The following is a 288,358-nucleotide window of genomic DNA, read 5'->3' on the forward strand; positions in this document are numbered from 1 at the left end:
TTATGTTACAGCCTTTTTCTAAAATGGATTACATCGTTTTTTCCCTTCATCAGTCTACACACAATAACCCATAATGACAAAGCAAAAACAGGTTTTTAGATTCATTTGCGAATATAGAAAAAATTCAAACTGAAATATTACATTTACCTAAGTATTCAGACCCTTTACTTTGTACTTTATTATAGCACTTTTGGCAGCGATTACAGCCTCGAGTCTTCTTGGGTATGACGCTACAAGCTTGGCAAACCTGTAATATGGGGAGTTTCTCCCATTCTTCTCTGCAGATCCTCTCAAGCTCTGTCAGGTTGGATGGAGCTATTTTCAGGTCTCTCCAGAGATGTTCGATCGGGTTCAAGTCCGGGCTTTGGCTAGGCCACTCAAGGACATTCAGAGACTTGTCCCGAAGCCACTCCTGCGTTGTCTTGACTGTGTGCTTAGGGTTGTTGTCCTGTTGGAAGGTGAACCTTTGCACCAGTCTGAGGTCCTGAGCGCTCTGGAGCAGGTTTTCATCAAGGATCTCTCTGTACTCTGCTCCTGCTCCGTTCATCTTTCCCTCGATTCTGACTAGTCTCCCAGTCCCTGCCGCTGAAAAACATCCCCATAGCATGATGCTGCCACCACCATGCTTCACCGTAGGGATGGTGCCTGGTTTCCTCCAGACGTGACACTTGGCATTCAGGCCAAAGAGTTCAATCTTGGTTTCATCAGACCAGAGAATCTTGTTTCTCATGGTCTGAGAGTCCTTTAGGTGCCTTTTGGGAAACTCCAAATACTTTTTGAATAGAGTATACATTTTACAGATACAATATATTTTACAATGGTTACAGTACATTTTACAGGCGCAGTATATTTTGCATTTGTTATCTTGTTATTATTAGTCCCACCCTTCTGCTCCATTCAACCCCTCCCATCTATCTCTTAACACCATCCATATTGGATTTCTGTTTGCCATATATTTTTCAACTGTGCTGTGATGTTTCACAAATGTTCTGAACCTTTCTATTCTCATAGTTTGTACAGATTTTTTATTAAAGATTAACATTTTTGCCAAAAGTATTATTATACCATTGATCGATTGACTATGACTTTTCAAATCACCCAGTATTGCTATCTGTAGAGTTAGCTCCAGTTAAATGTTGCAATTCTTCAGACATTCCTGGACCTGTGACCAAAAACAAGTTACATATGGACAGTAACCAAAACAAATGACCTAATGACTCTGTTTCTTCGCAGCAAAATCTGCAGAGCTGGGGAGGATATATGTTTGAATTGAAACAAAATACAAGAAAGGCTAATACTATAGTTTGTTGACACCATCTTCTCTAATTTGCTCCGGAAGCAGTAATTCGAGATGATCTAAACGCGTATTCCCGTGAAACTGATGGAGATGCAATTTGGACGTTTCGCCTGGGAAACATGATGACTTCTAATTCACGATTGACAGTGACGGCCTATTTTTTAAATTAGGTAGCCTATGCCTAACTTGGTGTTTGAGGGTATTAAAAGTATACCTTTTTCTTTAGACAATAGACTGTGTGGGTATAGACTGACGTTGCAATTGGCGGATGCATTTTTTATGCATGTTCTATAACGATGGGCTATTAAATTAGCTACATCTGTCTGTACAAACTTTGAGGAAATTATCACTTTATAAAAAATAAAAAAATGCGCTCCCTCACCTAAAGAAATAGCACTACACCACTGAATACAACTATCCTACATAGACTAGCCTACAACACCATAACGAAATGAATAATTGCATTATTGTTTTCAAGTGAGTATAACATTCTACCCTAGGCTGCAGTGAAGATGTCATTTGAATAACTGCGCAAAAGCCCTGTGATTTCAATATTTAATTCCATTTGGATCAGTTGTAGGTCTACTCAACTGTTTATAAGGTCTAGAAAGGCACAGTAGCATGCCAGTCTGTTATTTTTAAACTTATGATACTGAGAATCGCTGTCTGTTGCAGATCATCGTTCTCCCAACTCATCCTATATGGCCACATATGCTCCCGGCAGGCCCAGTTACGCGTGCTTTGCCTCCTTTCCAATGAATTCTGTTGTGTGCATATTTTGTCAATCATCTGTATAATTACTATTTTTTTTTATTCACAGACTTCCCACTCCCTACACCTCTGATGAATATAACAGGAAACCTGTTCGATCACCATGCACTGCAAAAACATTCCGGCTATGGATACGGGAACATAAACACATTAACGTCAACACACCAGAGGATAAAACCATTGGACTTAGGGCTCTGCTGGGAGTTTACCTCATATCTAGATTTTTTTATTCTGCTTTGCCACTAAAATCATAATAAATACTGAGAACTAAAATATTGGGTTATTGTTATGCGTATTATTATTTAATAATAATAATAGGGGAAAGGGTAGTTAAAAATGAACCCCAAAATGTTTTTCAAAAGGTTCTTCGAGGATCCATTAAAAGGAGTTCTTTGAAGAACCCTTTTAAAGGGTTCTTCGAATAAGTTATAGGGGATCCACCACAGTTTCAATTTGAAGAACCCCTAAAGGATACTCCAGGAACCTTTTCTTTTAGAGTTTAGGCTACTTCAAAAGTCTTCTCTAGGCATGTGCACAATCATCCAAAACATAATTCCAGCATCCTCAAAATGACTTGACATTAATTAGGTTTCCATCCAACCTTTTTATGCGAGTAATTTCCATGTCTCGAATTAAACATTTCAAGACATCATGGGAAAGCATGCAGTTTATTAGGCTACGGATTAAATAATTTAAAGTATTAACTTCACAGGGTTGTGAAAGTACATGCTGATGACTGATGAGCTTGATGCTCCTTTAAATAAATACCGAGGGTCTTATTCTGGTGACATGATGATCGATGCTTGGCTGTCATTTGCCAAATAAAAATAATCCCGCACTTTTGTCCATAATAATTTTGCAACACAATCTCAGTCAATTCGTGCAAATATGTACAAAAATTATTTCAGCAGATTTTTTGTGTGTGACTTAATTCGTAAGAAAATACACATTTTTGGGAGACTATTCTTTGGAACAATCTTTTGGAAGTTATTAGAGCAATGCTTGATGGGCAATGGTGTAATACACTGACTTGTGTAGCACATTTATTTAAATAAATAGAAAAAAACGTCTTAACAACCCATTATTGTTAATCAACCAGGTTGTCCCCGAAACAAGGATAATTTAATCGTAGCCTTAAAGTTGTTCTATTTTTTATTAATTCATATACTGTTTTCTATGCTTGTTTTGGTATACTTCTGCACTTGTAGTTAGAAATGCCTTTTTTTGTGTAGGCAACAGTAGACCTATACAATTTTATTCATAAAGCATTCCATATTTCGTGGAGCCTACATTACACAATTTTCTTCATAATACAAGGCTCCATTTTTCATGTTCATTACACCATTTCTTTCATAACGCATTTTATACAAGGGTATGTCGAATTTTATGAGGGTTGCCAGACTTAAGAAAAACAGATTGATTTTTGTGGTATCAATGAAGGTATTTGATTGGGGAATAGGTGATACATTTTTATCAATCAAGTGTATTTATAAAGCCCTTTTTACATCAGCAGATGTCACAAAGTGCTATACAGAAAACCAGCCTAAAACCCCAAACAGCAAGCAATGCAGATGTAGAAGCACAGTGGCTAGGAAAAACTCCCTAGAAAGGCAGGGAACCTAGGAAGAAACCTAAAGAGGAACCAGGCTCTAAGGGGTGGCCAGTCCTCTTCTGGCGGTGCCGGGTGGATATGATAAGAGTACATGGCAATTTAAGGCCAGATTGTTCAAATGTTCATAGAGGACCAGCAGGGTCAAATAATAATCACAGTGGTTGTAGAGGGTACAACAGGTCAGTACCTCAGGCGTAAATGTCAGTTAGCTTGTCATACCCGAGCATTCAGAGGTCGAGACAGCAGGTGCGGTAGAAAGAGAGATTAAAAAACAGCAGGTCTGGGACAAGGTAGAATGTCTGGTGAACAGGTCAGGGTTCCCTAGCCACAGGCAAAACAGTTGAAACTGGAGCAGCAGCACGACCAGGTGGACTGGGGACAGCCAGGAGTCATCAGGCCAGATAATCCTGAGGCATGATCCTAGGGCTCAGGTCTTCCGGGAGGGGAGGGAGAATTAGAGGGAGCATATTTAAATTCACACAGGACACCAGATAAGACAGGAGAATTACACCAGATATAACAGACTGACCTTAGACCCCCCGGCACATAGACTATTGCAGCATAGATACTGGTGGCTGAGACAGGGGTGGGTCGGGGGACACTGTGGCCCCGTCCGACGACAGGGTATCGTACAATACATGGGAGGACTAATCCAGAAATAATCAACACTCCGACTAGAATGTGTATCAAACCAAACAATACCTCACAATGATGGGGTGCAAAGAACTGAACTAAATAGTGTGTGTAAATGACATACAGGTGTGTGAACAGGTGGTCAAAATTCAGGTGATTGGTATCTGGAGAGTGAGCTGCGTTCAGGTTATCTAGTTGTTTGAGAGTGTGAGCTGGAAAGTGTGCTGGAAAGTGAGCTGCGTTTAGGGGATCTATGTGTTTGAGAGTGTGAGTTGGAAGCATACATTACAAGGGTCAGAGGGAAATGGGGTCAGAGGGAAATGATGGGAAATTATAATATACACACATATGCACACAAACACTTCAAATTAAATTAAATCAAACCTTATTTGTCACATGCGCCGAATACAAGTGTAGATCTTACCGTGAAATGCTTACTTACAAGCCCTTAACCAATAGTGCAGTTCGAGAAAGAGTTAAGAAAATATTGACCAAATAAACTAAAGTAAAAAAATTATAAAAAAGTAACACAATAAAATAACAATAACGAGGCTATTTACAGGGGGTACCGGTACGGAGTCAATGTGCGGGGGTACAGGTTAGCCGAGGTAATTTGTACATGTAGGTAGGCATGAAGTGACTATGCATAGACAATAAACAGCGAGTAGTAGCAGTGTACAAAACAAATTGGGGGGGTGTCAATGTAAATAGTCTGGTGGCCATTTAATTAATTGTTCAGCAGTCTTATGGCTTGGGGGTAGAAGCTGTTAAGGAGCTTTTTGGTTCTAGACTTGGCGCTCCGGTACCACTTGCCGTGTGGTAGCAGAGAAAACGGTCTATGACTTGGGTGACTGGAGTCTGACAATTTTTTGGGCTTTCCTCTGACACCACATAGTATATAGGTCCTGGATGTCAGGAAGCTTGGCCCCAGTGATGTACTGGGCGGTACGCACTACCCTCTGTAGCGCCTTGCGGTCTGATGCCGAGCGGTTGTCATACCAGGCGGTGATGCATCCGGTCAGGATGCTCTCGATGGTGCAGCTGTAGAACGTTTTGAGGATCTGAGGACCCATGCCAAATCTTTTTAGTCTCCTGAGGGGGAAAAGGTGTTGTCGTGCCCTCTCGACCACTCCACTACAGCCCCATCGATGTTAATGGGGGCCTGTTCAGCTCGCCTTTTCCTGTAGTCCACGATCAGCTCCTTTGTCTTGCTCACATTGAGATAGAGGTTGTTGTCCTGGCACCATACTGCCAGGTCTCTGACCTCCTCCCCATAGGCTGTCTCATCATTGTCGGTGATCAGGCCTACCACTGTTGTGTCTTCAGCAAACTTAATGATGGTGTTGGAGTCATGTTTGGCCACGCAGTCGTGGGTGAACAGGGAGTACAGGAGGGGACTCAGTATGCACCCCTGAGGGGCCCCTGTGTTGAGGATCAGCATGGCAGACGTGTTGTTGCCTACCTTTACCACCTGGGGGGCGGCCTGTCAGGAAGTCCAGGATCCAGTTGCAGAGGGAAGTGTTTAGTCCCAGGGTCCTTAGCTTAGTGGCACTATGGTATTGAACGCTGAGCTGTAGTCAATGAACAGCATTCTCACATAGGTGTTCCTTTTGTCCAGGTGGGAAAGGGCAGTGTGGAGTGCGATTGAGATTGCGTCATCTGTGGATCTGTTGGGGCGGTATGCAAATTGGAGTGGGTCTAGGGTATCCAGGAGGATGCTGTTGATGTGAGCCACGACCAGCCTTTCAAAGCACTTCATGGCTACCGATGTGAGTGCTACGGGGCGGTAATTATTTAGGCAGGTTACTTTCGCTTCCTTGGGAACAGGGTCTATGGTGGTCTGCTTGAAACATGTAGGTATTAAACACTCGGTCAGGGAGAGGTTGAAAATGTCAGTAAAGACACTTGCCAGTTGGTCCACGCATGCTTTGAGTACACATCCTGGTAATCCATCTGGCCCAGCATCTTTGTGAATGTTGACCTGTTTAAAGGTCTTGCTCATATCGGCTACCGAGAGCGTTATCACACAGTTGTCTAAAACAGCTGGTGCTCTCGTGCATGCTTCAGTGTTGCTTGCCTCGAAGTGAGCATAAAAGGCATTTAGCTCGTCTGGTAGGCTCGTGTCACTGGGCAGCATATACTTACACACATATACACACTTTGTTTGTACTGATAATATAGCCAAATCTTGACTTTTGTATGAATTATTTTTTATTAAATATTTGTATCTAGTTGTCATGTTTTCATTATCTTTAACTGGTTAAATGTTTGTAGTTTGCATGTTTCAGTAATGATTAACATGGTTAAATAGCTGTACATCTCTGTAAAATGGCGCCGGAGTGGAAGGCTGCAATCTTATTGGCTCTTAACCAACCATGCTATTTTCTTTGTTTTTTCGCATTGTTTGTAACTTGTTTTGTACATAATGTTGCGGCTACCATCTCTTATGAACGAAAATAACTTCTGGACATCAGAGCTGCGATTGCTCTCCTCAAACTGGACGAAGAGTTCTTCTTCAATGAGTCAGACGGACGGGATATAATACAGACACCCAACCAGGCCCAGATCTCCATTATTCGCTGGAGAAGGAAACACAGATTTCACGGAAAGTGATCAGGGTGCCTTGTGAGGATCAGACGATGAGTGGCTAATCTGCCCATGCCTTCCGTCCTGCTAGCTAACGTTCAATCACTGGAAAATAAATGGGACGAACTGAAAGCATGTTTATCCTACCAACGAGACATTAAAAACTGTAATATCTTATGTTTTGCTGAGTCGTGGGTGAACAACGACATTAAGAACATACAGCTGGCGAGTTATACACTCGATCGGCAGGACAGAACAGCAGCCTCTGGTAAGACACGGTGGGGGCCTATACATTTATGTAAACAACAGCAGGTGCATGATTTCTAAGGAAGTCTCAAGGTTTAGCTCGCCTGAGGTAAAGTATCTCATGATAAGCTGTAGAACACACTATCTACCTTGAGAGTTTTCATCTGTATTTTTCAAAGCTGTCCACATACCACCACAGACTGATGTTGGCACTAAAACTGCACTCAATGAGCTGTATACCGCCATAAGCAAACAGGAAAACGCTCATCCAGAGGCGGCTCTCCTAGTGACCGGGGACTTTAATGCAGGGAAACTTAAATCCGTTTTACCAAATTTCCACCAGCATGTTAAATGTGCAACCAGAGGGAAAACAATTCTAGACCACCTTTACTCCACACACAGAGACACGTACAAAGCTCTTCCTTCGCACTCCATTTGGCAAATCTGACCATAATTCTATCCTCCTGATTCTTGCTTACAAGCAAAAATTAAAACAGGAAGCACCAGTGACTCAGTCTATAAAAAAGTGGTCAGATGAAGCAGATGCTAAACTACAGGACTGTTTTGCTAGCACAGACTGGAATATGTTCCGGGATTCTTCCGATGGCATTGAGGAGTACACCACATCAGTCACTGCCTTTATCAGTAAGTGCATCGAGGATGTCATCCCCATAGTGACTGTACGTACATACCTCAACCAGAAGCCATGGATTACAGGCAACATTCACACTGAGCTAAAGGGTAGAGCTGCCGCTTTCAAGGAGCGGGACTCTAACCCGGAAGCTTATAAGAAATCCTGCTATGCCCTCTGACGAACCATCAAACAGGCAAAGCGTCAATACAGGACTAAGATCGAATCCTACTACACAGCATCAGCTGTTCCGGAAGACTGTGATGCCGTAGCCGATGTGAGTAAGACCTTTAAACAGGTCAACTTTCACAAGGCCGCATTCACTGACATCTTCAACCTCTCCCTGTTTTAGTTTATAAAACCAACATGTTTCAAGCAGACCACCATAGTGTCTGTGCCCAAGAACACTAAGGTAACCTGCCTAAATGACTACCAACACGTAGCACTCACGCCTGTAGCCATGAAATGCTTTGAAAGGCTGGTCAAGACTAACATCAACACCATTATCTCAGAAACCCTAGACCCATTCCAATTTGCATACTGCACCAACAGATCCACAGATAATGCAATCTCTATTGCACTCCACACTGCCCTTTCACACCTGGACTGTGTTCTTGGGGACCTTCAGTGCTGCAGAAATGTTTTGGTACCCTTCCACAGATCTGTACCTCGACACAATCCTGTCTCTGAGCTCTATGGACAATTCCTTCGACCTCATGGCTTGGTTTTTGCTCTGACAAGCACTCTCAACTGCGGGACCTTATATAGACAGGTGTGTGCCTTTCCAAATCATGTCCAATCAATTTAATTTACCACAGGTGGACTCCAATCAAGTTGTAGAAACATCTCAAGGATGATCAATGGAAACTGGATGCACCTGAACTCAATTTTGAGTCTCATAGCGAAGGGTCTGAACATTTATGTAAATAAGGTATTTCTGTTCATTTTTTATATATTTGCAAACATTTCTAAAAACCTGTTTTCTCTTTGTCATTATGGGGTATTGTGTGTGATTTATTTTTTTATTTAATCAATTTTAGAATAAAGCAGTAATGTAACAAAATGTGGAAAAAGTCAAGGGGTCTGATTAATTCCCGAAGGCACTTATATATATTTGGCTCCTGAGTGGCGCAGCAGTCTAAGGCATTGCATCTCAGTGCTAGAGGCATCCCTACAGACCTTGGTTCAATCCGGGGCTGTGTCACAACCGGCCATGATCGGGAGTCCCTTAGGGTGGCGCACAATTGGCCCAGCATCGTCCGGGTTAGGGGAGGGTCTGGCCAGGGTAGGCCATCATTGTCAAATAAGAATTTGTTCTTAACTGACTTGCCTAGTTAAATAAAGTTAAAATTAAATGAAAATAAAAAATATATCATGAGGTCAAAAAGAATTAGGCAGTGACAAATTTTTTGTTGTTTTGGCTTTGTACTCCAGCACTTTGGATTTTAAATTAACATAAACACTTCTACATTAATGTGGATGCTACCATGATTACAGATAATCATGGATGAATTGTGAATAATGATCAGTGAGAAAGTTACAGAGGCATAAATATCATAGTGTTTAGAAACATATTCTATTCTTATTTACAATAAAAGTGACTCCAAAATGACACACATTATTTGAGCAGTGAGAATGCTGTTCATTGTTTACAACTCAGCGTTCAACACCATAGTGCCCACAAAGCTCATCACTAAGCTAAGGACTCTGGGACTAAACACCTCCCTCTGCAACTGGATCCTGGACTTCCTGACGGGCCGCCCCCAGGTGGTAAGGGTAGGCAACATCACATCTTCCAGTCTGATCCTCAACACTGGGGCCACTCAGGGGTGCATGTTTAGTCCCCTCCTGTACTCCCTGTTCACCCACGACTGCGTGGCCAAGCACGACTCCAACACCATTGGGACCCTGAGTGGTGCAGCGGTTTAATTAAGGCACTGCATTGCAGTGCTAGAGGCATCACTACAGACCGGGTTCGATCACGGGCTGTATCACAATCTTCCTGACATCCAGGACCTATATACTAGGCAGTGTCAGAGGAAGGCCCAAAAAATTGTCCAAGACTTCAGTCACCTGACAGACTGTTCTCTCTGTTCACCCGATATGGATGAAAATACCCTCAAATTATAGTTGACAGTCTACACTTTAGCATAGTCGGTCATTGTATCATTTCAAATACAAAGTGCTGGAGTACGGATCCAAAAAAACAAAACACGTGTCACTGTCCAAATACTTTTGGACCTCACTGTATCTCTCATTCAAGATCTATAGCCAAAAAAGTAGTGTGTAGTTCCAGTAGTTACCTACATGGCAGAAAAGTAATTAACTACTAAAAACACTACCAAGATTAGAATTTTGTTAAAGTACCATCAAACTACTGAAACATTTATTTAAATTACTAGTTGAACTACATGTAGTTCACGACTCCAACACAGTCTGTACTTCTACTTTTACTCCACTATATTCCTAAAGAAAATATGTACTTTTTACTCCGTACATTTTCCCTGCCACCCAAAAGTACTTGTTACACTCAAATGCTCAGGTAGGACAGCAATATGGTCTCACTAAACACAAATACTGTGTTTGTAAAGGATGTCTGAGTGTTGGAGTGTGCCCCTGGCCTGGCTGTCTGTAATTTCTTTTCAAAAAGGAAATCGTGCCATCTGGTTTGATTAATATAAGCAATTTGATGAACAGCAATTACTTTTACTTTTTACTTTTACTCAACTATGACATTTGCATACTTTTCCACCACTGTACTTCAGTACATTTAAAACCAGATCCTTTTAGACTTTGTTGGAGCAAAACTCATGACTATGATTACATTTCCATTATTAGCAGCATCTAAGCTGTCCACGTTGGAGAGCTAAGACAGAATGGCCATATAAGGAATGGAACATATAGGACCAGTGTAGGACCAGGGCCCTGCTACCATTATAACCTATACAGCTGTCAGATATTTTATTTATTTATTTTATTTCACCTTTATTTAACCAGGTAGGCAAGTTGAGAACAAGTTCTCATTTACAACTGCGACCTGGCCAAGATAAAGCAAAGCAGTTCGACACATACAACAACACAGAGTTACACATGGAGTAAAACAAACATAGTCAATAATACAGTAGACAAATAAGTCTATATACAATGTGAGCAAATGAGGTGAGATAAGGGAGGTAAAGGCAATAAATAGGCCATGGTGGCGAAGTAAATACAATATAGCAAGTAAAACACTGGAATAGTAGATTTGCAGTGGATGAATGTGCAAAGTAGAAATACTGGGGTGCAAAGGAGCAAAATAAATACATAAATAAATAAACATGGTGGCGAAGTAAATACAATATAGCAAGTAAAACACTGGAATGGTAGATTTGCAGTGGATGAATGTGCAAAGTAGAAATACTGGGGTGCAAAGGAGCAAAATAAATAAATAAATACAGTAGGGGAAGGGGTAGTTGTTTGGGCTAATTATAGATGGGCTATGTACAGGTGCAGTAATCTGTGAGCTGCTCTGACAGATGGTGCTTAAAGCTAGAGAGGGGGATAAGTGTTTCCAGTTTCAGAGATTTTTGTAGTTCGTTCCAGACATTGGCAGCAGAGAACTGGAAGGAGAGGCGGCCAAAGGAGGAATTGGCTTTGGGGGTGACCATTGAGATATACGTGCTGGAGCACGTGCTATGGGTGGGTGCTGCTATGGTGACCAGCGAGCTGAGACAAGGGGGGACTTTACCTAGCAGGGTCTTGTAGATGACCTGGAGCCAGTGGTTTTTTAAATGTATTTTTTATTTCACCTTTATTTAACCAGGAAGGCTAGTTGAGAACAAGTTCTCATTTGCAACTGTGACCTGGCCAAGATAAAGCGTAGCAATTCGACACATACAACAACACGGAGTTACACATGGAATAAACAAAACATACAGTCAATAATACAGTAGAACAAAAGAAAACAAAACGTCTATATACAGTGAGTGCAAATGAGGTAAGTTAAGGCAATAAATAGGCCATGGTGGCGAAGTAATTACAATATAGCAATTAAACACTGGAATGGTAGATGTGCAGAAGATGAATGTGCAAGTAGAGATACTGGGGTGCAAAGGAGCAAGATAAATAAATAAATAAATACAGTATGGCGATGAGGTAGGTAGATAGATGGGCTGTTTACAGATAGACTATGTACAGGTGCAGTGATCTGTGAGCTGCTCTGACAGCTGGTGCTTAAAGCTAGTGAGGGAGATATGAGTCTCCAGCTTCAGAGATTTTTGCAGTTCGTTCCAGTCATCGGCAGCAGAGAACTGGAAGGAAAGGCGGCCAAAGGAGGAATTGGCTTTGGGGGTGACCAGTGAGATATACCTGCTGGAGCGCATGCTACGAGTGGGTGCTGCTATGGTGACCAGTGAGCTGAGATAAGGCGGAGCTTTACCTAACAGAGACTTGTAGATAACCTGTAGCCAGTGGGTTTGGCAATCATTTGAGAAACCAAGGCTGTCGAGTCTGCCAATAAGAATGTGGTGATTGACAGAGTCGAAAGCCTTGGCCAGGTCAATGAATACGGCTGCACAGTATTGTTTCTTATTGATGGCGGTAAAGATATCGTTTAGGACCTTGAGCGTGGCTGAGGTGCACCCATGACCAGCTCTGAAACCAGATTGCATAGCGGAGAAGGTACGGTGGGATTCGAAATGATCGGTAATCTGTTTGTTAACTTGGCTTTCAAAGACCTTAGAAAGGCAGGGTAGGATAGATATAGGTCTGTAGTAGTTTGGGTCAAGAGTGTCCCCCCATTTAAAGAGGGGGATGACCGCAGCTGCTTTCCAATCTTTGGGAATCTCAGACGACACGAAAGAGAGGTTGAACAGGCTAGTAATAGGGGTTGCAAAAATTTCGGCAGATAATTTTAGAAAGAAAGGGTCCAGATTGTCTAGCCCATCTGATTTGTAGGGGTCCAGATTTTGCAGCTCTTTCAGAACATCAGCTGTGGGCGTTAACAAGCAAGAACTGAGATGGAAAAATTATGATAAAGAAAGGTCAAGGGAAGCTATTTTCATATAGAGGGAGGGGTCTCTATACGTTAGAATACTATAAAGGCAGGACTCTGTAATATGAGAATTTTGTCTTTTCCATGGAGGGGCTCGGCTCTGTTACGTTTGTAAAAGAGTCTTTACATGGAAGGGCTCGGCTTTGCTACCTTGTATTAAAGTCTAATTTGAATTCACAAGTTCTTGTCACAGGATCCAACGAAAGTGGCGCCCCTCCTCGGTCGGGCGGCGCTCGGCGCTCGGCGTCGCCAGCCTATTAGCTGCCACCGATCGTTGTTTCTGTGTCGTTTAGTTTTGTCTGTCTGTTCCGCACCTGTTTTGTGTATGTCATTAGTGGGGACTTATTTAATGTGTGTTTTCAGTTGGGATTTTGTGCAGGATTGTTTATTGTCCACGTTGTGTGAGTGATAGTTTGTTTTTTGTGGAAGGATTTACCGGGCTGCGCTCCTTGCCTTAGAAAGTGTATTTTGTTTGTGCTGTACAGGCGCAGTTAACCAATTACTGGAACTTTGTATAGCCCCCTGTGTTTTTCGGCGTGTGTGTGAGTAGGATCATTAAAAGACACTCACCTCCAGCACCTCTGTCTCCTGCACTTGATTCCACCTATCCGCCAGTCCAAGTCAAACGTGACAGAATCCCGCACCACGAAACTGATGGAGTCAGCAGGAGCGGAAGCGCCATCCGTGGCTGAGCAGGTCTCCCAGCATGCCGGCCTCCTCCACCGCCTAGGCTCGGCCATAGACCAGGTGTTGGCCCGGTTGGAGAGATGGGAGAGAAGTGCCTCCCCAGCAGGACCAGCTCCGGTCCCTCACCCTGCGCCCCTACCCACATCCACTGAAGCGGGTGCCAGCGGGATCCGGATTTCACCTCCCAGGGAGTTTGATGGGACGGCCGCTGGGTGCAAGGGGTTCCTCCTCCAACTGGAACTGTACCTGGCGACCGTCCGCCCCCCTCCCTCCGACTTAGAGAGGGTGAGCGTCCTCGTCTCGTGTCTCACGGGTCGAGCCCTGGAATGGGCCAATGCGGTCTGGGATGGTCCAGACTCGGCCCGGGGTGACTACCCTGAGTTCACCCGCCGCTTCCGGGCGGTTTTCGATCATCCCCCGGAGGGCAGGGCGGCGGGTGAGCTACTATTCCATTTGAGACAGGAGACGAGGACCGCTCAGGAGTTCGCGTTGGAATTCCGGACTCTCGCCGCTGGATCGGGGTGGAACGAGCGGGCCCTGATAGACCACTATAGGTGCAGCCTTCGCGAGGACGTCCGCCGGGAGCTGGCATGTAGGGACAACTCCTCCACTCTGGACCAACTGGTGGATTTGTCCATTAGATTGGACAACCTGCTGGCTGCCCGGGGACGTTCCAGTCGGGGCCTGTTCGTTCCGCCTACCAGTCCTCCCGCTCCACAGCCCATGGAGATAGGGGGGGCTGCACCGAGGAGGACCGGAGGGGGGGTCTCTCCTGCACCCGATGTGGACGCAGAGGACACACTGTGGACCGGTGCTGGAGAGGTCCCTCCGGGAGTTCGGAGGGCAGGCAGAGCACTGCTTCGGCCCCCCAGGTGAGTCCGCACCAGCCACACCCAGAGCCCCCTGTCGACCACTTGTACACCTCCGTTTGTTTTCCTAATTTTCCCCCTCACTTCCAGTATAAGGCGCTAGTCGATTCAGGTGCAGCTGGGAGTTTTATGGACCGTGGGTTAGCGAAGAGGTTAGGGATTCCCCTGGTTCAGCTGGACCACCCCTTCCTCGTACACGCCCTAGATAGTCGACCGCTAGGGTCAGGCCAAGTAGGGGAGGTCACAGTGCCGCTGGTTATGCAGACGTGGGGGGGTCATGTGGAGCGTATCAGCCTGTTCATCATTGACTCCCCAGCGTTCCCAGTGGTACTGGGAATCCCCTGGCTAGCCACACACAACCCCCAGATTTCGTGGGGGCAGAGGGCTCTAACGGGGTGGTCGAGGGAGTGCTCAGGTAGGTGCATAGGAGTTTCCATCGGTGTGACTACGGTGGAGAGTCCAGACCAAGTCTCCACCGTGCACATTCCCCCAGAGTATGCCGATTTGGCTATCGCTTTCAGTAAGACAAAGGCGACTCTATTACCACCCCATCGACGAGGGGATTGTGCGATAAACCTCCAGGCTGACGCGGTTCTTCCTAGGAGTCACGTGTATCCTCTGTCTCAAGAGGAGACAGTGGCTATGGATACATACGTCACTGAGTCCTTGAGACAGGGATACATTCGGCCATCTAAATCCCCCGTCTCCTCGAGCTTCTTTTTCGTGAAGAAGAAGGAGGGAGGTCTGCGCCCGTGCATTGACTATAGAGGTCTAAATGCTATCACAGTGGGTTTCAGTTACCCGCTACCTCTCATTGCTACGGCAGTAGAGTCATTTCACGGGGCGCGCTTCTTCACGAAATTGGATCTCAGGAGTGCGTATAACTTGGTGCGTATCCGAGATGGAGACGAGTGGAAAACCGCATTTAGTACCACATCTGGCCATTATGAGTACCTCGTCATGCCGTATGGGTTAAAGAATGCTCCCGCCGTCTTCCAATCCTTTGTGGACGAGGTCCTTAGGGACATGCTCGGGCAGGGTGTGGTGGTGTACGTCGATGACATCCTGATCTGCTCCGCCACACGCGCCGAGCATGTGTCCCTGGTGCGTAAAGTGCTTGGGCGGCTGCTGGAGCATAACCTATACGTCAAGGCTGAGAAATGTGAGTTCTTCAAAAGAGCCGTCTCATTTCTAGGATATCGCATTTCCACCTCGGGGGTGGAGGTGGAGTGTGACCGCGTGACGGCTGTGCGTAATTGGCCAACCCCAGCCACTGTGAAGGAGGTGCAGCGGTTCTTGGGGTTCGCTAATTATTATCGGAGGTTTATCCGGGGTTTTGGCCAGGTAGTAGCTCCCATTACCTCACTGATGAAGGGGGGGCCGGTGCGGCTACGATGGTCAGCAGAGGCGGACAGAGCCTTCCATCGTCTGAAGGTTCTGTTTACCAATGCACCTGTCCTGGCGCATCCGGACCCCTCTCTGCCATTCATAGTGGAGGTGGATGCGTCCGAGGCTGGGGTAGGAGCTGTGCTGTCACAGCGTTCGGGCGTTCCTCCGAAGCTCCGCCCATGCGCATTCTTTTCTAAGAAGCTGAGCCCGGCAGAGCGCAATTATGATGTGGGGGACCGGGAGCTGTTAGCCGTGGTCAGGGCTTTGACGGTGTGGAGACATTGGCTTGAGGGGGCACGTCACCCTTTTCTCATCTGGACCGACCACCGTAACCTGGAGTATATTCGGGCAGCGAGGAGGCTTAATCCCCGTCAGGCAAGGTGGGCCATGTTTTTTACGAGGTTTAACTTCACTCTCTCGTACATTCCAGGTTCCCGGAACCGGAAGGCTGACGCACTGTCGCGTCTCTACGACACCGAGGACCGGACCATCGATCCTACTCCCATACTTCCCGCCTCCTGTCTGGTGGCACCGGTGGTATGGGAGGTGGATGCGGACATCGAGCGGGCGGGTCGATCAGAACCTACTCCGCCGCAGTGTCCCGTGGGCCTGAAATACGTTCCGCTTGGTGTTCGCGATCGCCTGATCCGATGGTCCCATACTCTACCCTCCTCGGGTCATCCTGGGGTGGAACGGACAGTGCGGGGCCTGAAGGGGAGGTACTGGTGGCCCACCTTGGCTGAGGATGTCCGGCGTTATGTCTCGTCCTGTTCAGTATGCGCTCAGTGTAAGGCTCCTAGGCACCTACCTCGAGGGAAATTACAGCCCCTCCCTGTTCCACAGCGGCCCTGGACTCACCTCTCGGTGGATTTCCTTACGGCTCTCCCGCCGTCTCAGGGGAACACGGCGATCCTGGTCGTTGTGGACAGGTTCTCTAAGTCCTGCCGTCTGCTCCCTTTGCCCGGTCTTCCTACGGCCCTGCAGACCGCAGAGGCCCTGTTCACTCACGTCTTCCGGCACTATGGGGTGCCCGAGGACATGGGCAGGTAGAGCGCATCAACCAGGATGTGGGCAGGTTCCTGCGGTCGTATTGCCAGGACCGGCCAGGGGAGTGGGCGCAGTTCGTGCCATGGGCCGAGATGGCCCAGAACTCTCAGCGCCACTCCTCCACTAATCTGTCACCCTTCCAGGTGGTGCTGGGGTATCAGCCGGTCCTGGTGCCATGGCAACAGAGCCAGACAGAGGCTCCTGCGGTGGAGGCATGGGTCAAGCGCTCTCAGGAGACCTGGAACGCGGTCCAGGAATGTTTAAGGAGGGCGAGCGAACGGCACAAGGAGAGCGCTGACCGCCACCGCAGTGACGCCCCCGTGTTTAACCTGGGGGATAGAGTCTGGCTCTCGACCCGGAACCTGCCTCTCCGCCTGCCCTGCCGGAAGCTGGGTCCGCGGTTTGTGGGGCCGTTTAAAGTCCTGAGGAGGATAAACGAGGTGTGTTACAGGTTACAACTTCCTTCGTATTACCGTATTAACCCCTCGTTTCATGTGTCTCTCCTCAGGCCGGTGGTAGCTGGTCCGCTGCAGGACAGTGAGGTGCTGGAGGCCCCCGCCCCCCCTGGACATCGGGGGGAGCCCGGCGTACACAGTCCGAGCCATCCTGGACTCCCGACGTCGGTTAGGGGGCCTGCAGTACCTCGTGGACTGGGAGGGGTACGGTCCGGAGGAGAGGTGCTGGGTTCCGGCGGCGGACGTTCTGGACCCCTCTATGCTGCTGGACTTCCACTGTCGCCGACCGGATCGGCCGGCGCCTCGCCCTCTGGGCCGTCCCCGAGGCCGGCGTCGGCGCGCGGGCCGGCGTCGGGGTACTGTCACAGGATCCAACGAAAGTGGCGCCCCTCCTCGGTCGGGCAGCGCTCGGCGGTCGTCGTCGCCGGCCTATTAGCTGCCACCGATCGTTGTTTCTGTGTCGTTTAGTTTTGTCTGTCTGTTCCGTACCTGTTTTGTGTATGTCATTAGTGGGGACTTATTTAATGTGTGTTTTCAGTTGGGATTTTGTGCGGGATTGTTTATTGTCCACGTTGTGTGAGTGATAGTTTGTTTTTTGTGGAAGGATTTACCGGGCTGCGCTCCTTGCCTTAGAAAGTGTATTTTGTTTGTGCTGTACGGGCGCAGTTAACCAATTACTGGAACTTTGTATAGCCCCCTGTGTTTTTCGGCGTGTGTGTGAGTAGGATCATTAAAAGACACTCACCTCCAGCACCTCTGTCTCCTGCACTTGATTCCACCTATCCGCCAGTCCAAGTCAAACGTGACAGTTCTAGTAAATGTGTTATATTTCTGAGTTGATATTCCACCACAACTTTTACTCAAGTAGTATTTTACTGTGACTTTCACTTTTAAGTCATTTTCTATTAAGGTATCTTTACTTTTACTCAAGCATGACAATTGAGTACTTTTTCCACTACTGCCTGACTCCATGTGGATGGACAAACCCAACCCAGTTTTATGACTCAATAATAAGGCCAACTAAAGGTGATGTAGTGATGCAGTCACTGGCAGGCACGTTCACAGATAGGGCTCTAGCAGTTCCTGAGCACCTAACCTTTCGCCCTCCTATGAGAAAAGTGCCCTAAAAAAAGTGCCCTTTCAGATTAGTAGTATTTTTTGAATAATACCCTTTTATTATACTAGTAGTATATTTTATTTCCTTTTCTGTAAATAATTGCCCATCAAACTAGGTAATCTCTCATTTACTAATCTTGGAAAATTCCCCTCCCCGCTCCTCCCCTTTTTTCTTTCCCACGCTAGAGTGCACTGCACTTGTCCTCCAGCTGCTGCAGAAGCTACCGGCACCTAGTGGTATTATGAGTAGTGGCACACAGGCTACTTTTTAAGTTGTATGTCATCTCTCATGGTCAGTGACAGGGACGGGTTCAGCTCAACTGTTTTTAAGTAGGCCTACAACGCAAATGTTAGCACTTGCCACTCCAAAGGTCGGTGCACGGCCCTGGTCACTGGAGTCAATGAGGGGGTGGTCTATAGTTTAGCTTTATCACCTAACTAGCCCCTCCTCTACCAAGCTAACCTCCACCCTAGATACCACCACCAGGATTTAAGCAGATTCGCATCTACCTCTAGAGCCATTCTGTAGCTAGCTGAGATGAGAGCACAGGAGGAGTTGTCTCTGACATTTTGTTGAAATCTTCTGAATTAAAGTACTGTGGAGAGACAACTGAAGTCTACCATATCTCCTTTTTCGTGGAAACCAACAAGGCATTTTTTTCTCCCTCAACGTTGAAGAAACTGTACAACTAGCAACATGTGTACAGGGAAGTGCTCTAAGGTCATTGCGATCTCGCTCTACGTCCTGTCGGGGGTCTCAATCATCTGTAACATCATTGCGTTCTTCCCCGACTGGTCGACGATGTACGCCAAGTTGGACAGAGAAGAAAATGGAGCCCGGATCACCGACGAGGTCAAATACATGGGAGGTGTCATCGGCGGAGGAATCATGGTGAGTTTAAAGTTTAGTTAGACTATTATGTGACTTAATTGGTTTAAAAGGCTTTTGTTCAGTTCCATTTCAATCCAGTCAGTTTGAAAATGTTCAATTGAAATTGATCAAATTTGAATAGAAATGACAGTTTATTGACTGAACTGAAATGGAATTGACCCCAACCCTGGTTTAGACATGCTGATTCTATAGAGTATTGGTCACACCATCACAGGTTTGTGTGGTCATTTCCAAGATAAAAACAATTGAAGTGGAATAATGTAACATTACTGTGACCAACAGTTCCCAAATGTTAATTCCCCTAATGTTGCTGACTATACGTACATTTTAAATATGCTGTCTCTAAATATGCCTCTCCACACCAACACAGTTGTGATGAAAGTATTCTCAAATGTTTTATTTTGCTATTCTCTCTCTCTCTCTCTCTCTCTCTCTCTCTCTCTCTCTCTCTCTCTCTTCCCAATCTCTCTCTCTCTCTCTCTCTCTTCCCAATCTCTCTCACTCTCTCTTCAGTGCCTTATTCCAGCAATCCATATCCACCTGACTAGTAGCATTGGTTGCTGTGCCAACCGCTGTGGGGTAAGTCTAACTACACTCTAACTACTGCCCCCCCCCAATCCCAACTTTAACCATTCATATCTGATCCTATATCAGTTGTTAAAGACAACTTCTACCTACTTTAAGCCCATAACACCTTAGACAATAAGAGGGTGAGGGGCCTGGGACTATGGGTGGGGCAATGACAGTTACAGCCATAACGGTTAAAGAAAAAATTGCTTGACTTTACCACCCCCTGCTGGTGAAACAGGTGTAATACCAGGAAATAATTTGGCTTCTATGGCCAATGACTGTCCACAAAGTAACACTCACTCACATTATGGTTAGTGTAATTCCAAAATAAAGCAATTTGTAACAAGCAACATACCTCTTTTGGCAAAAACATAACATTACACGATGAATCAAATATATAACTACTGGCTGAGAAACGCACTGTATTTATTCAACCTTTAGTTAAGCCAAGTTTATAGAGGCCCAAATAAATCTTATTTTCTAAGTAGTAAATACACAACAAAGATGAAATGTACAACATACTCAACCTTCTCTTACCCTGACCACTGACCTCTGGATTATCCTTGCTACACTTTAGATGTTCCTGTCCATTGGGTTTGCTGCTGCTGGGGTTGTTGGAGCACTGTACAGTCTGGCTACATCTGCCCTGGGCCTGTCCAATGGACCTATCTGCCTCTTTATGGAAACACCAACATCTGTTCCAGGGTGGGGGAGACCTTTCTTGAACAAGTAAGTTTATTTATGTATTTTATTACTTGTTTAGAATTGTATTTTTATGGTTTATTTTATGTAGGCCGTCATTGTAAATAAGAATTTCTTCTTAACTGACTTGACTAGTTAAATAAAGGTTACATTTATTTTTATTTTTTATTATTCGACCATAAAGGCCTGATTCACACAGTCTGCTCTGAATAGTTGATGTTGAGATGTATCTGTTACTTAAACTCTGTGAAGCATTTAGTTGGGCTGCAATTTCTGAGGCTGGTAACTCGAATGAACTTATCCTCTGGGTCTTCTGTTCCTGTGGCGGTCCTTACAAAGTTCTTGAAATTATCTTGATTGACTGACCTTCAATTCTTAAAGTAGTGATGGACCGTAATTTCTCTTTGCTGATTTGAGCTGTTCTTGCCATAATATGGACTTTGTCTTTAACCAAATAGAGCTATATTCTGTATACCACCCCTACCTTGTCACAACACAACTGATTGGCTCAAACACATTAAGAAAGAAAAAAAAATCACAAATTAAGTTTTAACAAGGCACACCTGTTAATTGAAATGCATTCCAGGTGAAGGTGGTTGAGAGAATGCCAAGTGTGTGCCAAACTGTCATCAAGGCAAATTGTGGCTACTTTGAAGAATCTCAAATCTAAAATATATTTTGATTTGTTTAACACTTTTTTTGTTATTACATGATTCCATATGTGTTATTTCATAGTTTTGATGTCTTCACTATTATTCTACAATGTAGAAAATAGTACAAATATAGAAAAACCCTGTAATGAGTAGGTGTGTCCAAACTTTTAACTGGTACTGTATATTATCTTTGGAAAATCAGTCTTTGACCTCAATGGGACTACCCGGTAATTTTTTACAATTTATTTTATTTTATTTAACCTTTATTTAACTAGGCAAGTCAGTTAAGAACACATTTTTATTTACAAAGCCGACCTACATCGGCCAAACCCGGATAATGCTGGACCAATTGTGCGCCGCCCTATGGGACTCCCAAACACGGCCGGTTGTGATACAGCCTGAATTGCTACAGAAAAACCACTACTAAAGGACACCAATAAGAAGAAGGGACTTGCTTGGCCCAAGAAACCGCTGGAAATCTGTGCTTTGGTCTGATGAGTCCAAATTTGAGATTTTTGGTTCCAACTGCCGTGTTTTTGTGAGATGCAGAGTAGGTGAACAGATGATCTCCGCATTTGTGGTTCCACCGTGAAGCAAGGAGGAGGAGGTGTGATGGTGCTTTGCTGGTGACACTGTCTGTGATTTATTTAGAATTCAAGGCACACTTAACCAGCATGGTTTCCACAGCCTTCTGCAGCAATACACCACCCCATCTGGCTTGCACTTAGTGGGACTATCATTTGTTTTTCAACAGGACAATAACACATTCCAGGTGAAGCTGGTTGAGATAATGCCAAGAGTGTGCAAAGCTGTCATCAAGGCAAAGGGTGGCTACTTTGAAGAATCTCAAATATAAAATAGATTTTGATTTGTTTAACCTGTTGAGGACAGACGTTCCGCTAGCGGAACACCGTTCCACCTGCGGAACCCCTAGCCAACAGCCAATGGCATCGCACGGCGCGAAATACAAAACCAACTAAAATACCACAATTCAATTTTCTCAAACAATCAACTATTTTACATCATTTTAAAGATAAGACTCTCGTTAATCTAACCACATTGTCCGATTTCAAAAAGGCTTTACAGCGAAAGCAAAACATTAGATTATGTCAGGAGAGTACCCAGCCAAAAAATAATCACACAGCCATTTTCAAAGCAAGCATATGTCACAAAAACCCAAACCACAGCTAAATGCAGCACTAACCTTTGATGATCTTCATCAGATGACACTCCTAGGACATTATGTTATACAATACATGCATGTTTTGTTCAATCAAGTTCATATTTATATCAAAAACCAGCTTTTTACATTAGCATGTGAGGTTCAGAACTAGCATACCCACCAAAAACATCCGGTGAATTTACTAAATTACTCATGAGAAACGTTCACAAAATACATAACAATTATTTTAAGAATTATAGATACAGAACTCTTTTATGCAATCGCGGTGTCAGATTTTAAAATAGCTTTTCGGCAAAAGCACATTTTGCAATATTCTGAGTACATAGCTCGGCCATCACGGCTAGCTATTTTGACACCCACCAAGTTTGGGACAACCTAAACTCAGAATTACTATTAGAAAAATTGGATTACCTTTGCTGTTCTTAGTCAGAATGCACCCCCAGGACTTCTACTTCAACAACAAATGTTGTTTTGGTTCCAAATAATCCATAGTTATATTCAAATAGCTCCGTTTTGTTCGTGCGTTCAGGTCACTATCCGAAGGGTGACGCGCGAGCGCATTTCGTGACAAAATTTTTCAAAATATTCCATAACCGTACTTAGAAGCATGTCAAACGCTGTTTAACATACATTTTTATGCTTTTTCTCTCGTAAAATACAGATAATATTCCAACTGGGCAACGTTGTATTCATTCAAAGGCTGAAAGAAAAAAATTGAGAATTCTCATGACCGTGCATCTCCAGTGTCACTGTCCCTAGGCTGACCACTCACAAATTCTGCTGCTGTTCTTCGCCCAGAGACAGCAGACACCCCATTCCACTTTCTGGCGGCTTTAGAGAGCCAATGGAAGCCTTAGAAAATGTCACGTTACAGCACAGATGCTGTATTTTTGATAGAGATGCAACAGAAGGACAACAAATTGTCAGACAGGGCACTTTCTGTATGGAATCTTCTCAGGTTTTGGCCTGCCATATGAGTTCTGTTATACTCACAGACACCATTCAAACAGTTTTAGAAACTTTAGAGTGTTTTCTATCAAAATCTACTAATTATATGCATATTCTAGTTTCTGGGCAGGAGTAGTAACCAGATTAAATCAGGTACGTTTTTTATCCGGCCGTGAAAATACTGCCCCCATCCCAAAGAAGTTAACACTTTTTTGCTTACTACATGATTCCATATGTGTTATTTCATTGTTTTGATGTCCTCACTATTATTCTACAATGTAGAAAATAGTAAAAATAAAGAAAAAACACTGAATGAGTAGGTGTGTCCAAACTTTTAACTGGTACTGTATGTATATTTATTTTTGCTATGTCTTTGGGCACTAGTCCTGGCTACTGTAAAGAACTTTCTGACAAAAGATAAATATAATTGATTGTTCCTCATTGCAGCAACGGGAGTTACCTGGGCGACAGTGACCTGTGGACAAAGTGTATAGAGCCCAAAGGTGTTGTGGAGTTTAACCTTGGGTTGTTCGCCACGCTGTTGGTGGTGGCAAGTCTGGAGCTGGTGCTGTGTGGAATACAGATGGTCAACGGACTGTTTGGATGCATCTGTGGAACCTGCAGCGGCAGGGAGGTGAGATAGTGTGTGTGTGGGGGTGTTGTTAAGAGAGGGGATGAAAGAAATAAACAAATAAAGGACGGAGGAAAGAAAGAGGATTGGTGTTGACCTCTATTTCCTGCCAGTAGGAAGCGTGATGATCCATGATGACCATCGACTGTGACCATTTTTCAACCACGACCACTTGACCACTTGAGGAACACAAAGAAGAACCGACCACAACCCATCTGTACCTATTTGTCAAGAGGAATGAATGGTTATTGAAGAAAGGTTGACGTATTCACTGTCTCTTCTCTCTATGGCCTACAAAGAGTATTTATAATAGACTTATAATGGCTTAGTGTATTAGGCTGTTCAAAACATATCAGTGACTGTAATAGTCAGTAGTTATGTTCATTGATATGACATTCTGTAAATGTTATGTTTCTCATGTTTCAATATAATTCTATGCATATTTTATGTTATATTTTGCAATACATGCTGGGTGAAATAAAAACAAATTCTGTTTATTCTTTATCTCGTTTTTGACGTTTGTTTATTTTTTTTGTTACTTTCCTGGGTTAAAATGTTTCTCATTCAAATATTTTATTAAATTGTAAGTAAATATGCTCACAGTTGAAGGGTATTATTCAACAGAACATATCATAGCATTATCATTCATTACATGATCATTACCATTACAAATGTAGCCTAGATGAAACAGTATGGAGAAAGAAATAAGTAAGACATTTAAAACTGCAATATGTCACTTTTTGGGCGAATCGGCGAAATTCACATAGAATTTTAAGTTATAAAATGATTATCTGCACTTGCTTGTTTTGTCACATAAACAAACTGTAATTAGGCGAACTATTAGAATTTTTGCAAAGAGGAAATGTCGGATCGATTTCTGCATATTGCACCCTTAAGCAAAATTACATGACCCCGACGTGATTTGAACACGCAACCTTCTGATCTGGAGTCAGACGCGCTACCGTTGCGCCACGAGGTCCATACAGCAGTATGGCTTTGTTTGGTTTATACCACTTCTGGTGACAGTTAGTTGTAGTAAAATAGTTACGTTGTGACAGTTATTTGTTACATTGATAACTACAACTGTACAAAATGGTTCTTCCGATTTGCGAAATGTAGGCTAAATCAAATAAAAATGTACAATATAACGTTTAAATTAAAAACGTTTTGATACCGATACTGTTCAAATGGGATGTACGTTCTTCATTACATAAAAATATAATCATTTCTGGATTCAAAACGTTTTTTTCCCTGAATCCAAATTAACAGTTATATCTAGCTATGTCGTCATTAACAGCATGCATTGCCAAGTGAATTTAAATGTCCGTTCCTTCTCTTCCAGTCACGTAAAAGTCAGTGGCAGGCTAATCTCACTTGGAAAGATAAAAGAAAATGTCGTCGAGGAATGCCATTAAAGTGCAAGCTGTTTCAATAAATTAAAAATCAAATCAAATTTATTTTTATATAGCCCTTCGTACATCAGCTGATATTCTCAAAGTGCTGTACAGAAACCCAGCCTAAAACCCCAAACAGCAAGCAAAGCATGTGAAAGAAGCACTGTGGCTAGGAAAAACTCCCCAGGAAAAACTCCCTAGAAAGGCCAAAAACCTAGGAAGAAACCTAGAGAGGAACCAGGTTATGAGGGGTGGCCAGTCCTCTTCTGGCTGTGCAGGGTGGATATTATAACAGAACATAGTCAAGATGTTAAAATGTTAAAATGTTCATAAATGACCAGCATGGTCAAATAATAATAATCATAGTAGTTGTCGAGGGTGCAACAAGCACGTCCGGTGAACAGGTCAGGGTTCCATAGCCGCAGGCAGAACAGTTGAAACTGGAGCAGCGCAACGGCCAGGTGGACTGGGGACAGCAAGGAGTCATCATACCAGGTAGTCCTGAGGCATGGTCCTAGGGCTCAGGTCCTCCGAGAGAAAGACAGAAAGAGAGAAAGAGAGAATTAGAGAGAGCATATTTAAATACACACAGGACACCGGATAAGACAAGAGAAATACTCCAGATGTAACAGACTGACCCTAGCCCCCCGACACATAAACTACTGCAGCATAAATACTGGAGGCTGAGACAGGAGGGATCAGAAGACACTGTGGCCCCTTCCGATGATACCCCCGGACAGGGCCAAACAGGCAGGATATAACCCCACCCACTTTGCCAAAGCACAGCCCCCACACCACTAGAGGGATGTCTCCAACCACCAACTTACCGTCCTAAGACAAGGCCGAGTATAGCCCACAACGATCTCCGCCATGGCACAACCCAAGGGGGGGCGCCAACCCAGACAGGAAGACCACGTCAGTGACTCAACCCACTCAAGTGACGCACCCCTCCCATGGACGGCATGGAAGAACACCAGTAGGCCAGTGACTCAGCCCCTGTAAAAGGGTTAGAGGCAGAGAATCCCAGTGGAAAGAGGGGAACCGGCAAGGCAGAGACAGCAAGGGCGGTTCGTTGCTCCAGCCTTTCCGTTCACCTTCACACTCCTGGGCCAGACTATACTTAATCATAGGACCTACTGAAGAGATAAGTCTTCAGTAAAGACTTAAAGGTTGAGACTGAGTCTGCGTCTCTCACATTGGTAGGCAGACCATTCCATAAAAATGGAGCTCTATAGGAGAAAGCCCTACCTCCAGCCGTTTGCTTAGAAATTCTAGGGACAATTAGGAGGCCTGCGTCTTGTGACCGTAGCGTACGTGTAGGTATGTACGGCAGGACCAAATCGGAAAGATAGGTAGGAGCAAGCCCATGTAATGCTTTGTAGGTTAGCAGTAAAACCTTGAAATCAGCCCTTGCCTTAACAGGAAGCCAGTGTAGGGAGGCTAGCACTGGAGTAATATGATCATATTTTTTGGTTCTAGTCAGGATTCTAGCAGCCGTATTTAGCACTAACTGAAGTTTATTTAGTGCTTTATCCGGGTAGCCGGAAAGTAGAGCATTGCAGTAGTCCAGCCTAGAAGTAACAAAAGCATGGATTAATTTTTCTGCGTCATTTTTGGACAGAAAATTTCTGATTTTTGCAATGTTACGTAGATGGAAAAAGCTGTCCTTGAAACAGTCTTGATATGTTCTTCAAAAGAGAGATCAGGGTCCAGAGTAACGCCGAGGTCCTTCACAGTTTTATTTGAGACGACTGTACAACCATCCAGATTAATTGTCAGATTCAACAGAAGATCTCTTTGTTTCTTGGGACCTAGAACAAGCATCTCTGTTTTGTCCGAGTTTAAAAGTAGAAAGTTTGCAGCCATCCACTTCTTTATGTCTGAAACACAGGCTTCTAGCGAGGGCAATTTTGGGGCTTCACCATGTTTCATTGAAATGTACAGCTGTGTGTCGTCCGCATAGCAGTGAAATTTAACATTATGTTTTCGAATGACATCCCCAAGAGGTAAAATATATAGTGAAAACAATAGTGGTCCTAAAACGGAACCTTGAGAAACACCGAAATTTACAATTGATTTGTCAGAAGACAAACCATTCACAGAGACAAACTGATATCTTTCCGACAGATAAGATCTAAACCAGGCCAGAACTTGTCCATGTAGACCAATTTGGGTTTCCAATCTCTCCAAAAGAATGTGGTGATCGATGGTATCAAAAGCGGCACTAAGATCTAGGAGCACGAGGACAGATGCAGAGCCTCGGTCTGACGTCATTAAAAGGTAATTTACCACCTTCACAAGTGCAGTCTCCGTGCTATGATGGGGTCTAAAACCAGACTGAAGCGTTTCGTATACATTGTTTGTCTTCAGGAAGGCAGTGAGTTGCTGTGCAACAGCTTTTTCTAAAATTTTTGAGAGGAATGGAAGATTCGATATAGGCCGATAGTTTTTTATAATTTCTGGATCAAGATTCGGCTTTTTCAAGAGAGGCTTTATTACTGCCACTTTTAGTGAGCTTGGTACACATCCGGTGGATAGAGAGCCGTTTATTATGTTCAACATAGGAGGGCCAAGCACAGGAAGCAGCTCTTTCAGTAGTTTAGTTGGAATAGGGTCCAGTATGCAGCTTGAGGGTTTGGAGGCCATGATTATTTTCATCATTGCGTCAAGAGATATAGTACTAAAACACTTTAGTATCTCCCTTGATCCTAGGTCCTGGCAGAGTTGTGTAGACTCAGGACAATGGAGCTTTGGAGGAATACCCAGATTTAAAGAGGAGTCTGTAATTTGCTTTCTAATGATCATGATCTTTTCCTCAAAGAAGTTCATAAATTTATTACTGCTGAAGTGAAAGCCATCCTCCATTTGCGAAGGCTGCTTTTTAGTTAGCTTTGCGACAGTATCAAAAAGAAATTTCGGATTGTTCTTATTTTCCTCAATTAAGTTGGAAAAATAGGATGATCGAGCAGCAGTAAGGGCTCTTCGATACTGCACGGTACTGTCTTTCCAAGCTAGTCGGAAGACTTCCAGTTTGGTGTGGCGCCATTTCCGTTCCAATTTTCTGGAAGCTTGCTTCAGAGCTCGTGTATTTTCTGTATACCAGGGAGCTAGTTTCTTATGACAGATGTTTTTAGTTTTTAGGGGTGCAACTGCATCTAGGGTATTGCGCAAGGTTAAATTGAGTTCCTCGGTTAGGTGGTTAACTGATTTTTGTCCTCTGACGTCCTTGGGTAGGCAGAGGCAGTCTGGAAGGGCATCAAGGAATCTTTGGGTTGTCTGAGAATTTATAGCACGACTTTTAATGCTCCTTGGTTGGGGTCTGAGCAGATTATTTGTTGCAATTGCAAACGTAATAAAATGGTGGTCCGATAGTCCAGGATTATGAGGAAAAACATTTAGATCCACAACATTTATTCCATGGGACAAAACTAGGTCCAGAGTATGACTGTGGCAGTGAGTAGGTCCAGAGACATGTTGGACAAAACCCACTGAGTCGATGATGGCTCCGAAAGCCTTTTGGAGTGGGTCTGTGGACTTTTCCATGTGAATGTTAAAGTCCCCAAAAATTAGAATATTATCTGCTATGACTACAAGATCCGATAAGAATTCAGGGAACTCAGTGAGGAACACTGCATATGGCCCAGGAGGCCTGTAAACAGTAGCTATAAAAAGTGAGTGAGTAGGCTGCATAGATTTCATGACTAGAAGCTCAAAAGACGAAAACGTCATTGTTTTTTTTTTGTAAATTGAAATTTTCTATCGTAAATGTTAGCAACACCTCCGCCTTTGCCGGATGCACGGGGGTATGGTCACTAGTGTAACCAGGGGGTGAGGCCTCATTTAACACAGTAAATTCATCAGGCTTAAGCCATGTTTCAGTCAGGCCAATCACATCAAGATTATTATCAGTGATTAGTTCATTGACTATAACTGCCTTGGAAGTGAGGGATCTAACATTAAGTAACCCAATTTTGAGATGTGAGGTATCACAATCTCTTTCAATAATGGCAGGAATGGAGGAGGTCTTTATACTAGTGAGATTGCTAAAGCGAACACCGCCATTTTTAATTTTGCCCAACCTAGATCGAGGCACAGACACGGTCTCAATGGGGAAAGCTGAGCTGACTACGCTGACTGTGCTAGTGGCAGACTCCACTAAGCTGGCAGGCTGGCTAACAGCCTGCTGCCTGGCCTGCACCCTATTTCATTGTGGAGCTAGAGGAGTTAGAGCCCTGTCTATGTTCGTAGATAAGATGAGAGCACCCCTCCAGCTAGGATGGAGTCCGTCACTCCTCAACAGGCCAGGCTTGGTCCTGTTTGTGGGTGAGTCCCAGAAAGAGGGCCAATTATCTACAAATTCTATCTTTTGGGAGGGGCAGAAAACAGTTTTCAACCAGCGATTGAGTTGTGAGACTCTGCTGTAGAGCTCATCACTCCCGCTAACTGGGAGGGGGCCAGAGACAATTAATCGATGCCGACACATCTTTCTAGCTGATTTACACGCTGAAGCTATGTTGCGCTTGGTGACCTCTGACTGTTTCATCCTAACATCGTTGGTGCCGACATGGATAACAATATCTCTATACTCTCTACACTCGCCAGTTTTAGCTTTAGCCAGCACCGTCTTTAGATTAGCCTTAACGTCGGTAGCCCTGCCCCCTGGTAAACAGTGTATGATCGCTGGATGATTAGTTTTAAGTCTAATACTGCGGGTAATGGAGTCGCCAATGACTAGGGTTTTCAATTTGTCAGAGCTAATGGTGGGAGCCGTCGGCATCTCAGACCACACAACGGGAGGAGTAGAGACCAGAGAAGTCTCGGCCTCCGACTCCGACTCGCTTAATGGGGAGAACCGGTTGAAAGTTTCTGTCGGCTGAATAAGCGACACCGGTTGAGCATTCCTACAGCGTTTCCCTCCAGAAGCCATGAGAAAGTTGTCCGGCTGCGGGGACCGTGCGAGGGGGTTTATACTAACGTTACTATCTGTACTTACTGGTGGCACAGACGCTGTTTCATCCTTTCCTACACTGAAATTACCCTTGCCTAACGATCGCGTCTGAAGCTGGGCTTGCAGCACAGCTATCCTTGCCGTAAGGCGATCGTTCTCCTGTATATTATAGGTACAACGACTGCAATTAGAAGGCATCATGTTAATGTTACTTAGCTTCGGCTGTTTGAAGTCCTGACGAACCATGTCCAGATAAAACCTCCGGGGTGAAAAAGTTGAATGAAAAAAGTTGAGTGAGGGAAAAAGTAAAAATATACGGTAATGAAAAAGTAAAAAAACGTCAGGTAGCAAAGTAAGATCGGCAACAAAACGCACAGCAGCGTAAACAAGTCTGCAAGTTGTGACCGGAAACTTTGCTTTGTGTTGTAGTCACGACAGCCAAAGATATATAGTTAAGCAAACTTTACTAGGCATGTTGTCAACCAGCACATGAATCAAGTAATTAACAACTGGTTTCCCTTTCCTGTGTGACATCAATATGAGTAACATCAATATTGCTACATGTTCTCTTTTTATTTCTTCTTTTTTTACAACAAAGGCAGACTCCACCTAACTTTGGCTTGTAGTCCATGTCTGCAATAAACTGGAATGTGAACTGAATGTTTGTTTACTGTCTCTGACTGTCCATTAATTATTATAATTTTTTACCTTCACACAAATTCTTTCAGGTGTATAGGTCTTCAGATGGCCCTACCAGACCTTGTGTGGGGAGTGTTGATTACATCAGGTGCTTGACCTGAGATGTTTTGGATTTTCTTGTTGAGGTGCAGCGTTCACCTCTAGGTTGTGTTCAGCACCCTGCTGGACATCAGCTGGTGCTCTGTTTACTGGCTCTGTGCCAGGCTCCTCAACAGTGGGAAAATCCTCCTCTATTTCTCTGCTCTTCCTCAGGTGTCGCCTGTTCCTCCTGAAGACTTGTCTCTGTTCTGTCTTCACCTCGTAGGACCTTTGCTCCACAGGTCTGACTACTGTGGCCCTCTACCACCACTGTTTCTGTCCTGTGAGTGGCTGAACTCTCACCCTGTCATCTCGTTGCAGCTCTGTGAGATCTTTAGCAGATGTGTCGTAGTATTTTGCCTGTTTCTGTTGTCTTTCTTTGAACTTCTCCAGCTGACAGTTTGCCATCACCGGTCTCAGAAGATTTTCACTCATTATAAGTAGTGTCTTTGTACGTCTTCCAATGAGCACCTGTAAACGCGGCACTTTTTCAAACTGCCGCCTGGGATGTATTCTTCATTTACATCGATGAGATCCAGGTTCTTTTGAGTACCGCTACCACCATGTTTAAATATGATTTGTGTTGTAGTCACGACAGACAAAGATATATAGTTAAGCAAACTTTACTAGGCATGTTGTTAACCAGCACATTAATCAAGTAAGTAACAACTGGTTTCCGTTTCCTGTGTAACATCAATATGAGTAACATCAATATTGCTACACAAGCTACATACAAACAGAAAGCAGCTATAATAACAGTTAGCTAGTGTCAAGAGAATTTTCAATCCCAATGATGATAACTAATAATCATTTAAGCTTTGACTAATTCCCCGAGGTTTGTAAGACCCTGGGTTTAATAATAATTAGTCAAAGCCTCAGATTCTGCAAAAGGTGTGTAGTTTACTCAGAGAACGTTCTAAAGTCAACCAAAATTTGTCTTTATAACCCCCTCTATGCACACGCACGCACGCACGCACGCAGGCAGACAGACTGACAGACATCATTTTTCTACCAGCCATGGCAGTTTCTTGCCATTCCATTCCTCCCCAGATAAGAGAGGCCTTGGAAGGGCCCTCCTGTTGTCAGGTCATGTGTAGTCTACCAGCCTCTGTTTTCTCAACAATACATTTCTCCCTCTTAACTTGTCCCACATTACCACATAGTAATACAATGGTCTAGTCACACATATTATGGAATTATGACTCTTAACACATTTCATACATCTATATGATTTCAGGGTGGAATCCTTTAGTCATTACTTTAAACATATAAATTCCTTTCTCAGCTAGCTAGATAAACAGAAAGCAGAGCTAGCAAACTTAAATAAAACTGGCTGAGGAAAATACAGTAAGTAGCTAGCAATGTCAATAAATAATTAATCTAAAAACAGATTCAATGATTTATTCCTGTTTAACTATATTTTCTTATATGAAGACAAATATATATAGTAAAGAAATAGTGTTCTCTTTCCAATCTTTTTGGTCCTCTGGAGCAGCAGGTAGCCGGTTATCACTGTCAAAATCACTGTCTTTTGCGCAACAGAAGTTAGAACTCATCGAATCCCATTGTGACGTAGAGAGGGACACTATTTGGCCGGGGGACATTATTTGACATGACAGGCCCTTGATAGGAACCGTTCCCACGGGGGGCCAGCACAGAAAAAAAAAAAAAAATGTATGAAATGTATGCATTCACCACTGTAAGTCGCTCTGGATAAGAGCGTCTGCTAAAATGACTAAAAAATGTAAAAAAGAGGCTGTGTGTGTGTGAATGCATTGAGAGCTTCCCCTTATAAACGCAGAAAAGAAACAGTCAATAATGTCACAGACAGAGACCTACATTTACAACACAGATATAGTGTGAGAGAAGAATGAGAGAAGGTATGGAAAAAGAGAGCAGACAGAGGCAGAGAAAAAAAGAAGAGAGCGACGGAGAGAGAAAACAAGAAGAGAGATTGAGAGAGGGACTACTCCTTCTTTGCAGACTGATGATTCAGACCTTGTCTGCAGTTCAGAGAGATAAGAGAGAGGAACCAAGGTATCGCTATTTACTGTAGATCTCAAGAATTTCAGAAAGAGAATCTACCACTCACAGATTCATCAAACAGGTGAGTTCCATTACATGCAATCACTATTAGCTGTGTATGACTATAGTATTTGTATGTACCAACATCATATTCGCTCAACACTGGTACTGTATGCTTCCAAACATCAATGATACTTTGTAACTGCATCAATAACTGCAGCATCAATAACTGCAGATGAGGTAGAATGATACATTCATCTGTGTGTGTTTTTGTGTTGATACTACTGAATGTGTGTGTGTGTGTGTGTGTGTGTGTGTGTGTATGTATGTATGTATGTATGTATGTATGTATGTATGTATGTATGTATATGTGTGTGTGTGTGTGTGTGTGTGTATTTACATTACAGTATAGGTGATGAGAGAAAGAGAAAGAGAAAAAGTCAGAGTGAAAAGATGAAATGACTTGACAGATAAACATCTCTTTATTCGCTACAGTTACAGATACCATTGCAATGGAGAGTGAAGTGACTGAATATGCAAAAGTAGACTTGAGTAAAATGTGCCAAACAGACAGTAAAATATACAATCTAGACCAGGGATCAGCAACTAGATTCAGCCGTGGACCGATCTTTTCTTGAGCGGACCGTCAGGGGGCTGGAACATAATTACACATTATTTGTGACTGCAAATTGACCACAAGATGCCCAAACAGATATATAATGTTTGACTAAAGCATAATCATTTCAAACCTCGCTTACATTTGTATACAATCATGTCGTGTCTCTCTATTATGCGTGGGAATACTTTGGAACAGATTTCTTAAATTAAATCACTTGGAGCTGATTTCCTGGTGTTTTTTTTTGTCTTTTATGTCCAAAAATGAAAACACCCAAAATGTTATTTTAATAAAACCATACGAATTCGGGGGCCAAATTCCCCCTGCGGGCTGCCAGTTGGGCAACCCTGATCTAGACCATAGAAAACAATTACATCTTGGCTACAATGAAATTAAATAGATTTTCAAAAAATATACATACTAGGAGACATAGCATATCAACAAGTTACGTTTCTCAACTGTTTTGCAAAGCTATAGCAGTCATGTAGTGTCTGCTCATGCTTTACAGCTTTCACTGTAGTAAGAATGCCTTTTTGTTCCTCTTTGGTAAATGCAATAACCTATTTAAATATTACACGGAGTGTACAAAACATAAAGATCACCTTTCTAATGAGTTTCCCTCAGAACAGCCTCAATTTGTCAGGGCATGGACTCTACAAGGTGTCGAAAGCGTTCCACAGGGATGCTGGCCCATGTTGACTCCAATGCTTCCCACATTTGTGTCAAGTTGGCTGCAGTTCTTGACACAAAGCAGTGCACCTGGCACCTACTACCACACCCCGTTCAAAAGCACTTAAATCTTTTGTTGCGTTTATGTATTTTGTTTTGTTGCTTTTTGTGCTATTGCGCTGTCTGCGTGCTACGTGTTGCTTGTTTTATGTTGCTCTGCATGCGATCACTGCTCATTGTTTGTCTGTATTGTTATTGTAATTGTTGTTAATAACCTGTCCAGGGACTGTGGTTGAAAATTAGCCGGCTGGCTAAAACCAGCACTTTTACTGAAATGTTAATTAACGTGCACTGTACCTGTAAAAATACAAATAAACTCTTGCCCATTCACCCTCTGAAAGGCACACATACACAATCCATGATTCAATTATCTCAAGGCTTAAAAATCCTTCTTTAATCCTCCCTTTCATCTACACTGGTTTAAGTGGATTTAACACGTGACATCAATAAGGGATCATAGCTTTCATCTGGATTCACCTGGTCAGTCTGTGGATATGGCACTGTATCTATCAGGGGGAAATCTTTGCAGCGTTAAATAATGACTTCGGGCATCCCGAGTGGAGCAGCGGTCTAAGGCACTGCAGTGCTTGAGGCGTCACTACAGATCTGGGTTCGAGCGAGCTGCGACCAGGAGACCCATGAGGCGACGCAGGTTATTCCTCCGACACATTGGTGCGACTGGCTTCCGGGTTCAACGAGCAGTGTGTCAAGAAGCAGTGCAGTTTGGCAGGGTCTTGTTTTGGAGGACGCATGTCTCTCAACCTTCGCCTCTCCCGAGTCCGTACGGGAGTTGCAGCAATGGGACAAGACTGTAACTACCAATTGGATTTATGAAAGTTGGGGAGAAAAAGCCAGACTAACCGGTGCCCCCGCACATTGACTCTGTACCGGTACCACCTGTATATAGCCTTGCTACTGTTATTTTCCCTGTCATTTTACTTTTTCTTTACTTATCTATTGTTTACCAAATACCTATTGCACTGTTGGTTAGGGCTTGTAAGTAAGCATTTCACTATTCTACGCACGTAACAAATACATTTTGATTTGAAGAATAATAAATCTAATTAATATGACTTCCTCCCTGACTGACGGGCTGTTCAGCATCCTGATTTCATCATCTTGGCAGCTAGACTCTTTGTATTCAAAACTAACAACAGTGAAAATAGATGTGCGTCCCAAATGGCATGATATTCCCAACATAGTGCACTAATTTTGACCAGATCCCTGGTAGCGCACTATAAATGGCATAGGATGTCATTTGGGTAGCAGACTTTGTCTAGTGTCGATCAGACGGGTATCCTATGAAACAGGTTTGAGGAGTTAGCGAGGTAACTTTGGTCACCTTTGAGTTCAACTCGGGATAACAAGTCATACAAAAGTGGCTCACCTTTTAGCCAGGTCAATTTCTATGGCAACGAATCCTTCAGAACTAACCTGCTCTGAGGCAGGCTTACTCACGGCTAACTCCACTTACCCTGAATGAAATGACTGAGCCGCGAGTTGAGGACCAATGAAATCAGATTCCAACCCTTCAGCAAAGATTGCGTCATCATCCCCTTCCTTTGAAGGAGACGACTGAACGAATATCTTATTAATCAAACGTTTTTTGTGTGTTTAAAAATAGTCATGTTAAAATAATCACATTAAACATGTAATATTGACAGAATGCATTTCGAACTTCATGCAATGTAACACTTGTATGACTTAATACAAAATAAATATAAATAGGAGTGGGAAAACGGTTCTTGTTCATTGATAAGCACACCAAACCACACTAAAGACGACATTAACGATAAGTAATCAAATAAAGATGGCACTTCTAAAAGCCTATTTCACACCATAGCTTGCTGAATTTGAAAGATAACTTTTCTTTCATTTTGATCCCGGGCCGTGACCCCACTCTCCGAGGGTGTCTCAGGAGGAGTTGGGATAGCAAAAACACATTTCCATTTCACACCTCACACTCATATAGGTTACCCACGTGTACATGCAGTGAAACTGGACAAATATAAGTACCCCCTATTTGACTTTTTGGGGATTGATGCATTGTCTAACTGTAGAGTTCAGCATTCGACTAGCCATGTGCGACATGCACGAGCAGTTCCAAGCCTTCTAGAGTTAGTGGCAGGTGGACGAGCAATAACAACCGTCAAAGTATGGATGAAGCCTGAGCTGGAATGTCAAGCTAACTGAAGCTGGTTAGGTTTAGAAACCCCTGAGTAGATCTAGTTTGCTTCGTGGGATACGCCTCTGGGGATACAAATGAATACACAAAAAATACACAGACAGACTGTTGGGGAAATGGAGCCTCTTTCACAATAACTCTGTAAAAGACCAGTACATTCTACTTGTAAAAAAGGTGCTTTGAAGAAGTGTAAGAGAGGGAGATGGTGGGATAAATAGGAAAATAGATAGACAGAAATTGAAAGAGAAAGACGTAGAAGAGGGAGAGAGATATACAGTTGAAGTCGGAAGTTTACATACATGCAAGCCTCCCCCTTTTTCCTCCAAACATAACGATGGTCATTATGGCCAAACAGTTATAGTTTTGTTTCATCAGACCAGAGGACATTTCTCCAAAAAGAACGATCTTTGTCCACATGTGCAGTTGCAAACCGTAGTCTGGCTTTTTAATGGCGGTTTTGGAGCAGTGGCTTCTTCCTTGGTGAGCGGCCTTTCAAGTTATGTGGATATAGGACTCGTTTAACTGTGGATATAGATACATTTGTACCTGTTTACCCCAGCATCTTCACAAGGTCCTTTGCTGTTGTACTGGGATTGATTTGCACTTTTTCACACCAAAGTACGTTCATCTCTAGGAGACAGAACACGCTCCTTCCTGAGCGGTATGATGGCTGCGTGGTGCCATGGTGTTTATACTTGCGTACTATTGTTTGTACAGATGAACGTGATACCTTCAGGCGTTTGGAAATTTCTCCCAAGGATGAACCAGACTTGTGGAGGTCTACAATAGAGGCACTGAGTTTGAAGGTAGGCCTTGAAATACATCCACAGGCACACCTCCAACTGACTCAAATGATGTCAATTAGCCTATCAGAAGCTTCTAAAGCCATGATATAATTTTCTCAATTGTTGGAAAAATTACTTGTGTCATGCACAAAGTAAATGTCCTAACCGATTTGCCAAAACTATAGTTTCCTGTTGAGGACAGACGTTCCACTAGCGGAACGCCTAGCCAACATCCAATGGAACAGCATGGCACGAAATACAAAACCTCAAAAATCGAATAATTTCAATTTCTCAAACATACGACTATTTTACACAATTTTAAAGATACACTTCTCCTTAATCCAACCACATTGTCCGATTTCAAAAAGGCTTTACAGCGAAAGCAAAACATTAGGTTATGTTAGGAGAGTACATAGACAAAGATAACCACACAACCATTTTACAAGCAAGGATATATGTCACAAAAACCCAAAACACAGCTAAATGAAGCACTAACCTTTGACGATCTTCATCAGATGACACTCCTAGGACATCATGTTACACAATACATGTATGTTTTGTTCGATAAAGTTCATATTTATATCCAAAAACAGCATTTTACATTGGCGCGTGATGTTCAGAAAATGTATTCCCGCTAAAAACTTCCTGTGAATTTACAAAAATACTCATCATAAACGTTGACAAAATACATAACAGTTATTTTAAGAATTATAGATACAGTACTCCTTTATGCAACCGCTGTGTCAGATTTTAAAATAGCTTTACGGAGAAAGCTAATATTTCAATATTCTGAGTACATAGCTCGCCATCACAGCAAGCTATACAGACACCCGCCAAGTTCGGGGTCACCTAAACTCAGAATTAGTATTATAAATATTTTCTTACCTTTGCTGATCTTCGTCAGAATGCACTCCCAGGACTGCTACTTCCACAAGAAATGTTGTTTTTGTTCGAAATAATCCATATTTATGTCCAAATACCTCCGTTTTGTTCGTGCGTTCAGGTCACTATCCAAAGGCATACCGCGCGAGCGCAATTCGAGACACAAAAAGTCAAAATGTTCCATTACCGTACTTAGAAGCATGTCAAACGTTGTTTAAAATCAATCTTTATGGTATTTTTAACGTAAAAATGCGATAATATTCCAACCGGACAATAGCGTATTCATTCAAGGAGAAAAAGAAGGAACAGCGCGCTCGCGCATATCCAATCTTTGTCCCCAGGCAGTCCACTCAGTGACTGAGCTCCTATTATCTGCCCAGTGACAGGAGAATGCTCAAACAACTTTCTGAAGGCTTTTGACAGCCAATGGAAGCCTTAGGCAGTGCAAGTCACCCCACAGATACTGTAGTTTCGAAAGGGACTAGAAAGAAGAACTACAATTCTCAGATCCTCCACTTCTTGGTTGAATTTTTCTCAGGTTTTTGCCTGCCGTATGAGTTCTGTTATACTCACAGACACCATTCAAATAGTTTTAGAAACTTCAGAGTGTTTTCTATCCAAATCTACTAATTATATGCATATTCTAGTTTCTGGGAAAGAGTAGTAACCAGTTTAATTTGGGTATGTTTTTTCGTCCGGCCGTGAAAATACTGCCCCCTATCCTCAACAGGTTTTAAGAAGAAATTTGTGGAGTGGTTGAAAAACGAGTTTTAATGACTCCAACCTAAGTGTATGTAAACTTCCGACATCAACTGTATATACACATATGACATTTGAAATCTATTATTTTGGAACTTCTGTGAGTGTAATGTTACCTGATAATTTTTATTGTTTATTTCCTTTTTGTTTATTATCTACTTCACCTGCTTTGGCAATGTTAACATACGTTTCCCATGCCAATAAAGCCCTTGAATTGAATTGAATTGAATTGAGAGACAGAGAAGACTTTCACACCTCTCTGCTGTGGAGTGATGCTTACGAAACAACTAACTGTATTGGTTTTGACACAACTGGTTAATAGGGGACTACAGATTCTTCAGAGGAAATGGTGGTGGTTGTGGTAGAGCTAGTTCAAAGGAAACAGTTTGATCTTGCTCTCTTTGTATCTTTCTTGCCTCTCTTTCCTGTCCTCCTGACGCAACATAATTCACATATAAGTAGCAGGAAACCAGCCATGTCCACATGTAACTGACATTCTCGCTCTCTCTCACTATCTCCCGCACGCTCTCCCCCTCTGCAGAAAAGCACCACCAAAGACGAGGTAACCATGACCATCAACACCACCCATAACTGCACCGAGTCCCAGATTAACCTTATTTTCGTGGGGGTCTACGCCATTGTCTTCACCGTCGGCCTCTTCCTCAATCTCACAGGTACAAGGAGAGAACATACTCAACTCTTACCCTCTTGCATAAAGAAATAAAAGGGTGCTTGGAGCCAACAATCTATCACATCAAAACTGAAGCCTCCTCGGGTCATATGTATCAGGCGTCTCAGAATGGATCTACTGTAGGATCAGGCCCTCCCCATCCATGTATTCTTATTCATTGTGATCTGAAATGCAAAACTGATCCTAAATCAGCCCTCCTTCTCGGAGACACTTGATACAGTGCATTCTGAAAATATTCAGACCCCTTGACTTTTGACATTTTGTTACTTTACAGCCTTTAAAAAAAAAAAGAATCCCTCATAAATCTACACACAATACTCCATAATGACAAAGCAAAACAGTTTTTTTTAATAATGTTTGCAAACTGAAATGTTACATTTCCATAAGCATTCAGACCCATGACTCAGTACTTTGGTGAAGCACCTTTGGCAGCGATTTCAACCTTGATTCTTCTTGGGTATGACGCTACAATCTTGGCACACCTGTATTTGGGGAGTTTCTCCCATTCTTCTCCGCAGATCCTCTCAAGCTCTGTCAGGTTGAATGGGAAGTGTTGCTGCACAGCTATTTTCAGGTCTCTCCAGAGATGTTTGATTGGGTTCAAGTCCGGGCTCTGGCTGGGCCACTCAAGGACATTCAGAGACTTGTCTCAAAGCCACTCCTGTTTTGTCTTGGCTGTGTGCTTAGGGCCATGGTCCTGTTGGAAGGTGAATCTTCGCCCCAGTCTGAAGTCCTGAGCGCTCTGGAGCAGGTTTTCATCAAGGATCTTTCTGTACATTGCTCAGTTCATCTATGCCTCGATCCTAACTAGTCTCCCAGTCCCTGCTGCTGAAAAACATCCCCACAGCATGATGCTGCCACCACCATGCTTCACCATAGGGATGGTGCCAGATTTCCTCCAGACGTGACGCTTGGCATTCAGGCCAAAGAGATCATCCGACCATAGAATCTTGTTTCTCATGGTCTGGGAGTCTTTAGGTGCCTTTTGGCAAACTCCAAGCGGGTTGTCATGTGCCTTTTACTGAGGAGTGGCTTCTGTCTGGTCACTCTACCATAAAGGCATGATTGGTGGAGTGCTGCAGAGATGGTTGTCCTTCTGGAAGGTTCTCCCATCTCCACAGAGGAACTCTAGAGCTCTGTCAGAGTGACCATCGGGTTCTTGGTCACCTCCCTGCCCAAACCCAGTTTGGCTGGACGGCCAGCTCTAGGAAGAGTCTCGGTGTTTCCAAACTTCCAAACTTCCATTTTAGAGTGATGGAGGCAACTGTGTTCTTGGGGACCTTCAATGCTGCAAAAATGTTTTGGTAACCTTCCCCAGATCTGTGCCTCAACACAATCATGTCTCAGAGCTCTACGGACAATTCCTTCAACCTCATGGCTTGGTTTTTGCTCTGACGTGCACTGTCAACTGTGGGACCTTATATAGACAGGTGTGTGCCTTTCCAAATCATGTAAAACATGTTTTCGCTTTGTCATTATGGGGTATTGTGTGTAGATTTCTGAGGATTTATTTTTTATTTGATCTATTTTAGAATAAGGCTCTAATGTAACAAAATGTGGGAAAAGTCAAAGGGTCTGAATACTGTAACTAATGTATTTTACAATAGTTTACAGTATCTTTTTTTAAGCTTCAGCTACCCTCAACCCCTCCCATCTATATCTGAAGACCATCTCGTTTTGATTTCTATTTGCCATATATTTTTAACTGCGCTGTTTCACAAAAGTTCAGAACCTTTTAATTCTCATAGTTTCTACAGATTGTAAATTAATGATAAACATTTTGCTCAACGTATTATATTATAATTGATCGATTGACTATGACTTTTAAAATCTTCCCGCTGTGCTATTTGCAGAGTTAGCTCCAGGTAAATGTTGCAATTCTTCAGCCATTCCTGAACCTTCGACCAAAAACAAGCTACATATGGACAGTACCAAAACAAATGATCTAATGATTGTCTCTTCGCAGCAAAATCTACAGAGCTGGTATGGTTGTATCCCCCATATATATAACATTCTATTGGTTGCAAAAATGTTGTATAATCATTTAAATTGGAAAATTCTAAGTTTTGAATCTGGCATCTTTTTGCGTATCAGCACATAAACCATGTGCCATCGAATCAGTACATCAAAAATCTCTTCCCATCTGTTTGCAATCTGTATGGCACAGCTGTCATTTTTTTGTCCTAAAATGACACTGGTATACATTTTTATTTAACACAATTTTATTTAACCAATTTTGGTTTTTAATGCAGGGCCAACAGACAAGTTCCTTACTTTTCCCCCTACCACTTGCCTCTTCCATTTTTGCGGTTATGCTGCAATTAGTTGGTTGTAATTTTGGGTAGAGGAGACATTTCCATATATTTTTGTTAGCTGCATGTGTGACATGACTTCACCAGTCCTCTTTATGATATAACTTACATAGATTATAACCTTTTTAATATTTTTTTCCCCAAAAAGTATGTTTTTTTAACAAGTAGTATATTTAACCATAATATTTGTTGTATTATTTGTTCTGTCTTTTCTGGTGGATTAAACTGAAATTACAATCAACTTTCTATGGCTTGTTTTAAAAATACAAATATTTTGGAGATTATTTAATTTTCAAATAGTGAAATATTATAAAGGGAAAAAGGCAACTATTGAACAAAGGTTGAGTCTTTCTTACTAATCTTCTAGAGAACTAGTTCGGATTTATGTATAACTTTTGTATGACTGCAGCCTTTACTGAGAGGTCTAATGCTTTAATATTTAATCATTTCTGCCCTCCCGAATTCATATTCATTATATAAATAGCCTATTTAATTTTGTCTTGGTTGCCATTCTAAATCAAATGAAATATTTTTTGCACATATCATTTAAAAAACAAGTTGCTAGGTATAGGCAAGGCCATAAGTAAATAGGTACACTGGAATATGACTAAAGAGTTAATCAGGGTGATATTTCCACAAATACAGGTATTTTCCTTTCCATGGTAACAAGATCTTATCTATTTTTGCTAACTTTCAAAAGGTACTGTAGTAAGATCATTTATTTATTTTGGGATTTGAATAATGAGTATGTCCACATCACCGTCAGACCATTTTATTGGTAAACTACACAGTAAAGTAAAAGTTAGATTTTTTTGTGATCCAATATGCAATATATAATTACACTTATCATAAATTTGGTTGTAATCCAGAAAGGTTAGAAAAAGTATTTAGATCCTCTATGAGGCTGTGGAGGAATCCAAATTGTGGATTTAAATGAAAACGTACAATGACACTTTTATTTTTAAGTCCTGGATTTCTAGCCCCTTGATATTATTGTTAGATCTCATTTTAATAGCTAACATTTTGTTGGCCATAATAAATAAATATGCTGATAGTGAACAACCTTGTTTTTCTCCTCTTGACAGTTTAATACTTTCTGAGAAGTAGCCATTATTTGATATTTCACACCTAGGGTTACTACACAGGTTGTATCACAACCGGCCGTGATTGGGAGTCCCATAGGGCGGTGCACAATTGGCCCAGCACCGTCATTGGGACGGCCTACACCGACCCAATGACGGTGTAGGCCGTCATTGTAAATAAGAATTTGTTCTTAACTGACTTGCCTACTTAAATAAAGGTTCAATAAAAAAATCTAAAAAGAAAAATGTAACCCATTGTTTAAGAGATTCTCCAAAATGGAAATATTCCAGGCATTTATAAATACATTTGAGTCAACATTATCAAAAGCCTTTTCAAAGTCAGCTATGTGAATACCAGGCCTGGTTTCCCAGATTTTTCATAGTGCTCTATTGTTTCCAGTACTTGTCTTATATTATCTCCAATGTATCGTCTATGTAAAAAACCTGTCTGATTAGGATGAACAATATCCGAAAAAAAAACTTTTTCATTCTATCCGCCATGCATTTTGCCACAATTGTATCACAGTGTTGTAAGGGGCCTCCATTTTTTTTAAATGGACTGGATCTTTATATTTACCACTTGGTCCTTTTTCACTAGTAATGAAATCAGACCTTGTTGAGTATCTGATAATCTACCATTTTTATAGGAGTGGTTAAAACGTGCTAATAACGGTCCTCTGCGTACATCGTAAAAGGTTTGGCATACCTCAACTGGTATGTCATCCAGCCCTGGAGTTTTCCCGGACTTAAAGGCTTTAATTGCATCAATAAGTTTCTCCTCTGTAATTTGGCCTTCACATGAGTCTTCCTGTACAACTGATATTGAATTGCATGGCCTCTAAAGGCACATTTAAAAGTGTCCCATACAGTAAGGGGATCTGCGGTACCTATGTTATGTCGGAAAACGTCAGTTATAAATTCTTCTGTCCTGGTTCAAAGCAAGTTAGCATCCAATAGGCTTTGATAAAATGTCCAATATCCTCTCCCATGTGGAAATTCTGTAAGAGTAAAGTATATGCCAATTACTTGATGGTCCGACCCTATTCTGTCCCATCAACAGTTTTCTTCAAAGGATTGTTTCTATAGAATAATAATAGGGAGCGCCAACTAAAGGCGTTACCTCTTTGCATCTACCCAGACCAAATGGATCACTGGGCCAGCCACTCTTAAACAGCACCTGGGCCAGCACAGGTGAAACACTTTCTGACTAACAAGATGGACAAGCCAGCACAGGTGTAACACATAGTGACTAGCAAGGTGACACCAATCGGTGCACCCCATATGCTAAATGGAAAAATCAAAGCCTGTAAAAATACAACCGCAGGACTCACTTGAGTTGCAATTTAAGCTTTTTTCCCATTTTCAATGCTCTACCTTACAGCACTGGTAGTCTTCTTCTGTTATACCAAGTTGTGGTCCCACACCATGGTCTACATGACAAACTTGGCCATCGCAGACCTCCTGCTGGTCCTCACTCTGCCCCTGAGGATCTACTACCATCTGGGCTTGTCCGGGTTACCTCAGGTCTTGTGTGAAGGTAATGGCTGGCTCGGTGTTGTTAACAGGGTTGGGGTCTATAACATGTAAATTTAGTCAAGTCAATTCTTATTTTTCTTCTTCTTCATTCATTAATTCATTTCAGGGATGGGCCTGGTTCTTCTGGTCAACATGTATGGCAGCATATTCCTCCTCACCTGCATGTGTTTCGACCGCTGCATGGCCGTGTGCCTACCCATGTTGTCCTGGGTCCAGGAGGGGCGTAAGAAAGCCCCGCTGGTCTGCCTTGGGGTGTGGCTGCTCACCGCAGGCGCCAGCCTCCCCATCTACATCTCCAAACGCAGGTATAGGATACAACTAGGGCCAAGAGTTTTTCCTGGTCAGGTTAACATGAGTGCTGGTGTAAGATCTGTTTAGCCTTTTAGATCACAATTAACAAGACTACATGGACAGGGGGGTACCTGATGCTAGTTCAGCACTCCTGCTCTGAAACGTTTTATGAATACAGGCCCTGGTCAGAGAGAACTCATGGCCCTATAACATCATGTCAGTCCTAAACGTGTTTTAATTTCTATAGCCCTGATATTCTCTCTTCTCTTTCTTTCTTTCTTTTCCTCTTTCTCTTTTTCTCTCCCTCTCCTTCTCTCCCTCTCCCCCTCTTTCCCTCTCTTTCTCTCTCTCTCCCCCCTCTCTCTCTCTCTGTACCCTCTCTCTCCCTCTCTCTTTAGAGAGGTGTCCAAGGACATCCAGGTCAATTGTTTCGGGAACCTCCCAGTCTACGCCATGCAGCCCATGGCGGTCGCCTCGACTTTAACCGTCGGCTTCGGCATCCCCTTATTGGTGATGTTAGTCTGTTCCTGGGCATTGATCCAGGCCATCACAAGGAGCTCCATAGCCCAAACAGACTTCATTGACTCTGGGAAGATTCAGAGGATGATCACCAGCAGCCTGGTGATATTCCTCACCTGTTTCCTGCCCTACCATGGGACTCTGGCCCTCCTCTATGTCCATAGGGAGGCGATAACATGCCCCCTTCTGGCAGCATACCACTATAGGTAGGTAGCTTTAGGTTTACTGTATCTATTTATTTTGTAAATGTCTTGTCTGTTATATTTGAATTAATATTACTTATTATTTTGTTATTAAAAATATTATTATTATTACAGCCTAATGGTGGCCTGTCTGAATGCCATGTTGGACCCACTAGCCTACTACTTCACAACAGAGACGTTCAGGAAGAAGATGGATAAGGATTCTGTCAGAACAGCTCTTAGGGGAGCAACAGGGGATCCAGAGGACCAGTCGATACTTTAAAGACGTTCCATCAAGGGCGTAACAGTTTCTTAAACATTAGGGGGATGGAGTCTAACATTTGGGCATTATGGATGTTCCCTGTAAACAGTCACAGCTCTGAGGGGATCAACACGAGGGGATCCAGAGGAACTGTCAATACCTAAAAGACTTTAAATAGTTCAAATGTGGAGTCTTTATAACAATTATGAATTTATAAAAGGATCCACAGGCATATGATTCTCATTGTACTTTTGTCCAATGAAGCCTTGTCTACAGAACTGCATCGGCGTTTGCAGATGTATTACACGAGGCTAAATGATGCAGTCCCAGGTGTCCGTGGCTCAAATGGTGTAGGAATCTACTGATTCCTGCTGGTTCTTTGCTTTTGGGAAACCATGTTTTGTTGACTTTTTAGCCTTTTACTGACATTGATTGGTTGATGAAGAGTAGCTAACTAAACTCCACTCCTTGGTAAAGGAAGTTTCTGATGAAATACACCAATGGAGTGGGGTAGACTGAGGCCAGGCTTTGTGTAATTCAGCTCCAACTACATCGATTCGCTCAAGGTCAATGCTTAAACATTTTTTAATTTATGAAATGCTTATCTTGTGTCTATGTTTGTACTCTGTAGTTGCGTGCCTTTCTTTGTTTTCTGAAATCCATGCTATTTCAAGAAACATTAATCAAATACAACCACCGACTGTTTGCTCAAAGATGGCAACTCAGCCCAAAGATGGCAACTCAGCCCAAATGCACATGCCAATTGAATCTCAACAAGGAACCGGTCGGTGGTTGGAAGCTTCCTTCACCATGAAGTGGAGTTTAGTCAGTTAGATAAAGAGTAGACCCAAGGTAATATGGAGAACCAGTTTGTGGCTTCCATGGACAGGATAGCTGGAGTCCAAAAAAATATATATTTGTATGTTGTGAATGTGCAACACGAACATTGACAAATTAACTGGTAGAGATGGCGTGAGATGTAGCCACTGAACAAACAGTGCCAATATATCCTCCAAACACCGGCTTCGAGGGCATTATCACTTTTATACAACGGGTTACCAACATATTCAAAGAATGATTTACATATTTTCATTAAAAAAAGTTATTTGGATTCATTTATTCATACTATTTCATCCTTCCACAAGATATAGTCCTGACACAAATCTAGGGTTGCTACCCAAGCCGGCTGATCTGTCACGGTTGTCGTAGGAAGAAGCGGACCAAAGTGCAGCGTGTGTGTTGTTCCACATTTTATTTATACTGTGAAACTATGCAATACATAAATAAACTGAATGCCAAAAACAACAAACCGTGACGCAGAGGTGAAACATACACTACTGAAACTTAATCTCCCACAAACCCAGGTGGAAAAAAACCCTACTTAAGTATGATCTCCAATTAGAGACAACAAGGACCAGCTGCCTCTAATTGGAGCTCATCCCAAACAAAACCAACATAGAAATACAAAACTAGAACATGAACATAGAAATACAAAACATAGAAAAACACCCCCTGTCACGCCCTGACCTACTCTACCATAGAAAATAACATCTTACTATGGTCAGGACGTGACACGATCGTTCGTTCTATCGGTTCGGTTGCTAGAGACGCGACCCAGTCGTTTAGTCTTTTTGTTCTGTATCTATGAACCCGACCCAGTTGTTCGTTCTAAATGTTCCATTGCCATACTGGCTGGCAACACTCGTATCCCTTGCTTGCTAACTAGCCAACTACGGCTAACTTACAGTCACGTCAAAAAGTGCAGCCAGAATAACAGCAAAGTAGCTGCATTTTCATTTGTTCAAGCTGTTTTCTAGTGATATTTATTTGGATACATCCATAACAATGAGCTAATGATGCACAATTTTGCCTGGCATAGAAAATGTGCTCACTCGTCAGGACACTGTTGTTCAGAGGAGCCAGCTAACAACACAGCTAACACAATCACCTCAAACTGAGGCTGGAAAAACTGGAAACTAGCTGCACTTCATTGCGTTTTACCTTTTTTCAATTGACATTTCTTTGTATATATCCATATAAATGATGCCAGCTGATTCATGATTTCGACTGGCTGAGAAACGCTGCCTGCCTGTCTGCCTGTTTAGTCCCGACTCCCGAGACGTTCATTGCTATGGGACAGCTGGAGATCGAAATTAAATATTAAAACAATGTTGCAAATGTCTGAGAGAAAGACAGCAAGGTTTATACAAATCTCCACTGTTGAAAATGAAACGTTAGTCTAAAAGAAATATGAGATAATGTCTAGATGCTTTTTATAGTGGAGATCAAGTTTATAAATTGTCTGGCTGGGCTGATGAAACAGTTGATTACACAGTCAGATGGAACAGAGTAAATAGGCATTTTAACGACGTAGCTTTAGCCAGTGGTAACATGTGGAATAGACACTGGCTGGAATGCGGTTTTAACCAATCAGCAATCAGGGTTAGACCCACCCGTTGTATAATATATGTTAATGATCTTGAACGATGATACAATGAGTAAGCTCTTTTATAAACGGTTATTTAGAATTGGCAAAATATTGTAATGTCATGAAATGTATTTAGAATGTTTGTTTTGTAAATCTAGATCAAGTTTTGAAGTGGGTTTTTTTCACATTCCCTGCCTGAAGAAATCTTAACACTGACCATATGCAAAGGCAATGCAGCAATATATCTACAGTAGCTGAAGTTTGAATGAGTTTGAGTAGCCTGAATTATTTTACTGCTACATAAGGAAGCGTTGCATGTCCCCAACTCACATCTTCTTCTCAGGTGCCATTGTTGCCTCCCAGCACCATTGCATTTATGAGAATAAAACATCAGTACCAGTGTTGTGGAGTAGTGAATTACATGTAGTTCAACTAGTAATTTAACTACATTTTGCTGTAGCTTGGTGGTAATTGAGTTCAACTTAAATCTCGGTAGTGTTTTCAGTAGTTAATTATGTTTTTGCCACGTAGCGGTGTAGCTAACTACTGGAACTACACACTACTTTTTTTGCAAAAAAATAAGAAAATATTGGTGAAATAGATAATCATTTATTAATCAACATCTAGTATTGATTTACATATGGTTAAGTTGTAAACTAATGTGAATTCAATGAAAAATGTCACCCTGTCATTGGATTTAGGTAAAAAAAAAGAAATACTAAATTCCCTTACATTGATGACTTATTTCAAATCCGATCAATTTTCCACATTGATTCAACGTCATCACATAGATAAAAAAGAATAATAATGACGTGGAAACAACGTTGATTCATCCAGTTTTTGCCAACAAAAGGAATATATACATGTGCCTTTTTAATCTACACTTCACCTTGTCAAACCTATGTATTTCGGGTAGTCAAATTGTATCTGATTGCGCTGCATTCAGAGATGTTCCTCATAATGTGTGCGCCCGGCAAATTTTTTCATTCGTCTGTCTACATTACTCGCCAGGGAAGGGAAACGTTCGGAGAATATTGAAGCATTGTATCCAGGGGCGTCATGCACCCCAAAAATCTTGCTGTTTCAATAGTTATTTTTTTAAAGAAAGAAAATACACTCCATGGCCAAAAGTATGTGGACACTCCTTCAAATTAGTGGATTTGGCTAATTCAGCCACACCCGTTGCTGACAGGTGATTAAATTAAGCACACCGCCATGCAGTATCCATAGACAAACATTGGCAGTAGAATGGCCCATACTGAAGAGCTCAGTGACTTTCAACCTGGCACTGTCATAGGATGTAACCTTTCCAACAAGTCAGTTTGAACAATTGTGCCCTGCTAGAGCTGCCCCAGTCAACTGTAAGTGTTGTTATTGTGAAGTGGAAACGTCTAGGGGAAACAACGGCTCAGCCGCGAAGTGGTAGGCCACACAAGCTCACAGAATGTGACCGCCGAGTGCTGAAGCGCATAGCTCGTAGAAATAGTCTGTCCTCGGGTGCAACACTCACTACCGAGTTCCAAACTGCCTATGGAAGCAACGTCAGCGCAAGAACTGGTTTCCATGGCCAAACAGCCACACACAAGCCGAAGATCACCATGCGCAGTGCCAAGCGTCGGTTGGAGTTGTGTAAACCCGCAGCCATTGAACTCTGGAGCAGTTAAAACGTGTTCTCTGGAGTGATGAATCATGCTTCATCATCTGGCAGTCCGACGGACTAATCTAGGTTTGGTGGATGCCAAGAGAACGCTACTTGCCCATAGTGCCAACTGTAAAGTTGGAGGAAGAATAAGGGTCTGGGGCTGTTTTTCATGGTTCATTCTAGGGCCCTTAGTTCCAGTGAAAGGAAATATTTTACGCTACAGCATAAAATTACATTTTAGATGACTCTGTGCTTCTAACTTTGTGGCAACAGTTTGGAGAAGGCCCTTTCCTGTTTCAGCATGACAATGCCCCCGTGCACAAAGCGAAGTCTATACAGAAATGGTTTGTCGAGATCGGTGTGGAAGAACTTGACTGGCCTGCACAGAGCCCTGACCTCAACCCCATCGAACACCTTTGGGATGAATTGGAACAACTGCGAGCCAGGCCAAATCGCCCAACATCAGTGCCCGTGACCTCACTAATGCTCTTGCGGCTGAATGGAAGCCAGTCCCCGCAGCAATGTTCCAACATCTAGTGGAATGCCTTCCCAGAAGAGTGGATGCTGATATAGCAGCAATGGGGGGGACCAACTCCATATTAACGTCCATGATTTTGGAATGAGATGTTCGACGAGCAGGTGTCCACATACTTATGGTCATGGAGTGTATATACAGTGCCTTCAGAAAGTATTCACACCCATTGACTTTTTCCAAATTTTGTTGTGTTATAAAGTGGGATTAAAATGTATTAATTGCTTTCTAAAAGTGAGAGAAAAGGCTGCAGGCTGGCAGCTGCTCTCCAAACAGTGCTCCACATTGCATTTTAATCGAGATTGGAATCACTTTAGTCAACTTTTTTTTTGCATACTTAACATTTTTGGTCCTGCCATACCCAACAACCCTGAGATACACCTTGTTTGATTATTTTGGCTATGTTTGAGTGTGTTGAGTGGGTTGTGTGTGTGTGTCTGTGTGTGCGTGCATGTGTGTGTGTTTATTTACATTACATTACATTACATTATCGGCTATTTCTCTTTTATAACTAAGGTTATCGGTATGTGTTCTGGTCTGCCTGCAGACCTCTCCAGTATGTTGATGACAAACTGGTCCTTGGTCTGTGTGACAGTGTGTGGGTGTGAGAATACAGGAGAGTGGTTAAAGGGATAAACCCCTCAGAGTCAGATGAACTTGTCGATACCATTTGTCTCTGCGTGCACTTTGAAAGAATTGCTAACTAGAGTTAGCACAAATAAACTGTACTCTTACCCCAACCCTACCCTTAACCCTGATCCTAACCAAAAAACCTAACCTTAAGCCTAACCCTAGCTCCTAACCCTAAAACTAACCCTAGACCCTAACCCTCATTTTAACCCTTACACTAATTCTAACCTTCACTCTAAACCCCCTAGAAAGAGAATTTGACCTTGTGGGGTCCAACAAAATGTCCCCAGTTTGTCCAATTTTTGTTTTGTTTACTATTCTTATAATAGTTAAATATGTCCACACACACACACACACACACACACACACACACACACACACACACACACACACACACACACACACACACACACACACACACACACACACACACACACACACACACACACACACACAACACACACTTCCATTTCCAGGGCAGTCTGACAGAGTAGCCGTTGACATTGAGGTCAACACATTGGGCTAGTGTGTGTGTGAAAACATGTCAAACTATCTTGTGTGAAGAGGACAGGGCAATTCTGCCGTGTGTGTTCACTGTATGTGCTGTGTAAATAGTGCATGTGTCTGGTTTGTGTGTGCGTGTGTGTGTGTGTGTGTGTGTGCAATCACGCTTGTGTGTGCGTTTGCATGTGTGTTCGCATTAGCATCTCGATAGATAAGGTATCTGTGTGAAGTATCTGACCTCTGTTTAACTGTGTTGCTCCAGTCCCATCTCTCTATAGATGAGAACATGTCACGAAGCACTACCACACTCTGCAAAGTGAAAACAACAACCCCAAGGGGACACCCCGAACACAGTGGGATTGACTCCCACGACTGTTTATTTAGGCCATGTCTATTACAGCAACCTCTAAGCCTACTAGCCTATCAAACAAACTACCTTAGGCCTACTTATACTTAGAAGTAGGCCTATAGGTAAGCCTTGTAAATATACTTATAATTGTTCGCGCTTTATTCAATTTGTATAGATGACCAATTTCAGAACCAAGTCTGTGACTGTCGCAGACTAGGCTATTGTCTATAGGCCTAAATAACTTAACACCATTCCCTCCCGCACAGCCTAAAACATTGATCTGGTGCAGGAGTGAGCTGGAGGGGGAAAAAACGAATTCGGATTGAAGGACTTAAGATAGCCATTAAAGGCTTTAGCACACAGACCATTCTTCTGTTAACTGGGGGTCATTATAGGGTAGAAAAGAAAGAGAGACCTTAACCACTGGGATGTGTCCGGGAGGGGGGGGTAAAATTGGTCATTGGTAAAGAAGCGCAGTGCCAGGAGGGCTAATAAGAGGGCGGGACACAATAATAAGAGGAGGGGTTGGTAAATAACCTCAGGAAAGGGGGCAGGGAAAAGAAAGGTGGCAGGGAGAAGAGACAGGGATAATAGGTTGAGGATTCTCCTATAGCGATATTGAAAAGAAGTGTTGTGGGGAGATCTCTTTAGCTGCTATTGTTGCGCGACTTTTTTCATCCCGTCCGACTTTCTTTTGTGTTTGGGTGCTGAAAAGTCTGAAGGCTATATAGAGTTATTTGTGCAGTTTCTTCGATTACATGTTGTTTATGTCTAAATCAGTACATTTTCTTAACAGAGGATTGCCGTTTTCTTATTAATACATGTATTACAGGCATACATTAACTAAGTAGCAAATTATAGTGACACTTTATGAACCTTCAGTTCAGTAATTTTAGCACTGGACCAGGTTACTTACCCGCAAAATCGCTTCCTAATTCCGAGACGATATCATCGATCATAACGTTCTACCCAGCAATGAAATTATTTGCGCATCACCTTTCAGAACTCCCTTTTCCCATCCGCGCTCTACGTGTCGATCCCGTACGCGTCCCCACCCCCTTCTCGCGCACGCGCGCCCCTCCCCACCCGCCCTATTCTCCCGCTTGACGACAGCGGGGAGAATCGGACCCTGTGCCACGAAACGTGTCCACGGCAGGGCTGTGGGAAAGTTCGGGAGAGAGAGCACCCACACATTGTCATGGTAATGTTGGTGGGTGGAGGTGTTGGGGGCGCGAGGCTATGGTGCGTAAAAGTATATATATATATATATATATATATATATATATATATATATATATATATATATATATATATATATATATATATGTACATGTACCCCTTCTCCAGTGCTCCTTTCTCCCTCTCTGTTGATCTATTCGTTCATAAAATACTAAAACAGTGCAAACTGAGTTTTGTGGGGAACTATTGCTGCAGAAGAGAGGGGCCCACAAGGACACCCCACAAGGACACAGATAGTGTGGACTGTGGAGCTCTCAGTTCGTCAGGTGGTTTGGTGCGTGCGCCTTGCAGCTCGAGGATGACGGCCTTCAACATGGGACACTGGGGAAATGGGCGGGAGAGGAATTTTAGCGCTAAAGAAGAACGAAAGGTAAGCTTGCTGCAATTAAATTGGCCTATATGAAAAAGTTTCGATATGATGCATTTGGGCGTCATTTGAGGAACTGGGTAATACATCAAGTAAAGGGTTGTGCAGGAATTGTGCTTAGTAAAACCATTTTGCAATTAAAACCCTTAATTGCATTGATGCGTCATGTAAATAAATGCATGCATTTTGTACTACCACAGATAATAAGATGCATGCATTGATGCAATGTGCGGAGTTGGTTGAGTTTGCCGACTTTGCATTCACAGGTGGGGGGTGGGTGGCCAAAGAAGGGTTGGCTAGGGTGTTCTTATTCCAAAGTGTCTATAGCAGACTTGATCTGAGTATTTCCCCTAATATTAAATTGAAACCACTGAAATGTAACAACAATTTCTGATGACATCCATTCAAATCCTTTCAAACCATAGCGAAACAGATTGATTAGTTTAGATCAACATTGACAAACATTGGTGGTTTTCTATTTCTTTATGCCTTTACTTTGAAATATCATAAATGGTCACTGTAAAGGTTTAAACAATCGCCAAGGCCTCAATTTGTTAATATGTAGACAGATACATTAATTGGCCTGTTGATTTGATTGATAGTTGCGGAAGCCTCTAATTGAGAAAAAGAGGCGGGAGCGCATCAACTGCAGTCTGGAACAACTGAAAGGAATCATGGTGGATGCATACAACCTGGATGTGAGTACACACACAGAGATGAGAATATTTTGAGAATGCAATTGCAAATTACATTCTTCCTCCCATCTCCTTCTGATTCACACCTCTTACACAGCAATCAAAACTGGAGAAGGCTGATGTACTGGAGGTTACTGTGCAACATATGGAGGGTCTGCAGAAGGGTCACGGTTCAGGTAAGCGCCTAAAAACACACACACACACACACCGTCACCTCGGAAGACAGTAGTCCACTTGGCTGTTTTTGTTCTTAAAACATTGTTCTAAATTCTAACAGAACATACATAACCTGTTTAAAATTCTTACAGTGATGGAAGCCTTGGAACCTCCCATGATGTGCAGGATTATCATGCGTTGTCAATCATTGAATAATGTCGCCCAATAGGGGTCCTTCACTCTACATATCAATGAGCTCCTATTGGGTCAAATCAGTCAAATGATTGACAACAAGAGACAAACTGGGATTCAAAACAAGCTAGGGAATGGGATAGAAACTCCTTCACTACCCTGATCACACATTTAACGAGTTGATATCAGCTGATTTGTTTTATTTAAAGTTATATAAAGTAATATATTATTTTGACCGATATAAACTTGTTCACAAAGCTCACTGCATATTCATTAGTCCATAATACCATCAATATACTGCATACCCTACTATAAGGTAACTACGCATTGTAGGCCTACTAAACCTGTGAGCTGGTGTTCAACCCTGACTCACCACTTCCCCCTTGTGTTCGTATCTCTCTCTAGGTTCCCCTTCTGGTCCCAGTATAGGATTTGAGTCCCAGCAGCGCTACAGCAGTGGATACATTCAATGTATGCATGAGGTCCACAACCTGCTCAAGAGCTGCCCAGGCATGGACAAGACACTGGGGGCCCGGCTCCTCATCCACCTGCTCAGGTCTTTGCCCCACATCAGCTCTGAGACTGGGAACACTGGTGGCAATGGGACCAATGGTATCAATGGGACTCCGACTAGGGCTATTGGTATGAGTAATAGTAACAGTGGTTGTATTGGTGGTGGTAGTCCCATGTCTGGATCTGGGTCTGTCTCCCCTCCCCAGTCTCCGCTTTCTCTGTCATCTGGAGGTGGAGCGCAGTCATTCCAGTCTTGCTGTTTACAGATGCCTCATGCCAAGCTACCCATGCAGCCATCACCCCCACCCATAGGAAGCTCACCGCTCCACGCCCTTTGCAGCCAGGTACATTCTGGTAGAGATGGGAGGGATCAGCAGAATTCCGTCTCCTCCTCCCCTCCTTGCTCCCCCAATCTCCCCCAGCCTGGGGTGTTTCACCCTGTCCCCTTTCTTACCCCCTGGGGGAGACCCCTCCATGTGGAGGCCTTGGTGAAGACCTCAAGGAACAGACAAACACACACACACACCTTCCATCAAGTTAGGGACCCTGATTTTTTTCCTGACCCCGTGACCTGACAAGGAAAATGCCCAGGCAGTAAGCCAACTAGGGCCTGGAGTTGTCCCAGTCAGGTCATAACGCCGTGGCAAGGAAAAACTCAAGGCCCTTTTATGTTTTATGTATCCCATCTCATGGGATCGCTCAATTCTGTTTTTCCTGGATCTAGTGGAGGATTCAGAAAATGCAGATCCAGGTGTATCTGCAGTTTCACTTATGTAAAGTTAAAACCAATGTGTTGTGGTGCAACTGGGCCAGCCCCCTAGGAACATGGCTCTGGTGCTCTGCTATAATACACAATGCCAGCAGTCCTATAGCCACATGGCAAAATGATAGCGTCTAATTTTCACTTTTAAATGTTTGGTCATTTATACCTTTTAGACATAGAAATATTTGTATGAGATTGGGGAAGAGTAAGCATTATAGCTACTTCAAGTTTGTACAGTTTTCTTGTTTTTTTTTCTTCCTATGTTGTAAACGTCTTTTCAAATAGTTCATATTTTGTGTTTTAGAAGTGTATCAAAATGTTTTTGTTGGATATTTTGTCACTCTTTAATTGATTGATTAATTAACTGATACAACTGATTTGGTATTGATTAATTGATTCAGGTCTAGCTAAATTTGGTAATTAAAACTCAACGACTCATCCTTGTATATTACAAGAAGTTGCTAGGCTGTTTCATATTGAAGCAGCTAAATAAAGCATTAAATTGGCTGACTGTTGAAGTGTTGTATGGTATCGAAATTAAATAAAAAATGTAAAACAACTGTAGCCTAAATGTGAATCTTTTTATACCTGTCTCATATTAAAGCAGGCAAAATAAAGTGCGAAGTTGCTTGACAGTTGGAGTTTTTGGTTTCAGAATTTAATTAATTAATGCAACTGAATTGACAATATCATTTATTTTGTATGAATATCAAATCATAAAAATAGAATTATATTTGTAGTGCATGGTAAGCTAAATATAATAATATTGCTATGTAGGATACCATACGTTCCCGTGCACTTGTCGACGTAAGATAGCGTGGCCGAGCGGTCTAAGGCGCTGGATTAAGGCTCCAGTCTCTTCGGGGGCGTGGGTTCGAATCCCACCGCTGTCAGATAAACTTTTAACGGAACTTTAGTTCAGTGATTATTGCCACGTAAACCACTGCAAACCGGGAGATACATTTCCAAGTAGATATGCTGTAATGCATAGATCTATCCTTAGTAGAAAAAGTTGCAAGGAGTGACTCAAATTAAACATGATGTCCGAATATCCGCTCTAGGGTACACTCGGAAGACAAAATGTATTACCACTAGGTCGCACTGTTGCGTTACTAATTGCCTTTTCGGATACTTCTGGCTTGTCTGCTTTTACTTCAATGACATTTCCACACTTCCAAATTCACAAAAGGTTCTCCTAAACTATTGGTTTACATTTCCTCCAATTAAGAGCAGGCTTATGTGAGCCATTATGCCTAGCCTGTTTTCACCCCAGAGAGAGAGAGAGTAAAATTTACTGTTCACTTTTAGTTTATTTCACTTTTCTTTATCGATTTCACTTGCTTTGGCAATGTAAACATTTCTTTCCCATGCCAATAAAGCCCCTTGAATTGAATTGAGAGCGAGAGAGATAGAGTGAGAGCCTGAGTCTGAAAAACTGTCTGAGTGGTTGAACATATGGAATTCAAGGTATAAAATTATCTCTATAAGAACGTAGTGTACAGCAGACTCTATGCTTTTTTCCATAAGCTCCATCATTCTTGAAATAACAGAAAGAAAGAGACCAGAGACCAGGGATAGAGAGAGACCAGAGTGAGAGAAAAAGACTATGTGTAAGAATAGAGGGTATAGAGAGAGGGGGGTCTGTGGCCTTTGTCACATCTGTGTGAGACAAAGAGAGATCAGAGAGAGAGATAGCGAGAGATAGACTGTATATAAGTGTGTAAGAAGAGAGGGTATAGAGAGAGCAGGGGAAGTTTGTACGTGTTTGAGAGAGAGAATATATTAAGGAGAGGGTGAGAGAGGGAGAGAGAGAGAGAGAGAGAGAGAGAGAGAGAGAGAGAGAGAGAGAGAGCATCTGTACGAGAGAAAGAGCAGTGGAATCAGATACAGGTGTAGAGGGGAGGGAGACCACTGGGCACACACTGGTTGAATCAACGTTGTTTTGACTTAATTTCAATTAAAAACGTGGAATAGACGTTGAATTGACGTCTGTGCCCAGTGGGAGGTGCGTGGGGTGAAGATAGGTATGTGACATTTGAATGAGTAACACATGGGAAATGTTGCTGTCTAGCTAGGCTAGGGAGGCCCATGCCTCACTCAGTAATGTGATACATATTTTGTGGTCCACTTTCAACTTTCAGACATGTAGCCTACACACAAACAGGTACACATGTAGGCTACAGGCATGCTTGCAGGCACACACACACTCGTGAAGGCATTATTATGATGATAATAATCACCACATAACCATGCAACTGGGGGTCACAATTTTTTAACAGTAGGCTCTAACAGTGTAAGACATTTTTTGTAACAATTAAAACATAATTAGTGCCAAAATGTGTTTAATCTTAAAACCAAGAAAATCCATCCATGAAACATGGAATTTCCATAAAGTAGCCTAAACCACGAGTTCTTAAAAAAAAAGTAAACCTCAAACCACTTTGACCAACTGACTGGTCCAGCTACTCTGTGTAGGTCACAGGAGGTGGGTGGCACATTAATGGGGAGGAAGGGGAGAATTCTCTGGTCTGATGAAACCAAGATTGAACTATTTGGCCTGGATGCCAAGCGTCACATCTGGAGGAAACCTGGCACCATCCATACGGTGAAGCATGGTGGTGGCAGCATCATGCTGTGAGGATGTTTTTCAGCGACAGGAACTGGGAGACTAGTCAGGATCGAGGCAAAGATGAACGGAGCAAAGTACAGAGAGATCCATGATGAAAATCTGCTCCAGAGCGCTCAGGACCTCAGACTGGGGCGAAGGTTCACCTTCCAACAGTACAATGACTCTAAGCACACAGCCAACGCAGGAGTGGCTTCGGCACAAGTCTCTGAATGTCCTTGAGTGGCCCAGCCAAAGCCTGGATTTCAACCCGATCGAACATCTTTGGAGAGACCTGAAAATAGCTGTGCAGCGCCACTCCCCATCCAACCTGACAGAGCTTGAGATAATCTGCAGAGAAGAATGGGAGAAACTCACCAAATACAGGTGTGCCAAGCTTGTAGCGTCATACCCAAGAAGACTCGAGGCTGTAAACGGTGCCAAAGGTGCTTCAACAAAGTACTGAGTAAATGGTCTGAATACTTATGTAAATGTGATATTAAAGTATTTTTTTAATATACATTTGAAAAAACTTCTAAAACCTGTTTTTGCTTTGACGTTATGGAGTAATGTGTGTAAATGGATTATTTTAGGAGAAGGCTGTAGCGTAACAAAACATGGAAAAAGTCAAGGGGTCTGAAAACTTTCCGAATGCACAGTTCTTGCACTGGCTCTATGCACACTCACTGGACTCTACCCCAAAATTCTACACATACTACACTGACACTCTAACAACAGTGGAGGCTATAGCTCCTCCCACCAGCCTCCACTATCCAACACACACATTCACACATACACACATACTCACACACAGCATACGCTCACACACATAACAAACACACACATATTGATGACACACACACACTCACACATAGACACACTAACACTCTTCAGATATGCTGCTGCTACTCTTATCTATCCTGATTGTCTAGTCACTTTTACCCCTATTAATTTTAAATATTTTTTACTGTTTAACTCAGTATTTTTGGAAAAGGGCTTGTAAGCAAGTAAGCATTTCACGGTAAAGTCTAGACCTGTTGTATTCGGCACACGTAACAAATTAAACTTGATTTGATTTGACTGAGAGGTACAGTTGAAGTCGGAAGTTTACATACACCTTAGCCAACTACATTTAAACTCAGTTTTTCACAATTCCTGACATTTAATCCTAGTAAAAATTCCCTGTCTTAGGTCAGTTAGGATCACCACTTTATTTTAAGAATGTGAAATGGCAGAATAATAGTGGAGAGAATGATTTATTTCAGCTTTTACTTCTTTCATCACATTCCCAGTGGGTCAGAAGTTTACATACACTCAATTAGTATTTGGTAGCATTGCCTTTAAATTGTTTAACTTGGGTCAAACGTTTTGGGTAGTCTTCCACAAGCTTCCCACAATAAGTTGGGTGAATTATGGCCCATTCCTCCTGACAGAGCTGGTGTAACGGAGTCAGTTTTGTAGGCCTCCTTGCTCACACACGCCTTTTCAGTTCTGCCCACAAACTTTCTATAGAATTGAGGTCAGGGCTTTGTGATGGCCACTCCAATACCTTGACTTTGGTGTCCTTAAGCCATTTTGCCACAACTTTGGAAGTATGCTTGGGGTCATTGTCCATTTGGAAGACCCATTTGCGACCAAGCTTTAACTTCCTGACTGATGTCTTGAGATGTTGCTTCAATATATATCCACATAAATGTCCTCCCTCACGATGCCATCTATTTTGTGAAGTGCACCAGTCCCTCCTGCAGCAAAGCACCCCCACAACTTGATGCTGCCACCCCAGTGCTTCACGGTTGGGATGGTGTTCTTTGGCTTGCAAGCCTCCCCCTTTTCCCTCCAAACATAACGATGGTCATTATGGCCAAACAGTTCTATTTTTGTTTCATCAGACCAGAGGACATTTCTCCAAAATGTACGATCTTTGTCCCCATGTGCAGTTGCAAACTGTAGTCTGGCTTTTTAATGGTGGTTTTGGAGCGGTGGCTTCTTCCTTGCTGAGCGGCCTTTCAGGTTATGTCGATATAGGACTCATTTTACTCTGGATATAGATACTTTGTACGGTTTCCTCCAGCATCTTCACAAGGTCCTTTGCTAGTGTTCTGGGATTGATTTGCACTTTTCGCACCAAAGAATGTTCATCTCTTGGAGACAGATTGCGTCTCCTTCCTGAGCGGTATAACGGCTGCGTGGTCACATGGTGTTTATACTTGCGTACTATTGTTTGTACAGATGAACGTGGTACCTTCAGGCATATGGAAATTGCTCCCAAGGATGAACCAGACTTGTGGAGGTCTACAGTTTTTTTTCTGAGGTCTTGGCTGATTTCTTTTGATTTTCCACAGGTACACCTCCAATTGAGACAAATGATGTCAATTAGCCTATCAGAAGCTTTTAAAGCCATGACATCATTTTCTGGAATTTGCCAAGCTGTTTAAAGGCACAGTCAACATTGTATATGTAAACTTCTGACCCACTGGAATTGTGATACAGTGAATTATAAGTGAAATAATCTGTCTGTAAAAAATTGTTGGAAAAATGACTTGTGTCATGCGCAAAGTAGATGTCCTAACTGACTTGCCAAAACAATAGTTTGTTATCAAGACATTTGTGGAGTGGTTGAAAAACAAGGTTTAATGACTCCAACCTAAGTGTATGTAAACTTCCAACTTCAACTGTACATAAGACAGAAGGTTACTTAATGAAAAAACAAATGGAGGGTGGTTGGTCAAGAAGGATGGGTGGATGGTTGTGTGTTCGAATCTCATCACGGGCAACTTTTCAAATATTTACATGTTTTGAAGTACTTTGCAACTACTTAGCATGTTAGCTAACCCTTCCCCTAACCCGATTTAGCTAAGCCTTCCCCTAACCCTAACCTTAACCCTTTAACCTAGCTCCAACCTTAACCCTAACCCCCAACCTTAACCCCTAGCCTAGCTAATGTTAGCATTAGCCAAGTAGCCACCTAGCTAACATTAACACCAACAAATTGGAATTTGTAACGTATGATACAATGTGTTAGAAATTTGCTAAATGTGTTTTCAAACTTCCTAACATATTGTACAAATTGCAATTCCTAACATAATGTACACATTGCAATTCATAACATAAGAAATGGATGATGGACCAGGGTTTCCATTAGCCGGTAATAGCCTGCTTTTGTCCCCCAAAAAGTAATAGAAAAGCCGATAAATAATATTGGCATCAGTCAGTTCTCTGGAAGAAGAAGAAAAAATCCCATCGTGAAATAATGCTTTTTAGCCTATTCATTAATGGAAATACCAGTCGATGTAAATACATTTGACTAGTCATGCTTATTGGTCTATAGGGTAATTTGCATCATTTAGCGGAATTAAATTGCTGCACGTGTACAGTATATTCGTTATGTATATTCTTATTTATCACACTTGTACAGCATACAGATACAGAGCCTTTGAGTGAAAAATCTGTCAGACATTGCAAGAGCTGCTCCTGCAGCATCTTGTGATGCTTCCAAGACAACTGGGAACTCTGAAAAATACGAGGTCAAATCATGATGTCAGGGATCTTCAGCTCGGAAAGTCGTAAAGTCGGAGCTTCCCGAGTTGGAATTCCGAGTTAGATGACCGTTCAAAAGATTTTTCCCAGTCGGAGCTCGTTATTTTCCCAGTTGTCTTGAATGCACTGATGTCGGAAGTATGAGATATCCGTGGCATCAAACGGCAACAGAAGGCAGGCTTCATCACCGGGTCACACACCACTTTGCAATAAGCAGTACGCATTTTGAAAACATATACTTAATTGTTTGAAACCTGAAAGTTTTAATATACTGAACAAAAATATTAATGCAACATGCAACAATTTCAAATTTTTTACTGAGTTACAGTTCATATAAGGAAATTAGTCAATTTAAATAAATTCATTAGGCCTTAATCTATGGATTTCACATAACTGGATGCCGGGCCCAGCCAATCAAAATTAGTTTTTTCCCACAAAATGGCTTTATTACAGACAGAAATACTTGTCAGTTTCATCAGCTGTCCAGGTGGCTGGTCTCAGATGATCCTGCAGGTGAAGAAGCCAGATGTGGAGGCCCTGGGCTTGCGTGGTTACACATGGTCTGCAGTTGTGAGGCTGGTTGGACTTACTGACAAATTCTCTAAAACGATGTTGGAGGTGGCTTATGGTAGAGCAATGGACATTAAATTATCTGGAAACAGCTCTGGTCGACATTCCTGCAGTCAGCATGCCAATTTCTTGCTCACTCAAAACTTGAGATATCTGTGGCATTTTGTTGTGTGACAAAACTGCACATTTTAGAGTTGCCTTTTATTATCCCCAGCACAAGGTGCATGTGTTTAATGATCATGCTGTTTAATCATTTTATTGATATGCCACACCTGTCAGGTGGATGGATTATCTCGCCAATGGAGAAACTCGCACTGACAGTGATGTTAACAAATTTGTGCACAAAATTTGAGAGAAATCCGCTTTTTGTCCATATGGAACATTTCTGGGATCTTTTATTTCAGCTCATGAATCATCATGGGACCAACACTTTACATGTTGCATTTATATTTTGGTTCAGGATACATATTATGTGGCATGTCTTACCTTGCTTTCAAGAGTAGCCTATTAGATCTCCTCTCTTTCAAAATTTCTAACGGATATAAAACCGCTCCCACACGCAGTGCCCTTTTGACAACTGCGTTTTCCGGCTAATTGCATTATGGAACGAACATTCATGCATAGCCTGCTACCGTGTGCGTATTTCTGTGTTTATAATGAGAAGAAATAATAGATTATCAACATTTTAAGGAAAACGTTTGGATCTGTTGCATCGGTCTATTTGGTTTTAGAGTTGTTTTTATTTGTATGTAGCCTATTGGTTGTATGAATTTGGGCTCTATCTGTCCCATGTGTGTTTGGAATAGGCTATATTTTGCTCGACAAGCTGACCAATAGAATAGCTAACCTAAACTTTTCTACTATAGTAAATTGACATAGGATAGTGATTTTAGCTGTTCGTTAGTCGTCTTGTTGGCTGAGCAAAGTAAATGTGGACAGTTAATCTTACATGTTCAAAGTGCACATCAGAATTCAATAAGAAGGACCGCACATTGTAGCATCATTGACTTGCATGTTCTGTTAATATGAATTACCATATTCTAAATGTGATTTATCCCATTCTGAGCACCGTGTGTGGACGCCCTAATCAGGTTACGCACCCAATGCTTATGGGTCCGTTAAATTTCTCAAATGTCCAGTAAATTAAAATGTTGCCGATCAAATGTCCGGAAACCCTGCTACCCTGTGATGGACATCCAGAAATGAATACATACCATCAGTGGGATGGGATGGGATCAATTGGGATGGAAGAAGTGCATGTCCCGTCTTTGTCCAAGTCGGTCCGTTAGAGTGCTGTATGTTGTTTAATCACTGTTAACACACATTTTCCATTACTTTTAACACATTTTTCATTGCTATTATTATAGCTTACATGAAAAAGTAAGCATTATTGATACTGGGAAGCTACGGTGTCTGATCCCATGTAGACCTACCCCCTCCTGCAGTTGTGCCCTTGATCAAGGCACTTAAAGTACTCATTACATTTTTAATACTTAACAGAACAGGAAAATGGAAAAATTAAAGCACTTATCAAGATAACACATGGTCATCCCTACTGCATATGGTCTGGCGGACTCACTAAACACAAATGCATCTTTTGTAAATAATGTCTGAGTGTTAGGTGCTCTGGGCTATCCATACATTTGAAACAAGAAAATGGTGCCATCTACTTTGCTGAATATAAGGAATTTAAAATGATTTATACTTTTACTTTTTAAACTTAAGTATATTTTAGCAATTATATTTACTTTCGATACTGAAGTATATTTTAAACCAAATACTATTAGACTTTTACTCAAGTAATATTTTACTGGGTGACTTTCACTTTTACTTGAGTAACTTTCCATTAAGGTATCTATACTTTAACTCAAGTATGACAATTTGGTTATTTTTCCACCACTGTGTTATCCTCATCAATCTACCCCATAATGAAAAAGCAAAAACAGGTTTAGAAATGTAAGCTAATTTATTAGACATAAAATACTAAAATATCACATTTAGTATTCAGACACCTTTACTTGTTGAAGCACCTTTGGCAAAAATTATAGCCTTGAGTCTTCTTGGGTATGACGCTACAAGCTTGGTACACCGTATTTGGGGAGTTTCTCCCATTCTTCTCTGCAGATCCTCTCAAGCTTTGTCCTAATCACTAACTGTCTTGGTGTGTTTGGACCATGATAGTTTGTTGGTGATGTGGACACCAAGGAACTTGAAGCTCTCAACCTGCTCCACTACAGCCCCATCGATGAGATTGGGGGTGTGCTCAATCCTCCTTTTCCTATAGTCCACAATCATCTCCTTTGTCTTGATCACATTGAGGGAGAGGTTGTTATCCTGGTACCACATGGACAGGTCTCTGACCTCCTCCCTATAGGCTGTTTCATCGTTGTCGGTGGTCAGGCCTACTACTGTTGTGTCGTCGGCAAACTTAATGATGGTGTTGGAGTCGTGCCTGGCTATGCAGTCATGAGTGAACAGGGAGTACAGGAGGGGACTGAGCACTCACCCCTGAGGGGCCCCCGTGTTGAGGATCTCTGTGGCGGATATGTTGTTACTTACCCTTACCACCTGGGGCGGTCTGCCAGGAAGTCCAGGATCCAGTTGCAGAGGGAGGTGTTTAGTGCCTGGGTCCTTAGCTTTGTGATAAGCTTTGAGGGCACTATGGTGTTGAACGCTAAGCTGTAGTCAATGAATAGCATTCTCACATAGTTCCTTTTGTCCAGGTGGGAAAGGGCAGTGTGGAGTGTAATAGAGTTTGCATCATCTGTGGATCTTTTGGGGCGGTATGCAAATTGAAGACACTTGCCAGTGAAGACACTTGCCAGTTGGGCAGTGCATGCTCGGAGTACACATCCTGGTAATCCGTCTGGCCCTGTGGCCTTGTGAATGTTGCCCTGTTTAAAGGTCTTACTCACATTGGCTACGGAGAGTGTGATCACACAGTCCAGAACAGCTGATGACCTCATGCATGCTTCAGTGTTACTTGCCTCGAAGTGAGCACAGAAGTAATTTAGCTCGTCTGGTAGGCTCGTGTCACTGGGAAGCTCGCGGCTGTGCATCCCTTTGTTGTTTGTAATAGTATGCAAGCCCTGCCATATCCGACGAGCATCAGAGCCGGTGTAGTACGATTCAATCTTGGTTCTGTATTGATGCTTTGCCTGTTTGATGGTTTGTTGGAGGGTATGGTGGGATTTCTTATTAGCTTCCGGGTTAGAGTCCCTCTCCTTGAAAGCAGCAGCTCCACCCTTTAGCTCAGTGCGGATGTTGCCTGTAATCCATGGCTTCTGTTTGGGGTATGTACGTACAGTCACTGTGGGGACAACATCATCTATGCACTTATTGATGAAGCCAGTGACTGATGTGGTGTACTCTTCGGAAGAATCCCGGAACATATTCCAGTCTGTGCAAGCAAAACAGTCCTGTAGCTTAGCATCTGCATCATCTGACCACTTCTTTATTGACCGAGTCACTGGTGTTTCCTGCTTTAGTTTTAGCTTGGAAGCAGGAATTAGGGGGATAGAATTATGGTCAGATTTGCCAAATGGAGGGCGAGGGAGAGCTTTGTACGCGTCTCTGTCTGTGGAGTAAAGGTAGTCTAGAGTTTTTTTCCCTCTGGTTGCACATTTAATATGCTGGTAGAAATGAGGTAAAATGGATTTAAGGTTCCCTGCATTAAAGTCCCCAGCCACTAGGAGCGCCGCCTCTGGATGAGCGTTTTCCTGTTTGCTTATGGCTGTGTACAGCTCATTGAGTGCGTATACAGCTCACTTAGTGCCAGCATCGGTTTGTGGTGGTAAATAGACAGCTATGAAGAATAAAGATGAAAATTCTCCTGGTGAATAGTGTGTTCTACAGCTTATCATGAGATACTCTACCTCAGGCGAGCAAAACCTTGGACGTCCTTACTATTAGATTTTGTGCACCAGCTATTGTTTACAAATATACACAGACCCATACCCCTTGTCTTACTGGAGGTGGCTGTTCTATTTGTCGATGCAGCATAAAACCCGCCAGCTGTATGTTCCTCATGTCGTCGTTCAGCCACGACTCGTTGAAACATAAGATATTACAGTTTAATATCCCGTTGGTAGGGTATTCGTTATCACAGTTCTTCTGTTTTGTTATCCAATGATTGTACATTGGCTAATATGACAGATGGTAGAGGCAGATTACCCACTCGCCGTCGGATCCTTACAAGGCACCCTGACCTACATCCCCGATATCTCCATTTCTTTCTCATGCGAATCACAGGGATTTGGGCCTTGTTGGCTGTCTGAAGTAAATTCTTCTCGTCCGACTCATTACAGAAAAAAATCTTATTCACTTGCGAGGTGAGTAATTGCTGTCCTGATATCTAGAAGCTCTTTTCGGTCATAAGAGACAGTGGCAGAAACATTACGGGGTGGCAGCGTAGCCTAGTGGTTAGAGTGTTGGGCTAGTAACTGAAAGGTTGCAAGTTCAAATCCTTGAGCTGACAAGGTACAAATCTGTTGTTCTGCCCCTGAACAAGGCAGTTAACCCACTGTTCCTAGGCTGTCATTGAAAATAAGAATTAGTTAAATAAAGGTAAAAAAAAAGTACAAATAATGTGAGAAAAAAAACACGCACAATTGGTTAGGAGACTGTAAAATGGCAGCCATCCTCTGGTGCCATTCTGTATTTTCAGGTCTCTGAGATGTTTGATTGGCTGAGCCACTCAAGGACATTCAAAAACTTGTCCCGAAGCCACTCCTGTGTTGTCTTGACTGTGTGCTTAGGGTCATTGTCCTGTTGGAAGGTGAACCTTTGCCCCAGTCTGAGGTCCTGAGCGCTCTGGAGCAGGTTTTCATCAAGGATCTCTCTGTACTTTGTTCTATTCATCTTTCCCTCGATCCTGACTAGTCTCCCAGTCCCTGGGTGTGGGATGGTGCCAAGTTCTCTCTAGACGTGACGCTTGGCATTCAGGGCAAAGAGTTCAATCTTGGTTTCATGAGACCAGAGAATCTTGTTTTTACTTTAAGTGACTTTTGGCAAACACCAAGCGGGCTGTCATGTGCCTTGTACTGAGGAGTGGCTTCCATCTGGCCACTCTACCATAAAGGCCTGCTCTGTGGAGTGCTGTAGCGATGGCTGTCGTTCTGGAAGGTTCTCCCATCGCCACAGAGTAACTCTCGAGCTCTGTTAGAGTGACCATCAGGTTCTTGGTCACCTCCCTCACCAAGACCCTTCTCCCCGATTACTCAGTTTGGCCGGGCGGACAACTTAGGTTGGAGTCATTAAAACTTGTTTTTCAACCACTCAACAAATTTCTTGTTAACTTCTTTGGGATAGGGGGCAGTATTTTCACGGCCGGATAAAAAACGTACCCGATTTAAACTGGTTACTACTCCTGCCCAGAAACTAGAATATGCATATAATTAGTAGATTTGGATAGAAAACACTCTAAAGTTTCTAAAACTGTTTGAATGGTGTCTGCGAGTATAACAGAACTCATATGGCAGGCCAAAACCTGAGAAGATTCCATACAGGAAGTGCCCTGTCTGACAATTTGTTGTCCTTCTGTTGCATCTCTATCGACATTACAGCATCTGTGCTGTAACGTGACACTTTCTAAGGCTTCCATTGGCTCTCTAAAGCCGCCAGAAAGTGGAATGGGGTGTCTGCTGTCTCTGGGCAAAGTACAAGAGCAGAGTTTGTAAGTGGTCAGCCTGGGGACAGTGAGACTGAGATGCGTATTCATGAGACTTCTCCATTTTTTTCTTTCAGCCTTTGAATGCTGATTTTGTACGTTTGCCCACTGACAAAGAAATGATCAGTCTATAATTTTAATGGCAGGTTTATTTTAACAGTGAGAGACAGAATAACAACAAAACAAATCCAGAAAAATGCTATAAAATGTTATAAAATGATTTGCATTTTAATGAGGGAAATAAGTATTTGACCCCTCTGCAAAATATGACTTAGTACTTGGTGGCAAAACCCTTGTTGGCATTCACAGAGGTCAGACGTTTCTTGTAGTTGGCCACCAGGTTTGCACACATCTCAGGAGGGATTTTGTCCCACTCCTCTTTGCAGATCTTCTCCAAGTCATTAAGGTTTCGAGTTTGACATTTGGCAACTCGAACCTTCAGCTCCCTCCACAGATGTTCTATGGGATTAAGGTCTGGAGACTGGCTAGGCCACTCCAGGACCTTAATGTGCTTCTTCTTGAGCCACTCCTTTGTTGCCTTGGCCGTGTGTTTTGGGTCATTGTCATGCTGGAATACCCATCCACGACCCATTTTCAATGCCCTGGCTGAGGGAAGGAGGTTCTCACCCAAGATTTGACGGTACATGGCCCCGTCCATTGTCCTTTGATGCGGTGAAGCTGTCCTGTCCCCTTAGCAGAAAAACACCCCCAAAGCATAATGTTTCCACCTCCATGTTTGATGGTGGGGATGGTGTTCTTGGGGTCATAGGCAGCATTCCTCCTCCTCCAAACACGGCAATTTGAGTTGATGCCAAAGAGCTCCATTTTGGTCTCGTCTGACCACAACACTTTCACCCAGTTGTCCTCTGAATCATTCAGATGTTCATTGGCAAACTTCAGACGGGAATGTATATGTGCTTTCTTGAGCAGGGGGACCTTGCGGGAGCTGCAGGATTTCAGTCCTTCACGGCGTAGTGTGTTACCAATTGTTTTCTTGGTGACTATGGACCCAGCTGCCTTGAGATCATTGACAAGATCCTCCCGTGTAGTGCTGGGCTGATTCCTCACCGTTCTCATGATCATTGCAACTCCACGAGGTGAGATCTTGCATGGAGCCCCAGGCTGAGGAGGATTGACAGTTATTTTGTGTTTCTTCCATTTGCGAATAATCGCACCAACTGTTGTCACCTTCTCACCAAGCTGCTTGGCGATGGTCTTGTAGCCCATTCCAGCCTTGTGTAGGTCTACAATCTTGTCCCTGACATCCTTGGAGAGCTCTTTGGTCTTGGCCATGGTGGAGAGTTTGGAATCTGATTGATTGATTGCTTCTGTGGACAGGTGTCTTTTATACAGGTAACAAACTGAGATTAGGAGCACTCCCTTTAATAAGAGTGTGCTCCTAATCTCAGCTTGTTACCTGTATAAAAGACACCTGGGAGCCAGAAATCTTTCTGATTGAGAGGGGGTCAAATACTTATTTCCCTCATTAAAATGCAAATCAATTTATAACATTTTTGACATGCGTTTTTCTGGATTTTTTGTTGTTGTCATTCTGTCTCTCACTGTTCAAATAAACCTACCATTAAAATTATAGACTGATCATTTCTTTGTTAGTGGGAAAATGTACAAAATCAGTAGGGGATCAAATACTTTTTCCCTCACTGTACCTTTAAACTAAGTGCCTTTTTGCTTGACATCATGGGGAAATCAAAAGAAATCAGCCAAGACCTCAGAAAAACAATTGTAGTTTTCCACAAGTCTGGTTCATCCTTGGGAGTAATTTCCAAACGCCTGAAGGTACCACGTTCATCTGTACAAACAATAGTACGCAAGTATAAACACCATCGGAACACGCAGCCGTCATACCGCTCAGGAAGGAGACGCATTCTGTCTCCAAGAGATGAACGTACTTTGGGGCGAAAAGTGCAAATCAATCCCAGAACAACAGCAAAGGACCTTGTGAAGATGCTTGGGGAAAACAAGTACAAAAGTATCTATATCCAGAGTAAAATGAGTCCTATATCGACATAACCTGAAAGGCCGCTCAGCAAGGAAGAAGCCACTGCTCCAAAACCGCCATTAAAAAGCCAGACTACGGTTTGCAACTGCACATGGAGAGAAAGATCGTACGTTTTGGAGAAATGTCCTCCTGTCTGATGAATCAAAAATATAACTTTTTGGCCATAATGACCATCGTTATGTTTGGAGGGAAAAGGGGGAGGCTTGCAAGCCGAAGAACACCATCCCAACCGTGAAGCATGTGGGTGGCAGCATCATGTTGTGGGGGGTGCTTTGCTGCAGGAGGGACTGGTGCACTTCACAAAATAGATGGCATCATGAGGTAAGAAAATGATGTGGATATATTGAAGCAACATCTCAAGACATCAGTTAGGAAGTTAAAGCTTGGTCACAAATGGGTCTTCCAAATGGACAATGGCCCCAAGAATTCTTCCAAAGTTGTGGCAAAATGGCTTAAGGATACCAAAGTCAAGGTATTGGAGTGGCCATCACAAAGCCCTGACCCCCATCCCATAGAAAGTTTGTGGGCAGAACTCAGAAAGCGTGTGCGATCATGGAGGCCTACACACCTGACTCCGTTACACCAGCTCTGTCAGGAGGAATGGGCCATAATTCACCCAACTTATAGTGGGAAGCTTGTGGAAGGGAAAAACGGAGTTTAAATGTATTTTGCTATGGTGTAAGTAAACTTTTGACTTCAACTGTAGATACCTTAATAGAAAGTTAGTCATGTAAAAGTGAAAGTTACCCAGTAAAATACTACTTGAGTAAAAGTCTAAAAGTATTTGGTTGTAAATATACCTTAGTATGAAAAGTAAATGTCATTGATAAAATATACTTCGGTATCAAAAGTTAAAGTAGAAGTTAAAATTATTTCAAATTCCTTATATTAAGCAAAGCAGACAACACCATTTTCTTGTTTTTAAAATGTAAGGATATCCAGGGGCACACTCCAACACTCAGACATAATTTTCAAATGATGCATTTGTGTTTTGTGAGTCCGCCAGATCAGAGGCAGTAGGAATGACCACATATTCTCTTGATAAGTGTGTGAATTTGAATATATTCCTGTCCTGCTACCATTCAAAATGTAACAAGTACTTATGGGTGTCAAGGAAAATGTAGGGAGTAAAAAGTACATTATTTTCTTTAGGAACGTAGTTAAAGTAAAAGTTGTCAAAAATATAAATAGTAAAGTTCAGATACCACAAAAAACGACTTAATGAATTATTTCTACTTATTTCTACTTGACTTTACGCTACTGGAGGCCACAGTGTTCTTGGGAACCTTCAATGCTGCAGAAATGTCTTGGTACCCTTCCCCAGATCTATGCCTCGACACAATCATGTCTTGGAGCTCTACGGATAATTCCTTCGTCCTCATGGCTTGGTTTTTGCTCTAACATGCACTGTTAGCTATAGGTCGACCGGTTATGATTTTTCAATGCCTATACCGATTATTGGAGGACCAAAAAAAGCCGATACCGATTTTTATATATATTTGTAATAATGACAATTACAACAATACTGAATGAACAATGAACCCTTTTATTTTAACTTGTAATATAATACAGAAATAAATTCTATTTAGTCTCAAATAAATAATGAAACATGTTCAATTTGGTTTAAATAATGCAACACAGTGTTGGAGAAGAAAGTAAAAGTGCAATATGTGCCATGTAAAAAAGCTAACGTTTAAGTTCCTTGCTCAGAACATGAGAACATATGAAAGCTGGTGATTCAATATTCCCAGAAGTTTTAGGTTGTAGTTATTATAGGAATTATGACGCGTTGACTATTTCTCTCTATACCATTTGTATTTCATATACCTTTGACTATTGGATGTTCTTATAGGCACTTTAGTATTGCCAGCCTAATCTCGGGAGTTGCATTGCTAAGAGCTGCTCACAAACGCAGTAAAGTGCTGTTTGAATGAATGCTTACGAGCCTGCTGCTGCGTACCACCGCTCAGTCAGACTGCTCTATCAAATCAAAGACTTTATTATAATAAACACACAGAAATACAAGCCTTTTGTCATTTCAAAAACAAAACGTTTATTCTGTCAGTGAAATACGGAACCATTCCGTATTTTGTCGAATAGGTGGCAACCCTAAGTCTAAGTCTAAATATTGCTGTTACATTGCACAACCTTCAATGTTGTGTCATAATTATGTACAATTCTGGTAAATTAATGATGGTCTTTGTTAGGAAGAAACAGTTTGCACCGAGCCAGGTGGCCCAAACTGTTGCATATACCCTGACTCTGCTTGCACTGAACACAAGAGAAGTGACACAATTTCCCTAGCTAATATTGCCTGCTAACATGCATTTTTTTAACTAAAATTGCAGGTTAAAAAAAATATATACTTCTGTGTATTGATTTTAAGAAAGGCATTGATGATTATGGTTAGGTACTGTCACGTCCTGACCAGTATAAGGGGTTATTTGTTATTGTAGTTTGGTCAGGATGTGGCATGGGTGTGTTTGTTTTGTGTTGTCGGGGTTTTTGGGTAGTGTTCTATGTTTTGTATTTCTATGTTCTATTTTTTCTATTTCTATGTCTAGTTTATTGTTTTGACCTTCAATTGGAGGCAGCTGTTCCTCGTTGCCTCTAATTGAAGGTCCTATTTAGTAGGGGTGTTTTTCATGGGATTTTTGTGGGTAGTTGTTTCTTGTTTAGCTGTGTGCCTGACAAGACTGTTTTCGTCGTTCTTTTTGTTCAGTGTTCATTTATTTTAATAAAGAAGATAATGAGCATTCACGTACCCGCTGCATTTTGGTCTAATCATTACGATGGCCGTGACAGGTACATTTGTGCAACGAATGTGCTTTTTTCACGATTGCGCTTTTGTTAAATCATCCGTTTGGCAAAGTTGAAGTAGGCTGTGAATCGATGATAAATTAACAGGCACCGCATTATATGCAACGCAGGACAAGCTAGTTAACCTAGTAATATCAACCATATGTAGTTAACTAGTGATTATGTGAAGATTGTTTTTTATAAGATAAGTTTAATGCTAACTAGCAACTTACCTTGGCTCATTGCAGCCACAAGATCCTTTTGACGCGCACTCGCTTAACAGGTGGTCAGCCTGCCACGCAGTTTCCTCATGGATTGCAATGTAATCGGCCATAATCGGCATCCAAAAAGGCCGATTGTTATGAAAACTTGAAATCGGCCCTAATTTAAATCGGCTATGCCGATTAATCAGTCGACCTCTGTCAACTGTGGGACCTCATATAGACAGGTGTGTGCCTTTCCAAATTATAAGGGCACAAGGCGAGACCCAGATGCAGACACAGGAGGCAGATGGTTAGAGTCCAAGATGTTTATTAACAATCCAAAAGGGGTAGTCAAGAGAATGGTCGTGGACAGGCAAAAGGTCAAAACCAGTTCAGAGTTCCAGAATGGCAGGCAGGCTCGAGGTCAGGGCAGGCAGAATGGTCAGGCAGGCGGGAATGGAGTCCAGAAAAACAGGCAAAAGTCAAAACTGGGAGGACTAGTAAAAGAGAATAGAAAAGCAGGCGCACAGGAAAAACACGCTGGTTGACTTGAACATACAAGACGAACTGGCACAGAGAAACAGGAAACACAGGGATAAATACACCAGGGAAAATAAGCGACACCTGGAGAGGGTGAAGACAATCACAAGGACAGGTGAAACAGATCAGGGCGTGACACCAAATCATGTCCAATCAATTGAATCTACCACCGGTGGCCTCCAATCAAGTTGTAGAAACATCCCAAGGATGATCAATGGAAACAGGATGCACCTGAGTTCAATTTTGAGTCTCATTGCAAAGGGTCTGATACTTATGTAAATAAGGTATTTCTGTTTTTTATATTTAAAACATTTGCAAAAATGTCTAAAAACCTGTTTTTGCTTTTTCATTATGGGGTATTGTGTGTAGATTGATAAGATGGAAAAAGTCAAGGGGTCTGAATACTTTCCAAATTCACTGTATATATCAGGCTAAAATATTTATGTTGCAGGGGAGATCTATGCACAGCAAGTCATTTGTCAATTAGGCTATTCTTAGAATATTCTTTTACATTGTCGCAATTACATGGCCACTGTATAATAGAGGGGAATCCCAGCTTTCCAACAGTGCAGATTTATTTAGACTCTACAGTGGAAAGGCAACAATGAAATGAATTACTGGTTAACTATAGTTAACTAGCGCGATAACTGCTACAAGTTATGTTTTGAATTGGTGATCTAGTTAGTTAGTCTGTCATTATTTTATACTTGCTGCTGAAATGTTGCGCTCTCTCTCCTTGGACAATGGCCCACTAGCACTGGCACACAAGCAGCACCACAGACATGCACTGAAGGATCATTCCGATAATGGCTGATATGTTTTTTTATTTTTATTAATTGATCATATTTAAAAGGGTGTTTTTGTAACAGTGTAGGTTCCGTCCCTCTCTTCGCCCCAACCCGGGCTTGAACCAGGGACCCTTGCACACATCAACAACTGACACCCACGAAGCATCGTTACCCATCGCGCCACAAAAGCCGCGGCCCTTGCAATGCAAGGGGAAACCCTACTTCAAGTCTCAGAGCGAGTGACGTCACTGATTGAAACGCTATTAGCGCGCACCACCTCTAACTAACTAGCCATTTCACATCGGTTACACTTTCATGAATTACATTAACAAGAATTCTGAAACAAATTTACAAACCCTCATTTGACAACTTGGAAAAGCGCATCATGCCATTCAGGCTGGCACATTTTCAATCTGTACTATCTGTCAGCCTACTGTCACTCACAGATTCACAGAATAGCACCAAATAAACTTCAACAAAGCGGAATCAGGAAATAAATGCCCACTGCTATTCAATGAAGATCCTGCCTTCATTCCGCTTTGATCAACCTTTTTTGCCTCGATATGTGAATCTTGGCCAGCAATAGGCTACTTTGTATTTTATAGAGGAACTCGTATGCAATTCCCCAAAAATTAGAAGTGCCAATACGGCCGTAACATATCATACTAAATGGAGTGTCTCGGATTTACACACAGAATAATATGAAATGTTCTGAGACCAGGTTGCTTTAACCCCTACCCCCTAGCCTAGCTAACATTAGCCACCTAGCTAACATTACCCTTAGCCACCTAGCTAATGTTACCCACAACAAATTGTAACTTGTAACATACCATACATTTTGCAAATTCGTAATATATTATTTGAAATGGATGATGGACATCCACAAATGAATACATAACATACGAAACGTAACTTAACATTCATAATTAGAGTGTTTTGGATTTACATTTACTATGTTACCTCTACCCATGAGTCCAGGTTGCTCATTCATTCGGGGCCCAGAAAGTTTGTTCTCATGTGGGGCTCATGTTTTCATTCTCCTCCGCCAGCGCGAGAGGAACATGTATGAATGGAGCGTTTGTTTTCTGCGGGAATATAATGCTTGGCGAACAGATGGGGGTTGGAGAAAGAAGAACAGGGACAGATAGACCATAACACAAGAGCTTGGATGCTGACTTGTGCTCGCCTTCTCTTGACTGACTGCATGGAGTCTCTAGTCTACATCCATTTAAAAACGTTTTTACAAGGCTTTGAATTGTTTTGCCTAAATATTTTTGGCCAAGCACCAGAGTTGCCATTATTGTTTGAATAAAACAGATAGCCTTTACTTTAGGGACTATATCACTCCATTGACTTAGGCCCCTACTAAATAAATATTTTAAAAGTTTGATTTTATAGGAGAGAAAGGTAGCTTTTTGACCTCTGCCAGCTCTTTCATAATGTTTCATATCTCACAAATAAAGATACAGCACGCGAGCTTGCATGACTGATGACTTCACACGCACACACACTCTCACTCAAACACAGTCTATGGTTACAAGCCTACTTTTGAAGTAGAGAGAGGGGGAGTAGGCAGCAGTGACAGACTGGTCTGGTATAGAGGGAAAGAGGGAGGGATAAGAGGAGGAGAGTGGGGGAAGGGTTGATTGTTAGAGCAAGTAGGCTGCTGAGGAGAGAGGACTTCAGAAGCAGTGCACTCTACAAGAAAATATGCCGTCTGGTTGAAATCTATTGGATTTTCAGATGATAACGTTAGGATACACGTTTAGCGAACTTTATGACCACATTCGCTGTTGTTCCTTGTAGATCTTGGAAGTGCGAGTGCTAGGTCCGAACTCGCTAGACTTGAGATGAGTTAGCGGTATACTGGCCGTTAGCTAGTTTAAGAAGTAAAGATTATTTCATAGAAAGGGTTGGCAATATCGAGGAAAATCTTCGTCCAGACATTGGCAAGAAAATTCCACTTAACGACCTATCGGGTGAGTAAAATGTCTGTATAACAATGGTGCATACTTTACAAGTTATGGTTGGAAAAATATTGATTTTAACTTTTGCACAGATCTTGCTAGCTTTGTCAATCCACAATGGACAGACTGGTAATTCACGTCGCTAATAATAACTTTGGGGAGATTTTTTTTTTTGAAAACACATCACGTTCACTCGAGAAATTATTCAACTAACTCTCCATAAGCGGGCTAGCTAGCTACTTTGCACTAAACAGTCGTATTTTGTTGGATTCATTTTCGTACTGGTCCCCCGTGGGAATCGAACCCCAAAGCCCTTGCGTCAGGTAGTCGATAAACATAGGTGAATCGATCGGTCACTGACTAGGCTACAAGACAATGGGGGACTATATGGGGCTATCTATCCCCCGTTGTCGAACTCGTTCTGGGCAGTAGACAGCTTATGGCCAGGGTTTTGGCCAATCAGATGGGCTAATCTAGTTTAGGCTGATCCTATGGCTCAGTATATCTAGGTATACGTGTTGTTGTGGTCCCTGGTGAAGGTTCTCAGTAAACTGCTTAAGTAAGAGCATTTTGACATGTTTACATTTAGCCTTCTCATGATAGCATAGGATGGTTAGGATAATACATCTCAGGTCTTCTCCTGTGTCATTTTCGTTGGACAAGAATGCACACAATATTGTTTTGTTCCTTTCTCCTTGAGTACTGATTTGATTTAGGCCATTTTAAACAAAGCAGCTGTTTTTCACTGTAAAGTAGGCCTATATGGAACTAAATTGGAATGTCAAAATTGTTATTGCAATTGATAAACTTTCTTTATGTTGAACATAACCCTAATTCAATTTGACTCCATCAACCACGTCAAATAGTCACCATTTTAGTATTAAATGTTATTACTAGTTTATTCAAAAGTTATAAACACACTGAAGTAGGCTATTTCAGCAATATATATATATATATATATATTTAATGCATTTTCAATTATCTTATGTAGGCAATGACATTGGTTGACATTTGCCAGCAGAAAAAACATCAATATTTTTGTGAAGTATCTGACAGCCATTTGATGTGTTCAATGAGGCATTGTATCATGTGGTTTGCATTATATAATGTTCATACTGGGTGGGGGCTTGGAGCCGAGGAGCCCAAAACAATCAAATCAATAGACTGGCCCTGGCTCCGCCTCCACCAGTGGCTCTCAACAGTGCTTTTTAATGTTTTTTAATTTTTTAACCTTTATTTAACTAGTCAAGTCAGTTCAGAACAAATTCCCTACACCGGCCAAACCCGGACGACGCTGGGCCAATTGTGCGCCGCCCTATGGGACTCCCAATCACGGCCGGTTGTGATACAGCCTGGATTATAGAGATACTAGTTACGGTCATAGACATAGAAATATTTTTTATAGCTAATAGTGATAAATATCTCTAGCTATAGAAATATAACTCCTAGAGACTGTCTGACATGCTATATGGAGGGGTGAACGTTGAGTGATGATACATGAACATAGAGTCAAAAGTAGTGGCCCCCTTTGGGATACCACTTCAGTCGCTAGCTAGGCTGTTAATCTATCACATGATACTCTCTGGCCACCTTATAGACATTGGATAGGACGATACACATTCATTTCTCTGTCAAAGAGTCTCTACAACAACTCCCCTGCTTCCAATAGAGTGTAGCCTACATCTGGTCTGTAGTAGTAAGGATACTGACTGACCCTTCAGTGCTGAGACATAGTTTAGATTAGTGTAAATCACCCCTGCTGCCCCAGGACAAGACTAACACACCTCATTGAACTCATCAAAGGCTTTATGATTAGGTGATTAAGTGTGTTTACAGTTCGAGATGGAACTCTAGAACACTGGTTTGGAATATAATTAGATGAATTAGATCCCTCTCTCTCTCTAGCTCTCTATCACAGTTTTTCTCTTTCTCTCGGTCGATCTCTCTGCCCTACTGAAAATGTCACAATCTGTTAACCTTCCACCCTGTCCTGTACAGCCTCTTGCACTCTCCTCAGCCTGCGAGCCACACTACAGTGCGCACACACACACACACACACACACACACACACACACACACACACACACACCTTTTTTTTAAAGTTGAAACTTTATATGACAGTCATTTTTTAATTTACATTTTTTTAAATTCAATTATCCATTTAGTCTATTTTAAAGCACTTTTTGGTTTATTTTCTCTAGTAGTAATTTGTATTTTTGCAAATTTGGAGAATGAAAGCCCTACTTGTTTGCACACTATCTTAGTGTTTCTAGTTACCTTTTGGCCATCCCTAACAGATGGAGGGCAATTTGCTGGGAAAACATGTGTAACCTATAGCGAGCTTATGCACTCTATATTCATAATTGTGTAATGAAGGTTCAGTACATACCAACATATAGGTTGCCTATGGGCCTATCTGAAATCTTACAACCTGTCAAACAACAGCTCTCATGACTCTATCATAAAGACAATCAATCACAGATAGTTTACTAGTTCACTGGTGGGGACCAGGGTAAAGAAAGAAACACTTGAGGCATTCAGATCAGCCTTACGGATCTGAGTGATTATTATCTCCACCACATGGCACCTTTTCCTCCTCCACAGATGCTTATTGTGAAGGAGGGAAGGAGGAAAGGAGACGGGTGGAAGGTCTGGGATGCATCTCAAATGGCACCCTATTCCCTATATATTGCACTACTTTTGACCAGAGCTCAATGGGGCCTGGTCAAAAGTAGTGCACTATATAGGGAATAGGGTGCCATTTGGGATACAGACCTGGGCAGCTGGTGTGTTGGGGCTTAGAGCCTAGGGGCCATTCTCTGCCAAGGACCAGCTACAGTTAAACGATTAGTGGCTTTAAAGCTAAATATATCTTCAGCCTCAGGACCTAAGGTCTTCCTTCCCTAAGCCAGATCTGGGTTCGAATAGTATTAGAAAGATAAAATAACTTTATCTGTGCTCGATTGAGCTTGATGGCACAAATGGAACCAATGGAATAGTCCACAAAAATCCTGAAGTGCAAACTCCAACCCTGGCAGAGTTGCCATTCCAGGAAAGATTTCAAATACCGTTTGAACCCCTAAGCTTCCACTAGTGCACCCAATGGAGGATGGCTAAGACAGTAACTGTAGCGACCATAACTAGGAAGTCACTGTGAGTGACACCTCCGGCTGACACGATTGTGTGAACTAGTTCATAATTTTGAGTTGACGACACACGCATAGACACACACGCAAGAATGTCAACTCTGCCGAGTCATGTTTAAATCTATCACTCGCTCTGTCTCTACGAGAAGTTCAGGGTCAATGTTAATGGACCGCAATCACATTGGTTGGTCATGTGCTTTGGGCTCTTGATGCGTTGTTATCCTACAATTTAATTTAGCTCCATTTAGCTACGTCTATCTATTCTATTGTTATCTCCGTTATGAACAAGGGCTTTTCTGATCCACACTATAGGCCTAAGGAATCATAAAGGACAAACGTCTCCAAATTAACCCTATAGTACTATAATGCCTCCAAATGAACCCTATAGTACTATACTGTCTCCAAATTAATCCTACCTCCACTACCCTGTCTGACTGGCATGCCAATGGGTCACTTGAGGAAATAGGTTAATACTATGTATGCTTTTGAATGGAGGTAATGTGTTCATGTTTACCATCCATTCTAGGGTTAAAAAAAATATGCTAGTTTTCACAAAATTCCCAACTTTTCTGGAAATTGGAGGATTGGAGGATTTCTGGAATGTCTTCTTATTCCCCCCTGATTCCGTGAACCTCCTGATTCCAAGAATTGTCCAACCAGGATTTCTGTAAAATCTGGGAATAGGCCTTACCCAAGAAAAAACAATGAATTTGATTCTGATAGCTCGATTACTTAAATAGTCTCGCTCTTAGCGAAAACCTGCATACTAAGATGCTTTCCTTCTAGTAACTGAGACCGTAACATAAGCTTTGACAAGGAACCAGCCCTTTATCTTGGCACCAGAGCTCAAACGCTTGCCACTTTATACGCCTACAGCCCTGACTTTCGCTAGCAACTTTGTTTTATTGTTTTGTAGAATCTAAAGTTGTTAAATGTAATGTGAACAAGTAGTATTATTAAAAGAAGCTTTCATTTCACAACCCGACGTCCCGAGTCTTTACTTTAAAGATAGTTATTCTATACGGAGGTAACCCTCTAGCCATCAGATTGGCCCTCTCAGGGGCCAGGCCCATAGGAACCAAATCCCTTTGCGTGCCAAACCTGCCCTTGCGCCTGGGACAACAGGTCCCTGCGCAACTGGAGTTGCCACTGGTCTCCTCATAAAAGGTGAATGATCTCTGTGAAACGAGGTTGCTTTGGCCAATGGGGAGCCACAAAAATTAACAACCAGCCCTCCAGGCGTACCCTCTTCACATGGGCTGAACCAGGTTCTCAGTGTGTCATTTCCCATTGAAGTACTCAAGTCCCTCATCGAAGGAAACAGATGACAAAGTACGCTTCCTTGCGATACGTATTGATCTACTTCGGCCCTACAGAACATTTCCCATATCTGTGAGACCACCCAGGATTCAGCCATAGTAGTACGGTGCCCCTGGATCAAATTAGAGTTAAGTGCCTTGCTCAAGGGCACATCGACAGATGTTCACATAGTCGGCTCGGGTATTCAAACAAGCAACATTTTGGTTACTGGCCCAATGCTCTAGGGCCCCACCTGGATAGAATATCCTTAGGAGGGAGAGAGACTGTGTCCCTTACCGTCTGTTGATGTTTGCCACCACCGCCATACGTATTGCTAGTTCTGTCCAGCACAAGCCGGCCTGACAAAGGCGGGAGGAAGCGCCTCAGCGCCAGCTACACGGTTAGGAGCTCCAGGAAATTGATATGCGGTAGAGGTCGACCGATTATGATTTTTCAATGCCGATACCGATTATTGGGGCCCAAAAAACCCGATACCGATTAATCGGCCAATTTTTTAATTTATTTATTTGTAATAATGACAATTACAACAATACTGAATTAACAATTATTTTATCTTAATATAATACATCAATAAAATCAATTTAGCCTCAAATAAATAATGAAACGTTCAATTTGGTTTAAATAATGCAAAAACAAAGTGTTGGAGAAGAAAGTAAAAGTGCAATATGTGCCATGTAAAAAAGCTAACGTTTAAGTTCCTTGCTCAGAACATGAGAACATATGAAAGCTGGTGGTTCCTTTTAACATGAGTCTTCAATATTCCCAGGTAAGAAGTTTTAGGTTGTAGTTATTATAGGAATTATAGGACTATTTCTCTCTATACGATTTGTATTTCATATACCTTTGACTATTGGATGTTCTTATAGGCACTTTAGTATTGCAAGTGTAACAGTATAGCTTCCGTCCCTCTCCTCGCTCCTACCTGGGCTCGAACCAGGAACACATCGACAACAGCCACCCTCGAAGAGCAAGGGAAACAACTACTCCAAGTCTCAGAGCGAGTGACGTTTGAAACGCTATTAGCGCGCACCCGGCTAACTAGCTAGCCATTTCACATCGGTTACACCAGCCTAATCTTGGGAGTTGGCAGGCTTGAAGTCATAAACAGCGCAATGCATTGCGAAGGGCTGCTGGCAAACGCACGAAAGTGGTTTGAATGAACGCTTACGAGCCTGCTGCTGCCTACCATCGCTCAGTCAGACTGCTCTATCAAATCATAGACTTAATTATAACATAATAACACACAGAGATACGAGCCTTAGGTCATTAATATGGTTGAATCCGGAAACTATCATCTCGAAAACAAAAGTTTTTCCTGTCAGTGAAATACGGAACCGTTCCGTATTTTATCTAACTGGTGGCATCCATAAGTCTAAATATTCCTGTTACATTGCACAACCTTCAATGTTATGTCATAATTACGTAAAATTCTGGCAAATTAGTTCGCAACGAGCCAGGCGGCCCAAACTGTTGCATATACCCTGACTCTGCGTGCAATGAACGCAAAAGGACAATTTCACCTGGTTAATATTGCCTACTAACCTCTTTTAGCTAAATATGCAGGTTTAAAAATACATACTTCTGTGTATTGATTTTAAGAAAGGCATTGATGTTTATGGTTAGATACAGTCGTGGAACGATTGTGCTTTTTTCGCAAATGCGCTTTTGTTAAATCATCCCCCGTTTGGCGAAGTCGGCTGTCTTTGTTAGGAAGAAATAGTCTTCACAGTTCGCAATGAGCCAGGCGGCCCAAACTGCTGCATATACCCTGACTCTGTTTGCAAGAGAAGTGACACATTTTCCCTAGTTAAAAGAAATTCATGTTAGCAGGCAATATTAACTAAATATGCAGGTTTAAAAATATATACTTGTGTATTGATTTTAAGAAAGGCATTGATGTTTATGGTTGGAGCAACGTGTACCTAAGCGATTATATGCAATGCAGAACAGGCTAGATAAACTAGTAATATCATCAACCATGTGTAGTTAACTAGTGATTATGATTGATTGATTGTTTTTTATAAGATAAGTTTAATGCTAGCTAGCAACTTACCTTGGCTTCTTACTGCATTCGCGTAACAGGCAGGCTCCTCGTGGAGTGCAATGTAAAGCAGGTGGTTAGAGCGTTGGACTAGTTAACCGTAAGGTTGCAAGATTGAATCCCCGAGCTGACAAGGTAAAAATCTGTCTTTCTGCCCCTGAACAAGGCAGTTAACCCACCGTTCCTAGGCCGTCATTGAAAATAAAAATGTGTTCTTAACTGACTTGCCTAGTTAAATAAAGGTCTAAAATGTAAAAAAAATAAAAAAAGTGGCCTAATTGGCCTCCAAAAATACCGATTGTTATGAAAAATGTAAAATCGGCCCAAATTAAAATCGGCCATTCCGATTAATCGGTCGACCTCTAATATGCAGCCACTGTCCATTCCCCCCCGAATTGAGCTGTCATCGTACATTACACCCACCCTCAGGGGTGCCTCAGCTGGCTCATCAGGCTTCCATGCCGTAGCTGGCTCGAGAGGTTTTCTTGCCTCGGTTGGCTCGGCAGGCTCCCATCCCACGTCATGCCTCAGCCGGCTTGTCGGCATCCCACACCTCAGCCGGCTCATCAGGCTCTCATCCCACGTCATGCCTCAACCGACTCGTCGACGCTCTCACGCCTCAGCCGGCTCGTCGGGCTCCCACGCCTCAGCCGGCTCGTCAGGCTCCCGCGCCTCATGCGGCTCGTCGGGCTCCCACACCCTCATGCGGCTCGTCGGGCTCCCACACCCTCATGCGGCTCGTCGGGCTCCCACACCCTCATGCGGCTCGTTGGGCTCCCACACCCTCATGCGGCTCGTCGGGCTCCCACACCCTCATGCGGCTCGTCGGGCTCCCACACCCTCATGGGGCTCGTCGGGCTCCCACACCCTCATGCGGCTCGTCGGGCTCCCACGCCTCAGCCGGCTCGTTGGGCTCCCACCCCTCCGCCGGTTCGTCGAGGATGGCTCGTTGTCAGGCTCAAAAAGCCTCAAATTTGCCACCAATTTTCAACCCAGGTGTCACGTCCTGACCAGTATAGGGGTTATTTGTTATTGTAGTTTGGTCAGGATGTGGCAGGGGGTGTTTGTTTTATGTGGTTCAGGGTGTGTTTTGTGTATGTGTTTAGGTAGAGGGGTATATGATTTATTAGTCCGGGGTTTGTTAGTCATTGTTCTATGTTAGTATTTTTCTATGTTCTATCTAGTCTTTTGTATTTCTATGTTTAGTTAATTGGGGTTGGACCTTCAATTGGAGGCAGCTGGTTATTGTTGCCTCTGATTGAGGGTCCTATAATTAGGAGTTTGTTCTTGTTTAGCTGTTTGGCTGACGAGACTGTCCAGTTCGTTTGTGTGTTTTTTGTATACGTATTTTGTGTTTTCCTTCTTCACCAATAAAAAGAAGATGAGTGTACATTTCCCCGCTGCGTCTTGGTCTTTACCCTACGACACCCGTGACACCAGGTCAGCCTGTTGAGTGCTTTGGTGTGTGTGTGTGTATTCCCAAACAAGGTCCAGTTACACTCTGAGGGAGCTGATGTTGGTGGGATTTGGAGGATGATGGAGGCAACAGGGGAAAGAGCCTCAGATCCACAAAGTCTCTTCCACCAGATGGCTGATGAGATATGTTGGCACGATTCCCATATTGCATCTCCATCCCAAAGCCCTTGCTTGGAAGTGTACTTTGCAAGACTGCCAAGAACCTTGCCCTCATCCAGGCCTAGGTGGCGAGACACGGTAGTGATGCCAGCATTCTTGGGGTCCAACATGTATGCTGGGCTTCAGGCCGAAGTCTTCACGCTTTTCGATGTATTTCAGAATTGCAGTTTCCTCTGCTTGGAGCAACAGTGGAGTGGGCAGGGCAGTATGGATTTCTTCTCTTACATCTGCAAGCAGAGTCTGAACATCAGACAGGATGGCATTGTCTCCCTCAATCCGTGCAATGGCTACTGCTATAGGTTTCAGGAGTTTCAGGCTGCATATCACTCTCTCCCAAAATACATCATCCAGGAGGATCCTCTTGATGGGGCGGTCCATATCGGCAGACTGTGATATGGCCATTTCTTGGAGAGACTCCTTCCCCTCCAGGAGACTGTCAAACATGATGACAACACCACCCCGACGGGTGTTGCTGGGCAGCTTCAATGTGGTGCTCTTATTCTTCTCACTTTGCTTGGTGAGGTAGATTGCTGCTATAACTTGATGACCCTTCACATACCTAACCATTTCCTTGGCTCTCTTGTAGAGTGTATCCATTGCTTTCCGTGCCATGATGTCCTTGAGGAGCAGATTCAATGCATGAGCAGCACAGCCAATGGGTGTGATGTGAGGGTAGGACTCCTCCACTTTACACCAAGCAGCCTTCATGTTTGCAGCTTTGTCTGTTACCAGTGCAAATACCTTCTGTGGTCCAATGTCATTGATGACTGCCTTCAGCTCATCTGCAATGAAGAGACGGTGTGTCTGTTGTCCCTTGTGTCTGTGCTCTTGTAGAATACCGGTTGAGGGGTGGAGATGATGTAGTTAATTATTCCTTGCCCACGAACATTCGACCACCCATCAGAGATGATTGCAATACAGTCTGCTTTCTCTATGATTTGCTTGACCTTCACTTGAACTCTGTTGAACTATGCATCCAGCAAATGAGTAGAGAAAGCTGGAGGGGTGTATGCTGGGCGAAGAACATTCAGAAATCTCTTCTAATACACATTGCCTATGCGCATCAGAGGTGAACCAGTTGCATACACAGCTCGAGCAAGACATTCATCTGCATTTCTCTGCCTACATTCCTTCATTCAAAAAACCAAACGTGGGGGCACTGACGTCACAGTAATGCTTTTGTGGCGGGTGGCGCACCGGTCGCTCAGACCCGCACTAAGGCCCCTCGCTCTGGGGGTTACCCGAGCCAAGTGCTCGGAGGCTGCTTCCTCATCGGAGGTGCCCGCAGGATGCTTTCTCCCTTCAACTCTAGGAATTGCAAATAGGAATGGGATTGCCATAATGCCAGGGGAAAGCTAGTAAGCTTAATTTGACGTAAGTTGTGCATGCTAGCCGACGTTAGCCATGATGAGGCTTCTAGTCTAATCTAGGCTAGCTAGCCTCTTGAAAGTAGTACGGTCTGTTTAGATCAAGAGAAAAATTGTGGTGTAGATATAGGGGTCGGACGAACAGTAGATGAGTCCCCCCCATTTTTTCCTTACATTTTAAAACGCACTTCCTGCAATTATACACAGTTTAACATGAATTATGACTCTCTGGAGGGGTATTTTGAAAACACAGTGTAAGGTAAGTGGAAGGATATGTGGAAGGCCCCCCAATGGTTTTTTTTGGGGGGGGGGGGAACAGCCAACTTCCTGCATTTCAACACATTTTCCCATGGGGCAGAGAGAAACATTTGCAGTTTTATGATGCTATGCTACACATTTTCTGATGAGTTTGAGAAAAAAAAATCATTTTAAAAACCAATTTCCTGCAATTCTACACATTTTACCATGGGGCTGAGAGAAAATGTTGCAGTTTTTAAGTAACTCTCCAGTGAAAATCTCATATTCTATTAACTCTATGACTCATCCTATACTTGTATTTGTGACTAAATAATAAATTGGAGAAAAAACATGTCAAAACCCTCAAACTTGTATCTCAATGCTTCCTTTTTCCTCATAGAGGATGGCCAATCAGTGGTCTACTCGAATGAATATTTTTAATGACCCGGTATACGCCCACACCGTTCTGTTGTTGGGGAAAACCCACACCATTCCAACATAGAAAAGCTGCTTTTTAACATACTTAATTAAACATTTTTGGATGAAAATATTCATAGAAATCTATTTCATAGAAATCTGGAAACACTGCACAGTTTCTTCAAAGGTCGACTTTGGGAAAAAATGCTAAATGAATGGCTTTAAACTGTATAACTGATCAATGCACCATCATAGGTCATTTCATGCTTAACCCCAAAAATGGATGAATAAGATATTTGTTACTGATCTCTACAGCTTCCATCCAAAAACAAATCCTGTGAAATGACGTCAACACATACTGGAGGAGTTACTGGCTAGCTACAAGTGGCTAGCTTAGCTAACAAACTAGCCAAGGCGGTCCGGGCGCATGACCAAAATAACACCTCAGTGAACCACCAAAGGTACACCACATTTCTGTTTGAAAATGGAGAAAGAGGAGGAGTTGGACCGTTTTTTTGTTCCAAAAGTTGACCGTTAGAGCTAATTTCTTGCAATTTTGCCATTGTGTTCATATGCTATCTGGGGGGCCCCCAAGCGACGTAACGCTAGCTACGTATACTAAACAAGAGAGCTACCCAAGCAATTCCACTGTTAGGAAGCCGGAATAGCTAGCTGTTCCTAGCTCGACTCTGAGAGTTAGCCAACCTGGCTAGCATGCTATGCAGCGCTTGGTAGCTAGCATGGTCTCAAAAGTCTACGTAGGACCGGATCATTGAGGTGGGACCCGGACTCTTTTGGGAAGAGGCAAGCACAGGCGTTGGGGGGATACCCACAGAACCTGGTCGCTCTCTCTCTCTTTGAGTAGCCTCCCGTAACCAGCGACAGAGAGCACAGGAGCTGGGAGACATTCAACCCAACCAAAGTCCAAATGCATCTCCGCGTCCCACAACTCAAACTCGCCGAGGTACGGGGAACCAAGAGAGGAAGTTATCGGAAACACCAAGCTCTCTAGATAATGCTACCCGACAATCAATAGAACCTGCGCCACGGACTTGTAGGGGAACAGTGCCCACAGTCCCCTAGCCTCGCACATTAACCTGTTTAGGATAGGGGGCAGTATTTTCACGGCCGGATAAGAAACGTACCCGATTTAATCTGGTTATTACTCCTGCCCAGAAACTACAATATGCATATAATTGTTTGATTTGGATAGAAAACACCCTAAAGTTTCTAAAACTGTTTGAATGGTGTCTGTGAGTATAACAGAACTCATATGGCAGGCCAAAACCTGAGAAGATTCTATACAGGAAGTGCCCTCTCTGACCATTTCTTGGCCTTCTATAGCCTCTTTATCGAAAACAGAGGATCTCTGCTGTAACGTGACATTTTCTAAGGCTCCCATAGGCTCTTAGAAGGCGCCAGAACGGGGAATGATGACTCTGCAGTCCCTTGGCGAAAAACAGTAGCGCATTTGGATAGTGGTCGATCTGAGAACAATGACACGGGTGCATGTGAAGAGTCCATTTTACATTTTCAGTGTTTGAACGAAAACAACGTCTCCCGGTCAGAATATTATCGCTATTTTACGAGAAAAATCGCATAAAAATTGATTTTAACCTCTATGGGCTAGGTGGGACGCTTACCTACTCAACAGCCAGTGTAATCCCGTGGCGCGATATTCAAATACCTTAGAAATGCTATTACTTCAATTTCTCAAACATATGACTATTTTACAGCATTTTAAAGACAAGACTCTCGTTAATCTAACCACACTGTCCGATTTCAAAAAGGCTTTACAACGAAAGCAAACCATTACATTATGTCAGCAGAGTACCCTGCCAGAAATAATCAGACACCCATTTTTCAAGCTAGCATATAATGTCACATAAACCCAAACCACAGCTAAATGCAGCACTAACCTTTGATGATCTTCATCAGATGACAATCCTAGGACATTATGTTATACAATACATGCATGTTTTGTTCAATCAAGTTCATATATATATATATATATATATATATCTCCCGTCTGGATTACTGCAACTCGCTGTTGGCTGGGCTCCCTGCCTGTGCCATTAAACCCCTACAACTCATCCAGAACGCCGCAGCCCGTCTGGTGTTCAACCTTCCCAAGTTCTCTCACGTCACCCCGCTCCTCCGCTCTCTCCGCTGGCTTCCTGTTGAAGCTCGCATCCGCTACAAGACCATGGTGCTTGCCTACGGAGCTGTGAGGGGAACGGCACCTCCGTACCTTCAGGCTCTGATCAGGCCCTACACCCAAACAAGGGCACTGCGTTCATCCACCTCTGGCCTGCTCGCCTCCCTACCTCTGAGGAAGCACAGTTCCCGCTCAGCCCAGTCAAAACTGTTCGCTGCTCTGGCACCCCAATGGTGGAACAAGCTCCCTCACGACGCTAGGACAGCGGAGTCAATCACCACCTTCCGGAGACACCTGAAACCACACCTCTTTAAGGAATACCTAGGATAGGATAAAGTAATCCTTCTAACAACATTGGGTGTTGAAGTAGAAGTCCTGGGAGTGCATTCTGACGAAGAACAGCAAAGGTAATCCAATTTTTCTTATAGTAAATCTGAGTTTGGTGAGTGCCAAACTTGGTGGGTGTCAAAATAGCTAGCCATGATGGCCAGGCTATCTACTCAGAATATTGCAAAATGTGCTTTCACCGAAAAGCTATTTTAAAATCGGACACCGCGATTGCATAAAGGAGTTGTGTATCTATAATTCTTAAAATAATTGTTATGTTTTTTGTGAATGTTTATCGTGAGTAATTTAGTAAATTCACCAGAAGTTTCGGTGGGTATGCTAGTTCTGAACGTCACATGCTAATGTAAAAAGCTGGTTTTTGATATAAATATGAACTTGATTGAACAAAACATGCATGTATTGTATAACATAATGTCCTAGGAGTGTCATCTGATGAAGATCATCAAAGGTTAGTGCTGCATTTAGCTGTGGTTTTGGTTTTTGTGACATTATATGCTAGCTTGAAAAATGTGTGTCTGATTATTTCTGGCTGGGTACTCTCCTGACATAATCTAATGTTTTGCTTTCGTTGTAAAGCCTTTTTGAAATCGGACAATGTGATTAGATAAAGGAGAGTCTTGTCTTTAAAATGGTGTAAAATAGTCATATGTTTGAAAAATGTACGTTTTGGGATTTTTGAGGAGTTTGTAATTCGCGCCACGTTCTACCATTGGATATTGGCGAGACGTTCTGCTAGCGGAACATCTAGATGTAAGAGGTTAACCGATATGAGCGAGGGCATGCACCGAGCCGAGACATACTGGACAAGAAACGTTAGCATCTTTTAATTCATTGGGACATGGTCGCGAACCCCAACCAGACTAGTTAGCCTTTGTCATTTCGTTCGAGTTAGACAATCTTACTTATTGCTATAGCCAGGCCAAGCAATCCGAAGAATAACTAATTGTTTGTGATTAAGAAACGTATGAGAACCATACAAACTTCAGCACACAACGTCCAGGGGGTGAGCACGCTCTACCAGTAAGGGACAGTTTAGTTGGTTCAAAATTCAAAAGGCACTGAGCTAACTTTGTTGCAGGTGCATGCATGTTATGCTGTAAATGTGAACATGAGTTAATGCCACCACTTCAGATTACTCTGACGTTTTTTCTTGCACTATATGATTTATAAATCACCAATGATTTATGAAAACTTACTTGATAGGTTGACGTCCTCATTGTGGTTTTATAGACGGGGTTTAATACATTTTATGTACACACTTTATTAGAATACTTATGAAATGCACATTGTTATATTTGGTTACACTTGTTTATTTTCCCTCGACTCCAATCCCTTTCGTCGCATTGAACGGATGTGGATGGAGCAATGTCTACGTAAGGGTGCATATTATAAACACTCACAAAAGCTCTGTCGTAGGTCTTGGGGCCGATACACGAAGCTTAATAAAGAGCAGTGATACTATCAAGAGCAGTGAGCGGGTTTCTTCGTTTTTCACTGTTTAGTTGGTTGCAACGTAAGACAGTCTCGTGTTCCAATTGTTTGTTTTAGTAGGGTGAATCCTTCTTGTTCATGTGTGCAGCAGTGAGTGCATACTTGCATGTGGCTGTGTACACATTGCTGACAGCACCAGTATACAATTACTGAACAGCAGCAGTAGGAAATAAGAGCCGTGGTCAGTTCCTCCAATGATTGAAATGCATCCTATTGAAGATAACCTTTTGGATAGCCTTGCTGTCCATCTCATTCGCACTGAAATGCATCCTCAACTCTGCAATACTCTCAGTACAACAAGGGCCTGTTCATCATGGTGCAAACGTTGCAGAATATCCAGATAGAAATGTATTGTATAGAACAGGGGCCATATCAACAAAGCCTCTCAGTGTAGAAAATTGCCCAGCTATCACATAACGTTCTAAGAACCATATGTTTTAGTGCTTGGTGAGATTGTGGTTGTCCTATGGTTATTCTTCATGCAACCTTCCCACAACTTTCTGGGAATGGTGCAGGATAGTTGCTTGGCTTTGGAACATTCTCAGCACATTTAAGGAACTTGACAAAAACGTTATTTTCTTGGTACCTTAGGGATGGTGCCAGGTTTCCTCCAGAAGTGACGCTTGTCATTCAGGCCAATGAGTTCAATCTGGGTTTCATCAGACCAGAGAATCTTGTTTCCCATGGTCTGAGAGTCTTTTGGTGCCTTTGGGCAAGCGGGCTATCATTTGCCTTTTACTGAGGAGTGGCTTCTGTCTAGCCTCTACCATAAAGGTCTGATTGGTGGAGTGCTGCAGAGATGGTTGTCCTTCTGGAAGGTTCTCCCATCTCCACAGAGGACCTCTAGAGCTCGATCAGAGTGACCGTCAAGTTCTTGGTCACCTCCTTGACCAAGCCCCTTCTCCACTGATTGTTCAGTTTGGCCGGGCGGCCAGCTCTAGGAAGAGTCTTGGTGGTTCCAAACTTCTTCCATTTAAGAATGATGGAGGCCACTGTGTTCTTGGGGACCTTCAATGCTGCAAAATTGTTATAGTACCCTTCCCCGGATCTGTGCCTCGATACAATCCTGTCTTGTCGCTCTAAGGACTATTCCTTTGACCTCATAGCTTGGTTTTTGCTTTGACATGCATTGTCAACTGTGGGACCTTATATAGACAGGTGTGTGAGCCTTTCCAAATCATGTCCAATCAATTGAATTTACCACAGGTGGACTCCAATCAAATTGTGGAAACAGCTCAAGGATGATCAATGGAAACAGGATGCACCTGAGTTCAATTTCGAGTCGCATAGAAAAGGGTTACAAATACTTGCAGTACCAGTCAAAAGTTTGGACACACCCACTCATTCAAGGGTTTTTCTTTATTTGTACTATGTTCTAAATTGTAAGACATCAAAACTATGAAATAACACATATGGAATCATGTAGAAACCAAAAAAGTGTTAACCTCTTACATCTAGACGTTCCGCTAGCGGAACACCTGCTCCAATATCCAATGATGGGCGTGGCGCGAAATACAAACTCCTCTAAAATCCGAAAACTTCCATTTTTCAAACATATGACTATTTTACAGCATTTTAAAGACAAGACTCTCGTTAATCTAACCACACTGTCCGATTTCAAAAAGGCTTTACAGCGAAAGCAAAACATTACATTATGTCAGCAGAGTACCCAGCCAGAAATAATCAGACACCCATTTTTCAAGCTAGCATATAATGTCACAAAAAACAAAACCACAACTAAATGCAGCACTAACCTTTGATGATCTTCATCAGATGACAACCCTAGGACATTATGTTATACAATGCATGCATGTTTTGTTCAATCAAGTTCATATTTATATCAAAAACCAGCTTTTTTACATTAGCATGTGACGTTCAGAAACATCCGGTGAATTTACTAAATTACTCACGATAAACGTTCACAAAAAACATAACAATTATTTTAAGAATTATAGATACAGAACTCCTCTATGCACTCGATATGTCCGATTTTAAAATAGCTTTTCGGTGAAAGCACATTTTGCAATATTCTCAGTAGATAGCCCAGCCATCACGGCTAGCCATTTAGACACCGACCAAGTTTAGCCCTGACCAAACTCCGATTTACCATTACAAAAGTTTGATTACCTTTGTTGTCTTCGTCAGAATGCACTCCCAGGACTGCTACTTCAATAACAAATGTTGGTTTTGTCCAAAATAATCCATCGTTATATCCAAATAGCGGCGTTTTGTTTGTGCGTTCTAGACACTATCCGAAGTGTAAATAAGGGTGACGAGCATGGCGCAATTCGTGACAAAAGATTTCTAAATATTCCATTACCGTACTTCGAAGCATGTCAACCGCTGTTTAAAATCAATTTTTATGCCATTTTTCTCGTAAAAAAGCGATAATATTCCGACCGGGAATCTGCATTTAGGTAAACAGAGGAAAGAAAACAAAGCATTCTGTCGACGCGGGCATGCGCCTGAGTCTCACAGTACTGTAACCAGCCACTACCCAAACGCGCTACTTTTTTTCAGCCAGAGCCTGCAAAGCCACGATTCAGCTTTTTGCCGCCTTCTGAGAGCCTATGGAAGCCGTAGGAAGTGTCACGTCACAGCAGAGATCCTCTGTAATGGATAGAGATGGCAAAGAAGGCCAAGAAATGGTCAGACAGGGTACTTCCTGTACAGAATCTTCTCAGGTTTTGGCCTGCCAAATGAGTTCTGTTATACTCACAGACACCATTCAAACAGTTTTCGAAACTTTGGAGTGTTTTCTATCCAAAGCTAATAATTATATGCATATTCTAGTTTCTGGGCAGGAGTAATAATCAGATTAAATCGGGTACGTTTTTTATCCGGCTGTGAAAATACTGCCCCCTATCCATAACAGGTTAAAGTAATGATGTACTGTCATTTCTCTTTGCTTATTTGAGCAGTTTTTTTCCCCATAATATGGACTTGGTATTTTACGAAATAGAAATCTTCTGTATACCACCCCTACCATGTCACAACACATCTGATTGGCTCAAATGCATTAAGAAGGAAAGAAATTCCACAAATTAACGTTTAACAAGGCACACCTGTTAATTGAAATGCATTCCAGGTTACTACCTCATGAAACTGGTTGTGAGAATGCCAAGCGTGTGCAGAGCTGTTATCAAGTAAAAGGGTGGCTACTTTGAAGAATCTCAAATATAAAATATATTTTGATTTGTAATTTTTTGGGGGGTTAATACATGGTTCCATATGTGTTTTTTCATATTTTTGATGCCTTCAATAGCATTCTACAATGTGGAAAATAGTAAAAAATAAAGAAAAACCCTGTAATGAGTTGGTGTGTCCAAACCTTTGACTGGTACTGTATGTAAATAAGGTATATCTGTTTTTTAATTGTTTATATATTGGTAAACATTTCTAAAAACCTGTTTTCGCTTCATCATTATGGGGTATTGTGTGTAGATTGCTGAGGAAATGTTTTTATATAATTCATTTTAAAATAAGGCTGTAACGTAACAAAATGTGGAAAAAGTCAAGGGGTTTGAATACTCACTGTATATGGGTCTCACTGTCTTGTCTGTCATGCATGCCTACAATTATAGGGAATGATATCTTCTGGTCTGGTTATTATATTTCTATCTGCAACATTCTGAATGTTTTACCCCAGGCCCTGGTTTGGAAGGTGCAGGGGTGCAACATTACAGGCTGTTCAGATAGAAATGTGTTTGAGTCTGCTTCTCTATGTGTTACATTTCTATATGCAATCTCTCTATTTTTCTATGTGCAGTAAAACGTTTCACTCCAGGCCCTATATGGCCAGCCACCGAGCCACAGAGAGAAGACACCATTCACTTGAAGTGATAACTGTCTGCTCTATTCATTATATTTCTATCTGTATTCTTCTGCAACGTTCTGAACATTTAAATTCCCCAAGTACACCCCAGGCTCTGCTGAGGCCTCTGTCGGAGACAGTCTTCAAGTGTTAGAAGTCATAACTGTTTGCTCTATTTATTATATTTCTCTGTGCAGTGCTCTGAACGTTTCACCCCAGGCCCTGCACAGCCTGCACAGCTTGCCATGGCACGGAGACACACTTCACTAGAAGTGATAACGCCCTGCTGTGGCCTTCCCCTCCATTATCACATTCCATTGCTTCTCGTTGAACTCTGCAGCGGCGAATTAGCACCAAGTCCACTCTTTACTGCTACTGCTTGAACTGGAGGGTGTATCCTAAATATGCACCCTATTTCCTATGTAGTACACTACTTTTGACCAGGGCCATAGGGCACATGTAGAAGTAGTGAACTTGTAAAAAGTAGTTAGACTAAGTTCTCTTGGATGTTCAGCATTCGAAGTGAGTGACAGAGACCTTTTGACTTCAAATCAAATCTAATTTTATTGGTCTCATACAGTTGAAGTCGGAAATTTACATACACCTTAGCCAAATACATTTAAACTCAGTTTTTCACAATTCCTGACATTTAATCCGAGTAAAAATTCCCTGTCTTAGGTCAGTTAGGATCACCACTTTATTTTAAGAATGTGAAATGTCAGAATAATAGTAGAGAGAATGACTTATTTCAGCTTTTATTTCTTTCATCACATTCCCAGTGGGTCAAAAGTTTACATACACTCAATTAGTATTTGGTAGCATTGCCTTTAAATTGTTTAACTTGGGTCAAATGTTTCGGGTAGCCTTCCACAAGCTTCCCAGAATAAGTTGGGTGAATTATGTCCCATTCCTCCTGACAGAGCTGGTGTAACTGAGTCAAGTTTGTGAGGTTTGTAGGCCTCCTTGCACACGCTTTTTCAGTTCTGATCACACATTTTCTATGGGACTGAGGTAAGGGCTTTGTGATTGCCACTCCAATACCTTGACTTTGTTGTCCTTAAGCCGTTTTGCCACAACTTTGGAAGTATGCTTGGGGTCATTGTCCATTTGGACGACCCATTTGCGACTAAGCTTTAACTTCCTGACTGATGTCTTGAGATGTTGCTTCAATATATCCACATAATTTTCCTAACTCATGATTAGAGGTCGACCGATTATGATTTTCTTTGATGCCGATTATTGGGGGGGCCCGATGCCGAGTAATCGGCCGATTTAAAAAAAAGTTTTTTTAATGATTTGTTTATTTGTAATAATGACAATTACAACAATACTGAATAAACACTTATTTTAACTTAATATAATACATCAATAAAATCAATTTAGCCTCAAATAAATAATGAAACATGTTCAATTTGGTTTAAATAATGCAAAACAAAGTGTTGGAGAAGAAAGTAAAAGTGCAATATGTGCCATGTAAGAAAGCTAACGTTTAAGTGCCTTGCTCAGAACATTTGAACATATGAAAGCTGGTGGTTCCTTTTAACATGAGTCTTCAATATTCCCAGGTAAGAAGTTTTAGGTTGTAGTTATTATAGAAATTATTGGACTATTTCTCTCTATACGATTTGTATTTCATATACCTTTGACTATTGGATGTTCTTATAGGCACTTTAGTATTGCCAGTGTAACAGTATAGCTTCCGTCCCTCTCCTCGCTCCTACCTGGGCTCGAACCAGGAACACATCGACAACAGCCACCCTCGAAGCAGCGTTACCCATGTAGAGGAAGGGGAACAACTACTCCAAGTCTCAGAGCGAGTGACGTTTGAAACGCTATTAGCGTACACCCCGCTAACTAGCTAGCCATTTGACATCGGTTACACCAGCCTCATCTTGGGAGTTGATAGGCTTGAAGGGGTGGGTATAATTTGTGGAGCGTTCCAGCAGGAATCTGTTCCAAAAAACGTAAAGTAAAAGGTTGCCAACCAACAACGCATACAAAGTAGCAACGCATACAAACCTAGCTAACTAGCTGCCGAATAGGCATCAACTCACCACGTAGCTTATTCTTAATGTTTGTCCATAGGCAACCAGAGTGAGGACAGACATTTTTCGGAATAAACGTGATGAGTGAAAAACGCAATGGAATAGACCACTCCCTACCCGGTATCTTATTCTGCCGCTTTACAACTTTGTATGCGTTGTTTTTTGGCAACCTTGTTATTTACGAAGGTTTTGGAATAGATTCCTGTTGGAACGTTCCTCAAATTATACCCACCCGGGTTGAAGTCATAAACAGCGCAATGCTTGAAGCACAGCGAAGGGCTGCTGGCAAAACGCACGACAGTGCTGTTTGAATGAATGCTTACGAGCGTGCTGGTGCCTACCACCGCTCAGTCAGACTGCTCTATCAAATCATAGACTTAACCTCCCTGGGCAAGGTGGGACGCGTGGCGCGAAATACAAATACCTCAAAAATGCTATAACTTCAATTTCTCAAACATGACTATTTTACACCATTTTAAAGACAAGACTCTCGTTAATCTAACCACATTGTCCGATTTCAAAAAGGCTTTACAGCGTAAGCAAAACATTAGATTATGTCAGCAGAGTACCCTGCCAAAAATAATCACACAGCCATTTTCAAAGCATGCATATATGTCACAAAAACCAAAACCACAGCTAAATGCAGCACTAACCTTTGATGATCTTCATCAGATAACACTCCTAGGACATTATGTTATACAATACATGCATGATTTGTTCAATCAAGTTCTTATTTATATCAAAAACCAGCTTTTTACATTAGCATGTGATGTTCAGAACTAGCATACCCACCGCAAACTTCCGGTGAATTTACTTAATTACTCACGATTAACGTTCACAAAATACATAACAATTATTTTAAGAATTATAGATACAGAACTCCTTTATGCAATCGCGGTGTCAGATTTTAAAATAGCTTTTCGGCAAAAGCACATTTTGCAATATTCTGAGTAGATAGCCCGGCCATCACGGCTAGCTAATTTGGCACCCACCAAGTTTGGCCCTCACCAAACTCAGATTTACTATAAGAAGAATTGGATTACCTTTGCTGTTCTTCGTCAGAATGCACTCCCAGGACTTCTACTTCAACAATAAATGTTGTTTTGGTTCGAAATAATCCATAGTTATATTGAAATAGCTCAGTTTTGTTCGTGCGTTGAGGTCACTATCCGAAAGGTGACGCGCGGGCGCATTTCGTGACCAAAAATGTCAAAATATTCCATTACCGTACTTAGAAGCATGTCAAACACTGTTTAAAATCAATTTTTATGCTATTTTTCTCGTAAAATAGCGATAATATTCCAACCGGGTGACGTTATAGTCATTCATAGACTGAAAGATAAACATGGAGTTCTCTCGTGGACGCGCACTCCAGTGTCATTGTTCCCTGCCTGACCACTCACAAAAACACCTGCCGTTTTTCGCACAGAGACTGCAGACGTCATTCCACTTTCTGGCGCCTTCTGAGAGCCAATGGAAGCCTTAGAAAATGTCACGTTACAGCAGAGATGCTGTATTTTTGATAGAGATGCCCTAGAAGGAGAACAAATTGTCAGACAGGGCACTTCCTGTATGGAATCTTCTCAGGTTTTGGCCTGCCATATGAGTTCTGTTATACTCACAGACACCATTCAAACAGTTTTAGAAACTTTGGAGTGTTTTCTATCCAAAGCTACTAATTATATACATATTCTAGTTTCTGGGCAGGAGTAATAACCAGATTAAATCGGGTACGTTTTTTATCCGGCCGTGAAAATACTGCCCCCTATCCATAAGAAGTTAATTATAATATAATAAACACACAGAAATACGAGCGTTACGTCATTAATATGGTCGAATCCGGAAACTATCATCTCGAAAACAAAAGTTTTTCCTTTCAGTGAAATACGGAACCGTTACCTATTTTATCTAACGGGTGGCATCCCTAAGTCTAAATATTCCTGTTACATTGCACAACCTTCAATGTTATGTCATAATTACATAAAATTCTGGCAAATTAGTTCGCAACGAGCCAGGCGGCCCAAACTGTTGCATATACCCTGACTCTGCGTGCAATGAACGCTAGAGATGTGACACAATTTCATGTTAGCAGGCAATATTAACTAAATATGCAGGTTTAAAAATATATACTTGTGTATTGATTTTAAAGAAAGGCATTGATGTTTATGGTTAGGTACATTGGTGCAACGACAGTGCTTTTTTCGCAAATGCGCTTGTTAAATCAACACCCGTTTGTCGAAGTAGGCTGTGATTCAATGAGAAATTAACAGGCACCGCATCGATTATATGCAACGCAGGACACGTTAGATAAACTAGTAATATCATCAACCATGTGTAGTTAACTAGTGATTATGTTAAGATTGATAGTTTTTTATAAGATAAGTTTAATGCTAGCTAGCAACTTACCTTGGCTAATTGCTGCCCTCGCGTAACAGGTAGTCAGCCTGCCATGCAGGCTCCTCGTGGAGTGCAATTTAAGGCAGGTGGTAAGAGTGTTGGACTAGTAATGAAGGTTGCAAAAACGAATCCCCCCTGAACAAGGCAGTTAACCCCGTTCCTAGGCCGTCATTGAAAATAAGAATGTGTTCTTAATCTGACTTGCCTAGTTAAATAAAGGTGTAAATAAAAATAAACAAAATAAATAAAAAATCGGTGGCCAAAAATACAGATTAATCGGCCATTCCAATTAATCGGTCGACCTCTACTCATGATGCCATCTATTTTGTGAAGTGCACCAGTCCCTCCTGCAGCAAAGCACCCCCACAACATGATGCTGGCACCCCCATGCTTCACGGTTGGGATGGTGTTCTTCGGGTTGCAAGCCTCCCCCTTTTTCCTCCAAACATAATGATGGTCATTATGGCCAAACAGTTCTATTTTTGTTTCATCAGACCAGAGGACATTTCTCCAAAGAAGTACGATCTTTGTCCCCATGTGCAGTTGCAAACCATAGTCTGGCTTTTTTATGCCGGTTTTGGAGCAGTGGCTTCTTCCTTGCTGAGCGGCCTTTCAGGTTATGTTGATATAGGACTCGTTTTACTGTAGATATAGATACTTTTGTACCTATTTCCTCCAGCATTTTCACAAGGTCCTTTGCTGTTGTTCTGGGATTGATTGGCACTTTTCGCACCAAAGTACATTCATCTCTAGGAGACAGAACGCGTCTCCTTCCTGAGCGGTATGACGGCTGCATGGTCCCATGGTGTTTATACTTGCGTACTGTTGTTTGTACAGATGGACGTGGTACCTTCAGGCATTTGGAAATTGCTCCCAAGGATGAACCAGACTTGTGGAGGTCTACAATTGTTTTTCTGAGGTATTGGCTGATTTATTTTGATTTTCCCATGATGTCAAGCAAAGAGGCACTGAGTTTGAAGGTAGGCCTTGAAATACATCTACATTTACACCTCCAATTGACTCAAATGATGTCAGTTAGCCTATCAGAAGCTTCTAAAGCCATGATATCATTTTCTGGAATTTTCCAAGCTGTTTAAAGGCACAGTCAACTTAGAGTATCATAACTTCTGACCCACTGGAATTGTGATACATTGAATTATAAGTGAAATAATCCATCTGTAAACAATTGTTGGGAAAATTACTTGTGTCATGCACAAAGAAGATTTCCTAACTGACTTGCCAAAACTATAGTTTGTTAACAAGATATATGTGGAGTGGTTGAAAAAGGAGTTTTAATGACGCCAACCTAAGTGTATGTAAATGTCCGACTTCAACTGTACATGCATGGTAAGCAGATGTTATTACGAGTGTAGCGAAATGCTTATGCTTGTAGATCCGACGGTGCAGCAGTATCTAACAGGTAATATGTAACAATTCCACAACAAAACCTAATACACACAATCCTGTAAAGGAATGGGATGAGAATATGTAAGTATAATATATATGGATGATCAGTGACAGAGTGGCTAAGTTGCAATAGATAGTAAAGAATAGATAGTGAAGGATACAGTATACAGTATATACATATGAGATGAGTAATGCGAGATAGGTAAACATTCTTAAAGTGGCATTATTAAAGTGACTAGTGTTCCATTTATTAAAGTGGCCAATGATATCAAGTCTGTAGGTAGACAGCCGCCTCTCTATGCTGTTTAACAATCTGATGGCCTTGAGATAGAAGCTGTTTTTCAATCTCTCTTTCCCAGGTCTGATGCACTTTGTACTGATCTCGCCTTCTGGATGGAAGCGGGGTGAACAGGTAGTGGCTCGGGTGGTTATTGTCCTTGATCTTTTTTGCCTTCCTGTGACATCGGGTGTTGTAGGTGTCCTGGAGGGCAGGTAGTTTCCCCTGGTGATGCGTTGTGCAGACCGCACAACCGCACTGCAGTTGCCGTACCAGGCGGTGATACAGCCCAACAGGATGCTCTCAATTGTGCACCTGTAAAAGTAGTGAGGGTTTTCGGTGACAAGACACATTTTTTCAGCCTCCTGGGGTTGAAGAGCTGCTGTTGCGCCTTCTTCACCACACTGTCTGCTCCCTTTGCTGTTTCCAGAAGTCTACAATCATCTCTTTTGTTTTGCTGACATTGAGTGAGAGGTTATTTTCCTGACACCACACTCCGAGGGCCAGTTTTTCTTATATAAGGCTGAACGGACTGAATGTAATGGTCATTCTGCATCTGAGTACTGTAATTATAATACTGTACATTACGTCCAATTCATTCTTTACCGTTACACATGATATCGCTTGGTCTTAAGCTGAATGGACTGAAGGACTGAATGTAGCCTAATGCTCTTCATGCATTCAGTAATAGATATCTACAATACAAATGCATATTATGTGCATGAGAACCCTTTGAGTAAGACTAAAGGGATTTGGATGTTGCCTAATGGTCATCATACATGTATAATGAACAAAAATATAGATGCAACATGTAAGTGTTGGCCCCATGATTCATGAAGTGAAATAAAAGATCCCAGAAATGTTCCATACACACAACAGCTTATTTCTCTCAGATTGTGTGCACACATTTGTTTTTATCCCTGTTAGCAAGCATATCTCCTTTGCCAAGAAAATCCATTCACCTGACAGGTGTGGCAAGTCAAGAAGCTGATTAAACAGCATGATCATTACACAGGCGCATCTGGTGCTGGGGACAATAAAAGGCCATTCTAAAATGTGCAATTTTGTCACACAACACAATGCCACAGATGTCTCAAGTTTTGAGGGAGCATGCAATTGGCCTGCTGACTGCAGGAATGTCCACCAGAGCTATTGTCAGAGAATTGAATGTACATTTCTCCATGAGCCACCTCCAATGTCGTTTTAGAGAATTTGGCAGTAGTCCAACCGTCTTCACAACCGCAGCCACCCGGACAGCTGATGAAATAGAGGAGTATTTCTGTCTGTAATAAAGCCCTTTTGTTGGGAAAAAGTCATTCTGATTGGCTGGGTCTGGCTCCCCAGTGGGTGGGCCTGGCTCCCAAGTGGGTGGTGCTATGACATCCCAGGCCCACCAATGGCTGTGTCTCTGCCCAGTCATGTGAAATCCATAGATTAGGGCCTAATGTATTTATTTCAGTTGACTGATTTTCTTATGTGAACTGTAACTCAGTAAAATCTTTGAAATTGTTGCATGATACATTTATATTTTTGTTCAGTGTAGTAATAGATACAGTACTGTACATTAGGTCCTTGACATTATTATGTGATGTAGTATTTATTATATGTCGATATTAAAGGGATAGTTCACCCAAATTACAAAATTGCACATAGCAGCCAGGTTATCAAACCCAAAGCATTGATTGCTGATACTGTCTCTCCTTGACCTAAGACTGCTTATAGAGTAAGGAAACCAATATTGAATTTTGGTGAATGATCCCTTTAAATTTGTCAAAAATAATCTAGTCTTCTTTTTTTTTATTCGTTGCCACAGATTAATCTCTACACTGCAGTGATGATACATTTTTAGGTTATCCTTTGATTTATTTATATTTTTTTATTTATATTTTAATATAGGTGATCTCATCCCATTGAGATTAAAAAAGGAAAATCTATTTTTTCAAAGGGACACCTGTCCGAACAAAATTTCCCCATGCCCAGCAATCAAACACTACAGTTTGGGGTATTATAATTGATCCTTTATTTTATGGTGGTCCCATTGAGATTTAAAAATCTATAACAAGGGATATCACCCGAAAACATTGCCCCAGCAATCAGACATTACAGTATTTGGGTATTATTACACCAGTATTATTATCACCGGTATTATGTTTCAGTATTAGGTGGTGGTAGTGTTGATCCTAACGCCTCTAGGTAAGTTCAGCTGGGTTCAGTCACATGCTCTGCCCGGTCTCTGCTTCATGATAATTTAAGATAAAACAATGAAACTTAAGGTTAATTTAAGAACCCATACTTTTCCATCAGTTCGTTTTTGAACCTTTGTAGACTTAAGGGGTGCTTTGAAGAACCCTTTTCAAAAGAGCGGTGCGTTTTGGAACCAGCAGCGTGCTCGTGAGTAAAGGGCGCTCGTGCGTATAATTCGAATTGAGACGGTTGGTCAAAAAGATGCACTGGAAGCGTGTGGATGGTTGTAGACCCGACAGGTGAGAGACAACTGCAAAGGATCGATGAGAAAGGTGAGTAAATGTTAGCTATTCGATAGCAAAGATAAGTGATATCAAAAAACAAAAAAACAGTACATCATGTAATGTAGTCTTTGTTTTTCATCAGCTAGCCTGTAATGTTAACTGCTCATTGTTGTATAATTGTTGGTACATTTTAGCTAACGTTAGCTTGCTAGTTAAAGTTACTGTAACGTTAGCTAACTTTAGCTAGCTAGATTCAATATTGAAAAATGTTAATCCTCATTTAAACCCATAATACACTCTCTCGCCACTCCTTCCATCCTCCTCCCTTAAGACTTTCACACACAGAGAGAGAGAGAGAGAGAGATAACCCAATCTAGGTTATATTAAAGGTGAAATATGCAGAAATCGTTCCGCCATTTCCTGATTGAAATAATTGTAATAGTTTGCCTAATTTCAGTTTGTGTCAAAACAAGCATTCATTGTGTAAAGAATGATTGTACCATCTAAACCTCTGTTAAATATATTTTCCATAACCCAAAATATTGTATGTTCAGCAGTTTGAAGCTGATGTACTAAACTGAAAGAAAAAGAAATGTATATGTTACATTTGATATCAACTACTCATGTTGACTGTGTCTAATGTATGTCTTTCAGGGTGGTGTGTCGGGATGGATTGCTCTGATGGAGAAACTCAACCTCCACAAACGGGGGGTAAGACAGACGCACACAGATGACCCAATCTAGGTTATGTTAGACTTGCAACCCAGCTTGGTTGTAAACTTGACAAAACGATTTCAACCCATAAAATATTATCTTACCATCTCTTTCCATCCTCCTCCCTTTAGTCCCTGTTGTATCCTGCCCCTTTCCAGTAAAGTTGTAGAGAGTGGGAGCTGTGAGCTGTGATAGAGATATGTATCAAAATCCACAAACAGGTAAGGCACACACACACACAGAGAGAGAGAGATGACCCACTGTAGGTTTATGTTAAACTTGACAAAAATAAGAATAAATCAATCAGATTAGTGAGATGCAGTTGATATCGAATACTCATGTTGTTTATGTTGTGATTGTGTCTAATGTATTTGCAGTGTGATTATTATGTGTTCTGTTCCTCCTGTCTCTGTCCTCCACACTCTCCCTCTCCATACTGTCTTGTCATAATCACTGCAGCTGATAGCATAGCACATAGTTCACTTTTACTGGATGATAATCAACAGCATTAATCAATGTAATTTGGATTACAAACCAAATTGTTAATTTAAATGTAGTCTTGTATGTTTCTATTTTGCTGTAGGTACCCTACTACCCGGCCAATACATGTGTGCACCGCTCTCATTCAAAAGTACTCCTTGTTGAGAGAACAGACAGGGAAGGGATATGTAAGAATTCTTGAATTTTCCTACTCACATTAATTCACACACTAATAACCTTTTTACACCATAATGTGCTGGCTTAGATGTTTTCTTCTCACATTGGTTATTCCATGACATTTCCAGCAGCATAAAAATACAATCTATTGTTATGTAATTGACTAAGTCATCTGATCTCAGTCTCAATAATCCGTCATGACATTTGTCATGTACCCTTTACAGTATGCAGCCATTCTAATTCCATTCATTCAAATCCAGACGTTTTATTATACACCCTTAAATTTAAGGTCTCGAGGCCACTGCAGCCATTCTGCTCCTCCCCTACCTCCTCAAAGAAGATCCAAGTGGGCTGTACGTTACAGACAGTGTATATATTTCTCACCAGACAAATAAATAAATGAAAAGTTAGTAATAATACTGTGTAAGGGGTGCTCAGTTGTTAACATACTGTTTGAAATATGACTTGAGTAACCATATATATATATATTTTTTTTTTTACTTACAGTGCGTAAATGTCCCTATTACCTACCAAAAGAATAGAAGGGAATCCCTTTGCGGATTAGAGCCAATTCCAACTCTTCCTGGATGGAGAGGAGCTACATGCCGGAGGACATCTCCATGGGATTGAGATTGGCAATGGGAGTCCATTTTGTTTTTAACATTGAGTATGCAGCGTCAGTGAAAAACACTATGCTGAGCATTCAGAAACGTGTTCTGAGAATTTATGAGGGGGGTGAATTACCAACAAATGTTGAATGGCAAACTTTTTTCAGAGTTCCTCTGTCCAGTGTCTGTGTTATTTTGCCCATCTTCATCTTTTCTTTTTATTGGCCAGTCTGAGATATGGCTTTTTCTTTGCAACTCTGCACAGAAGGCCAACATCCCGGAGTCGCCTCTTCACTGTTGACGTTGAGACTGGAGTTTTGCGGGTACTATTTAATGAAACTGCCACTTGAGCACTTGTGGGGCGTCTGTTTCTCAAACTAAACACTTTAATGTAATTGTCCTCTTGCTCAGTTGTGCACCGGGGCCTCCCACTCTTTGTATTCTGGTTAGAGACAGTTTGTGCTGTTCTGTGAAGGGACTAGTACACGGCGTTGTACGAGGACTTCAGTTTCTTGGCAATTTCTCGCATGGAATAGCTTTCATTTCTCAGAACAAGAATAGACTGACGAGTTTCGGAAGAAAGGTCTTTGTTTCTGGCCATTTTGAGACTGTAATCGAACCCACAAATGCTCATGCTCCAGATACTCGACTAGTCTAAAGAAAGCCAGTTTTATTGCTTCTTTAATCAGGACAACAGCTTTCAGCTGTGCTAACATAATTGCAAAAGAGTTTTCTAATGATCAATTAGCCTTTTAAAATGATAAACTTGGATTAGCTAACACAACGAGCCATTGGAACAAAGGAGTGATGGTTGCTGATAATGGGCCTCTGTACGCCTATGTAGATATTCCATTACAAATCAGCCGTTTCCAGCTACAATAGTCATTTACAACATTAACAATATCTACACTGTATTTCTGATCTATTTGATGTTATTTTAATGGACAAAAAAATAGCTTTTCTTTCAAAAACAAGGACATTTCTAAGTGACCAAACTTTTTGTCACGGTTGTTGTTGGTAGAAATGGAGGACCAAAACGCTGCAGGTACGTGAATGCTCATCTTGATTTTTAATTATCTTCAAAAATGAACATACAAAGCCGAAAAACGAACAACTAACAAACAGTCTGGCAAAGCAAAGCTCAACACAGAACAATCACCCACAAATCACACACACAAACACACCCTAATATATGGGACTCTCAATCAAAGGCAGATAGACAACACCTGCCTTCAACTGAGAGTCCCAACCCCAATCAACCAAACATAGAAACACACACACTAGACTAACCATAGGATACAAACACAGACCATCAACCAAAAACCCGGAAATACTAAATCAAACACCCTTTACACAAACATACCACCCCGAACCACATAAAACAAATACCCTCTGCCACGTCCTGACCAAACTACCAAAACAATTAACCTTATACTGGCCAGGACGTGACACTTTTGAACGGTAGTGTATATATGTATGTTTTTATGTTTAGATTCATAATATAATTTAAAAGTATGCATTAAGGGATCTGTAATAGAATAAATGTGGCAAAATGTCTACATTACGAATGTAGACATTAATAAAGGCATTTCTATAGGTTCCTAAATATTTTTTACAATGGTGGGGGAGTGCCAAGATGGAGGCACGGGGGGCTTCAACACAATGCCCCCTAACAGTCATTGGGCTAGATCCATGAAGTCTGAGTGTGACCAACTCACAGGGCACAGCAATCTTTGTGTGCAGGGTTCTACACTATCTTTTTCCACAAACTTTTTCAGTTGATGGAACCAGAACATGATTTGGTCGCACCAATTTTTTTTTATAAAAACATTTTATAATTGATAATGACCTGGCCTGTTTATTAATTATTTTATTTTTTATTTCACCTTTATTTAACCAGGTAAGCTAGTTGAGAACAAGTTCTCATTTACAACTGCGACCTGGCCAAGATAAAGCAAAGCAGTGCGACACAAACAACACAGAGTTACACATGGAATAAACAAGCATACATTCAATAACAATAGAAACAAAGAAAGTCTATATACAGTGTGTGCAAATGGCGTGAGGAGGTAGGCAATAAATAGGCCATGGTTGCGAAGTAATTACAATTTAGCAGATTAACACTGGAGTGATAAATGAGCAGATGATGATGTGCAAGTAGGTGTGCAAAAGAGCAGAAAGTAAATAAAAACAGTATGGGGATGAGGTAGGTAGATTACAGATGGACTATGTACAGCTGCAGCGATCAGTTAGCTGCTCAGATAGCTGATGTTTAAAGTTAGTAATAATAATAATGTGGGACACATGGTGCCAGGTTTCCTCCAGAGGTGACGCTTGGCATTCAGGCCAAAGAGTTCAATCTTGGTTTCATCAGACCAGAGAATCTTGTTTCTCATGGTTTGAGAGTCTTTAGGTGCCTTTTGGCAAACTCAAAGCGGGTTGTCATGTGCCTTTTACCGAGGAGTGGCTTCCGTCTGGCCACTCTAACATAAAGGCCTGATTGGTGGAGTGCTGTAGAGATGGTTGTCCTTCTGGAAGTTTCTCCCCTCTCCACAGAGGAACTCTAGAGCTCTGTCAGAGTGACCATCAGGTTATTGGGCACCTCCCTGACCAAGGCCCTTCTCCCCTGATTTCTCAGTTTGGCCAGGCAGCCAGCTCTAGAAAGAGTCTTGGTGGTTCCAAACATCTTTCATTTTAGAATGGAGGCCACTGTGTTCTTGGGAACCTTCAATGCTACAGAAATGGTTTGGTACCCTTCCCCAGATCTGTGCCTCAACACAATCCTGTTTCGTTGCTCTATGGACAATTCCTTCGACCTCATGGCTTGGTTTTTGCTCTGACCATGCACTGTCAACTGTGGGACCTTATATAGACAGGTGTGTGCCTTTCCAAATCATGTCCAATCAATTGAATTGACCAAAGGTGGACTCCAATCAAGTTGTAGAAACATCTCAAGGGTGATCAATGGAAACAGGATGCACCTGAGCTCAATTTCGAGTCTCATAGCAAAGGGTCTGAATACTTAAGTAATAAATTTGCGAAAATTTCTAAAAACCTGTTTTCGCTTTTTCATTATGAGGTATTGTGTGTAGATTGCTGAGGATTTTTAAAACATTTAATACATTTTAGAATAAGGCTGTCAAGTAGCAAAATTTGGAAAAAGTCAAGGGGTCTGAATACTTTCCGAAGGCACCAGTAACCAAAAGGTTGCTGGTTTGAATCCCCGAGCTGGCAAGGTGGGAAAATCTGCCATTATACGCTTGAGCAAGGCAGTTAACCCAAAACAACTGCTTCCCGGGTGCCGATTAAGGCAGCTCCCCGCATTTGTTTTGAAAACTCCAAAGTTTTCTGTTTCTGTAGTGCACTTGGAATTGGAGTTTTCAAAACAAATGGCCACTGGATTGATGCAAATAATCATGATTGTAACGTTCGTCGTTATGGGTAGACCAAGGTGCAGCGTGGTAAGTGCTCATGTTTACTTTTATTTAACTCAGAACACTAAACAAAATAACGAAAAGGAAAATGAACGTTACGTTCTGCAGGCTTACACAGAGCTGTACAAAAACAAGATCCCACAACTGAAGGAGGGAAAAAGGGCTGCCTAAGTATGATTCCCAATCAGAGACAACGATAGCCTCTGATTAGGAACCATACTCGGCCAAACACAAAGAAATACAAAAACTAGATTGCCCACCCCACATCACACCCTGACCTAACCAAGCTAGAGGAAATAAAACGTCTCTTAAGGTCAGGGCATGACAATGATTCTGCCAGGTAGGGATACAGTGCCTTCAGAAAGTATTCACACCCCTTGACTTTTTCCAAATTTTGTTGTGTTACAGCCTGAATTTAAAATTGATTACATTTAGATTGTTGGCCACCCCATAACGTGAAAGTGGAATAATGTTTTTCCGGCATTTTTACAAATTAATTAAAAATGAAAAGCTGAAATGTCTTGAGTCAACCCCTTTGTTATGGCAAGCCAACATAATAAAAATGTGCTTAACAAGTCACATAATAAGTTGCATGGATTCTCTCTGTGTGCAATTATAGTGTTTAACATACATTTTAATGACTACCTCATCTCTGTACACAACATATACAATTATTTGTAAGATCCCTAAGTTGAGCACTGAATTCCAAACACAGATTCAACCACAAAGACCAGAGAGGTTTTCCAATGCCTCGCAAAGAAGGGCATCTATTGGTAGATGGGTGAAAAAACACCCAGTGACTAAAACAATACAGGCATCCTTCCTAACTCAGTTGCCGGAGAGGAAGGAAACCACTCAGGGATTTCACCATGAGGCCAAAACAGTTACAGAGTTGAATGGCTGTGATAGGAGAAAACTGAGGATGAATCAACAACATTGTAGTTACTCCACAATACTAACATAATTGACAGAGTGAAAAGAAGGAAGCCTGTACAGAATAAACATTTTCCAAAACATGCATCCTGTTTAGCAACAAGGAAATAAAGTAATGCTGCCAAAAATGTGGCAAAGCAATTCACATTTTGTCCTGAATGCAAAGTGTTATGTTGAGAGATTAATTGAGATATGAATTTACCTTTCTACAGGACAAAAACGTATAACACAAGGCCAAATCTACACCCGGGTTGCTTACCAAGAAAACAGTGAATGTGGCTGAGTTAATGTTTTGACTTAAATCTACTTGAAGATCTATGTCAAGACCTGAAAATAGTTGTCTAGCAATGATGAACAACCAATTTGACAGAGCTTGAAGAATTTTGAAAAGAATAATGGGCAAATGTTGCACAATCCGGGTGTGGAATGCTCTAAGAGCCTTACCAGAAAGACTCACAGCCATACTTGCAGCCAAAGGTTACATATGTAAATGAGATATTTCTGTATTTCATGTTCATAAATTCCTGGTTTGCATACCCATTCTTGCCTTAACATTTATCATAACTTGGAGCATTTCCTACTTCCCTACCCCATGCTGTTTGAGAGCTCAGCCCGTGCTCTGTATGTGTGCAGGCCGCATGTAATAAATACACATAATGAACGAACAGCTTCGGGTATCCATCCGTTTTTTAAATAAATTATATAGCAGAGATTTTTTTTTAAAATAGCATTATTCCAATAACAACAAAAACATTTAACTGGCCCTAGCTGCCCACTGACGGGTTGATCATCCGGGTTTCCAAAACATCCCCTGTATGTCGAGCCCAGACATGACAGGGGCATTCCCGTGCTGTTGTTGCTTCTTCAGAAAGTTTGGGTCAATTGCACATTACTGTTTGAATAAATCATGATAATAAAAAAAACGTGACCATGTACATGTCTTTCACTGGAACCCTGGCAACCAATTAAAAATGTGTGTTCCACTGCCAAGTCAAACGGTCGCAAATGTGACTTTTTTGGTTGCAGTATCGGACACTGTGCCCGCGCTTGTTTGTGTGTGTATGCTGTGTCTGTGTCCCTGTGTATGTTTGTGTGTGACTCCCCCGCCTCTCATGACCCCCCCCACCAACCCTGCACATAAACATTTACGCTCACAAAGCCAACCCCTTTCTCTCCGTCCAAACCTGTTTTTATCCCAGAGCCCTGAAGGAGCAGCTAGCCAGCAAGGAGAAAGGCGCAATAATAAAAGGGAATGCAGCTTGACAAACAGCACTGCGAGGGCGTCACGTAGCAGCCTACGGTAGCCTAAAACCGTAAAGCAAAACCTCCGGGATTTTATAAAGAAGACAATAGTCGTTAATCTATAGCGATGGCTTGATTTGATCGGTGGGTTTTCGGTAAAGGCACGGCCAGGGCTCGTGCCTTCGAGATGCACGGTGGCTCCTGCTGCCGTCAACCGCTGCAACACGCCACGGAAACCGCCACCGGCCCGGTTCTATCATGGCTTTCAAACGGAGAGCGAGGTAAGAACACCCGAGTTTGTGTTCAGTCGAGACCGGGACGGGGCTTGCATTGCAATCCGAGCCAGCAGCGGAATCGGACAAGGGAGGTTGATAGATGCAAGGCTATGAATTTCTCATTGAAACCGAAGCTGAGATTGATACAGTGACAACGACAGACAGCGGTGGTTGTTTTTTTTATGGTCGGTCTACTGAAAAGAGAATCCCACCAAACTAAGGCCCCCACGTTCGTGCGATAATGTCTCTTCCTTAGGCTATACCCTTCATTGAGCATTCAGTTTATATAATTTGTATTAGGGCGCCTCACAATGTAACTCATGCTAAGCATTTGCTTGCCTTGCATACTTACTAGCAGGTCGACTCATCATCACCATGCTCGCTTGTGTGACAAACTGAAATCCGTGATTTCGCTCTGTCTGTTACGATTCTGTGGTGTAGCTAGAAAGATAAATTTTCAATCAGCAGTGTGCTGTTCTTGTCTGTGGTTATTGCTTACAGCTTCGCCTCCTCTCAGTCCGAAAAACCTTTGTGCTTGATTGAACATCTGGGAACATTGAAGTATATTTCCACCCACTATCTTCGTTTTTATCTCTGCCTCTCGCACACTACCTTTCTTTATCTTTCTCCCTCCCTCTATTTCCCTTCCTCTCTCTCTCCTTATTTCTCTGTCCCTTGCTCCCTTGCTCTTTATACCCTCTCCCCTTCTCCTTCCTCTCCCGCCCCACTCCAGGAGCATGTGGCTGGGGCCTACGTGGCTCTGAGCCTAACCCTTATATTAGTTTGTGTTGTTATATCATATTTGTTTGGTGACCCATGCAATTCTCTCTCCCTGTCTCACACACACACACACACACACACACACACACACACACACACACACACACACACACACACACACAAAGGGTATGTGGCTGGGGCACATGTGGCTCTGGACCCTGAAATAAATAACAATAATATTTATAATTCTCTCCCTCTCCACAGGAGGATGCGGCTAGGGCTGGGGCGCTATCGGGTGGGGCCCATGTGGCTCTGGAAGGCCCTGCTGGTGTTCGTGGCCATCGCCTTCGCAGGACAGTTACTGGGGGTCATTTTCAACAAAAGGTAAGAGGTCCTCCACCCTAGCATGGTCCCAGATCAGTTCCTGCTGTTTTTGCAAACTCCTGTTTGACAATGAGCGTTGGAGTTGGCAAGAAAGCGCAAACATTTGTGGGATCAGGCTATAGCTACTCTGCAGCTCTTTGTGAAAACGACATCTTCTTTTTCTATTCTATTGTTCTTCAGTAGAGAATAGAATCAACTTCCCTATCCCAGTCCATAACCAGTATATAACCAGTATACATTTACATTTTACATTTAAGTCATTTAGCAGACGCTCTTATCCAGAGCGACTTACAAATTGGTGCATTCACCTTATGATATCCAGTGGAACAACCACTTTACAATAGTGCATCTAAATCTTTTAAGGGGGGGGGGGGGGTTAGAAGGATTACTTTATCCTATCCTAGGTGTTCCTTAAAGAGGTGGAGTATAGGAACAACCAATACAGCAATATGTTGTGTTCAGTCAACTTTCACCTGTACCTTAGCTTTGCTATTTGCACCTTTATCTTTTTTTTCATATTGCTTTCATCAGCAAAACAATGAAGAAGAAAAATACATTGTAGTAGCACCTACATTATAGAGACTTACCTTGTACTGTATGTTACGTCTTGGTTCATTAATAACCTCTAAAAGTCTAAGCTGTTGGGGGGTTCTACTAAGCTAACATGTGGAATTGTTTTAAGATGATCATAACATGGATCATTTAGCTATATGATTTTTAATTTTAGGACCCCTTCAAGTATAAAACATATATATTTCTAAAATATTTCATAAAATATTGAATTTGGCCTTAACTACTCTATCCCATGGAAACACATTGAATAACACATTCATAAATGGCAAAAAAGACAGTAAAAAAAATAATAATAAAGGTATAAGGTTTTGAAGTGTCTGGCCGATATCTAGGACATATAAGAAAGCTCAAGTAATATTTAAGTATTTTTTTTTACACATATTTAACCCCTTATTTTGGTTGGCACAAAACTACCTCCATACTTCGATTAACCTCTATGGGCTAGCGTCCCACCTACTCAACAGCCAGTGGAATCCCGTGGCGCGTTATTCAAATACCTTAGAAATGCTATTACTTCAATTTCTCAAACATATGACTATTTTACACCATTTTAAAGACAAGACTCTCGTTAATCTAACCACGCTGTCCGATTTCAAAAAGGCTTTACAACGAAAGCAAAACATTAGATTATGTCAGCAGAGTACCCAGCCAGAAATAATCAGACACCCATTTTTCAAGCTAGCATATAATGTCACATAAACCCAAACCACAGCTAAATGCAGCACTAACCTTTGATGATCTTCATCAGATGACAACCCTAGGACATTATGTTATACAATACATGCATGTTTTGTTCAATCAAGTTCATATTTATATCAAAAACCAGCTTTTTACATTAGCATGTGACGTTCAGAACCCGCAAACTTCCGGTGAATTTACTAAATTACTCACGATAAACGTTCACAAAAAACATAACAATTATTTTAAGAATTATAGATACAGAACTCCTCTATGCACTCGCTATGTCCGATTTTAAAATAGCTTTTCGGTGAAAGCACATTTTGCAATATTCTGAGTAGATAGCCCGGCATCACAGGGCTAGCTATTTAGACACCCACCAAGTTTAGCCCTGACCAAAGTCAGATTTACTATAAGAAAAATGTTATTACCTTTGCTGTTCTTCGTCAGAATGCACTCCCAGGACTTCTACTTCAATAACAAATGTTGGTTTGGTTCAAAATAATCCATAGTTATGTTCAAATATCCTCTGTTTTGTTCGTGCGTTCAAGACACTATCCGAATGGTAAAGAAGGGTGACACGCACAACGCATTTCGTGACAAAAAAATTCTAAATATTCCATTACCGTACTTCGAAGCATGTCAACCGCTGTTTAAAATCAATTTTTATGCCATTTTTCTCGTAAAAAAGCGATAATATTCCGACCGGGAAAGCGTGTTTACGTTGAAAGAGAGAGAAACTAAAAACATGGGATCCCCTCGTGCACGAGCCTCAGTCGGATGGTACCGGCCACTATCCAAACGCGCTAATGTTTTTCAGCCAGAGGCTGGAATTACATCATTCAGCTTTTTCCCGGGTTCTGAGAGCCTATGGGAGCCGTAGGAAGTGTCACGTTACAGCAAAGATCCTCAGTTTTCAATAAACAGAGCCAAGAAGAAGAAGAACTTGTCAGACAGGCCACTTCCTGTAAGGAATCTTCTCAGGTTTTTGCCTGCCATATGAGTTCTGTTATACTCACAGACACCATTCAAACAGTTTTAGAAACTTTAGGGTTTTTTCTATCCAAAGCCAATAATTATATGCATATTCTAGTTACTGGGCAGGAGTAGTAACCAGATTAAATCGGGTACGTTTTTTTATCCGGCCGTGCAAATACTGCCCCCTATCCCCAACAGGTTAACAATACCACTGAAAATATGAAAAAATAAGGTCCAACCGTCTTCGACAGAGGGGATCAAGCTGATTCTATTCAAATTTACAGAGACCAGGTCATGAAGGAAGTTTTGCTCATTAAAGTGTTTTAGCAAGCATCTATGACAAATCCGGACAGGTCGTTTCACTGAGCAGCCATTACGAAGACAGGCTGTAAAACAGTCATCACTAACGTCATTACAGAAAACACCAGAATGATACCTATCAGGATTATTTGTGAGGAAAACGTCAAGGAGAGTAGCCTTTTCTGGGTGTTTGGAGTCATACCTTGTGGGATTGGTAGTAATCTGAGAAAGATTTAAGGAGTCCCATTGCTTTAGGACTTGGTCAGGTGGTTTAAGTATGTCTCAGTTTAGGTCACCTAGCAGGAAAAATTCAGACTTAGTGTAAGGAGCCAGGAGAGAGCTTAGGGCAGGTAGGCTACAGGCCGGTGCTGATGGAGGACGATAACACCCAGCAACAGTCAACGAAGAGTTATTTGAAAGTTTATTGCGTAAAACCAGCAAATCAAATTGTTTGAGGACAGACTTGGTGGAGACAACCGAGCACTGAAGGTGTTCCTTGGTAAAGATTGCCACTCCACCAACTTTGGAAGATCTGTCTTGCCGAAAAAGGTTAGAACTAGAAAGGTTAACATTAGTGTTCAAAACACTCTTAATCACGTCTCAGTAATGACCAATACATCTGGATTGGAGCTGTGAACCCACACTTTCAATTGATCCATTTTAGGTAATAAGCTTCTAGTGTTAACGTGCAGAAAACCCAGGCTTTTACGAGAGCAGAAATCAGTGAAGCAGATATCAGAGCACAAGTCAGAATTGGGGCTAGCAACAGTAGATGGGCCAGGGTGTACATGCACATTTCCATATATCATCAGCAGTAATACAATCAAGGCACAGTACAGGGATAGCTTTGCAGTGTTGATTTATGACATTTGAATGTGCATTAGATGGCAAGATCATATTGTACAGCAATCTCATCAGGTAATATGAATATAAAGCCGGCGAGAGGTGTCCCGAGTATGGGAACAAACATAGTCTGTCCCACGGTTGGGTAAACAAGCAAGTTCATAGTCATCAAAGCATGCAGGAGTCATGAGGCAAATAGCATAAAGCACAACAAAAAAAAAATATAACGACTTGGGGCTAGCCATTGTAAGTTCAGAGTCACTCGCCCCAACAGTGTGTGTGTGCTGGAGGTGAGCGAAAGCTTGGGAGAGAGGGGGGAGTATGGCGGGGTTACCTGTACCAGACGGGGAGACAGGCCAGGGCAGACAGTGAACAGATCGCCAGGTGGAATCCAAGCAGCAGTGTCACACCCACATGGGATAAGCTTTTTCCTGGAGGCAGATTCCGTGTAGAAAATGCCAGGGGATGGTTTCTGAACAGCAGGAGGGTGCTTCAAAGGCTTCTGGATTTGGGTGGGTAGGCTGTGAGACTCTCCTGCCATTGTTGGGCTCAAAGGCTTTGACACCTCTCACTTCACACCTCAGTGCTAATTGAAGTTGTATCTGTTCTGTCCTAGCAAGCTTGGTAGCCTTAACTTAGCATTATGGGGGTTGTAGAGCAAAACGGAGAACACCATCATGTTCGTGAGAGTCTCATCTTTACATAAAGTTTGTAGGTCAAACCGTTTGGACGCTACAGGTGTTTTCGTGAGAAGACAGATTTTTTTGTGTGTCTCACGGTCTTGACAAAAACTGCCGTAGCTCGGCCACCTTCCATCATAGATGCGAAGGCTGAAATAGGCAGATGCGTTGGATCATGACGCAGCCCATGCACATTTTTTTAAAATGTAACTGTATTTAGAAAAAAGCATGCTAAGTGACCTGGTCCGTGTTGTCTTCTAGAGTGACCCAACTGTTTGGATAGAAGTGTGTCCAGTAAATAACTACAGTATCTATATGGGTCTTTCTATAAACTAGGGTACCAGTGAGGATTTCCTACACTGGACAACTTGTTACAGCTGTTGATAAGTCATTGCTAATAATCTGCCAATTTATTTCATGTCATTACATTAAGATATAAGGGGGATCATAGCTATATTCCATCAAATTTAGGAGTTGATTTAAACCTGTGTTTAACACTTTATCATGGTCGATGTTTTAACAGAAAGTCAGAAAGTCCAAAATGCAAGGACTTTCTGTCCTCGCATTTATGGCAGTTTAAGTTGTCTTTATATCAACCTCTTACATCTAGACGTTCCGCTAGCGGAACACCTGCTCCAATATCCAATGACGGGCGTGGCGCGAAATACAAACTCCTCGAAAATCCGAAAACTTCAAACATATGACTATTTTACACCATTTTAAAGACAAGAGTCTCCTTTATCTAACCACACGGTCCGATTTCAAAAAGGCTTTACAGCGAAAGCAAAACATTAGATTATGTCAGCAGAGTACCCAGCCAGAAATAATCAGACACCCATTTTTCAAGCTAGCATATAATGTCACATAAACCCAAACCACAGCTAAATGCAGCACTAACCTTTGATGATCTTCATCAGATGACACTCCTAGGACATTATGTTATACAATACATGCATGTTTTGTTCAATCAAGTTCATATTTATATCAAAAACCAGCTTTTTACATTAGCATGTGACGTTCAGAACTAGCATTCCCACCGAACACTTCCGGTGAATTTACTAAATTACTCACGATAAACGTTCACAAAAAACATAACAATTATTTTAAGAATTATAGATACAGAACTCCTTTATGCAATCGCGGTGTCCGATTCTAAAATAGCTTTTCGGTGAAAGCACATTTTGCAATATTCTGAGTAGATAGCCCGGCCATCATGGCTAGCTATTTTGACACCCACCAAGTTTGGTACTCACCAAACTCAGATTTACTATAAGAAAAATTGGATTACCTTTGCTGTTCTTCGTCAGAATGCACTCCCAGGACTTCTACTTCATCACCCAATGTTGTTTTGGTTCCAAATAATCCATAGTTATATCCAAATAGCGGCGTTTTGTTGTGCGTTCAAGACACTATCCGAAGGGTAACGAAGGGTGACGCGCCCGGCGCGTATCATGACAAAAAATGTCAAAATATTCCATTACCGTACTTTGAAGCATGTCAAACGCTGTTTAAAATCAATTTTTATGCGATTTTATTCCGACTGGGAGTCGTTGTTTTCGTTCAAAGACTGAAAATGTAAACATGGAGTCGTCTCGTGCACGCGCGCACCAGTCTCATTGTTCTCAGATCGACCACTATCCAAATGCGCTACTGTTTTTCAGCCATGGGCTGCAAAGTCATCATTCAACGTTCTGGCGCCTTCTGAGAGCCTATGGGAGCGTTAGAAAATGTTACGTTACAGCAGAGATCCCCTGTTTTGGATAGAGATGGCAAAGAAGGCCAAGAAATGGTCAGACAGGGTACTTCCTGTACAGAATCTTCTCAGGTTTTGGCCTGCCATTTGAGTTCTGTTATACTCACAGACACCATTCAAACAGTTTTAGAAACTTTGGAGTGTTTTCTATCCAAAGCTAATAATTATATGCATATTCTAGTTTCTGTGCAGGAGTAATAACCAGATTAAATTGGGTACGTTTTTTATCCGGCCGTGAAAATACTGCCCCCTATCCATAACAAGTTAAGCATTAATCAGTTAAATTAGACATTGAACTTGAACCTTGTAAGAATCATGGATCTAGCTGTTGGACAGTGTTTTTGTATAGCGATCTCAGAAATGCAGTGTAACTAACATTTTGTGTCTTCTTATGTTATGTGGTGAAAACAGTTTAATGGGAATGCAAATCCAAAATAATTAATGTAATTGAAAAATAGAATAATTCTAACTGAAAGTCACCTTACCTTGATACTTAAAACCTAAATCAATACTATCATTAAAGCGGCTCTTCAATAATTATGCATAATAGTTTACTTGTTGGATTCACTTTAGGTGTCAAGCTGTTTAATTACGCCCTGATATTTTCACACATCATCATCTGATCCAGCAAGGAATTTTCAGAATGACAACCAAGTGACGGATAGCTGTTGTGATAGTGCAAGAGATTCTACAACAGCCCAAGTGCTGGAAAAAAAGGTGTTCGCGAGGAATGTCCAGAATATCTTGGTGTCTCATTTGTTACGCAAGTGTAGAGAGTTGTGCCTGGATTCACGTTGGATCTAATATCCCTAGCGAATTGAGGTTGATCATCTGTTGTTGTCTGCTTGATTTACAGCAGGGTCTCGTTAGATTTAATAGAGAAAGCATCAAGGTAATGAGTTCATGTTTTCGTATGTTTTTGTGCCTCGGATTGGACACGAGTCTACTGTGCGCAAGTGTGTAGGATAGACTATTGCGCAACACCCAACCCTCTTCCTGTTAATTATTCTGGATATAATGACAACAAATTACATAGCCTAGTGGACTTATTGACAATATGATCTGGTAATGAAATAACATGACAAATAAAGTTTGTTCTCCATGTTACACCTGCAATGTTAAACAATGCAAGGGGCTTGAATTTGTAGCTCAGAAATGTTTTGCTGGAAAAATGACATGTGTAATGCATGCACAAAGTAGATGTCCTAACCGACTTGCCAAAACTATAGTTTGTTAACAAGAAATTTGTGGAGTGGTTGAAAAACTAGTTTTAATGACTCCAACCTAAGTGTATGTAAACTTCCGACTTCAACTGTATTTTAGAATGTAATAATTTGAATAACAAATTCATTATTCTTAAAGTGGTAATGGCCTACTTTTTCTTTTACACTTTTGCATGCTTTTTGGGGGTAGGGGTTCTATAATAGGCACTAAATGTACAATTATATACAGTTGAAGTTGGAAGTTTACATACACTTAGGTTGGAGTCATTATAACTCGTTTTTTAACCACTCCACAACTTTCTTGTTAACAAACTATAGTTTTGGCAAGTCGGTTAGGACGTACTTTGTGCATGACACAAGTAATTTTTCTACAATTGTTTACAGATGGATTATTTCACTTATAATTCACTGTACCACAATTCCAGTGGGTCAGATGTTTATATACACTATGTTGACTGTGCCTTTAAACAGCTTGGAAAATTCCAGAAAATGATGTCATGGCTTTAGAAGCTTCTGATAGGCTAATTGACATAATTTGAATCAATTGGAGGTGTACCTGTGGATGTATTTCAAGGCCTAGCTTCAAACCCAGTGCCTCTTTGCTTGACATCATGGGAAAATCAAAAGAAATTAGCCAAGACCTCAGGAAAGAATTGTATACCTCCACAACTCTGGTTCATCCTTGGGAGCAATTTCCAAACGCCTGAAGGTACCATGTTCATCTGTACAAATAATAGTACACAAGTATAAACACCATGGCACCATGCAGCTGTCATACCGTGTTTGTTTTTTGGCCTTTTTTTTTTTTTAACTGATTGAAAGTATGAGATGATATCTGTAAACAAATGCTGAGGCTACGACGGCGCCATTGCAATGAGTGGAGCTTACTTAGGTTCATCTGTACAAACAATAGTACGCGTGTATAAACACCATGGGACCACGCAGCCGTCATACTGCTCAGGAAGGAGACGCATTCTGTCTCCTAGAGATGAACGTACTTGGGTGCGAAAAGTGCAAATCAATCCCAGAACAACAGCAAAGGACCGTGTGAAGATGCTGGAGGAAACAGGTACAAAAGTATCTATATCCTCAGTAAAACGAGTCCTATATCGACATAACCTTAAAGGCCACTCAACAAGGAAGAAGCCACTGCTCCAAAACCGCCATAAAAAAGCCAGACTACAGTTTGCAGCTGCACATGGGGACAAAGATCGTACCTTTTGGAGAAATGTCCTCTGGTCTGATGAAACAAAAATAGAACTGTTTGGCCATAATGACCATTGTTATGTTTGGAGGGAAAAGGGGGAGGCTTGCAAGCCGAAGAACACCATCCCAACCGTGAAGCACGGGGGTGGCAGCATCATGTTGTGGGGGTGCTTTGCTGCAGGAGGGACTGGTGCACTTCACAAAATAGATGGCATCATGAGGTAGGAAAATTATGTGGATATATTGAAGCAACATCTCAAGACATCAGTCAGGAAGTTAAAGCTTGGTCGCAAATGGGTCTTCCAAATGGACAATGATCTCAAGCATACTTCCAAAGTTGTGGCAAAATGGCTTAAGGACAACAAAGTCAAGGTATTGGAGTGGCCATCACAAAGCCCTGACCTTAATCCTATAGAAAATTTGTGGGCAGAACTGAAAAAGCGTGTGCGAGCAAGGAGGTCTGCAAACCTGACTCGGTTACACCAGCTCTGTCAGGGGGAATGGGCCACAATTCACCCAACTTATTGTTGGAAGATTGTGTAGGGCTACCCGAAACATTTGACGCAAGTTAAACAATTTAAAGGCAATGCTACAAATACTAATTGAGTGTATGTAAACTTCTGACGCACTTGGGAATGTGATGAAAGAAATAAAAGCTGAAATAAATAATTCTCTCTAATATTATTCTGAAATTTCACATTCTTAATATAAAGTGGTGATTCTAACTGACCTAAGACAGGGAATTTTTACTTGGATTAAATGTCAGGAATTGTGAAAAACTGAGTTTAAATGTATTGTGCTAAGGTGTATGTAAACTTCCGACTTCAACTGTAAATTATACAATTGTATAACATTGAGGTCCTTGAAAATTACAATTAAGTTCTTGAAACAGTCCTTGAATTTGACTTATCAATGTCTGTATGAACCCTGCTTTAAGAATGTATGCCTATGTTGTTGGATAGGTTGGAGTTATGGGCCAATTTTTATAAATTTACATTTATTCCTCTCAGTGCACATGTGGAACTGCATAAAAATATTTTTTATTTTTGTTTCAAACCATTTAGAAATCATCTTATTTTCCCCCTCCCCTCATGTAGCCTCCAGCAGGACAGGTCGCGGTCGCTGTTCTCATCCGACGGCCAGGGCCCGTCTCTGGGCTCCTGTCGGCCCCACAGCCACGTCATGTTCCTGAAGACCCACAAGACAGCCAGCAGCACTGTTCTCAACATGCTTTACCGATACGGAGAGGTATACTACTTCATCTTCAGTTTGGCTTTCCTTCAGCAAACTTATTTTTATGTTATATTGTACAATTTATTTTGGCTCTTTGAAAGCAGCTTCAAATCCATAGTCGTTCTTGTTCTTCTAGGAGAGGGATCTGTGCTTCGCCCTGCCTCTGGGGTACCAGTTTGGCTACCCCCTCCCCTTCAATGCACACAGGGTCAAAGGTTATAGAGGGCCCCACGTGGCCGCGTTCAGCATTATGGGAAACCACATGCGCTTCAACAAACCAGAGGTACGTGTTTTAGATTATTAATTGTGTATTTCATTATTTTCTTCCAATGTGTATTTATTGAGGTTTTTGAACAGCAAAAAACCCCCAGAAAAAACAAACCCATTAACAGGGCAAGACACAAGCTCAATTGTATTGTAATTTTTCCTGTATTTATGTGCATGTGAGGACATTTTTTATTCTATATTTACACGTTGGCCTATTATTTATTGAGGAAACAAACAAAATCATAGGACAGAAGGGAGAAAAAAACGAATACAAAACAGAGTATTCTTAAACATTTTTGTGCGTTAGTTTAACACAGATTATTATTTGCATGGAGCTGATGATGTCTTTTGTAGGTTTGGCAGGTTCGCTTGTGATTTGTTAACTGCTTCTGTTGTTGGCAAAGAAAAGGACACTGACAGTTCTATGTGAATGTTTAAACAGGATGGAGCAATTTAGCTACCAAAAGTATGTGGACACCTGCTCGTCGTACATCTCATTCCAAAATCATGGGCATTAATATATAGTTGGTCCCCCCTTTGCTGCTATAACAGCCTCCACTCTTCTGGGAAGGCTTTCCACTAGATGTTGGAAAGGACTTCCATTCAGCCACAAGAGCATTAGTGCATTCGTGAGGTCGGGTACTGATGTTGGGCGATTAGCCCTGGCTCGCAGTTGGCGTTCCAATTCATCCCTTAGGTGTTCAATGGGGTTGAGGTCAGGGCTCTGTGCAGGCCAGTCAAGTTCTTCCACACCAATCTCGACAAACAATTTCTGTATGGACCTCGCACTAGGGCATTGCACTGGGGCATTGTCATGCTGAAACAGAAAGGGCCTTCCCCAAACTGTTGCCACAAAGTTGGAAGCACAGAAATATCTAGAATGTCATTGTATGCTGTAGCGTTAAGATTTCCCTTCATTGGGACCTAGACCGAACCATGAAAAACAGCCTCAGACCATTATTCCCCCTCCAACAAACTTTACGTTCTCCTGGTATCCGTCAAACCCAGATTCGTCTGTCGGATTGCCAGATGGTGAAACTCGGTAGTGAGTGTTGCAACCGAGGACAGATGATTTTAACAGCGGGCCCCTTCTGTGAGCTTGTGTGGCCTACCACTTTGTGGCTGAGCCGTTGTTGCTCCTAGACGTTTCCACTTCACAATAACAGCACTTACAGTTGACCGGGGCAGCTCTAGCAGGGCAGAACTGGCAGGGCAGAATTTGACGAACTGACTTGTTGGAAAGGTGGCATGCTATGACGGTGCCACGTTTAAAGTCACTGAACTCATCAGTAAGGCAATTCTACTGCCAATGTTTGTCCTTGGAGATTGCATGACTGTGTGCTCGATTTTATACACCTGTCAGCAACTGGTATGCCTGAAATAGCTGAATCCACTAATTTGAAGGGGTGTCCACATACTTTTGTATATATAGTGTATCTTAGAATCATCACTGACTGTACGGTGTGTTTGTGTGTGTGAGTGGATTACTTTTGGGAACAGGAGCGACCAGAGCTTATAAAGAGGTTTGTTAGTGGTACTTGTGAGAAAACATCAAAGACTGGGATTCAACTTCACAAACATTAGACTCATTGCGCACACACACACACACACACACACACACACACACACTCCTACTAGTCCTTCTAAAATCTATATATTTTTTCTTTAGGGGCTAGATCTGCTTTAATATTGCAGATACATTGTGGCTTCTATCAATGTAATTGGCTGCATCATTTCCAATTCCCCCATATACACTACCGTTCAAAAGTTTGGGGTCACTTGGAAATGTCCTTGTTTTTGAAAGAAAAGCACATTTTTATGTCCATTAAAATAACATAAAATTTATCAGAAATACAGTGTAGATGTTGTTAATGTTGTAAATTACTATTGTAACTGGAAACGGCAGATTTTTTTATGGAATATCTACATGGGCGTACAGAGGCCCATTATCAGCAACCATCACTCCTGTGTTCCACTGGCTCGTTGTGTTAGCTAATCCAATTTTATCATTTTAAAAGGCAAATTGATCATTAGAAAACCTTTTGAAATTATGTTAGCAGAGCTGAAAAATGTTGTCCTGATTAAAGAAGCAATAAAACTGTCCTTCTTTAGACTAGTTGAGTATCTGGAGCATCAGCATTTGTGGGTTCGATTACAGGCTCAAAATGGTCAGAAATAAAGAACTTTCTCCTGAAACTCGTCAGTCTATTCTTTCTGAGAAATGAAGGCTATTCCATGCGAGAAATTGACAAGAAACTGAAGATCTCGTACAACGCTGTGTACTACTCCCTTAACCTCTCTAGGGTCGGCGGGACGAAATCGTCCCACCTACTCAACAGCCAGTTGAATCCCGTGGCGCGTTATTCAAATACCTTAGAAATGCTATTACTTCAATTTCTCAAACATATGACTATTTTAAAGACAAGACTCTCGTTAATCTAACCACACTGTCCGATTTCAAAAAGGCTTTACAACGAAAGCAAAACATTAGATTATGTCAGCAGAGTACCCAGCCAGAAATAATCAGACACCCATTTTTCAAGCTAGCATATAATGTCACATAAACCCAAACCACAGCTAAATGCAGCACTAACCTTTGATGATCTTCATCAGATGACAACCCTAGGACATTATGTTATACAATACATGCATGTTTTGTTCAATCAAGTTCATATTTATATCAAAAACCAGCTTTTTACATTAGCATGTGACGTTCAGAACTAGCATACCCCCCCGCGAACTTCCAGTGAATTTACTAAATTACTCACGATTAACGTTCACAAAAAACATAACAATTATTTTAAGAATTATAGATACAGAACTCCTCTATGCACTCGCTATGTCCGATTTTAAAATAGCTTTTCGGTGAAAGCACATTTTGCAATATTCTCAGTAGATAGCCCGGCATCACAGGGCTAGCTATTTAGACACCCACCAAGTTTAGCACTCACCAAAATCAGATTTACTATAAGAAAAATGTTATTACCTTTGCTGTCTTCGTCAGAATGCACTCCCAGGACTTCTACTTCAATAACAAATGTTGGTTTGGTTCAAAATAATCCATTTCAAATATCCTCTGTTTTGTTTGTGCGTTCAAGACACTATCCGAATGGTAAAGAAAGGTGACGCGCACGACGCATTTCGTGACAAAAAATATTCCATTACCGTACTTCGAAGCATGTCAACCGCTATTTAAAATCAATTTTTATACCATTTTTCTCTTAAAAAAGCGATAATATTCTGACCGGGAATCTGTGTTTAGGTTCAAAGACGAAAGAAAATAAAAACATGGGGTCGACTCATGCACGCGCCTCAGCCCATTGTCCTCTGATAGAGCACTTGCCAAAAGCGCTAATGTGTTTCAGCCAGTGGCTGGAATTACATCATTCAGCTTTTTCCCGCCTTCTGAGAGCCTATGGGAGCCGTAGGAAGTGTCACGTTACAGCAAAGATCCTCAGTCTTCAATAAACAGAGTCAAGAAGCTCAAAGAATGGTCAGAGAGGGCACTTCCTATACAGAATCTTCTCAGGTTTTTGCCTGCCATATGAGTTCTGTTATACTCACAGACACCATTCAAACAGTTTTAGAAACGTTAGGGTGTTTTCTATCCAAAGCCAATAATTATATGCATATTGTAGTTTCTGGGCAGTAGTAATAACCAGATTAAATCGGGTACGTTTTTTATCCGGCCGTGTAAATACTGCCCCCTACCCCCAACAGGTTAACAGAACAGCGCAAATTGTCTCTAACCAGAATAGAAAGAGGAGTGGGAGGCCCCGGTGCACAACTGAGCAAGAGGACAAGTATATTAGAGTGTCTAGTTTGAGAAACAGACGCCTCACAAGTCCTCAACTGGCAACGAACCAAAAACAAGATACATATATATGGACAGTACCAAAACAAATTATCTAATGATTATGTTTTTCGCAGCAAAATTTGCATAGCTGGGATGGTTGTATCCCCCATATATATAACATTCTATTGGTTGCAACAATTTTGTATAGTAATTTAAATTGAAAAACTCAAAGTATTGAATCTAGCGTAATTTTTTGTAGCAGTTCATAAACCATGTGCCATGGAATCGGTACATCGACAATCTCTTCACAACAATTTTGCAATCTGTATTGCACAGCTGTCATTTTTTGGGGTCCTTAAATGACGCTGGTATACATTTTTTTAATCACAATTTCCTTTAAACAATTTTGGTCTTTCATGCAGGGCTGACAAACAAGTTCCTTACTTTTTCCCCCTTCCACTTGCCTTTTCCTTTTTTGCGGTAATGCTGCAATTAGTTGGTTGTAATTTTGGGTAGAGCAGACATTTCCATATATTTTTGTTAGCTGCTTGTGTGACATAACTCCACCAGTCCTATTTTTGATATCATTCACAAAGATTATACCTTTGTTTTTTGTTTTTCCCCAAATAATGTTTATTTTAATCAATTAGTATATTTGATTTTAACCATATTGTTGTAATATGTGTTCTGTCTTTTCTGGTGGATTAAACTGAAATTGCAACCAATTTTCTATGGCTTGTTTTAAAAATAGCGATATTTTGGAGATTATTTCATTTTCAAGGACCACTATAAGTGAGAGGTTGTAATAAAGGCCTTCTAAACCGTTAGCTAAAGTGCCACCCTGTCCCTGATGAAGTAAAGGCATTATACTGCAATGAAGAGAAGAGAGTGCGGCACCTAACGTCATATTATTATATCCATTCTTTAGTTCATTATTTCATTTTTTACATCTAATCAAACCGTTTTCAATGTTTTTAATTATACGGTGTACAGGGTCATTTCAAGTCATTCAAACAGTTTGACTTTGGCCTCCATCACTCGTTTTCTTTCCCCATGACCTTTGACCCTCTGACCTCTTCTTCTGTTGCCCTCCAGGTAGAGAAGGTGATGCCAGTGGACACCTTCTACTTCTCTATCATGCGTGACCCCGTAGCGCTGGCCGAGTCGTCCTATGCATATTACAAAGCTGTCGCCCCCGCCTTCAAGAAGGCCAAAGGTACAAAATGTAGCCAATCTGTTTAATGCTCGTATATGTCTGCTATTCTGTTACTTTTTGGGCACAGGTTAAGCCTAGTCCAGGACTCAAAAGCACTTTCATTAGAGATTTTCCATTGAGCATGCATTTTAAATTCAGGAGTAGGCTTAATCTGTGTCTGGGGAATCTGTTTTTTTAATCTACATTGAGGTTGTATGCTGCAAAATGAATTGCCTCATTGAGGACAACATTTTCTTAATCTAATTTTAATGTAATCTCTAATCTAATTTTAACCTTAATCTAATCTAATCTGACAGGCCTGGGAGACTTCGCCGACAACCCCAGGAAGTACTACGACCCCCGTCTCCGTAACAACCACTACGCCCGCAATCTGCTCTGGTTCGACTTCGGCCTGGACCACAACGCCAACTTCTCGACCACACTGGCCCGACGAGGCGAGGCGGCCGTCCGACGCGCCTTCAAACTCATCCTGGTCTCTGAGCACTTTGACCAATCCATGGTATATATACTATTATAATATATAATAATATATTCCATTTTGCAGACACTTTTAGCTTTTATCCATAGGTGGACCTTATTCTAGATCAACACTCTTTTTAAACATTTTATTTAACCGTTATTTAACTAGGCAAGTCAGTTAAGAACAAATTCTCATTTACAATGATGGCCTACCAAAACGCAAAAGGCCTCCTGCGGGGACTGGGGCCGGGATTAAAAAAATAAAATATAGGACAAAACACACATCACTACAAGAGAGACAACACAACACTACATAAAGAGAGACCTAAGACAACAACATAGCATGGCAGCAACACATGACAACACAGCATGGTAGCAACACAACATGGCAGCAGCACAACATGGTAGCAGCACAAAACATTTTACAAACATTATTGGGCACAGACAACAGCACAAAGGGCAAGAAGGTAGAGACAACAGTACATCACGCAAAGCAGCCACAACTGTCTGTAAGAGTGTGCATGATTGAGTCTTTGAATGAAGAGATAAAACTGTCCAGTTTGAGTGTTTTTTGCAGCTCGTTCCAGGAGCATTGGTGGCAAATCTGATGGCCTAATGGTAAAGAACATCTAGCCGCTCGAGAGCACCCTTACCTGCCGATCTATAAATTCCATCGACGTAATCTAACATGGGTAGGATGGTCATCTGAATCAGGGTTAGTTTAGCAGCTGGGGTGAAAGAAGAGCGATTACGATAGAGGCAACCAAGTCTAGATTATGTGCTGAGAGAAGGACAGTGTACCATCTAGCCATACTCCCAAGTACTTGTATGAGGTGACTACCTTAAGCTCTAAACCCTCAGAGGTAGTAATCACACCTGTGGGGAGAGGGGTGTTCTTCTTACCAAACCACATGACCTTTGTTTTGGCGGTGTTCAGAACAAGGTTAAAGGCAGAGAAAGCTTGTTGGACACTAAGAACGCTTTGTTGTAGAGTGTTTAACACAAAATTCGGGGAGGGGCCAGCTGAGTATTAGACTGTATCATCTGCATATAAATGGATGAGAGAGCTTCCTACTGCCTGAGCTATGTTGTTGATGTAAATTGAGAAGAGCGTGTGGCTAGGATCGAGCCTTGGGGTAATCCCTTGGTGAAAGGCAGTGGCTGAGACAGCAGATGTTCTGACTTTATACACTGCACTCTTTGAGAGAGGTAGTTAGCAAACCAGTACAAAGACCCCTCAGAGACACCAATAATCCTTAGCCGGCCAACAAGAATGGAATGGTCTACAGTATCAAAAGCGTTGGCCAAGTCTATACAAATAGCAACACAACAATGCTTAGAATCAAGGGCAATGGTGACATAATTTAGGACCTTTAAGGTTGCAGTGACACATCCATAACCCTAGCTCTTGCTCTGAGACCCTTTATAAATACAGGCCCTGGGTTCAGTTTTTCCTTTTAGATATAGCAAATAATATTACATTCACGGACAAGGTGGACCTGATCCTAGATCAACACTCTTTTTCCTACGCTTTATGAATACACGTCCTGGGGCCATATGTATCAAGTGTTTCAGCCTAGGATTGTTGATCTAGGATACATTTTGCCTTAGTGAATAAGATTACCTGATTCAAGATCAGCACTCTTACTCTGAGAAGCTTTATGAATGTGCTGACCTAGGATATGTTTTGCCTATTCGATACAGTGAATAAGATTTAATGGACAAGGTCCCAGATCAGCACTCTCTTACCTACACTTTATGAATACAGGTCTTGCTGCGCCATGCCCTCTGCTGGCCGCTGGACGCCATCGTCTCCTTCAGTCTCAACGCCCGCCAGCAGAAGCCCAGCGGAGGCAGCTCCTGGGTGGGTAAAGCGGCTGCTGCGCAGCCCCCCGCCCTGGCTCTAACAGACGACCAACGTCTAAAGCTCCGCGAGTGGAATGCCCTGGACTGGCACCTCTACCAGGCCTTCAACCGCTCCTTCTGGAACGAGGTGGATCGCTTCGGGAGAACCAGGATGGACCAGGAGGTCGCTCTTCTCCGTACCCGCCGGGATGTGCTGGCCCGGGCCTGCCTGAGGGACGGCGGGAGACCTGTGGAGGCCAGCCGCATCCGCGACAAGACCATCAGGCCCTTCCAGAGCGGCTTGGTGAAGATCCTGGGATATGAGCTCCAGCCTGGGCTGGACAATGCTACTCATCAGTCCTGTCTGAGGATGATCAGGCCAGAGATCCAGTATAAGGACCTGCTGGACGCCAGGCAGTTCCCCAGGGCTGCTCCCCAGGCTGCCCAAGCCCAGGCCCCGGCTATCCCTGCTGGGGGAGACTACGTGAGGAAAGACCCTTCTTCCCAACTCAGGACAGGAGAGCTGGGGGTGGGGGAAGGAGGAGGAGTAGGAGGGGGGACGGGGGAGGACAGGAGTCGGTTATCTCGTAGTAATAATAATAATAATAACCAGACATTGCTACGAGACGGAGGAGGGAAAGGGAAGATAAAATAGTTTTCCATCCAGAATTCACTACCTTGAGAGAGTGGATAAGACTATTGCTGACTGAGCCTGTGTACTCTTACTCAAGCACTCGTTGAGTATTTCTATTACTAAAGTACTCAAGAGACTTGTTGGAAAAAATACCCATTCTCCCTCCAACCCACCTCTACTTTACTGTACATTCTCTTCTGGCTGATCTTAGGACTTGTTATGACTCTATTTCGTGTTCACACGGACTTTATGATTGCTGTGGATGTGGTTCAATGGGACTTGAAATGGAATTGCATTGCGTTCAGTGGGCCAGCTGTCGTTCAAAAAGTCTGCTTCTCTGATCCGAGAAAGTTACATTTGGTGGTCCAACTGCTACGTTCAACATAGTCTCCTGCACGATCAAGAACTCAGCCAGTCAGTTTTTGTTTTTCGAAAAAAATAACTAGGCTATTACCTTTCTTGAACGCTAACACTGACGGCATATATGATATGACAGCAGCCAGGCAGCCAGCCATAGCCACATACTGGGAGAGGAATGATTCCCACCTGATGTGAGTTGCATGTTCTGACTGAGAATAGGAATAGGAATAGAATCCATCGCTTTGAACGCAGTGTGTCCGGTGTAGAAAATGTGGTCCACATGAAGCAGTAGAGGCAGATGAGGGAAGGACGGCTCATAATGGCTGGAATTACAACGAAAGCATCAGTATCAAACACATGATACCGTTCTATTCGTTCCATTCCAGCTATTACAATGAGCCTGTCCTCCAATTTAAAGCGACACCAGCCTCCACTGATACGAAGCCAGCATTGGAGAGCAGTGAGTCTCAGAATAGGCTTAACTGTGATGTCTCCAAGATGGGAGTTAGGAGCGAAAACTCTTAAGTTAACACATGGTACTTTGATAAGGACCGACGTGTACAGCAGTAATGTACTGTATCTGAACTGAAGCACTGTGGTTGAATGGATAGCTAGCATGTCTGACTTTGAACCTTTTAGTGTGGCTTTCAATAGATATAGTAATATTGGTCCACAGTTTTTCCCTGACTCAATGCGGGTGTTAAATGCGAGCTACACAGCAAATGGGCCAGTGTTACCTAGTGTTGATTTTTCAGTGTAACATTTCTAGTGTTGATTCAGGTGTTAAGTTAACACTATTTGGTGTAAATGAACCCCAGTGTTGGTGTTAATAACCAGTGTTAAACTAAAACGACGTCCATCATTATCATATTTCTGATATCTTAGTCTTCCCAACCCAGCAGTCATTCTGAATGCAGGTGAATAAGAATTTAAAATGTTGGATATACCAGTCTGTCTGGATTCCAATAGGAATTACTCATCACATCACTCATCATAATGTGACTTGCAGGCCTGAAAACCATGAGTTTCAGGCCACTGTATTGGGCTAAAACAAGGCCCTCAAAATAAGGCCTTATTAAAAACTTGTTGTATTGTGTTAAATAATAAAGTTTTAATGTTAATATATTCCCTAAGGATCTCACTAAATGGATGAATGCAACAACCATGTCTCTGTCACAAAACAATACAGTTATAGGTGGTAAAACTACAATTCACTCAAAAGGCAAGGCACTCTGGGAAATATGGAAATAAGGCTGTACACTAAGCAGTGTGCTAATTTAACACTGCAAAGTGTGGACCGGTATAGACACTGGACCAGTGGCCTCAAATTAATTTGTGGGAAAGCCAACCCCAATGTGAGGTGGTCATTCACTGAAATTGTCCAGTCTAAATAGTGCTGTTTCCTTTTCCTTATTGGCCAATGGCCATCTACCGAAATAAACTTGATCAATAAAGTTGATAAATGGCTGCGAAAAGTTGCCATCTATCGACATATATGTAGTATACCCATGTTCATTGAGGTTTGTCTGTTAGAAAAGCGCAAACAGTACATGTCACCGCGGTTGTTGTCCCACTTCCATTGATTTCAATACAATATCGATGTGAGCGATTAATTTGCGCTTGATAATGCGTACAGTAAAACAAGCTAATCAATTCCAGTCTTGAGTGACAGCTTGGTAAATGTTGGTCTGTGTGCAGTTCATAAGGTACTTATTTAGCAGTCATCTGAACACAAGTGTGACACATATGTAGGGAGTATCTTTTATGTATTGGTCTTCAAAATATCACAACGTATTTCAACATATTGATTATGAATTTGGACATCTAAAACCAGTTCGGCCATGAGTCAAAAAGCCATGACAACAGGAAGCAGCAACAGTATAATTTTCAATGTATGTTTTAGGAATATAAATGGTACTTTTAACATTATTTTTCAGGATTATACATTATCAGGTAAAAGCAATTAAATGAACCCAAAAACATGCTATGATTTATTGATTTTGATGATATTAGTGGAATTGTGAAAATATGTTTGTTCTGGCTATAAACATATACTGTACATCATGTGTGTTCATACAGTGGCTTGCGAAAGTATTCACCCCCCTTGGCATTTTTCCTATTTTGTTGCCTTACATCTTGGAATTAAAATAGATTTTGGGGGGGTTTGTATCATTTGATTTACACAACATGCCTACCACTTTGAAGATGCAAAATATTTTTTATTGTGAAACAAACAAGAAATAAGACAAAAAAACAGAACACTTGAGCGTGCATAACTATTCACCCCCCCAAAGTCAATACTTTGTAGAGCCACCTTTTGCAGCAATTACTGATGCAAGTCTCTTGGGGTATGTCTCCTTAAGCTTGGCACATTTAGCCACAGGGATTTTTGCCCATTCTTAAAGGCAAAACGGCTTCAGCTCCTTCAAGTTAGATGGGTTCTGCTGGTATACAGCAATCTTTAAGTCATATCACAGATTCTCAATTGGATTGAGGTCTGGGCGTAGACTAGGCTAATACAAGACATTTAAATGTTTCCCCTTAAACCACTTGTTGCTTCAGCAGTATGCTTAGGGTCATTGTCCTGCTGGTAGGTGAACCTCCGTCCCAGTCTCAAATCTCTGGAAGACTGAAATAGGTATCCCTCAAGAATTTCCCTGTATTTAGCGCCATCCATCATTCTTTCAATTCTGACCAGTTTCCCAGTCCCTGCCGATGGGGATGATATTCTCGGGGTGATGAGAGGGGTTGGGTTTGCGCCAGACAGAGAGTTTTCCTTGATGGTCAAAAAGCTCAATTTTAGTCTCATCTGACCAGAGTACCTTCTTCCATATGTTTGGGGAGTCTCCCACATGCCTTTTGGCGAACACCAAACGTGTTTACTTATTTTTTTCTTTAAGCAATGGCTTTTTTCTGGCCACTCTTCTGTAAAGCCCAGCTCTGTGGAGTGTATGCCTTAAAGTGGTCCTATGGACAGACACTCCAATCTCCACTGTGGCGCTTTGCAGCTCCTTCAGAGTTATCTTTGGTCTCTTTGTTGCCTGTCTGATTAATGCCCTCCTTGCCTGGTCTGTGAGTTTTGGAGGGCGGCCCTCTCTTGGCAGGTTTGTTGTGGTGCCATATACTTTCAATTTTTTAATAATTGATTTAATGGTGCTCCGTGGGATGTTCAAAGTTTCTGATATTTTTTTATAATCCAACCCTGATCAGTACTTCTCCACAACTTTGTCCCTGAACTGTTTGGAGAGCTCCTTGGTCTTCATGGTGCCCCTTGCTAAGTGGTGTTGCAGACTCTGGGGCCATTCAGAACAGGTGTATATATACTGAGATCATGTGACACTTAGATTGCACACAGGTGGACTTTATTTAACGAATTATGTGAGTTTTGAAGGTAATTGGTTGCACCAGACCTTATTTAGGGGCATCATAGCAAAGGGGGTGAATACATATGCGCGCACCACTTTTCCGTTTTTGAATTTTTTTGAAACAAGTAATTTTTTTCACTTCACCAATTTGGACTATTTTGTGTATGTCCATTACATGAAATCCAAATAAAAATCAATTTAAATTACAGGTTGTAATGCAACAAAATAGGAAAAACGTCAAGGGGGATGAATACTTTTGCAAGGCACTGTACATATACAGTACATTTAACACACAGATACTTGTGCTCGCACACACACACGCACACACTGTACTCCGTCATGCTTGACAGCTTAAGTGTGAGTCATGGAAGCTCATTGAAAGGCACTCTCACAGGTCTCAGTGGCTCACCCAGCCAGGCAGTGCAAGTGGTGTCAGGTGACCATGGGGCATATAAAGTTATGTCATCTGCTGGTGTGGAAATGAATGGTAGCCCGGGCCATATGTATCAAGTGTCTCAAAGTGTTTTATCATTTAGATCACACTTAATCAGATCATTGTGGACAGGGAGGACCTGATCCTAGATCAGCACTCCTACTCCGAGACTAGATAAATACGGGCCCAGATCTGTCTCTGCTATCTAGCCAGTCCTATGATCGTCACTCACAAACATAGGAGTTGGCTGTACAGCGCAAATTGATCTGGGACCAGTTAATAGCAATGCCACTGAAGCCTCTGAGTACCAGGATGTCAATATTGATTAAATATCTTACTAGCACGTAATAATCAGTATAAAACGTGTACACAAAGGTACAAATGTCTTTGGCAGAACAAGCTGTGATTTTTGTAGAGAATCTGTGACTGTTGGGAAATGTTTAAGTAATCTTTTAAACAATATCGGTGGTGTCTATGGCTAACAACATGTATGATCAAAATAGGCCCATGTTCAGTAGAAAACTGAAGAAATTGTCTTGAAATGGAGGAAGCACTACCAGAACTTGTCCAATGAAAACACAAATTTCCGTTTCAAAGCGTTTTCTGTTTTCATGCCCAGGGAATAACTGAAATATGTTTTTAAATTTATTTCATTAACTGTTAGATTCAAAATGTGCGTAGAATGTGGAAGTTAAAACAACTGCTCTCTCTTTCACTGTGTCTATCTATCTGCCTTGTCTATGTTTTACATCCTTATGAACTACAGTTATGGCGGGTGTATTAACCTAGAGCCCATTTCGCTGCCTCCATGTTTGTTTATTTTTTGTCGTTTTTGAATGTCTTGATCAAGAGTCACAGAGATGGAGGTTTTAACAGAAAAAGAAGATGTTGAATGATGTTGATTGTTCAAGAACATGTAATCATTTTTAACATGTTACAAAATCCATTACAAACTCAATTCAATGTACCTTCCAGGAACTACAACCATTTCAGAAACAAACAAACAAACAAACACTAATAAAACAGCTATTTCTTGCCTTAGAAAACAGTACATTTTGGAAAAAGGGCTTTAAAAACGATAGCTTGCTGTATTTATCGTTACTTTAAAAAAATATATTGTTGTATATATTGTATTTATTATTTTAAGGTAAATAGTGTAAAAAGTTTTGACTGGAATACACTGTTTTGTTCATTTTTGGTTTTCAAAACATTCAAGAGCTAACGGAAACATACACACATTGATACACCATTTAATTATGTTGATTATCCCAATTATTATTATTATAATATTAACAATATTACACATTAATACAAAAACACAAAATATTTATGGTACTTGACCCAAGTTACTACAAGTTTATGAAGCATTTATGCATTAAAAGAATGGCAGGAATGCAACTAACACACACACACACACACACAGTGGTGGAAAAAGTACCCAGTTGTCATACTTGAATAAAAGTAAAGATACCTTAATCGAAAATGACTCAAGTAAAAGTGAAAGTCACCCAATAAAATACTACTTGACTAAAAGTCTAAAAGTATTTGGTTTTAAATATACTTAGGTATCAAAATTAAATGTAATTGCAAATATATACAGTACCAGTCAAAAGTTTGGACACACCTACTCATTCAAGGGTTTTTCTTTGGTTTTACTATTTTCTACATTGTAGAATAATAGTGAAGACATTAACTATGAAATAACACATATGGAATCATGTAGTAACCAAAAAAGTGTTAAACAAATCAAAAAATATTTTATATTTGAGGTTTTTCAAAGTAGCCACCCTTTGCCTTGATGACAGCTTTGCACACTCTTGGCATTCTCTCAACCAGCTACACCTGGTAAAAGTGTCACACCCTGCTCTGTTTCACCTGTCTTTGGGCTTGTCTCCACCCCCTCCAGGTGTCGCACATCTTCCCCATTATCCCCTGTGCATTTATACTTGTGTTCTCTGTTTGTCTGTTGCCAGTTTGTCTTGTCTCGTCAAGCCTACCAGCGTGTTTATCAGAATGGCAGGCAGGCTTACGCCTGTTTCCTTGAGCCCGTTTTCTGTTTTTTGATCATTTTGCCTGCCCTGAGCCTGCCTGCAGTTCTGTACCTTTTGCCACTGCCCTGGATTAATGACAATATTGTAAGAAAGTTTCATTTTATTGCTCAAAACATGTTACAAATAGCAGAGGCCTGCCCCCGACCCTGAGCTTGCCGCTCTGTACCTTACGAACTCCGCCCTGGACTACCAACCCCTGCCTGCCCTTGACCAGTCCTATGCCTGCCCCCTGTTTATATAATAAACATCCATTATTCGAACTGTCTGCATCTGGGTCTTTTCCTGAGTCATGATAAAAAGACCAAGTCCATATTATGGCAAGAACAGCTCAAATAAGCAAAGAGAAATGACAGTCCATCATTACTTTAAGACATGAAGGGTTACTTCTGCTGCGGAGGATAAGTTCATCTGCGTTAACTGCACCTCAGATTGCAGCCCAAATAAATGCTTCACAGAGTTCAAGTAACAAGACACATCTCAACATCAACTGTTCAGAAGAGACTGCGTGAGTCAGGCCTTCATGGTTGAATTGCTGCAAAGAAACCAGTACTAAAGGACACCAATAATAAGAAGAGACTTGCTTGGGCCAAGAAACACAAGCAATGGACATTAGACCTGTGTAAATCTGTCCTTTGGTCTGATGAGTCAAAATGTGATATTTTTGGTTCCAACCGCCGTGTCTTTGTGAGACGTAGAGTAGGTGAACGGATGATCTCTGCATGTGTGGTTCCCACCGTGAAGCCTGGAGGAGGAGGTGTGATGGTGTGGGCATGCTTTGCTGATGACACTGTATGTGATTTATTTAGAATTCAAGGCACACTTAACCAGCATGGCACCCACAGCATTCTGCAGCGATACGCCATCCAATCTGGTTTGCGCTTAGTGGGACTATAATTTGTTTTTCAACAGGACAATGACCCAAAACACACCTTCAGGCTGTGTAAGGGCTATTTGACCAAGAAGGAGAGTGATGGAGTGCTGCATCAGATGACCTGGCCTCCCTAATCACCCGACCTCATCCCAATTGATAAGTTGGACCGCAGAGTGAAGGAAATGCAGCCAAATAGTGCTCAGCATATGTGGGAACTTCTTCAAGACTCTTGGAAAAGCATTCCAGGTGAAGCTGGTTGAGAGAATGCCAAGAATGTGCAATGCCGTCATCAAGGCAAAGGATGGCTACTTTGAAGAATCTAGAATATAAAATATATTTTGATTTGTTCAACACTTTTTTGGTTACTACATGATTTCATATGTGTTATTTCATAGTTTTGATGTCTTCACTGTTATTCTACAATGTAGAAAATACAAAAAATTAAGAAAAACCCTTGAATGAGTAGGTGTGTCCAAACTTTTGGCTGGTACTGTACATAATATACTTAAATATCAAAAGTAAAAGTATACATAAATTGAAATTAAGCACATTTCCTGTTTTTTTTATTTCTGGATATCCAGGGGTACACTCCAACACTCAGACATAATTTTCAAACTAAGAATTTGTGTTTAGTGAGTCCCCCAGATCAGAGGCAGAGATTACCAGGGATGTTCTCTTGATAAGTGTGTGAATTGGACCATTTTCCTGTCCTGCTAACCATTCAAAATGTAATAATTACTTTTGGGTGTCAGGTAAAATGTATGGAGTCAAAAGTACATTATTTTCTTTAAGAATGTAGTGAAGTAAAAGTAGAAAGGTATAAAAAAAGTTGTACTTTAAAGTATTTTACTTAAGTACTTTACACCACTGCACACACACTCAGACACACACAGGCAATGCACATAAGAAACAGTGGTATGCCCCAGTGCAGAAATGTATCTACTGACAATATTGTAAGAAAGTTTCATTTTATTGCTCAAAACATGTTACAAATAGAAGTGATGGGATTACTACTTTCAAGTAGCTTTGGAGGCAGCTCTGCCTGCCAGACTGATGTTTAACCAACTCTGGATTGAGTAGGTTAAACATCATCCTTGGAGGCTGAGCTGCCTCACAGGCTAGTTTGAAGGCATATTTCTCGCTTATGCGGATTGCTATGGTACTGGGATAATAATACTTTTCTGTTGACCTCTCCACTATTGACTTGATGGGAACCATGTTACATATTGTATGTCTGTTTGAGAATTAATGGTACTGTACACTACTGAAATAAAGGGTTCTTGTCTCATGTCGAGTTGAAGCATACTCACCTGGAATCATGGAATCTTCTTTTCTCTTTTTTCAAAGTTTTTTCTCACTGCCATTCCAAAAAAAAAATTTAATGGGCATCATTTTTGAAAGTGGAATAAGGTCTTGAAACATTGAAATGTAACTTAAATACATTGTCCCTCCACCATTGAGTATTATTGATTGAATTGATATCATTATGATTTAATGAATTTGTATGGGTAAACCAAGGAAATATTTCCTAGGGTAAACCGAGGGAATACGATATTACTTCTCTAAGCCTAAAATGAATTTTAAAAAACAATGTACTGGATTGATAGGAATTGTATTCTCATTTAAATTGGGACTATTCTACCATACTTGAGAGCCTACATTTTGCAGACATCGAAGGTAATATTTCAGAAAAACATATTTATTGTATCACTATCTTTTTTCTTACTTGAAGTTGTTTATACTTGGTTTGAAACCTTGGTATATATCTGCGTGCATTCATTCATATATTTTTTTCTCAATTGTATGAAATAAAAGCAAATATTTCCTGACCAAAGCTTTGTCTGTGATCCTAGTGTGGCTTTGAGTGGCTTATCTATTTAAGATTGAAATAGAAATTGCAAATCTCTCTAGCCTTTGTTGCAAATTGATCACATTATCAAGTTTTACAATGGGATTAATTGGATTTTCAACTGACAAGATCAAGTGTTATTTCCTTCATTGTCAAACAAGCGCACAGTTTTTAATAATACATTAACTATTTAGCTACAACATGTTGGGTGAAAAACAATTTCAAATGTATTGGGAGATTATTTTGGTCTACCTGAATGGTGAAAGGCTTGCCATGTGGGCCTCTGTTAATTCCACTTATCAGCAGTTGAATACTCCTGCCTAGTTTAAAAATTCAGCTCTTTTTCTCTGTGGTCGACTAGTTGTACTGGAGTGCACTGCACAGATATGCTGCACAGTGAAAGCGTCAGTCGCAGGTTCACCGACTGATGATGGACACAGTGAATTGGATTTTAAATGTTTATTATTATAGAGATATTTGTAAAAATAGGCCAACTATCGATGCTGGTCATACACTAAGATTATTAACCCCCGAGTGAGTTTTGAATAGTATTAGCTTGTGTGATTGTATAGCAAGCTATCAACAGGATACATAATCTAGCTAGCCATGGTTCTAATGATGGAATCGCAGTGCGAGTATTTTATGTATTTCCCTGCGGTTCCCATCACGGACCTCTCCGACCCGTCAAAATATCGAACTCTCCCCCGGCGCAGTCACCTCTACCTCGGCGAAACGGTACAGTTCTTGCTGGTCCTGCGGTCCAGAGATGGAGCGTCGGGCTCAAGCGGGACAAAGAGAAGCGGGTCAGGTGACAGCGCTACCCGGGCTTGGAAGGAGCTGGTAGGGTCCCTCTCCGCTGTAGCAAGTGTCTGCCCCGGAGAGAGCCGACATCGCTCCCAACTTCACCCCCACGAGTTCCAGAGAAGCTACAGCGACGACTGTGCAGACGAGGATCCCGACGAGGTTGACTTTGCTGCGGGAACAGTCCACACAGCCAGAAGGGAGTCAAGAAACCGAGGTTTCAGAGAATGCAAGCCGCTTCTCATACACAATAATACGGGGCGTGATGGACGGCAGTATCGGCGCGCACCGGTTCAGGTAATATGAAAGGATGTATGACAGTAATAATTGGAGGGAACAATGGCTAAATAATTGGACTATACACATAACAACAAGCTAATACCGTATTGAGTGTTATAATAGGCTACGTGTACACCTGCTGTGTAAAATAGGAAGTGCTGACATTTCCTGAGCATATAAGAAAGTGCAACGCTCGTGCAGCAGAAGTACAAATGTAAACCACAACAGTCAACCAGACCTTTTTTTAACTTCCTGCAAGCACTGACCTATGACAGTTGGAACAAGCCAAAATACTGTTTGACAGCAGAACTGGGTTCAAATACTTTTTGGAATAATTTCAAATAACCTACTTTGCGCTTGATTGAGCATGCCTGTTGCAATGGAACCAATAGAACAGTTCCAAAAATGTAAAGCCAGCCCACCTGGCACTCCAGGCAGACTAAACCAAACGCTCAAAACACTCAAAGTATACGAAAGATTTCAAGTAGTATTTGAACCCAGGTCTGTCTGACAGACTGCTTGTTATTGTGGCAAGGAGCACAGGTTGGTTCGAGCTACAGTCACTGTGATGACATACAAATAGACGCCGCAAACTTTCTTGAGTCTTAACTAACCAACACTTCTTTCGATTTGTCAGACAGCAATAACCTACGAATTATTTTCAGACTACATTGGCAGAGAATTCAGACATACATGCCAACTTAACCTCATAGCCAAACATTTAACTTAACCTTGAGGTGTTGGCAATTGAGGGTAACAACCACCCACTATGATAGTCAATAGTAAGCATGGGACAAATAGAGCGAATGAATGAGTATTTTTTGCACACATTCATATTTGTCATATCCTCTGTGAAAGACAGATCCCTCTTCTTCTATTACATTTGACCATAATAATAGTGTACTAGCAGGTGGAGTGACTCACATCTGTATCGATAATCTATAGTACAAATGTAGAATACAAACTTTATTTGTCCCTACATCCTCCTCCTCCATTGTTTACATAATCTTCTTTCTTTCTTTCTTTCTTTCTTTCTTTCTTTCTTTCTTTCTTTCTTTCTTTCTTTCTTTCTTTCTTTCTTAACTCTCTCTCACACACACTCTCTTTTTCTCTCCCTCCCCCCCTCCCTCTCGCTCCCTCTTGCTTTCTCATTGTTTGTAATAGAGTATTTCTGTCTCTTCCTCTCTCCTAGTCACCCATGGACGAGCCAGTGGTATTGAACGAGGAGGTCATATTCCCTCTGACCGTCTCATTGGACAAACTCCCCGTCAACACTCTCAAGGTCAAGGTGAGAAGTCATGCAGTGTGTGTGTCTGTATGTGAGTGAGACACACACACAGAGAGAGAGAGAGAGAGAGACAGAGACAGAGACAGAAAACAGGACAGACAGTGTCATTGTCTTTTTCTCTACTCATCTCTCTATCCGTGTTCCCATCATATCTCCATTTCCTCCCCCACTCTGTGTTGTCTCCGATTGTAGTGACTATACCCTATGCATGTTCATAACCTTGTCATAGCCTCTCTATGCATGTTTATAACCTTGTCATAACCCCTCTATTCCTGTCTATGTCAGATTGTAGTGACTCTCTTCATGTTCATAACCTTGTTATAACCTCAATGCATGTTTATAACCTTGTTGTAACCTCTAGTTTCCTGTCTATGTCAGATCATAGTGACCGTGTGGAAGCAGGAGGAGGAAAAGGCAGAGATCAGGGAACATGGTTACCTCACCATCCTACAGCTAAGGAGCCCCACACACACCTTCAGACAAGACCTTAATACCTTCAAAGCCCAGGGTCAGAGTCCTTCACTCTCCAGTGGCTCCCTCTGGGTTGTGACTGAGAAGGATAATGATTATCTTAGATTGTAAAACATTATCTCAATTCACTGTAAGGCCCACCAAATGTGTATAGGCCTACATATTTAAAATACATTTTGAATATAAAGTAAAACAACGCAATTCACGTTGATGAACAACTGCAATATACATTCAGTGTAAAGTGTATTAAAAGTGACCCTCTCTATTTTTCTCCCTCTTGTTCTCCCCCCGTCCCCATCCCCCGTCCAGTCAGCACCACGTTGAGTGTTCTTCCTCCACCAACTGTGAAATGTCAACAGATGACTGTCTCCGGGAAGCACCTGACCATCCTCAAAGGTGGGGAAGACAACAAAAGGGTTCTTGGCTGTCCCCATACGAGATCCCTTTTTGGTTCTAGGTAGAACCATTTTTGGAAACGGTTCTAAATGGAACCCAAAAGGGTTCTACCTGGAACCAAAAAGGGTTCTTCAAAGGGATATTTTATGGGGACAGCCAAAGAACCCTTTTAGGTACTAGGTAGCACCTTTTTTTATGAAAGTGTAATACCTTTACACACTGCTATATTGTGATGGGGGAATACTAACATTGTTGCACCTGACCGTTCTCAAAGGTAGGGAGCAGAGGGGGGCTAACTCTGTTAAACTTGGTCCATAGTGTGGTATATTTATTTATACTCCGCTATTCATGCTAAATAACTCCCGTTAGCTGTGTGTTGTTCACTATAATCCAAGGTTTCATATGCATTATTGTTTGAGTATAACCTATTCTATACTTAACCACAAATGCTTACGACCAAGAGTTTTTTCTGACCACCTGAAAATAAAAACCTTTAGCCCCTCGCTGTAGCCTGTGAGGGTAGGGGCTAAGAATATATGAGTCCGATAACTACTCTGAAGCAGAGCCAAGAGCTCCTGACTCCTGGTGAACAAAGTTAAGATTGAAACAATGCTGAGTTGGTTTAAGGAAGTGCTTTCGCCTTTGAAGAAAGGGGTTTAGCCACAGAGAGCCACTAAACTGTATCCTAGTCCTCAGCCCAGGGCTAAGATCAATAACAACCCTCTCGTGTGTAAAATCCTGTTAATTCACTGTATTTAATTAATCAACCACCAGGATAATCCCTGACTCTCTGGTGGTACCGAGTCTGACCCAGTAATAGTGCAGGTTCATAGTTAGGTTGGGCCCATTCTAAAGAAAAGTCCCCAGCTAGCGATCATGATCCCATGTTAACAAAGCGTCTTTTAGATATTAAATCCATAAATGGGAGGACCTGATCCTTGATAAACACTCATACTCAGAGACGCTTTGTGAAATACAGGCCCTGGACAATAGCAGAGCTCCACCCAATGTTCAAAGGGAGAGAAAAGTATTACAAATAACCAAGACCTTCTTCAATAGATAGTTAGGAAACATGTCCCAAGTAATTAACTACACCGACAACAGTGTTATCACCGTGTTATCACAATAGCTCAATAGTTTATATAGGTAGTAGCTCTTACGTGTACATGCGGTACAGGATATTGGCTCACATATGTGGATTTATATTTACAGTATGTATAGTAGAGCACCCTTTGAAATTACCCTGAAGTTTACAGTATTGTGTATTGTCTTTATGGGATGTGGATTACATTAGTGAGGGTTGTGTATTAAGCTTGGGCAATATACCGTTTATGCCATATACCGGGTTATTTTGAAATACCGACGGTATGATTTTCAATACCATAAAAACACTACGCCACTGCTTATAACTATTAAGTTAAAGCTGCAATATGTCACTTTTCGGACAACCTGGCCAAATTCACATAGAAATGGGAGGTCTAGATAAGTCATTCTCATTGAAAGCATGTCTAAGAAGCTGTAAATCTGTTCTATGTTCGTTATTTCTATGCTTCCCGTTCTCAAGTTTAACTATTAGAATTTAAGCAACCAGGAAATGGCTGAGAGATTTCTGCATATTGCACCTTTAAGTATAACTATAAATTATATCCAGCTCAGGGATCCAGCTATGCATTTGGTTTGCTAACTTGCTAGCTAAGTGGCTCTAGATGTCAAGATCAAACTTCTTGGTTACAGCAGAGACATTCAATAGTTTTGTGTGTTAAAAATGTATAATTATAGCACCCCCTGTGTGCACTTCCGGTAATACAGTATACCCTAGTATGGTACAGAAACGGTATGACGGTATGAAAATCTGGATACCGCCCAACCCTATTGTGTATATAGCTATATACCATGTATGTACTGTATATAAATAGTACCCATATCAAATCAAATCCAATCAAATGTTATTTGTCACATGTACCGAATACGTAGACCTTACTGTGAAATGCTTACTTACAAGTCCTTAACCAACAGTGCAGTTCAAGAAACAGAATTGAGAAAATATTTCCTAAATAAAATAAAGTAAAAATAAAAAGTAACAGTAGAATTACATAACAATAACAAGGCTATATACAGGGGGCCTGGTATTGAGTAAATGTGCGGGGGTACAGGTTAGTTGAGGTCATTTGTTCATGTAGGTAGGGGTAAAGTGACTATGCATAGATGATAAGTTGATAAACAGCGAGTAGCAGCAGTGTAAAAACAAAGGGGGGGTCAATGTAAATAGTCCAGGTGTCCAATTGATTAATTGTTCAGCAGTCTTATGGCTTGGGTGTAGAAGCTGTTACGGAGCCTTTTGGACCTAGACTTGGCGCTCCGGTACCGCTTGCTGTGTGGTAGCAAAGAGAACAGTCTATGACTTGGATGACTGGGGTCTTTGGCAATTTTTTGGGCCTTCCTCTGAAGTGGAAGTGACTATTGTTTTTGACAATAGTATTATGACATCACCTAAACTTCTTCCTCTCTTATGCTTTTGTTTCTCTCTATCTCTCCTTCCCCCCATTTCCCCCCTCCCCTTCTATCCCTTTTCTAACTCCCTTCCCTCTCTCACTCCCTCACCCCAGTATTAAACTCCAGTTCTCAGGAGGAGGTCTGTGTGAGGGACGTGAGAATCATTCCTAACTTCAACGTGTCCTACCTCCCCATGATGCCTGATGGTTCTGTGCTTCTGGTGGACAATGTCTGGTAAGTACAGATCTAGGATCTAGGATTTTGGGACCCCCCCCATTCCTAAACTTAACCATTAGGGGTGAAACAGAAACTGACTGTAGATCAGTGCCTGATGGCTGTCATCCTGGTGGACAATGTCTAGTACACTCCCTTAACCACAGATCTAGGATCAGATTACAGTACTACTAATACCAACTTTTGCAGTTAAGGGTAAAAAAGCATCAGTGTCTGCCGGACAAGGTGCTTTTCAGGGACGCTGTTTATAAGTGTTGAAACATATTGTATATTTTGTTCTAAAATGTTGCATAAAGATATAATGAGTGTCTGAATGTCCCATACTGTTGTTTATTTTTTATGAACCTTGATCAGAATGTAAAAAGTACATAACTTTTGTAACCATGGCGATGGCATCATTTACTTCCTGTCTGCAGCCACCAATCAGCAGAGGTTGGAATGGCGTCGTTCCACAGGATGAACAGTAGCTCCTCTCACCTTCCCAGCATGCTCTCTGCCCTGGAGGAGCAGAACTTCCTGTTTCAGCTGCAGCTCAGGGACCAGCCGGAGGAAGAGAGCAACGAGGTGAGAGGAGAGGAGAGAGGGAGGAATGGGGAGAGAGAGGGGGGTATAGAGAGAGGAGAGAGGGACAGAGAGAGCGAGTGGGAAAAACAAGGACAGTGTGAAATATCAAATAAATGGTCCTAGTTTGTGAGATACATAAAGGGCAGTGAGATACATTTCAGGTAATATGATATCATACTTAGTGTGCGATCATTTCATCTGTTTTAGATTAAACATATGCATGAGAAATCTGCCATGAATGTCCTTGTGTGCACAGCATGAAATCATTTGAGGAATGTGAATGTGTTTTGCTCTCTGCTTAAGGGTCTGGAGGTTCCTTTGGTGGCTGTGCTGCATTGGTCCACCCCTAAACTTCCCTTTACCAGGTAGGTCTACATCTACTAATAGATAGAACTGGCTCATAATCACTAAAACTACCCCACACACTCACTATACCTACTCCATTATAACGACCCCATTATAACTACTAGCCTTCCCCAGGTACAGTACATCTCCACCGACTATTAGTTGGAACCAGAGCCATATATTTAAGAGAGTTGGGCCAACTTTTTGAATTCTGAATATTGTTCTAATTCTAGACAGTCAGTTACAAAGCATTGCTTATATATCGCCCATGTAATGTTAATGTAGCTAGCATGGCTGCCATAGGATGTTGTAGTGTCATGTAAATGCATCATAATGCCCATTCTAGTGACATGCCATTCCCCATATAATGTTAATGGGTCGCCAACATGGCTGCCGTAGAATGTGGTAGTGTCACGTACAGTCGAAGTTGGAAGTTTACATACACTTAGGGTGGAGTCATTAAAACTTGTTTTTCAACCACTCCACAAATTTCTTGTTAACAAACTATAGTTTTGGGAAGTCGGTTAGGACATCTACTTTGTGCATGACACAAGTCCTTTTTCCAACAATTGTTTACAGACAGATTATTTCACTTATAATTCACTGTATGACAATTCCAGTGGGTCAGAAGTTTACAAACACTAAGTTGACTGTGCCTTTAAACAGCTTGGAAAATTCCAGAAAATTATGTCATGGCTTTAGAAGCTTCTGATAGGCTAATTTACATCATTTGTGTCAATTGGAGGTGTACCTGTGGATGTATTTCAAGGCCTACCTTCAAACTCAGTGCCTCTTTGCTTGACATCATGGGAAAATCAAAAGAAATCAGCCAAGACCTCAGAAAAAAAAATGGTGGACCTCCACAAGTCTGGTTCATCCTTGGGAGCAATTTCCAAATGCCTGAAGGTACCACATTCATCTGTACAAACAATAGTATGCAAGTATAAACACCATGGGACCACGCAGCCGTGATACTGCTCAGGAAGGAGACTCATTCTGTCTCCTAGAGATGAACGTACTTTGGTGCGAAAAGTGCAAATCAATCCCAGAACAACAGCAAAGGACCTTGTGAAGATGCTGGAGGAAACAGGTACAAAAGTATCTATATCCACAGTAAAACGAGTACTATATTGACATAACCTGAAAGGCCGCTCAGCAAGGAAGAAGCCACCGCTCCAAAACCGCCATAAAAAAGCCAGACTACGGTTTGCAACTGCACATGTGGACAAAGATCGTACTTTTTGGAGAAATGTCCTCTGGTCTGATGAAACAAAAATAGAACTGTTTGGCCATAATGACCATTGTTGTGTTTAGAGGAAAAAGGGGGAGGCTTGCAAGCCGAAGAACACCATCCCAACCGTGAAGCAAGGGGGTGGCAGCATCATGTTGTGGGGGTGCTTTGCTGCAGGAGGGACTGGTGCACTTCACAAAATAGATGGCATCATGAGGTAGGAAAATTATGTGGATATATTGAAGAAACATCTCAAGACATCAGTCAGGAAGTTAAAGCTTGGTCACAAATGGGTCTTCCAAATGGACAATGATCTCAAGCATACTTCCAAAGTTGTGGCAAAATGGCTTAAGGACAACAAAGTCAAGGTATTGGAGTGGCCATCACAAAGCCCTGACCTTAATCCTATAGAAAATTTGTGGGCAGAACTGAAAAAGCGTGTGCGAGCAAGGAGGCCTACAAACCTGACTCAGTTACACCAGCTCTGTCTTTAGGAATGGGCCAAAATTCACCCAACTTTTAGTGGGAAGCTTGTTGAAGGCTACCCGAAACGTTTGACCCAAGTTAAACAATTTAAAGGCAGTGCTACCAAATACTATTTGAGAGTTTGTAAACTTCTGACCCTCTGGGAATGTGATGAAAGAAATAAAAGATGAAAGAAATAATTCTCTTCACTATTATTCTGACATTTCACATTCTTAAAATAAAATGGTGATCCTAACTGACCTAAGACAGGGAATTTTTACTAGGATTAAATGTCAGGAATTGTGAAAAACTGAGTTTAAATGTATTTTGCTAAGGTGTATGTAAACTTCCGACTTCAACTGTAAATGCATCATAAAGCAGAAACCTCAATGGCCCAACCATAGAAATCCTGTAGGTCGTTATCAATAAGACGTCACAATAAGGTGCAGACCATTCGATGGCGCATTTGCCGATGTACTGTTAGCTGATAATGTTTACTTTGCAAGCTACCGGACCAGTAGAATCTTTGTACAGCTGGCTAAACATAGTGGTAAGTAGACCTAATGTACTTTTTTCAATCACAATTGCTGCTGACAGACGTGATAGGCGATACACTAGCCTAACACAGTTTCTCTGGACCTCCTCCGCAACGTCGGTGTTTGGCCCCCGAACCCGACTGTTTTCCATACTGAGTATTGCCAACCCAGACAGTATTTCCAGAGACATTGTGCATTATATGTCCATTGTGCTGCACACAATTTAAACTTAGTCTTGAATGATACATTCCAAGATACACCAGAGATGGGATAAGGGACTGTTGATATTGCAACCACTCAACTCAAACATCAGAAGACGAAATCGCAAGCCCTCAAGAACTGTTGTCCGCTAAATATGATAATCTGTTTGCATCTGCCAATTTATTGGCTGTCCAGTATCCAGACGACCTGTCCCCAGAGCTTCCTATCCAGTTAATCTCTTTCCGTACCGTGTTGATGCTGGCAATTAAGGAGAATGAGAGGCGCAGTTAAAGATGTACCACGCCCTTCTTCCCAGTTTCCCTGATGATAATATGGCAATCAAGCTGTTTTTACCATCCCTGCAACTTGCTTCTGCGGAGTGATATTTTTCTAAACAAAAACTAATAAAGAACTACCTAAGAAGCATTAGGCTCTCGGTCTGATATGCGCTTTTGAACACCTAAGTAAGCTCCACTCATTGCACTGGCGCCGTCGTAGCCTCGTAGCCAAGGCATTTGTTTACAGATATCATCTCATACTTTCAGTTTAATTTGTTATTTTTCAAGGTCTGAGGCACTTTTTCAGTCACATTCCTGAAGCCCAAAAAACCAACACGTAGCTTCTTAGTACATATGTCAATTTAAAAGATGTATTAATGACTTTTTGGAGGGTTACTGTCAAATTGATTTATTAAATAAATAAAAAATAGACATCGATGACAGGTGCATGGGCCCTCAGAGTTTCTTGGTCCACTCCACCTTGTGGGGACTGCCGGTACGCAGGTGAGGCTACATTGATTGATAGACCACAAATTGGCTAGCTAGCTAATAACAGATTACGCCAATATGGCTAGTTAACGAGCTTACTTTAAGGGGATAAACTAGATGGCTTTGCTTGCCATCAACGGTGGTGATGACAGTAGTCCGACTGTCAACTTTACCAGGACGAGGACTTGCCGAAGTCAAGTTTTTTCCAAAAGCCAAATCTCTAATGAAGCAAGCTAAATGACACATGTTGCTAGCTACATGCCAAATGGATAGGCTACCCTCACTGTAAACAATTGATGTTTAATAATCATGAAAAGCGTGCAGTTACTTGCTGTATAACTCTGATGATGTCTAGTTCTGACTATGCTCTTCAAGAGCTGATGATATTAAAACCAAATAGTTATACCATTTATTTAGTAATTTATTTAGTAAAACGGCACATAGTTGTCAATAGTTTTAGCGGAGCTGGGGGCTTCCTTAACCCTCAGCAGCCAAATCGAACACTGCACTGTATTGCAGTGTTGCCAACTCCTCAGTTACTAAAGTAGCTATTGGCTGTCCTAAAAGTCGCTAGAAGTCGCTAGATGACGTAATCACCTAATTTGCATAATTTGCCATGTGCATGTAATTGTGATGGACGCTGTTGGAGAGAGGAATAACGTCGTGGGAGAGACAAAAAAGTGAGTAAAAAACACCCTAAATATGTTTAGAACGACAAATGAACTTTCTTCTGTCGATTCTTGTTTTTTTTAAATGTCACAATTCCAACCCTCCTCCTTTATCCGGGCTTGGGACCGGCAAAAGTGACCCAAAAGAAACACTCTGGCGGAGTTACTTAGTTTTTATTAAATTTTTTATTTAATAATAAAAATAATAATATTTTTTTTTGTTTCTTTTCTTAGTTTGGTTATGGTTTTTAACCTTATGGTCCACTACAACAAGTCACAGTAAAACATGAACATTTTTAACCATAACATTTTTTACATTTTTTTGTGTACAATCTACCTTAACAATCTAAATGGACCAAAAGAGACAATAGAAAAAACTGTCAATGGCAATGTGAGAAAATTATGGTAACTAGTCTGGCCCTAATTCAGGTAAAAAAAAATTTTCCCAGACCCCCCTCCACACACACAAAGGCTGTGCTGGCTCACAGAAAGAGTGGGCCATCGCCATTTTGGTCAAGGCTCTCTATGGCAGGTTCAGCAACTGAGGGAGCTGACTTAAATGAGTAAGCAGCTGATGTACCAAAGATGTGCCAAAAAGCTGCAAAACATTATCAGGCAGCTGGTGCTCATAGCAAGCCTCACCAGACAGCTTCAGTCCATATCGAATGTACAGGATGGAGTTAAGGGTCTGCAAGGACATCCGATTTCTAAATTCTCTTTTTACCACACTCATCTGGCTGAGTACTCTCTCGACTTCAGCATTCGAGTGTGGCAAGGACAACACAGACACAGCAGCCATGGCAAGTTCTTGAAACGGGTTGATATCAGCTGCATCCCCAAACTTCCAAATCTCACTCCAGAAGCCCAGTGTGTTTTTTGTCTCATTCCATTTACTTAGATGGATGGCATGCCATTGCTGGACAATCTTGTCTATCTCTGCAGGGGAGTAGCCAAGGAGCTTGGCTATTTTTTTCTATTTCTCCAGGGCTCTTATTGTGCTTTAGAGTTTCCTCCACATTGAAAACTGACATGTACTGCAATGCTTTGATGTTGTCCGGCAGTCTCACCCTCAACTCATTAGTGAGGGAGATGGTGAAGGCTACACACCGCTTTCGGACATTGTTTTCATCCTCAGGCGCAAGGTGGAGCTCAGCTGCCTTTGACTCAAAAAGGTAACCAAGGTACGGTTTGGGACTGATGTATCCATCTATTGGCCCTTTGAGTACATCAACATTTGCCAGTGGATTCAGCACCCTGCTGCTCACAGACTTGATCAGGCTAACCAAGCTGTCAAGTAGCGTAAGAGGATCTAATTGCTCTCCCTCAAAAGCCTTGATGGCCAACTGTACCTCACCTAGCACTGACTTTAAAAAAATCATATACAATATGTTTTGAGGATCACTGTACATGGAGTAGAAAACCTCAGCCATGTAGCAGTATTCACTGGACTTGGTGACTGCGAAATGCAGCCTAAGCTCCTCCCACTGGTCCAAAATGCGTGAAACCGTGGGTTCAATGGAGAGCCAACGTGTGGCACAGACTTTGGTTATCTGTAAAGGTCTCTCCCCACAGTTGATGGTCTCATATATGGCCTTGTAGGCCTCCCTGCGCTTTGGAGACACTGAAAACCGGTTATAAGTCTCTCGTACCAAGTAATCCACACTACAGGGATGGTGTAATTGGAAACATGACTTACAGCAAGCTGCAGAAAGTGGCACACACAGCGAATAAGAACCAGATATTTGAGGCCATACTCCTCCTTCAGCACTTTATGGACCCCATTGTTAATCCCCATCATAATAGAGGCATTGTCAGTCCCTATCCACAGGAGTTTCTCTTTTTTAAGACAACACTTCTCGAGGAAAGCCACAACAGCACGGGCTATAGATTTGGCATCTCCTCCCTCCAACTCAACAAGCCCCAGAAATGTTGATACAATTGTCTGCTTGGTGTCACTAAAGTACCTTATCACAACCCCCAGGTACTTAGAAACACTTACATCCGTGGACTCATCGAGGAGGAGGCTGGAATGCTGGCCACCCACATCTGCGACCAACTTTTTCAGAAAGTATGGCGCTAGAACACCATTAATCATTTCTGTGCACTGTGTCCTGTGCATTTTGAAGTGGGTAGCAGCAGTGGAGTCTGAGAAAGCAGCTCTACATGCTTCTCCAATGTGATCACATGCCAGCATGGAACAGTGTTCAACGATAGCTAATGTCATGGTGGCCTCAGCCTTTCTTTTTAACCATAAATGGCAGCTTGTTTTGGGTGGAACTGTTATAAGGCTTTGCCTTTTGAGTATGTTTTTGAGTTGTCATGTGTTTTTTTACATCACTAAGTTTGGCGTAGAAATCAGCCTTACAATACAGGCAGTACGCCCGTGTATCATCTCCAATAAACGGCTTCAACCAGCCTTTGAATTCAGGGTTTGATTCCCACTCCTTTCTGTATTTTTGAGTGTACAGTTTAGACTGAGACATGATGAGCTAGCCAGCTAGATGTTTAGCTTATGCCACAGAGAGGCACACACACAGTGGACAAGGTCAGTAAGTGACTGAGGCTGTGTGAGTCAAATGCAGTGATTTATTTTTGTGCAGTGATTTATTTTAGACAAAGAACATTTTACATTACCATCCCACCCTGAATGTAAGCCAGGGCAGGATCAGCCAGCAGCGGCTTCCCGTATGCGCGATTCATTTGCAGTGGAGGGGTGAACATCTCCTGCTCTGACTGCAGCTGGGAGGGACTGCTGCACGTGAACTGGGAGTGCATTGGGACTGGGGTGGGGCCCACGGCAGCACCTGCTGCTCGTTGAGAAGAGTAAGAACGATACGTGCTTTCACGTCAGAGTCTCAAAGTTTCCAATAACACCAGAAAAAGTCGCTAGATTTGTCGCTAGTCGATTTTTTGAAAATGTGTTGCTAGAGGAGTCTGAACACTCGCTAAATATAGCGACAAAGTCGCTAAGTTGGCAACACTACTGTATTGTAACATTTTATTGATAACGACCTATTAAATTACTAGAGGGGCTATGTCATAAATCCTAAAAGTTACAGAATGGGGTGAAAATGGCAGCAATGTTGGTCAGTGAGAAATCCAAAAAACTACTCTAATTGAAATTAATTTCAGTAGAGACATAGTCCTGATTTTACTTATGCAGAAAAGTTAAGGCATATGATATATTAGAACTTGTGTAATATAAGTATTGTAAACCTAAAATATTGTCATATAATTATAAATACAGTTTATATGGATTTTGCATACATTTTCTGTGTAAATAGCCTCTAAAATATAAGTAAACAGACCATAAATGTATCAGTTTTTGTTTTCTTGGAAGGCTGTGAGTGCTATTATATGATACAATATCAGTACTTGTTGCATTTACAACTTGTCTATGTACTTTCATCAACTGATTTCAGCCAGTGTATGGCTGTGGATTGACTGCATTGTTTGAATGGAATGTTGGCATATTGGCAGTTAATCTGAAAAAAATTATGGAATCATTCCTCTAAAACTGACTGGCTAGCTAGCTAACAAACACACAGTGCAGATACATTCTTAAAATTCAATATTGTACACAATATCTTATCACAGCACTGGCTTGTCATGGTTGACCAACTCCCTCACCAAAATGGCTGACCTTTATCCCATCATAAGAAAGTTAATAGTATTTTAATTCCTAATTCTATGGGGTCAACTCTTTAAATACATAGATCTAGTTGGAACTATCCCATAATAACTACTCTACGTTGACTAACTGTCCAAATATACTTACCCCATTATTACTCTACTACTTAACTTCCCTTCTCCAGGTACATCTCCACCCACTACCAGCTGCCCAGCGTAAGACTGGACCAACCCCGGCTGGTTATGACAGCTTCCTGTCCCAGTGCTGTGCAGCCTCAGGAGCACTTCCGGGTCAAATACACCCTACTAAACAACCTGCAAGACTTCCTGGCTGTAAGACTGGTCTGGACGCCCGAAGGTGAGGGGATGGGAGAGGAGAGGGAGAGGGGAAGAGATGGGATGATTATGGAGGGAGATGGGAGTGAGATGAGGTGAGAGGGAGGGAGGGAGATGTAGAAAACGGAGAAGATTAATCCTTTTTACACAAAAAAGAGTGTAATCGAGCAAGAGAAAGAGTAGAAGAGAGGGATAGAAAAAGAATGACAGAGGGTAATGACAAAGGGTCCGTTAGAAAGAGACCGGGAGAGAGTGAGAGATAGTCCAGGGAGAGGATCATACACACTGAACTAATAAATACAGTGGCTTGCGAAAGTTTTCACCCCCTTGGCATTTTTCCTATTTTGTTGCCTTACAACCTGGAATTAAAATAGATTTTGGGGGGGTTTGTATCATTTGATTTACACAACATGCCTACCACTTTGAAGATGCAAAATATTTTTTATTGTGAAACAAACAAGAAATAAGACAAAAAAACTGAAAACCCCCAAAGTCAATAGTTTGTAGAGCCACCTTTTGCAGCAATTACAGATGCAAATCTCTTGGGGTATGTCTTTATAAGCTTGGCACATCTAGCCACTGGGATTTTTGCCCATTCTTCAAGGCAAAACTGCTCCAGCTCCTTCAAGTTAGATGGGTTCCGCTGGTGTACAGCAATCTTTAAGTCATACCACAGATTCTCAATTGGATTGAGGTCTGGGCTTTGACTAGGCCATTCCAAGTGTCGTCACGCGCAGCAGTCCCTCCCAAAAATGCATGAAATGAAAATGAAATATATGTATTCACTACTGTAAGTCGCTCTGGATAAGAGCGTCTGCTAAATGACTAAAATGTAAAAAATGTGTCTTTGGCTATGCCGGATTAAGTGATATGACATGCTATTCTATAAAATAATTTCTCTGTAATTAATATTACCTGATTAAGCTAATCATGTAAATGTAATTAACTACAAAGTTGGGGCACCACGAAAGAATGTTTATAGAGCTGTTATCTTCCGAATAAACTCTTAAAGACCTGGTAGTCTTTTACCTCAATAGCAGTCATTATTTAATCGTCACCTTATTCAGTCTCATCTGAAAGTTGTAAATTCTTGGTTATCTTCACGAACCCTGGCTAACAAGTTGAATCAGCAATACAACATTTGGTTTAATTATTTATTTACTAAATACCTAAATAATCACACAGAATTACATCTACACAGAATGGATCATACATTGATTACAAATTATGTCATAAAGGAAAACGCCCCTAGCAGACGGAACAGATATGACGGCTGGTTACACAAAGAAAGGGGGTTGGGTTTTGAATGAAAGAGCGGGAAGACTGAGGACCAAAATGATTTTGTGTCTCTATTGGGCCGTAGGCAGCTACTCTATCGTAAATACAGAATCTTATGCATTCTAAATAACCGCCCATTTGAAAAAGGAAAATGCAATAAATATTTACTCTGAGCTGCGCTTCGGTAGATTGGTCGTAGATAGAAGGCCGGGTTGTCCAGCATGGATCTCTTGTCCTCCGAAGAATGTCTAGTGGTGAACTGGAGCGTGGGACAATGGATACTCTGTCCGTCTTCTCCTAGCCCACGTTTACAGCTGCTGTTGCTAACGCAACGGCTAGGAGGTATCACTTCTTTAGTGAATAAGAGTTCAAAGTTCATATCAAGTTGCCATACTTCAAGCTCATGCTATATTCTGGCTGCTATAGTCGAAATTCATCCTTTTGTCGTGTTGATCATCATCTTCACGTTGAAATTCGATGCTAATGTCGTTTGGTTCTTGTCATTCAACCAGAGCTCACGCTGAGGTTGGCTTAGTTCTGTAGGTGATCTTTGTGTTTTCAACGTGGGGACCGCAAGTCCTCACGTCCTTGGAACAGAAAGTTGGATTTTCGTCAACGGGCTTATATCGGGGTGAAGAGAAGGGCATGTTTCCTAGTTTACAACCAATGTCTGTTCACTTGGGCGGGGCCTCTGAGTGAGCAGAGTTTCTCTATGACAAACCGTTCTCTCATTTAAGAAGCTAAAATTACATTTCATCTTTTCACAAATAGTTTCATATTTAAACATTTAAATTGCACAACAATTCCATGTGAATCTGATAACTAGAATGTGTCAACTTTCCAAGATACAGTTTATGTCATCCTGTCATTAGTAGTAATGTCTCAGACAACAACTGATCTGAGATCATATTCATTAAGTACCAACGCATATTTTCAACTGGTTGGATTACCGAAATATGGTTCCGTTTCCCACCTTTTGATGTTACCACTCTCTATGTTACAAAGGCTTTACAAGAGTCAACTTTAGAAAGTAGAGAGAGAGAAAAGGGGAAAGGTATTTATGGGGGTCATAAACCTCCCCAACAGGCCAATGTCATGACACAAGACATTTAAATGTTTCCCCTTAAACCACTCAAGTGTTGCTTTAGCAGTATGCTTAGGGTCATTGTCCTGCTGGAAGGTGAACCTCCGTCCCAGTCTCAAATCTCTGGAAGACTTAAACAGGTTTCCCTCAAGAATTTCCCTTTATTTAGCACCATCATTCATTCCTTCAATTCTGACCAGTTTCCCAGTCCCTGCCGATGAAAAACATCCCCACAGCATGATGCTGCCACCACCATGCTTCACTGTGGAGATGGTGTTCTCGGGGTGATGAGAGGTGTTGGGTTTGCGCCAGACATGATGGTCAAAAAGCTCAATTTTAGTCTCATCTGACCAGAGTAGCTTCTTCCATATGTTTGGGGAGTCTCCCACATGCTTTTTGGCGAACACCAAACGTGTTTGCTTATTTTTTTCTTTAAACAATGTCATTTTTTTGGTCACTCTTCCGTAAAGCCCAGCTCTGTGGAGTGTATGGTTTAAAGTGGTCCTATGGACAGATATTCCAATCTCCACTGTGGAGCTGGTCTCTTTGTTGCCTCTCTGATTAATGCACTCCTTGCCTGGTCCATGAGTTTTGGAGGGCGGCCCTCTCTTGGCAGGTTTGTTGTGGTGCCATATTCTTTACATTTTTTAATAATTAAATTAATGTTGCTCCATGGGATGTTCAAAGTTTCAGATATTTTTTTATAACCCAACCCTTGTCTGTACTTCTCCACAACTTTGTCCCTGACCTGTTTGGAGAGCTCCTTGGACTTCATGGTGCTTGGTGGTGCCCCTTGCTAAGTGGGTTTCATAGCAAAGGGGTGAATACATATGCACGCACCACTTTTCCATTTTTATTTTTTTTCCTTTCACTTCACCAATTTGGACTATTGTGTGTGTATGTCCATTACATGAAATCCAAATAAAAATCAATTTAAATTACAGGTTGTAATGCAACAAAATAGGGGATGAATACTTTTGCAAGGCACTGTATGATTGTAATACAAATGACTTAGAGAGAGATAGAGAGAGGAGCAAGGGGGACAGAGAGAGAGAGATTGATTTGATTTTTATCAGGATCGCTTTTAGTCCTCATTTGGACTAATCTTCAAAGAGTCCTTAAACATTAAAGCACAATTCATAATACAATCACATTTTCACAGATAACACACTGTTACAAACAACAGACATATTACGCTGACATATTGACCAGATAAATACAGTCTGAAAATATAGATTGATTCCTTCATCTATCATAGTCCTGCACAACCTTCCAATGTTTTATATTTAAATGGTTCTAAAGTATTGTTTGAATTTGTATATTGAAAGGTTTCTGGTTTACTCAGATAAATTATTCAATATCTTTATTACTCTGAATCTAAATGTTATTTTCCCTATTTCTCTTTTCTTTCTGGATAACACGTAGATGGTGGACAATCTAGTCCTAGTGTTTACTGAAAGCCTGTCTCTTACCAGCTGAATACTGTTGTAAATGGAGTTTGGCAATTTTAAATGGTGTACATTGTCAAATAAAATAAGCAATGTTTTTTTTTTTATTATCTTGTTGATGAATTACCACCTAAGAGCATTGTGCATGATTACAACAGAATAATCATATCTCTACCTTAAAACAATCCTTGCTGCTTTGTTCTGTGCAACCTGCATGCTCATAATTTCACTTGCTGATGCATGTCTCCAGACCACATAACAGTAATTCACCTGACTCCCAATTAATGCTTGGCTTGTTTGCTTAAGAATCTTTCCCGGTGAATATTTTGCTATCCTTCTGATCATGCATGCATTTTTTTAAAACATAGATGAGTTATTGGAGACAACCATGATAAGCAGTTGTCTAGCTGAACCCCTAGTATTTTGGTTTCTGCCACTTCGTCAATTTGTACTTCCCCCATACTTAATTGCATCCCATGTTGTGCGGGCCTTTTCCTGGTGGAACAGACCAACATAACCCTGGTTTTCTTGGCGTTCAAAATAAATTTGTTCTGGCAAACCCACTCCCTGATATTTCCCAGATCTACTTGTAGAGCTTGCTGTACCTGTTGAACCGATTGTCTTGCTGTATAAATTGTAGTATCATCTGCAAATATAGTAGCTTGAGTTTCAGATAAGGCATAAGGAAGGTCATTGGTATATATTAAGTAAAGAAGTGGTCCAAGGCAACTGCCCTGCGGTATTCCACAGTTTAATGCATTAGGGGAAGAAAACGACCCATTGATATAGGTGGACTGTTTCCTGTCAGTTAGATATGACTGTACCCAATTGAGTGCTGACCTCCTGAAACCGATATTACAATAATTTTGTCAAAAGTATTTAATGATCCACTAAATCAAAAAATAGTACACCCACAAACCTGAGACAGAGAGAGAGAGAGAGAGTGGCGGTAGATGTGGGGTGGGAATTCTGTCTAATGTCCAGTGATGATTTATAACAAAGCCACTAACTAACTAACTAACTAACTAACTAACTAACTAACTAACTAACTAACTAACTAACTAACTAACTAACTAACTAACTAACTAACTAACTACCAGAGGAACATAATCACTTTAGGCTATATTATATTGCTCTCTCCTTGGGTAAACTAAACACCAGCCTCTCCCACTCTCCCTTTCCGTCAATGTCACCCCCTCCCCTCCAGGTCGTGGTCGTCAGGAGGACCCCTCTGTCAGTTCTGTGGTATGTCATTCCCCCCTTAACAACCTGGGCCAGTGTCGGAAAGGATCCACCCTCTCCTTTACTGTCGGCTTCCAGATACTCAAGGCAGGACTCTTCGAGGTACCAGCGAGAGATGGAGAGAGTGCACGTGTGTGTCTGTGTGTGTGTGTGCCTCTTTTGTTTCTCCGATTTTGCATACCAAACATTACTCCACATGCCCCCCTCTCCTCCTCTCCAGTTAAGCCAGCACATGAAACTGAAGCTTCAGTTCACAGCGTCCTGTTCCAACCCCCCTGCCGAGGCCAGGCCCATGTCTTTGTCCTTGTCCAGGAAGAACTCTCCCTCCAGCCCTGCTGTTAGAGACCTGCTGGACAGACAGAGTCTGGGAAGATCACAGTCCTTCTCTCACCAACAGCCATCACGGTCGCTTCTTATGAGGTAGGAGATACACGCATGTAACGCACAGACACATACACTACATAGTGTGGACACCCCTTGAAATTAGTGAATTCAGCTATTTCAGCCACACCCGTTGCTGACAGGTGTATAAAATCGAGCACACAGCCATGCAGTCTCCATAGACAAACATTGGCAGTAGAATGGCCCGTACTGAAGAGGTCAGTGACTTTCAGTGTGGCACCGTCATAGGATGCCACCTTTCCAACAAGTCAGTTCGTCAAATTTCTGCCCTGCTAGAGCTGCCCCAGTCAACTGTAAGTGCTAGGAGCAACAACGGCTCAGCCGCGAAGTGGTAGGCCACACAAGCTCACAGAACGGGACCGCCAAGTGCTGAAGCGTGTAGCGCATAAAAGTTGTCTGTTCTCGGTTGCAACACTGACTATCAAGTTTCATACTGCCTCTGGAAACAACATCAGCACAAGAACTGTTCGTTGGGAGCTTCATTAAATGGGTTTCCATGGCCTATTTTGATCAAATCAAATTTATTTGTCACATACACATGGTTAGCAGGTGTTAATGCAAGTGTAGCGAAATGCTTGTGCTTCTAGTTCCGACCATGCAGTAATATCTAACAAGTAATATAACCTAACAATTCCACAACAACTACCTTGTACACACAAGTGTAAAGGAATGAATACGAATATGTACATAAAAATATATAAATGAGTGATGGCCGAACGGCATAGGCAAGATGCAGTAGATGGCATGGAGTACAGTATATACATATGAGATGAGTAATGTAGGTTATGAAAACATTATATAAAGTGGCATTGTTTAAAGTGGTTAGTGATACATCTAATTACATCAAGATGGCAAGATGCCGTAGATGGTATAGCCTACAGTATATACATATGAGATGAATAATGTAGGTTATGTAAACATGATATAATATAAATAATATAAAGTGGCTAGTGATAAATTGATTACATCAATTTTCCCATTATTAAAGTGGCTTGAGTTGAGTCAGAATGTTGGCAGCAGCCACTCAGTGTTAGTGATGTCACCATGTGCAATGGTGGAATGGTGGAAAGCTCGCCGCCAGTGGAATCTTGAGCAGTGGAGAGACGTTCTCTGGAGTGATGAATCATGCTTCACCATCTGGCAGTCTGACGGACGAATCTGGGTTTGGTGGATGCTAGGAGAACACTAGCTGCCCCAATGCATAGTGCCAACAGTGACGTTTGGTGGAGGAGGATTAATGGTCTGGGGCTGTTTTTCATCAGGTTAGGCCCTTTTAGTTCCAGTGAAGGGAAATCTTAACACTACAACATACAATGACATTGTAGACTATTCTGTGCTTCCAACTTCGTGGCAACATTTTGGGGAAGGCCCTTGCCTGTTTCAGCATGACAATGCCCACGTGCGCAATTGAGGTCCATATAGAAATGGTTTGTCGAAATCTGTGTGGAAGAACTTGGCTGGCCTGCACAGAGCCCTGACCTCAACCCCATCGAACACCTTTGGGATGTATTGGAACTGCGAGCCAGGCCTAGTCGCTCAATATCAGTACCCGACCTCGCTTATGCTCTTGTGGCTAAAATACTCTGTAATGTCAAAGAGGAAGATAATGTCCTGCTGAAAGGTTAATTCATTTCCCAGTGTCTGGTGGAAAGCAGACTGAACCAAGTTTTCCTCTAGGATTTTGCCTGTGCTTAGCTCCATTCCGTTTCTTTTTTTATCCTGATAAAACCCTGCAGTCCTTAGCGATTACAGCCACACCTATAACATGATGCAGTCACCACCATGCTTGAAATTTGGAGAGTGTAATGTGTTGTATTGGATTTGCCCTAAACATAACACTTTGAATTCAGGACAAAAAGTTAATTGCTTGGCCACATTTTTTGCGGTATTACTTTAGTACCTTGTTGCAAGCATGTTTTGGAATATTTTTATTCTCTACAGGCTTCCTTATTTTCACTCTGTCAATTAGGATCATATTGTGGATTAACTACAATATTGATCCATCCTCAGTTTTCTCCTATCACAGCTATTAAACTCTGTAACTGTTTTAAAGTCACTATTTCCTTCCTCTCCGGCAACTGAGTTAGGAAGGACACCTGTATCTTTGTAGTGACTGGGTGTATTGATACACCATCCAAAGTGCAATTAATAACTTCAAATGCTCAAAGGAATATTCAATGTCTGATTTTAAAATGTTTACCCATCTATCAATAGGTTCCCTTCTTTGCAAGACATTGGAAAACCTCCCTGGTCTTTGTGGCTGAATCTGTGTTTGAAATTCAGTTCTCGACTGAGGGACTTTATAGATAATTGCATGTGTGGGGTACAGAGATGAGGTAGTCATTAAAAAATCTGGTAAACACTGTTATTGCACATAGAGTGATTCTATGCAACTTATTATGTGACTTGTTAAGCACATTTTTATTCCTAAACTTATTTTGACTTGCCATAACAAAGGGGTTGAATACTTATTAGCTCAAGACATTTCAGCTTTTCATTTTTAATGAATTTGTCATTTCAAAAAATTAAAAACACAATGCCACTTTGACATTAGTGTGTAGGCCAGTGTAGGCCAGTGACCAAACAAATCTCAATTTAATCCATTTTAAATTCAGGCTGTAACCCAACAAAATGTGGAAAAGGTAAAGGGATGTGAATATTTTCTAAAGGCACACACACACGTACACACACACATACTGTACGTACACACACACATCAGCATACATGCAATGCATAAACTCATACACACACACATAAGCATATATGTACACAATCATACACACGCAGACCCACACACACACACACACACACACTCCCTGTAATCCCTAAATTATGGCAGTGACTCCTTGACCTCTTTCTGACTCTCTGACCTCTCTCCTAAACCCCATTGTGTGTGTGTGCGTATGTCTCTTTGTATTTGTGTCTCTGTGTGTGTGTGTTCTAGGACGGGCAGTGTGATGGAGCGCAGGGCCATCACCCCTCCAGTGGGATCCCCAGTGGGTCGACCCCTCTACCTCCCCCCCGATCGGCCGGTCCTCTCACTGGACAAGATCGCCAAGAGAGAGTGTAAGGTACTGGTGCTGGAACCGTGGAAGAGACTGAGAGACAAGGCGAGAGACAGGAAGAGAGGGAGTGCTGGTACTTGAGCCAGGTAGAAACAATGAGACTGTGAAGATGGGAGGGAGCGAAGGAAGGGAGGAAGAAGGGAGACATAGATAGAAAAATGGAGAGAGAGAGACATGTCTCATGCGGAACATTTCCTACATCCTACAAGGCACGCATGAACAATGATTTACCAGACAGACAGATAGACAATCTGTCAGACACTGAATGATTGACTGTACGTGAGCCACATCATTTGACGACACTGGAGAAGTTACTTTCAACAACATAATTTCACATTTTTATCTCAACAACATTTGAAGTTTTTATTTCACTGTAATGTCAACATTTCATTTCATTCCTTGTTTTATTCCTTGTGTAATGCTGTAATTTAATGTGTAAATAATTGTTACGGTTTTAAACAGGGTGAAGACAGAACCAGACTATTTGTAGAAACACTTTGGGAACTTTTTCACTGAAGATTACTGTGTTTACCGTACAGGGTTATGGTAATAGCCAATACCTTGTTAATACATATTGTTATACACTGGTATACATTTTACACAGTATATGTAATGTAATACTTGGATGTTAATTTTGTTAGTGAAAAACTGGATTATGTTAGTGAAAAACTGGATTTTATTATTGAAAAACAGGATTTTGGTAGTGAAAAACAGGATTTTATTATTGAAAAACAGGATTTTATTAGTGAAAAACAGGATTTTAAGAGTAAAAAACTGGATTTTGTTAGTGAAAACCCGGATTTTGTTACTGAAAAACTGGATTTTGTTAGTTTACACACTGTTAGATAAACGTATCTAACGTGATGGATGTCAAACTTGTGATAAAAAAAAGCAGCAGGAGACCACAGGGAAAGGGTTGAGTTCTGTTGCATTGTGGAATAACTCTAGCCTGGTCTCAGATCTGTTTGTGCTGTCTTCACAACTCCTATGGTCATTGTCACGATAGGAATTGGCAAGACAGCACAGACAGATCTGGGACCAGACTAGATCTGTTTCACCCGTGGATAGTGTCATCGGGTTCACTCTTATTAGAATGTGTTGTATTTTAGTGGCTTGGAGCCACACAGTCTCTACACTGTATTTAGTAGTTAATAAGTATTCTACCAGAGATGTTTTTAGTTTATGCTAAATATATTTATTGTCCGATTTGTATAATTTAGATTTTCTTTTATCAGCATTTGCTGCTGCTTTAATAGTCTTAAAAGTGCATATACACACTCCTTAGTACACTCCAAAGCACACATATTGTACATGGAAGGACATACTCCGTAACACACACTTCATAGTCCACACTCCATGATAGGGAACAATCCTTTCAAATCATTTGCCTTTCCCTTGCTATACTGCTGTTCGCCCTACTCCCTATAAAGTGCACTACTTATGGACCCTGGTCAAAAGCAGTGGACTAAATAGGGAATAGGGTGGCATTTGGGACACGGCCTCACACTGTTGTTCACAGCTGTTAAAACTTTGATTACACTGTTTGATCCTGTTGTTGTTATGCCATTCATTCACACCTTACCTTATTATTAGGGATTTAGTCCTGGGTAACAATCCAGATGGATTATTGGATTATGGATTATTATAGTGGATTATTTAGAAGTCGTACGTCCGTTACTGTAGCTACGTTTTCAACTGTTTACATTTGTGTTGAGAACATTGAACAATGGTGTGTGTGTGTGTGTGCATGTGTATGTGCATGCATAAGTGTGTGTGTGTATGTTTGTGCCCCTGAAGCATGTTTTGTATGTTTGTCTAAAGTATTATTTTATTTCCTGGTTCAATTGCCAATGGAAATTACCAATGGGTCTTTATCCCTGATGTAAATTACAATGTGAGGTTGGGGACATTTCAAACGATCAGATTTTTATTTATTTTTAACTGTGTGTCGAAAGCCCCGTTTATACCTGGCTCTAACATGCATCCTTGTCCTGATCTTGTCCACACATTTTTAGACAGGTGTTGACAATCAAAAGACACATTGTGATCTGTTTGTGATCAGATCATTCTGCCCACCTCCGGAGGTAGTCAGGCATGCATTGTGTCTTTATATCTTACAAGTGTAGACAGATCTGGACAGAGAAACCATTTTAGTACATTATTCCACCCGTTAAAATCATTGACAGGTGGCACCATTGACTGATTACATCAATATGTGTCTTATAATAAATAAATAAATCTTATTTTGAAAGAGTAGTGAAATAATTAGCATAAAGGAAGGGATCATGAAATCTGGTCACAATGCAGACACATTGGACGGATAACAGACACATTTTAATACCATGTGTAGACACATTTCTGGAAATGTGGGCACATACAGAATGTAGACAAGATCAGGACAAAGGACCCATGTTAACACCAGGTATAAACGGGGCTTATTATGCCTTATTTTCCCTGGACACAGAGTACTTGCTTGTTTATTCTTTGTTTAATTTAGATGTTTTTATCTCTATATCTTTACATGAAGTCAAGAAATAGACGTACCCAAGACTGTTTGTGCAGAGGATGCGTTTTATTTCGTTTCTTGTTTTATTTTGTTTAGATGTTTTATTTCCTTAAGCCTGGAATTTAACTGAAAAACAAAACCATTCCAACTCAATTTTCATTGTTCCAGAACATTCGATGAACAAAAGTTTGGTCACAAACATTTCCATTCCTTTCCTCTGTGATTTTAAAACAATGTATTATTACTACTTGGACCAAAGTAGCTCACAGTTTGATTGTTTATGTACATTAGTGACTTATTTTTAACAGTCATTGTTGTTAAGCACTTGAATTGATTTTAATTGTATTGTTCTTGGTTCTTTGGACACACAAACAACAAATGCAGCTGATTGTGTCACAGATGTACTGTGGCACGTTGTTTGCTAGCAGTCTCACTGGCCTTATTTTAGGTCTTGCTTGTTTTTAGATGCCTTGAATGCAAACGTCTGTCAGGGAAAAGTGTTGGGAAAAAATTGTTTTGGGTCACTCCTCGTTTGTTGCACTCTTGAAGTATGAATAAATACAATTGGAGCGATTGGGAAGTTTGTATTTTACGCGTCGTAAGTCTGCTGACCAAGAAAAAGGAAAGTGGAAGAGGGGGGAGAAATGGAGAGAATATGGGATTTGAATGGGTACTACGACATCCTTGTGGCACACCAATTTCACAGGTACATTACTGTAGGACAGGTAAGACAGACACGGGCGTGTTACGGTAGGACAGGTAAGGCAGACACGGGCGTGTTACGGTAGGACAGGTAAGGCAGACACAAGACTGACATGACAAGTAATGTTAAGCGTGCAGCAACAATTTAATTCACTTCAATAAATTACATCTCAGGCACTTGAGGCATTTTATAATTGCACTTTTCCCTGGATCACATCTCATAATTCATGCATTCTCAAATTACAACAAAAGCATTAATAAGTTAATAAAAGCAGATAATATAATGACAATTATAATAATGTGGCAAATATGTAACATTGACGTTACGGACTGTTCTGAATTGGTGTGCATTGTTTGTGAGTGAGTGATTGAGTGTGTGTCTGTCTGTGTGATATCCGTACATTCATCTGCCAGTAAATATGAAACTCTTATGTTCTCTACTCTTCTTTCTCTCCATCTACATGGGAGTCATGATGTCGCTTGCGTTCTTCTGCTGGTTGTCCAGGTTTTCGTACATGACGTCGCTGTCCTTAAGACGCATGCGGTATTGGGTGCCTAGTAGAAATTCAATTCATAGAATTATAAGCGAGGCAGGGAAAGAGGGAGAAAGAAAGAGAGAAAGTGAAGAAGGACAAAAAGAGGGAAAGAGAGAGGAAAGAGACAGAGAGAGAGAGGTGTAATGTTTATTATTATCATGAATTTGTTTTTTTTATGACAGGTACTATTAGGTAGGTCCAGGAGTTTCTCCTGGCCAGGTCACCAAGGTGATCAAGGGTTTAGTTGGGAAGGATGGAGGGCAGAACTACTTGTCACGCAATCCAGTGGAAGAACCAAAGCACTTATTTTTCACAGTATGAGCATTGATTTCACAATTTTCCTCCTGATCATGGCTTCATAGAATTACAAAAACTTAAGTTTAGGCATAAGGGTCGAAATGAGTTTATGTTTAGGAACAAGGGTTAGGTTAAGGTTAGTGTTATATCAGTGAGGTTAAGGTAAGGGTTGAGGTTATAGAATTATGGCACGGCAAGGTCCACTTGCCTCTGTAATAAATCAGCTGAATAGGTGGGTGACAGGTGTTTTTCTTGTGCTTTTCTCTTTAGCTGGCTGCCAATATTCTGTTTCAAAATAATCAACTTCAAAATAATTTACTCATTTCAAATGGTCTACGGTCCACCCATTATGGCATCATTGACCTGAACAGGGAATTTTGTTCTACTGATTCGAATTCAATGTTTACTATATCCTTCCCATCTAAATCGTTGACCTGGTTTTATTGGGATAATATTAGCTAAGTAGTATAATATTAGCTACAGTAGGTAAAACAAAATGTAAGTGAAAGTAAAAGTAAAAATTGATATGTTTTAAGTGAGATTGAGATAGGCACTTACTTGAATCTGTGTTGTCAAAATCAAACCTGTTTTTTTGGTTCCTGTAAACGCAAAATGGTTTAGAGAGTTAGCATCCATTTACATAGGAATACAAATACTGCACTGACAGGTGACGTTAGCTTTTCCTGTCTTGTATACTGAATAATAAAGCAAACTGTCATGATCAACTTGATCTTTGATTATTTCATGTTGTCAGTGTAGATTTTTGCTCTATGATAAACAGGCTGTGTTTTAGTGGTTGTTGTAAAGTACTTACGTTCGACAACATTTGTAGCATAACACACAAATCAGTGCTATGATGATGACTCCCAGAGGCACTAGGACTGCGATGAGAATGATCGTGTTCTTATCTGTGGGACGAAGGAGGAGACAGTTACAACACTGGTATGCCTGTATGCTATTCTAACAACAAGGATTACCGGGTACAGTACAGTATAGTACAGTCCCATACAGTACAGTATAATACAATACAGTACAGTACAATACATATGAGTCCCATACAGTACAGTATAGTACAGTGCAATACAGTACAGTGAAATACGGTACAGAATAGTATAGTACAGTACAGTCCCATACAATACAGTACAATACATGTGAGTCCCATACAGTACAGTGAAATACGGTACAGAATAGTATAGAGCAGTACAGTCCCATACAGTACGGTATAGTATTAGCTCCAGTTAATCACGTACCCAGGCCTCCGCTGGTCTCGGTCTTCTCGATCTCACACAGATTGCCCTCGAAGCCCTCTTTACACTGGCAGGTGAATGAGTCAACTGTTGTGTTAGACTCAGAGCAGGTACCGCCATTTAGACAGGGGTAAGCCAGACACGGACTCACTGAGAAGAGAGGGCGAGAGGGTACATTTGTTATCAAAGACATTTCAGTCCATTTTACACACTGAAGTTGTTCTTATTGCAACTACTAGGGGCACAAATGCATGTATCAGTAGCCACACACAAAGACACACTCACTTTTGTAGCAGTCACGCGCGTAGTCGAAAATGGTACAGACTTGTGTGTCGGCACAGCCCTTGGGTTGGCACACGGCGCCCGAGGCCGTACATTCACACGACAGGGCACAGTCCTCTGTCACAAACTTCTCCTTGAGCTGGGTTGGAAGGGAATGGAGTGATGGGGAGAGAGAGAGATCAAAATGGGGTAGAGAGAGAGAGACATGTACGAGGAAAGGGACAGAGTTATACACACACCACACCATACAATGTTCTGCAACAGCTGTATTAACTCACCGGGTAGTATCTATCCAGGTAGTTGCAGCCACACTCGCTATAGGGCACACAGCTGCCTGTGCTCATGGCGAAACCGGGGGCACACTGGCACCCCTCAACACAGGCAGTGAAGTCACAATCGGAAGGCGCGGCCAGGTCAGCGCAGGAGGCGGGGCAAGGGGACATACACTCAGAGTAGGTACTGTTGGCCACACAGCTCAGGACTGGGGGGGGAGGAGAGGAGGGAGAGAGGGAGAGAGGAGGGGGAGAGTGAGGGAGAAAGTGAGGACACAGGATTAGCAACAAACACATAAGGGGTGTTGAGAGGAGGGCAGTTGAAAATAAGTATTACTGCCAAAATGATTTGGCAGAATCAGTTTAGCAGTTTGCTAGGGATTACAAGTGAAGGAAAAAAAGTCATTTATTATTAAGAACACAGCACTGAGTGAATGTATTTTTATTGTATTTCCGATAGATTGTGTGTGTGTACTTGTGTGTATTTAATAATTTGTGTGTGTAATACCGGAATGTGTGCGCATTAGTGCATGTGTGTTTGCATATGCATTTGTGTGTCTGTGAGTGTGCGTGTGCATTTATGTGTGTGTGACAAGGTGCATGTGTGCATTTATGTGTGTTTAATAAGATCTCTGTAGTGTAGTGTGTGTGCGTGCGTGTATTCGTGCTTGTGTGTGTGCTCGTTTGTGTCCGCGAGTGTTTGTGTGTGTGCACACGTTAGAGAGTGTGTCTGTGTGAGTGTGTGCGTATGCATGCGTTCATTTGTGTTTAATAACATCTCTGTAGTAATGTGTGTATGTGAGACAAGGTGTGTGTGTGTGTGTGTGTGTGTATAATGACATCTCTATAGTAGTGTGTGTAATAATAATAATTTGGTGGGTGCTTATATTTCACAGTTGCACCAGTGTGTACTAATACGCATTTGTGAATTGGAAATGTGTCTTTAGCATATCCCAACTCTCCTTCTGTGTGTGTGTGTGTGTGCGCGCACGTGTCTTACCACAGCCCAGCTGTTGTCTCCATTTGCCCAGTTTGACACCGGCCTCCTGGCATGCCAGGGCGTACACCTCAAAGCTGTCACAACGCAGAGAGGCGGTTTCCTGATCCGCACACAGGTCAAACACACAGTCCCTAAAACGCACACACACGACAGACAGTGACTGGAGGGAATAGTGCAGACCTACACACATAAGTAGAATATAAATTCAAGTTGTGGGTTGAGAGAAAAGTATCAAACGTACCCACCTGTAGCACACAGAAACACTCTTTCGCTTTCTCTCACACACACACACACACACACACACAGTCTCTACTCACTCCTGGAAGCTGTTGGGCAGTAGTTGGGCGTGGCAGCCAGCGAAGGGTCCTGAAGGGTCAGACACGGCTCCGCACTGTTTGTTACCATTCAACTCAGCCAGCTGAGCGTCAGTACAACCTGCTGTCTCAAAGCCAGACTCTGGGTCTGTCTCCACATCACGCCTAGGGAGAGGGGAGAGGGTGAAGAAGAGGGCGAAGGAGAAAAAAAAACAAAGGAAGGAGAGTCATATTTAGTTATGTACACTCGATCATCTCGACAGACCTATTTTTCAGTCGGTTGTGTTTATAAATAGATTATGAATGAACCAACAAATAAATAAATACATGAAATGTGTTTATATATAATCGAGTGATTCCTTCCCACCTGTGCAGGTGCACCATCTTGGGGAGGTCTGCTGTCACTAGCTCCGCCCCCTGCCTGTCAGTCACTCTCCAGCTTTCGCCGAACTCGTCAAGTTTCCGCGTCACAGTTCCGTCTGGTTTCATGTACTCGTTCTTGGAGGATCCGTCGTAGTTCCCACACAGACCTCTCACCCTGTTCTTGTATGTACTGGGTAGGATCACCTCTGTTAGGGAGGGAGAAAGAGTATTGCATGAGTACAATCTCTCTCTCACACTCTCTCACTTGCGCGCTCTCACACTCTCGCTCTCACACTCTCGCTCTCACACTCTCCCTCTCACACTCTCCCTCTCACACTCTCCCTCTCACACTCTCCCTCTCACACTCTCCCTCTCACACTCTCTCTCTCACACTCTCTCTCTCACACTCTCTCTCCCTCTCACCTCCGTGGATTTTGCCGTCGAAGCGGACCGTCATGCCAAAGTCGGTGACCAGCTGGACGTTCTTGGAGTTCATCGTGATGGTCAGGCCGTCTCTAGGACTGAGAGGAGGAGCCACACGCTCACCGTTCACCTACACGGGTAGTGAGAGGACATAAGAAGTTATAACTGTTCATGGAGATGACACAAGAGGTTATAACTGTTCATAGTGATGTCATAGTTGACCTGGAAGGTAACAGAGAGGAGACTCTCATGGTTTTAGAGCTAGATTACTGTCGCCAAGACAACAGGCATTGTTGGATTATATTATATTTAACTCACCAGTACAACTTTCTTCTGCAGGAAGCGGATGCTGACTCCATAGACATCTACATACACCTCATCCAGGTAGGAGATCTTGCTGCCACCGCGACGGCTGTTCTTCCCTCTGACCTGGAGGGAGGCCAGTGAGCTGAGGAGGGAGTGGCCCTCGGTCAGGGTGTAGGTGTAGGGGCCCTGGAAGTGGTGGGTGAACCCATCAAACGTACGGTAGTGGGGGTCACCGTGGATATTGCACCTGTCGAATTCTGGAGAGGGGGAGAGGGGAGGTGGGGAGTGGCAGAGAAAGGGAGATGAAGTAAGGTGGGGAGAGAGGGAAAGAGAGAGACAGAAAAGTTTGTATTGAGGAAGTATAGTTGACAAATGGTAACCTTCTCCTAATATTTTAGGTAGAAATGGCAGTGGGGGCAGAGTTGCAGGGACTATTTTGAGAGAAGAGTTGGGACTTACTCTCAGGTTTGCAGTAGAGGTCTCCGTTCTTGTCCAGAGTGCAGACAGAATCATCCCTACATTGAAAATCAGAACAGGTGATGGAGCCGCCCAGGTTACAGGTACACTTGTCATCACAGTGGTCAGTCACCCACGACTCTCCCATCTGCAACACACACACACACACACACACACACACACACACACAGAACACACATTAGGATTACAGCTGACTGTTTATACAGTATGTCTAAAGAAATCTTGTTTTAATGGTATTATAGAGAATGTGTTGAATCTGTGTCTGGCTGGTGGAGTTTGGATTCTTGTCTAACCAAACTTGTTTCATAGTTGAATATCATGCACGCTATGGTACAAATATGTTTGCCATCTGACAATCCCCATAAATTGAAAGGAACTTTTCGGTGTTTAGTTGGGGTGTATGACTGGTAAAGTAGTGCGTGTAAGTGGGCAACGATTGGTCGACGAAACAGTAAGCACTCACATCGTGGTACTCTCCATTGGAGTCCACACATCCACACTTGGCCAGAGGGACACACTTCCCGTCGCTGAGTACGAACCCCGCGTCACACTGGCACCCCTCGACGCAGGTGGTGGGGGGAAGGTGGCAGAACATGGGGAACAGGTCGGAGCAGGTGGCGGGGCAGGGGGGCGTGCAGTCAGAGTAGTGGCTATTGGGGGGGCACGGCAGGGCTGGAGGGGGAAAGAGAGATGGTGGGGTTAGACGATAATCAAAGATCCTATCTTTCCATACAGTGCAGTAACAGTTACAGTAACATTGGCTCTATGGATGGGTTTCGTCTGGTAATTGCGGCATCATTGGTCGACAGTATAGGCCTACACATGTAGTACTTTTACAAATTCAATTCCAAAGCCAACTAATTTCCTTCCATTTTCATTCATTGATATAGCATCCTATGCCCAACCTCCCTCCAATACTCTGTCCTTCCATCTCACCCTACCCTCTCCATCTCCCTCCCCCTACCCCCCATCTCCCCCATAACTTACGACAGAATGTGTTGTTTCTCCAGTCGACGGTAACCCCAGCTGACTGACAGGCCTGTGCGTAGGCTTCCACGTTATCACACAGCGTGGCCTGCATGCCGTCGTATTCACACATGTCGTACACACAGTTCCCCAGGAAGGCCTCCGGTGGCAGGAAAGAGTGGCAGGGCTTGAACTTGTCGCCGAGGATGATAGAAGAACACAGGGTCTCGTACTGCTTCTCTTCTTCTGCCGTGCAGTTTGGGTGGATGTTGGGACGCTCATCTGGCGAGCACCTGGAGGGATGGAGGGAGAGATGGGGGGAGGGATGGGTTAGATAGAGGGATGGAGAAGAGGGAGAGAGAGTACCCAAAAATGTAACCTCCTGCCAGACCATAAGGATTAATGATCACTCACCAATAAGTGTTGCTAGAATGTTTCATTATACATAATTTTTGCAAGCCTTGTACAGACAGAATGGTTTACTCCTGGCCTATTTGTACCTGGTCTATTTGAACATTGGCTTGCCTTAAGGCTATATATTATTAAAGATCCAGATATCTAAAATATAAATGATATTGACAGGTATCTGTGTTTCAGGGACACTCAGGTGTACAGTAACACATGATCTGACCAAGAAAAAGCTTTAGTTGGTAGCCTCCTGGCCTAAAGTACAAGGTCAAAGGTGAGAGGTTAGAGGTTACTGACCCTGGGTCTGAGTCTCCCTCGGACTTCCAGCTGTTGCCCAGTTCTATCACATCCTTGGCCGGGTTTCCATCGGGCTTCAGGTTGTCGTCTTTGGCGTTCATGTTGTAGTTACCACACATACCACACACCTGGACAGACGGAAGGAAAGAGGTGTGAGTTGAAACTGAGGAATAATATAAGAGTGAAGTTTGTACAAGAAACAGTGTCAATTACTTTAAAAAAAAGATAAAATAAAATAAATGTGAATAGAATTTGAACAATAGGGCCTCCCGAGTGGCGCAGCCATCTAAGGCACTGCATCGCAGTTCTAGAGGCGTCACTACAGACCCGGGTTCGATCCCGGGATCTATTACAACCGGTCGGGCTCTATGACATTATATAGAACTAAGACCGCACATAATGAGCTATGTAAGGCCATAAGCAAACAGGAAAACTCTCATCCAGAGGCTGCGCTCCTAGTGGCCGGGGACTTTAACGCAGGGAAACTAAAATCCGTTTTACCTCATTTCTACCAGCATGTGCAATCAGAGGGAAAAAAAACTATAGACCACCTTCACTCCACACACAGAGACCCGTACAAAGCTCTCCCTCAACCTATATTTGGCAAATCTGACCATAATTCTATCCTCCTGATTCCTGCTTACAAGCAGTACGTACCCTGCATGAGCGACAGGTCAGTAAAGAAGTGGAATATGTTCTGCGATTCTTCCGATGGCATTGAGGAGTGCACCACATCAGTCACTGACTTCATCAATAAGTACATTGATGACGTCGTCCCCACAGTGACCGTACGAACATACCCCAACCAGAAGCCATGGATCACAGGCAACATCCACACTGAGCTAAAGGGTAAAGCTGCCACTTTCAATGAGCAGGACTCTATCCCGGACACTTATAAGAAATCCCGCTACCCTATCGACGAACCATCAAACAGGCAAAGGTCAATACAGGACTAAGATCGAATCGTACTACACCAGCTCTAACGCTCGTCGGATGTGGCAGGGCGTGAAAACTATTACAGACTACAAAGGGAAGCACAGCCGCGAGCTGCCCAGTGACACAAGCCTACCAGACAAGCTAAATTACTTCTATGCTCGCTTCGAGGCTAGCAACACTGAAGCATGCATGAGAGCATCAGCTGTTCCGGACGACTGTGTGATCATGCTCTCCGCAGCCGATGTGAGTAAGACCTTTAAACAGGGCAACATTCACAAGGCCAGACGGATTACCAGGACGTGTGCTCTGAGCATGCGCTGCCCAACTGGCAAGTGTCTTCACTGACATTTTTAACCTGTCCCTGACTGAGTCTGAAATACCAACATGTTTCAAGCAGACCACCATAGTCCCTGTGCCCAAGAACACTAAGGAAACCTGCCTAAATGACTACCGACCTGTAGCACTCATGTATGTAGCCATGAAGTGCTTTGAAAGGCTGGTCATGGCTCACATCAACCCCATCATCCCAGAAACCCTAGACCCACTCCAATTTGAATACGGCCCCAACAGATCCACAGATGATGCAATCTCTATTGCACTCCACACTGCCCTTTCCCACCTTGACAAAAGGAACACCTATGTGAGAATGCTGTTCATTGACTACAGCTTAGCATTCAGCACCATAGTGCCCTCAAAGTGAATCACTAAGATAAGGACCCTGGGACTAAACACCTCCCTCTGCAACTGGATCCTAGACTTCCTAAAAGGCAGTCCCCAGGTGGTAAGGGTAACAACAACACATCTGCCACTCTGATCCTCAATACGGGGGCCCCTAAGGGGTGAGTGCTCAGTCCCCTCTTGTACTCCCTGTTCACCCATGACAGCATGACCAGGAACGATTCCAACACCATCATTAAGTTTGCCGACGACACAACAGTGGTAGGCCTGATCACTGACAACGATGAGACAGTCTATAGGGAGGAGGTCAGAGACCTGACCGTGTGGTGCCAGGATAACAACCTCTCCCTCAACGTGATCAAGACAAAGGAAATGACTGTGGACTACAGGAAAAGAAGGACCAAGCACACCCCCATTCTCATCGACGGGGCTGTAGTGGAGCAGGTTGAGAGCTTCAAGTTCCTTGGTGTCCACATCACCAACAAGCTATCATGGTCCAAACACACCAAGACAGTCGTGAAGAGGGCACGACAAAGCCTATTCCCCCTCAGGAGACTGAAAAGATTTGGCATGGGTCCTCAGATCCTCAAAAAGTTCTACAGCTGCACCATCAAGAGCATCCTGACTGGTTGCATCACTGCCTGGTATGGCAACTGCTCGGCCTCCGACCGCAAGGCACTACAGATTTTACTTAACACTTATTTTTCTTGAAACTGCATTGTTGGTTAAGGGCTTGTAAGTAAGCATTTTACTGTAAAGTCTACACCTGCTGTATTCGGCGCATGTGACAAATAACATTTGATTTGATCGGGAGTCCAATAGGGTGGTGCACAATTGGTCCAGCGTTGTCCGGGTTAGAGGAGTGTTTGGCTGGGGGGGCTTTACTTTGCTCATCGCGCTCTACCGACTGCTTGTAACGTGCCTGCAAGCTGACTTCGGGCGTCAGGTGAATGGTGTTTCCTCCGACACATTGGTGCGACTAGCTTCTTGGTTAAGTGGGCGGGTGTTAAGAAGCGCGGTTTGGCGGGTCATGTTTCGGAGGATGCATGACTTTGACCATCGCCTCCCGTGCCCGTTGGAAAGTTGCAGCAATGAGACAAGATTGAAATTGGGGAGAAAACGGGTAAAATTCAAAAAACTAAAATACAAAAACATTTTTGAACAGTATGGATAATTCCATGAATGAAAAGGGCAGAGAAAATCATTAGAAGTCGCTTTAAAATGTAGTTCTGAGTATTTTAGTATGGCCAAGACATGTATTGTGTGAAAGGCTTAATTTTACCATCATTATAAGTTGTACAATACGCATTATTATACAGTAGCATTACTATAGTTGGGCTCAGACGTACCTTGTTGAAGTATTCTCCAGGGATGGTGATCTCCAGGTGGTGGACTCCATCAAACTTGACCTTCAGGCCAAAATCAGTGTCCAGTAGACTGTAGACACCACTACTCAAGAGCCTGGCCCCGGCCACACCGATGGACAGAGGAGTACGTACCCTGCGCCCATCCAACTGGAGCGGAGAGAGAGAAATAGAGAGAGGGGAGGGGGGGATAAAGGAGAGGTGATTAGTGGAAATCAATAACAAATAAGGCAAATGGGTTGATGTTTCTCAAACTTCACTATCACAGCTTCCATGGGCGGTTCCACAAAGTGGCTTGCCGGTGTTGAAGGCCCCTCAAGAATAGGCCTAACACCCCAATTAACCCCCCCCCCCAAGGTAATTTATTAGTACACCATAGATCCCTAGGCAATGACCAAGCTACCCTGCCAGCTTCATTAAGAAGATGAATAACGATCAAAACGTACCATAACTGTATCTCTACTATCTGACTAAAACGGTGAGAAAACAAAGGAAACTGTACTCAGGATTGAACCAAGCATGCTCCCCAATGGATCCCTCTCCCCCTCTCTCTCTGTTTTGTGTTTTCTGTCTATGTTTGCTGTGATGAGAATGAGGCATAAAGCCTGTAAGCCATACACACAATTCTACTTTCACCAAAAACGGACAACAAAGGTTTGAACTTGAACTCCATCTCACCAGAACTCTGTTGCTCTTTTGAAGCGTGACGTTGGCGTTGGGAAGATAGACCGTGACGGAGCGCACGTACGACGCCTCCGGTTGGCCGCGCTCCTCGTTCTTCGCCACGATGGTGAACGGAGTTACCTTGGTGGAGTTACACACCTGAGGGAGAGAGGGATAACGGGGGGGAGCGAGACGTGTTACAGGGATCGGGAGAGACAGAGGGAACGAGGAAGAGAGGTTGAGAGACGACGGTTACATACCTCCACCAGTGTATAGGTACAGGTGCCCATGAAGGTGTGCATGACACCATCAAAGGTGTAGTAATGAGGATCTCCGGCCACATGACACACACCCAAACCTGGGGAGAGACACGGAGAACAGAGACATTCATATCTGGGTTAGTGATGCCTTCTTGGGAGTTCTTCATGGTGTGTTTCATATACAGGCAGTGTCACATTCATTTCAAATCACAAGTGAAGATACTTAGAGCTGGTTTTCCAGCCACAGATTAAGCCTAGGTCTTGGAAGCATGTTCAATGGAGATTCTCTAAATGCTTTTGAGTTCAGGACTAATAATTCATTATAATTAGGAATCTGTATCTGTGAAACCAAAACATTTCTGTCCCAGTAACAGTAGCCAAATAAACAACACAACAAAGACCAAGAAAAAGCCCTGAAAGGGGGTGTGGCATTTACCTGTTGAAACACATGCCAGCTCTCCCTCCAACACCTTACACTCCTGGGCGGGACTACACTGCCATGGCTCACAGACAATGTTGTTGCCAGGGTTACACTTACAACGCTCCGAACAGTCCAGCTCAGTGAACCAACTGTCTCCCACCTAGGACACACACACACACACACACAAACAAGGAGAGATATGGACATCAGACACAGTCCCACAGACATATGACAATCAACCATGTTAGTTTAGTCAATAAACCACTTCATTAATTTAGTCACTCATCCACATGAGCACAATGAGCTAGCCTTAACAACATTCTACCAAACACTACTTTTCTACTTTTGCAAACAGACTAAAACTATTTCAATCTGTGTACATCATTCCTATAAGTCTCTGGTCATTGTATTGACTACTATGTAAACTTTACTAGTCAAGTCATAACTTGGTTCCTCCATTCTTACAGGCCTGTAGTTGTTATCTTTGTCGGTGCAGCCACACTGGCTGGGTGGAACACACTTGTCACCGCTGAGTAGCAGGCCGGGGTCACACACACACCCCTCTACACAGGGCTGGGTACAGGTGGCGTTGAAGGTAGGGTTCTGACAGCTGGAAGGACAGGCGCTACCACATGGCTCGTAGTGGCTGCCTTGGAGACACTTCAGAGCTGGGGGGAGAGGGGGAAGAGAGAGAGAGAGAGAGAGAGAGAGAGCGGGGGAAAACATGGGTTACTGATGGGCAATGAGAATAATCTGTATTGCTGCTGCCCAAGAAAGGGGGAGAACTAGAGGGAACATGGAATTTGAATTGGTAGTAAGACTAATCCTTGTGGCACACCACTTTCACAATATTGGTGTTACCCAATAGAGATAGGACTCAGTACACATAAAGGACTCACAGGTGTGTTACAGCACATGGCGCACAGGTGTGTTACAGCACATGGAGCACAGGTGTGTTACAGCACATGGCGCACAGGCGTGTTAGTCAGACTACACACAGTCGGGAAGGTGTGTGTATGCGTTTGCGTGCATACCTGTGTTTCAATGTGTGTGTGCGCCTGCACGCATGTTGGTATGTGACTTACGGCAGAAGGTGTTATTCCTCCATGCGATGGGTACTCCAGCCAAGGCACACAGGTCAGCGTAGCTCTCTATAGCCTGGCACAGAGCCACCGTCTCCCCTCCCGTAGCACACTGGTCGTACACACAGTTCTCCTGGTAGATGTTGGGGGGAACCACCGCATGGCACGGCTTGAAGATACCTGAGAGAGAACGGATGGAGAAATGGATGGTGTTAAATGGCTGAGACAGTGAGGAATTATCAATAAATAGTTTTAACATTGTACAAATGACATGTAATAACACAATAGACAAAAAAAAATGCTGTAAGACAACTGAGAGAATTGGACAAATGAGCAATGAGTAATGTTCGTGGTAAGTTAGCTGACATTTCAGGCACAACTCTCTCGCTTATCTCTAGAATCAATGATATTTCGTTTAAATATAATTTCTGGTTCTACAGAAATGAGAAATGGCTTTAGTAAATGGAGACTAAAAGATACAGTACAAGTGGTATGTAATAACATGAATATTACACGTTTGTGAGAGAGTGCACGTGGATTGAGCATGTCTATGATTTTCTGACTGGTGTTAATGTCCGACAGCTGTAATTTGTGTTTCCATGCGTGCGCGTGTGTGTGTGTGTGTGTGTGTGTGTGTGTGTGTGTGTGTGTGTGTGTGTGTGTGTGTGTGTGTGTGTGTGTGTGTGTGTGTGTGAGTCTCACCGCTGGGGTCAGTGATCATGCCACAGCTGGTGGGTTTCTCAGCTTCTGCCTCAACCTTGGGATCGCACTCCTCCTCTCCTCCACCGTGGGTACAGCTGAAAGAAGAGAGAGGGATGGAGGGATTGACGAAAGGAGGAAAGGGATGAATGTCAAAGACGTCACTGTCGAGGATGGAAATGAAATCTCCTCGATGGAGTCAGATCTATAGCTCATAATTGATACAAAAACAATGGAATCTGGGTGAAATGTAACATAGTCTGGTATCTTAGTTCAGACTACAGTTCTTCCTAACAGTGCTGGATAAATAAAAACATTGAAACTGAAACACGTGTGTGTGACTCACTCGGGGCGGGCGTCGGGCACCTGCCAGCTCTCTCCCAGTTCGTTTGTGTTGCCGGCTGGTTTACCGTCTGGCTTGATGTTGTCATCACCGGGTTGGCCGTTGAAGTCTCCTACAAGAATAGAGGATCGACGGATCCAGTTACTACTGCCCACATCAACAGTTACTGTGCATACAAACTGTTAGCTGGGTCGGGGTAAAATTATATTTTAAAGCAGTCAATTCAAGATATAAAATGATATTCAAAGAGGTGTTCAGACAAGACTACATAAATCTACTACCCACTACAAACGGGAATATGATGAAAGTGGGTGAAATAACTTATCAGGGCTTTTTTTGTTGATGTGCCTGGTTTCTTTAAATCACCTTCTTATTTACAATCAATTATCTGTCATGTTTGGAGATGCTCATCGTTGATTGATTATCGCTTACCACAGAGTCCACAGAGCAGACCGTTGTAGGAGGAGGGCAGAGTGACGTCAGCGTGGTGGTTACCATCGAACCTCACCCTCAGGCCAAAGGTCGTCTCCAAGACAACAAACTTCCCACTCAGGTAGATCTTCACCCCATTGGTCAGAGTCACAGGAGGGGTCACCAGAGTTCCGTTGACCTGGAAGAGATGTGAGGGTGTAAGCGTTTTAAATTGGAGTTAACTTAGCAGATTGTACACTACGTGGTTATCTATTGATAATGTACAGTATTTTCATTGGTATGCGTTCTTGTTTTCGTATATTCCATTTCGAGACATTTGCTCCCAGTTTGTTCCCACTTTGCCACCATAACATCTAAAGTCTATTTTATTGACCACGGGCCTTATCTTGCCACTTTGCCAGCATAACCGAATAAACCAGGTCGTGCTGTGGCTAACCTCCCATGTTCCTCACCTGTATTTTGCGTCCTTTCCCCAGGATGACGGTGATCCCGTACACCTTAATCACGACGGCTTTGACGTACGACACCTTCTTGTTGCTGCCTCGGTGCTCGTTCTGGGTGTCAACGGTGAAGTATGCCATCCCGGAGGTTTCATTGCAGGGCTTGGTGAGGGTGTAGGAGCAGGAACCCATGAAGTGGTGCACCCTCTTATCGAAAGAGGTGTAGTGAGGGTCACCCTGGACCGTGCAGATTCCCGTTTCTGTGAGTAGAGGAGGGTAGAGTTTAGATTTGAGTTTATAATGTTTTGTTTTCATAGAAGTTTAAACGTATGTTTTGAGGGAGCACTGATAGCCCCATTTACAATATTTCTTATAAAAACGTACACATTTCAAAAGCTACAACTGCACGAAACTGAGACCCCACAATTGTATAGTGCTTGTCACCCAAAGACGCTTTTCAATCTTACCCCCAAAAATAAAGGCCAAGTAAAATAAATGACACACACAAAAAAAATTACATTGGCATCCGTACTCTCCCTTCTGTTTGTGTGTGTGTGTGTGTGTGTGTCGTACCCAGTGGGTAACATCCTAACTCTCCGTCCTGCAGGCCACAGCTCTCTGTCAGGGTACAGGTGGTGTTGTGACACTGTATCACCCCCCCATCCAGACACACACACTCCTCCTTACAGCCCTCCAGGTACCAGTCGTCACCCACCTGAAAAACACACACCATGTTCAGACTACAGTACCTGACTGCCATGAATAGCCCAGGGAAACGTTTTTTAAAATTTTATTTAACCTTTATATTTTACAGGGAAGTCAACAGGTATCTTTTACAAAAAAGTCCAACGTGGAAAATACAAGATAGAGTAAATATAAACATTGTGTACAGTTCAGTATCAAGTTTTGGGTATTTCTGAATGTGCACGTGTACTGACATTTTGGATATGCATATTTTATTTTATGTTCGGATGATTTAGCAATGTATTGTATTTATACTGTATCCTAATGTACCCTTTACCAAACCTTGATGCTTTACATAACATGCCGAAATTGTCAAAGTGAAAGAGGGAGTCGTACTCACAGGTTGGTAGTCTCCGGAGGAGTCGACACAGCCACAGTCTTTAACGGGAACACACTTGTCGTCACTGAGGATGAAGCCGGGGTTACACTCGCACCCCTCCACACACAGCTCTGAACAGCCAGGGGCGCCGCTGAACCCCAGGCAGGTCTCGGGACAAGAGCTCACACACATGGAGTAGGAACTGTTAGGGGGACAGGGCAGGGCTACGGAGGGAGAGCAAAAAGAAAGGGGAAGGCAGAAACAGGGTCAGTACAGGAAAATCTTCATAAATCACAAATATATTGTAACAAATCTGGGTTAAAGGGGCAGTCAGCGGTTGAAACAATAACAAAGCATGCTTCACATCAAATCAAACTTTATTTGTCACATGCGCCGAATACAACAGGTGTAGACCTTACTGTGAAATGCTTACTTACAAGCCCTTAACCAAAAATGCAGTTCAAGAAAGAGTTATGAAAATATTTACCAAATCAACTAAAGTAAAAGATAATAAAAAGTAACACAATAAAATAACAATAACGAGGCTATATACAGGAGGTACCGGTACCGAGTTAATGTGTGGGGGTACAGGTTAGTCGAGCTAATTTGTACATGTAGGTAGGGGTAAAGCGAGTAGCAGCAGTGTAAAAACAAATGGGGGAAGGCCATAATGTAAATAGTCCGGGTGGCCATTTTATTAATTGATCAGCAGTCTTATGGCTTGGGGGTAGAAGCTGTTAAGGAGCCTTTTGGTCCTAGACTTGGCGCAACGGTACCGCTTGCTGTGCGGTAGCAGAGAGAACAGTCTATGACTTGGGTGACTGGAGTCTTTGACAATTCTTTGGGTCTTCCTCTGACACCGCCTAGTATATAGGTCTGGATGGCAGGAAGCTTGGCCCCAGTGATGTACTGGGCCGTACGCACTACCCTCTGTAGTGCCTTACGGTCAGATGCCGAGCAGTTGCCATACCAGGCGGTGATGCAACCGGTCAGGAGGCTCTCGATGGTGCAACTTTTTGAGGATCTGGGACCCATGCCAAATCTTTTCAGTCTCCTGAGGGGGAAAAGGTGTTGACGTGCCAACTTCATGACTGTCTTGGTGTGTTAGGACCATGATAGTTCGTTGGTGATGTGGACACCAAGGAACTTGAAACTCTCGACCTGCTCCACTACAGCCCCGTCGATGTTAATGGGGGTCTGTTCAGCCCGCCTTTTCCTGTAGTCCACGATCAGCTCCTTTGTCTTGCTCACATTGAGGGAGGGGTTGTTGTCCTGGCACCACACTGCCAGGTCTCTGACCACCTCCCTATAGGCTGTCTCATGCTTCCCGCCCTTGCTTCTATAAAAAGCTGAGATATGGGGCTGGAGGATTGTAACTACTCTCAAGAGCTACGGATAGAAGGACTGACCATCCATGATATTAAAACCATATTTTGGGGCTATAAAGTGTTTGTTTACATTTATTTGTTTACAAACATTGGACTAAAACAAGCTTATATTTTTGGTTCTGATGGAGTACGACAGTTGAATTAAGCTCTTAAGGTATTGATAAATTATATTCTTCAAGAATCAATGCTACATATCTCTCATTTATAAGTCCACAAATGAATGTAGCAACTGCAGATTGCCCCTTTAAGCTTGCTGCAACATTTAAGGAATTACTTTACTATTGACGGACAACAATATTTTCTCCGTAACTGTGTTAATGTGTGACTTTGAAGTGGCAGCCTGAGATATCGACTTTTGCTTCTTCTTTCAACTTTTGCTCAAGCTGACACATAATTGGGACCTGCCAAATGTTTTCAAACCAAATATTTGTCCAATCTTCGAGGGCCTGACAGAGTGTCTATATATATATATATATATATATATATATATATATATATATATATATACATATATATACATATGAGACTCACGGCAGAAGTCTGGCTTCCTCCAGGGGTGAACCGTGGCCCCTGCACCCAGGCAGGCGTCAGTGTAGGCCTGGAGCTGGTCACACAGCATCTGCTGCTGGCCGCCGAAGCGACACATGTCATACACACAGCTCTGGAAGAACGGAGTGGGGTCCACCAACGCAGTGCACTCTCTGATGGGGGGGAGTGAGAGAGAGAGAGAGAGAGAGAGAGAGAGAGAGAGGAGGGGTGAATTAAATGTGTGAGGAAGAGGGGGGGTAAAGAATTAGAGAAAGAAAGAAATACATTAAGAAAGAAAGAAAGAAAGAAAGAAAGAAAGAAAGAAAGAAAGAAAGAAAGAAAGAAAGAAAGAAAGAAAGAAAGAAAGAAAGAAAGAAAGAAAGAAAGAAAGAAAGAAAGAAAGAAAGAAAGAAAGAAAGAAAGAAAGAGATGGGAGGGTGAACGGGAGAAAGAGGGAGAGAGAGAGAGAAAAGTAAAATACAAACACACAAATCACTTTGTTTGTTTTGAACACATGGAGGGAGTTAAGTGTTATGACCTGAATCATGTCAGGGCATATGAACTATAGTAGGCTTGTATGTATAAGACAATCTTAGATATTCTTAGCAGTGTGGAATGTAAAGGAGTAAGATTGCCAGCCCAACATGTGTTTACCATGCTATCTGGATTAAAGTCATGGATTATTGTAAACAGATATTACAATAGACTAGAGATCCATGTTTGTAAGCATCAGGGTTCATAGCATGTGAGTTTCGAGGTATCTATGTACGTATGGATTAGTGTATGTTTTCGTGTGTGTGTATGGTGGGTTAAACTGGGTGTTTTATGTCTAAACGATACATATGGTATGGATCACGCACAGTAGGGATACGTTGTTGGTTCTGTATGTCAAGTATCCATGTGACTCTGTTGCTCACCTGAAAGGTCCTTTGGTATCGGTTAATTTCCCACAGTTCTCTGGTTTGGACACGTCTGCCTCCAGTGATGGATCACAGACAGGGTCTGGGTTGGTGTCGGGCTTGCATCTATGGAAACACACAATTTAAATAAACAATTTTAAATAGGAAATGTAATACCAATAAAGTGCACAATACAGTTACTACTCCTAATAATTGCGTATAGGACAAAGTGCACACTCAGTTCCTAAACTACTTCCTAAAGTGTGTACCTACATTCTACTACATACATTACTTGGCAGAAATATTCCTGACTTCATTAGTCAGTATTCCCAAGAGAAAATTCCCACATGATTCCCACTCACGTGGCATCCTCATCGTCCTCGGTCTTCCAGCTGTTTCCAAAGTCCTTGGAGCTGGTGACCTGGGATCCATCCGGCTTGGTGAAGTCGTTGTTAGGGTTACCATCATAGTCGCCGCACAGACCACACATCTGTTCAGAGTAGGAGCTGATGGAAAGACCAAGACACACGACATTTCACAAACATTTCCCTACACTCGCAATAATCTGCTAACCATGTGCAAGTGACCAATAAAATGTGATTTGATTTGAACACAGTAGATTAGTTCAAAGGTCAAGATACAAAGATATACAACCAGTGGATTAATAGAGAGATCCTACTAAAAATGTCAAAATACAAGTCACAATAGATTAGACACCGATATAGACAACAACCAATGGATTATTACAATTACCAGAGTATTACCAAAAGATACCAAGATACCAAACCTCTGGATTACTACAAAGATATCAAGACACACAAACAATGGATTACTCGAGATCCTACTACAGAACTCATGGAGAGGGAATTACAAAAAATCCTGAAGGCTTTAGTTGATTTAAGAGATCTATTTACAGTGGATTGATACTGAGTTGAAACCCCTCTAAATGTTGAATGATGTGGAATGTTTGGAACAGAAATGGTTCTAAATTATGTATAAATGTTGATCAATTATCTCCATGAATATTGATAAAGTACAACACAGGCTGTGCCCAAACATAGACACCTAACTTAAGAATAGGGTGTAATTTGAGCCTTAAGAGGGAAAAGGAAGTTGCTAGGGATCTACTTCCTGTGTCCGTAGTACACACCTGGGCACTGAGATCTGGGCGTAGTGGTTTCCGTCCCAGCGCACCTTGAGGCCGAACGGTGTCTGCAGGGTGATGTACTGACCCGCTAGCGATAGAGAGATTAGTGGAGAGGGGTAGTGAGGGAGGGACACACGCTTTCCGTTCACCTGTGGAGGCAGAAAGAGAGATTAATTCTAGGAAAGTCTCAGCTGATCCGGAGAAAAATAGACAAAAAAGGAGGAATAAGCAGCCCGAGAGAAGAGGAGGCGCAATTGATGGACAGATTTGAAGGATTACTGGTAAAGTAGACGATGACGGAGAGTGAATGAGATAAAAGATAAAAAAGAGACAAAGATAGAGAGAAAGAGAAAGACAGATAAAATGTGTATGGAAAAGGGAAAGAAAGGCTTTGGGTGTATCGTCGTTGTGTAATTTCACTAATCCTCCGAATAAGGGAGATATGGAGTTTGAAAGATAGAGATAATTGAGTGACACCACATCTGTGATGTGGAATGTGAATGATAAAAAAGTTTATGGGAAAGTGTTATTACATGTTAATAACTGTGTTAGTGTCACAGGTCTATGTTAATTACTGTTTAATAGCAAATGTATTTCTTCCTTCTGACAAGTTTTTCCTCGCTAATGTGCTTCTGCTTTGCTCTTGCTCTTTGCGGCCTAGGCCTCGTTACTTCAAAAGCACTGTGACAACTTCTGATGTAAAACGGGCTTTATGAATTTGACTGATTGATTGATGTATCAACAAGTACCAGAGTCCTCCTGCTCTTCATCAGTGTGACGGTGATTCCGTCGACAGTTACATAGAGCTTCTTCAGGTACGACACTCCAGCCAGACCACGCTCCTCGTTCTTACCCTCCACGGAGAACCATGGACCTGAGAACACAGCAGAACATAGTTAGAACCCAGAGTTCGAACCCCGGAACCTAGAACCCAGAGTTAGAATGGCAGAATCTAGAACCCAGCGTTAGAACTACATCAAATCAAATGTATTTATATAGCCCTTCTTACATCAGATCATATCTCAAAGTGCTGTACAGAAACCCAGCCTAAAACCCCAAACAGCAAGCAATGCAGGTGTAGAAGCATAATCTAGAACTGATATGACAGAGCTAGAACTACAGAACCTAGAACCCAGAGTTAGAATTACAGAATCCAGAACCCAGTGTTAGAACTACATAATATAGAATTGTTAAGACAGAACTAGAACTACAGAACCTAGAACCCAGTGTTAGAACTACATAATCTAGAACTGAAAAAACAGAGCTAGAACTACAGAACATCATCCTCATGTGTTTACCAGTGTTGTTCTTGCAAGCCCTAGCCAGGGTGTAGGTGCAGGTTCCCATGAAGCTGTAGAACTTATCATCAAATGTGTTGTAGTGGGGGTCCCCAGAGATCACACAGTCCTGAGAACCTGGGGCAAATGGAGCAGCGGGAGATATCATGAGATATAAAAGCCTGCTTCCAGACCTCTGTTGTCTTGCCAACTCATATGGTCATAGCCTGGTCACCTACCCTGACTTCCAAGACGTCAGACATCAAGACACCATTTTGAGTGTGTTTGTGTGCGTGCTCAGGCTGTTTATGTAAAGGGACTTACCTGTAGGGTAGCAGTCCAGCTCTCCTCCCTGTACCTTACACTCGTGCATGGGAGGGCAGTCAGAGGGATTGCAGGTGACGAGGGGAGCGTCACAGAAACACTTCAGCTTACAGTTCTCCATGTACCACTCATCACCAGGCTGGAGGGACGAGGAAGGGGGGGGGTTATGTTCTTCCCGAAGTGGGTTAATCCTATCGGAGCAGGTTTACTATGCTCTGGAAGTCCTGGGTTCGAGGCCTGCGAGGGCCGTTGCACTGTCACCGTTCAGTCTAATATCTTTGAGAAACCTTCCAACTCAGACAATGGCATTGATAACAGACACATACACCCTCTTACCTCGAAGTACTCTCCGTTAGTGTGTTTGCAGCCGCAGGAGCTCTCTTTGACACACTTCCCGGCGCTGAGGATGTACCCAGGGTCGCACACACACCCCTCTGAACAGGGTCCGTCACACCCTGTGGGGGGCTTGGCGGCACAGGTGGGCTGGCATGGGGCGGCACATGGTATGTAGTGACTGTTGGGGGGGCATTTCAGAGCTGAGAGAAGGAGGGAGGAGACATTAGGAGGTGGGTCTTTAAAACACGACTGTCTCTCAGTAACGACTCTGTTGATTTTAAAGAACAGAACTGTTGGAGTGCATTGTTTGGTCTTTGATGTGTTAATAACAGCGTCTTCGCTGAGTGAATGAATCATTATTGTCATACTGATCATATTCAACATGAATTTCCTCCTCTTCCTCCTCGTTATCATCGTGTAGGGTTGGGGTCCCTTCCATTTCAATTTCCGTCAATTCAGGAAGTTGACTCAAAATCTCATTCCAAATCTCTTCAAATGCTTTTCAATGAGGAACAATCTGGAATTGAAATGGGCTTTACTTTCTAAATTGACTGGAATTGAAATGGAATCGACTCCAACCCTGATCTCTACTCACGGCAGAAGGTGCTGTTCCTCCAAGGTCCAATGGTGACTCCTCGGTCCTGACACTCATTTACATACGACTCAATGGCTTCACACAGGATGGGCTTGGCACCGTCCAGCTCACACAGGTCAAACAGACAGTCCTTGAAGAAACTCTGAGACACACACAGAAACATACACACATTGCAGACAAAGTTCGACGACTTTAGTTAGAGTACTGCAGTCTTGCGTTGCCACACTGCCAGTTTCTTAGTTTCCCACATAGCTAGATATCCCTGAATTACATACTGTACCTTTATCTAGAGGGCAGATTCATAATGATACAAGTAAGGTAATTACTCACATTGGGGTTGACCTTGGGGTGACAGACAGCAAAAGGTCCGTTCTTGTCCAGTAACATGCCGCAGTATCCTGAGCTCTCGTACCTGTCCTGCTCATCATCAGTACAGCCAGGTATGGTGGTGTTGGGCTGCTTGTTACAACTGGAGGGCGAGACAGAGTGAATCAGTCGTGTGTGTGTGTGTGTGTGTGTGTGTGTGTGTGTGTGTGTGTGTGTGTGTGTGTGTGCTTGCGTGCGTGTGTGTGTGTGTGCTTGCGTGCGTTCGTGTGTGTGCGCATGCGTGTACGCCTGTGCGCTTGTGTGTATGTGTGCATGTGCATGTCTTTCTGTGTGTGAGTGCCTGCCTGCGTCCGCATGTGTAACTGGTGGCATGACTCACTTAGGATCGGTGACCCAGCTGTGTCCAAAGTCATTGGGGTTGGTGGTCAGAGAACCATCAGGTCTCCTGAAGTCATCATTGGGGTTTCCGTTGTAGTCTCCACACAGTCCACACAGCTTGTCCTTATAGCTGAATACAGAGGAGCAAACAAGTTTACGAGTTAATCATTTTCTCCAGCATTTTAATCACAGCAGAATTACATCATAAACATATTGCAATGTGAGAGGCTTCTATTTTTTTAATTTTTTTATGTTACTTTTATAGTTATTTTTAGGGCATATCATATTGGGGTCCCCAAATCTGTAGGAGGGAAACCTATATGCATAAACCCCATGTTTGGTCTCTGCAGGTGTGTAAAGCAGTTTTGACTCACTCGTTGACGACTTTGATATCCATGTAGTGGTTCCCGTCGTATCGTACCGTCACACCAAAGTCCATGGCTACGGTGTAGTGTTTACCGGACATCAGCACAGACACTCCTGTAGCTGGGGTCAGAGGGATGTTCACATTGGTACCATTCAACTACATGGAGAAGAGGAGGAAAACACAGAAATGGGTTAGTGATAGGCATTCCTTTTTTAATTCTGATTTTAGGCTTCCTCTTTATGTGCTGTTCTGTGTCTCTGTTTTTATGTGCTGCACAGGAATTGCCCTCCATTGACTAAGATTTATTGAATTGAAAGACAAACTTTTCTTTACTGTGTATGTTACTTTATATTGAAGGCTAAAGGCAAGGGTAAAAAAAAAAATGTACTTTTTATACTGTGTAGTCACTTTATATTGGTGTTAATTAGTCTGTACATATGCAGGGCTTTGCATTTTATAAGTCATCTTTTCTATTGCTATAATATGTGTAAAAAAAGGTTCAAATGTCATCCTTCCGTCCCATCATACCCCTCATCTCCCACTCTCTTTCTCTGCCCCCCCCATCTCTCCATCCATCTCTCTCTCACCTGCACGGTGCCTCCCTTGAGCACGGAGATCTTCACCCCGCGCACGTACACGTGCACAGCCTTCAGGTAGGAGATGGTCGGTAGGTTATAGCGGTTCTCGTTGTCGGCGTGCACCTCGTAGTGAGGCACTGAGGTGTCGTTACAAGGTTCAGACATCAGGTAGCTGCAGTTCCCCATGAAGTTGTAGTATTTTTTGTCGAAGGTAGTGTAGTGAGGGTCACTGGATGCTATACAGGTAGAAGTGCCTGGAGGGAACAAGTAATTCATCAAGTAATCAATCGATCAATCAGATAGCTGGGAATCAATAGCAGTCAATATAAATGTGTGTGTAATGTGTCTAGACTGTGTGGAGAATATTAAACAGGTGGATAAGATTGGTAATATCATACTACTGATTGATAGAGGTGCCTGTAGTATTTGGTTGTGTTTACACAGGCAGCCCAATTCTGATCTTTTGACGTCTTTTTTGACCAATCTGATCAGATCCTTCTCCCATAACTGGGCAACAGATCAGAATTGGGCTGCCTGTGTAAACACAGACTCAATGTCAGTAGGCTGGTTTCCATTGAGCCAGGTTAATTCCACAAAAGCAATGACACAAAAAAAATCTTTGTGACATGTAATTTAAACGGCAGTAGAAGTCATGTTCTAAAGATTGACAACATTTTCATCTGTTCAACAGTGGTGGATTTTTCTTTTGTCTAACTTACTTTATTGCTACAAATGATGATGGAAACTGTGTTTTTCGAATCCATTTATTCAACTATAAAAAATGGTTTCTTTGCAGGACAAGGATTGTCTATACGTTCAAGAATGCCTGAATTACTTCACATTGCAATTTCAAGTTTCACCATGAAATTGTTTCAGATCTAGGCCTACGTGAGTGTAAGTTACCATGGTGATAAGTAGGTAAATATGAGTCAATTCTTGCATTCTATCCATGCTGGCTTTTACGGGCTACCTGAGACATGAAAGATAGATGGTCGGGCCATACAGGCTGTCACCACTTTATTAATGCGCAATGTGTCCAATAAGATCATGGTAACACTTCTAACCATTGCTTTTTTATTCAACATTCTAGGTTTTTGCCAAAAAGTATTTTTATCGACACTAGCTCAATGGAAATGCACCGTGGCAGGCAATCTAATTTCTGTGCAAACTTTCTAAATGTCGACCAAAAAAAATCACTGGACAAGTTAATGGAAACATAGCTAGTGTTCAAATGTCTTCCTTGATGCATTGGGTTAGAATTGTCAGCCGGTGATGCCTGACATAATGGTAATAGGTTTTGTACTGAGCCATAAATACACATAATATATGCTCTTTGTTGCATAGCTAGGAATCAAACTAGGCACAATACCCAAGGGTTTCCCAAGGATTCTTTCTCCTTATCACTATTATTGACTCTAAGAACATTTCAAGGTTTATACAAGTTGTGACAACTCAACTAACTGTACCTTTAGGATAGCATGCCCCGTTGCGACACTCCTCCGCGGGAGAGCAGGCGTTGTCCACACAGTCCAGAGTGTAGTTGCCGGCACAACGACACAGCTTGGAGCAGCCGTCACCAAAGATGATCTCTCCTGGCTACAACAACAGAGACAGGGAAAGAGGTGAATTATTAACATGTTGTTTGACAATAAACATTGTTCATTTGTGAATTGTTTCGCGTGTTCCTTGCATCGTTGGTGCTTTTTAATGTGTATTTGTTATGTGCTGACTTGAGCAACATCATTTTCCATGTCAGTGGACATTCTGCAAATAAAAGTATTGTTTCAAATATCGCATTCCATATCGCATCGTATACTGTATCGTAAATAGTGTCGTATATCACCGTGCTTCCCAAATTGAACGTCATGGACCACATACTAACTACTACAGATTGTCTCATACCTCATAGTGGTTGTTATCCCCATCCAGACAATCATATCGTATTTATATAGTATATACTATTGCATCGTGTTAGATCATATCGAACATTTTTAACCACAGACAAAACAAATCCCAGATGGTCTCATACCTCATAGTAGTCACCTCCCTCCAGACAACCACACGTTTAGATGGGGACGCAGCGACTGCCTTTGAACACGAAGCCTGGTTTACAGAAACAGGCGCTGATACAGGAGCCAGTGCAGTTAGTAGAGGGTTCCTTACAGCTGGGGATGCAGGCTGGGCCACACTCTATGTACTCAGCATTGGGAGGGCACTTCACTATGGGGGAGAAGAGGGAGGGGATGATTGGGGGGAGGGCAAAAGAGAGAGGGAGAGGAAAGGGGGATGGGGCAAAGGAGATAGGGAGAGGATGAGGAAAAGGAGGGTCAATGGAGAGGAGGAATAAGTGAGAGAGTGGGGAAGGGCGGAAGAGAGAGATGGGGAGAGGAAGAAGAGGGAGAGTGTTGTGGGATGGAAGGGAGACAAGTGGTTAACATTAGGACTGTATTAATCATTTTGTGCGAATACAGAAAGTGGTGTTTGATTCTGATTGTGAGAATGAAATCATCTGATTGGCTGTTAATCTCACCTGGTGGTTTGGTGGTTGAAGGTTTTGGTGTAGTTGGCCCAGGAGTTGAGGGTTTTGGTGTTGATGGCCCAGGAGTTGAGGGTTTTGGTGTTGATGGCCCAGGTGTAGTTGGTCCTGGAGTTGAAGGTTTTGGTGTTGATGGCCCAGGTGTAGTTGGCCCAGGAGTTGAAGGTTTTGGTGTAGTTGGCCCAGTAGTTGAAGGTTTTGGTGTTGATGGTTGAGGAGTTGAAGGTTTTGGTGTTGATGGCCCAGGTGTAGTTGGTCCTGGAGTTGAAGGTTTTGGTGTTGATGGCCCAGGTGTAGTTGGTCCTGGAGTTGAAGGTTTTGGTGTAGTTGGTCCAGGAGTTGAAGGTTTTGGTGTTGATGGTTCAGGAGTTGAAGGTTTTGGTGTTGATGGCCCAGGTGTAGTTGGTCCTGGAGTTGAAGGTTTTGGTGTAGTTGGCCCAGGAGTTGAGGGTTTAGGTGTAGTTGGTCCAGGAGTTGAGGGTTTTGGTGTAGTTGGCCCAGGAGTAGTTGGTCCTGGAGTTGAAGGTTTTGGTGTAGTTGGCCCAGGAGTTGAGGGTTTAGGTGTAGTTGGTCCAGGAGTTGAGGGTTTTGGTGTAGTTGGGCTGGGAGTTGGTGGAGCTGAAATAACCAAGGAAAACATATGATATACAAAACAATCATTTCAGAAGACCAAATAAACTCGAGGATAGCAGTTTTCAAAGATCATAAAACATCAATAGATTATATACTGTATTATCTCAGATCATAGATTATTCCTTACCTGTGCAGGCTGTGATGCATACAGCGTCTATAGCGATGTCTGTCTTAGGGGTCTCACCGTAAACACCAATAATCACAAACTGATACACAAACACAAGGGACACATTTTTCACAACCATAACCATAGGCTGCGACCGAAACACTCTTCATCAAACGAATGTTCAAAGAAAAGGAAAAAAGTTAAGGTTCATTCAATTAGCTCTTTACTTTCACAATATACAACTACATTTGCGCTTCTAGGAGGAAGGGTTGAAAACCAGATTCAAGATCGATATCAACATGCCTTTGAAAGCAAAGTCTTTTTGGTCTCTCCCCCCAGTTCTAAAGTTATACCCCAGGAAAATTAGTGGTCTTCAAGCTGCCATCTTATGGGGATCCAAATAAAGAATAAAACCCTACTAGGTTTACCTGCACGCTACCTGAGCCAAGGTAGTGTATGTCTGCAGGCTTCCAGCTCTGGCCCTGGTTCCCTGTCAATGAGAGGATGGGGGCTCCAAGGTCTCCTGCTGGGGGGGGGGGGCAGAGGTGGTCAGAGTTTATGGAGAAAGGTAGAGAGAGCTAGAGACTGAAACATGTAGTGGTGATCAGTGGAGGCTGCTGAGGGGAGGACTGCTCATTATAATGGTTGGAATGGAGTGAATGGAATGGCATCAAGCACGTGGAAACCATGTGTTTGATACCATTCCACTGAATTCGCTCCAGCCATGACCACAAGCCCGTCCTCCCCAATTAAGGTTCCACTAACTTCCTGTGGTGGTGATACTCTATCTTAGCATTGTCTAGACAATAGAGGGCTAGCAGTTGATGTACAACACCTCCTGGCGGACATGTTGGAAGGCCACCGCATTAATTCTTCTGACAACAACAGCTGAGTGGCTACCCCAAACGGCATGATAGTGGTGACTAAAACTAAAACAAATCGTTTTTTAAATTGAGAACATATAGCTGAACAATATGTAAACAATATGTGAGTTAAGCTATTCTCTGCTTCAGATGCACAATGTCAAGGGGTGCATTGCAAATACTGTAGGCCAGTGGTTCCCAACTCCGGTCCTCGAGTACCCCCAACAGTAAAGTTTATTGTAGCCCCAGGCAAACACACCTGATTCAACTTGTCAACTAATCACCAGGCCCTCTGAGTTGAAACTGGTGTGTTTGTCCATGGATACAACAAAAATGTGTGCTATTGAGGGTACTCAAGAACTGGAGTTGGGATCCACTGCTGTAGGCCTATGGCTGCATTGACGTTGCATGCCATTATCAGCTGCAAAATGGGTTCACACGGCTGATATCCTGAAAAAATTGTGACAATCAAATAAAACTAATTGGAGAGCTTATGACTGAACAAAAAGGTCCTGTTCATTTGAGAATACAACACAAATAGACAAATTAGAGACAGATTCCCTTCCCCTCTTTATTGCAGGATTGTGATGTGTGATTAATCAACATAGACACTAGTTCATCATGAATAATAGTTAACAATTAAAACAAGTCTAAACACTTAACATCAAAGAATCAACACTATTTCATACAATTTCAAAGTGTACAAGTAAGCTAACTCATCTGTAAAGGTTAGATATTTTAGTAAGTAGGCTATTATTACCAAAGCCTAATTTTAGGTGAATAAAAAAAGCAAATACCGGAGGTGGCCAACCTCGCTCCACTTATCCCTGATCTACGGGTAACTAATTAGGTTTGATACATTGAATCAGGTGTGTTAGTGCTGGGCTGGAACAAAAACCTGCACACCCAGCAGAGTTGGCCTGCTCCAGTTGGAATAAGTTTGCACATTGTGTGAGACTTTTAAACTGTATTTCTGTTCACAAAATGTGCTAACATAGGTACACATATAATCCATGGTATACAAGGATGTACTCTTATTCTCTTGGGACATTTATTGGGACCTCTTCGTCTGCAGACATGGTTTTACGGCTCTCTGTATCTGAGGACTGAAAACATCAAAAAAGAAACAGGCTGCGTTATACTCAAAGTAGACAGCACTGAATATGATGTTGCTCCCGTCCTCAGTTTTTCAGGCTAGGGACTGGAGCTGGAGAATATGTTCATAATGTCCTCCCACAAAGGTACCTGCCCTATCCAGAGTAGTCTACTCTCCCTTCTCTGACAGCTGGAACTGCTAGCTAATGCTTTCACCGTCTTCCAGTTAGCTAGCTACAAATGCCTTTTAAGTTACAATGATAAATACATCAAGACGGCTAGCTAACTATCTAATATGAAGTTAGCAAGCTGGTGATATTTAATTCACTTAGCTAGTTACAGTATGTCAAGTTAGCTAACTAGCAAACATTATCTTAGATGCTCATTTGAGTAAGCCTTCACACTGTGTTTCTGTAGAAAGCTAACTAGCTAATAATACATTGATCATTTTCAAAATATATTTACTTACTTGAATGGGTTTTCCCACTGCCTCCGTTTTCTGGGTCCTTAGAAAAATTAAATAATGGGAAATCTTTCCGAAGTTTCCGGTGGAAGCAAAAACGCAGCAAGCAATGTGGACGACCTCCAAAGGACTGACATTTACATTTTTATAATTTTGCAGACGCTCTTCTCCAGAGCGACTTGCAGGAGCAATTAGGGTTAAGTGCCTTGCTCAAGGGCACATCGACAGATGTTTCACCTAGTCAGCTCAGGGATTCAAACCAGTGACCTTTCAGTTACTGGCCCAACAATCTTGACTGCTAGGCTACTTGCCACCTGACCCTGGTCTTCCAACATGGCGCCTGGTGCGGTTGCTTGGTGATTTGTGACAACTGCAAGCCTTCTGAAACAGTCAGAGGTCACCAAGCGCAACATAGCTTCAGCGTGTAAATCAGCTAGAAAGATGTGTCGGCATCGATTAATTGTCTCTGGCCCCCTCCCAGTTAGGGGGAGTGATGAGCTCTACAGCAGAGTCTCACAACTCAATCGCTGGTTGAAAACTGTGTTCTGCCCCTCCCAAAAGATAGAATTTGTAGATAATTGGCCCTCTTTCTGGGACTCACCCACAAACAGGACCAAGCCTGGCCTGTTGAGGAGTGACGGACTCCATCCTAGCTGGAGGGGTGCTCTCATCTTATCTACGAACATAGACAGGGCTCTAACTCCTCTAGCTCCACAATGAAATAGGGTGCAGGCCAGGCAGCAGGCTGTTAGCCAGCCTGCCAGCTTAGTGGAGTCTGCCACTAGCACAGTCAGTGTAGTCAGATCAGCTTTCCCCATTGAGACCGTGTCTGTGCCTCGATCTAGGTTGGGCAAAATTAAAGATGGCGGTGTTCGCTTTAGCAATCTCACTAGTATAAAGACCTCCTCCATTCCTGCCATTATTGAAAGAGATTGTGATACCTCACATCTCAAAATTGGGTTACTTAATGTTAGATCCCTCACTTCCAAGGCAGTTATAGTCAATGAACTAGTCACTGATCATAATCTTGATGTGATTGGCCTGACTGAAACATGGCTTAAGCCTGATGAATTTGCTGTGTTAAATGAGGCCTCACCCCCTGGTTACACTAGTGACCATACCCCCCGTGCATCCGGCAAAGGCGGAGGTGTTGCTAACATTTATGATAGCAAATTTCAATTTACAAAAAAAAAAAAATTACGTTTTCGTCTTTTGAGCTTCTAGTCATGAAATCTATGCAGCCTACTCAATCACTTTTTATAGCTACTGTTTACAGGCCTCCTGGGCCATATGCAGTGTTCCTCACTGAGTTCCCTGAATTCCTATCGGATCTTGTAGTCATAGCAGATAATATTCTAATTTTTGGTGACTTTAACATTCACATGGAAAAGTCCACAGACCCACTCCAAAAGGCTTTCGGAGCCATCATCGACTCAGTGGGTTTTGTCCAACATGTCTCTGGACCTACTCACTGCCACAGTCATACTCTGGACCTAGTTTTGTCCCATGGAATAAATGTTGTGGATCTTAATGTTTTTCCTCATAATCCTGGATTATCGGACCACCATTTTATTGCGTTTGCAATTGCAACAAATAATCTGCTCAGACCCCAACCAAGGAGCATTAAAAGTTGTGCTATAAATTCTCAGACAACCCAAAGATTCCTTGATGCCCTTCCAGACTCCCTCTGCCTACCCAAGGACGTCAGAGGACAAAAATCAGTTAACCACCTAACCGAGGAACTCAATTTAACCTTGCGCAATACCCTAGATGCAGTTGCACCCCTAAAAACTAAAAACATCTGTCATAAGAAACTAGCTCCCTGGTATACAGAAAATACACGAGCTCTGAAGCAAGCTTCCAGAAAATTGGAACGGAAATGGCGCCACACCAAACTGGAAGTCTTCCGACTAGCTTGGAAAGACAGTACCGTGCAGTATCGAAGAGCCCTCACTGCTGCTCGATCATCCTATTTTTCCAACTTAATTGAGGAAAATAAGAACAATCCGAAATTTCTTTTTGATACTGTCGCAAAGCTAACTAAAAAGCAGCATTCGCAAATGGAGGATGGCTTTCACTTCAGCAGTAATACATTTATGAACTTCTTTGAGGAAAAGATCATGATCATTAGAAAGCAAATTACGGACTCCTCTGTCGTGTCTTTGGCTATGCCGGATGAAGTGATATGACATGCTAACTTATAAAATGATTTCTCTGTAATTAATATTACCTGATTAAGCTAATCATGTAAATGTAATTAACTAGAAAGTCGGGGCACCACGGAAGAACGTTTATAGAGCCGTTATCTTCCGAATAAACTCTTAAAATACTTTGTAATATTTTACATCGATAGCAGTCAATATTAACCCTTATCTTATTTTCAGTCTCATAATGAAAGTTGTAAATTCTTGGCTATCTTCACGAACCCTGGCTAACAAGTTGAATCAGCAATACAAAATTGGGTTTAATTATTTATTTACTAAATACCTAGCTAATCACACAGAATTACAAATACACAGAATACAATGATGTCATACAGAATTCACCCCTGGTGAACGGAACCTGTATGAAAGCTGGTTACACAAAGGAAAGGGGGTTGGGCTTGAATGAAAGAGCGGGAAGATTTAGGAACACAGAAACAGCAGCTATGCTATCGTAAATACATTATCTTATGCATTCTAAATTACCGCCCATTTGGAAAAGGAAAATGCAATAAATATTTACTCTGAGCTGCGCTTCGGTAGATTGGTCGTAGATGCTGGCCGGATTGGCCAACAGATCTTCCTGTTACTCGGCGTTACTCTGGACCCTGATCTCTCTTTTGAAGAACATATCAAGACTGTTTCAAGGACAGCTTTTTTCCATCTACGTAACATTGCAAAAATCAGAAACTTTCTGTCCAAAAATGATGCAGAAAAATTCATCCATGCTTTTGTTACTTCTAGGCTGGACTACTGCAATTTTCTACTTTCCGGCTACCTGGATAAAGCACTAAACAAACTTCAGTTAGTGCTAAATACGGCTGCTAGAATCCTGACTAGAACCAAAAAATTGTATCATATTACTCCAGTGCTAGCCTCCCTACACTGGCTTCCTGTTAAGGCAAGGGCTGATTTCAAGGTTTTACTGCTAACCTACAAAGCATTACATGGGCTTGCTCCTGCCTATCTTTCCGATTTGGTCCTGCCGTACATACCTACAAGTACGCTACGGTCACAAGACGCAGGCCTCCTAATTGTCCCTAGAATTTCTAAGCAAACGGCTGGAGGTAGGGCTTTCTCCTATAGAACTCCATTTTTATGGAATGGTCTGCCTACCCACGTGAGAGACGCAGACTCAGTCTCAACCTTTAAGTCTTTACTGAAGACTTATCTCTTCAGTAGGTCCTATGATTAAGTATAGTCTGGCCCAGGAGTGTGAAGGTGAACGGAAAGGCTGGAGCAACGAACCGCCCTTGCAGTCTCTGCCTTGCCGGTTCCCCTCTCTCCACTGGGATTCTCTGCCTCTAACCCTATTACAGGGGCTGAGTCACTGGCTTACTGGTGTTCTTCCATGCCGTCCATGGGAGGGGTGCGTCACTTGAGTGGGTTGAGTCACTGACGTGGTCTTCCTGTCTGGGTTGGCGCCCCCCCCCCTTGGGTTGTGCCGTGGCGGAGATCTCTGTGGGTTATACTCGGCCTTGTCTTAGGACGGTAAGTTGGTGGTTGGAGACATCCCTCTAGTGGTGTGGGGGCTGTGCTTTGGCAAAGTGGGTGGGGTTATATCCTGCCTGTTTGGCCCTGTCCGGGGGTATTATCGGATGGGGCCACAGTGTCTTCTGATCCCTCCTGTCTCAGCCTCCAGTATTTATGCTGCAGTAGTTTATGTGTCGGGGGGCTAGGGTCAGTCTGTTACATCTGGAGTATTTCTCTTGTCTTATCCGGTGTCCTGTGTGAATTTAAATATGCTCTCTCTAATTCTCTCTTTCTCTCTTTCTTTCTTTCTCTCGGAGGACCTGAGCCCTAGGACCATGCCTCAGGACTACCTGGCATGATGACTCCTTGCTGTCCCCAGTCCACCTGGCCATGCTGCTGCTCCAGTTTCAACTGTTCTGCCTGCGGCTATGGAACCCTGACCTGTTCACCGGACGTGCTTGTTGCACCCTCGACAACTACTATGATTATTATTATTTGACCATGCTGGTCATTTATGAACATTTTAACATCTTGACCATGTTCTGTTATAATATCCACCCGGCACAGCCAGAAGAGGACTGGCCACCCCTCATAGCCTGGTTCCTCTCTAGGTTTCTTCCTAGGTTTTTGGCCTTTCTAGGGAGTTTTTCCTAGGGAGTTTTTCCTAGCCACCGTGCTTCTTTCACAAGCATTGCTTGCTGTTTGGGGTTTTAGGCTGGGTTTCTGTACAGCACTTTGAGATATCAGCTGATGTACGAAGGGCTATATAAATACATTTGATTTGATTTGATTTGATTCTATTATCTTGCCCTCAGTAGACTTGTTGGGTCTTACCTGCGGTCACAGCGTGCACTTGGAGCTTCATTGTGGTGGCAGTTCCCCACATGTAGTAATGGAAGGTGAGGTCCAGACAGCCAGAGGAGCCGGTGGAGGTGGAGAGACTCCACAGCTCTGCTTTCTCTCCAGGGACAGCATATGTTGAGTCCATCAGCAGGTAGCTGCCGACTATGGAGAAAGAAGACCAGGACAGACCTTAGACACAGAAATCTAATAGTGATGACATGATTTGACAAGCACTTTCACACTGTCATATCGACCCAAACTGTACTAGGCTGGCTCGTATATTTTCTTTTCGTATGGTCTTTACCAGTACCATTCCAGCAACTATGGTGGATGTGTAACCAGGCCAGTCCAGTAGCCTACAGCTCGTTTCTGTTCCCCTCGGCTAAGTAGTGTGAAAATGATATAATACTGATACTCACAGCCTGGTTTGGAGAAATCATCGTCAGGACCAGTCCCAGGGGTATCAGTCCCTCCAGTGAATTGTTCCCAGCCGAAGATTTCAGGATTTGAAGGGAATTTGGCATCCCACCCACACAGCTCATCAGGGGTGTCGAAGTCGCAACCAGTAAGACAGCCTGTGGAAATACATGGGATTGATCAAAACAGACGTATAGACAAACAGAGAGAGAGAGAGGCATAGAGGTGAAGAGAGCGAGGGAAAGAGAGAAAGAACGGCGATACATAGTAAAGAGTTATGTACCAGGACAAGCTCCCTCACTAATGACGATATTATCCAGAGCTGAGTCACATGAATCGCTGAACCCTCGCTGTGCCTCAAACACGATCTGTAAATCGAGAGTTAATAGGTTAATGTAGAGTTAATATGGAGAATATGAACATGGACACTTGTGACCTGACTAATCTAAACACACACACAGCAGTGTTTTAGCAACAAACTTTAGGTGAAACTTGTTTAAACCGGACACATATAAACATTAGTGTCTAGGCAACTACTGGACCAAGAACTACGCACGCACACACACACACACACACACACACACACACACACACACACACACACACACACACACACACACACACACACACACACACACACACACAACACATTTAGGCTCTGTCCTGCTGGTTTGGCCACAGTAATGGAAGCTCCAAGCCAGGAGGGGCTCTGGATCCCTGTCTTCTCCCAGACGTTGTCCTCGAAGCTGGGCCGCTTGGCCAGCACGCGCAGGTGGTTCTGGTTGTCTGAGCCGTACATGTAATAGCGGAACTGGACACAGATCTGGGCTGAGGGCGAGGTGAGAGCTGGGCTGAGGAGACGAGCCTTCTGCCCATTGGCCACGTTGTCACACTCATGGTAGATGTAGAAACCATCTAAAAGAGAAAGAACGGAGATACATAGTAAAGAGGTATGTACCGGGACAAGCTCCCTCACTAATGACGATATTATCCAGAGAGAGGGAAAAGAGAGGAAGAGAGAGACAGAGAAAGAGAGAGAGAAAAACAGACAAACAGAAAGAGAGAGAGAGAGAAAAACAGAGAAACATAGAAAGAAACGGTGATGGAGAATAAGGGTTTGGAGACGAAGGAGAAGCGTTGAACTACACTGTGGCAGCGTCTGAAAAGGCAACCTATTCCCTATATAGTCTACTATTTTGGACCAGAGCCAAGGGGTGCCATTTTGGACAAAGCCTTCTGTGTCTTCTCAGGACACACACACACGTCTCGATAGTGACAACAGAAACGGACTGGCATCCAGGCTACCATGACTCGTAGCATGACTCGTGGAACGTGACATTCTCTTGTATCTTGGGTGGGCAATATGAGATATGACCACAGGTAGGTAAATCTCAAAGGAGCTCCTTTTTTCCCCATTACGTGGATAGAAGAGGGAACCAATCATTGAATGGTCTAATGTTTCAGGTGGGCGTTTTATGGTGAAACACTACTCACTGCCGTCAGGGTAGTCCCCGGGGGGTCCTGTTCCAGGTGTAGGGGTGGCGCCTGTATGTCTTGTCCAATCACTGTTATCCATGCTGTCCTGCTGGAATTGACAGAACGGCGTACTTTCCGGGTTAAAGTCACAGGAGGTCAGGATGGCTGTGACAGAGAGAGATGGGTGGAGAGATGAAGAGAGAGAGGGGTGGGAAAGAGGGAGAGTGAGCGAGGCTCTGAAAGTTCTACTCTCTATAGCACACAAATCTCTCTGACATCACCGAACATTAAATAACAGCAAATACTTGATCTGACCTGGCATCACTGAACGTCAGTTACTGTGAAGAATTTGTGTCAGTTTAGTTACCAATAAGGCAAATATCACGGATCAGTTGGCTGATCAAAGCAAATCGTCATATCTAAATAGCATTATACCATACTGGCTGTCATGTGTTGTCCTCGCTGCTACAAAGTCAAGGTGACATTGCGCAACAAGTTGGCAACAGAACACTGACTACTGTATCAACAGTAATGCATTTGGAATCTGCATTATGAAAACATTATGGAACACTCAGGCCCTAAACTAATCACTATATGGCACCCTCCTGCGCTGTCTTATAGGAAGGGTATCTGTGTGTGTGCTTGTGTGTGCACACATGTTTAGTGATGGGTAAGCAGGTTGTGTAGTGATAAGCATGTCGCATTGTATAGGGGAGGGGATGTATAGGTATACAAAGATAAGAGTAAAAGGAGGAAAGTCCATCACGTTCCCAACGACACCAAATGGCACCCTTTCCCCTATATAGTGCACTACTTTTGACAAGAGCCCATGGTCCACTTCATAGGGAATAGGGTGCCATTTGGGACTCGGGCTGGATCCCGTGGCTGGATCCCGTGGCTGGATAGTACTGACAAAGCCTCTTGTCTTGAATTCTATCATCCGCCTTAGAATAGACCCACAGCGGCGGGGGTGTACATCTTTGTTCTAGCCCGACACTAAATCACTTGGCTCAACTAATCATTTAATAATCAAGCTCTCAATAGGTTGAATCAGGTGTGCTGAGGCCTTTATAGGCTGAATTAGGTGAGTCCCTGCTACTACTGTCACCTCCTTAGTTAGGCAGAATGTGAGCAAGATTAAAACAAATTTGAACCTTTTATATGACACACTTACCAGCATCTCTCACTGTTCTTTCATAGCTGTGTAAAAGAAACACAAAACTAAATGAAAACAGGAAAAAATGAATAGGTGAATAGCAGTACTGGGGAAGCTACTCTGAAAATATAGTTTCCCAAGCTACCAATTAATTCACACTGGAATTACATTTATCATAGTGATTCAGGTGTGACATTAAAACAGAATAATATGCCGCACGAAAACACAAACTCAAATTGCTGAAATAACTAAATCAAATCAATGAGAGAATAGTCACTAAAATAGCAGTGCAGATGGCGCTCTTTTGCAAAGTGAGTTACAGTTCATATAAGGAAATCAGTCAATTGAAATAAATTGACTTGGCCCTAATATATGGATTTCACATGACTGGGCACACTACAGACGGAAGTTGGCTGATCGGCTGTACCGACTTCAGACGCTTGTGGGGGTCGGAGAGCAAATGCCATCTTGTACATGAGAGTTTCATCTTTCCATAGAGGGGTCAGAATAGTCTGTAGGCCAAACTGTTTGGACGCTACAGACGAGTTAGTGAGAAGACCGATTTTCGAGACGTCTCATGGTCTGACAAACACCGCTCTAGCTCTGCCACCTTTCACTGCAGATGCGAGAGTGCAACATCGGCGGATGCATCAATGGGAAAAACATATTTCTAGCTTTAACTGACTGATTTTGATTGGGATTTTTGTATTATGGTAAATAGATTCGCAGGGACGTGGAAATCGACTCTAACCCCCATACCATTTCATTACTTTACTTATAATGGTTTGAGACACCTGGGACCATCACATGACAAAAACCTTCAGGGGACCATGACACAACATCCCAAGGACGTTCTAAAAACATCCTAGTGGACGTCCCCGGGACAAACCGGGAACTAGACTAAACCTCCAGGGGCAAACGCCATCCTAAGGGGGCTATAAAAAGGTCCCCTAAAGAACATTCCATTGGGACCAATGATTCAACCATCCAAAGTCACCGCTGTTTAAACCAGCTCCACCAGAACAGACAACAATACATTGTAGAGTACAGTCATAGCCATGTATTTAGAGTTGGGCCAACTTCTGAATATTGTTCTGAATCTAGACATTCGGTCACATAGCGTTATTGAAATACACTGAGTGTACAAAACATTAAGCCAACCTTCCTATCATTGAGTTACTGTTTCGTACACTCAGTGTATTTCCTATGTAATGTTAATGGGACCCTAACATGGCTGTCATAGAATGCTGTAGTGTCATGTAAATGCATCATAAAACCTCAATAGCCAAACTCTCTAAATACTTGGCTCTGGGTATACACTTTATGTCCCTCAATGATGTCTTCTCGATAAGCATCAGGTTCTACAAATCATCCAACTAAATTAAAATCCTTCAAAAACTTTGCTGGTAAAATGTTCCAAACACTGTAACAGTTGATGCCTGCATACTTATCAGTAAAAAATTGATAATGTATAATAATGCCCAAAATCAATTTAATATTGAACCACTTCATTCAAATGATGCAATTAGACATCCACAACCGTAGCACTTGTTCATGGATCAATATTAAAATCTCAGTCTATCTGTTACTCACCCTTCTTCTGTGCTAGCCACTGTGCTGTACCCGCATATCAACAGCAGCACACAAATTATTTTTAATTTACCCATGGCTAACATTAGAGTTAGCAGGCTAACCATTCCGTTAGCAGGGAGTGAGGCCGATGTGATGGATCAGGGGACTTTTATACATCTACAGGTGGAATGGAGTAGTTTAAAAAAAGAGGGGAGGAGGGAGGTGGGAGGTGAAGAGAGAGAGAAGCAGGAGGTGAAGAAGGGAGTGGAGCGTACTGGAAATTCTATGACTCTATAACCTGTATACAGGTGGGAGGAAAGTAAAGAGAGAGGGAGGTAAAGAGAGGTAGGAGGGTAAGGGAGTGGGGGTGTATTAGAAATCACAAGCCTATGTCTCATGCTGTGTATTATCTTGCTGTGCACATTGCAAAACCACCAACCCAATGAGTGAATTAGTTACAATGAGTGATATGGCATGGGTGTGTTCGACTTGTGTGTTTTGTCTGAGGACAGTACACAGTTAGAATGGGTGGGGATGCTCCTGAGTGGCGCAGCAGTCTAAGGCACTGCATCTTAGTGCTAGAGGTGTCACTACAGACCCTGGTTCGAGTCCAGGCTTGAAAAAGAAAAGGAGAGCTGCACACTCTAGGAGCTCATTTACAAACAAATACATCTTGTAAACATCTTATCCATTGGCAGTAATATGTTTTCATGAGGACTGCCAGAGAGGCTAGAAAAGTCCATCCACACTTGGACACATTCCCAACCAATAATTTTGGAAACGCTGTTCGGAGTTTGAACTGGGAATCACTGTTCCGTCTCTGTAGAGCAGTCCCACCCTGAGCGCGGATAAGAGGTTTTATAGGAGGTCATAAAGAGTTGCAAGCCCATGTTATTGTCCGTTGCCTATGAGTCTCACATTCACTCTCTCTCCATCTCTCTCTCTCTCTCTGTGGGACCCTGCCATGCTGTGTCAGTCACCTATTAAGTCTCTCTTTCATTTCTCCATATTTCATTCTCTTTTCTCCCCTCTTTCTCTCAATGCTGTCAGGCTATCGATCTGCTGTCCATCCTGTCTGTACAGCTATCCCTTCAAAACTCTCACGCTCTCCGTGTAAACTACCTGTATCAGTCTATCTTTCTCACACGCTTATTTTCATCTGTCTGACCCCTTTCGTATTTCCCCCTCCATTGCTCTCTTTTTTCTCTCTGACCATATTTCACCATCTGGCCTTTCACCGTCGCCCTCTCCATCCCTCTACTATGATGGTTCGTCAGGAATGGTAAGGAATGGGAGTGAGATTAACAAACTCACACTATAGTAGGAAAGCAATCGGCAACGCTTTGCCCATGTGAGTTTGGCCACCTTAGAACACTTTTTTTTGATACAGTAGGATTTCCATTTTTTTCTTGGTTCTTTCTTTTTCTATTTGACTTTCGTTCAGTAAGTTTCCTATGTGTAAAAGTAACAAGTAATTAAAGAGCAGCAGTAAAATAACAATAGCGAGACTATATACAGGGGGGGTACCGGTACAGAGTCAATGTGCGGGGGCACCGGTTAGTTGAGGTAATATGTACATATAAACTCAGCAAAAAAAAGAAATGTCCCTTTTTCAGGACCCTGTCTGTCACATGTATTGACGCTGGAGAGACGAAGCAGGTACGGGGAGTAAAACATTTAATAAATAACGGACATATAACGAGACAGGAACAGCGTCAGCAAACTAATACAAAAGACAAAAACAATACAACGCAGCAGCGGGGAACAGAGCTGGGGAACTGACAAATATAGGGGAGGAAATAAGCAGGTGATCAGTGAGTCCAGGTGAGTCCAATAATGCTGATGCGCGTGACGAGGGAAGGCAGGTGTGCGTGATGAATGGCAGAAGGGCGTGATGCAGGGCAACCTGGCGCCCTCAAGCACCAGGGGGAAGGAAGAGCAGGAGCAGGCGTGACAGTACCTCCCCCTCTAGGGGCGCCACCCGGCGTCCCACCTGGGCGAACCGGGTCGATACATGGGCGCTGGGCAAGCCGGTTGGGGTGTGTGAGCCCAACGAACCGGCAGGAGCGTGAGAGCCTGGCGAGCCGGCTGGGGCATGGAAGCCCGACGATCCGGCTGAGGCAAGACGCCTGTCAATCCCGCTGAGGAAGCCCGATGATCCGGTGGAGTGTGACATAGGATGGGAAGCTGCCGAACCAACCGAGGCAAGGAAACCTCTCAAGCCAGCCAGGACATGGAAGCCCGACGGGCTGGCTTAGGCACCCCCCGGTTCCATCGGCGGCGGAATCCACCCCGACGTCACCAACTAAACAAACAAACAAAAAACTCCTGGACCGGCTGGGCGAACAAGAACTGACGATCCGGCTGAGGCCTGACGTGGGATGGGCGCCATCCGAGCCAACCGGGGCAAAGAAACATCTCGAGCCAGCTAGGGCGTGGAAGCCCGACGAGCTGGCTAGGCACCCCCGGTTCCATCGGTGGCGACCCAGAGCCGCTGCCACCATAACAACCGGAACGCCAGTACTCCCCGATGCTTCGTATGTTGGCTACTGCATTCTGTCACATGAATTGACGCTGGAGAGACAAATCAGGTACGGGGAGTAACATTTAATAAATAACGGACATATAACGAGACAGGAACAGTGTCAGCAAACAGAAAACAAAGACAAAAAACAATCAATGCAGCAGCGGGGAACAGAGCTGGGGAACAGACAAATATAGGGGAGGAAATAAACAGGTGATAATTGAGTCCAGGTGAGTCCAATAACGCTGATGCGCGTGACGAGGGAAGGCAGGTGTGCGTGATGGATGGCAGGAGTGCGTGATGCAGGACAACCTGGCGCCCTCAAGCGCCAGGGGGAGGGAAGAGCGGGAGCAGACTTGACACTGTCTTTACAAGGTAATTCGTAAAAATCCAAATAACTTCACAGATCTTCATTGTAAAGGATTTAAACACTGTTTCCCATGCTTGTTCAATGAACCATAAACAATTAATGAACAAGCACCTGTGGAACGGTCATTAAGACACTAACAGCTTACAGACGGTAGGCAATTAAGGTCACAGTTATGAAAACTTGGGACACTAAAGAGGTATTTCTACTGACTCTGAAAAACACCAAAAGAAAGATACCCAAGGTCCCTGCTCATCTACGTGAACGTGCCTTAGGCATGCTGCAAGGAGGCATGAGGACTGCAGATGTGGCCAGGGCAATAAATTGCAATGTCCGTACTGTGAGACGCCTAAGACAGCGCTACAGGGAGACAGGATGGACAGCTGATCGTCCTCACAGTGGCAGCCCACGTATAACAACACTTGTACAGGATCGGTACATCCGAACATCACACCTGCGGGATAGGTACAGGATGGCAACAACAACTGCCAGAGTTACACCAGGAATGCACAATCCCTCCATCAGTGCTCAGACTGTCCGCAATAGGCTGAGAGAGGCTGGACTGAGGGCTTGTAGGCCTGTTGTAAGGCAGGTCCTCACCAGACATCACCGGCAACGTCGCCTATAGGCACAAACCCACCGTCGCTGGACCAGACAGGACTGGCAAAAAGTGCTCTTCACTGACAAGTCGTGGTTTTGTCTCACCAGGGGTGATGGTCGGATTTGTGTTTATCGTCAAAGTAATGAGCGTTACACCGAGGCCTGTACTCTGGAGCAGGAATGGATTTGGAATGCCACCAGCCATACTGCTCGTTCTGTGTGTGATTTCCTGCAAGACAGGAATGTCAGTGTTCTGCCATGGCCAGCGATAAGCCCGGATCTTAATCCCATTGAGCACATCTGGGACCTGTTGGATTGGAGGGTGAGGGCTAGGGCCATTCCCCCCAGAAATGTCCGGGAAATTGCAGGTGCCTTGGTGGAAGAGTGGGGTAACATCTCACAGCAAGAACTGGCAAATCTGGTACCGTCCACGAGGAGGAGATGCACTTCAGTACTTAATGCAGCTGGTGGCCACACCAGATACTGACTGTTACTTTTGATTTTGACCCCCCCTTTGTTCAGGGACATGTTATTCCATTTCTGTTAGTCACATGTCTGTGGAACTTGTTCAGTTTATGTTTCAGTTGTTGAATCTTGTTATGTTCGTACAAATATTTACACATGTTAAGTTTGCTGAATATAAATGCTGTTGACAGTGAGAAGACGTTTCTTTTTTTGCTGAGTTTATGTTTGAAAAACCTCCAACTCAGACAATGGCATTGATAACTGACACACACACACTCTTACCTCGTAGTACTCTCCGTTAGTGTGTTTGCAGTTACTTTTTTTGCTGAGTTTAGGTAGAGTTATTAAAGTGACTATGTATAGATGATATCAACAGGGAGTATCTAAACTCATATCTAAGCTATTAAAAATGGTATCATGGGGAATCTCCAGCCAGTACTGTTAATCTATAATCCAATGAGCATCCACACCCATTCGAGCAGTTATACACGCATAAACAGAACTCTGTGAAGTAAGAATAGCTATAACACGCATTCACACAAAAGGTAGTTAAATTATGTAATAAAGAAATGTGCACTTATGTAACTGAGCAACAACTCAAGCCTCTCTCAATTTGTGTACTAAGCCAACATAATGCTACTTTAAATATATATCTACATATTACATACAGTATTTTATAGTTGTAAGTTTGGCCAAAAGTTTAAAAAAGATTATGAAAACAAAACAATATATATATATAGATATATAGATATATATAAATATATAGATATATATATATTTTGTTTTGTTTTCATTATATATATTTAAAGTAGCATTATGTTGGCTAAGTACACAAATTGAGAGAGGCTTGAGTTGTTGCTCAGTTACATTGCATCAGTTACATTGCCGTGGGACAGGGGTGTCATGCACCCGCAAAATCTGAGGGGGCACAAAGTACGTCAGGATGGCTGGGGGGTTGTCCAGAGGGGTGCTAAGCCCCCATCTGGAAGTTAGAGAATTTATAATTTTTCAAACACCTGAAACAGCTTTTTTCCTGCAATCTACATGTAGATCCATAATCATTATGCTTAATTCTATGTAGAAAATATCTGTTTATTTTTCTGCATATCTACCTTTTCTGCATAACTCTTGAGCTGTCTGTATCCTACTGACTAGTGGTTATGATTTTAAATTAAATAAATATGCTTCTCTGCATTTCTGCTAAAATCTGGGTAAAAAAAATGAAAGAAGTCTTATTCAGTGCATTTAGTAACGGCTTGCTTTTCTAAAATCTACCAATCTTGCCAGCAGGCATGCCAGGTAAGATAATTAGACAAGCTAGCTACTCTAACTTGATTGATAGCCTGAAATGGTTTCTTGGTAGCCAGTTATGAGGTTGGGAGATGGGGAACCTATCTGGGCTAACTAAAATCAACTTCATCAAATTGCTAGGTAGCTAGTAGTATTACAGAGAAAAAACAAAAAATGTACTTAATTTGTATTTTATTATTATAATTTTTTTTTAAACAGGACAAATATTGAGGGGGCACAAGCTCCTGTGCCCCCTATGGGCATGAAGCCTCTGCCGTGGGAATAAGGATAGCCTTTTTTATCCTTTTTTTCTTTTGTGTGTCAGTCAGGACTGAAAAGGTCAAATGTTACTCTTTATGGCCAGTTACACCTGTTATATCTGCATGTTTACATTGGTACCCTGTCCTGACCAAATCTGGGTTCAAATACTATTAAAAATCTTTCAAATACTTTTACAATTTGCTTTAGTCTGCCTGGAGTGCCAAATGGGCTGGGTTTGCTGTTTTGGAACCATTCAATCGGTTCCATTAAGACAGGCAAACACAGATTGTGTATTTGAATTTATTTTAAATAGTATTTGAACCCAGGTCTGGCCCTGAATGGTACAGTTATGTAGCGGATCTATCTTAGCAACACAACGTCATTGTTGGTGTGGTGCAGTGATCTTTGTACACGTAGATACTCCAACTCCAGTCCTATATAACTGGAAACAGACTGGGTGTGGTTCGGTTGTTTAAAACATGTGGGACAGTAAAGGTGATGGCAGATATGACAAAAGGTTTATTTATTAATAACTTGATGACCTGAAATGTGATAAGTACTGCGTACGCCCCTGTGACACCTATGCTGAATATCCATGTGACAACAAAGACAGATCTTTAAGTCACAAACTTGTGGTGCGATTGCAAAAGCAGTAGGACACTCTGGAAGAATACCTGAAGTTATGATGAAGGCCCCTCTAGTGTTAATACAATATTGACACAGTTTCTCACTCTCACCTGTCTGAATGGGTCTGAATGGGTAAAGGGGTGAAAATATGCAGTGGTTCGAGTTGGTTTTGTGGAAGTGAGGAAGTAAAACAGACATGATTCGTAAGATGTACAGGGGCATTATGACAAATCAGAATCGTGTTGTATTGTTAGGAAGGCCAGGGCAAGGCCGCAGTCAAGTCAGTCATGTAAATCTCCTACCTTAAAGTGTTGATATTGGCAAAATGCATGTTAAGATTGTGAATGATTGGGAATGATTGGGAAATCTATAGCTTTACAGCCACAGTGATGAATCTATTTACGAGTAAGATGAGGAATGTGTCGACTAGGCCTATACATGCTGAGGTGTAAGTGAAGTAGTTGGTCTATGAAATAGACACAGTAGTCTAGTGAAGGAAAAAAAATATTGCTGTTTGTTTAGGGCAATCGTGAAATCACATCTCTGTTCCATTCCCTCCTATTCTATATCATTAAATCAAATAAAATTGTAATTGTCACAACAGGTGTAGACCTTACCGTGAAATGCTTAATTACAAGCCCTTAACCAACAATGCAGTTCAAGAAATAGAGTTAAGAAAAAAACTTACTGAATAAAATTAAGTAAAATATTAAATAAAAAGTAGAACAATAAATAACAATAACGAGGCTATATACAGGGGGTACTGGTACCGAGTGAATGTGCAGGGGTACAGGTTAGTTGAGGTAGTTTGTACATGTAGGTAGGGGTAAAGGGCCTATGCATAGACAATAAACAGCAAGCAACAGCAGTGTAAACAAAGGGGGGGGAGAGTTCATGTAAATTGTCTGATTAATTGTTCAGCTGTCTTATGGCTTGGGGGTAGAAGCTGTTAAGGAGCTTTTTCGTCCTAGACTTGGCGCTCCGGTACAACTTGCCGTGCGGTAGCAGAGAGAACAGTCTATGACTTGGGTGACTGGAGTCTTCGACCATTTTTTGGGCCTTCCTCTGACAACACCTAGTATATAGGTCCTCTGTAGCGCCTTACTGTCAGACGCTGATCAGTTGAAATACCAGGCGGTGATGCAACCGGTCAGGATGCGTTCGATGGTGCAGCTGTATAACTTTTTGAGGATGTGGGGACCCATGACAAAAACTTTTCAGTCTCCTGAGGAGGAAAAGGTGTTGTCGTGCCCTCTTCACGACTGTCTTGGTGTGTTAGGACCATGATAGTTTGTTGGTGATGTGGACAGCAAGGAACTTGAAACTCTTAACCCGCTCCTCTATAGCCCCATTAATGTGAATGGGGACCTGTTTGGCCCTCCTTTTCCTGTAGTCCACGATCAGCTCCTTTGTCTTGCTCACATTGAGGGAGGGGTTGTTGTCCTGGCACCACACTGCCAGGTCTCTGACCTCCTCCCAATAGGCTGTCTCATCGTTGTCGTGATCAGGCCTAACACTGTTGTGTTGTCAGTAAAATGAATGATGGTGTTGGAGTCGTGCTTGGCCATGCAGTCATGGGTGAACAGGGAGTACAGGAGGGGACTAAGAGAATCAGCGTAGCAGATGTGTTGTTGCCTACCCTTACCACCTGGGGGCGGCCTGTCAGAAAGTCCAGGATCCAGTTGCAGAGGGAGGTGTTTAGTCCCAAGGTCCTTAGCTTAGTGATGAGCATTATGGGCACTATGGTGTTGAACGTTATGCTGTAGTCAATGAACAGCATTCTCACATAGGTGTTCCTTTTGTCTAGGTGGGAAAGGGCAGTGTGGCGTGCGATCTAGGGTGGTTCTAGGGTTTCCAGGATGATGGTGTTTATGTGAGCCATGCCTTTCAAAGCCCTTTATGGCTACCGACATGAGTGCTATGGGTTGGTAATCATTTAGGCAGGTTACCGTTGCTTCCTTGGGCACAGGGACTATGGTGGTCTGCTTGAAACATGTAGATAATACAGACTCGGTCAGGGAGAGGTTGAAAATGTCAGTGAAGCACTTGCCAGTTGGTCCGCACATGCTTTGAGTACACGTCCTGGTAATCTGTCCTGGTAATTTGTGAATGTTAACCTGTTTAAAGGTCTTGCTCACATCGGCTACAGAGAGCGTGATCACACAGTCATCCGGAACAGCTGGTGCTCTCATGCATGCTTCAGTGTTGTTAGCCTCGAAGCGAGCATAAAAGGAATTTAGCTCGTCTGGTAGGCTCGTGGCTGGGTTTCCCTTTCTAGCCTGTCATAGTTTGCAAGCCCTGCCACATACGACGAGCATCAGAGCTGGTGTAGTAGGATTCAGTCTTAATCCTGTATTGATGCTTTGCCTGTTTGATGGTTTGTCTGAGGGCATAGAAGGTTTCTTATAAGCATCCAGATTAGTGTCCCGCTCCTTGAAAGTGGCTGCTCTAGCCTTTAGCTCGGTGTGGATGTTGGCCTGTAATCCATGGGTTCTGGCTGGGAAATGTACGTACGGTCACTGTGGGGACGATGTAGTCGATGCAGTTATTGATGAAGCCGGTGGCTGAGGTGGTATACTCCTGAATGCCGTTGGGTGAATCCCAGGAAATTATTCCGGGTCTGTGCTAGAAAAACAGTCCTGTAGAGTAGCATCCGCGTCATCTGACCACTTCCGTATTGAGCGAGTCACTGGTACTTCCTGCTTTGCTTTTAGCTTGTAAGCAGGAATCAGGAGGATAGAATTATGGTCAGATTTGCCAAATGGAGGGTGAGGGAGAGCTTTTTATGCATGTCTGTGTGTGGACTGACAGTTGAAGTCGGAAGTTTACATAGACTTAGTTTGGAGTCATTAAAACTCGTTTTTCAACCACTCCACAAATATCTTGAAAACAAACTATAGTTTCTGCAAGTTGGTCAGGACATCTACTTCGTGCATGACACAAGTAATTTTTCCAACAATTGTTTACAGACAGATTATTTCACTTCTAATTCACAGTATCACAATTCCAGTGGGTCAGCAGTTTACCTTTAAACAGCTTGGAAAATTCCAGAAAATGATGTCATGGCTTTAGAAGCTGCTGATTTACATCATTTGAGTCAATTGGAGGTGTACCTGTGGATGTATTCAAGGCCTACCTTCAAACTCAGTGCCTCTTTGCTTGACATCATGGGAAAATCAAAAGAAATCAGCCAAGACCTCCACAATTCTGGTTCATCCTTGGGAGAAATTTCCAAACGACTGAAGGTACCATGTTCATCTGTACAAACAATAGTACGCAAGTATAAACACCACAGGACCATGCAGCCATCATACCGCTCAGGAAGGAGACGCGTTCTGTCTCCTAGAGATAAATGTATTTTGGTGCGAAAAGTGCAAATCAATCACGGAACAACAGCAAAGGACCTTGTGAAGACGCTGGAGGAAACAGGTACAAAAGCATCTATATCCACAGTAAAACAAGTCCTATATCGACAAAAACTGAAAGGCCGCTCAGCAAGGAAGAAGCCACTGCTCAAAAACCGCCATAAAAAAGCCAGACTACGGTTTGCAACTGCACATGGGGACAAAGGTTGTACTTTTTGGAGAAATGTCCTCTGGTCTGATGAAACAAAAATAGAACTGTTTGGCCATAATGACCATCGTTATGTTTGGAGAGAAAAGGGGGAGGCTTGCAAGCCGAAGAACACCATCCCAACCGTGAAGCACGGAGGTGGCAGCATCATGTTGTGGGGGTGCTTTGCTGAGGGAGGGTCTAGTGCACTTCACAAAATAGATGGCATCATGAGGGAGGACATTTATGTGGATATATTGAAGCAACATCTCAAGACATCAGTCAGGAAGTTAAAGCTTGGTCGGAAATGGGTCTTCCAGATGGACGATGACCCCAAGCATACTTCCAAAGTTGTGGCAAAATGGCTTAAGGACAACAAAGTCAAGGTATTGGAGTGGCCATCACAAAGCCCTGACCTCAATCCCATAGAAAGTTAGTGGGCAGAACTGAAAAAGCGTGTGCGAGCAAGGAGGCCTACAAACCTGACTCAGTTACACCAGCTCTGTCAGGAGGAATGGGCCAAAATGAACCCAACTTATTGTGGGAAGGTTGTGGAAGGCTACTCGATACGTTTGACCCAAGTTAAACATTTTAAAGGCAATACTACCAAATACTAACTGAGTGTATGTAAACGTCTGACCCACTGGGAATGTGATGAAAGAAATAAAAGCTGAAATAAATCATTCTCTCAATTATTATTCTGACATTTCACATTCTTAAAATAAAGTGGTGATCCTAACTGACCTAAGAGAGGGAATTTTTACATGGATTAAATGTCAGGAATTGTGAATAACTGAGTTTAAATGTATTTTGCTAAGGTGTATGTAAACTTCCGACTTCATCTGTATATAGAGTACCAGTCAAAAGTTTGGACACATCTACTCATTCAAGGGTTGAACTGTAAGGTTGAACTGTAAGGTTGTCTGGAGTTTTTTCCCTCTGGTTGCACATGTGACATGCTGGTAGAAATTTGGTAAAACGGATGTAATTTTGCCTGCATTAAAGCCCCCCGCCATTAGGAGAGTCACTTCCAGATTAGCATTTTCTTGTTTGCTTATGGCCTTATACAGCTCGTTGAGTGCGGTCTTAGTGACAGCATCGGTTTGTGGTGTTAAATAGACGGCTACGAATAACATAGACGAGAACTCTCTTGGTGGACAGTTTGGTCTATAGCTTATACCTCGAGACTTCTTTAATATTAGACATCGCGCACCAGCTGTTATTGACAAATAGACACAAAACCCCACCCCTCGTTTTACTAGACGTAGCTGCTCTGTCCTGCCGATGCACGGAAAACCCAGCCAGCTCTATTTTTTCCGTTTCGTCGTTCAGCCACGACTCGGTGAAACATTACAGTGCTATTGCTGATTTACAGTATGGGAAGGAGGAACAATGCTGGGGAAAAAGCTATGTTAATGAGTGAGTGATGTCTAGTAACAAATGATAACTAGTCACTTCATTGAATCTGAGTCACTTGATATGGACAGTTAACAAATCACAGTTATGCAACACTGTTAGATTGAATGGTGCCAGCCGCTTGCCTCCCAGGCCCTACTACAACTCACCACAATGTCTTTTATGATTTCCTAATAGTTTTTTAAATTGTTTTATTTATTTAACCTTTATTTAACTAGGCAAGTCAGTTAAGAACAAATTCTTATTTACAGTGACGGCTACCCCGGCCAAAACCTAACAACGCCGGGCCAATTATGCACCGCCCTATGGCAGTGATGGCCGGTTGTGATACAGCCTGGAATCTAACCAGAGTCTGTAGTGACACCTCTAGCACTGAGATGCAGTGCCTTGGACCGCTCCACCACTCGGGAACCAAATCTAGATCAAATTAGGTTTGGTTTTATAAAGAGGGGGGCTATGAAAAAGGTGTTTGCTTTAGGCTAGCCAGCATTGTAAACATCTCGGGAAAAGGCATTTATGGCACCCTATTGCCTACATTGTGCTCTGCTTGGGCCCTGGTCAAAAGTATCCTACCCCATGGGTCCTGGTCAAAAGTAGTGCACTAAATAGTGAATAGGGTGCTATCTAGGGTGCTATCTGGGACAAAGGTGTACCAGAACCCCTCCTGGCTTGGAGCTTCCATTACTGTTGCCAAACCAGCAGCACAGAATATATATGTGTGTGTGTGTGTGTGTGTGTGTGTAATGGAGGCTATCAGGAATTAATGAGTCCAATCTAAGGGGGAACTCATTCCCTCCAATCCAACCCATGTGTCAATCAATCATGCAACATTGTCCACTGTTAAACTTCACTTTCTTCAATAACTAACGTCACAGCCCACACTCTGGAGAGGAGACCACAGCACAAATACACAAAACAACACCTTTCAAATTAGATTATAGTATTTTACCAAAGATAGGAAACCTTAATATCTGAAAAAAAAATATTAAACTGTTTGATAATACCTTGTGTTGTGTTGTCAGGGGGGTTAGTTGAAGGTTCAACCAAACAGTTAAACGTTCAACTTTGTGGTTCAATCACAGTATCTTCGGTTCATGTCAATCGCCACAGAACACTGATGAAAATGCATAGCTCACTAGTGCCACCTAGACACATGCACAGATGCTGCATCTGCCTGCGTGCATCCAAATATGAAGAATGGACACAACTACAATTAGTATTGCTGTAGAGAAAGCTGATGCTTATTTCAAGAATGATGCACAAAGTATTGCTAATGTAGGCTATTCATAGATCAAATCAAATCAAAGGTATTGGTCACATGCACATGGTTAGCAGATGTTATTGCGAGTGTAGCGAAATTCTTGTGCTTCTATTTCCGACAGTGCAGCAATATCTAACAAGTAATATCTAACAATTCCACAACAAATATCTGATACACACAGATCTAAGTAAATGAATGGAATAATAATGCATATAGCCCTAGTTTTGTAGGCTATTATGTGACTTCTCACGCTGTTGATACCAATGTGTATTTATGTGCGCCGCTCTACGTCGCAAATTGTAACAATTTACTACAATCAGATACAAACAAAATCACTTAGAAAGCAGAGCCAAATTACATTATAACAAATTAACGACTGGTATGTAAAGACATGATTTCAACTCACTTTCTACATGTTACGCATAGCAGCTGCGATGGCCGAGTGGTTAAGGCGTTGGACTTGAAATCCAATGGGATCTTCCCGCGCAGGTTCGAACCCTGCTCGCAGCGATTGCCGGTATCTTTTCATAAAAGCCAGTTTCATCATTAACTTGCTGGTTTTTAGACTGCACTTGAAGGATCTTTTAAAGTTATTACGTTTTCCAGACTGCACTTGAAGAAACTTTTAAAGTTATTACGTTTTCCAGATTGACTGACCATTTATTAAAGTAATGCTGGACTGTCGTTTCTCTGCTTATTTGAGCTGTTCTTGCCATAATATGGACTTGGGTCTTTTATAGGGCTACCTTCTGTATACCAACCCTACCTTGTTACAACACAACTGATTGGCTCAAACGCATTAAGAAGGAAAGAAATTCCACAAATTAACTAAGGCACACATGTTATTTGAAATGCATTCTAGGTGACTACCTCATGAAGCTGGTTGAGAGAATGCCAAGAGTGTGCAAAGCTGTCATCAAGGCAAAGGGTGGCTACTTTGAAGAATCTCAAATATAACATATATTTAGATTAGTTGAACACTTTTTTTGTTACTACATGATTCTATGTGTTATTTCATAGTTTTGATGTCTTCACTATTATTCTACAACGTAGAAAATAGTACAAATAAAGAAAACCCTTGAATGAGTAGGTGTGTCCAAACTTCTGAATAATGTTTACATATTTTGCATTACGCATCTCATACAGTTGAAGTCGGAAGCTTACATATACCTTAGCCAAATACATTTAAACTCAGTTTTTCACAATTCCTGACATTTAATCCTTGTAAAAATTCCCTGTCTTAGGTCAGTTAGGATCACCACTTCATTTTAAGAATGTGAAATGTCAGAATAATAGTTGAGAGAATGATTTATTTCAGCTTTTATTTCTTTCATCACATTCCCAGTGGGTCAGAAGTTTACATACACTCAATTAGTATTTTGTAGCATTGCCTTTAAAATAAATTTGTCATTATGGAGTTTTGTGTGTAGATGGGTGAGAGTGAAAAAAACAATTTGATCCATTTTGAATTCTGGCTGTAACACAACAAGGGGTATGAATACTTTCTGTAAGCACTGTACTGACTGGCTTTGGCTATTCCTCTCTGGACATTTTAACCACAGAGTTTTAAACAAACCATCTGTGGAAACAAATCATCAATATCATAAGACTGTTTCTTTATTCCCTCCAAGCCAATCAGAATCGAGTATTTGACGCAATGACGTCAGAGCTGGTGTCAATCATGTCAAATCAGAGAGGAAGAAGCCTCTTCGCTCAAAGTTGAAGTGCACCGCTGAGATTTGAACCTAGGATTTCCTGTTTATTAGACAGGCGCCTGTGCATGCTGCATTTAACATATAGATAACGAATTGTTCACTATGTAACGCAAGGTTATCAATGTTTGTAGTTAAACGAATAGCATGTGTGAACGGACTAAGCCATTGATCACGAGACACCATTCATTCCTATGTTAAAACTCAATATCGCACTGAAGCCAAATGAAAGGGCGTCTCATGGAGACGTAACCTAAATATTGCCTATTATATTTACAATATATTCGAGTGAGCGCGCTAACAATGGAAATACAAATATGGAAGGCAGGCAGGAGGAGGCGTGATCAGGTGGGACCATTCTAGCCAATGAGAGGGATATGTGAACAACAGGCCATAGAGATAGATAGAGGATTCCTTTTTGTATCTGTGCAATTACAAAAACAGTACAGTATGAAGTTAGGTCGAAACTGCCTCTTCAATATCAATACCAGAGCACACAGGCAAAGTCATGGCGACATTGGCTAGCTAAATCCATGCTCAGAAACACAATCTACAGGCAGAAGGGGTCAGTTATAAATATCTTTGGTAATTGGGCGTCTAACTGTCGTCTCGGGCCGAACTGCGCATGTGCAGGCCGCCAAATCAAAGGCACCGTTTCGACATGAAGTTGTTTTTGAAAATGTTGACAAAATTGTGGCTAAATTGTTGGGGGTTTTTCTCACAAAAGTAGTGCACTTGGCCTTTACTAGTTCTGTATTTGCAGACCTATGTAGCTGTCTGTAGAGCAGACTCCAAAAAATGTTTCTTCTTTAAATCAAATCAAATTGTATTTGTCACATGCGCCGAATAAACAGGTGTAGACATTACCGTGAAATGCTTACTTACATGCCCATAATTAACCAACAATAAAGTAACATTAATGAGGCTATATACAGGGGGTACCGGTACTGAGTCAATGTGCGGCTGAACAGGTTTGTTGACGTAATTGAGGAAATATGTACATGTAGGTAGGGGTAAAGTGACTATGCATAGATAACAAACAGCGAGTAGCAGCAGCGTAAAAAAGGGGGTAAGTGCAAATAGTCCAGGTAGCCATTTGATTAACTGCTTAGCAGTTTTATGGCTTAGGAGTAGAAGCTGTTAAGGAGCCTTTCGAATCACTTGCCCTGCAGTAGCAGAGAGATCAGTCTATGACTTGGGTGGCTAGAGTCTTTGACAATTTTTAGGGCCTTACCCTGACACTGCCTGGTAGTGAGTACGCGTTTTAGTTCCGTCTTCACAACTATCTTGGTGTGTTTGGACCATGATAGTTTGTTAGTGATGTGGACACCAAGGAACTTGAAGCTCTCGACCCGCTCCGCTTCTTCTTCTTCATTGGCTGATTGCTCCCAACTCATAGGAATCCTCACCTAGTTGACTGCTTTAAACTTCCACACCAGTAGAATTACACTTTTCGAGCTGATAGACGAAGATCGGAGCTGACGCATAAAGTTGCACAATAATTTTAAGTCAATAAATCATGATTTAAGTCAAAGTATGGTATATTTGGGCTTGAAGTGACATATCCGAACTGCCCACTTTGTGGAAATTCCCGTGGAAGCGGTGTATTTTCCTATGATATGACATACAAATTATTTTTTGCCTACGTTTGGTTGTATTGTTGGGTTATATTTTAATGTTACCACCCACCAGTAATCGAAATAGCGGCCAGCAACTTCCTCTGAGGGGGTCCTTTACAATGGTGGAAGCCAGAGTTTTGAGGAGACGAGAAACTCCATTGGAATCGTATTAACACCCATTGTGTACGTTGCCCATACGTCGTCAATGGGCCGTGCGGTGGGTCCTGAGTGATTCTGGGACAAGGAGAGCTCTCCTTCAAGGAGTGATTGGGAGTCAATTGGGCACTAGCTCAAAAACCCAATAGTAGCATGAATTCTGTCAACAAGAAGCACAACATTAAAAATCTTTTCTGAGATGTGAGATAATGAACATGTTTCCTGTAATATTGTATAGCTTTGGAATCGTGACATTACAGTATGTGCTTTTGAGGAAAATAGGCAGGTTTCTGACTCATACCATGACTTTGAGAATGGATTGCATGACGATTGGCTTAGAAACCACATGACAAATTGAACGCAATTAGTCGACAGTCTGCTGGGTGAGGCGATATACGTTCCTCCATTCACTGCCCAATGGGATTCCTATCTCCTCCTTTCTTCTTGTATTCTTCTTGCGCCGAATACAAGAAGTGTAGACTTTACTGTGAAATGCTTACTTACAAGCTCTAAACCAACAGTGCAGTTCAAGAAAAGTTAAGATAATATTTACTAAGTAGACTAAAATAAAAAGTAACAATAAAAAGTAACACAATAAGAATAACAATAACGAGGCTATATACAGGGGGCACCGGTACCGAGTCAGTGTGCGGGGTTACAGGTTCATAACAACCTAACAATTACGAAACATCTATTAGATCAAATAAGCCTCAAGTAGCAAGAAATAGTAAGACCTTTGCTTCTTCCTCTCTGATAACAGTGCTATGCGGGAGTGCTATGTGCTATGTGCTATGTTAGTGCTATGCGGGATCCTTGCGACATCCTATCCTAAACCCTAACCCTAAACATAACCTTAACCCCTCCCCATATCCTAACCCTAACCTGCTAATAATGCCTGCAGTACTGCAGTCGGCCTTGAACTTTTGTGGCTTCAATGAGAGGGGGAAGTTGTTCTCCCCTGGTAAATCCAGATCATTTAAAGGGGCAGCGCAGTCCCCCATTTTTTTATACAGTATTTCCACACTATGAGGTTGTAATAATACTGTGAAATTGTGAACATTTTGATAATACACTTCTAGTGTAAAAGCTGTTTGAAATTTCGTCTGAAATTTCAAGTTGTTTGGCTGGGTGTGATTTTTGGACTGCCTGGTGACATCAACAGTCAGTATATTGCTGCGTTCGTAACCAAGTGGGGAGTGGAAATTTACCACATACGATCTATCATCCTGAGCTCCCACTTCTCCCACATGCTGACCTCTGACGTCACTTACTAAGGAAATGACCTCGATAACAACATTTTTTGCAGTTAAATGCAACGACAAAACATTATTTATAAAACGCAATATATCAATATGGTTTTTGAACAATATAATGTGTTTACAAGCACGATAACTTTGTTTTGTTCACGTTGAGGAGAGGTTGTGTCACGTCCTGACCAGTAAAAGGGGTTATTTGTCATTGTAGTTTGGTCAGGGCGTGGCAGGGGGTGTTTGTTTTGTGTGTTTGGGTGTTTGGTTAGGTTCTATGTTTTCTATTTCTATGTTTATATCTAGTTTTCTATTTCTATGTTGGGGTTTTGGCAATGACCTCCAATTAGAGGCAGCTGGTTGTCGTTGTCTCTAATTGGAGGCCATATTTAGTTGGGGTTTGTTTCACTTGTGTTTTGTGGGTGGTTATTTTCTGTATAGCCTGGGAGCCTTATGGAACTGTTTTTCATCATACGTTTATTTTGCTTAAGTGTTTTCATCAAATAAATTAAGTATGAGCACTTTACCCGCTGCGCCTTGGTCCTATCCTTACGACGCCCGTGACAGGTTGTTGTCCTGGCACCACACTGCCAGGTTAGGACCTCCTCCCTATAGGCTGTCTGATCGTTGTCGATGATCAGGCCTACCACTGTTGTGTCGTCAGCAAAATTAATGAGGGTGTTGGAGTGGTGCTTGGCCACGCAGTCATGGGTGAACAGGGAGTACAGGAGGGGACTAAGAACACACCCCTGAGGGGCCCCCGTGTTGAGGATCAGCATGGCAGATGTGTTGTTGCCTACCCTACCCTTACCACCTGGTGGTGGCCTGTCAGGAAGTCCAGGATCCAGTTACAGCGGGAGGTGTTTAGTCCCAGGGTCCTTAGCTTAGTGATGAGCTTTGTGGGCACTATGGTGTTGAACGCTGAGCTGTAGTCAATGAACAGCATTCTCACATAGGTGTTCCTTTTGTCCAGGTGGCAAAGGGCAGTGTGGAGAGCAATCGAGATTGCGTCATCTGTGGATCTGTTGGGGCGGTATACAAATTGGAGTGGATCTAGGGTTTCCAGGAGGATGGTGTTGATGTGAGCCATGGCTGGCCTTTCAAAGCACCTCATGGCTACAGATGTGAGTGCTATGGGCAGTAGTCATTTAGGCAGGTTACCTTGGCATTCTTGGGCATGGGGACTATGGTGGTCTGCTTGAAACATGTAGGTATTACAGACTTGGTCTGTAATGTTGGTGAAAATGTCAGTGAAGACATTTGCCAGTTGATTCAAGCATGTTCCGAGTACACGTCCTGGTAATCCGTCTGGCCTCGCGGCCTTATGAAAGTTGACCTGTTTAAAGGTCTTGCTCACATCGGCTACAGAAAGCGTGATCACACAGTCGTCTGGAACAGCTGGTGCTCTCATGCATGTTTCAGTGTTGCTTTCCTTGAAGCAAGCATAAAAGGCATTTAGCCCGTCTGGTAGGCTCGTGTCACTGGGAAGCTCACAGCTGGGTTTCCCTTTGTAGTCCGTAATAGTTTGTAAGCCCTGCCACATCCGACGAGTGTCCATACTGAGCGAGACACTTGTACTTCCTGCTTGAGTTTTTACTCGTAAGCAGGAATCAGGAGGATAGAATTATGTTCAGATTTGCCAAATGGAAGGCGAGGGAGAGCTTTGTATGTGTCTCTGTGTGTGGAGTAAAGGTGGTCTAGAGTTTTGGCACGGGTGTTGTTAGGCCCGAGATGAACTCTGGCTTCGAGTGTATTATCACTTTTAAAAAACGGGTTACCAACATAGTCAAATAATGATTTACACATTTTCATTAAAAAAGTTATTTTGAGGAATTTATTCATACTATTTCATCCTTCCACGAGATATAGTCCCGACACAAAGCTAAGTTCGCTAACCAAGCTGGCTGGTAATTCGTTCTATCGGTTCGGTTGCGTTCTGTATATATGGACGTGATCCAGTCGTTCGTTCTAAATGTTCCATTGCCATACCGGCTGGCAACGTTCTTATCCCTTGCCTGCTAGCTAGCCAACTATGGCTAACTTACAGTCACATCACACAGTACAGCCAGAATACCAGCTAAGTAGCTGCATTTGCATTTGTTTAAGCTGTTTTCTAGTGACATTTATTTGGATACATCCATAACAATAAGCTAATGACTCGCAATTTCGCCTGGCATAGAAAATGGGCTCTCTTGTCAGGACACTGTTGTTCAGAGGAGCTAGCCAACAACACAGCTAAAACAATCACTTCAAACTGAAGCTGGAAAGACAGCAAACTAGCTGCATTTAGTTTCGTTTGACCTGTTTTCTATTGAAATGTCTTTGTATATATCCATAAAAAATATCCCAGCTGATTCATGATTTCGACTGGCTGAGATAAGTTGCCTGCATGTCAGTCTCGTCCCGACTCCCGACACGTTCATTACTATGGGACAGCTGGAGATCGAATTTCAGTACTGAAACAATGTTGCAAATGTCAGAGAGACTTACAGCAAGGTTTACACAAATCTCCAGTGTTGAAAATTAAATGCTAGTCTAAAAGAAAGGGGAGATAATGTCTAGATGCTTTTTATAGTGGAGAGCAAGTTTATAAATTGCCTGGCTGGGTTGATGAGACAGTGGATTGCGCAGTGAGATAGAACAGAGTAAATAGGCATTTCAACATCATAACTTTAGCCGGTAGTAACTTAACCAACCAGCATCCAGGATTAGACTCACCAATTGTATAATAGACCAATAACAAATAGAGTTTGCCCTCCTCTCTGCCAATAACACCTAGTTTTCAGGTTACACATCCCTCCTATTAGGCTCATCCAATTATAGACCCTCTCTTAGACCACTCCCAGACAGTCCTAGCAAAATTCTTGCTTTAGAAATGGCATTTTGCTAAGAAGCTATTTTTGTTCGTTTTTTACTATTTGAATTGAACACAATCACAGTATGGTAGTTAATTGTTTCCAAGAATTGGTTCGATATTGAGATAAAAACAGCTGCAGTGGACCACATGCAGCCTAAATTAGATCATTTTCTAAATACATTTTTTTTTTTTTTGTTACAGTTGTCTGCATGCCCGCCTCGAGATTTACAGAGAGGAAGAGGCGAAGCAAGAGGTTTTACTCCGCCCAACAGCTGTTCACAAAAATAAGTCCACAAAGTGAGGAATTTGTTGTATGGAGGTCAATGAGAGTGTCCAAATTGGTCAACAAAAAATGTCATTGCTAATTTACTAAGTGAGGCTTATTTGATCTAATGGAAATGTCATAATGGTTAGGTTGTTAGGGAATGCACTGATATAAGGGAATATTGGCAACTTTAAAAAAAATATATCGTTGTTGCCAATAGAGGACTCATCATGGGTAGAACCCATTTTAGCATGGACATTGGCATTGACCATTTTAAAGTAGTCAACTGGGTGGGGATTCCTATGAGTCGGGAACAATCAGCCAATGAATAACATATAGATAAGATTTATCACCCCGTTTCATGTAATATCACTTTTGTTCCAGATGGGGGCAATGTAGTCAAAGAAACTTTCAAACCTTGTAGTACTGCTGTGGTGGGATTCAACTATTATCTCTCTCTCTCTCTTTCTCACCCCCCCCCAACCCCCCTCCAACCCGACACACACACATACCCTGAAATCGTTTTTGAAAACCACCAACCATGCCTGATGCCACTGTGTGGCCGTTAATCAATTATTTCCCAATAAGAAACTCTCTCTTACTTTCCCCTGGAGGACTCTTACTAATCCAGATCAGAGACCACAAGCCTAACCCCAACTTCCCCTGGCCTAACTCTAACCACTAACACTCACTGTAGACTACTGTAGCAAGAGTCATTCAGGAATGCCCACTATGCTCATACATATAACATTTAGCAGACACTTTAACCCAGATGACGAGGACGATGATCATCATCTTCATACTTATCGTCCTCATCATCATCACCGTCAACACCATTCCTAATCTTATTTCACCCTGAATAGAATCAGATGAATAGCAGAATGTGTTGTATGAAGCTCAGAGAAATAGTGCTAGTGTGTTTGTTGTATTTGCACCTGAGAGACCAGGTGTGTTGAATTTAGGCAATCACTGAGCTGATCAATTAGCATAGTTGGTCAGGTGTGGTGCCTAGCTGGATAAAAAAAAATCTCGCAAATGCTCTGTGTGATTTTAGGACAGACCTTGACCATTACGTTATTTACTGGTCCTATGTTCTGGGGAGAAAAAAAACATATTATTTATGTAACACACATAAGCAACCTATTATGGTGTTGTTCTGTTCTAACAGTTCTGATAATGATGACAGAATTGGTGTACTTTCCATTACATGAGAGTAGTGTAAACTGGGTTTTGAATAACTCTTTTGCTGGGAAATGTCTTTTTTATTTTACCACAATCCCATAAGCCTAATTATGTTTTCATATTTGTTGGTCCCACAGGCCCGTATGTTCTGGGGAAAAAACATGATCTTAAATAACTATAACTGCAGCGAACTGTTTGTTTGTGATACACTCATATTGGTCATGTACCCAATTAATTTTGTTGTTGATGTTCTAAAGGATTTTGTAATTATGAAAGAATTGGGTAGCCTACTTTCCATATAAAACAACAGTAATACTATTGGTTTTGGGCATTCTTTAGAATAATTATATTGTGTACATACTTTTTGTCTTATGCCAGGACATGCATCTCTAATTTGTCATGTGCATGCTCTTCCCATTTCATGTGTTTGTCGTCATTTTGACCCCAGAATGCCAAAGATATCATGACACACGTGTCTATGTCTATGCTTCTATGTTTGTGTGTGTGTGTGTGTGTGCGCACATGTGCGTGAGAATGTGTGTCATATATAATACAATGCTATTTGGGATACCCCCCGGTTTTCTCTTGGGCTATGTATAGTCAGAAAATAAACGAATTAGACCCTGGGAACCATTATTCATAGAACGTGTAGCCATGGGTAAGGCATTAATCGTCGCGCAGACTCATTCTATCTGAATGACCCTTGGCCGATATCCACTACAGCAAATTATATTTTTAATTTAATTTTCTTTTCTCTAATTTCTCCTCTCTCTCTCTCTCTCTCTCTCTGTTTGTCCCTTTCTCTCACTCTCTCCTCACTTCTCTCTTTTACAAAAATACATAGTCACAGATTTCTACTAGTTATACGACTCTTTTATGTGTCAGCCTCCTAATATGTCCCTGTAGATGTCTTTACCATTCACTACTACAGGCTCCCCAGCTGTTCAAAACTTACAAAGTGACCACTGTACCCTATGAGGACATGATTTACTTGCTACTGTGACCTACAGTTGAAGTCGGAAGTTTACATACACTTAGGTTGGAGTCATTAAAACTCGTTTTTCAACCGCTCCACAAATTTCTTGTTAACAAACTATAGTTTTGGCAAGTTGATTAGGACATGTACTTTGTGCATGACACAAGTCATTTTTCCAATAATTGTTTACAGACAGATTATTTCACTTATAATTCAATGTATCACAATTTCAGTGGGTCAGAAGTTTACATACACTAAGTTGCTTGTTCCTTTAAACAGCTTGGAAAATTCCAGAAAATGATTGACATATTTTGAGTCAATTGGAAGTGCACCTGTGGATGTATTCAAGGCCTACCTTCAAACTCAGTGCCTCTTTGCTTGACATCATGGGAAAATCAAAAGAAATAAGCCAAGACCTCAGAAAAGAATTGCGGACCTCCACAAGTCTGGTTCATCCTTGGGAGAAATTTCCAAACGCCTGAAGGTACCACGTTCATCTGTACAAACAATAGTACGCAAGTATAAACACCATGGGACCACGCAGCCGTCATACCGCTCAGGAAGGAGACGCGTTCTGTTTCCAAGAGATGAACGTACTTTGGTGCAAAAAGTGCAAATCAATCCCAGAACAACAGCAAAGGACCTTGTGAAGATGCTGGAGGAAACAGGTACAAAAGTTTCTATATCCACATATCGACATAACCTGAAAGGCCGCTCAGCAAGGAGGAAGCCACCGCTCCAAAACCGGCATAAAAAAGCCAGACTACGGTTTGCAACTGCACATGGGGACAAAGATTGTACTTTTTGGAGAAATGTCCTCTGGTCTGATGAAACAAAAATAGAACTGTTTGGCCATAATGACCATCGTTATGTTTGGAGGGAAAAGGGGGAGGCTTGCAAGCCGAAGAACACCATCCCAACCGTGAAGCACGGGGGTGGCAGCATCATGTTGTGGGGGTGCTTTGCTGCAGGAGGGACAGGTGCACTTCACAAAATAGATGTTAACATGAGGTAGGAAAATTATGTGGATATATTGAAGCAACATCTCAAGACATCAGTCAGGAAGTTAAAGCTTGGTCGCAAATGGGTCTTCCAAATGGGCAATAACCCCAAAGAATACTTCCAAAGTTGTGGCAAAATGGCTTAAGGACATCAAAGTCAAGGTTTGGAGTGGCCATCACAAAGCCCTGACCTCAATCCCATAGAAAGTTAGTGGGCAGAACTGAAAAAGCGTGTGCGAGCAAGGAGGCCTACAAACCTGACTCAGTTACACCAGCTCTGTCAGGAGGAATGGGCCAAAATTCACCCAACTTATTGTGGGAAGCTTGTGGAAGGCTACCCAAAACATTTGACCCAAGTTAAACAATTTAAAGGCAATGCTACCAAATACTAATTGAGTGTATGTAAACTTCAGACCACTGAGAATGTGATGAAAGAAATAAAAACTGAAATAAATCATTCTCTCTACTATTATTCTGACATTTCACATTCTTAAAATAAAGTTGTGATCCTAACTGACCTAAGATGGGGAATTTTTACAAGGATTAAAGGTCAGGAATTGTGTAAAACTGAGTTTAAATGTATTTTGCTAAGGTGTATGTAAACTTCCGACTTCAACTGTATCTTAGACATTTGACATCTTGCATTTACTAGAAATGTTGCCTGAAAAATTAACATGATCATGCTTAATTGGACAAATATTTTGGGTATCTCAGATTGTTCTGGCAACTCTCAACTCTTCCTCCCAAATAACTTCATTGGGAGGAAGAATGTTTAGCATGCTTTATACATTTATTGAAAAAAATTGTTGTTGAGAAAATCTTGATGAAATGTGCAATTTTAGGGCCTTTTTACACCTATACATACCTCCTGTAAGACCCTATAATCGGTGAATTGTACATGATACAGACAACATATTAGTGTCATTATACTCCTTATACTGTAGTGTTCTCTCAAATATGGAGTATGTCTAGATTCTGAAATACAAATGTTCATGTTCATTTATTCAACATAAAAAATATAAATATGATCTCAAAACCTTTTTGATTTAGCTTATTTTTTGACATTTTATTTGTAAAAATATACTGCTCAAAAAAATAAAGGGAACACTTAAACAAAACATCCTAGATCTGAATGAAAGAAATAATCTTATTAAATACTTTTTTCTTTACATAGTTGAATGTGCTGACAACAAAATATAATCAATGGAAATCCAATTTATCAACCCATGGAGGTCTGGATTTGGAGTCACACTCAAAATTAAATTGGAAAACCACACTACAGGCTGATCCAACTTTGATGTAATGTCCTTAAAACAAGTCAAAATGAGGCTCAGTAGTGTGTGTGGACTCCACGTGCCTGTATGACCTCCCTAAAATGCCTGGGCATGCTCCTGATGAGGTGGTGGATGGTCTCTTGAGGGATCTCCTCCCAGACCTGGACTAAAGCATCCGCCAACTCCTGGACAGTCTGTGGTGCAACGTGGCGTTGGTGGATGGAGCGAGACATGATGTCCCAGATGTGCTCAATTGGATTCAGGTCTGGGGAACGGGCGGGCCAGTCCATAGCATCAATGCCTTCCTTTTGCAGGAACTGCTGACACACTCCAGCCACATGAGGTCTAGCATTGCCTTGCATTAGGAGGAACCCAGGGCCAACCGCACCAGCATATGGTCTCACAAGGGGTCTGAGGATCTCATCTCGGTACCTAATGGCAGTCAGGCTACCTCTGGCGAGCACATGGAGGGCTGTGCGGCCCCCCAAAGAAATGCCACCCCACACCATGACTGACCCACCGCCAAACCGGTCATGCTGGAGGATGTTGCAGGCAGCAGAACGTTCTCCATGGCGTCTCCAGACTCTGTCACGTCTGTCACGTGCTCAGTGTGAACCTGCTTTCATCTGTGAAGAGCACAGGGCGCCAGTGGCAAATTTGCCAATCTTGGTGTTCTCTGGCAAATGCCAAACGTCCTGCACGGTGTTGGGCTGTAAGCACAACCCCCACTTGTGGACGTCGGGCCCTCGTACCACCTTCATGGAGTCTGTTTCTGACCGTTTGAGCAGACACATGCACATTTGTGGCCTGCTGGAGGTCATTTTGCAGGGCTCTGGCAGTGCTTCTCCTGCTCCTCCTTGCACAAAGGCGGAGGTAGCGGTCCTGCTGCTGGGTTGTTGCCCTCCTACGGCCTCCTCCACATCTCCTGATGTACTGGCCTGTCTCCTGGTAGTGCCTCCATGCTCTGGACACTACGCTGACAGACACAGCAAACCTTCTTGCCACAGCTCGCATTGATGTGCCATCCTGGATGAGCTGCACTACCTGAGCCACTTGTGTGGGTTGTAGACTCCGTCTCATGCTACCACTAGAGTGAAAGCACCGCCAGCATTCAAAAGTGACCAAAACATCAGCCAGGAAGCAAAGGAACTGAGAAGTGGTCTGTGGTCCCCACCTGCAGAACCACTCCTTTATTGGGGGTGTCTTGCTAATTGCCTATAATTTCCACCTGTTGTCTGTTCCATTTGCACAACAGCATGTGAAATTTATTGTCAATCAGTGTTGCTTCCTAAGTGGACAGTTTGATTTCACAGAAGTGTGATTGACTTGGAGTTACATTGTGTTGTTTAAGTGTTCCCTTTATTTTTTTGAGCAGTGTATAATCTTCAAACACGTCAAATGTCCAGAATGGGCTCTATGGTACTTTTAATAATATGACCCATAGGTCATCAATAACAAATCACAGCCCTCCTTTAGGATTGCACATTCAGCAAGTCACCAGCAGAGGATGTTCCCTTTGAATCCATTTTCCCATTCATTGTGTTGGTGATGCTCATAAAATATCACATCAGAATTAGCAGGGAGCCCACTCTGTAAATGTGATGTGCTTGTAGAGTATATTGTTCAAAACAATGTCTTACAATGAACAAAATCCAAAAGGGTTGTTGAGATATTAATATTTTGAATGTTGAATACATTTATGTCAACATTTTTATTTCAGAATCAAGACATTCCGTATTTTAGAGCACATGGAGTATAATGACACCGAGATGTTGTCTGTGTCATACACGGTTCACCGGTATAAAAAAAGGTAAAATGTCCACTTTCATCCTGATTTTCAAAAATGTTTTTGTGATACAAATGAAAAAAGCATTTCAAATATCCTGAAGTTTCTATGTGAGAATGGCCAGAACAATCTGAGATACCAAAAATATTTCTGCTCCCGCTGGCGTGGAATTGCTCTTTACAAGTCCCATCTTACAGGAAGTCTGACATATATGCTCTCTCTCTCTCTCTCTCTCTCTCTCTCTCTCTCTCCCCTCATATCTCCCTCTTTGACAAAATACCATATTCAGAAGATTTAAGGTTTTAAACTATATTGCATTTCCCGGAAATGTTGGCTTGAAATGCTGCATCCATTTTCTTTGTGTGAACACTCTCACACTCCACTTGTTCTCATATACAACAATGTCAGACCATTAACAATAAGAGAGACTATTCACGCGTTCATAGGATGCGTCCCAACTGGCACCCTATTCACTACATATTGCACTACTTTTATTCAAGACATATTGCACCATTGCCATTTGGGACGCAGACATCTTGGTCTGTTGTGTTAATATCCATTAAGATAAAATGCCAAGCAGGATTTCACCTTGTGACCCCAATCATACCTAGCTTTAGGAGGGAGCCAAAGCAACATGTGTGAGTGTGTGAGAGAGAGAGAGAGACCTTGGACATAAAAAAAAACAATCATATTACTTTATTATTTTATTCAAAAAGGACATCGGAACAAGACTTTAACTTACAGAAGAACGTCATACTGTTGACCCAGCACACACACACACACACACACACACGCACACGCACACGCACACGCACAGACACGCACGCACACACATGCACGCACATACACACGCACAGACACACACACACACACACACACACACACACACACACACACACACACACACACACACACACACACTTTCATTCATGCTATACACATATAACAACTGCTGCTACCAGACTCTTATTGTGATTGCGAAATACTGCACAATTAAACACTTGCCCTCCTTCTCCAAAACATGTGTAAATATTGGACTATAAATTATGCCTTCCTGTGTTATACTCACGCTAACATGTTTATTATATTCTACTGAACCATTTACTTTATGTTCGTATTCTTATCTTTTCTTATTTGTTATTGTTATTGTATTGTCGAGAAGGAACCTGCAAGTCATTTCTGCATTTTGTTGGACGGTGTATACCATGTGTATCCCGTACATACAACTAATAAAACTTGAAACACACACACATACACAGACACACTAACAGGATTTAGAAAAGCCGATATGAAATTATGCATTTTATCAGAAAGGGTCTCTGGCAATCTATTTACAAGCTTTACAAAGACGGGGGGGGGGGGGGCTGAGGTAGATGGAGAGAGATGGGGAGAGAGAGAATAAAGAGTGGGAAAGAGGGAGAGGGGGAGAGGGGGGGATAGAGAGAGAAATAGAAAGAGAGTGAGAAAATCACCAAGTAATTGCACCTCGTGTGAGTCATTGCAGGCGTTTTAAAGAGCTCTTTTCATTTAAGTCTTGACACAACCATATGAATGGGAAGTATGTTGTGTCACACACACACACACCCATCACAACTGCTGCTACCAGCCTTTTATTATGATTTCACAATACTGCACAATTTAAACCCTTGCCCTCCAATCCCACACACACACACGCACACGCACACACACGCACATACACACACACACGCAGGCACAAACACACACACACGCACACAAACACACACACACACACACACACACACACACACACAAACAGGATTTAGAAAAAAACCTACAATTTACACCCTTATCAAGACTGTTGCACTTTCCCAGCTCCATGTAGCAAAACAGATTTCCATGTCCACTTTCTTAACCGTAGGCAGTAGTACACTAAACCTAAATACGCTGAAGTGGTGAACCAATCCAAACGCATGATGTGTAACTAAGAGCAGTGCTTTACATAATCAAGTGGAAGAAAAGCTGCATTTAGCAGACCATAGTTACACACACACACACACACACACACGAGCGTGCACACACACACACACACACATACACACACGCATACACACACACATGCACACAGTTACCACTACTGTACACACAGTCAGAACACTCACTTGATTATGCAACAGACAGAGGAGGAGTTAGGAAGTGGAAGAGAGAGGGTAGGTAAAGAACACACAGTCATGTGTTTATTACTGACTCAGAGAAGAGCTGATGTACTAGGGCTTTCAGAAACAGAGAAGGAAATAGAGAGAGATGGGGAGAGAGTGTCACGGCTGTTTGAATGATCGGACCAACGAGCAGCATGGTTGTGGTTCCACATATTTATTAAACGTGAAACTGACTGCAATACACTTAAATACTTGAAAATACAAAAACAACAAACCGTGACGCAGAGAGGAAAACACACTACTCAAAAGATAATCACCCACAAAAACAGGTGGGACAAACATCAACTTAAATAGGACCTCCAATTAGAGACAGCGACAACCGGCTGCCTCTAATTGGAGGACATGCCAAACAAAAACCAACATAGAAATACAAAACTAGAAACTGAACATACAAATAGAAAAACAGACAAACGCCCTGACCTACTCTACCATAGAAAATAACAACTTACTATGGTCAGGACGTGACAGAGAGAGACAGGACAGAGAAAAAGAGAGAGATATAGAAATGGCAAGAATGGAGAGGAAAGAGAGAAAGAAACAGCAATAGGCAGGGAACGACACTGAGAGAGAGAGAGAGAGAGAGAGAGACACTAGGAGACAGATCGAGCCAGATAGTGATAGTGTCAGAGGAGAGAAAGAGCAATACAGAAATACCCAGTAAGAAATAGTAAGAAAGAGAAATAAGAGAAAGAGAGGAAGAGAGATATTGAGAGGATAGAGAGCCACAGAGTCTGAGAGCCTCCAGTGAGCGAGAGAAAGTGTGTGAGCGAAAGAGAGATCAACAGTGAGGTCTCCAGTGAGAGTTTGAGTCAGGCTGAGGGACTCTGTGTACTCTGTGGCTAAAGGTCTCAGGACTCACAGGGATACTAAGTGACTCCCTGTCCCTGTTCTGACACACACCCCAACCCACACCGCTCTGAATCATGGACACACACACACACACACACACACACACACACACACACACACACACACACACACACTGAATCATGGGCCCCAGTTAACGTCATCCTCGGGGAGCACCCAAAGGAGAGAGGGGAGAGATGGGAAAAAACGATGCAGCACTCTAGTGTGAATGAGCAATTGAGGTCTCCTCTCTTCTAAAACGACAGCCTATGGGCAATTCCATGCCAGTGTAGGCCGAGAATATTTTTCGTATATCAGATTGCTCTGGCAATTCTCACATAAAAACGTACTTTGTATCACAAACCATTTTTGAGAAAATCATGACGAATGTGGAAATTTTAGGCCCTTTTTAGCCAAGACCTTATGATCTGTGAACCTACATGATACAGACAACATTTTGGTGCCATTATACTCCTTATAGTGCTCTCTAAAATATGATATATGTCCCGATTCTGAAATACAATTTTCACATTCATTTATTCAAAATAAACATATTAATATATGTTTTAAAAAATGTACCCTTTTTGATTTTGTTCATTTAAAACATTGTTTGGAACAATATACTCTACAAGTATGTCACATTTCCAGAGTGGGCTCTCTGGTAATTTGTAAAATATTATACATTTAAGGAGAACCACCAACACAGTGAATGGGAAAATGGATTCAAAGGGAACTCCTTCTGCTGGTGATTTGCTGAATGTGCAATCCTAAAGTGATTGGTGCTGTGATTGGTTAATGACCAATAATGTCAATTTCTATGTATGAAATTGGTCATATCATTAAAAGTACCAGAGAGCCCACTCTGGAAAATTGACATGATTGAAGAACATATTGTTACAAATATACAATATAAAATAAGCAAAATCAAAAAGGTTCATTTTGAGATCATATTTATATTTCTAATATTGAATAAATTTATGTGAAGATTTTGTATTTCAGAATCTAGACATACTCCATATTTGTGAGAACAAAGAAGTATAATGACACTGAGATGTTGTCTGTATTATGTATGGTTCACAGATCATAGAGTCTCATAGGAGGCATGTATAGGTCTAAAAAGGGCTTAAAAAGGGTTAGTGATACCAATGTAAAAATCACGTCAAACCCTTCATTCCAATGAAGTTACTATGTGAGAATTGCCTGAACCATCTGAGATACCACAAATATTTCCGGGCTACGCTGGCGTGGAATCACCAGTGTCTGTAGTACACACACTTTTTCTGACTGGTCTAATAGAAAAAGTATGCTCTGTCACATCAGTTTATTTCAGTGGGTTTGGTGGGTTAGCGTGCTATAGTCATGACACAATTACCCGCTTGCAATGTGGATAGACTGTAAAAGAAGACGTGTGGTATTGTCTGAAGCTGGGACATTTTTTTTGGTTGTTTCTGTCATGTGCTTACTGAAACTGTTATGGAATATGAGTTTTGGGATCAAGTTGTAGCAGCAAGTAAAACAAGTGCTATTGAAAGGTCTTAAAAGAAGGAATAGCATATTTTCTTGTTAGTCCATGTACTTCACTGTAATTTAATTAAAGCTTTTTGCAGCAGCACGTAAAACAAGTGAGAGGAAACATTTCAACAGGTCGACCGTTTGCAAAGAGGCGCGAGAAAATAGTCACCCGGATTTATGATGGTGTTTTTAAGAATGGGTTGCCTATGAGTTGGAAAGGGGGTTAGGGTTTATCAGGGCTGATAGATAGATAGATAGATAGATAGATAGATAGATAGATAGATAGATAGATAGATAGATAGATAGATAGATAGATAGATAGATAGATAGATAGATAGATAGATAGATAGATAGATAGATAGATAGATAGATAGATAGATAGATATAGGCAGGCTGTCACGACACCTACGGAAGCTGGCGCCCCTCCTCGCTCGGGCGGCGCTCGGCGGTCGTCGTCGCCGGCCTACTAGCTGCCATCGATTTATGTTTCACGTTCTGTTAGTTAGGCCTAGGTTAGTTGCGCACCTGTTTTGTGTTAGTTGTTAGTGGGGAGGGGTATTTAGGCTAGTTAGTTAGGTTTGTTGTTTGGGCGGGATTGTTCGTGTTGTCAGGGTGTGTTTGTCATGAGGTTTTGTATTTTTGGAGTTACGCTATTCGTTTGGGCTGCATCCCTGGTTACGTTCTTTTAAGGGTGGTGCGTTTCTTTTTGCACGCTTTTGCACTCCATACCTTTGCATGTTTTCCGTGTGGATATTTTATTAAATTCATTCACGGAATCTTTCTGTCTCCTGCGCCTGACTCTTCTGAATCCACACGCCACCCATTGTGATACAGGCAAAGAGACAGACCAACATTTAAGAGGACAATTGTTTTCACAGCCCATATTACTGGCAGATAGCCCTCCAGTCTCAAACATGATGTTTAATTTGGCTGCTTGCCATTGAATGCTTTGGTTAAGTCAAAGGATAATGGAATGCTGGGAGGAGTCGTTGGTTGGATGATGTTTGTGTTTTTGTCTGCCAGTGTTCAGAAAAGTCTTTGTATTGGTCAGGGCAGACTGTTGTTTTCCTACAGACATACCATACAGTGACCTAAACTGGGACATGCTTAACACCCATCTAACCTAGATGCCCTCAATCTCACACAAATTATCAAGGAACCCACCAGGTACAACCCCAAATCTGTAAACATGGGCACCCTCATAGATATCATCCTGACCAACGTGCCCTCTAAATACACCTCTGCTGTTTTCAACCAGCATCTCAGCGATCACTGCCTCATTGCCTGTCCGTAATGGGTCCATGGTCAAACGACCACCCCTCATCACTGTCAAACGCTCCATAAAGCACTTCTGCGAGCAGGACTTTCTAATTGACCTGGACCGGGTATCCTGGTAGGATATTGACCTCATCCCATCAGTAGAGGATGCCTGGGTGTTCTTCAAAAGTGCCTTCCTCACCATCTTAAATAAGCACGCCCCTTTCATAAAATTCAGAACTAAGAACAGATATAGCCCTTAGTTCACATCAGACTTGACTGCCCTTGACCAGCACAAAAACATCCTGTGGCATACTGCACTAGCTTCGAATAGTCCCCGCGATATGCAACTTTTCAGGGAAGTCAGGAACCAATATACACAGTCAGTTAGGAAAGCAAAGGCTAGCTTTTTCAAACAGAAATTTGCATCCTGCAGCACTAATTCCAAAAAGTTTTGGGACACTGTAAAGTCCATGTAGAACAAGAGCACCTCCTCTCAGCTGCCCACTGCACTGAGGCTAGGAAACACTGTCACCACCGATAAATCCATGATAATCGAGAATTTCAATAAGCATTTCTCTACGGCTGGCCACGCTTTCCACCTGGCTACCCAAACCCCGGCAAACAGCTCTGCACCCCCCGCAACAACTTTCCCAAGCCCTCCCTCCCCGCTTCTCCTTCACCCAAATCCAGACAGCTGATGTCCTGAAAGAGCTGCAGAATCTGGATCCCTACAAATCAGCTGGGCTTGACAATCTGGACCCTCTCTTCCTAAAATTATCCGCCACCATTGTCACAACCCCTATTACTAGTTTGTTCAAACTCTCGTATCGTCTGACATTCCTAAAGATTGGAAAGCGGCCGCGGTCATCCCCCTCTTCAAAGGGGGAGACACTCTAGACCCAAACTGTTACAGACCTATATCCATCTTGCCCAGCCTTTCTAAAGTCTTCAAAAGCCAAGTGAACAAACAGATCACCGACCATCTCGAATCCCACCGTACCGTCTCCGCTATGCAATCCGGTTTCCGAGCTGGTCACGGGTGTACCTCAGCCACGCTCAAGGTCCTAAACTATAAAAAACAGTACTGTGCATCTTCATCGACCTGGCCAAGACCTTCGACTCTGTCAATCACAGTATTCTTATTGACAGACTCAACAGCCTTGGTTTCTCAAATGACTGCCTCGCCTGGTTCACTAACTACTTCTCAGATAGAGTTCAGTGTGTCAAATCGGAGGGCCTGTTGTTCGGACCTCTGGCAGTCTCTATGGGGGTGCCACAGGGTTCAATTCTCGGGCCGACTCTTTTCTCTGTTTATATCAATGATGTTGCTCTTGCTGCGGGTGATTCTTTGATCCAACTCTACGCAGACAACACCATTCTGTGTACATCTGGCCCTTCTTTGGACACTGTGTTAACAAACCTCCAAACAAGCTTCGATGCCATACACCACTCCTTCCGTGATCTCCAACTGCTCTTAAACGCTAGTAAAACTAAATGCATGCTGTCACGACTTCCGCCGAAGTCGGCTCCTCTCCTCGTTCGGGCGGCGTTCAGTGGTTGACGTCACCGGCTTTCTAGCCATTTTTCATTGTTCCATTTGTTTTGTCTTGCTCCCTGCACACCTGGTTTTCATTCCCTAATCACACTGCATGTATTTATTCCTCTGTTCCCCTCCATGTCTTTGTATGAAATTGTTTGTTGTTATGTGGTTATTGTGACGTGCCAGGCTATGTTTCCATGTTCCGTGTTTGTGCACGTTGTATGTTTATTTGGTACATTAGCTTTGGTGAGTGTTTTTTCGCGCTTTGCACTTTTGCCTTTTTGCTGGAGGTTTGGACGCAGTTTGCGTCCATCTGTTTGTTCACTCCAGCCTGAATAAAGTGTGCGTCTGTTCACAACTCTCTGCTCTCTTGCACCTGACTTTGCCCCCAGTACACACACCCATGACACATGCTCTTCAACCGATTGCTTCCCGCACCCGCCCGCCTAGCATCACTACTCTGGATGGTTCTGACTTAGAATATGTGGACAACTATAAATACCTAGATGTCTGGCTAGACCGTAAACTCTCCTTCCAGACTTCTATTAAGCATCTCCAATCCAAAATTAAATCTAGAATCGGCTTCCTATTTCGCAACAAAGCCCCCTTCACTCATGCTGCTAAACATACCCTCGTAAAACTGACTATCCTGCCGATCCTTGACTTCGGCGAGATCATTTACAAAATAGCTTCCAACACTCTACTCAGCAAATTGGATGTAATCTATCACAGTGCCATCCGTTTTGTCACCAAAGCCACATATACTACCCACAATTGCAACCTGTATGCTCTCGTTGGCTGGTCCTCGCTACATATTCGCCGCCAAACCCACTGGCTCCAGGTCATCTATAAGTCTTTGCTAGATAAAGCTCCGACTTATCTCAGCTCACTGGTCACCATAGCAACACCCACCCGGCTGCAGCAGGTATATCACACTAGTCACCCCCAAAGCCAATTCCTCCTTTGGCCGCCTTTCCTTGCATTTCTCTGCTGCCAATGACTGGAACGAATTGCAAAAATCACTGAAGTTGGAGACTTATATCTCCCTCACTAACTTCGAGCATCGGCTGTCAGAGCAGCTTACCGATCGCTGCAGCTGTACACAGCCCATCTGTAAATAGCCCATCCAACCTACTACCTACCTCATCCCCATATTTTTTTTTTCTGCTCTTTTGCACACCAGTATTTCTACTTGCACATCCTCATCTGCACATCTATCATTCCAGTGTTAATTGCTAAATTGTAATTACTTCAGCACTATGGCCTATTTATTGCCTTACCTCCTTACTTCATTTGCACACACTGTATACAGATTTTCTATTGTGTTATTGACTGTACGTTTGTTTATCCCATGTGTAACTCTGTGTTGTTGTTTTTGTCGCACTGCTTTGCTTTATCTTGGCCAGGTCCCAGTTGTAAATGAGAACTTGTTCTCAACTGGCCTACCTGGTTAAATAAAGGTGAAAAAAGGTGGGTGGAGACATTTTCCCAATTATCCTCTGTGCATTTATACCTGTGTTTTCTGTTTGTCTGTTGCCAGTTTGTCTTGTCTCGTCAAGCCTACCAGCATGTTTTTCCCATATTTCTGTTTCTCTCTAGCCCTTGTTTTTCAAGTTTTGCCAGTTTTGCCCACTCTCCCTGGCCTGACCCTGAGCCTGCCTGCCGTTCTACCTGTCTGACGCTGCCCTGGATTACCAACCTCTGCCTGCCCTTGACCTGTCGTCTGCCTGCCCCCTGTTTTGTTATTAAACATCTGTGATTTGAACTGTCTGCATCCGGATCTTATCCTGAGGTCTGATAAAACCCTTATCTAAGGGCTGACAGATGAGAGGGGTGGTATGGACAAAACATATGGAAAGAAGCGTATACACACAAGTTTGGGGTGACATACAAACACACGCACACACACACACTGTGACTCAGCAGTTCAATGGGTCGTGCAATGCTAAAGGGACAATGACACACACCTGCAGTACCCACAAAACACACTACTGGGTCAGAGAGAGAGGGGAGTGAGAGAGCGAGAGAGAGGATTAGAAGGGACATCCAAGGGGATAAGGATATGAATGAGGTAATAAGTTAGTACATATTTTAAAAACGGTTGAGGTTTTCACTCAGTCGGACAACTCTGAGGCACACAACGGTCCTTTGGTTTTAGCTCTTCACTAGACTATTACTTTCATTTCGGAAGACCCATAAGAGTCTCTCGGTTTTGTTAAGGGAAAAACATTTGCTCTGTGTACTAGAAATGTCAGGAGACCATCCTGGTGTTAGTGTGTTATATGACCCCAGCCATTATCACCTTGGCTGCTGTAGGTTCATTCACCTCAGTCGATCTACAAGCACATAGCCTATTAGCTATACAATTGTAATGTTGTAGGCTACCCCTGAAAGGGGGGGAAATACGAGAAATGATTCAGACTGAATGTAACATCAGCGACGAAACAAAAACGTATGTGTCACGTCCTGACCATAGAAAGCTGTTATTTTCTATGGTAGAGTAGGTCAGGGCGTGACAGTTTTTTTTTCTTCTTCTAGTTTAGATTTTCTATGTTGTTATGTTCTAGTTTTGTATTTCTATGTTGGGTTTTGTTTGGGATGATCTCCAATTAGAGGCAGCTGGTCGTCGTTGTCTCTAATTGGAGATCATACTTAAGTAGGTGTTTTTCCCACCTGGGTTTGTGGGAGATTGTTTTTGAGTTAGTGTATGTTTCACCTCTGCGTCACGGTTTGTTGTTTTTTGTTCTTCTGTGTGGAACAACACACACGCTGCACTTTGGTCCGCTCCTTCCTACAACAACCGTGACAGTATGTCGTTTTTAGAACTGTATTGTTTGCATTTTGATTGCATATTGAAACATATCTTGAAAGATTGCCTTTTGTCCAGCTGCTCGCAAAAACAGCGTCAGCAGCGTGTCTAGACTAGTTTCCGACTGCAAGCTGGGGTAGTTTGTTTCATGTCGAGATGGAGGAGTTAGCCGTTTGAGAGAGTGGTGAATGTGCTGCTAAAAAGGAAAATCCGGGGAAGCAAATCCGGGGGACGCAGGCAAACATAACGAACAAACCACTGTTCATTATTCCACTCCTTTGCAAAGACGCAGGCGTTATTAGAACTCAGTCAGATCAAGAATATAAGCATTCTGAGCTTTGATCAAAGCTGGGAGCAATATTTAGATGTTGACCCTTACCAGATTATTTCTTTATTGTATAAATATATACACTACCGTTCAAAAGTTTGGGGTCAGATAGAATTGTCCTTGTTTTTGAAAGAATAGCACATTTTTTGTCCATTAAAATAACATAAAATGTATGACATTTCTAAGTGAACCCAAACTTTTGAAAGCTGGTGTATATACAGTACCAGTCAAAGGTTTGGACCCACTTACTCATTCAAGGGGTTTTTCTTTATATTTAATGAATATTCTCTGCAGCAGAGGTAACTCTGGGTCTTCCTTTCCTGTGGCGGTCCTCATGAGTGCCAGTTTCGTCATAGCGCTTAATGTTTTTTGCGACTGCGCTTGAAGAAACATTCAAAGTTCTTGACATTTTCCGTATTGACTGACCTTCATGTTTTAAAGTAATGATGGACTGTCATTTCTCTTTGCTTATTTGAGCTGTTCTTGCCATAATATGGACTTGGTCTTTTATCAAATAGGTCTATCTTCTGTATACCACCCCTACCTTGTCACAACACAACTGATTGGATCAAATATATAAAGAAGGAAAGAAATTCCACAAATGAACTTTTAAGAAGGCACACCTGTTAATTGAAATGCATTCCAGGTGACTACTTCATGAAGCTGGTTGAGAGAATGCCAAGCGTGTGTAAAGCTGTCATCAAGGCAAAGGGTGGCTACTTTGAAGAATCTCAAATGTAACACTTTTTTGGTTACTACATGATTACATATGTGTTATTTCATTGTTTTGATGTCTTCACAATTATTCTACAATGTAGAAAATAGTGAAAATAAAAAATAAAGAAAACCCTTGAATGAGTAGGTGTGTCCAAACGTTTGACTGGTACTGTATATATACTGTATATCCAGACCTCGGAGTCCTCATTATGTAGTTACGACCATGATAGAGAAGTAAAAACAAATGTATTGTCATACCCGTGGTATACGGTCTGATATACCAAAGCTGTCTGCCAAACAGCATTCAGGGCTCGAACCACCCAGTTTATAATACAGTACAAAGCAGGATCATGGAGTTAGACAGCTAACTTGCCTTTTTATTTTGTAGAAAGATAAGCTTGAAATAGGCATGGTCTAATTGATTTAACAAATGAAAAGCAAGCTTTTTTAACCATATCAGTCCCGAGGCCAAAGCAAAAATCGTCTTTTCATTTAATGTATCTGCATGACCAGCCCTTATATTTAGCCTCACAATGAAGTGTTTTAGCATGTTCTTTTCAGGACAACCAGGGCTACAAGTACAACACAAAACAAATTGACATAAACAGTTGCTTGCATGAGTGTTAATTGACAAATGTCAATAAAAGAAGGTTTGCCAGAGCAAAAGCTTTATATGAATGCCTTTAAAAAATAATAATATTGTATATTTTTTTTTACACCAGATACAAACATACACGTACAAACATCAACTTACAGACGTACACAAAGAACGACTACAACTCATCTGCCCAGACATGCTCATACTGTACCCCCATCCCCAAAAACAGCCGTTTTTGTAAAGAAAAGACCCGGCCACGGTCCCCTTCCAGATCCGCCCTTATCTCACAAGCACCGCTAAATCTCAGCACCCTCTAATCACGCTCAAACACACAATGTTTAAAAGTCCACAATGTTAGAAGTCCTAAATCACACCGGCTTGGGTTAATGAACCATCAAATCAATAGTTAATTTCTGGTTGCTTATCGAAGTCAGCTGGCTATCTCACTGATCCTGCTTTGTAGTACTGTATAACCCTCTGATGTGTCAGGTCCGATTTGACTTAAGACAGGTTACGTAAAAGTCTGGGTGTGTTCCGTCCTGTGTGAGAGTTTGCGTGTGTTTCGGTTTGTGTGTTTATACAAGCGTGTGCTGTGTGTGAACTGTGCGCTGTGCGTTTAAGATACAGCACCAGTCCCCCATCTGTACATATAGTGGTTATAAACCACTACAACCTCTCCCAATAACTTACCAGAACCACACCAACATGCAGGCTCACACTAGCCAGGCAGACACCAAATACAACATTTTCTTTCACTAAATAAAAACCTGAATTGTTGCCAGTTGTGGTCAATTACCAAAGATACACCCCACGGGGATGTTCTTTTCACAAGAACTGTCTCCAGAAGTGGAAACAGAAGCATGATGTTAACATTGATGCTGGTTTGTGTTTGTAGAACTGGTAACCCAGCAGTATTGTTGGCTAGAGGTCAAATATGACAAAGGACGTTACAATAAATGTTGACTCTACCAGTTAGAGCTGTGTCTCTACTCTCTTCAATTATTCATCCATTTTGGCTGCACCTACACTTGAAGTGGCGATATGACCAGGAAAAACTCAGGGCCCTTCTTACAGCCTGTAATATAAACTCAAATAGGTATAACTTTTCTCCCTGGAGTGGAAAAACTCAGGGATCAAGCTACTATTACTCCACAATTGGGAAATCACACGTAGACCAGGTTGAAATTACGCCAGTCATTGGCCTGGCACTTTCTTTAAGACTTTAAGGACTCGTCTAGCCAAATTCTTTACACATTAGGCTCTGTCGGCCGGCCGCACTTATCAGTGTCAAAACAATGTCGTCCCTCCTCTGTATCACCATTGTTTGTGTCCCAAATGGCACCCTGTTCCCTATATAGGGCACTGGGCCCTGGTCAAAAGTAGAGCACTATATAGGGAACAGGGTCCCATTTGGGATGCAGCCATTGATCAGAAAATCTTCCACTTTTCCATTCAAAACCCAAGCACCTTCCCTTTCAGTCATTTCTTGGAATCTTCAACAGACAATGGTGTCCAACTGGAGAATTTGACCATTCATACTTTGTTGACCCTCCAGTAGAATTCCACTAATTTCTAGCTGTCTAGAAATGTGTGGGGCGCGTGTGTGCATTGCCATTTCATGCTCTTCCTTGAGTGTGTGTGTGTGTGTGTGTGTGTGTGTGTGTGTGTGTGTGTGTGTGTGTGTGTGTGTGTGTGTGTGTGTGTGTGTGTGTGTGTGTGTGCGTGTGCGTGTGCGTGTGTGTACATGCATGTTCTTATTACTAACCATTAACACTACAGCTATTCTCTTTCTGGGGAGTGTTCAGGAAATGTTATTTTCCCCCATGACAATTTCACCTCCTTATTCACTTCCTGTTGTTGTCTGGTTCGCTGGGCAATCAACCACCGTTATCAGACAAAAATGAAGACTGATGCCAGAAAAACGTGAATATTCCTGTATGGGTCATCGGCACTGTCATTATTACAACGCAGAATTACTGTAGCAAGAGTTTTTTGTTCAAACAAGCAATTTCACAACTTTCATTGAAATGTCCTGTTTTCCACAATAATTTGTAACATACTTAGTAGCTAACTATTAGTCACTTTCAATTTTGTAATTGTTCATTGGGTAATTCATTTTCATTGGGTAACTTCTTGTCATCTTTATTTGTAAGTATGCCTGCTTGAACATTATTAGTGAATACTATGATATTACTGACTACTAGTACTGCAACTTTCGGCCACATCTTCGCTGCTTATGGATATCTGTTACTCAACGAGAATCAGAGGATGAGTAGGAGTCAGGGAGACAGGGTCAGCATTTCTGACAGGATTGGCCTTTTTGAGGGAATACCCATTCCTCCTATTCGTCATGTGTCTTCCTCTAATCACCCTTTCCTGTAACTTCCCCCCTTTTCATTGTTCATCTAGTCATTCCTCCCCCACACATCACATCCCTCCATTTCCCCATCCCCCATCCCTCGCTCCCAGACCATCTGTCCTTAGACCTATGCCAAAGATCTCTCTCTTCCTCGCTTCTTTTCTCAGTTGTTTATTTATTTGCCATCACGACCACAACAATAATAATATCCAGATTTCCTCTTGGTTACATAACAGTGTAGGCTACTTTATGTGTATATGTGTTATCTTGACAACTAGCCAAAATAAGCACAGACCAATAGATAAGTCTATTTTAGTCTTTATTTGGATGAACTCTTGTCTAGAGTCATTGTCGTTTTCTACTACACTCTTAGAACAAAAAGGTTCTAAAAGGGTTCTACGGCTGTCCCCATAGGAGAACCCTTTTTGGTTCCAGGTAGAATCCTTTTTGTTTTCAGGTAGAACCCTTTTGGGTTCCACGTAGAACCGTCGGTAGAAAGGGCAACCAACCAAATGGTTATTCAAAGGGTCTCCTATGGGGACAGCCGAAGAACCCTTTAAGGTTCTTGATAGCACCTTTTTTCTAAGAGTGTACCACACCCATAAAGTAAGAGCTCAGAAAAGTAATTTAACAGTGAATTATGATAGAAGAACAAATAAATAAATGACTTTTTTCAATTTTCATTCAGAATAGGTTGGCCCGTTGCACAATAATCTTTTTGGTCTTGCCCAAGCTGTTCTCTTCGTTCTTGAGTCATTGTGTTTTCTCATACCACTGTCATTGCTTAATTTATCCTTCTTTATTTATTTAAGAGATCATTTTGTTAGAGTTCAGAAGCTGATTTATTGAAATACATTAAATAGCTGTTCCATTGTAATAGTAAAGTCAAGTGGATTGACTGGAAAAGGTTGAGCATAGAAGTTCTTAAGAATAGTAGCCTTTGCCTTAAACACAATGATATGCCTGACAAGCAATCATAGCAGATGTCTATGAGTTGTTATACTGGACAATGTCCTTATGGAATTTGATAGTGACGACAAATGTATTGCTGCAATTACTAGCCAGCTGATTCTACGTAGAAAATATTTGGTCTGGACCTGATTCAGGCGATTCAGCTGAATTAATTTGTCTGGGAAAGTAAGAGAGCTAAGTTTTAATGTTGCATTAAACAGTTTGTCTTTCTTTCTAAATGTCTAGGAGTTGTTATACACAGCATACATATGGAATTTTAAAGTGACAACAGATAGATTGCAGTTATTACTCTCCAGCTGATTCAGGTTGTATATGAGAACCCTGGCACGCAATATTACGGCAAAAAAATTCCACAGCAGATGATGTTTCCTAATGTGTGCTGAAATGTGTGTGTGTGCGTGTGTGTGTGTAGTCTAAGTGTAAATGAGTGTGTACCACATCATATGATGATCAATATGATGATCAAACAATATATACCTGCAGACTTACAGTGGGTATAGAAAGTCACCACCCCTGTCACGTCCTGACCAGTAAAAGGGGTTATTTGTTATTGTAGTTTGGTCAGGGTGTGGCAGGGGGTGTTTGTTTTGTGTGTTTCGGTGTTTTTGGTTTATGTTCTATGTTATCTATTTCTGTGTTTATCTAGTTCTTATATTTCTATGTTGTGTATTTTGGGTTGATCTCTAATTGGAGGCAGCTGAATCTCGTTGCCTCTGATTAGAGATCACATTTAAGTAGGGGTTTTTCTTCATGGGTTTTGTGGGTAGTTGTTTTTTGTATAGTCCTTGTGTCCTTACGGAACTGTTGGTTGACGTTGATTTAGTTTGTTTAAAGTGTTCACTTATATAAATAAAAGAAGATGAGCATGATACCCGCTGCGCCTTGGTCCACTTTCTACGACGCTCCTGACAACCCCCTTTCAAAATGTTCACCTTTGTTGGCTTACAGCCTGAAATGAAAACACATAAAATCAGACTTTTTCCAGCTTTATTTACACACAGTAACCCACAATATCCAAGTGAAAAAATGCATCTAAAAACTCTGAAAATGTATTAAAATTAAAACTGTAAAATAAGTGAACACCCCCCTGAGTTAATACTTGGTGGAACCACCTTTTGCTTGAATTACAGCCATGAGTCTCTTTGAATACGTCTCTACTAACTTTGCACACCTAGACTGTTGTCACATCCTGACCATAGAAGCTTTTATTTTCTATGGTAGAGTAGGTCAGGGTGTGATGGGGTTGTGTCTAGTTTAGATTTTCTATGTTATGTTCTAGTTTCTGTTTTTCTATGTTTTTTGGGGGGGATTATCTCCAATTAGAGGCAGATGGTCATCGTTGTCTCTAATTGGAGATCATACTTAAGTAGTTGTTTTTCCCACCTGGGGTTGTGGGAGATTGTATTTTGAGTTAGTGTATGTTGCGGGAGATTGTATTTTGAGTTAGTGTATGTTGCACGGCTTCGTCACGGTTTGTTGATTAGTCTATTTATATGTCTTGCATAGTTTCACAGTGATAATAAAATGTGGAACGATACACACGCGACAACTGTGCAATACCTGCCCATTCTTCCTTGCAGAATTGTTGAAGCTCAGTCAAATTTCATGGTAACCGCTCATGGACTGCACTCTTCAAGTCATTCCACAGATTCTCGATGGGATTTAGGTCGGGGCTCTGACTAGGTCACTCAAGGACATTCACCTTTCTTGTCCTTCAGCCACTGTACGGTTGCTTTTGGTCATTGTCATGTTGAAATGTGAACCATCTTCCCATTTTCAACTTCTTGGCAGAGGGCTGCAGGTTCTCCTCAAACTGTTGGTATTTTGCACGGTCCATTTTCCCTTCTTTCCTGACAGGTGCTCCTGTCCCTGCTGAAGAAAAACACCCCCACAACAGGATGCTGCCACTGCCGTGCTTTACTGTAGACATGGTGTTCTTTGGGTGGAAGATTTATTGAGTTTTTGCCAGACATATCGTTTTGCGTTCAGCCCAAAATTTAATTTGTCTCATCTGACCACAGCACCTTTTGCCACTTGGTCTCGGAATCTGCAATGTGCTTTTTGGCAAAGCTCAAACGAAACTTGATGTGACTTTTTTTGAGGAGTGTTTTTTTTTTCTTGCCACCCTCCCATAGAGGACAGATTTGTGGTGCGCTTCTGATATTGTGGTCACATGCACACATTGACCAGTCTTTGCCATAAAGGCCTGAAGCTCCTTCAAAGTCGCCATTGGCTTCTTGGTAGCCTCTCTGATCAGTGTCCTCCTTGCCCGGTCATCCAGTTTGGAGGGACGGCCTGATCTATGCTGGGTTTGGGTGGTGCTATACGCCTTCCACTTCTTAATAATGGTCTTAACTGTGCTCCGAGGGATAGACGAAGCCTTTGAAATCTTTTTATATCCATCCCCTTACTTGTGCCTTTCCACAACTGTATCTCATAGATCTTTTGAAAGTACCTTTCCGCACATAGTGGATTATTTGCTTTGAATTACGCTACTAAGCAGTGTAGTTATATATGAACAACTGCTTTTATTCTAATCAAAGTCACTACAATTGATCACAGCTGGAAGCCAATTAGCTTGACTTGTGATCTGGAAGGTGGTTGGTTATACCACACTAAGTTTGCAATTGCAATTCTAAAGGGGGGGGGTTCACTTATCCAAATAGGATATTTTACTGTTTTAATCTTAATACATTTTCAGATAATTTTGTATATTTTTTTTACTTGGATATTGTGGGTTACTGTGTGTAAATAAAGCCAGGAAGTCCCATTTTATGTGTTTTCATTTCAGGCAGTAAGGCAACAAAAGGTGAACATTTTGAAATGGGGTGGTGACTTTCTATGCTTGTCATAATGTGTATTTTGTACTGACACTTAATGATTTTTCATATGACAGCTTTTTTTCTCTCTTTCCACATTACTCTATGACTATCCCTAAAACTTTCCTTAAATCCACAGAAGCTTAGCAGTTTCTCTTTCTCTTTGGTATAGTAGAAACGAAACACATTTTCACAGATTCTTTCTCAATGCATATTTCAAATGTAGGACAGTTTTAGATTTATTTTCTTACAACATAACTCTATGACTAAAACCTTTCCTTCAAACTGCAGCTTTTTGGTTTCACTTTAGATCTGAGTAGCCTTGGGCCTGAATAGCCTGAGTGGAAATTAAACCAATGTTGAATAAATTTGTCTGAGAAAGTGGTTGGAGGGGAATGTTGCATAAAAGCTGTTTGTCTTTCATCCAAAATGTATTTTGGGTTCATTCCTTTTCCAGAATACCCCTAGTCTGTTTCCTGTAGTAACAGAACAGTGAGTTCATATTCCCATGCTCATTTTATCCCACCTCAGAGAAAATGGAGTGGGCGGTCAAACCAGATTTCCATTGACAAACTAATAAGGAATGTACCAAATGAAGGGGTCTGGGGGTTTGTGGGTGGGATGATATTTTTAGATTTTTTTAAGGTTTACATTTTATTCATTTAGCAGATGCACTTATCCAGAACAATTTATAGGAGCAATTAGGGTTAAGTGCTTTGCTCAAGGGCACATCGACAGACTTTTAATCTAGAGGGCTCGGGGATTTGAACCAGCAAGCTTTCAGTTACTGGCCCAACACTCTTAAACACTAGGCAACCTACCGCCACTTAGCGTCATTATACAAACAAACATGACAGTAGCTAGGTTTCCATCCAATTGTCAACAGATTTTCGTGCAAATACTCTGAAATCCGCATGAAGAAAATGCAAATTTTCCCACCCGTGGTGTGTTTCCACCAAAGGGACTTGTTGCGAATCTAAATAAGTGTGTGATGACATAGTGCACACAAAATGTAGGCTACTTTTTTGCTTACATGTTCATGTATGGAGTAATGTTCTATGTGTTTCCATCGCAAATGTGCCTACTCTGGTCTCGGCATGGGCGATCTAGCCAATAGCTCCCAGATAGCCTACAGTGCAGGTAGGCTAATCTACATGATGAAGTTATTAGGGATAATAGCATCAATCAAGCATCAAACATTATGTCCCGACTCCGGGATGCTGGCCTTCTAGTCAGAGTTCCTCTGTCCAGTGTCTGTCTGTCTTTTGCCCATCTTAATCTTTTATTTTTATTGGCCAGTCTGATATATGGCTTTTTCTTTGCAATGCTGCCTAGAAGGCCAGCATCCCGGAGTCGCCTCTTCACTGTTGACATCGAGACTGGTGTTCTGCGGGTACTATTTAATGAAGCTGCCAGTTGAGGACTTGTAAGGCATCTGTTTCTCAAACTAGACACTCTAATGTACTTGTCCTCTTGCTCAGTTGTACACTGGGGCCTCCCACTCCTCTTTCTATTCCAGTTAGAGACAGTTTGCTCTGTTCTGTGAAGGGAGTAGTACACAGCGTTGTACGGGATTTTCAGTTTCTTGGCAATTTCTCGCATGGAATATCCTTCATTTCTCAGAACAAGAAAAGACAGACGATTTTCAGAAGAAAGTTATTTGTTTCTGGCCATTTTGAGACTGTAATCGAACCCACAAATGCTGATGCTCCAGATAGTCAACTAGTCTAAAGAAGGCCAGTTTTATTGCTTCTTTTATCAGAACAACAGTTTTCAGCTGTGCTAACATAATTGCAAAAGGGTTTTCTAATGATCAATTAGCCTTTTAAAATAATAAACTTGGATTAGCTACTGTAACACAATGTGCCATTGGAACACAGGAGTGATGGTTGCTGATAATGGGCCTCTGTACGCCTATGTAGATATTCCATTACAAATCAGCAGTTTCCAGCTACAATAGCCTCCAGCGACGGTCCTCAGTCCGGAGCCTCCAGCGACGGTCCGCAGTCCGATGCCTCCAGCGACGGTCCGCAGTCCGGAGCCTCCAGCGACGGTCCGCAGTCCGGAGTCTTCAGCGACAGTCCGCAGTCCGGAGTATTCAGCGACGGTCTGCAGTCCAGAACCTCCGGCGATGATCTACGGTCCGGTTCATCCAGTGACGATCCACAGTTCGGAGCTTCCGGCGATGATCCACGGTCTGGTTCCTCCGGCGACACAAAAGCGGAGGGATCAGTGGGCAGAGTGGGGGCTACGCCCCAAACCGAAGCCGCCACCATGACTAGATGCCCACCTGGACCCTCCCCTATAGGTTCAGGTTTGCGGCCGGGAGTCCGCACCTTTGTGGGGGGGTACTGTCACGCCCTGACCTGAGAGAGCCGTTTTCCATTAAAAATCAGCAGTTTCCAGCTACAATAGTCATTTACAACATTAACAATATCTACACTGTATTTCTGATCAATTTGATGTTATTTTAATGGACCAAAAAATTGCTTCTCTTTCAAAAACAAGAACATTTCTAAGTGACCCCAAACTTTTGAATGGTAGTGAATTCTGAACTATAACGATTTAAGTTACTTGAATATGTAGGGTAAATGTAGGGTCCCTGCTACTTAAATTATTAACCTTCAATTATAAAGTGTAAGTTGTAAGTAGTTCTGATTAATACTTTTCAGTGGTCGTGTCTTAATGTTTGACATTGTTTTATGTATTTGACGATTGGTTATTTTAACCCACCATAGCAGGCATTGTTGAGCACAGTGCTCATTCCTGACCTTCCACGGATTTGCTTGTTTAGCTAACCAAACCATCAGTCCTAGCTTGCTATTATGAAAATCGAATTCAACAATTGCAATACTGTTTTCAATTCGACTTCTGCTTTCAAAAGCAGCTCAAAGAAAATGTCTAAAAATAAACTATAGCCATGGAATTTTACAGCGCAAATATATCGTGCCTTATAGGGAAGTAATGCACGCTCTAGAATGCCCTTCAAGACAATCACAAAGGAGTATTCAAAAATGCCATGGTGTAAATCTACAATACACTATCAACATGCTGTGTGTAACTAGGCAGTTAAGCTCATGTGAACAAGCAGCAACAGCAACAATAACACATGTAGGTTAAAAAACAACAATAAAACATTAACAGCCTATGATATCACAGAGTCAAAGGGACCCCAAATTTACTACCATGTTGCCTCAAGTTCAACCCCCCTCCTTCTCAGTTACTGTGGAAACCGTGGAGTTACAGTAAGATGCTTGAGGGAGAGTGGAAAGGAACAAGAATTCTGGGAGGCCATCCAGCTTGACCAAACCAGTTTTCCGTTTTGTTATGTTTTGGCCTCAAAGGCTTCTACTGCAGTGGCGGGTCATTTCAGTTTTCACACCTCTTAAACACACATAGCTGTTGGAAAAAATGAAATATATACAGTGCCTCTCAGCAAAATGTCAAAGAATACGCACACATGCATGCACACACCTTATTAACCTCTACAGGATGGGTGTCCCTATACCGGGACGGTTGAGCTAACGTGCACTAATGTGATTAGCATGACAGTTTTAAGTAACAGCAAACATTCCAGGACATAGACATGTCTCATATGGGCAGAAAGCTTAAATTCGTGTTAATCTAACTGCACTGTCCAATTTACAGTAGCTATTACAGTGAAAAAATACCATGCTATTGTTTGAGGAGAGTGCACAACAACAAGAAAAAATGATCACGGCAACTGGTTTGATACATTCACCTCTGAAGGTAAATAATGTAAGCACAAGGACTATGGACAGCTGGTGTGATGAACACACACACACACACACACACACACACACACACCATGGAATGCTGGCAGCTACAGAAGCAAATTTGGAATTCTGATGTGTCAAATCTGTGTTTGTGTGTCACCCCTCTCTGACAGGAGAGAGAGAGGGAGAGAGATGAAGGGAGAGAGAGAGGAAGAGAGAGAGAGAACTACATGGGAAGAGCGGGGATGGACGAGTAGACACAGTAGAGACAGGTAGAATTGGAACCACCTGACCTTTGCCAGACAATGGGAGCTCCAAACTCCCCTGAGTAAACAGCATGACTGAACTTACCCCCCCCCCTCTCTCGCTCTCTCTCCCCAAGTGCAAAAAGAAACAAAGAGAAAAATGTGCCTGAGTCTGTGTGAGGTAGAGAGTGATAAAGAGGACATAAGTGAGTGTGTGTGTGCCAGATTGAGAAACAGAGAGAAAGCACCTCAATTGCTCATTCACACTAGAGTGCTGCATCATTTTTTCCCATCTCTCCCCTCTCCTTTGGGTGCTCCCCGAGGATGACGTTAACTGGAGCCCATGATTCAGTGTGTGTGTGTGTGTGTGTGTGTGTGTGTGTGTGTGTGTGTGTGTGTGTGTGTGTGTGTGTGTGTGTGTGTGTGTGTGTGTGTGTGTGTGTGTGTGTGTGTGTGTGTGTGTGTAACAGCCTCGCTAGGGAGTAGAAGCCTGTCCAGGCAGTAAGGGATGTCGACCTCATAGTCACAAGTAACTTCCTCTCTGCACATGTGTACAGGAACGGGGCCTAGAGGGAAGAGGGAGGGGCCTAGGGAGACATGCCGCTCGACAACGCTATATAAAGCAGTAGAACTATCACACACTCACTCACACTCAAATGATGCTTCTCTAATAACTCACAGGGAAAACACTGAAAGACTGAGCTATTACTATTCCAGCAACTCTCAAGCAACTCAAGAGCTACGTCAAGCTTATCTTTATCAAGTTCGTCTACATCTTTCAACACTTCAACTTCAAGGTAAGAGTGAGTTTATGATTATATTCTTTAGAGCAAATGTTAAAGTTCTTGGAAATATGCCCATAAGGCAAACTTAGTCTTGTTTTCCATTTGTTGTTATTATTATGAAACAAATCACCAAATGGATACATATATTGTCTGTGTGCGTCACTAAACAAACTCAGAGGTTGTAACAATTGCACTGCAAGTTGCATACAGACAACATGTTGTATGAGTCAATATTTGAACCCTGAACTTCTGGAGAAAAAAAAAAACACTGGATATTTTCAAATTCTACAACAGAAATGTGTGTTTAAAGATGTATGAACTCAAATGACCACTGCTGCACCAAAAGCCTTGAGGGCAAAATAAACCATTCTGTTTCAAATATGTTTTATTATGAAGCATTATGGTCCAAGTATATAATTAAACAGTCTGATTACATATATGAAAACAAATATAGGACAACAGACAAATGACAGTAGCATGCAAAGTTGCACCCCAATAAACACTTGTTCAATTCTGTTTCTCTTTCTCTCCCACACACTGTCTGTCTGTCTGTCTGTCTGTCTGTCTGTCTGTCTGTCTGTCTGTCTGTCTGTCTGTCTGTCTGTCTGTCTGTCTGTCTGTCTGTCTGTCTGTCTGTCTGTCTGTCTCTGTCTGTCTCTCTGTCTGTCTCTCTGTCTGTCTCTCTGTCTGTCTCTGTCTGTCTCTCTGTCTGTCTCTCTGTCTGTCTCTCTGTGTGTCACGCCAACATGTCCAAGGTTGGCACCTGGGTCTTGTCTCTTGTTTTGTCTCACCCATGTTTGTACCACAGTAAACCAATGCCAGGGTCACTGTGCCATGGTCTGTTTTCCATTGAGAACCAGGGTCGTATTCATTAGTAGACACCGTAGCAAAATGTTTTGCTACAGAAAACAAAGATGTTTTAAATTGGTCAATTTGCTGCATAGCCCCTCCCTGTTTGAGTCAGTTTTCTTCCATTTGCTGCCTGGTGAATATGACCATATAAACTATTTTGATTTTACTATCCTTCATCCAGAAGTGTGGTTACATACCTCTGTCTGTGATGTCTGTACTGGTCCGGTGGAATAGAAAATATCTTTGAAGGTTGCCCATCAACAAACAGATTTAGCTATAAACACACTGTGGAATGCTTCTTATAAGGGTTCTAAATTCTAATGGCTAGCAAGCAAAAACTGTGCCAAATAATTTATGCAACTGAGACCGAAACGGACCTTTGTATTTGTAGAGAACATACGATTTTAACAACTATGGTTTTAAGTAGCCCCTCAGCCAGTCTTGTATGTACCGCAGCAATGCATCTGACGGATCTCTTCATCTTTGATCTTTCTTTGATCCTTCTATCATTTCACTCATTTTTCTCCCCTGTCCTCTCCGATTTCCCTATATGCAATATTGTTGAATCTCTATAATTTAACAAATCTCTCTCTCCTCGCTTCCCTCTCTCCTAGAATTCTTTATCTTTGTTCTTGTTCAATCTTCCCCATCTCCCTACAATTCTTTACCTGTTTACAATGTTGTTAGATTCCTTTAACCCTCTCTCCTCCTCCTTTGCCCAGGATGCTTTGCCGTTAGATAATGTTGTTAGAGCTGTCTACCATTCCACTCATCCCTCCCTCCTCTCCCCAGGATGCTGTGCCTGTACGTGTGCTTCTTCCTCAGCCTCTCTGGAGCGGCCCTCTCTAACCTCCAGGAGAAACAGACAGACTTTGGGATGCGGGTCTTCTCCCATGTGGCCCAGACTTCCAGGGGCTCTAACTTGGCCTTCTCACCCTACGGCGTGGCCACCATCCTGGGCATGGCTCAGCTGGGCGCTAGGGGCAACACCCTGAAGACACTCAACGCCAAACTGGGCTTCTCTCTACAAGGTAAGGGTGGACTGTTTTGTAGACTCTTACCACAGCTGTTATGTATAATGACATTAAATCAAATCAAATAAAACTTAATTTGCCACATGCGCCGAATACAAGTGTAGACTTTACCATGGAAATGCTTACTTTCAAGCCCTTAACCAACAGTGCAGTTCAAGAATAAAATATTTACCAAGTAGGCTAAATAAAACGTAATAATAAAAAGTAACACAATAAGAATAACAATAATGAGGACATATACAGGGGGCACCGGTACCGAATCATTGTGCAGGGGTACAGGCTAGTTGAGGTAATCTTTACATGTAGGTGGGGAAGAAGTAACTATGCATAGGTAACAAACAAACAGCGAGTAGCAGCAGTGTACAAGAGGGGTGGGGGGGTGTCAATGTAAATTGTTCGGTGGCAAATTTTATGAATTGTTCGGCAGTCTTATGGCTTGGGGGTAGAAGCTGTTGAGGAGCCTTTTGGTCCTAGACTTGGCGCTCTGGTACCACTTGCCTTGTGGTGGCAGAGACAACAGTCTATAACTTGGGTGACTGGAGTCTCTGACAATTTTATGGGCTTTCCTCTGACACCGCCTATTATATAGGTCCTGGATGGCAGGAAGCTTGGCCGCAGTGATGTACTGGGCCGTTCGCACTACCCTCTGTAGCGCCTTACGGTCAGATGCCAAGCAGTTGCCATACCAGGCGATGATGCAACCGGTCAGGATGCTCTCAATGGTGCAGCTGTAGAACCTTTTGAGGATCTGGGGCCTCAGTCTCCTGAGGGGGAAAAGGTTTTGTCGTGCCCTCTTCACGACTGTCTTGGTATGTTTGGACCATGATAGGCCGTTGGTGATGTGGACACCAAGGAACTTGAAACTCTCGACCCGCTCCACTACAGCCCCATCAATGTTAATGGAGGCCTGTTCGTTCCGCTTTTTCCTGTAGTCCACGATCAGCTCCTTTGTCTCGCTCACGTTGAGGGAGAGGTTGTTGTCCTGGCACCACACTGCCAGCTCTCTAACCTCCTCCCTATAGGCCGTCTTATCGTTGTTGGTGATCAGGCCTACCACTGTTGTGTCGTTAGCAAACTTAATGATGGTGTTGGAGTCGTGTTTGGCCACGCAGTCATGGGTGAACAGGGAATACAGGAGGGGACTAAGTACACACCCCTGAGGGGCCCCAGTGTTAAGGATCAGCGTGGCAGACATTTTGTTGCCTACTCTTACCATCTGGGGGCGGCCCGTCAGTTGCAGAGGGAGGTGTTTAGTCCCAGAGTCCTTAGCTTATTGATGAGCTTCGTGGGCACTATGGTGTTGAACGCTGAGCTGTAGTCAATGAACAGCATTCTTACATAGGTGTTCCTTTTGTCCAGGTGAAAAAGGGCGGTGTGGAGTGCAATTGAGATTGCGTCATCTGTGGATCTGTTGGGGCGGTATGTGAATTGGAGTGGGTCTAGAGTGTCCGGGAGGATGCTGTTGATGTGAGCCATGGCCAGCCTTTCAAAGCACTTCATGGCTACCGACGTGAGTGCCATGGGGTGGTAATCATTTAGGCAGGTTACCTTCGCTTCCTTGGGCACAGGGACTATGGTGGTCTGCTTGAAACATGTAGGTATTACAGACTCGGTCAGGGAGAGGTTGAAAATGTCAGTGAAGACACTTGACAGTTGGTCCGTGCATGCTTTGAGTACACGTCCTCGTAATCCATCTGACCCAGCGGCTTTGTGAATGTTAACCTGTTTAAAGGTTTGGTCACATCGGCTACCGAGAGCGTTATCACACAGTCATCCAGAACAGCTGGTGCTCTCATGCATGCTTCAGTGTTGCTTGCCTTGAAGCGAGCATAAAAAGCATCGTCTGGTAGACTCGCGTCACTGGGCAGCTCGCGTCTGGGATTCCCTTTGTAGTCCATAATAGTTTTCAGGTCCTGCCACATCCAACGAGCATCAGAGCCGCTGTAGTAGGATTCAATCTTAATCCTGTATTGATCCTTTGCTTGTTTGATGGTTCGTCTGAGGGCATAGCGGGATTTCTTATAGGCGTCCGGATGAGTGTCCCGCTCCTTGAAAGTGTCAGCTCTAGCCTTTAGCTCGATGTGGATGTTGCCTGTAATCCATGGCTTCTGGTTGGGATATGTACGTACGGTCACTGTGGGGACGACGTCATAGATGCACCTTATTGATGAAGCCGATGACTGAGGTAGTATACTCCTCAATGCCATTGGATGAATCCCGGAACGTATTCCAGTCTGTGCTAGCAAAACAGTCCTGTTGTATAGCATCCGTGTCATCTCATGCAACTCCATAGGGTAGTTGCATGAGTTTTGCAAAGTGAGACAGATGGTAGACTTGGCCTTGTCTAAACAATGAGGCCTGGACAATAACATAACTCCAGGCTGACATAGTCAAAACAAAAAGAGCCATCCTAGCCGGCGACTAGCAACATCCACACTATCTCACCGTCTCTATATGCAATTGTGACTCATTCATTCTCTCATTCTTTCCATTCCACTTCTCCTCCTTCTCTTCCTCTCCAACCTTTTTTGTACTTTTAATCATAAATTAAAATCAATGATTCCTCTCCTCCAGAGCGAGGGATGTCACGTCAGCAGCGTCTGCTACAGCAGCACCTCTCCAGTGAGGAGGGAGTGGAGCTGGCCAGTGGCATCATGGTAGAGAAGAAGATGGCTCTGGAGAAAGGCTTCAGGAGGGGGCTGGGGAAAGCCTTCCAGGCCTCCCCTCACCAGTTGGACTTCTCCAGGCCAGACCAGGCCCTGGAATCCATCAATGCCTGGGTCTCTAACCACACCTCAGGTGAGATACAGTGGTATAGTATTGGCTTATACCTTCAATGTCATGCCCATCATCACATATTGCAAGTGTGCAATTTGTTAAAATAGATGAAGTTGTAGTAGATATAGCAACAACAATGCATACAACGCAACCAGTGACAGACAGAGAGGATACAAGTTGCTTGTTTTCTCCAGAAAATCTAATTCTATGTGGGATTAGACAGATTTATAATCTAAACAAACCTCCCTATCACTCTCTTTCCTCTCTTCTCTCTGCTCCAGGTACCATCCCTTCGTTCCTGTCGTCCGGTGCTCTGACCGATGAGACTCGCATGGTCCTACTGAACGCTCTGCACTTCCAGGGGTTATGGAAGGTGCCCTTTGACCCCAAGATGACGGAGGAGAGGCTGTTCCATTGTGCCAACGGCAGCTCTGTGCCCGTACCTATGATGAGGCTCACACACCGCTTCAACTACGGTGGGTACCTTAAGATGTTTTTCAAGTGTAGAATTTTCCCATGAGACATTTTTACATCCCCTTGACATGAATACATCCTCTCTTCTCTTTAAATACTGTAGAAGTTAACTTAGAATACCATTTTGGGCAGAATCCTAACATGAGATCTGTAAATGTAACTCAAGTTTTCATGTCTTTCATCGATATTATTTACACCCATTTAGTTAGGACTCGGTCCTTACGGCATGCATTCTTCAACAGTGATTCAAACGAGTCCGCCCCAGCCCAGCAGCCAGTGTTTAAAACAGTCATGACTACAAGTACTACCTCCACCAATCAAACTGAAACTAATCGAACCTCTCCTCTCTTCTCCTCTACAGGTGAGTTCGTGACCCCCGACGGTGTGGACTATGATGTCATCGAGGTTCCGTACGAGGGAGAGTCCCTGAGCATGCTGCTGGTCACCCCCTTCGAGTCCGAGAAGCCAGTGAGCGTGCTCAGTAGCGAGCTGACCACCCAACGCCTGCAGCAGTGGAGAGAGGAGCTGAGGAGCGTCAAGCGTCAACTGGCTCTGCCCAGGTTTACCCTGGACACTGAGGTGGATCTGAAGTCTACACTGACCAGGATGGGGTTGGGGGACATGTTCAACCTGGCCAAAGCAGACTTCACTCGCATCACCAGTGAGTACCCTACCATTCATCACTTAGTAATTGGTGTCTGAAGTGGCACCCTATTCTTTATATAGTGCACTACCTTTGACCAGGGCCCAGGCCTCTGGTCAAATGTAGGGCACTATGTAGGGAATAGGATTGGCTCTGTTGCAATATCCACACTACTAGCATTTCACTTTAGAATGAAGGAATGTATTGGGCATACATTCTGTGGTATGAAAGTATGGACATTGGAAAGTGACAGACTTGGTCCTTTCCTTACTTCCATATGATCAGTTTGTGTGTTTAGCAAATACAGAATACTACATGTTTCTCATTATTCTTAGACAGCTAATCTAAACTCCCTCTCTTTATTTCTCTGCCAGCTGAGGAAAGGCTGTGTGTGTCCAAGGTTCTGCAGAAAGTCAAGATTGAGGTGAACGAGAAGGGAACCAAGGGATCAGCTGCCACAGGTACATTACAAGACCAATACTTATTCCTGATGATTTAACCAATAGTATAAATAAGTGTTTGACTGTTTTGACTTGTCTTTTATACAGATGTACATAAAGACAATACATTTATGATGAATTGATGATAGTATAGGCTACAGAGTTGTGTTTTGACAGTGCTTGTTATACGGATGTACATAACAATAATTCATTGATGTTAAAGTGATGTTACTGTACAGAGTTGTGTTTTGACTGTATTGTCTCCTCTCTTTGCCCCTTACAGCTGCCATTATGTTCTCTCGTATGGCTGTAGAGGAGATCACCCTGGACAGGCCCTTCCTTTTCCTCATCCAACACAAGCCCACAGGTGAGTTTCCTCTAATGTGCCTACACCACCATCTATGTTAAAAACAACATCATGTTAGCCTTGGTCGCAAATCACCACAAGTCTAGCTAGCTGTGCCCTTTTTATATAAGTGCATACACTTTCAAGTAGGTTCAGGGGAAGTCCCGCTATTTTGTCCCTGCATATACTGTATGATCTTGTATGGAATTCTCTTTGTCCCTCAGACACTTTGACATACTTCCTACCTTGTTCGTCCTCTAATATAAAATATGTTTGTTTTCCCCTCCTAGGTGCTGTACTGTTCATGGGTCAAGTCAACCAACCCTAGCAACACTAACAGACCAATATACCAGAGAGGAAGAAGCAAAGCGAGAGGAATAACAGCCCAAAATCTGTCTTCTCCAGCGAGGAGTTTTTGTATGGAGGTCAATGAGAGTGTCAAATTTGGTTAACAAAAAATGAATTGCTTATTTTCTACATGTTGCTTATTTTATCTAATACATGTTTCTTAATGATTAGGTGGTTACGAGTGTATTGATATAAATATGATAGACAACATCCCGGCAACTTTAAGAAAAAACACTTTATATCGGAGTTGTGACTGTTTTTCACATGCATATCTGCCCTCCCATTGGCTAGCTAGAATGGTCCCACCTGATCTTGCCTCCTCGCGACTGCCTTCCATTTTTGAAGAGATTTATTTGAGTATCTGGTCAATATAATGGATAATCTGTGCTGATATACAACGACCATGAACATTCCTTTCATTCTATTGACAGGGACACCTGTCAATCAACTTGCTACTGAAACTGACCATGAATAGTTAAATCTATGACCTGGACAATAACTGTAACTTAAATTATCCTTAATCTGTATATTACCAAATTGGCAAAATGCATATATTTTGATAAGTGAAAGTTTATATATCTATTATTTGCGCTGATGGGATGTTTTTTTATTTGTGAGCAATGGGTATGGTTGTTAATGCCTGATATTGATATGAAGGGAAAATTATTGAATGGGTAAGATGTATTTTTATTTTGCTGTTGAATTTTATTGTCTGTAATGCTCTGTTTGTTGCGACAAGTCGTATTTTTGCAGTATTTATATATTTATTAAAATGAAACCTTTTTTAAAAACCTGACATGTTGTCGACTACAATTTATTAGTTTTGACCTCTGGTATTGATAACATGAATAGTGACTTAGAAAAGCAATAATTTACTGGTTGGACTAGTTGGATCCAGAAATATAGGTTTTAATTCATATAAATATACAATAAAATATGCCCCACTAGGTGACATAAGCTGTCTGTAACCTACCTGTTGTGGTTGCAGTCACTTTAGGCAACAGAGTAGGCCTAAATGTAATATTTCAAGCAATTATGTGTAGAGCATATGATAAAACTGGCATGCTAAATTGTGCAGAAATCTATAAAAATCTCTATCTTGCTGACTGAACGCACACTTTTTGGCCATCACCCCGTAAGAACTCAGTTTCCATGGAAACCACATCGGCCGTCTTGTCATGGCAACAACATCCGAAAATACTGTACTGGTGCGAGAGACACATGCCCCCCATCCTCCAAGAATCTTAGAGCACCACAAATCAGATTTCTAATTTAATATAATCAACTCCTAAACTCAAACGAAACAGCGTTGTGTCTACATACATGTTTAGTTTTAGTTATGAAATTGTTTGAAATAGACGTAGTAGATCTAACGAGTTCGCCTCGGTTGGCTTTGTTACGAAACTGACTTTACCGGTTGCCTCAAAATGCGCAATGCGCATGTTCACTGAGGAGGGGAACAGCTGACGTCTGTCACCGGAATCGCTCCTACTAGCTAGCTAGTTGGTTGAATGGGTTGCTCGCTCGAGCCGTAGTATTCTGAAACAGACATGGAATGTTGACGTTTGCTGTGTTTAAAACGAAAAGGAAAATCAAGTAATTCATATACGAAGATCCAAGTTAATATTTGCGTTGTGAACCTGATAAAATGGTAAGTAATTTCGCCATAAAAAGAGATGAATAGCTAAAACCCAGCCGTCTAGCTCATTACCTTAGCTGCAAGCAAGGTGTATGGTTTCAGGAAGCAGAGTGAAGCAAGCTGGTTGGCCACCTGTGTTTGCTAGCAAGGTAAAGTGGCTAACGCTAACACAGCTACAGGTACAGTAGCCAACTTGTTTGCTAGTGGACAGGCCGCACATTAGAGTTTTGCCTAGTCTAAATTCTAACTTCGCTAGCAAGATGTATGTTGAGCTCACTAGCTAACAAGTTATCTTCGAAGGTAACCTTACATAACTAAGCCTTTTGACATTTGCTTAGCTAGCCAGATGTCGTGATTAGCCAAATAGCTGGCATGCTAGCTGGTTTGTTTGCTTACAACGAAATGTACATTTGAACTAGGTAGTTTGACATGTTCCTCGGGTTACTGTCATTGTTACTGTGTACATAGTTGGCGTTAACAGCTGTAAAGTTGGCTGTTGACTGCCTACACGTTGCAGATAACTCTGACCCTCAACACTGACCCTGCACTAACTACATTGATACAATCAATGATCGATGTGTATTGATAAAATGGTGTTAAACTATTCAGACACCCCTTTCTCTTTTGCTGATCTGGTTGTCAGTCAGTTAGTTAGGCTGCCTCTTGTATTGCTGCCTGTTTACTGCACCTTTACTGTGGACAAAATGATAAACTGTTGACTATTAGACAAATGCCACCTTTGTCAACTTGAAGGGAGTCCAATCAAAACGCATATTTTGACCAATGGGTAAAATAATATTTTAAGTGTGTGGATAATCCTTCAAGAAAACCAATGGTCCAAACCTCATGTCTCTATCACAATCTGTTAAAAAGCTATTGATTGGAGTTTTTGCTGTCCTACAAGGGTCGGAATTAGGGTGACTAAATCAATGGAGGCCAGAGAAAAAAAAGTGTTCAAATATCAGGAAAATTGCATCGAGTCAGCTGGGCTGGATTCTGGTCATGAATTAAGGCTACTGGTTACCCGACAGGCTAACTTTACCATTGAACTCATCTTTCTTCTCGAATCGGCAGAGTTAAGATGGATATCGATTTTGATACCACATGCAGTTTTTTCATATTTTACCATATGATTTTCATTTTAATACGAAATTCCTCTTTTTCAAGATTTCTCAGAAAAACAAGCGTATCTCTTGTGAAATGTCAACGGCGCACTGAGTGTATACCAAGCTTTTTATTTTCTTAGCCTATTACGTTTAATTCAGTTTGTCATGCGAATGTTTTTTATTTTATTTATTTTTTTGACCCACGGTAACAACTTGGAAGACCACAAAATGTAAAATCCTCAGAAGTTGTTACAAGAAACCTGACCGCTATGTCAACAGAGCTCGGTGCTAATTATCAGATGTATTAAGTTACGAAATCCAACTTTCTGCATATAGTGTTAATGATATGTTAGAGAAAGACCCCACTGAACAATTCACAACATGAATCCTCATATTTGTCTTGGTAAAATGTATTCTAGAACATAAGGATCTGAAATGTCATCACCAAATCACTTTTCACTATGGACAATGTGTGGACAACCTGCAACTTGGTAAATACTACCTACACTCCCTTCCTTCACCAGTACTCTCCAATATAGGGAATTGCTGTCCTCACCAATGTCCTACTACAAAACATCAAACCCCTTCCATGTCTTCTCCTTCTCTCTGTCAGATTAACACTAGAGAGAAAGCACTGAGTGGGTTTGACTGTAAGTAAAGTGGAACTAGCAAAGCAGTTGACTGTGAATTGATTGGCGTCAGTAGAGTTTGTCCAGTTCTGTGTTTTTAACCTAAAATCATGTGTAGCTCAGCTTTGCATCTATGTTTCGTGGTCACCAACTAAATAGCTAACAAGCCAGAGTGACGATCTGTTTGTACTATCATGTCAACTCCTTGTTTGGCATAACAATGAGTGACAAGGAGTTGGCATGATTACGCAAACAGACTCCCACTTGCTGTCATTCATATTTGATTACCGGTACTATACTAATATTTGTGGTTGGCTGGCCATTGCTTCTTGAAGAGGGATGGTTTGTACCAATATTTGTGTTTTAGACATACTGTACATAGTCCTGTATACTGTGTTAGCTAAGTTGAATAGTGTTAGCCTGGTCTCAGATCTGTTTGTGCGGTGTGACAATGACCATAGGAGTTGGCAAGACAGCACAAACAGATCTTGGCCCAGGCTAGAATACGGTGGGTCCTTTGACCATAGGAGTTGGCAAGACTGCACAAACGGATCTGGGCACAGGCTAGAATATGGTTGGTCCTTTGACTGCTTTATAACTAAGTAGGACTGCTGCTGCTAAATCACATCACATTGTAGGATCTGACACAGATGAGCTTAAGCATAATCTCCCAAAAGGAAGCTAGTCTATTCTTATGCACATCATGGCCTTCTTTACTTCACACTCCCTTGTCACATGTCCCCCTCTCCTCTCTTCTCTCAATTCCAATTCAAAGGGGCTTTATTGGCATGGGAAACACATGTTTACATTGCCAAATCAAGTGAAATGGATAATAAACAATAAAAAATGTACAGTAAACATTACACTTCCAAAAGTTCCAAAAGAATAAAGACATTTAAAATGTCATTATGTGTATATATACAGTGTTGTAATGATGTGCAAATAAACATAAATATAAGTTGTATTTACAGTGGTGTTTGTTCTTCACTGGTTGCCCTTTTCTTGTGGCAACAGGTCACAAATCTTGCTGCTGTGATTGCACACTATAGTATTTAACCCAATAGATATGTGACTTTATCAAAATTTGATCTGAGGGAATCGGGGAATATGTGTCTCTAATATGGTCATACATTTGACAGGAAGTTAGGAAGTGCAGCTCAGTTTCCACCTCATTTTGTGTTCAGTGTGCTCTCCTGGCTCTTGAGAGCCAGGAGAGCTATGCTCACTGATTCTGTACATAGTCAAAGATGTCCTTCATTTTGTATCGGTCACAGTTAGGGTTGCATAGGGTCGGAAACTTTACGGTAAATTTCAGGTAATTTTCCATGGGAAGTTAAGCCCGGATATTTGGGGAATTTTGCTTAAATTCATCAAAAAAGTTAGCTTATAACAGTGAACCTTTTTTTTGTGGGATAACCAAGGCATTTCTAGGTCTTTTGGCATATTTTGGTTAAACTATCCCCAATTGAATGGAATTGCAACCATCTGCATGCACAGTGCATTCTTCCATCACATGTACAGCTGATTCTCAAGATCTTGCACACTAATGAGATGCTATTGAGCCCACGCTACTACACTGTCTGAGCTAAGGACTACATGCTTTCTGGTAAGTTCTGATTACAATACTGGGTAGGGTGAATATATTTTATATGACTTACATGATTTTTTTGTTAACTAGTAAATGGTAGTCTACAGCAAAGTGTGTTTAAATCACTTCTAACGTGTTAACAATTTCTGCTAGTTATTTTTTGCTACCATGTGGGGTTTAGCTTGCTTGAGCCTGCTAATTGTGGCGTGTTAATTCACCTGTTTCCATACATGTTTCATTTTAAAACATTTATTTTGCAAAGAAGTTGTTTAATCTAACTGCTTAACTATTTATCTGTACATGGAATGTTATTTTTATTTTTTTTACTCATTTTTTTTCTAATCCTTTTCAGGTAAATTCCACAGGCACTAGCTGATGTGTAGAGACATTTCACTGCACCTAATGTAGACGGAAAAGCTGTGTACATTTGCAAATACTGTGCCAAATCATATGTGAAGAGTGCAGCAAAGATGCAGAATCATCTGGCCAAGTGCATAAAGTTCCCTCAGCGCTCACAACAAGCAACCTCTGACAAAAGTCCTTCTGCTAATTTTCCCCTCGAATAGAAGTAATCTGACACCTTATCAATAGCAACAGCTCATGGTCTTCCTGGAATCAGAAGTTTTTTTCACTCAATGAAGGAATGTAGTCAGAGAAATGCGGATGAATGTCTTGCTTGAGCTGTGTATGCAACTGGTTCACCGCTGATGCTCACAGGCAATGTGTATTGGAAGAGATTTCTGAATGTTCTTCCCCCAGCATACACCCCTCCCAACCAGACATGCTTTATCTACTAATTTGCTGGATGCAGAGTTCAACAGAGTTCAAGTGAAGGTCAAGCAAATCATAGAGAAAGCAGACTGTATTGCAATCATCTCTGATGGGTGGTCGAATGTTCGTGGGCAAGGAATAATTAACTACATCATCTCCACCCCTCAACTGGTATTCTACAAGAGCACAGACACGGGACAGCAGACACACTGGTCTCTACATTGCAGATGAGCTGAAGGCAGTCATCAATGACCTTGGACCACAGAAGGTATTTGCACTGGTGACAGACGATGCTGTGAACATGAAGGCTGCTTGGTCTAAAGTGGACGAGTCCTACCCTCACATCACACCCATTGGCTGTGCTGCTCATACATTGAATCTGCTCCTCTTCAAGGACATCATGGCATTGAAAACAATCGATACACTCCACAAGAGAGCCAAGGAAATGGTTAGGTATGTGAAGGGTCATCAAGTTATAGCAGCAATCTACCTCACCAAGCAAAGTGAAAAGAATAAGAGCACCACATTGAAGCTGCCCAGCAACACCCGTCAGGGTGGTGTTGTCATCATGTTTGACAGTCTCCTGGAGGGGAAGGAGTCTCCCAGAAATGGCCATATCACAGTCTGTCGATATGGGCAGGCCCATCAAGGGGATCCTACTGGATGATTTATTTCGGGAGACTGCTATACAGCCTGAAACTCCTGAAACCTATAGCAGTAGTCATTACGCGGAATGAGGGAGACAATGCCATCCTGTCTGATGTTCAGACTCTGCTTGCAGATGTAAGAGAAGAAATCCGTACTGCCCTGCCCACTTCACTGTCGCTCCAAGCAGAGGAAACTGCAGTTCTGAAATACATCAAAAAGCGTGAAGACTTCTGCCTGAAGCCCATACACACCGCAGCTTACATGTTGGACCCCAAGTATGCTGGTAAGAGCATCCTGTCTGGTGCAGAGATCAACAAGGCCTATGGTGTCATCACTATCGTATCTCGCCACCTTGGCCTGGATGAAGGCAAGGTTCTTGGCAGTCTGGCGAAGTACACTTCCAAGCAAGGGCTTTGGGATGGAGATGCAATATGGCAGTCGTGCCAACATATCTCATCAGCCACCTGGTAGAAGGAACTTTGTGGATCTGAGGCTCTTTCCCCTGTTGCCTCCATCATCCTCCAAATCCCACCAACATCAGCCGCCTCAGAGCGCAACTGGTCCTTGTTTGGGAACACACACACCAAAGCACGTAACAGACTGACCAACACAAGGGTTGAAAAATTAGGCAAATAGGCAAATATGAGGCTTTTTGAGCCTGACAACGAGCCATCCTCAAGAAGGTTGGAAAGTGACAGTGAAGATGAGGCTTCAGAGTCGAATGTTCAAGAGGTGGACATTGAGGAGGTCCAGGGAGAAGACAAGGGAAGCCTGAGAGGAAGAAAGTCTAGAAACTAAAGCTTTGGTTATCATTGTACAGATGTATGTTTAAAACGTTTTTGGGAGATGCGGTGGATCATTGGGGATCATCAATATTCCCTTTTGTTCCATGAGATCATCCCATGTGAAGAGTCAACTCATTTAATTAAAGTTCAATTTGTAACTAAATAGTTTTTTACATTTCTTTTGGAAGGATTTAATCATTTGCAATTATGTCTACTTATGATAAGGTAAAAGGTTTGTTTCTGTCTCCATATGATATAGTAAATATATCCAATGCAAAAAACATCTACATTTAAATGGTATTAAAAGTAATTTGCATGTTTTCCTGTTAATTCCCATGGAAAGTTTCCACCTCTGAATATTCCCCAAAATGTGAAACCCTAGTCACAGTGGTCAGGTATTCTGCCACTGTGTACTCTCTGTTTAGGGCCAAATAGCGTTCTAGTTTGGTCTTTTTTTTTTTTTTGTAAATTCTTTCCAATGTGTCAAGGAATTATAATTTAGTTTTCTCATGATTTGGCTGGGTCTAATTGTGTTGCTGTCCTGGGGCTCTATTTGTGTTTGTGAAGAGCTCCAGGACCAGCTTGCTTAGGGGGCTCTTCTCCAGGTTAATTTCTCTGTAGGTGAAGGCTTTGTTATGGAATGTTTGGGAATCACTTCCTTTTAGGTGGTTGTAAAATTGGACGTATCTTTTCTGGATTTTGATAATTAGCGGGTATCGGCCTAATATTTTTGCAGAATTCTGCATGCAGAGTCTCAATTTGTTGATTGTCCAATTTGTGAATTCTTGGTTGGTGAGCGGACCTCAACCATAAAGGGCAAAGGGTTCAATAACTGATTCAAGTATTTTTACCCAGATCCTAATTGGTATGTTGAATTTTATGTTCCGTTTGATGGCATAGAAGGCCCTTCTTGCCTTGTCTCTCAGATAGTTCACAGCTTTGTGGAAGTTACCTGTGGCGCTGATGTTTAGGCCAAGGTATGTATCGTTTTTTGGTGTGCTCTAGGGCAACGATGTCAAGATGGAATTTGTATTCGTTTTTTGGAACACAGTTATTTTTGTCTTACTGAGATTTACTGTCAGAGCCCAGGTCTGACAGAATCTGTGCGGAAGATCTAGGTGTTTCTGTAGGCCATCCTTGGTTGGGGACAGAAGAACCAGATCATCAGTAGACATTTGACTTCAGATTCTAGTAGGGTGAGACCAGGTGCTGTCTCACCCCGTCCCTGTGGAAAGGTTTTTGACAATTTTAACTGCACACTTGTTGTTTGTACATGGATTTTATAATTTCATATGTTTTTTTCCCCCCAACACCACTTTCCATCAATTTGTATAGCAGGCTCTCATGCCAAATTGGATAGAAAGCTTTTTTGAAATCAACAAAGCATGAGAAGACTTTGCCTTTGTTTTGGTTTGTTTGTCAATTAGGGTGTGCAGGGTGACTGGTCTGTTGTATGGTAAATTGGTAAAAAGCCAATTTTGATATTTTCTCAGTACATTGTTTTCGCTGAGGAAATGTAGAAGTCTGCTGATAATGATAATGCAGAGGATTTTCCCAAGGTTGCTGTTGACGCATATCCCACGTTAGATATTGGGGTCAAATTGGTCTCCACTTTTGTGGATTGGGGTGATCAGTCCTTGGTTTGAAATATTGGGGAATATGCCAGAGCTGAGGATGATGTTAGAGTTTAAGTTTACCCAATTGGAATTTGTGGTCTGTATATTTTATCATTTAATATACCATCAACCCCCAGCAGGCCTTTTTGGGTTGGAGGGTTTGTATTTTGTCCTGAAGTTCCTTCAATGTAATTGGAGAATATAGTGTGTTCTGGTAGTCATTAATAGTTGATTCTAGGGTTTGATCATGTATGTTATAGAGCCAAAAGGATTGTACAAGTGGTTTATCCATACATCTCCGTTTTGGATAGATAACTCTTAGTGTTTGTTTTAGAGTTTTCCAATTTACCAGAAGTGGTTAGATTCTATGGATTCTTCTTTCTTTTTCCGTAGTGTATTTCTGTGTTGTTTAGTGATTCACCATAGTGAAGACGTAGGCTCAGGTATTCCGGGTCTCTGTTTTTGGTTGGATAGGTTTGTACATTTTTCTTAGGTTTTTGCATTCTTTATCAAACCATTTGTCATTGTTGTTCATTTTCTTAGGTTTTCTGCTTGACATTTTTAGATTTGATAGGGAAGCTGAGAGGTCAAATATACTTTTTAGGTTTTCTGCTGCCTTCACTATTACAGTGAAACATTTTGTCCAGGAAATTGTCTAGAAGGGATTGAATGTGTTGTTGCCTAATAATATTTTGGTAGATTTCCACACTACTTTCCTTCCATCTATAGCATTTCTTAATATTATTCAGTACCTTTGGCTTTCATGCCTCATGATAACCACTTTCAAGCACTCCCTTCTGTAGCCACCCTTTCCTGCTGGGCCCTCAGGTCATTTGTGTCTGAATTTATAATGTGAATGTGCGAACCTAGTCTGTCCTCTGACCACATTGCTGGTCTGTTTTGTGGGTTTGTTCCATCTGGATTGTGTGGACTAACTCTCTGAGCTCCACCATGTCTCTATCCAGCTCTGTGAATGTATCCCTGTCAATTATGGAGGAGCAGTACAGTTGTGGGATCTGTGTGTGTTCAGTCCTGGGGGGGTGACTATCCTCGTCTGCAGGAAATGTTTGAAGAGGTGTGATCAGACTCACTCAGGATGGAGGAGTCGTCACAGAGGGAGAGCTTTTCCTGCTGTGCTCTCTCTTCGATCCTATACAAGTCCAGCTGGAACTGCTTGAGGATGCCCTGGACCATTAATGTCCCAAACTTGTACACATCGACAGAGGTTGTTTTAATTTCCTCAATGTCTAGTTTCCATCCTGGGCCAATACCCTCTCTCTTGACATAGGGGTAGTGTGCCGTGCCAGGGGATGGTCTGTTTGGAAAAGTAAGTTGCTTACCTTCCTCTCTTTGTAGCAGTCAGCAAATAGTGTCTCTGGATTGTCCTTAAGGAGCTTTTTTTTGTACTTGTTCCATGCAGTGTTATTTTTTATATCCATAGGGTACTGTATTGTAATGTCGTCTGCATAGGGATAAGCCACGGGGCTTCAAAGGCCTCTGCATTTCGGTAGGGGTTGCTGTGAAACTCTCCTGCCATTGTTAGGCTCAAGAGTTTCCACACCTCTCACTTCACACTTAAAATGCAAATTGAAGTTGCAGCCAGGTCAGTTCTGTCCTAGCAGCTTGGTAGCCTTATTTATTAAGCTTTGTATAACAAAATTACCGAGAGATTGTCTTTTTTACTTTTTGGCTTCAGAAGTAGGTTCAGACTGAACATTACTCACCCAGTGTTGTATTTTTTTAGGTTGCGCTGTGTTTCTTCTGCAGGTTTTGGTTTGTTGGAAGTTTTTTTTTCTTTCTTGATAGTCCTTGGTAGTAATAGTCCATTCAGGTAATTTTGTCCAAAATCAATGTTTTGGGTATGGAATTTGGATTGAAGGTTTTGATGTTGAGGTTACTATCCTGTATAAACTATAATTGTTTTTCAAAAGGGCTTATCTACATTTATCCAACTCTAATTCTATATTTTTCTGCAGAAGAACCTCAGGGGCCCATGAGCTCACTACCTTCTCTTGCTTTCTGAAGTGTTTTTGAGAACACTCACACTGAATGCAAGTAGAATGATAGTCCTTTCAAAAGGGGACTTTCATAGATGATTTTGTGGGGGGGGGCTGATGTTAGTAGTCCAGGTTACATTAGTGTGTGTGCTACATTCGTGGCCAGGCAGTCTCTAGGAGATTGACGCTCCACCACACCACGTGGTGCCAGGGAGTTTAAAAGCAGAGATAGGAGATTGTGGTCCAGGGAGGGTCTGATAACTAGGACAAGTCCGGTGGGAGATGTAGTCTGTTACTGTACCCTTTCCCCCTTGTCAATATTAACAAGGTTGAAATGTAGATTTAGACACACATGTAGTTTAGTTTATTAATTTGACCATTAAAAAAACCCCAAAAAAACAAGCACACATAAAACTTGAAAAAGCCATACAGGCACATGAATAAAATCATTGAGGAAAGCACACAAAGTCTGGGACTTATTTCCATTGTGGTCCTCTAAGACAAGATGGCTAGACAAGATCGAACACAGTATGGCAGTGAAATAATCAAACAAAAACAGAGAAGAACATCTATCTCATCATTCCAGTTACATCATAGGGGTTATTCATATGGGCACAGAAGACATCAAACTTATTTTTAAAGCTGTCCAGAGAGGATGTTGTTTTTATAGGCAGAGGCAACTCATTAGGCCCTACTAACTTGTGACATGATAGATTGTATAAAAAGTAAGGTCTGTCCGTCCACCCCTCTCTCTCCCACTGACTCTTTCTCTCGCTCATAATCTCTTTATGCATATCTGTTGTTAATTTTTTTGTCTTTGTTCATGGAACAATATCTCTGTCCCCATCAAACTTATAATCCCCCTTTTCCTGTTTTGTGACCCAGTCCAGGTTGCTAATATATGAGACTTGCTGCACCCGCGCGAAAGCTTAAGCTCGTGTGGTGTGTCCAGTATTAGGTCTTACTGCTTACTCTCTGTTAGCCTGTGTCATCCTAATATGTGTAGGCCTACATATCACTACCTCTTTGCCCTGTCTGCTGTCCCACCACCTCCTCTCTAAATGCGTTTCATGTTGCTGTTCAGTCGACAGGGGAAGCTGCGTCTCCAGAAGTCCTCCCTACGTCCCTCTTTATGCATAACTGTCTATTTCAGTCTATTTGTTTTACCCTCTGTGTTCTGTCTGTTGTGCACACTAGTTCATCCTGAAGTTATCTGGTACTAACGTCTCCTTTCTGTATGCTATTGATCCTGTCTCCGACCCTGTCTTTCTCCCCTCCTGTTTCCTTCCCCTGTGAACTGACATTAACTCTCCCTGGTCTCCCTCCTCTAGATGCGTTTCATGTTGCTGTTCAGTCGGCAGGGGAAGCTGCGTCTCCAGAAGTGGTACACGGCCACGGCCGAGAGGGACAAGAAGAAGATGGTGAGGGAGCTCATGCAGGTGGTGCTGGCCCGCAAGCCCAAGATGTGCAGCTTCCTGGAGTGGAGGGACCTCAAGATCGTCTACAAGAGGTACTGGAATACACGCACACACAAGGGATTTTTCTGCCATTGAAATCCTTGGGCGGGCCGCCTAAGTGTTTTTTCATGGTTGTGTGAGACAGCATGTAGCTGCTACATGCTCTGTTCACACACACTTGAAAATGTGCAACAAAGGCTACTGCGTGCTTCACACAAGTGTCTGGAATTGTAGTCACACACACATACTCTCTCTCCCACTCTCTTTCTCTCACTCACACAATAATTGAATTACTTTGTTTTTTTTCAGAAGGAACTTCAATTGTGGCAAGTCGAATAAGATAAAGATGTAGAGTAGACATATAAACGGCAACGTTCACACATGACATTACCAATGTTTACAAGGTTTAGGCCTATACAAGATACATGTAAGTGACAATCAATTTCACGACGAGCCGTGCTATACAAGGTGCGGGTTTACGTGTACAACTGTTTCCATTTAAAAGCCATACTGATGCTGCTACAAAGCCGTTAGTGGCTCTCTTGGTTTTAAGAGGTCCTGAGTCTGTTCCCTAATGGCAGTACTGGCTCTTCAGTGGATGTGTAAGATCCAAAATGATTTATTTGCCCCTTACGTTTGCGCTCTTTGTAAATTTCTCCGGAGAGCCTTTTTGCTTTCTCCATTCAGTCTTACCACAGACCTGCACAACTCAAGGGTATTCAGACTTGCCCATGTGAGGGAGCCAAACCAGGCAACTACACTAAATGTTAAGACACCCCCCCCCCCCGTCTGACTAGGTACCCCCCCTTTCCCTCTACTGGTAATAATTGTGCTCAAAAGTGGTTCCAGGGGGGCATTAAAAGAGACAGACCTGTCTCTCACACACACACACACACACACACACACACACACAATATTACTGTGTGTGTGTCCCGACCTGTCTCCTGGCATTATCACCCACGCTGTCTTTGAGGTGTGTTTGGTATTGTTTCCCCAAAACACAGATTTAACTTTTGACCGTTGCATTCCAACTGATGCACAGTGACTCACCATTTGAACACTCATTCCACCTCCCACATCTCATACAGAAGCCATCCACACACCGCACTCGGTGTAGAAGTTGCCCATAGGATCCTACAGTAAACTACACCAGTGATTCTGTACATGCTTATCATATGCTGCACTTCCACCTGACTTACCTAACTATTTATTTGAAGTTTTTTTTAATATGTGAATCTTTTTTTGGTACTTTTAAAGTAAATGCCTGCAGTCAACTTGTGCAATCCGTTAGGAGATAAAGGAGATCGCGTTCTTCATTTCAGCTGTGCAATATTTCATTATGACGATTACTGGTAGTCCCCAGTCATGTTGTATTTGTTTACAAGCACACAACAACAAGAGAACGGAGCCTTGTGAGTCACTCACTACTGTGCAGCGTGTGCCAGGTGATCTAGTTACAGTATGGAATTCACAACGAAATGTTTGCCAGCTAGATATAATTTATGACTATTAAGTTAACTGTGAAAAATCTGCTAAAGGTTTTGCAGTTGCACATTTGGTTTGCAAACTTAGTAGCTAGGTAGCTACCTATCTAAGTGGTTACCTTCTTCCAAAGTCGAGCTTCGCTTTGTAACAGCAGAGAATCTCTTCCTGGATAAAGATCCTTGCTGTCTAACATTTTGTTTTGTGAGTAGCATTTTTTTTAAGTTACTTTATGATCTGGGATGTCCGTCCTGAAAATGGTTTAGGTCAGAGACTGTATAAAATGTTCGCAATGCGCATGTTAGCATTCTCTATGGGATTTTACATGTACTTGTTAGCATTGCTGACCTTCGTATTACATAGGCGGTGGGGTTAGAAAATAGTGCCCCTGGTGTTCTGTGTCGGTATTACAGAATATCCCGTTTATGCCACAAGGTTTCTATGACAATATGGATACCGCCCAAGCCTAGTGTTAATGTTTTGCTCTAGTGTAATTGTTTCCAACAGGAGTGTGACACTAAAGACTTGGGGTGTGCCGAATCAACAACCTCTGCATCAAGTTGGTTTGTGAGAAGGTTTTAAAGTTCCCAGTTAGCCATTCTTATGTAAACGCAAGCTGAAAAGTACCAGTGGCTTGGCCTTGGCCCCAAGTCAGGGCATGTTCGCAAAAAATGTGGCAAAGCAATTAACTATTTGTCCTGAATGCAAATGATGTTTTAGGGCAAATCCAATACAACACATTACTGAGTACCACTCTACATATTTTCAAGCATAGTGGTGGCTGCATCATGTTATGGGTATGCTTGCAATCATTAAGGCCTGGTGAGTTTTGAGGATAAAAAGAAACGGAATGGATCTAAGCACAGGCAAAATCCTAGTGTTGGTTCAATCTGTTTTCCACCAGACACTGGGAGATGAATGAACCTTTCAGCAGGACAATAACCTTAAACACTAAGCCAAATCTACACTGGCATTGCTTTCCAAGAAAACATTTAATGTTTTCGAATGGCCGAGTTAGTGTTGACTCAAATCTGCTTGGCAAGATTTATTGCAAGACTTGAATAAGCCAAGACTTGAAAATGGTTGTCTAGCAGTGATCAACAATCAATTGGACAGAGCTTAAATAATTTTGAAAAGAATGGTGGGCAAATATTGTACAGTCCAGGTGTGCAAAGCTCTTAGACTTACCCAGAAAGACTCACAGCAGTGAGCGCTGCAAAAAGGTGATTCTAATATGTATTGACTCAGGATTGTGAATACATATGTAAATTAGATATGTATTTTATGTTCAATACATTTGCTAAAATGTCTTAACATGTTTTTAATTTGTCATTACGGGGTATTGAGTGTAGATGGGTAAGGAAAAACAATTGAATCCATTTTGAATTCAGGCTGTAACACAAGAAAATGTGCATTAAGTCCAGGGCTATGAATACTTTCTGAAGGCAATGTAGATGGAAATAGGAAGAACTGAGGTAAATCTGATGGAAACTCAACAGTGCTCTCTGCGGTGTAGTGCAGTACTTGTTTCTGGCCAGGTGAGTGAGCCAAAGAGCTGACTTTGCTAATGCTCTAATACAGTGTTTCCCAACTCTGGTCCTCAAGTACCCTCAACAGCATACATTTTTGGTGTAGCCCCAGACAAAAAACACCTGATTCAACTTGTCAAGGGCTTGATGATTAGTTGACAAGTAGAATCAGGTGTGCTTGTCCAGGGCCACAGTTGGAAAACAACACATACAACCTTACACATGGTATAGTGCATAGGTCTATACACTGCATAGACTGTCATCATTAACAGCAGCATAACAAGCTTATCTTTCAGTAGTTATTAGTTGTCTAAGGGCGCGTTCAGCAGGACGCAACGGTTTGGAACGTTCAGATAGAAATATGCTTTGTAGAAGACGCATGCCCCCTATTCGTGGCATTCTATCTACGTTTGGCTGTAGAACATGGCCCTGGGTTACTGACTGGCAGGAGCTCCATGGATTCCCCCTTTTAGTTTTGAGCTGAACCTCAATGAAGAAGGTGTGGGTGTGTTGAACCTCAATAACCCAAAGACAGTGTGGGGGTTTTCTGGGTTCCTTCCTTCCATTCCGCCTCTGCATGCTGTTTGCACTAATAAGGTGTGTGTGTGTGTGTGTGTGTGTGTGTGTGTGTGTGTGTGTGTGTGTGTGTGTGTGTGTGTGTGTGTGTGTGTGTGTGTGTGTACGCTCTATAGGTATGCCAGTCTGTATTTTTGCTGTGCGGTGGAGGAGCAGGACAACGAACTCATCACTCTAGAGGTCATCCACCGCTTCGTAGAGCTGCTGGATAAGTACTTCGGCAGCGTGAGTCTCTCGCGCTCTCTCTCATTCCGACTTCTTCAGCCAACTCTTTCATTATCCCTTCTTTAGCCAACTGCATTCTCTCTCTCCAACTGCTTATTTCTCACCTCCACTCTTAACTCGTTGGCTTATCATTATATTTTCCATTTCATCCTCCCTGCCTCTCTTCCATTTCATCCTCCCTGCCTCTCTTCTATTTTACTACCGGACAATCAAAGGATTTTCATGTAAGTCGATGACTCGCATCATGTGCTGTTTATTCTCACTCACTGTCCCTCTATTGATCTATTGAACTCTCCATACTCTTCTCTCCCTCCCCCAGTATTTTCCACTAGCGCTGTCTGCCGGCTATGTAGACAATTTTTAGACACATTTTTAGAAAAAGTCTGTAGAGCCCTCTCCCATTAGAATGAACGACATGCATCTTCTAGCCATCTATTGACTGGACAGGCTCCTGTCAGTCACAAAGTGAGCAATGACAGGGAAATACTGCTGGTTTGACAGTCTGCTGTCTGTCCTGCATCTCGGTAATTGTGTGTTGTGTGCGCTGTGGTTGCAGTCAAATGTATTTTCACGTCCCATAATAATGTAACGATGACTCAAAATCCACTTAGCCTATTTTCTTCTGGCACATACATTTTTGTTGCGTGCAGGGCCCGACATTAACCAATCAAGTCAATCACATGTATTTATAAAGCCATTTTTACATCAGCAGATGCCACAAAGTACTTATACAGATACCCAGCCTAAAACCCCAAAGAGAAAGCAATGCAGATGTAAAAGCACGGTGGCTAGGAAAAACTCCCTAGAAAGGCAGGAACCTAGGAAGAAACCTAGAGGAGCCAGGCTCTGAAGGGTGGCCAGTCCTCTTCACGCTGTGCCGGGTGGAGATTATAAGAGTACATGGCCATTAAGGACAGATCATTCTTCTTGATGTTCAAACGTTCATTTTAATGAACAAAAATATAAACGCAACATGTAAAGTGTTGGTCTCATTTGTCATGAGCTGAAATAAAAGATCCCAGAAATGTTCCATACGCACAAAAAGCTTATTTCTCTAATTTTGTTCGCAAATTTGTTTATCCCTTTTAGTGAATATTTCTCTAGGTGTGGCATATCAATAAGCTGATTTAAACAGGATGATCATTACACAGGTGCACATTGTGCTTGGGACAATAAAATGCCACTCAAATGTGCAGTTCTGTCCCACAACACAATGCCACAGATGTCTCAAGTTGAGGGTGCGTGCAGTTGACATGCTGTCTGCAGGAATGTCCACCAAAGCTGTTGCCAGATAATTGAATGTTCATTTCTCTACCGTAAGCCACCTCCAACGTTGTTTTAGAGACATCCAACCGGCCTTACAACCGCAGACCACGTGTAACCACACCAGCCCAGGACCTCCACATCTGGCTTCTTCACCTGCGGGATTGTCTGAAACCAGCCACCTGGAAAACAGAGTATTTCTGTCTGTAATAAATCACTTTTGTGGGGAAAAACTCATTGATTGGCTGGGCCTGGCTCCCCAGTGGGGGGGGCCTATGCCCCTCCCAGGCGCACCCATGGCTGGGCTCCTGCCCAATCATGTGGAATCCATAGATTAGGGCCTAATTTATTTATTTCAATTGACTGATTTCCTTATATGAACTGTGACTCAGTAAAATTGTTGAAATTGTTGCATTTTATATTTTTGTTCAGTAGGGATAACCAGCAGGGTCAAATAATAATCACAGTGGTTGGTGCAACAGGTCAGCACCTCAGGAGTAAATATCAGTTGGCTTTTCATAGCCGAGTGTTCATAGGTCGAGACAGCAGGTGCAGTAGAGGGGGGGAGAGAGAGGGTTGAAACAGCAGGTCCGGGATAAGGTAGCGCGTCCTGTGAACAGGTCAGGGTTCCATAGCAGCAGGGGAGAACAGCAGCAAATGTATCAGCAGCACGACCAGGTGGACTGGGGACAGCCAGGAGACATCAGGTCAGGTAGTCCTGAGGCATGGTCCTAGGGCTCAGGTCCTCCGAGAGGGTGAGAGAGGGAGAATTAGAGGGAGCATACTTAAGATCACACAGTACACCAGATAAGACAGGAGAATTACACCAGATAAGACAGACTGGCCCTAGAGCCCCGCACATAGACTATTAGAGCATAGATACTGGAGACTGATGTTGGGGACACTGTGGCCCCGTTCGACGATACCCCCGGACTGGATTTAACCCCACCCACTTTGCCAAAGCATAGCCCCCACACCACCAGAGGGATACCAACTTACTACCCTGAGACAAGGCGGTGTATATCCCACTAAGATCTCCCCCACCACATGAGCCCGAGGGGGCACAAAACCGGACTGGAAGATCACGTCAGTGACTCGACCCACTCAAGTCAAGTATAACTATCCAGCTCCACTCCACATTTCATTCTAAATGCCTACTTTTTGCAAAATATATTTATTTTTACCAAAAAAATACATTCTTTGCAGGACAAGGATTGTCCTGAATGTCTGAATTTTTTACACCTTGCTTTTCTGGTTGGCTGGCAATTTTCACCATCCAATTATTTCAGATCTACAGGAGTGCAAGTTTCACCAATGCACAGACCGTGGCGATACGTTGGCACATGAGAATTATTAGACTATGGAATATATTAGTCAATTATTGCATTTTATCCGTGCTGGCTTTCGAAAGACTACATAAAACAAAAATACCTGTCATACCTGTATTGCAGATAGCTGAGAAAATGCCTCTTAAAAGGAAGCTTAATGTCTGTGAATGTCAGCTCTTACAGGGTTCTTTAAAGTGCACTCAAAATGTTGGTTTCCTATGTTTTATATCATATTATACAACAGCTGATGAAACTAACACTGTAAAAGTGTGAATAAAATTAGATCAGTGTTATTACCTGATTGTATTTTCAACCAGCATCAATCTACCGCTAGAATGTACCAGAGGCCGCCAAAATAGGGCTTGTGCGGCAAAAATGTCTTAACCCGGGAGAACCCTGGCCCAGGTGAACTTGGCTGGCTCCTTTTTCTATTTGGCTGGCTCCTCCATGTACTTGTGGAAAACACTGCTCTCCTCTCGCCCAAGCTTCTCTCCTTGTATATCCTCAACTATAAATGTGCTTATACTCTTCTATCGTGTAATTGGTGTAGGTTTCCTGTATATACTGTACGTAGACTGTGTCAATTCCTCTGTCTATTTTGTCTATTGCTGTTGGCACCATTTCACCAAGTCAAATTCCTGATATATGTAATTGGCGAATAAAGGTGATTCTGATTGCTCCGTGTGTGTGTGTGTGTGTGTGCATGTCCTGGCAGGTATGTGAGCTGGATATCATCTTTAACTTTGAGAAGGCCTACTTTATACTGGATGAGTTTCTGATGGGAGGGGAGATCCAAGACACGTCCAAGAAGAGTGTACTCAAGGCCATCGAACAGGCCGACCTACTACAGGAGGTAGGATTCAGATTGAAAAAACGTTAATGTCCTCAGTGAGGCAATTCATCTAGCAGCAAACACAATACATACAGACAAAATCACATTTAAAAATGGATGGCAAAGGATATATACTGAGTAAGTTGTTTTAAAATAAAATGTATGTCAAAATTAGGCTACATGTACATGAATAGGAGTGATCTCTCTAATTAAAAAGGAAAAACTCCAGCACATGGTATTCTTGATACTTTCAATAATTTGATGGATCTATTTACTACCAACGTTTCGGTGTGGCGACCTCCATCGGGTATCTACCTCACTATGGGCCCTATTCAGGCTTGAGATAAATGTATTTAACACGGACTTAAGTAAAAACATTTTTTAACTTAAGTCCATATTTTATTGACTTAAGTCTATGTTGAGTCTGTTATATAAAAGTCTGAATCGGGCCTTATGACTACCTAACCTCACTATTAATGTAGTTTTACTTGTCACCTTGTATTCTGAGCCATCTGTTCCCCGTCTCCCCCCTTACAGGAGGACGAGTCTCCGAGAAGTGTTCTAGAGGAGATGGGCCTGGCGTAGTGACAGCAGGGTACTCTGATCGCAGCACTTTTTAATCAGGCAACAGACAGGCGAAGAGACGGAGGACTTTGGGTTCCATGTGCAACAGGGTGGAGGAAATGGGGTTTGATGTGGAGGGGGTTTGGGGGAGGCTGGGAGGGGTTAAGGGCTGGGGTGGAAGCTGTTATCTAAGGTGTGTCTCAAGTGGCACCCTATTCCCTACATAGTACTCTAGGGCTCTGGCCAAAAGAAGTGCACCTTTTTTAAGTAAAAATAAGGTGTCAATTGAAATTCACACGTTGACGTTCGGGTACTGAATTCCAGACATTGCTGACATTGTTATCATGATGATGATCCACGCCCTATTTATATTAGCTCTGTGAAAATGGTGCCCCTTTTGGCCGAAAGATTTAGCTACTACTACTGTTGTATGACCCAGACTTGGGTTCAAATACTATCTGAAATTGTTCAAGTACTTCTAGCGTTTTGCTTTAGCCTGCACGGAGGCCACTCTATTGGTTCCGTTCTGCCAGGGCGCTCAATCAAGCTCAGTTTGAAGTATTTGAAATAGTATTTGATCCCCGGTCTGATTTGACCTGGGAACTTTCCCTCGAGAGGCAGTTCAGAATGAGTCTTTTTTTAATTTATTTTTTTAAGCAGGTGATGAAATCAAAACGTTTTCCCCAACAGATTACGTTTTATCAGATTAGGCTGTGTCCCAAATTGCGCCCTATTCCCTATATAGTGCACTACTTTTGACCAGGGCCCATATTGCGTAAACTTTCACCAGAGCCGTATTTAGGGAATAGGGTGCAATTTGAAGGGGACAGGGATTTGCTTTTAAATTAATGGTCGTCCAACATTTTGTATATGTACCATACGTTATGAGAATAATATAATACGTTTGCTGTTTTTAAGGGACCACATTGATTGTCTGCATTGGTGAGTTCTGTTGAACCGTAGTAGGATATGTTGTACGGGTACAAACGAAGAACACATTCTTGCCCTTTCCCATTTATGTCAATCTGAAGAATGACTCTTCCCAAATTCCGGTTCCATCCAGAATTCCATAGAATTTAGAATTCTATTTCTGCATTCCATTCCGCATCTGTTTTTCTCTCTCTCTCTCTCTATTTCCTCCATCTCTCAACCCCCTCGCTTTCTCTCGCGTATCGAGCAAGTAACCCATGGGGAAGTTTGATGTGATCTTTTAGCCTGTGTGTGGCTGTGCTAGCATGAATGTGTTTATGTGGAAAGGGCTCAATGTCATAGTATGCAATGTAGTGATGATGGTGATGATGATGATTCAGATGACACTAACCCAGGGCACAAAAATATAGGCAGAGAGGGAGAGTGTTGTTTTTGAACAGCAACGTACAACAAAAGGTAAACAAACTACTTTGACGTACACGTGACGTTTTAGAGAAATAATGGACATAGCTACCATTCCTATAACATCACACACATTAAATGTAGTACATTTTACACCGATAAAATACCCACTTTCCAAAGAGTAATAATGTTTGTCTGCAACGAGGGAATAGACCAATAGGAATAAAGTGCAACTAGGAGAGAGTTTGGCTTCAGACTGTAGACATGTATTCTTATTACCTAACTTGAGCTTTTTGATTTAAATAAGATAGGTTCCAACATTTATACTAGTGTACTACTTGCTAGTGTGCATTCCCAATACATTGCTTCACTCCAATTAGTATCAATACATAGGCTACATTCCAATATCCACACTAGCATACCACTTAGCTGGTGTTCCAAATGGCACCCTATTTAGTGCAGTTCTTTTGACCAGAGGCCCTAAATATGGAACAGGGTGTCGTTTGGGATGAAGCCTTTGGATGCATGCCCAATATATTGCTCCATTCAAAGTGGTATACTAGTATGGTCAATGGGACAGAACTATTGCTTCGTTATTAGTAGTGCGCTAGTGTGGATTATTGGAGCTGCGCCGAATAAGAAATTAGGAGATATTTTGATTCACGTTTTTTCAGGGACTCCAAAAGGGGTGTGTGTGTGTGTAGGGTTTTATTCATTTGGGATCCAGCATGAGGGGTCGGCGGCATGTGATAAATGACTATTGAACTACGGTCCAGTCATGGCACCCGCTTCCTTTTGTAGTGTACAATCTTGGCTTTGACCAGGGTTCTGGTCAAAAGTAGTGCACCATAAAGAGAAAAGGGTACCATTTGGGACGCAGACATATTATCAAAGGGAATAGTGTGAATGTAATTTTATAATGAAAATAAAATGCTTTTGGAAAGGACTTGTGTACTTGTGCCTTCTGGTTTGCTTATTGTCGTTTTTACCTTGGTTGAATGCACTGACAGTAACTTGGTCTGCATAAGAGCGTCTAGCCGCTCTTGAAAATGTAAATGTAGCTAGTTATTGTTTAAAAATGTATGTTTGTTGTGTTAACTATGAATGCCCATGCATGTTTTAACCTGTGGATTTCCATAGTAGGAAATGTCAGTCTATAGACAAAAGTTTGGACACACCAACTCATACCAGGGTTTGTCTTTATCTTTGCTATTTTCTACATTGTAGAATAATATTGAAGACATCTAAACTATGAAATAACACCTATGGAATCATGTAGTAACCAAAAAAGTGTTAAACAAATATAATTTATATTTGAGATTCTTCAAAGTCCATATTAGAGGCTGGTAACTCTAATGAACTTGTCCTCTGCAGCAGAGGTAACTCTGGGTCTTCCTTTCCTGTGGCGGTCCTCATGAGAGCCAGTTTCATCATAGCGCTTGATGGTTTTTGCGACTGCACTTGAAGAAACGTTCAAAGTTATTGACATTTTCCAGATTGACTAACCTTCATGTCTTAAGTAATGATGGACTGTCGTGTCTTTGCTTATTTGAGCTGTTCTAATATGGACTTTTACCAAATAGGGCTATCTTCTGTATACCACCCCTACAACACAACTGATTGGCTCAAATGCATTAAGAAGGAAAGAAATTCCACAAATTAACCTTTTACAAGGCACACCTGTTAATTGAAATGCATTCCAGGCGACGACCTCATGAAGCTGGTTGAGAGAATGCCAAGAGTGTGCAAAGCTGTCATCAAGGCAAAGGATGGCTACTTTGAAGAATCGCAAATATAAAATCTATTTTGATTAGTTGAACACTTTTTTTTGGTTACTACATTATTCTATATGTGTTGTTTCATAGTTGATGCCTTCACTATTATTCTACAATGTAGAAAATAGTACAAATAAAGAAAAGCACTGGAATGAGTAGGTGTGTCAACTTTTGACTGTTAGTGTGTGTGTGTGTGTGATATACACACTACTGTTCAAAAGTATTGGGTCACTTAGAAATGTCCTTGTTTTTGAAAGAAAAGCTATTTATTTATTTATTTATTAATTTTTTTGCCCATTTTTAAAATAAAATTGATCAGAAATACAGTGTAGACAATGTTGTAAATGACTATTGTAGCTGGAAACGGCAGATTTTTCAATGGAATATCTACATAGGTGTACAGAAGCTCATTATCAGCAACCAAATGAAGGCTATTCCATGCGAGAAATTGCCAAGAAACTAAAGATGTCGTACAGCGCTGTGTACTACTTCCTTCCCAGAACAGCGCAAAAACTGGCTCTAACTGGCTGAATGGAAGCAGCAATGTTCCAACATCTAGTGGAAAGCCTTCCTTCCCAGAAGAGTGGAGTCTGTTATAGCAGCGAAGGGGGGACAACTCCATAGTAATGCCCATGATTTTGGAATGAGATGTTCGACGAGCAGATGTCCACATACTTTTGGCCATGTAGTGTAATGCACAGCTACCAGTTGATGTAGCTACTGTTTTTAATTCAGAGAGAATCGAAAGCCTCAGTGTAGGAAGCTGTTTGTCACAGAGAAGGTTGTGAGTTGTCTTTCGTTTACGTACATTTGTTGCATTAAAGAAGCAGACTGTGATTGGTATATCCATTTTTTGACTTTTAAATGAATGATATACACTCACCTCCATATGTACTTGGACAGTGAAGCTAACATTTTGAAATTGTCTTTTACTCCACCATTTTGGATTTAAGATCAAATGTTTCATATGAGGTGACAGTACAGGATGTCCAATTTTATGAGGGTATTTTCATACATAATCTTTTTTACTGTTTAGAAATTAAAACACTATGTGTCTAGTCCCGTCCCCCCCCCAAGTATTTGGACAAATTCACTTGGTGTATTAAAGTAGTCAAAAGTTTTGTATTTGGTTCCGTATTCTTAGCACGCACTGAGTACATCAAGCTTGGCTTGTGACTACGTTGCGGGCGTTTTTTGCGGGGTATGACCTTTGTGCCTCTTAACTTTCTCACTCATCATTCACGATTCATTTATGATTATCCACAGTCATGGTAGAATCCACATTAATGGAGAAGTGGTGAGTGTACTCTATACCCATTGAGAGTATAAGAACATAACTTTTTAAATGCCTCATGAGCTTAGTTCAACTGTCATACTCCATCAGAACCCCAAATAATATTTTCTTACGCAATTGTTTGTAAACAATATCATTCGAAACAAACACTGTATAGCCTCAAAACATGGTTTAAAACTATAATTTGATTTGACCAAAACAGTGGCAGGTGACTGCCCTGGTTGTTGTTTGAACCGCAGATTGCCCCTTTAACTGTGTCTTACCAGCGCCATATAATTTGTTGACATTTGTTGTGTTCAAAAGTGGATGCATGTTTTAGTGGGAAATGTCAGTCTATAGGTGTAAATACAAACCTGTTGATGTAGCTACTGTTTGAAATTCAGAGAGAATCCTAAAGCCAAAGCTGTTTGTGTAAGATAGGGGAGGGAGGAGCGAGAGAAAGGAGGAAAGGAAAAAAAAGAAGAGAAGCGAGATGGAGCATTTAAGTGTATGAGTCACCGTTCCTTTGTGACAGTGTTGCAGTGATGCGTGGCCTTGCCATACAGCGGAGAGAGAGAGAGAGAGAAACGAGGGAGGGATGGAGGGATGAGATAAAGGAGGAGCGCTCAGTAAATAAGCGCAGAGAAAAATGGTAGTGACAAGGTGGAGAGAAGGATTATTCAGGCAATGAATAATCTACTACAAACTATTCAATGTTTTCAGATCTGCACAAAGTAGGCGAGATGAACAGGGGATTCAGGGTGGGCGCCATGTTGGCTGGCCCAGAGCTCCCATTGGGATACAGCAGTAGCAATGGCCACCGCCGAGCTAGCGGATGGAGATATGGGGAGCGTTCAGCAAGACAACGTTTTGGAACTTTCACATACAAATATGTATTGTTCAACAAACATGCCTCTCTGACATGTAAAAACAAGGAATCGTGACGGCTCTATTCATGGCATTTCTATCTGCAATGTTTGTCAACTTGAACATGGCCGTGGTTTATGCCAACAGTATCCTCTGCTGGACCCTCCTACCCTCACATGGCCTATCCGGCCCCTCACAACATCCACTGTAGATATCAACTTTGGTCTTTCAAGCATACTTAAATGAACACACTTCCCCTGCATACTAGATGCATACTTCCTAAAACACTAGCTATACCTTAAAGGCTTTATGCCATTCCCTTGCCTGTCCCCTCCTACCCTCTGTTGCCCTCTTCCCATCACATGGTCCTACTTGGCTCCGCTACTGCCAGAGACCTCTATCTAACCCTCTTCATCATGCATCTTTAACGCTGTGTTTTGTCAGTAAAGCCCACGTTACACTTACTGACAAGGGTGTGGAGAGAGAGAAGGAGAGGGAGGAGAGAGCCAGTGCGTGTGCGTGTGAGAGTAACCGTTCCAAAGGTGTGGGTGACTTAGTAAGAGAGGCAATGGAAATACGGTACAATACGCATGCATAGTACAATGATGTGATTGCCATATTGCGTTCCAAAACGAGGCCCACAAACAGACGTTTGTTCTCTTCTTCTGTCCCTCCCTCCTTTCATCCTTGCCTTATAAATTGCAGTGATTGGCCCATACCTTCTCTGAGAACGCTACTATATTTGGTGACGATATGGGGCCCTAGTGTGTGTGTGTGTGTGTGTGTGTGGGCATGTGCGTGTGTACCCGCATAAATGTGTGTGTGCTTGTATGTGCATCTGTTTACCGTTGTTTGTCATATCACTCTTTCCTGTGATAGTGTTTTTTTTGGAGTCACGCATCAGCCACGATCAATAATGTTTGATACTGTGAAATAAAGTGCACTTAGAATGTTAGAATGCTGCTCCATTATGTTTTCCATCTGCCTATATCCCAAATGGCATCCTGTTCCCTATATACGGCACTACTTTTACCTATGGAGCCCTGGTCAAAAGTAGTGCACTATATAGGGAATCGGGTGCCTGTTGGGGTGCACTGCATCAATACTTTATCAGTACACAGATGGAAAATTACTGGGAACATATCACAAAATGATACAGGTCGTAGGTGTGTGTGTGTGTGTGTGTGTGTGTGTGTGTGTGTGTGTGTGTGTGTGTGTGTGTGTGTGTGTGTGTGTGTGTGTGTGTGTGTATGTGTGTGTGTGTATGTGTATGTATGTATGCGCGAGAGAGAGACTGAAAGAGAAAGAAATAGGGAGAGAGGTCTGTTTTTGATTATGTGGGTGTGTATTCCATTTCCTGATATGGCCTGGCTGTGTGTGTGTGGTTATAGCTGGTTGTCTGTGTGCATAGGCTACAAACATGATATGAGTTGATTTGACAGAGGTGATGCAGTAACTGTGGGTGTTTAAGTGAATGTTCACGTTTCTACACGTAACTGCCAAAATAATGGAAACATGAGGGATACAAAGTATATTGAAAGCAGGTGCTTCCATACAGGTGTGGTTCCTGAGTTAATTAAGAAATCTCATCAGGCTTAGGGTCATAAAAATGCTGAACAGGCCATTATTTTGGCTGCTATGGCTATGCCCCCATAAAATGGCAATGCCTGCATCCACATAATATGAGAGGTCACTGAATGGTTTCATAAAATAGATGTAAACCATATGCCATGGCTGCGTCAGTCACCAGATCCCAACCCAATTGAACACTTATGGGAGTGTTCTGGAGTGGTGCCTGAGACATCGTTTTCCACCATCATCAACAAAACACAAAATTATGTTTATTTTGGAAGATTGGTGTCGCAATCTATGACAAGGTGCATTGAAGCTATTCTGGCTCGTGGCGGCCCAACACCCTATTAAGACACTTTATGTTGGTGTTGCCTTTATTTTGGCAGTTACCTGTACATCTATCTCTGCATATGTTGACAGTATGTGCATGAGTGTGTAGTAGGCTCTCTCTGCAGTAGGTCCTGAGTGTGTGTGCCTGACTGTGCGCATGGTGTGTGCACTTATTTGTGTGTGTGTGTGTGTGTGTGTGTGTGTGTGTGTGTGTGTGTGTGTGTGTGTGTGTGTGTGTGTGTGTGTGTGTGTGTGTGTGTGTGTGTGTGTGTGTGTGTGTGTGTGAGTGAGGAGGCTGGGCTGACTGCCTAGGGGTTCTGCAGTGGCTCTGCGTGGAGATGGTGGCGCGAAGGATGACTCACCCAGCAGAGGAGGGAGGGAAGAGGGGAGTCACATGACCAATGAATCACTGCTCCTACCCCTCCGTGGGCTGGCTGAGCTACACTCATCAACCTCTCCTCCCCTCCTTTCTCCTCATTCCATCCGTTCTTCTCCTCTTCTCCTTCTTGTCCTCTTCTCTCCTTATCCCATCCCTCCCTCCATCTTCCTTCCCTCTCTCCTCTCCTCTCTTTTCTCCATATCTCCTCCCTCCATCACTCGCTCCCTTCACTCCTCCTCCTCTCATCCCTCCTCTCCTCCATCCCTCCCACTCACCAACCTATCCTCTATTCCTCTCATTTATTTGCAATCTATCTCTTTATTTAGACTCTGAGTGAGTGAGTGAGAGAATAACAATAATAATAATAATGAACTAGCTAACTAACATAAATGATTGTATCAGAAACGCCAACAAATGGAACTCTGTATAAATACTCACTCCACTCACACTTCACCCATCAATTTACCCCATGCTTCCCTAGCCATATGATTGAATAACCTTTGACAGTGTGAGTCTCCATTAGATCTCTGTCATCGCCAGCGGGCTCCAGAGGGGGCAGCCCACCTGTTCGACAAGGGGGAAACAGGCACTCCTTACTGAGATCAAAGCTTCCGGCCGACCCCTTGTGCTCTGGATCTCAGCGTGACAGTGATGCATGTTTGAATCTCCCCAGTAACAGTGGTAGGTCCCTGACACAGCGGCACCATGAAACTTTGCTGGTACATTTAGTCTGACATGACTTCCTTTCCTCTCTTCTCTCGTTCCCCCTCTTCCTTCTCTCCCTTCCTTCCCTCTCTTCTCCTGTTCCGTTACTGGATCCATGGGGTGAATGGATGGGTAGTGTGTGTGTGTGATTGTGTGTGTGTATGCGAGTTTGTGTGTGTGTATTCATCCCTCCAGTGTGTATGTGTGTGTATCCATCTCCTCTGATCACCCATTAAACCTCAAACAGCTCCCTGAACACACACACACACATACA

The 288,358-nt window shown here is 42.3% G+C and overlaps 8 protein-coding genes, 1 long non-coding RNA gene and 3 other non-coding genes across 18 annotated transcripts; 9 read left to right on the forward strand and 3 right to left on the reverse strand.

Annotated features, from left to right (window-relative positions):
• Positions 1-18,766: 18,766 nt before the first annotated feature.
• On the forward strand, positions 18,767-24,454 carry LOC106609020 (transmembrane 4 L6 family member 4). Of its 2 annotated transcripts, none has more exons than XM_014207349.2 (5): positions 18,767-19,263; positions 19,777-19,842; positions 20,411-20,562; positions 23,767-23,953; positions 24,067-24,454. In XM_014207349.2, the coding sequence occupies exons 1-5, from the start codon at positions 19,069-19,071 to the stop codon at positions 24,073-24,075; spliced, it is 609 nt and encodes a 202-aa protein (XP_014062824.1). In that variant the 5' UTR covers positions 18,767-19,068; the 3' UTR covers positions 24,076-24,454. The 2 variants fall into 2 exon arrangements, with proteins under 2 accessions (XP_014062824.1, XP_014062825.1); XM_014207350.2 differs by having other exon boundaries at positions 18,777-19,263; positions 24,064-24,454.
• Positions 24,455-24,857: 403 nt separating this feature from the next.
• Positions 24,858-24,929, reverse strand: trnaw-cca (transfer RNA tryptophan (anticodon CCA)). The gene has a single exon. It is a non-coding gene; the product is annotated as a tRNA-Trp (tRNA).
• Positions 24,930-32,873: 7,944 nt separating this feature from the next.
• On the forward strand, positions 32,874-46,518 carry LOC106608951 (lysophosphatidic acid receptor 6). Of its 2 annotated transcripts, XM_045721843.1 has the most exons (7): positions 32,874-33,176; positions 37,342-37,430; positions 39,592-39,724; positions 44,517-44,672; positions 44,778-44,976; positions 45,361-45,687; positions 45,799-46,518. In XM_045721843.1, exons 3-7 carry the CDS (start codon positions 39,619-39,621, stop codon positions 45,944-45,946), a joined length of 936 nt encoding a protein of 311 aa, XP_045577799.1. In that variant the 5' UTR covers positions 32,874-33,176; positions 37,342-37,430; positions 39,592-39,618; the 3' UTR covers positions 45,947-46,518. The 2 variants fall into 2 exon arrangements, with proteins under 2 accessions (XP_045577799.1, XP_014062678.2); XM_014207203.2 differs by lacking the exon at positions 37,342-37,430 and having other exon boundaries at positions 32,880-33,176.
• Positions 46,519-53,368: 6,850 nt separating this feature from the next.
• Positions 53,369-56,568, forward strand: LOC106609019 (transcription cofactor HES-6). Its single transcript, XM_014207348.2, has 4 exons — positions 53,369-53,619; positions 54,219-54,314; positions 54,409-54,487; positions 55,065-56,568. Exons 1-4 carry the CDS (start codon positions 53,548-53,550, stop codon positions 55,745-55,747), a joined length of 930 nt encoding a protein of 309 aa, XP_014062823.1. The 5' UTR covers positions 53,369-53,547; the 3' UTR covers positions 55,748-56,568.
• A 178-nt stretch (positions 56,569-56,746) lies between these two features.
• On the forward strand, positions 56,747-56,828 carry trnal-aag (transfer RNA leucine (anticodon AAG)). The gene has a single exon. It is a non-coding gene; the product is annotated as a tRNA-Leu (tRNA).
• Positions 56,829-76,307: 19,479 nt separating this feature from the next.
• Positions 76,308-132,275, forward strand: gal3st4 (galactose-3-O-sulfotransferase 4). Of its 5 annotated transcripts, XM_045721845.1 has the most exons (10): positions 102,708-103,248; positions 103,855-103,911; positions 104,046-104,135; positions 104,498-104,582; positions 112,048-112,167; positions 121,499-121,649; positions 121,771-121,917; positions 126,793-126,913; positions 127,210-127,412; positions 129,141-132,275. In XM_045721845.1, coding segments are annotated over exons 4-10 (1,476 nt in total). In that variant the 5' UTR covers positions 102,708-103,248; positions 103,855-103,911; positions 104,046-104,135; positions 104,498-104,580; the 3' UTR covers positions 129,873-132,275. The 5 variants fall into 5 exon arrangements, 3 of the variants coding, with proteins under 3 accessions (XP_045577802.1, XP_045577801.1, XP_045577800.1); XM_045721846.1 differs by lacking the exons at positions 102,708-103,248; positions 103,855-103,911; positions 104,046-104,135; positions 104,498-104,582 and adding an exon at positions 76,308-76,644; XM_045721844.1 differs by lacking the exons at positions 102,708-103,248; positions 103,855-103,911; positions 104,046-104,135; positions 104,498-104,582 and adding an exon at positions 110,694-111,069.
• A 6,897-nt stretch (positions 132,276-139,172) lies between these two features.
• LOC106608950 (trafficking protein particle complex subunit 14) lies at positions 139,173-165,090 on the forward strand. The gene is made up of 11 exons (XM_014207202.2): positions 139,173-139,878; positions 141,053-141,148; positions 141,527-141,656; positions 141,929-142,015; positions 144,622-144,742; positions 145,159-145,306; positions 145,610-145,671; positions 153,335-153,507; positions 158,503-158,639; positions 158,758-158,957; positions 161,884-165,090. The coding sequence occupies exons 1-11, from the start codon at positions 139,387-139,389 to the stop codon at positions 162,083-162,085; spliced, it is 1,848 nt and encodes a 615-aa protein (XP_014062677.1). The 5' UTR covers positions 139,173-139,386; the 3' UTR covers positions 162,086-165,090.
• Positions 165,091-165,338: 248 nt separating this feature from the next.
• On the reverse strand, positions 165,339-204,039 carry zanl (zonadhesin, like). The gene is given in 52 exon segments (XM_014207195.2): positions 165,339-165,767; positions 166,604-166,644; positions 166,860-166,953; positions 167,296-167,442; positions 167,578-167,713; positions 167,853-168,055; positions 168,847-168,977; positions 169,164-169,325; positions 169,528-169,729; positions 169,947-170,076; positions 170,265-170,509; positions 170,712-170,856; positions 171,193-171,401; positions 171,717-171,988; positions 172,401-172,528; positions 175,364-175,528; positions 176,057-176,200; positions 176,302-176,399; positions 176,738-176,882; positions 177,188-177,390; positions 177,808-177,984; positions 178,507-178,601; positions 178,850-178,958; positions 179,279-179,456; positions 179,731-179,978; positions 180,292-180,433; positions 180,803-181,005; positions 182,701-182,870; positions 183,615-183,722; positions 183,959-184,102; positions 184,747-184,892; positions 185,493-185,617; positions 186,042-186,158; positions 186,345-186,483; positions 186,681-186,880; positions 187,276-187,417; positions 187,606-187,744; positions 187,982-188,110; positions 188,355-188,503; positions 188,935-189,179; positions 190,392-190,521; positions 190,955-191,145; positions 191,456-192,079; positions 192,222-192,300; positions 192,629-192,726; positions 199,130-199,300; positions 199,558-199,713; positions 199,839-199,923; positions 200,205-200,470; positions 201,050-201,196; positions 202,206-202,231; positions 203,781-204,039. Coding segments are annotated over 52 exon segments (8,280 nt in total). The 5' UTR covers positions 203,885-204,039; the 3' UTR covers positions 165,339-165,669.
• On the reverse strand, positions 193,621-195,198 carry LOC123743766 (uncharacterized). The gene is made up of 2 exons (XR_006770605.1): positions 194,628-195,198; positions 193,621-194,169 (listed from the first exon to the last, which is right to left on the reverse strand). It is a non-coding gene; the product is annotated as an uncharacterized lncRNA (long non-coding RNA).
• Positions 204,040-216,550: 12,511 nt separating the features above from the next.
• Positions 216,551-216,632, forward strand: trnas-uga (transfer RNA serine (anticodon UGA)). The gene has a single exon. It is a non-coding gene; the product is annotated as a tRNA-Ser (tRNA).
• Positions 216,633-252,695: 36,063 nt separating this feature from the next.
• LOC106608947 (plasminogen activator inhibitor 1) lies at positions 252,696-260,612 on the forward strand. Its single transcript, XM_014207192.2, has 8 exons — positions 252,696-252,913; positions 254,546-254,784; positions 257,362-257,586; positions 257,847-258,041; positions 258,401-258,700; positions 259,057-259,143; positions 259,406-259,489; positions 259,759-260,612. Exons 2-8 carry the CDS (start codon positions 254,547-254,549, stop codon positions 259,794-259,796), a joined length of 1,167 nt encoding a protein of 388 aa, XP_014062667.1. The 5' UTR covers positions 252,696-252,913; position 254,546; the 3' UTR covers positions 259,797-260,612.
• Positions 260,613-261,252: 640 nt separating this feature from the next.
• On the forward strand, positions 261,253-282,129 carry LOC106608948 (AP-1 complex subunit sigma-1A). The gene is made up of 5 exons (XM_014207193.2): positions 261,253-261,467; positions 271,927-272,105; positions 275,756-275,864; positions 279,171-279,308; positions 279,825-282,129. Exons 1-5 carry the CDS (start codon positions 261,465-261,467, stop codon positions 279,870-279,872), a joined length of 477 nt encoding a protein of 158 aa, XP_014062668.1. The 5' UTR covers positions 261,253-261,464; the 3' UTR covers positions 279,873-282,129.
• The last annotated feature ends 6,229 nt before the right edge of the window (positions 282,130-288,358 follow it).

Source organism: Salmo salar, chromosome ssa07, assembly GCF_905237065.1.
Source record: "Salmo salar chromosome ssa07, Ssal_v3.1, whole genome shotgun sequence".
NCBI lineage: Eukaryota > Metazoa > Chordata > Actinopteri > Salmoniformes > Salmonidae > Salmo > Salmo salar.

Bases quoted from the DNA above. Each gene is read 5' to 3' on its own strand.
- LOC106608947 (XM_014207192.2), top strand. From the start codon at position 254,547: ATGCTGTGCCTGTACGTGTGCTTCTTCCTCAGCCTCTCTGGAGCGGCC. The intron at 254,785-257,361 runs GTAAGGGTGGAC...CCTCTCCTCCAG, and splicing joins ACTGGGCTTCTCTCTACAAG to AGCGAGGGATGTCACGTCAG. The intron at 259,490-259,758 runs GTGAGTTTCCTC...TTCCCCTCCTAG, and splicing joins CATCCAACACAAGCCCACAG to GTGCTGTACTGTTCATGGGT.
- gal3st4 (XM_045721844.1), top strand. From the start codon at position 111,047: ATGGCTTTCAAACGGAGAGCGAG. The intron at 112,168-121,498 runs GTAAGAGGTCCT...CCCCTCATGTAG, and splicing joins GGGGTCATTTTCAACAAAAG to CCTCCAGCAGGACAGGTCGC. The intron at 127,413-129,140 runs GTATATATACTA...TTATGAATACAG, and splicing joins AGCACTTTGACCAATCCATG to GTCTTGCTGCGCCATGCCCT.
- LOC106609020 (XM_014207349.2), top strand. From the start codon at position 19,069: ATGTGTACAGGGAAGTGCTCTAAGGTCATTGCGATCTCGCTCTACGTC. The intron at 19,843-20,410 runs GTAAGTCTAACT...GCTACACTTTAG, and splicing joins GCTGTGCCAACCGCTGTGGG to ATGTTCCTGTCCATTGGGTT. The intron at 20,563-23,766 runs GTAAGTTTATTT...TCCTCATTGCAG, and splicing joins GGGAGACCTTTCTTGAACAA to CAACGGGAGTTACCTGGGCG.
- LOC106608951 (XM_045721843.1), top strand. From the start codon at position 39,619: ATGACCATCAACACCACCCATAACTGCACCGAGTCCCAGATTAACCTT. The intron at 39,725-44,516 runs GTACAAGGAGAG...TCTACCTTACAG, and splicing joins CCTCTTCCTCAATCTCACAG to CACTGGTAGTCTTCTTCTGT. The intron at 44,673-44,777 runs GTAATGGCTGGC...AATTCATTTCAG, and splicing joins ACCTCAGGTCTTGTGTGAAG to GGATGGGCCTGGTTCTTCTG.
- LOC106609019 (XM_014207348.2), top strand. From the start codon at position 53,548: ATGACGGCCTTCAACATGGGACACTGGGGAAATGGGCGGGAGAGGAAT. The intron at 53,620-54,218 runs GTAAGCTTGCTG...TTTGATTGATAG, and splicing joins GCGCTAAAGAAGAACGAAAG to TTGCGGAAGCCTCTAATTGA. The intron at 54,488-55,064 runs GTAAGCGCCTAA...ATCTCTCTCTAG, and splicing joins GCAGAAGGGTCACGGTTCAG to GTTCCCCTTCTGGTCCCAGT.
- LOC106608950 (XM_014207202.2), top strand. From the start codon at position 139,387: ATGGTTCTAATGATGGAATCGCAGTGCGAGTATTTTATGTATTTCCCT. The intron at 145,307-145,609 runs GTGAGAGGAGAG...TCTCTGCTTAAG, and splicing joins CGGAGGAAGAGAGCAACGAG to GGTCTGGAGGTTCCTTTGGT. The intron at 158,958-161,883 runs GTAGGAGATACA...TGTGTGTTCTAG, and splicing joins TCACGGTCGCTTCTTATGAG to GACGGGCAGTGTGATGGAGC.
- LOC106608948 (XM_014207193.2), top strand. The intron at 272,106-275,755 runs GTACTGGAATAC...TACGCTCTATAG, and splicing joins CTCAAGATCGTCTACAAGAG to GTATGCCAGTCTGTATTTTT. The intron at 279,309-279,824 runs GTAGGATTCAGA...CCCCCCTTACAG, and splicing joins AGGCCGACCTACTACAGGAG to GAGGACGAGTCTCCGAGAAG.